Consider the following 288,358-nt stretch of genomic DNA (forward strand, 5'->3'; position numbering starts at 1 on the left):
ACAGTTAAAAACCACTGAGATACAAACCCAGAAGCTAAGATTCAAATCCAGGTCTTCTGACTCTAAGTCCAACGTTCTTTGCACTACACAATGCATAGCTACTGGTTGTTTTAGGTAAACTCACTTCTCAGGTTAAGGGGAAAAAATGATGAACGGGTTAGTTCTCAGTTCCTTTTTTCCTGATTTGTGACCAGCAGATGGAGCTACTTGTTAGGTAGCCGCTTGCTTTTTCTTTCTTTTTTTTTTTTTCCAAGCCGTTTTCTCATATATGTTGGGTACCATAGAGTGAGACTCAGAACAGGAAGCGGAGGCAGAAGCAGAGAGGATTCTGGAAAGGTCTCTTTGTTTTCTTGTCCACAGAGAATGCAGAAAATTGTAATTAATTTGTAAACCTCTGTGGCTAAAAACCTCAACAACTGCCTTTGAAGGCACATTATCCTGTAATCTTCTTGGATGCTGGGCTTTGTGCTGTGATTTGCAATTCTCTTTTTATCAGGTAAGCTGGAAAACATTTATCATATACATAATAGAATCTAACACAATGGTCATTTTATTATTTAAAAATCATCTCCATGCTTGTGTTTGTCGAGTTCATGTTGATTGTATTCAATGAAATCCTCTTTTGTTTTATATCTTCCAAAGGAAAGCTAGCCTCTGCCTATAAATTGTGAATTATGATAGAGATTAGGTGGTGTTACTGATCTTGTGTTTTTTCAGGCACTTAGAAGCTCTCCGTTCTATGGCATTTAATGACTATTTCTCTGGAAATTTTGAGGGTTCCTTGATGGAGCTCATGTTTACATAAAATTTATTATTAAATTTAAATTTTAAATGTCTAGTATTTTTTTAAAACCTCAACCTAAAACAAAAAAAAAATTCTAGTGAAACTGGAAGTATGATTCTCATGGCTTAGTTTTTCTTTTACAGCCTAATATAGGCCATGCTTGTACAGACTGATCTGACTATAATATTATACTGACACATTTGGCTACTTAAAAACACATCCTCACTTTTCTATTAAATAATATGGCTATAAAAGATATGTAGAAGAGACCATTTATTGATGATTAAGGAGAGGTCTAATCTTCTGAGAATATGATAACTACCATATAGTCTAAAAATCAAAATACCATATTTGGTGCTGCTCAAAAGGATTATTAATATCTATTTGCTGAATTATATCTACATATGTCTTTATGTTTTCCATGCTACATTAATAAATAATATTCATCAGTATTATCATAATAATCACTAGAGGCCATTACTTGAGCCAGAAAACAATGTCATCTCTCTAGGTTTCTTCTAGTTTCTTTAACATACATTAATATTATAAACCTGCAATTGTTTAATATGTTACTAGAAACAGTATTTATCTTATATAAGGAGATTATTTTTAAAAGGTCCCCATAAAAATGAAAGAAGAGTTTTAAGAATTATGAAACTGCCCATTGTTTCTACAACAGGTGGTGTAATGTAGCTTGTGAGTACAAGGATATAAACAAGAAAGTGTGGGTAAAAATTTGAATAGAAACATTTAAACACATTTGCCTTAATTAGGGTATCACTTTAAATGATTTTTGGCATGGGATTTCAGTACAGTTTGGCAGAAAGAATGCTGTAAAAAGAAAGGACTTCTGGGGTCTGCCTAATTGCAAGGTTGTTTATTTTTGGGTGTTATAGAAAAAATATTGATATCTAAGTTAGTATTTTCAAGTGAGCATAGTCTTTAAATAGCCATACACTAAAAAACTAGTTTTCCAAAAATGACTTTGTCTCAGATGAAAGCTGGGCATCTTAGAATAAACCCCTACTGTAGTATGTGAAGAAAACTGGTTCTTTAAAAGAGGGTTTCATTTATATGTTGAGAATGTGGTATGGCCTATATATTCTGTGTGCAAGGCATACTTCTCCCCAGGTGATTGACTATGAGTAACTTTGTCCTTTGCAAATAGCAGTTCTGATCTTGGCTGAGTTAGTTTACATTTATGAATGGATGCTTGTGTTTGGGCGTTGAATGTCAACAATTTTTCCCAAGTTGGTGTATTAGTTGTTAGCTAGTTATTTGGTCTGCAGGTGACACTGGTGTACTTTCCAATTCCTGAAAAGTTGTCTGTAAATCATATAGATTCCACTCAAATTACCCTTTAAATGAATGACGGGGACATTCTATTTAAAGTAGTTCTACTGTTAATCATTTTTGTGAAGTGATGACTCACTTTCTATTTTGCAGTCTAGTGGAAAGAGTACTGACCTCACAGCCAACAGGCCAGGGCTCTAGGGAGAATTCCATGACTTTCTATCTGTGTGACTTGGGGCAAGCCACTTCTGTTTGACTCAGTTTTCAAATCTCTAAAATGTGACAGTTGTCCTAGATGATTCCTAAGGTTCCTTTTACCTTAAAAGCCTATGATCCTATGAAATATGATTTTTCATAGACTGGTTGTGCTGGGGAGAAAAAAGGCAAACCCACATTCTACTTGTTTACATAATATAGCCCCTTTGGGTCATCAAGAACTTTCCGTACATTATTTAATTTAATTCTTGAAACAATTTGAAACTTGGGGTTCTGACTCCAAGTCCAATGCCCTTTCTATTTATTATTCATTGCTATACTCACCTTGGGGTGCTCGGTTACAATCTCCAAGCAAAGGAGTAGGAATTTCCCAGCCCACAAATACCACAACCATCTCCCAGAAAGAAATAGAAATAATAGCTTACATTTACATTGTGTTACAATTAAGAAGTGTGATCACAAGACAATGTTATGGTGCTAACAACAACCTGGTGAGGTAGGGAATAAGGAATAAGGGTATAAGTATTTTTTGTGCCAGGCACCATGCTAAGGGCTTGACAATTATTATCTCATTTGATCCTCACAACAACCCTGGGAAGTAAGTGCTATTATGTCCCCATTTTTCAGTTGAGGAAACTGTGGAAGATAAAGGTTAAGTGACTTGCTCAGGGTCACACAGATAGTAAGTGTCAGAGGTTGGATTTGAACTCAGGTCCTTCTGACTTCAGGCCCAGTGGTCTACCTACTGAACCAACTAACTACCTAAATAGTACAGATATAACAATCCTCCTTTTACAAATAAGGAAGTTGAAACTCAGTGGGGCTAACTGACTTGCCCAAGTTGGCTAGCAAGCAGCAGAGTTGGCATTTGACCTGATAACCTGTGATTCCAAGTTAGTATTCTTGCCACTATTGCTTATAGGACCCCAATGACAAAGTCAGAAAGTGGGAATTTCCAGGGTGTAGACAGGAATATATGCTCCCTTGCATCCGAGATGTTAGCTAGGAATTTGCTATTCTCTCCCCACAAACAATGTGAATAGACTAGCTGGGTGGAGCACCTCTAGCTTGCCCCTCTTTCCACCATAAAATATATAGTGTTTTACTTGAATATCCTTAGAACATACAAAATAATCATATTTTTTCACCAGGATTCAGATTTAGACACCCAGCTACTCCTTATGATTCACAAAACTGGAAAGCCTAGTTTCAAAAGGTCTGAATATGAATTAGCTATCCTCTTCCCTTTTAAGCCCTCCACATCCAGGATTATCAGAAAGGGAGCTGATAATAAAAAAGATAAAGAACAGGGAATGAAATTGTTTGGAAACTGAAATAGCATTTCTGAGGCAGCATGGTATAATTGAAAAAAAGGCCAGACTGAAAATCAAAGGACCTAGGTTTAGTTCTGGATTTACAACCTGCAGTAAATCACTTAATTTCTGGGCCTCCATGCCTTTATCTGGAAATCAGAAAGAAGATGATTTTAAGGTACTTTCCAGCTCTAAATCTCTGATCCTACAGCATTTTCTTCTTGTGGGTTAGAGGTCAGTTACTAATGGGCTAGCCATCTTATCTGCTGCTGGCATTTAACTGCTTTGAGAATTAAAATTTAATGACCTTTGGGTAAGTCTGGCTTTCTAACACTTTCCTCTTCAGCAACCCTTAGACTATTTGAAGGTACTAGTGTCAATCAGCTGCTTGCTTTATTTTCATGAGTTCTTGACCAGATAAGTCTTAGGTAACTGGGAGACTGGAAGACAAAATTTTCAGGGAAAGCTAAATTACCTTGGAGTGCTTAACAAATGAGATACTCATTTCTATGGAATGGTCTGTTAGTTTATCCCCTAACCTTTAGAAGCCTTCCAGGCCTGTGAAAATGGATTTTAGGGTTTCATTTAACTGAAAACCAATCTTTCAAAGGTAAATATATACAGGGGAAATTTTCTTATGAGTACACATGGTCATGTATATAAATACATATTATTTTTAAACAATATTTTATGTTCTCACCATGGTGATCATGGTTCTGATGCTTTTCCTCTACTACTCAACTATAAATTGAAGCAGTTTCAATTCAATTCAGTTTAACAAGTATTTATTAAATACCTACTAGGTAGATGGTACTGAGATATAAAGCAAAAATGGAAAACAGTCCCTGCCCTCAATTCATAAATGAAAATCCATTTTCCCCTTAAGTTATAGGAAAATTGAACATTTCATTCCCCTTCAATGTTTGGAATAGATTTAATAGTTGATTCCAACCATACAAATTAAGCATACCCTCCCCCTAGATGCACACACCCACCAATAACCCTGTTATGCCAAGCCAAAGTACCATTTCCTTGTAGTCCCTTATAGCTCACATTTGTGCTCTGTGAAGAGTCTCTTTGAGATTTTTACCCTTTGTCACAAACAACTTCAAAGCCAATGTATATTCACAGTCCAGAAAACTCATCAGATCTTTAAAGAAAGCTTTTCACATTTTTGAAACTTAGAGAAAGACATGCCAAATTTATTTTCACTCTTTGTTGCAGTTTCATATATTTTTCCTTGATTAAAGACCCACATTTACAACTCAATGCTCTTTTACAGCAGGGGTTCTTAAACTGGAGTTAATAAACTATTCTTAAAAGTATTTTGATAACTGTATTTCAATATGATTGAATTTCTTTGTAATCCTATGCATTTTATTTTATGCATTTAAAAATGATATTTGGAAAAGTGATCCATAGGTTTCACCAGACTGCCAAAGGAGTCCATGACACAAAAAAGAGCGAGAACCCCTATGTTATTGTTTCTCATTCCCTAATAAACTCATCCTTTTGTTGTTCTCTCTCTCACACTGAAATATAATCTAATTAAAAATCCTATTCAAATGCCCCAATATAGGATGGAGAGCCAGATATGGTAGCATACAACTGTCATTCTTATAGCTGGGGAGGATGAGGCTAGTTTATTACTTCAGTTCAGGAGTTCTTAGCTACAGTGGGGCCTAAGGCAATTGGATGTCCATATTGTCTGGCACCAGTATGGTGTGTCTCCCAGAGTAGATGGCCACTGGGTTGTTTAAGGAGAAATGAACTAGCCTAGATTTGAAAAATGAAGCAGATTAAAACTTCCATACCAATCAGCATTTGGATCAAGCATACATATGACTGCTGCACTTCCAGCCTGAGTGACATAGGGAGTCCTAGTTCCCAAAACAAAACAAACAGACAAAAACAGTGTATAACTCTCAGTACACAAAGATTATACCAAAGGAAAACCAACTTACTGGTTTTGCCAAGATAGAAAGATTTAAGACATGGGCCTGAAAATGGACCATCTATCTCTGTAGTTTAAAAGCCCAGTATAAGTAAATACAAAGAGGCTTATCACCAATATGTTAGACATGGATTGGTGAATTTTGGGGCACCAGCAGCACAAAAGACTGTTTACCAAGTTGCAGAGGAGTTTTGATATGTTTCAGTGATGGGAATATCCTTATTCACAAAATCACAGATCCAAGGAAGTAGTAATGTGTTGAAGTTAAGGTAATTGATCCATCTGCTGGTTTCAGAACATGATACAGAAAGATGAACACTTAATAGTAAACAAAAAAAAAATAAAATCCTCCTTGTCTAGGAAATAAAATTGCCTTTTTTTCTTGTCTCTTTTATAGGTACTATGATATTTGTACAAGCTTATGTTCTCAAAAAAATGGAATAAAATAAAATAGGTCTAGTGTAGAAATGCTAATTTCTTAATATTTAGGCAGCCTGGTTTTGTTAACAGAGGATTAGCCTTGGCTTCCTGCAGACCTGAGTTAAAGCCCAGTCTCTAATACATACTAGCTATGTGGCCATTGGTAAGTCACTTAAGTTTTCATTACTCTAGGCAACTCTCTAAGACCACAAATTGCAGACAAACTGCTGATCTGTGAAGGAATTCTGTCAAATGTTAAGCATTTTTATCTTCCAATATTCATATTTTTCATTCTTTTCAAGATATCCAGTGATATACATTTTGTCTTTTTCCTCTTCAGGCTGCTGCTCACTGGATCCATCCACTCACTTTCAATACTTATTTCTCACTAAAGTAATGTTTATCACATTTCACCAGCTATAGCTTCATGGTGAGTCCCAAATTGGCTAGAACATCACCTGGTCTTCAAGGAAGTATACCATATACTATCCTGTTTGGACTCATTTTGTGAGTTTTGGTTTCTGTAGGCCAATATTCAAGAGGTGGCATCTGTTTGATTGTAGGAAAAAGCCTTAGAGATATTCTAGTCCAATATCCTTATTTTTATAGATGATTAACCTGAGAATTACAGAGAAATGACTTACCTAAGATCATGCAGGCAGTAAGTAGGAGAGATGGGGTTCAAATCCATGGCTTATTTCTCCAAATTCCATTTTTTTAAAAATTTTCTACCCATTGTTTTCTTCTGTTTAGAGATTCCTAAGAGGATATTTTAAGATATTAAGTTATTTTTTATATTTCATTTATAAGTGTTTGTGTATCATGTGCATTGCCCCTTATTCGTCTGTATTTTGTTTTTGATATCTGTATTATTCAAGGAATGGAAATGTATTAAAGTAACATACTTAAACATTAAGAAGAAAATATTAGGGGCAGCTAGGTGGCACAGTTGATAGAGCACCGGCCCTGGATTCAGGAGGACCTGAGTTCAAATCTGGCCTCAGACACATAACACTTACTAGCTGTGTGACCCTGGGCAAGTTACTTAACCCCATTGCCTAAAACAAAAAAAGAAGAAGAAGAAGAAGAAGAAGAAGAAGAAGAAGAAGAAGAAAATATTGATAGCAATTATGCTGTTTTCTCTCTTCATTGATTGACATAGTTCCTCATTATACTTTTCCTTTCGTAATCCATACCTTAGTAGTTTTTTTTTTTCAGATCATTCATTTCTTTCTTTTGGAGTTACAGACTTGACCCTTGACTTTCCATTTCTTTCACTTTTAGTGTTACAGACTTGACCCCTGACCTCTAGTCAAATCTAGCAAAAAAAGATATCATAATTTTCCATACTTAGCAATGATCATTGTCTTTAATTTGTAAAATACACCAGAGATTCCTGTACTTGCCTATTCTTATAAATTATTTTCTTGGGACCTGAAATTTCAAATAATCCTGTAAAAGGTTTACCTGAATTTTACAGGCAAACTAAAATCTGGTTAGCCCTCCAACACAGGGGGTAGGGAATAAAATATTTATTTCAGCTTTAGAAATCAAAATAATATATTTAGTTTTAGAAAACTACATTTGTAGCTGCTCTGGGGAGTTAGAGATTTAATACACTTTTGTAAATCGAAGAGTTTTTAAAAAGCTAAGATTCATTTAAAATTTTCTCTGTTAGTGGCATTTCTGAGGAACAAATGGCTTAACACAATAGCTAAGAGGGATTAATAATTCATTACATTTCTTACGAGTCATTTCATTGCAAGGTGAATCACATTTTTCTAGGCAAAGCAAGGAAGCACTCTCATTATATTAGGAAAGATATAAGGGAACAAGCATTTATTAAGTGCCTACAATATGCCAGGCACTGAGTTAAGTACTTTTACAAATATTATCTCATTTGATCCTCACAACCACCCTGGGAGGTAGATATTATTATTAACCCCCATTTTATGGTTGAGGAAACAGGCAAGCAGAGTTTAAGTGGCTTGCCCAAGGAGTCACACAGCTAGTCTGAGGCCACATTTGAACTCAGGTCTTCCTGAATATTTAATGATAATGCTGAAGGTTTAATGCTAATAAAGAGGCAAGTAGGTGGGCCAGTAGACAGTGCTGGCTCTCAATAAAACACAGCTGCATGTTTTCTACTGCAGACTATATTATGAAATCCCAGTGCATCCTAACATTGGAAGAAGATCTTCCTTTTGGATATTTCCTTTAGTACATCTAGCATACCCATGATCATTAGGGTCACCATCAAATGGAAAAATCCATATGTATAACTATCAGTATTAAATTGTTCACATTGGTCCATTTGATTTCTATTGTAAATTTATTTTTGAAAAGTCTCCATGTCTCTGGGTATTTTTGTAGATTCTTTAACTTACTTTCATATTTCAAGGATCCATTATTTCATAGAGGTATGGTAGAGTAGAAAGAGCATTTTATTTGGAATCAGAGGACCTGTGTCTGCTATGGAATGATCTGTGATCTTGAGCATATTACCTGTCTTCTATGGACCTCAATTTTCTTAATTATAAATCAAGGTGGTAAGAATAAATGATCTCTTAAGTGCCTTATAACTCTAAATCATATGATAACTCCAGTCACACAGATCAAAACTTCTTTATGCATTACATGTTTTTTTATCAGTAATTATAGATGAAAAACTCCTGTTCTTGTTGACCAACCTTCTGGCAATGGGCCCCTCTGAATGTATTGAAGGCAGTCAAGTGACAAGGGTCTAAAAGACTTACCAGAGCTTGTGCTCCATTAGCAAAAGTCTTTGAGAACTAAGGGTTACCTCCACTGCACACTGAGGCACCAGAGTAGGCCTTTAGTGGAAGACTTTAACAGAATAGTTAAATCTCCTCTGTCTAACGTTTAATGAAAGTTTCAGTCTACTTTGTCTTTATCACAGTATCAGAAACCTAGAGATGAAAAGGAGGTTAGAGGTCATCAGAGGTCATCTAGTCCAAATCCTTTATTTTACATATGAGGAAACTGAGGACCAAGGAGGCTAAATATTCAGTACAGTTTTAAAGGCAGTCATGCTGAGACTAACAGACTATTGCCATTGGGTGGTCCCATTAAAGGGAACGAGAAGGAGGGCAATTTAATATAATGGTAGGACCAGTTGTTTCTTGGCTATCCACATAATAAGACTTGAGGCCTCTCAAGTGGAATCAGGTATTGTATAAGTACCACCAGTGAAAGGGTGAATCATTTATTATTGTAATATCTTTTTTTCCCCCTCAAGATCTACTTTGCCAGAATCATTTTGATTTTTCAAGCAAGTGAACATCAGTTTATTGTTTAAGAGATCTATAGTGCTTGGTAAATCTAGAATAATTCTGTACCAATGTAGGTGCTTAGGATTGCCACTAACAAGGACTCGAAATGACTTGATAAAATGAAAAGAAAAAAAGAGCAATCTATTTAATGTAGATCAGTTAAAATTAACATAAAAGAATTGAAGGGGCAGAGACAGCTCCTACCATCTTTATCTCAAACTCACTCTTTCCTCTGTCCCTTTTGAGCTGTTCTGATACAGCCAGCCATATCCTGGAATATCCCAGTCTAGTATTCCATAATGATATAGGTCACTCAAATAGTTTCCAGTTTGATCTTCAAGTAAATACATGCTTTTTCAATGTACTTTACCCCTCATGAAAACTAGTTGTAGGATATCTTTATGCAAAGTGAAATCGCTTCTGGTTACTTTCCTAGTTCTTATGAGAATTTCTGAAGTTAAATGTAGAATAACAGATTGACAATGCCCAATTTTTTTGTGACAGATTATTTGGATTCTGATTCAACCACATAACTTTTTTTTCGGTTTCTCTTCCTTACGCGGTTTCTCTGCCTTCTTTGGTCCAGTTTCCTGCTTGCTATTTACTCAGAAACAGAGAGAAGAAAAGTGACTATCAAGCACCCTAGCCAAAATGATCAGGTTGGGGGAAGGGGTAGAGAGAAGAGTGGGTTTGAAATCCTTGTCTAGAGAAAAAGTCTGAATCATCTAGCGTTTTCACTTACCTGTGGTATTCTGTTCCCTCCTTCTTTAGTTCCAGACTTAATGGCAGTTGAAAGGCATTTCTTCCTTCCTTTACCTGCTGAGATCTTAAGCTTCAGTGTTTCCCCAGCTGCAGTTGATGGCATCACTAACACCTAAATCAGGGCAGTGAATACAGCTCCCTGCTCTATTTTGGTGTTAATGATGTTCTTGCTGTTGCTGGAAAAACACAGATCCCCTTTAGGTCCTAGACTCAGGCCCTGAGAGATACATTTTCCCCATATTATCTTAAACACATGTCCTATATTTTTGTTGTTGTTTTCTTTCTAGTTTTGTTTAAGGGCATATGACAAGTTCGGAAATAAATTTTTAAGTTTACATTTAAGTACATCAAAAGTATTCTATTGCTGTTGATATAGATTGTCTCAAATCTGAAGATTGTTGATATCAGTTTGGCTTGAAGAATTTATTATTTGTTAATTCAATTAATTCAATTTATTAATTTAGTGCTAGAAGGAATGGCTACAGCTTAACTACCCAAGGCAGATGGTTCACTATCTTTAATTAAAGATTCCCAGGGAACAAACCACAGTTTACCTTGGTAGTATAATTATTTAATTACCTTTGCTGTCATGGAGTTTTCTTTATGTCTAATCTAAACCTTTTACTGTAATGTAGGATGTTTCCTCTTGTCCTAATTTGGCTCTTCATACTCTTGGGATAATTGCTTAATTTGGGACTCTCGCACATAGTAAAAGGGAACCTTGTCTGGCTAGTTCTGTCTGGAGGGATGGTTTCTGCCTCATTCTCAGCCTGAACAGTGACAGTGAAGGGTAGATAACCTTAGAGAGATCTAGTTCCTTCTAAGCCCTCAAACTCCATTGAAGAACATCCCTAGGGGATATGTGCAGTGGGTAAGAATCCTGGTTTAGAAGATTTGTGGCAATGTGCAACATCCAATTAAAGGGGCTCCCTAGACCCACACAGATCAGCCTGCACCCCAGTGATCTGGTGTACTAAGAATTGGTGGGGTCATATCATTGCTTGGAGACAGTTCAAAAAATGACTCTAAAATAATTTCTTCTCCTGACTAAATAAATGTTAAACCTTTATTTCCTTAAGAGACTGAAACTGACACCAGAAGTCACCTGTCTATGTAAATGATATCAGCTTTGAGATTGTCAAGGTCATTTTAGGATGATAGATAAAAAAGTTCTTTAAAGATCTCAAAGTGAAAAAATGATCAACATTTAACACTATGTTTATAAAACAAGAGGCTGTTACTTGATTACAATTAGTAAACAGGAATGTCTGCATGAAGGAAATTGCTTAAGATTCACTGCCTGAGTGTACCATAGGAGAAATGCTTAAGAGGACTCTTAAATTCAGCTAACAATGCTATCTGATACTATGATGGAATAGCTCCCCAAGGCTGGTCACTGAAGAGGATGCATGTTTTCCTATTTACTATAAATCAAACACACACACACACACACACACACACACACACACACACACACACACACACACACTTCCTACCAAACTCAATCCTCTTCTAAACTTCCCTCTTACTGTCAAGAGTACCACCAACCTTCTGGTTATTCAGGGCCATAAACTTATCACCATTCTTGACTCCTCGCACTTTTTCCCCATCTCTTGCATCGTTTCCTTCTTTCCACTCACAGGGCTACCATCCTACTGCCCATCTTCCTCATCTCTCACCTGGCCTGGTGCAAGAAGCTCCTAACTAATCTCCCTGCCTCTGGTCTTTTCAGTCCTTCCTCTAGAGATTTTTGTAAGGCATGGGTCTGACTACATCAATCTCTTACTTAAAAAACTCCACTGACCCTCCATTACTTCTAGGGCTAAATACAAACTCCTCCATTTGGTATTTAAAGGCATTTGCTCCCTGTCTCTGGCCTATGTTTAGTATGCATTACTACTCTTTGTTCCCCCACGAGTTCAACCAAATAGGTTTTTTTTCTGTTCCTCACACATATTTCATTTCCTGTCTGTGTCTTTGTGATGATTATCCTCAATGCCTGGTAAGTACTCCTTCACCTACACTTCTTAGAATTCCTAGTTTTCTTTCAAGATCACTTCTAATGCCACCTCCTATATGAGGCCTTTCCTGATCCCCCTAGCTGCTAATTATCCCCCACAAAGTTACCTTGTCATATTATGTATACACTTCTATGTGTACTTGTTCTCTCCAACAATAGAATGTCGGTTCCTTGAGGGTAACCATCAGTTCATTTTGGTCTTCAGGTCTCCTAGCACTGTGCCTGGTATGTGGTAGTAGTAAACATTAATGAATGTTTATTGACTGGTTGATTGGTTAAATATGCATGTATTACATACACACACAGATATATACATACACATTATTCATTCATGTATATATTGAGCACCTACTATGTACAAAACTGTATGAAGTACTGAATAAATATGAATCAAATGTAATCCCAGCCCTTAATCTCTTAAATCATCAAGAGTAACCTTGGAGAAAGCAGTTTCAGTTGAGTGATGAGGATTAAAGCTATCAAACGGCTGAAGAATGAGTGAGGGAAGAGGAAATGCAGGCAGTGAGTGCAGACCTTTTTTTTAGAAGTTTGACTAAGAAAGGGATAAGAGACATAGGCTAGTAGCTTGAAGGGATGGCAAAATCTAGTGAAGGTTTATTAAGGAAGGGTAAGACTAGAACAGAGGGTAACTAGGTGGTACAGTGGATAATAGAGCACCAGGCCTGGAGTCAGGAAGATCTGAGTTCAAAGCCAGCCTCAGACACTTAATAATGGTGTGACTCTGAGCAAGTCACGTAACACCTATTTTTGCCGTAGTTCCTCATCTATGAGATGGAGGCAGGCTGGAGAAAGAAATAGCAAACTACTCCAGTGTCTTTAGCAAGAAAACCCCACAGATTTGTCCTTGGGGTCACACAGAGTCAATCACAACTGAACAATAACAACAAAGACTAAAGCATGTTTAAAGACACTATGGAAGGAACCAGTAGATAGAGAGAGATGGAAGATTAAAAGGGAAAGGGGATTTTGGGGTCTCAAACTGCTGGAAAGGTAGGAGTGTATAGGATTAAAGACATGTAGAGGTATTGGCCTTAGCAAGAAGAAAGGTCTTATTGTCAGAGACTCAGAATGAGGGATGATATAAAGAGGTTTTGAGACAAAGAGAAGGGGAGGAGTACAGATTGAATGACATCAATTTTCCCAGTAAAGTGAGAGATCCTCAACAGAGGGAGAAAGGGAAGAGAGAGATATGAAGAGGATGGAACGGAGAAGAGGTTTGGAATAACTGCTTTGAGGAGTAACATAGAGAACTAAATGAGTAATGGCATTTTGGACTGAGAAAGTCTTGAAGATATTCACACCTTGATTAAAATACTCAAACTTAGTTCAATATATTCAAAGAAGGGAGGGATTGTGAATGATTAAGAGTTGGAAAACATGCAAGTCCAGGTTGGGGACTCAGTCATCAGTTAGGTAAACAATGATTGGGTACTTATGTTGTACTATTCTGAAGGAATTGGAATCAGATATCAGGAAGAAGACAATGCAGTTGCTGCTTTCTGAAAGCTTATAATCCAAATTGAAATCTTTTAATATATGTGTCTTGGAAAAAGAACTTAAAAATTTGTATAATTAATACAATAATATAAAACTTCAGTCAAATTTTGTTAAATAATTCAAATACGACATAACTCAATTCTCCTTACTACCTACCATAAAATATATATGAAAGATTCTCCAAAATTCAGAATATTTTTCAGCAAATCCATTAAGCAGAAATAATTATGTCTATATCTACTATAATGCCAAACATTCAGTTGAAAAATGGAAAAAGCTAGTTAATTATCTAAACATTCCCAAATATCCCTAATTTATCCAAATATGAGAAGAAATCTGGATACATAACTAAAAATTCAGTTTTCATCCAGACCTTTGGTTTCAGATAGATCCAGAAAACCAAGCACAAAGCTACACTTACAAGTGGGTGCTCAACACATATGTGTTGACTGATAGAAGAAAAACTAAAAACAATACCTTGCTCTGCAGCTCTGCAAATAATGACTGTAAACCAAAGGACCACCTGAATGTGTATGCATTGTGGAGAGAATTTTTGGTCCCACATCAATCCTTCCAGACACATCTGTACAAACAACAATCACTGTAGTATGAAGGGTCACAGAAAGGATCACCACACAATCTCATTTATCTGCTTCTGTGGCAGGTCCACTACAAGGTCATATTGTCAGATTTCACCTGGGTGCTCAATGCCACTTGCTTATCTTTATTTTCATTTCTTTTTGATCCCATGGTATATCCTCTGTAACATTTAATCCAGACCATCTCCAAGTTTGAGAAGCCCCCAGTTCCATTTCCTTCCATTCTTACCTGTTCTTCCTCCCAATCAGTTCTTCAAATCACCAACCCCATCCCCACAGAAAGATAATTTTCCTTTTTACTTCATGAAAATGGAGGCCACTCACTGTGATGAAGCACTTTACTTACCATACTTTTGAATTTAACTTGTTTTGGCTTCTACAACCCACTCCCTTGTATTTTTCTCTAGTCTCTGAAGAAAAGGCATTCTTCTTTTTTTCCTGCAGGCATCATACCTATAACCCTGATTTTATTCTTTCCCCAAAACTGTGGTATCTTGATGCCCTTTATTGCTTCCTTTTCCAGTATTTTGAATCTCCCCCTCTTCATTGATTCCTTCTTGATCTTCAACCACACAGGGATCTCTCCTGTTGTGAAATCACCTTTTATTGATTCAGCTGTCTCCTATAATAATTCCATCCAATTCATATTTATTAAGCATTTACTATGTGTAAGACACTTGCTAAGCAGCTGGGTATATAAAGATGAGTAAGGCAACACATGTAACTTCAGGGAGCTAACAATCTAGTTGTATAGATAAGGTAGGTACACTTACATAACAACAACAATATAATAATAACCAAAAATTTGCATATTGCTTTAAGATTTGAAAAGCACTTTAAAAATATTATCTCATTTGATCCTCACTACAACTCTGAAAGGTAGGTGCTATTATTATCCCCATTTTATAGGTGAGGAAACAGAAGCAGGGAGTGGTTAAGTGACTTACTCAGGGTCACATAGATAGTAAATGTCTGAAGTTGGATTTGAATTTAGGTCTTCCTGACTCCAGGTCCAGCATTCTCATTCATTCTCTCTCTCTCTCTCTCTCTCTCTCTCTCTCTCTCTCTCTCTCTCTCTCTCTCTCTCTCTCTCTCTCTCTCTCTCTCTCTCCATCATCCCATCTATATTACTATCCCCGTCATTGGTAACTGGTAATTACCTCAAGTGCTTGGTAATTCCCTCAAGTGTTGGTACAAACAATAATCTATCAATGCCTTCTTATCCTCTTTGATCTTTGACAATGTCCTCTTACAAAAATTCCACAAACCATTTAGCCAATACACTGGAGGCGTTCATCCAGGTCTTATAACATTTCATAGGCATCAATGAAGCATTCTGACTCTCAATTTGTCATCCCTTAGATTTACTATTCGATCATCCTGTCCCCCTTTCCCATTATGTATGTTTTGAACTCAAGAGATTATGTGTGATGCACAGAAGCTACTCATTTTAGCTCCCACCATGTATCTCTTTACTTCCCTTTGAGCCACTTCAAACTTTGCTTCTTCAGAGATTGTGATTTTTCATAACTAACATCCATAAAACATCCTTGGGAGAATGCTGGGGTTAAAAAGAAGTGTTGTTGAGTCAGGGAGCAGCTTGGCATTATTAAAAGTATTGTGCAATTTGTCAAATGTAACCCAGCCTACTCTCTTCCTCCTATTCTACTGGGATCTAGATAATTTTCTATCTGCAATGACTGTCCAATTTTGTACTGCCCTTTGAAATGAAATGCGTGTCATAATCTGGGCAACATGTACTCTATATCATTTTGGTCTCTCCTGTATGGATGGTTAGGCCAGTCTCTTTTGGGTGGTTATGGATCTCATTGTGAGAGTCCTATTGTATTGTGGGGTTTGATACAATTGATATTTGATATCATCCACAGACAGGAACACTTGGTGAACTTCACTATCTAAAATCGAATCTCTCTTGCTTCTGGACTCCATACAATACATTCTCCACAATAATGACAAATACTTTTAGTGAGCATATTGTCCCTCTTTTTGTTTGATCTTGATAATTAGAGGATTGTTGGCTTAAGTTACCTCTACAGTGGAACCTGTCAAGGAATATTTTATTATCTTAACCTATACTTGGGTGACATACATGCCAAGGAAAGATGCGTAGAGTTGTGCATTGCTCTACTGCATCAAATACATTTTTATTCTCAACAAACAATAATCATAGCAGGATATTTTAGTTTCTACCCTACCACTCAATTGTAATGGCTGTGAACATGTGGTCTACTATACAAAATCATGTGGAAAATCAAAGCTCACCTATTCCTTTCTCATATTTTAATCAAGGATATTCTTGATAGGTATCTAGATTATGCTCATAGTTTATCGAAATAAGAAGTAGACATATGGGTCAGTAGGGAACAAGAATTTATTAAGTTCTTGCTATGTGCTAGGCACTGTACTAAGCACTTTACAAATATTATTTCATTTTATCCTCACAAGAATCCTGGGAGGTAGGTGTTATTCACATCGAGGAAACAGACAGACAGTGGTTAAGTGACTTGTCCAGGGTCATTCAGCCAGTAAGTATCTGAGGTCAAATTTGAACTCAAGTCTTCCTGACTCCAGATCCAGTGCTCTAATCCATCAGTGGTTACTGTTTGCCTTTTTGGTAATAATACTATCTTGGGATGCTCTACCTTAACTCTACCTACTGACTTCCTTGGTTTCCTTTAAGTCTCAACTAAAATCCCATCTTCTACAGGAAGTCTTTTCTAACCCCTCTTAATTCTAGTGTCTTCTTTCTGTTAATTATTTCCCTTTGTATATGTTTGTTTACATGTTGTCTCCCTATTTAGACCATAAGCTCCTCGAGGACAGAAATTGTCTGTCTCTTTCTGTATCTGCAGTGCTGCATAGTGCCTGGCACGTAGTAGTGGGTGTTTGATAAATGTTTATTGTTTGTTTGATTGATTTATAATTTTCCAGATTTTTTCTTTTTTAAGTGTCATTTTCACTTTTTAAAATTTTTATCCCATTGGATACTGTTATGGGTTTAAATTTACTGATTGACTAGTTAATCATCTGCCATCCTTATCTGTAATTTTTACAAATGAGTTTTATTGTCAGTTGGTTCCCTTGTCTGCTCTGTATTTCTGCTGGGAAAGAGATCAAGTGTTAGGTGTGATGGTTTCTGGATTCTTTGGGGCTTTTCGTTGTGGAGATGGCTCTATATTGGTCAAACTCTTTTAAGACAGTCAGCATCAGTGTCAGTGTCTTTACTTTTAGTAGATTTCCAATATTTTGCAGGCAATGGCTTGTTTGAATGTTAGTTTTGGAGTTGTTCTTTTTCATCTTTATCCTTTGTTTTTCTAATCTGGTATTGATTTTTTACTTTTATTCTCACTAGTGAGGGTTTGCCTGCTCTCAGTTGTTCAGAAATCACTTCTACATAAGTAACTAGTTGTTTCTTTCCCATTAAGATATAGTCCGTGTCTTGTTTTGAGATGTTATTGTTTGCTGCCTGTTATGTCCGTGCCCTAACCTTCTAATTTCTCATTACTATGAAAGCAGAAACTTCAGATTTAAGTATAATTTTGTATTTTTCCTCTGTGATGAAAATCGTAGAACAAAGTTCAGTTCTTCCCACAGGGACTTATTTCCCTTATTACTTCTCAAGAATGAGACCTAAATTACAGGTACTTTTGGATCCTTTTTAGGCACTACTCACTGGCAACTCCTATCTTTTTAAATTCAAAATATTGTTCATAAATCATCTGAATCTCTTAAGATGGTGAAAGCAAAATAACTTCAGAAATAGAAGCACGATGACATCAAGGAAATCTATTGGGGGGAAGATGTAGGTAAGGTGAGTTTTAGTGTGTGTGAACTGGATTTTTGTTGTTATTTTTTAGAGTTTTCTTCTGAGGATCCATAGCCATAACAACCTGTACTTCCCAGGTGTTAGATATAAGTTCTCACCATCATGGTTCAAAACAGTTTTCTGTTGCTCAGTTGTGATAGATATAGGGATGAAGAATGTAAAATTGAAAGGCTGCTGCTGGCAGTGCGCCTTCTTTGTCTGCTTCCCTATAAAGCAAATGGGTACTGGTCAGTGACTGGGGACCCTCTTAGGGGTGAGTGCACAAGCTGGAATGCTGTGAGTGCCTTGATCGGCCCTCATCAAGGCTTGGGAGGGGGTATCTGTGTGTCTGCCTCAACAGGCTCCCATTGAGGCTTCAGGGGATTTAGGGGAGAGGACAAGTTGTGCCTGTCTTGATCGATCCCATTAAGATGGAGGGATAGTTGCCCCACCTTCATGCAGGCCTTAGTTGTTAGAGAATGCTGTAAGCGCTGGTGCTCCCATTATCAGCAAACTCCCTTTGAGAAGACTAGACTAGAATAAAGTAAGCTTATTTAACCCCTTATTATGACTCCATTCCTGTCTTCCTGTCTCACTGGCTCAAAAGCGAACCTACTAGGGAGAGGGGTGCTAGAATCCCTCCTGTGTCTCCTACCTAAGAAATGGCAGTGTGTTTACCTGTATAACAGAGAGGAAACAAGCATGTATTAAGTACCTACTAGTGCCAGGTACTTTACAAATGTTATTTTATTTTACCCTCACAACAGCCCTTGGAGGTAAGTACTATAATTATCACTTTTTTCACAAATAAGGACACTAAGGCAGCCAGAGGTTAACAGCTAGTCCAGGGTCACACAGCTAGTAAATATCTGAGACTAGATATGAACTCTAGTCTTCCTAACTCAAGGCCCAGTGCTCTATCCATTCAGCCATATAGTAGCAGCAAACCCTTCCAACACCTGTGAAAGTTTCCTTGTTTCCTTCCAACCCAGCAATGGACTGCTCTGAGTTCTGCTTGTTTTATCGACGAACTTACTCTAGAGAAGCTATAAGCATTAGGGTAACTTGTTCACCACCACAGGTATCAGTATTCAGGTCAGGAAGCTGTTTCTGCTTGACAAAGGAACTCTACTCTTGCAGAGGAGACAAAGTTTATCTCAGAGCTAGAAGGGCACAAATTATGACTAGCAATTGTTCAGAAAGCCATTTGCAATTCTGTCTAGCTGCTGTGCATCCCTCATATAGGGAAAAGAAATTACTTATTACTATTGACACCAAAACTAGCTGGATAAATTTGACTTATGGATACCCCATCCATGTAAGCTACCATCTCTTTATCTCCCTTCTTCCAGGGTTCATTTCGACTTTGGTGCCTCTTCTCTCCCAAGAGGACCACTCACCAATGAGGATGTTCTTGTGGTACAAAAGTATCTATGGGATATGTAGTTTAAACTTTCCTCACAAGAAATGTGCATCCCTCCCTTTAAGCAGTCTGAGAATAGAGTAGATGACTGAAGGCTGATGCTTACACTTGATCTCATAAGCAGCCACAGCCAAAGAATTCATCGCCTCGTGGCTAACTTCCTGCTGATGAATCTCACATTTCATTTGTGTTGCCCTGAGACAACAAATATTGTCTGTTACTAGAATATACTTGAAATCTTTCCGGCTTTGTAGACTTTGCATTGTCAGCATGGAATTTAAAAACACAGGGTCTCCTCTATTGTATAAGAAGACATCAGAGTAAGGCTTACCTAAAAAGCTATAATACAAAACACATTAAGATTAGGGCATAGGAGAGGTGCGAACTGCTCTAAGACCCACTAAAGGAAATTCTATCTAGCTAGTTGGGTTGGCAGGGGAAGAAGGTGGATCAAGAAAAGCTTCATGCACGAAGTGGCATCTGAGTTAAGTCTTGAAGATTGTGCTGGATTTTTTTTTTTTGATGTGTTTGATTTTTATAAGTGGAGATTAGAAGGAGGAAAGAGTTCATTTTAGTCAAAGTTTGCAGAGTCAGCAAATCCATAGAGCAGGGAAAAGAACATGATATATAAAACAAATGCATGCATTGCAATGTGATTATTCTGGTGTCAATGAAGTGTAGAGAACAAGAAGGGGAAAGAGTGTGAAATAAGATGGCACCGATGTTTCAAATCATCCTATTTCCTTTCTCTGGCAAATTTCTTGAAACAGAATTCTATATCAAATACCTTAAATTCCTCTGCACAGAGTCCTTTCTTAAGACTTTACAATCAGTATTCCCTCTGATCTACATCAATCTAGTGAAACTGCTCTCTGGGTTACTAATACCATCCTTTTTGTTAAATCCATTGAACTTTTTAGTCCTCTTTGACCTTGAGTTCTATAGTATCTGTCAATGTGGCCTACTGTGTTCTTCTTGAAACTTTTTTTCTCTTAGCTTCCATGTAGATTTAGTCTTGTGCTATATACATACATACACACATGTGCGTGTGTATGTATCTATGCACTCTTTTCCTCACTTAGTGGATCCTTGTCTGATTGTTGCTACTATTAGGATGACTCAAGTTTCTCAGGCTTTAATTTCTTATTAAACTTTCAATATCTTATTTTTAGCAGCCTATAGGGCAACTCCATTCAGAAGCTTAATGATACTTCTAATTTCACATGTTCAAAATAGAGTTCATAACCAGAAAGGCAATGCAATGCCAGCTAGCAGAAACACTATATCTAGAGCCAGATAGTAACTCTACTATTTACTACCTGCATGACTGTAGGTTGGTAATTTAGGCTCGCATGGTCTTTGTTTCCTCTGTCTTCCATGATGCAGTTGGAATAGATGATCTCTAAGATTGATTCCAGATCTAAATCCCATGACCATTCCAAATGGCTGTCCTTTCCATCTTCCCTATTTCTGTCAGTGGCCATAATTAATTGTCAACAAAGGTTAAAAATGTTATTGTAAATCTATTCCTATCATTCCTTATAGTCTATCAGTCATAATATCCTATCATTTTCTTTCTTTGCACTGTCTCTTATACATGCCATTTCCTTTCTTTTTTTAAAAAAAATTATTGGTGTTTTGTTTTTATATTATATTTATAGATTACACCTACTTCTTTATAGTTCTTTTGTAACAAAGTAAAGTAATAAAATTAATAATACAGTGACTTCATCTGAAAGCTAATGCAGCATTTTATATTTATAGTACTCCACCTTTTTATTTAAAATGATGAACTGAAATCCATTTTCTGTGCCTGTCACCACCCCTCCACTGAAAAAAAAAAGAAAAGAAAAAAAGCAAATTTCTTATAACAAATACACAGTCAAGAATAACAAACTTCCCACATTCCTGTACACTATATCTATGTCATCTACCCTACATCAATCAATAAACACTTATTAAGCACATATATTGTGTGAAATGCTGGGGACACAAAAAAGAGGCAAAGACAATCCCTGCCCTCAAGAAGCTTACGATCTAATGGGAGAGACAATATACAAACAAATATACATAAAACAAGCTATATATGGGCAATAATTAACAGAGGGAAGACACTAGAATTAAAAGTGGTTAGGGAAAGCTTTCTCTAGAAGTTAGGATTTTAGCTGGAACTTGAGGGAAGCCAAGGAGGTAAGTAGCTGATGTGAAGGAGGAAGAGTGTTCCAGGTATTCGGGAAAGCCAGAGAAAATGCCTAGAGCTGAGAGATGGGTATCTAATTCATAGAACAATCAGGAGACCAGTATTGCCAGATGGAAGTGTAAGAGTTAGGGAGTAAAGTGTAAGAAGATTAGAAAAGTAAAAAAGGTAAAATAAAAGTAAAGTAAAAAAAGAAAAGTAAAAAAGTTGCCTCTTGGAGGCAACAGGTAGCCACTAGAGTTTACTGAGGAGAGAGCTAACATGATAGGAGCTTTGATTTAGGAAAATCACTTTGCTGGCTGAATGGAGGATGGATTGAAATGGGGAAAGATTTGAGGCAGGGAGACCCACCGGTAAGATACTGCAATAGTCCAAGTGTTAGGTGATTAGGGTCTGCAGTAGAGGAGCTGCAGTGTCAGAGGAGAAAAAAGGGCACATTCAAGAGGTGAAAAGCAAAGGTGAAATCAACAAGCCTTCCAAACAGATTCGATATTGGGGTGAAAGATGGTGAGGAGTCCAGGGTGACTCCTAGGCTGTGAGCCTGGGGAACTAGGAAGATGATGTTACTCTCTATAGTAATAGGGAGGTAGGAGGAAGGTAGGGTTTAGGGGGAAAGATAATACATTGTGTTTCAAATATATTAAGTTGAAGATGTCTACTGGACATATAGTTTGATATGTCTGAAAAGCAGTTGCAAATACAAGATTGGAGGTCAGCAGAGAGGTTGGGGCAAGACAGGTAGATTTAAGAATTGACAGTATAGAGATAGTAATTATACCTGCTCCTATTTCTCTATCTACCTCTCTCTCCCCTCTTTCTCTCTCTCCAATAAATTTTTATATAGAGAGACATACATATAAGACATGTATCTATTTTTATCCATCTAGATTAATATATTAATATCTATGTATGTATAGATTACATGTAAAATCCAGATATAATCTGGATATGTCTAGATACACTCTAGATATATCTAGATCTTAGATATAATGCAGACATAATCTAGTTTATAAATATAATGTGGATATGCTCTAGATTCATCTAGATTATAGATATAATAGATTATAGATATAGATAAATCCATGTTATAGATAAATATGTATCTATAGCTATGTTAGATAAATATAAATTCATATTCTAGATATAAGTTTATGTTAATCTAGCTAGATACAGATATAGACATATATAGATTATATAGCTATATAGGTATAGATCTACATAGATATTCTTTACACTGAATGTATTGCCCCTCTGTAATCGATATCAGGTTTCTTTACTCCTTCTACTCTTAGCTTTCATCACCTTATACCCAAAGTACTACAATAGGTCCTTCTTCCCAGAATGAAAAGCATGACATAGTAGAAATAACAATATATCTGGGCTTCATTTTCTTCAACTATAGAATTCAGAAGTTTCAAACTTGCAGCCATGGGCCCCGAAAAACTCTGGAGTGGGAACCTGATTACAGTGTAATAGGGAAATATTTAACAAAAATAAAAATACAACATGTTGTTGAGTCATTTCAGTAGTGTCCAACTCTTAATAGCCCTATTTGGAGTTTTCTTAGCAAAGATACTTGAGTGGTTTGCCATTTCCTTCTCCAGATCATTTTACAGATGAGGAAACTGAGGCAAACAGAATTGAGTGACTTGCCCAGGGTTACATAGCTAGTAAGTGTCTGAGGCCATATTTGAACTCAGGGAGATGAGTACTCCTGACTTCAAGCCTGGCATTCTATTCACTGCACCACCTAGCTGCCCTGTCAATATAAAACGGATAATGTTAATTGGTAATTTTCTAGATCAATATGTGATGCACAGGGATGTTTCTATTTGAATTTGATATTGCTGACTAGATAACCTCTAAAGTCTCTTCTCTGACCTTTATCACTAAATATCTAGAATGCCTAGACTAGATTCATGCTTTCATTACTTATTAAAGTAGAAAGCTTAACTTCTCTGGGCACCACTTCCCTTATCTATAAAAATATGATGAGATTAGATGGTCTCTAAGGTCTGTTTCTCACTTAACCTCTGAGCTCTAAATCCTATTAACCAGGAAGTCTCACTACAGGTATTCTCTAACACCACTAACCTATATCCAACCATGAGATTAATCTTCCTAATGCATCAAATTCATCATCTTCTTGAATGAAATCTTTATTATCTTCTCCCATCCCCACTACCAACTAGAGTTCAATACTTCAAGGATACTTGAAAACACATCACCTAAGGAACCTGAAATACTTGAAGACAATTATTATATCCCTTCTAAGTCTTCTCTTTCCCAAAATGAATATCAGCCATTCCTTTAACTATCCCTTAAAGATATGAAATGTTGTCAAGTGGATCCAAAGGTCTGCATTAGGACAAATGGATGGAAGTTATGGGGAAACAGAGAGCTGGACTGCTAAGATGAAAGTTCCTAACAAGTAGAGTTGTCCAAAATGGACTGGATTTGCTTCAGAGATAGTAAATTATCTATGCTGGAAGTGTTAAAGCCTGGAAATTTAATGAACATTTGTAAGGGATGTTATAGAATAGATTTATACTTTGAGGTCTCTTATAGCAGAAATTCAAAATGAGTGAATGATAGAACATTTACTTGTATATATGTAAAAATACCTTGAAACAGGGCAGTGTAGCATGACGATAAGATCATTAAACTAGAAGCCTAGAACACGTCTAGGTTTCCATTCCAGTACTTTCGCTAGCATGCTAACTTTAGGAAAGTGACTGATCTGCTCTGATTAATTCTTTATCCATAAAATTACAGCATTGGTCTACATGATCTTTAAGGGACCTTCTGGCTCAAAAATATTGGGGGTGCAGTGTCACATTTCCAGAAACAGAGGAACCTGATAATTCTGTCAGGGGCATCTTTAGTTAATGAGTACATAATCAGTTCCCTCTTTTCTATTTCTGTATTTCTCAGGTTTCTATAAAATGAGGCAGACCTGTACAGAAGAGACAGTTAAAATTAGTGGTAGTAGGAGGAGTAATGATCATAAAATTCAATAGTATTTGCATATTAGTGCCTTATTTATCCAAAATTATTAAGGGATAGAACTTCCAAGGTAATTGAAGATTATTCTTTTAAGTGACAAAATATGCTTTTAAAAACATTTTATATGGAAATCTTTTAAAAAGGTATTACACAGATTAAAATGTAAAAAATAGAATACAGATAGCCCCTAACATTCGAGTGGGGTGAGTTTTAAAAGTTCATCTATAAGTCAGTTATTTGTAACTCAAAATATCAGAAATATGTGGTAGTGTTATGCAGATAGGAGTAGTACAAAATCTAATTATATGTGACCAAGAAAGGTAGTGTAGTTTGGTGCACAGGGAGCCATTTTGCAGTTAAGAAGATCTGCATTCAAGTTCTGCCTCTGACACTTATTGACTGGGTGATCATGGGTAAGTGTCTTAACCTTTCACTGTCCCTGGGCAACTCTTAAATTACAGAGAGGTTGCAGATTTGTATTAGTAGTGGTTTCCTTAACAGAAATGCCCTACACCAATGGAATTGCAGGTCCGGACTGGAAAAAAAAAAAAGAGGGGGAAAATAAATTCGAATTTCCAAATTAGAATACACAGAAATACCTTCTGCAGTGGGATTGAGGGCTTGTCCTTCTCAAAAGGCCTACCTGTTACATGCAAGGCACTACAGTATTTCACTGGAGAATCATTGATATTTCACCTCATAATTGTCTCAGGTTTTATGGCAAATTTTTTCTGCAAAAAAGTAGAGTTGTGAACATTATGTAAAGCTTAAAAAACTTTTTTGCTGGTATTACTTAAAAATCATTTATTACTAAACTGTCTTTTGTGCAAGATTTGGTGCACAGAATACTCGGGAATATACATTAAAATTGAATATTGACAATGCATATGCGCTGAGAATTCTAGGCTCATGGCTTGCAATACATGAGAGAGATAAAAACACATCTATATGCCACTGGTAAATACATTGATGCTCTGTTTACCTTTTAAGCAGCATGATGAACAGAATTATACCATGTGACAATTACGTGATGAAAGGTTGTAAACCAATTTTTGGACTGAAAAAAAAAAACCCAGGGTGTGATGATTGTGCTGTGAAATATGGTATTATAAACTCTCAATCAGTATAATCTATTGACTTTTTATATTTTTTTCCTCCTCTCTCTACTATCAGTTGTGATTTTTAGTTGCTGTCAAGGTGTCCATGGTGCTTTTGTAATCTGCTATTATATTTTACTCACCATTACCTGGGTGAAGACTTTAAGACTGACTCCTCTTTGAAAAATAAAGCACATGGGCTTTTGTGATAACTATTTAATGCTCAAAGGTCTTTTTGGTCTAAGTTTGGGCTGGTGGGCATACTTAGACTATATGAGGTGGATTAAAGGTCTGAATTCCATATAAATGAACCATTGCTATATTTGGAAACTTTTTCTGTCATTATTTTGCTGGCCTAAGGGGGCCAGTAAATAAGAAAATACTATTTTTTGGCTCATGACTGTTTGGGCTCAGAACTATGGTTTTAGGTATAATGATTATAGTCTAGTGTAATATCAGGGATGGTGGTAATTAAGTCAATCAATCAAATCATTCCATCCTCCTTAAAGGGTCAAGATGCTGCAACCTGACATGTTAGCCAAGTAAGAACTCTTTTCTATTAAATCAATCACAAACCTTAGGCTAAGTGAAGAAAAAGTCCTTAATCAATTTAGTTATCTTTGAAATCCACTGGATAAACTGGTTAAAAAACAAAAACAAAATACAAAAACAGAAAACTTGGTCACAGCCTGTGAGTCATTTATGAAAAGGCAGACCAGTTCAGAACCTGGGGATCTGAGTGTCTTATCTAGCTGTGGAGAAGAGAGAGAACCAATGCCCTGACAAGGATACTCTGGCCAGAGAAAAACTTTTGCTTAAGCCTTGGTCTTGGTTTTTTCCTCCTTCCATGGCCAAAGGAGAACTTCAAGAACTTTGGAGGACCTACAGATTTTTCATCAACAACTGACCAGTGTCCCCAGAATGGCTAATGATCTGCACTGGGAGTTAAGGACAGACTGTATATGGTAAGAAAAGGCAGATTCAAAGAGCTCAGCAGAAAAGATACATCATGTTTAAGAGGAACATCTTGAGGAATCCAGCAAAAGGACTTCCAGGAGACTGGAAAAGAGGGAAGGTCCAGGTTAGAGCCATATGGTACAGTCACAAGCAGAAGTTGGGACAATGAATTAGAAGATTGAGCAGCTCTGAGGAGAAACTTTTTAACAGGTAGGAAGAGAGTAATTTTTAAAAAAACAGGAAAAATAGAGTATTCAAGAGATGCAGTTGATCTACAATGTCAAGACAGATGAGGACTGAGAAAAAGACACTGAATTTTGCAATTAAATAATCATTGGTGTACTTCATGAAAGCAGTTTCAATTGAGCGTTGGGGCTCAGGAATCAGACTGGCAGTGCATAAGAAGCAAGTAGGGGGGAAAGAAGTGAATGCAAGGTGAGAAAGGATAGGTAACCATTATACATGTTTGTTGTATTTTTTTCCCCTAACAGTTTGGCTATGAAGGAGTAACGAGATGATAGGCCAATAGCTTAAATGGGATTACATAATCAAATGAAATTTTTTTTTAACAATGGGGGAGCTCTAGACATGTTTGTTAGGCAGGGAAGAAGAAGCCTCTGGATAAAAAGAGACTAAAGATTGGATGGGGACCAAATGGGCAAGCTCTAGGAGAAGACAGGGGTTGGGATCCAGGGTTTAAATATAAAAGTTGGCATGGTCGGGGGAAGAGGCCATCTCCCTCGGAGGCTGAGTCAAAGAAGGAGAGAATGGTGAATGATAGTGAGGTGTAGTGTTGAGGAGAAATGGGAGCCCATGAAGAAGGGCTTCGATTTTATCACTAACGTATGGAGCACAGTTCTTCATTGAAAGGGAGAGGTGAGGGGTTGGTGTGAGTTTAAGAAGAGAAAATATTTTAAATGATCACTTTGAGGCCTACAATAGGGAATAGGGAATCAATCAAGGAAGAGTAACACAATATGCATGGGGTAGAAGGGGCCCTTTTAACATTAGGCAGGACAAATCTGTAGAGCAATGAGTCTGAAAATTTTTATGACTTCCTATAGCAGTGCTCATCATTACTCTAGTAGAAGCCAAGGTGCATGGTGGGAGCAAATCAGTATTGGAATTTGGAAAGGGATGAAGTAGCAAGGAATTCAAGGGCAGAGAACAATGGAGAACTGAAGAGGTTAACTAAATTCATGATTTTGAATAAAACTGAGGACAGAGCATGTGTGATGGACTGGAAAAACAGGGAGGGATGGAGGGATTAGAAATTGTGATGAGGACCAAGAGTATGTTTAGAAGGTAGAAAACACAGGGAAAGATGGAAGAACAGATAGGTGGTTATGGTGAGATAGAAGAATTTAAGAACTATGGATCATGAAGGTGGTGGGTCATCACCATGAGAGCAAGGTTATGACATCTTTATTCGTCACTGAGAAGGAGTGAAGATGTAGGCCATCCACGGGATTTGAGGAAGTTGATGAACTAGAAGACCAGGTTCTTCAATGGGACATTGACATGTATTTTTATGTATTTTGAAGTCCAAAATTATAAGTTCATAGATTGCCATAAAGAGGAAGAGTGTAAGCCAAATATCAAATTCCTTGAGAAAGGAAATAACTTGATAGCTAATAAATAGTTGCCACCAAGATCTGTATAGGGTAAATATGTTTGGATGCAGTGAATGTTGAAGGAGAAGAACTTGTTTAATCATAGCAGCAAGCATAGAGTTTGGAAGTGGCAGTGATGAACAAGCAATATGCCTACTTTTCCTGCCTGATTCAAGGTGGATGAGGGAAGGTACACCCAGTACTAGGGGGGTTGGCCAAGGATCCTGTGTTATCTAGCAGGAACTAAGCTTCTGTGATTGCAAGGTATTCAAAGAAAATTGAGAGGAAGAGATCTGAGATGAAGGACATTTTATTAAAAATACAATGGAAGTTCCAGAGGGCACAATGTAAAGGGAATATTAAGATAAGAGATGTTGAGGGGAAGGGCTGAAGTTTATTGGTGTAAGAGTAATGTTTTATTGAATCAAATAGACTCACATAAAGATGCCAGACCCTTCAAGTGAAAACAACCAAACAATTGTAGGTGTGCACTAGATCTAAAAAGGGCCTAGGCATCAACCAATAAAACAGTCATAGGATTTAGACTGTGAAGGATAATTGATCAGTTTAGTAGTCTTTGAAAGCCATTGGATGAAATGAAATACACAGGAAGTGTATTTAGATTAGTTAAGGGATATGGCCACATCCCATGGGGCTTGAATGAAACCAACGAGCTAGTTTGGCATGAAGAATTTCAGCATCTGCAAGCATAGGAAAATCCTGCAGCCAAGCCCCAAAGAAGGAATCACATTGGAGAAAGAGAAGATTCCCAGTCTTGGCCTCTCTCCCTCCTCCGCCTCCTGCCACCTTGGCCAGAGGAGAGCATTATGAACTTTGGGAGACTAAAGGATTTGAACATTTTATCAGTGTCCTAGTAGTATTCTCAGGACAGCAATAGCTGACTGCAGTATCTACATTATGAGCTGAGCACAGGAAGAAGAAAGAAAGACTCAAGGTTCTATAAGGAGCCCAAAAGAAACGCTATACCATACTTAAGGGAAACTTCTTGAGAACTCCAGCAAAAGAATTTACAGGAGCTGTTAGTTACCTCTTGCCACATGTGCTCCAAAATCGAGCCCACTTTCCCCTGGACTCTATCTACTTGTGGGAGACAATAATGTGGACAATGGAAAGGGAGTATTTTGTACCCCTTGTACAACCATAGTGAATATCCTAAAATGCTACAAATAACAAAAACTAAAAAATAGCTAAAAGCTAAGTCTGGCTGCCTAATTGAAAACAACCAATAACTGTGCAGAGAAACACACCAGTGGGGACTTACCAGTTATAGAAAACACACATGTAACCCTTCAGGATTAAACCTTAAAGTCCTGAGATGAGATGTAGCAGTCGCCCTCTGGGGTCCTAGGCTGCTAATGCAAGTGGGGACTAGGAGAGTAACAGGGATGAGGGAGAGGGCCCATTGCAAAGAATAGATTTTCCCTCTAGGTAGCCATAGACTCTGAATTACAGAAATTTGAAGGGCAGAAGAGTTTGCTAATTATATGAGAGTGGATTATAATCCTCTTTCCTTTTGGCACCTATAGCTCTAGCCCCAGGTCCCTTCTTGGATGCTGATTTGATTTTTTTGGTGGGGAGAGGAGAATTAGGTAAAGGTTCTGACTTTGATTGAGGGGGATCCAGATAGCCTGGTAATGAAAGGCTAGTCTGAGCAGTTGGTTGGTGAGAGTTAGGACAGAGTAGCCATTATGCAAATTCCTCAACTGATGGTGAATTCACCAAAGCTCTATGAATTAAAAAGGTTTTTCCTTATTTTGAGAGTAAATTTCTCTCTCTGATTGTCAAGTTTTCACACTTTACTTCTAGTTCTGCCCTCTAGCCCAGGCAGAACAAGTACATTCCCTTATGTACATGGCAACCATTCTGAAATTTGAAAAAAGTTATCAGTACCTTTCTTCTCACCTTCATCCCATCTTTTCTCTTCCAGTATAAATATATTTCCTTTAATTGATTCTCTTATGACCTGACCTGACCATCTGCTATAGTTTTGCAATACCTTTCCTAAAATAAGGCACCCAATACTGACGCAATCCTGTAGATGAAGAGCACAAAGAACCATGACCTCTTTTTCTGGACACTACATCTTTATTAATGCTGTAGTTACATCAAATTTGTTGGCTTCCATCTCTGATGACTTATATGGAGTTTACAGTATACAAAACCCTCCTCCCATCTTTTTCAGGAAAAAAAAAACCTGCTGCCTATCCATACCTGCCCTAGTTCTGTGCTTATGAGGTTGAGTTTTTTAACCCAAATATTAAATTTGTTATTGAATTCCATTAATAGATGTGGACCTAATCAATTGATATTTTCAGCTCCCAATTTTGTCATCCAATACACCTTTATCCAAGTCATAGTTTAAAAATGTTGAATGGAATAAGGCCAAAGACACATCTCTGGGACATTCCACTACAGAACTATAAGCTAATATTGATTTTTTTTTAGTGCTTGCTCTTTGGGTTTAGTTATTCAGTCACATCCATATTATCTAACTATCAATGTCTGGCCCATATCATTCCATCCTGTCCCCAAAGATGGCAATAAGATGTTTTGTCAAATGTTTTCCTGAAATTCAAGTATATGATGCTTAAAGCATCCTCCTGATCTCCCATCTAGAAACTATTAAAAAAAAATAAAACAAAACAAGAAAATAAGTTAGCATAGGATTGCCTATTCCTGATGAAGTCATGCTGGTACCTCAAAGTCATTGATTTCCTTTCTGACTACTTACAAGGCATTTCTTTAATAATATATTCTAGAATTTTTCCAGGCCTTTGCTTCAAGCTCAGTGGCCTGATTAAGTATTTGGACTTCATCTGCTTCTCTCTCTCTCTTTGACTCTGTCTGTTCATCTCTGTCTTTGAAAATCAAGACATTAACCCATCTTTAGTAATATGAAACATCTTCTGTCCTTGACTTTTCAAAGATCACTGATCAATAAACTCAGCATTTATACCAGTCGGTTCTTTCAGTGTCTTAAGATGTAGTTTGCTCGGGTTTGGTAACAAACCCATTGAGGAAGTTAGATAGTCTCTTACTAATCCCCCACCTGTTTTGATTTAATTTCCTTGTTAACCATTTTGATTCTTTCTCAGTCCAAAGCCTGTTTTCCTTAATAGGGGGAAGGGAGAGGGAAGATACAGAAGCAAAATAAGATATGAATAGTTTTGCCTCCTTTCTGTCATTCATCACAATCATTCATTCCCTGATGAGAGCTTTAAATATTGGTTCTATCTCTTTTTGGATCTTCCTTTTGTCCCAACCTAGATTTTAAAATACATTTTGTTGTCCTTAGCATTATTGTCAGCCACAGTCTATTTGGAGGTTTTATGTTCTTGACACTATTCTAAGAAAGGACCATGTTATACCCATCCTCAGTTTCTTGCCTTTATTTCCTCCTCTCTCCCTTTAATTTATATATTCCTCTGTTCCTCTATATGATGTCTGGCCCCAAGGAAGTTTCCTGTGAAAGACCAGGCTATGGATTGCTCAGAGTTTGGGTGCAGAGAACACCAAAATGTTTGGTGATGAGTCTTTATCATAAAGTCAGTGACAGCTAATATCCTGTGAGCCAGTCCTAAGACTTTCAGGCATGTTTATGTCAGAGGTTACAGAATTCTTAGTATTAAACTTAAATTATCTCAAAATATATACCCATATATCATGGAATTTTCTAGTGTTCAAATAAACATGTTTTTAAAAAATAATATCATAAAGCATCCCTCATTTTGACTCCTTGTGTGATATAGTCTAGGTTACTAACCATCTAATCTTAGTCCTAATTCTGCCTCTTAGAGCCCAAAGACTTCTACAGGTTGACTCAAATGTGGACTTCTCTCCTTTGATTAAAAAGGGTGAGGGGGAGATTCCCCTGAGGTGCAGAATAGAGAAAGGTTAAGTCTCTCTATCCACAAAGTGAATGGCTATTCATATAGATCAGTGTGTTTTCAGTAAGGTTTGTTGCAGTGTTGCCAGTCAATTTTTTCTTTCCTTCAGACTTGGCCATCAAAGAGAGAAAACATTGGTCCATGCATTGGAATAGGATTTCAGCCTATAACATGAACATACTGAGAAACACAAGTTTTTTAGCTAGCCCTGTTGGAACCTATGTTGTTGTAGGAAAGAAGAGCTGCCAAGTAGTTGAAACAAATATTGTTCCTGGCTCACAAATCAGGATTTTAAAATATACTATTGTGTTTCAGAGTTAACTTTAGCTGGCATTAAGAAATCGTGTACCAAGATCAAGTAATTTAACATTCTGATTATAAAATTAACTATTCTATTAGCTAAACACTTTTTACAAAATTTTTTGTGTGATCCTTTTCATCCTTTTTCTCCTCAATATTATTCCATTTTCACTTTTAAAATCCTTCTTGAGCTCTTCTAAGAAGGCTTTTTGGGCTTCATACCAGTTCATAGTCCCTTTTGAGGTTCCAGATGTGAGTTTGTTGACAATGTTGTCCTACTCAGAATGTCTGCCTTGATCTTCACTGTTCCTATAATATGAATCTATCATAGGTTTCTTTTTGCTCATGGTGTTTGCTTATTTCCTGGCCTTTAAAGAGACTGAGCTCTCCTGCTGCGGAACAGAGGGCACCGACCCAAGCTTCTTGTGTTGGGAGCCTAGGGCTTTATGTGCTGGGGCCTCTGATGCTGGCAGCTGGAGGCTGTAGGGTTCTGGAAGCTTACCTGGTGTTGGGCTGGAATCAGCAACCCTGGAACTCTAGGGCTAGGATTGCATAGTGTGGCTCCTGGAGATTTCCTGCTCACCCAGCCCCTTCCTTCCCTTCGCTTTCTTCAGCTCCTTTCAGATGGATGTTGCAGGGTGTTCATCCACCAGGGGCCCGTTGGAGCTCTGCTTCCCTTAGTTTTGCTGAGGCACTGGGAGACCTGGTTGCTGTAGAATGCCAAAGCACTTGGCAGTTTTGCATACTGGTTTCCATAAGTTCCCCCACCCTCCCTGAGGCACTCAGGGGTCCAGGTGTTGGCATTTGCCTGTTCTACCACTTGGGTTTCAGGATCTCCTCCTGGTATACTGAGGTGGGGCTTTCTGCTAGCTTGCTGGGATGCCTTCTGTTCTGTACGGCTTCTCTTCCATCAGGGCAAGAGGGGCCTTTCCCATTAATCCTTCAAGCTACCTAGGCTACTGGACTGCTGCACCCCATCTTTCTTCTAGTTCAGTTGTTCCAGGGTTTTTCCTGGGGTGATATTTTCTGGACTTTCAGAGGTTAATACGAGAGGGTAAGAGCGACTTACTTCTTACTCTACCATCTTGGCTTTCAGAAGCTAAGCTCTAATATTTCATTTTGTATGGCTAAGTTTTAAATAAAGTGATAAAGTCAATGAAGATTTAAGCATTTTCAGAAAAATCCCATCTTTAGATTTGGACAAGATCAACGATTTTAATCTGTGGAAGAAATACCTTTTACTGACACAATTTGGCACCTGCTCTGATCTTTATAGTCTTAAGAGAGCTGCCAGGTCACTGAATGGGGAAATTATGTATCCAGAGTTTCCAAGCCCAGATGTGTCAGAGCAGAGGCAGGACTTGAATCCAAGTCCTCCTCACTTTAGTGTCAACTCTCTTTCAACTTCCATCTTGAGACAGAGTTTTATTAATGTACATTCTATACCTATTTCTCAATTTTTATGATTTTATAATTAAATGAGATTATTCTTTTTAAAAATTCCTTTTATGTATTTATATTTGATAAAATGTGTTTATAACATTTTAATTTGAAGTTGTAGTTTATTATACCTAGAATAAAAACAATAATAACTATAAAATGTTCACTGTAGAATTAATTCACCATTAATTTCAGTTTTAGGGGTAGCAGTGGATAGAGTGCTGGGCCTAGAGTCAGGAAGACTCATTTTCCTAAGATTGAATCTGACCTCTGATACTAGCTCTGTGACCCTGGGCAAGTCACAACCCTGTTTGCCAATTTCCTCACCTGTTAAATAAGCTAGAGAAGGAAATGTCAAACCACTCCAGCATCTTTGCTAAGAAAGCCCCAAATGGGGTCAGGAAGAGTCAGACAAGGCTGAAAAATGACTGAGCAACATTAAAGATGCATAAAAAGCCATAATTATTACTTAAGGTTGTCCTTGACAGGATATGCTGGTAAAGTTAGGTTATAAAGAGCCAGAGGTCAGTGTTCTCACCATTCACCCAAAATTACTATAGTTTTACTCCTAGAAACTGTTGGATTAGGTATGTTAGCTTTATCCTGGTCATCCAGTAAAATATCACAAGTTAAGAACTAGAAAAAAAGGGAATCAGGATGGTTTCCCACTCTGACCACATACCATGTGGCTATTCTTTGGGTATAGAGGATTTTGAGGAAGGGGAAGAAAAGAGAAATGGAAAGGAGGAGGAAGGGGAAATAGATTAAAGGGAAAGAATTGTGATGAATATAATTGTATGTTCTTTTCTGGTACAGATCATGGGTCAGGAAACATGAACTAGAAACCACATTCATGTTATCAGGGCTTAAGGTATCTCCCAAGCAAACAAACAAAAAACACCTTTTCAGAAGAAAGGTGCTGTATAAATCTAAAGTACTATATTGTTGTGGGACAGTTTACAATTATGAAAAGTAGATTCAAATATCCATTCACTAATCCATAAGATCAGTTGTGCCCTGATTTAAAAAAAAAGTATGAATGTTCCTCATTCTCTCCCCTAATCCTCTTGTACCTCTGGAAGGGAAAACACACAAGCTGGGAGAGCCTCAAGTTGAGAAATGGAGCATTCATGTCAGGAAGAAAGATACCCATACAACTTTCTTTTCTTTAAAAGATGCTGATTATGTGTACTTATTAAACAAAACAAGTTTGTATTTGGTAAATTAGTTCACAGCTCATCTGGCAGCAGAGAGAGAAGGATTTCTAAATCTCCAGTGAGTGGTTGGTTATGACATGGCCTGGCTAAGACTAGGGGCCTGTCAGATCTTGTTTGGAAAGACCTTGAAGCTCTCTCCTCTTCTGAATGATGCACTTTAGAGGCTCCAGGGGATGGAGAAAGCAAGGTTTTCCAAATTCTCCTCTTTTTTTTTTTCACTCATGGTAGCAGTGAGAATTAGTACTTTTTACAGGATTTAGCTAGTTGAAGGCTCTTCAAAATGTCCCATGATAAGGTGGTCTTAAAATAAGACTGGATCTGAGAGAGACATATTTTAATCAGTTCTCAACGTTCATTATGACAGAGGTCAAGGAGAACTGTAATAGATTCAATTTATAAATACTCCCTGGCATTTAATCAATAACTGCAGCATGTCTTCTCACCAAACCATTTACTAGACCTGCAGTAGAACTGGTTGATTTGAATTCTTCCTCTCTCCCTTGCTGATAGGTGATGATAAATTATAAAGTGGTCAAAAGGCAAAAACAAAAAAGGAAGAGAAGCAGGGTGCATGAATAATCCAGCGAGCTATTTCTTGAATAAGTGTGAGTTTATCAGGTTCACAAAGAAAATTCTTTTATGATAGATACTAAGTGCCTAGGATTGGAATTTGCCATTGATAATCCTCTATCATATGGGTAATAATTTATATGCATCTTTTGTACATATGGTTACTTTATTCATTTTTGCATTTTTAAGAGTTTTTTAAATCCCATTAAGATGCAACCTCCATGAAAGTCAGGGCTTGCTATTATTGTACTTTTAGTTCAAATTCACAAATATTTAATTCATGCTTAGTATGTGCAAAGGACTCTTCTAGGTGCAGAGGGAAATAAAAAGTTCAGATAATACCCTAACTTACAATCTAGTATGGGAAATACGACATGCATAAAGATTTTAAAAGATTTTCACATTCACAAATATGATAAGAAAATGTACTTACTTTTTTGAACGTTCATAATTCCTACTATTTGCTCTGTACACGAAGGATTCATAGAGGTTTATTAACTGATACGTTAGCAAAATATATAGTCATTTCAAAACCATTTAGATACTTTTTAAAAAGAAACTTCCTCCCAAATGTGCAGAGCAATAGAATGAAGGCTGCTCTGAGATTTGGGCCAGCTGAGTTTGCCACTAACTAGCCATGTTACTTTGAACAACTTATATCACCAAATGGGCCTCCGACAATAGCACTTTCTAGGTAGCTTTTCTTCCAAAACATTTATTAAGTGTTTACTATGTCTCTGTGTTAGGCACAAAGAGGGGAGGAGAGAGGAAGAGGGATCCTGAGAAAATGAGCATATTCCTTTACTCAAGGAGTTTAAAATGCAGTAGGTGAGAAAAGACAGATATATTCATGAATATGACAAAAAAGTAAAATATTAAAAGAAGTGAGAGATATTAATAAAGTCCTATGGAAAATCACATTTAGCCAGTCTTACAAACACCCCTTGGCACACTATTTATCTTGGGATATAATAGATATGATCGTGGGAAAACGTGTTTTAGGAACATAGGATTTAGAGATGAAAGAGGCCCCTTAGACATCATTTCGTCCAACTCTCATTTAATATGTGAGGAAACTAAAGACTAGAGAAATTAACTGATTTGCCTAAAGTCAATGAGATGTTAAGCAGCAGAGGCAGAACTGTAACCCAGGCCCTCAGACTCCAGATTCAGTGTCTTAATCACACACTAAGTTTGAGTTCCTCCTCCCGGTTTGCCCTCTTAGATATGCATAGTCCTGGCCAAGCTTCCATTCTTGGAGATGGCAGATTTACAGTCGCCTGACATAGCTTTGTTTCCATGGGAACAGACCAGAACTAATCAATTTTGTCTGTAAAAATAATAATAAAAATACCCACATGGGAAGGGAATATTGACTCTAATACATAATAGAGAGATTGAACCCACTACATTTGTGCATTTCTATATGCTCTGTCGGGAAGAGCTGTTTCACATCCTGTGGTCAATGGGAGGAAGGGGTCTCCTACCCTTCACCTCAGCAATGTGCAAAATATCCAGGACTGCATTTTGTCAGACTCAAAACTGGTTTAACATTAATTAACTAACCAAATTCATTCATTTCTATTAGCATAATAATTTAATACACATTAAGATAATGCAAAGCAATATACTATTTGACTTACAATATATCACAGTGCCATCTAAGAATGGCAAAATGAAAGGAGACATTAAATCTATCTATCAGTGGTTATCAGCATACAGCACAGATGCTTTTTTAGTGACAAATCAGAGTCTCAGTACAGTACAAAATGTCAACTATAGCCAGGAAAGGCAGGCAAAAATAGAATGTACTGAGTATCTTCCATCAAAACCTGTCTCATTTTCAGTCTGTAGTGATACATCAAAGACCCTGAAATACTCAGATGAAATCTTCATATCCAATGAATATAAGGTGCTTAATTGAAATAAAATGTTAAACAAGAATATTAAACTCAAACTAAACTTCTACTGGGCAGCTGGTGCACCAGATAGAGCGCTGGACCTGGAGTCAGGAAGATGTGAATTTAAATTCATTCTCAGACACTTACTAGACGTGTGACCCTGAGCAAGTCATTTAACCCTATATGTCTGTTTCCTCATCTGTAAAATAGCTAGAGATGGAAATGGAAAACCACTCCAGTATCTCTGCCAAGAAAACCCCGAATGGGGTCATGAAGAGTCAGACATGACTGAAATGATTGAACAACAACAAATTTCTGCTAGCAAAATCAACCTCATAAAGATACAGTGGTGAGCTAGAGGACAAAAGTGTTTATCCAATAATAGTAATACACCTGGTGAGCCCTTAGATGGAATATATAATGGTGTTTTTAAATATCTTTTAAATATTAAATATAAATTTGATTTATATCCATGAAACTTGTTTTGTAGCTAATAAATATATGTTATATGATAGATTCTTACAAAATATTCTACAATGGTCTCACTTAAAAATGACATACTATATATCCCATTCATCTCCCCTGGTAAGAGTACATTTTCATCTTCTTTTGATGGGGAAATTAAAGTTACTAAGAGCTAAATTATTAGATTATGCAATTAAGATCTCCACTGGGGCAGCACCATGTCTGATTTCATACTTTTATCTTACCCAATGCCAAGCACAGTGCTCAGTATACCTTGAAACTGAAATTAGACAAAGAACTATATCAAATTTGTTACATTTAATAAATTATAATGTATATTTGTTCATTTATAAATGGATAATATACCTATACATATGGATAATATGTATGTATATATGTTAGCCAAATGATTTTTAGAAATCTTAATGTTTCACCAAAGAGAAAAGTAAATGAAAAGAGATTTTACAAAATGTCTACTCACAGATATCAAATTTTGTTTTCCAGTCATTTCAGTGGTATCTACTCTTCTTGACCCTTCCCCTCAATTTGTGGTTTCTTGGCAAAGATACTAGAGTGGTTTGCCATTTCCTTTTCCAGCTCATTTTACAGATGAGGAACTGAGGCAAACAGGGTTAAATGACTTCCCCACAGTCACTCATCTAAGAAGTGTCTAAGGCCACATTTGCACTCAGAAGGATGAATCTTCCTGACTTCAGGCCCTGCACTCTACCTACTGTGCCACCTAGCTGTTCTCAAATGTCTTAATGCTACATCAATGAACTCAACATGGGTAAATTTTACTGCATTGTATCCTAGAAGTCAAAAGAACTTGCTATGGGATGAAATCTACCTCTAAAAACAAACTGAAGTTTAAAAATAAAACCAAAAATACTTTATGGCTACTCCAAAATGAACATCAAGAAGATGAAAAAATCCAAACAAACACCTATTCACTAGCTGGTTACTAATTTTAGAGGAATTTCCTCAGACTTTTACATTGTGTGTGTCTCCCATTTAGTTTCCTTATCTTAGCAATGATTTCATTGTTCTGGCAAGATTGTGCTCTTTTGGAGTATCTAGCCATTCACTTTTACAGATTGACTGTTTTTTTGGTCCTGAATGTACAAAGTTCCAATCCACTGGGCTGAGCACCTGCTGAGTGTTCTTATGTGCCCAGTATGAGTTAATAATTAATGTAAGGAAGTCTAGTCCAACAAGGAAAAGTGCAAGGTATGGATGAACCAGACTGTTATTTAGGTCATTCCAGTGCCAAAAAAAGCACCCACTATATGTGGTAAGTAAAAAACATGTGTTCATGAATAAATACCTTTTTCATTAATGCTGTGTGATGCAATAGACAGAATGCTATGCCCGGAATCAGGAAGACCTGAATTCAAATCTAGCCTCAGACATTTACTATCTGTGACACCACGGGCAAGTTACTTAACCTTTATTTGCCTCAGTTTCCTCATCTCTAAAATGAGGATAATAACAGCACCTACCCCATAGGGTCGTTATGAGGATCAAATGAGATAATACCTGGGAAGCGCTTAACACACTGCCTGGCCCATAGTGAGCATTATATAAATGTTAGCTAATATTACTAACAGGAGTTATGTTTACCATGTGAGTTTTGCAATGCAAATGATACTTTGAAAATTACAAACCTTTGTGTCAATCTCTCTATTAAAAGAGCCTTAAAAGAAACATTTTTTTATATCAAATTCTCTAACCCCACAAAACTGGCTAGGTGCAATGACACACATGACTGCTTATAAAAACAAATTCAAACAATCCAGATACTTCGATGTGACCAGGAAGGTACAGGTACATTTCCATGCCAATCAAGTTGCTTGGGTGGCACATAAAGCATGAGTCTACTCTCTTATTAATCATTGAGAGCTTTCCAAATTGGATCCTTATTTTATGAATATTCTAGGAGATCCCAGTTCAGTGAAGAATGATATTTATTGTGAAGAATTATTGTGAATGAATATTCTAGGAGATCCTGGTTCAGTACTCTTGTCAGAATACTTTTACATACATTTTCTCATTAGATCCTTACAAAAAGCCTGTTAGCCAGAAAGGGCAGCTATCATAATAGATATTTTAAATATAAGGAAACAAAGGTTCAAATTTGTTCTACTTCTCAGCCAAGGTCATATAGCTAGTTAGCCATGACCTGGTATTAGATCTCCCAATTAAAATATATGGATAGTTGAAATGTGTAGATTATACCCAAACTTCATTTTAGCTTCTAAAAATGACCCCTAATTAAAAATATGAAAGCCATGTGTATATATAGCACAACTGCCAGTTTGGGTCTGCCGTGTGTCAATTTGGTTTGAATGCTAAAGTAACTAAAAACAACAACAACAACAACATTCATTTCATGAATGCTGTGCCCAAGGCATATCAGAGATGCAATAAAGATTTGCTAAATTCCTGATTGGCTTTTGAATGGTCTAGACCAGTAGTTATCAAACTCTTCTGTTTCATCAGCCATTTTGCTAAGACAAAAGCCTCTATTTCAATCATAGAACAAAAATTCCTTATTGGAATTAATGTAACATATGATATTATTTTTGACATGTTGATATTTGTTTTTTGGGAAAAATTATATATGAAACATATACTCAGGCTAGAAACTAAAGACAATGACTTAATATAAATAGAAATCTTAAAAGAAACCAGCTTGCTGACCCTTGGCCTCTCAGAGAAATCACATTGATCTCAGCATCAGCCCAGTCAATTCAGTGAGTAAAGTCAGCCATTTAATTTAAATTTCACCTGTTTTCTTTCTTGTGGGGAACTATTGATCAATGGGGAAAATAATAATGATAGCAGTTATAATAATAGCTCATATTTACATAGTACTTTCTAGTTACAAAGCAGACCTGGTTACAGGAGTTGGAGCTAGAATAAATTTCACAACTTATTGACTCAAACCCTCTTATTTTGCAGATGCAGAAACTGAGTCTCTAAAAGGTTAAGGGGCTTGCCCAAAGAAAGACAGGGGATAAGCAGCAGGGATTGGAAATCAGTTCTTCTGATTCTCAATCTAGTGTACTCTGTGCTACACACATGACCTAATGTGACCATAAAGTGAAGAACAGGGAGAAAGGGAGAGATAGAGGGTCGACAAAAATCAAGAATTGGCTCTATTTACAAGGCTTATAAGCACATATCCTTTACCAGAAGTAAATAACCATATTTCTGTATTTCTTGGCTCAAAAGCCAAGAACAGATGTCTTATGAAGTTGATTTATGGAGAATCAGATTGAACAGTAATAATGTTTACAAGTTAAAATTGTGGCACAGCACTAAATGCTGTACTTCATGTTTATAGTGACTATTTTTTTATTTGCTGGCAAAACAAGATGAAGCATGAAATAACATCTTGGTTGATTTTTTTCCCTCCCTATTTCATTACTTTTCTCTTAACTGGTATCTATTTTCCTCTTTTTATCCCCATAGGACATTCTCATGCGAGAGGCTAAACGAAATTAAATTTGCAGGATGAAAAGATGGCACAGGCACTGCTGGTACCCCCAGGACCTGATAGCTTCCGCTATTTTACTAGAGAATCTCTCGCTGCTATTGAAAAACGCTCTGCAGAAGAGAAAGCTAAGAAGGCTAAAAGAGAACTCAAAGAGGATGATGATGAGAACAAACCAAAGCCAAATAGTGACTTGGAAGCAGGAAAATCTCTCCCATTTATTTATGGAGACATTCCACCTGGGATGGTGTCAGAGCCCTTGGAGGACCTTGACCCATACTATATCAATAAGAAAGTGAGTCCTTGGGAAGGTTATCCCTTGCAGTTCGTACTGCCTATAACATTCACTTACATTGAGTACTTATTTTATTCCTGCATTTCTCAGCTTTGCAAATGCACCATACACATTTTTTATGTTAAAGTCTAGCATATAAGCAATGGAATATTCATCAGAAGATTCTAGAAACAAAGTATAATCAGAATAATATTTTGTATAAAATGCATTATGACAGTCAATGATTTTGTTACAATAAGAGCTATAGACAGGTATAAAATTCCCCCCAAATGCACTGATATATCGGTATCTATATGAATTCATGATAATTTTAAATAAGTGGTTAAAAAAGGTTCATATCAGTGGAAATAGCAAAATGCATTCATTGGTATACTTACTAAGTTAACTCTGGAATACTTAAGTAACTCGAGCAAAATGTTGCATAACATCTCCAAATCTGAATGTTTCTATAAGTTAGTGTTAGTCATTTGTCCTAAAAAATATATGCTTCACATTTAGAGTTTGAGGTTTTTATTTTTAATGATTTCTTTGCAGTAGAAAACTACTTAACATTATAATGTAAAGTCCACAATTTATACCTTCCTATATGAAAATTGAATGAATTTGGATTTAATTTTTCTCAAAGGTAGTTTTTCAACCTTGGATATATATTAAGGCCTGCAACCACCCTAAGCCAACATATGACTGGGCAGTCTCTAATAACACTTTAAATCGAAAGGTCAAGGAAAAATAAACTAGAAAAAGCCCCTGGGCCCCCTCTCGAGGATTTTAAACTCTATTTAAGCAATAATTATTTCTCCATTTACATAATGCCAAAACAACCACATAATTTATCAAAATAGTCAATTAAAAGAAGGAAAGAGGTCAAAAGAGCAATTTGGCATTTTATAAGAAAAAAATGACCAAATTAATTTTTCATTTTTCACTTTGAAATGTTCTGACATTATTCAAATGAAATTTACATTTTACATGTATTTTCATAAGTACAAAAACAAATCTGGTCATAAGATGAAGACAAAAGAATAATTACAGTACACTGTCAAAAATCTGACCCTTGAATGCCTGCAAAATAATGGTAGCCATCCTGTTTTCAACACTTATGAGAGAGGAATTCACTAACTATACATGTATAATTTAACCTCATGAGATTAAAATGACTAAAAGTTGTAAAAGTCACACATATAAATAAATGTATAGATATACATATAGATATAGATTATAAATATATACCAGTGTTGGTACTCACACCTCATCATTCAGTATGTTTTAGCCTTATGATTGGAGTGTTGGCATACTGGAATGACAGTGTGTAGAAAAGAAGTTGGTCCAAACTGGTCCAATCTGGTCTAAAACCAGTCTAAATTGGTTCAATCTGGTTTCAAACCAGTTTAGCCCAGGCCACTCCAATCACTGATACAACTCATCACTACCTTAGTTCACTCTGGCCATCTGATTAGAGTGCTGACTGGAAAAAAAAATCCTTCTAAAGCTTACATTCAAAGAGGGCTCTGAGGTCACTCCTTTTACTCAATTCCATCATTGTCCCCCAAGAAAAGTCATCAGGAAATAGCCTTGGAAATTATGACTGACTTTTTCCCCAGACATTAAACTGCCATTTCCCCTTAGAAACTTTCAATTTAGCTTCATGTGGGGGGTGGGGGGAGGGAAACGTGTTAATATAGTTTTCCAACATTTTCATTCTATTTCTTCAGAACTGGAAAATTGATATTCCTTGCATTGGGAGGAGGAAGGGATAGTGCAGAAGAGAGTTGCTGGGAGCACTGAGAAATCATATGACTTGACCATGTTCACATAGCCAGCATGTGTCAGAGGAAAGATGTAAACCTAGATCTTACTGATACCATTCTTATGTACCACACCAATCTCTCATTCTTTTCACTATCTCCCAGTAATAAGGGATGTCCTCCAGTTTTCATTAGAACTTAAGAAGTCATTCTCTCTACCTTCTCCCTTCCTTGTCCCCTGAAAATGCTTAATATTGTGAACTACTTAGGGAGGATAAAGCCCAAAAATCTATCTGGGAATTATCTGGAATTCTTTTTTAAAATGTAACAAAATTCTATTTTCTTTCATAGACCCAGGAGTTGTTTGGTTTGTTAAAGTCTTGGGTTCATAAAGTTTGGTCAACAGAAGGAGCTTATAAAATCCAGTAAAAGTGTCATTGGCCCATCAAATTCAATTCCACTGGTGACTCAGCAGATATTGGAAAAAGAACAAGAATAGTGACCATAAAGGGGGAGAGTGTTTCACAATTTATTCTTCTTTATCTTTTTCTTTCTTTTTTTGGGGGGGGCAGGGTAGGTAGGAAGGGTACTGGGTTTCATTGTCTAAATCCCTTCCTGATGTGGTGAATGGCAACTAATTAATAGATTCAAATAGTTATCAATAGCCATTTATATCTTTACTCTAAACTCAACTTGATTAACAGTGAATTTTATATTCAAATGTTCTAATTAAAATCCAGAAAAACTGATTTAGATATTTGACTGTTAATACTAAATTGTTAGTATTATGGATTTCGGGAAATCATTTAGCCGATTCTCAATTATAGTATTCTTTAGAGTTCTCTGCTACCTTAATAAAGTTAATAAATGCCTCCTGGATAATCTCTTCACTATTGGGGAATAGTTTATTTACCCTTGTTACATAATTGTTCAAATTTGCTACATGAAATTCATAGAGAACAATTTATTAGGCACTTTGCCAAAAAGTATGGTCTTTAAATACTAAAGAACAATTAACAGAGAAACTGTTTCATCAGCCCATTGGATTTGCAATGTAAATATTTCTATTTTAATAGTGCTTGTTGCCATAGAGAATGAATATATGGAACATAACACTAAGAATTTTTAGTTAAAAGGTAGAAATATATTCTTAACTCATCCTAAAGATTTAAGCAGATGGATATGAATCTAAGCAGATTTTAATCTATTAGATCAAAATAGATATGAAATAATGAAATCTTGAAGAAAAACTGCAATTGAATGTATATGTGTGTATGACTGTGTGTATATAAATACATAGATATTCATTAACATATATATTTATACTGAGTTCAGAGAATTGCATTAAATACTGTGGGTGAATAGGAAACAGAATTTCAAAATCTCTGCCCTGGAGGACCTTATAATTAAGGTAGACAAAAACATATATTTGAAATTATTTGAGAAAAATTATATGTGTGTGTATGTGTATACTACACATATAATTTAGGTAGACAAAAATATAAATTTGAAATGATTTAAGAAAAACTACAAAGCTCCATATCAACAAGTTGAAAAATCATTTACTACAAACTGATGCTCCAATGCTGAAGAGACACATGTATTGATTGGTTTAATCTGGGAAGGTTTCCTGGAGGCAGAACCTTTGTATTGATAGCATTCACCATAGTCCCTTGCACATAGTAGATGCTAAATTAATGTCTGTTTGATTGCATTAGATTACTTGCAGATGAGTTTTGAACCAGTTTTTCAGGGAGATGAGGGTCAGGTAGTAGCAGACATCCTGCTGGTCTGTTCTTGATGGAAGATATTGTTAAGGATATTATAAGAAGCTACTAGGAAAATGAATATCACACCTAAAGCAATGGAGAGGTACCTGGAGGGTTTGAGTAGAATATTACATAACAATTTAGGAACTTCAAAGAAGAACAACAGTAAAAGATGCCATCAGGGAAGTATATGACAGAAAAAGAGTGTGAATTGGTCATGAGTTGAGGGAAAGGAAGAGATATTGATATAATCTAAGACATGATCTATTAGATTGTCAAGTCATTATTTGTAAATAAACTTTTACACTATGAAAATGTAAATTGGCTAACATAAATTGACTACATAATTTTTTCCTATGCATATCTGTCTTCAACTGTTTGTTATTATAATGATTGCATTTTCTTCTTTTTATTTTTCAGACGTTCATAGTATTGAATAAAGGAAAGGCAATCTTTCGATTCAGTGCCACATCTGCCTTGTATATTTTAACTCCTCTCAACCCTGTAAGAAAAATTGCTATTAAGATTTTGGTACATTCATATCCTTTCAGAATGGTTGTTTTGAATTTTTATTTCTAAAAATCTGTTTTTTAAAAACAAAAATCACATTTCTACATTAAATATATAGAGAGTGCCCTTTAAGTCAATGGTAATTTGTTGGTTTAATTTGTACTTGAACTCTTTGTTTTTCTGCTGTTGATACATAGAGATGTTGACTGCTGAGACTATTATTGAATCATTTTTCCAGGTACCCAAGTAAATAGTGTTATTATTCATTTTCTCTCAACCCACACATCCAATAAGTTGCCAAGTCTTATCTCATCTACCTCCACAACATCTCTAGCATCCATTTCCTTCTCTTTATCCATTAGGCTATAATCCTAGTTAGGTAGGATCACCTGTAATTAGGTCCTACTTGGTCTCCCTACCCCAAGGCTGCTCCTCCAATTCATCTTCTAGGCAACTGCCAAAGTGATTTTGTTTTTTAAGCATGGATATGACAATGTGAGCCTAATGTTCAATAAAAGCCAATGGCCCCCATTACCTCTAGGGTCAAATATAAACTTTTACATTTGGCATTTAAAGACCTTCAGAAACTAACTCCACCTTATCTTTCCATACCTATTATATATTACTTCCCTTGACTCACTCTTTGGGTCAACCAAACTGGCCTTGTTAGAATTCCCCATATTTAACCTTCATCTTCTGACTCTGTGCCCTTGCACAGGATGGATGGATGGAGGGAGGGAGGGAGGGAGAGAGAGAAAGACATATACACATGTAAACATATGTATGTATAAGTATGTATACATATACACATATACACACATGTACCTATATGTGTGTATGTGCATAGATTTATGTAGGCAGTGTATATCCCATCCAAGTTATGTGATATCCATATGAGTTTATCTAAATGTGGTTCATGGGGAAGTTTCATAGATATCCTTGTAATTTTTCCGACCTGTCTCCAAGGGAGACTTTGCTCCCTTTCAGGAAAAGAGCAGTAGAAGGGATTATAAAGCTGAATGGTCTGTTCTTCTAAGGATTAGAACCAAATCTATCTATCATTCTAAATACTGCTAACAGATTCAAGCTGCTTTACTGGTCACTATCCCTTAAAGAGGAAGGCTTATAATAAACTTGTAGGCTTGACCCATTAGCACTAAATGCTAGTTACACATAGACTATCACAATGAGGGACTAAAGAGTAAAGCCATTTATTTAAGCAGAAAGCAAACAGAAATCTAAGAGGTTATGCAGATTAGAATGTATGAGACAAACTTGTTCTTTGGAAGCAGGATGTCTTAGATCAATCAAGAGAGAAAAGCCTTGATCATATGGGGAAATTCCCAGAAGTCTCTAAGGAGGCAATCTGGACATTAGGAATATGATAAAGATATAGCTTTCCCCCCTCTATTCATGGGTTTCTTTCTTAGGAGAGACTGGAACTGTATGTGCCCCCTCTAAAAATAGGAAAGAATTAGAATTCTCTCCTTTCTTTATCTCTTACACCAACTTTGCCCCTCACACTAGTATACGGCATTAAGTCATCACTCTTGTCATCAATGAGGAGAGTCTTATGCACAAGTTTGAAGCCAAGTTTACACCCTCTCATTTACATATTGTCTCCCCTTACTGAACATAAGCTCCTTGAAGGCAAGAACCGTTGTTTTTTTGTCTTTATATCTCCAGCATCAATCTCAATACCTGGCACATAAATAAGTAATTAATAAATACTTATTGAATGACTACAGGTCATTTACTACCCTTCCCTCACTCAGTGATGTTGTTACACTGACCTTGTTGTTTCTCTTTTACAACAGACCATCTCTAAATTTAGTAAATCTAGAGGTTAAAATACAAGAGTTAGTTGATACTGGGTTATATAAATGAAACAGATCATATAAGAACAATGCTAGTCTGTTTATACCTTTTATTACCTACAATAAGACCCTTAATGAAGTATTATTAACAAAACAATAGGTCAATTAATCAACATGCTTTTATTCAGCACTTGGTATGTGCCAGGCACCGGATTAAGTACTGAGGATTCAAAGAAAGGCAGAAACAGCTCCTGCCCTTGGTTTGGGTTCTAATTGAGGAAATAACATGTAAACAACTAGATACATACAAGATATGTAGAGGGAAGATAGACTCAGAGGGAAAGGCACTGGCAGGTAAGAGAACCAGTTTAGGCCTCCCGCAGAAGGTGAAATTTGAGTTCAGTCGTGAAGGAAATCAGAGAAACTGAACGGTGGAGGAGAGGCAAAAGAGCTTTGCAGGCCTGGGGGAGAGCCCATACAATGGCAAGGAGATGAGACAGGTATATTATAAAAGAGAAACAACAATCAGGCCAATGCAGCAACATCACTGAGTACAGGGCAGTAAAGCATAAGTGTACTGGAAAGGTAGGAAGAGCCAGGTTATGAAGAACCAAATGGAGGATTTTATATTTCATCTTAAAGGTAACAGGGACCCACTGGAGCTCATTGAATTGTGGGGAGAATGAAGGTGGCATGGTCAGACATATACTTTAGGAAAATCACTTTGGCAGCCAAGTGGAGAATGGACTGGAGTAGAGAGAGACTTGGGGTAGAGAGATCAACCAGAAGGCCAAAGAAATGGTCCAGGCAAGAGTGGTAAGGCCTGAACAACGCTGGTAGCTCCAGAATTGGAAAGAAGAGTGAAAGATGTCATGAAGGAAAAACAAGATTTACCAACTGATTCAGTTTGTGGTATAAGTGAGGATGAGGAGCACAGTATTACTCCAGGGCTGTGAGCCTGGTGACAGAGATGATAGCGATTCCCTTAGTACTAATAGGGTACTTTAGAAGATAAGATGGTTTGAGAGAGGAGGAAGAAAATAAATTCTGCCTTGGACATATTTCATTTGAGATGCCTATGGCACATTCAGTTTGAAGTGTCCAAAAAGCCGTTGCTGATGTGGGTCTGTAGCTCAGTATGGAGACTAAAGTTGCATACGTAGCTTTACATATCATCTGCCCAGACTTACCGATTAAATACATGGGAACTGATGAATTCAAGCAATGTCATGGATATAGCCCTTAGTGCTACTATGACTATTTTCAAAACATTCAATATTCAGCATTTGTCAACTGAGGATTCTGAACTATGCTTTGGTGCTTTTGGGGGGGGGGTGCCAAACATCCTTTCCAGAGAACATCTTACAGTTTAGTTGGAGGTAAGGCAAGATGTAATAACTTGAAGCAACCAGAGAACAAGAAATGCTTTTGTGAGTGTAGGGTCATAAAATAAAAATGATTTATACAAATGTATAAGTTGCTATCTAGTGTACAGACTTCAGAATTGGGTTGAGTGAGTTTGAAAAAAATGTGCAGTTATAAACTATAGTATTCAAGAGTAACACTGAAAAAGTTTCATTATAACATGAAGTTTTAAGAGAAAGACACTTACATGAAGAGGCTTCAGAATAGACAGGAACAGAACATCTCTGAGGCAGTGGGGATGGATCTGATGATTTTTAGAAGTCTCTTATGCTGTGACTGGAGGGTCAGATATGATTTAAATTTCAGCATAAGGGATTTAGGTTAAACCTAAGAAGGATGTTTCTTGTAGAGACTCCAAGACCGAAGTCTTCTCTGAAAGGATTTAAAGAAGTGTAGGTAGGTGTCAATCCAGGCAGCTAGGTGACACAATGGATAGAGTACTGGGCCTGGAGTCAGGAGGACCCGAGTTCAAATCTGACCTCAGACACATAACACTTACTAGTTGTGTGACCCTGGGTAAGTCACTTAACCCCATCGTCTAATGAAATAAAAAAAAAACACCAATGACCACAGTAATAGAAAATTTCAGATTTCTGATGAATCTTTTCCTCATATGACTCTACATTTCATCTTGTCCAATATGTCCATTTATCAATACTAAGGCCTAATTTAAGTCATTTATCCAACATCACATTTTTATGTCCAGAACAAACCCATAACACTACTTCCACTCTTCCATCTTTTTTTTTTGGGGGGGGTGGCGGCAGAATGATACAATAATCCTTTGTACATACAAGGTACTATAAAAAGTAACCAGCTATTGGTTCTGGCTTCTGATACTCCTATTTTTTTTAAGCTGGAAAATAACTAGTTCCATTGGTAAAGAGCTACAACAGCATTTATTTATGACATACTCATTATCTAATTCTTAGTTGCACAGAATAAATCAATATATTATCTGAACACTCTCAACTTTCTATATTGCAATCATTAATCTTTGTATAAAAATAAAGAATTAAATTATGCACACTGTTCAACTTACATATTTAAACAGTATTTTATACTCACTAAAAGGGTCTCGTCCTCTGATAGAGCCATCTGGCATAGTTTACTTGAATGGAGAATTCCTACTGAATTTTAAAAGGGGTGTACATAATCCAATGTTGTTGAGAAAAAAAATGAGATTACCTTCCAAGAATTTGTTCTGGGCAGTATTTTTTGAGATTAACATTAAAATAGGAAATGCATATAATTTTTTGGGCAGTTAAATTTTTTTTTAGTATTATACCTAGGCAATTTGTCAGCATCCACACAGTTATTATTGCCCTTATTTTATTAAAGCTACTCTTATTTATTCCTTAACTATAATCTACTTTATTCAGCATGCTCATTATGTGCACTATTCTGACCAACTGTGTATTTATGACCATGAGTAACCCTCCAGACTGGACAAAGAATGTAGAGTAAGTAGAAATGATTCTTGGAATATGAAACTGACTTAAAAATGTTCTTAGATATATCTCTTTGTCTCTGGCCTCACTTATGGTTCCACTTTCTGGGGCAGGTTGAACATCCTTCCTCATAATTCCTTATCTGCAAAGGGCTGTTTCTTTGATATGTAAGACCATGTGGGGCTTCATTTATATGAGGTGGTGGGATTTTTTTTCAGGACATTGACTGAATTTTGGTGCTGAATTAATATCTGGTATGCTAAAAAATTAATGTAAATGAAATAAGTATGTTCTTTATCAATTTAGGTAAAACAAGGTCTAAAGCTTCATGTATTTTAATGATGATAAGTATTTTTCCTTATGGAGGTTCCCGTTAATGTCTTATTTTTAAAGGGAGTGTAAAAGCAAAGAGAAAAGCCTTTCCAAATATTGCAATGCCTCTTTTTCAAGGTGTTTTTCCTGAGTTTTATTAGTCATTGACTATATCATTACAATTAGAATTTATAAAATGTTTTAAGGTTTGCAAAGTGGTTTTACATACTTTTATCCTCACAACATCCCTGGAAGGTAAGTGGTACTATTACCCCCATTTTACAGATAAGGAAATTGAGACAGACAGAGATTAAATAATTTGGCCAGGGTCACACAGTTAGTAAGTGTCTAAAGCTGGACTTGAACTCAGGTCTTCCTGACTCCAGGTCCAGTACTTTATCCATGGTGCTACCTAGCTATTTTATTTTTTAAACATTTTCTTTTCCCCAATTACATGTAAAAACAACTTTTAACATTTGTGGGGTTTTTTTTTCCGGCTAGGCAGTGGGGTTAAGTGACTTGCCCAGGAGCACACAGCTAGTAAGTGTTATGTGTCTGAGGTCATATTTGAACTCGGGTCCTCCTGAGTCCAGGGCCAGTGCTCTATCCACTGAGCCACCTAGCTGCCCCCATTTGCAGTTTTTTTTTAAGTTTTAAGTTCCAAATTCTATCCCTTCTTATCTCTCCTCCCTGCTCCCTGAGACAGCAAGCAATCAGCTATGTTACCTAGATATTTTAAAGAAAAGTGTTCTTGAGTCTTATTCACAGTTCCTCATGCCTTTAGATGGAGACTCCAAGATCACCTGAGCTGTTGATTTGTGTAATTTGTGTATATGTATATGTTGTCAAGTCAGAAATCTTATATGTAGTACTTGCCAGAATATAAAGCAAGAATTAGGCCAGCTGGTCTAATCTCCAAGGAAACAACCCTAAGCTAGAACTTCTCATTAGTAACAAACACATCTCCTTAAGTTCATTTAGCAGCAAAGCCCAGTATCTATTGTAAGAGCAGTGTCAGAAAGAAAACAGGGGTCAGTTTAAAAGAGATGATAAAGTTATGTACAGATATAAAGTAAAGAGATATAAGAAGCAGCATGTAAGCTTGAACACGGGGTTCGGAAGGCAATGACATAAAATAAATGATTTGATGTGATGTGGAAAAGAAAATAGAGCCACTCAAAGAAAGATAACTGTGCTAAGTATTCCTGAAGCAGTATGAGGCTTCTAAAATGGTGTCTGGTTTCTTCAACAGGGTAAGACCTTAACATTGCAAGACATTTAACCTTTGTTTTCACAAAGGTGAGGCAAGTTTACCTAGATGTAAAAACCCAGATCAGTTTAAGAAACTGTGCTGTCAACTCACCAATACCCAAAGGTACCCAACAGCTCATTCTTTTGTGTTTTCCTGGATATCAGGAACTACAAAAACTACTGAGTCTTGATCTATACATTTCTAGTCACAAATTCTGTTTATTAGTCTAGACAGCCATGGCCAGAGTAGCAGTTCTTTTTAAACAATTCCCTACTTTAACTGAGTCAATGCCCCAGCCCTTTCATTTAGGGTATAATGGGAAAAAGAATGTGTATCCTGCATATGGTATTTTTCCATTGAAAAACTCAAAGCATTTTCTTATCTATTGTTTTGTCATCCCTAAGAGAAGTGAGAAGTTACTTAGAGATGACTCATGCTTTAAGAAAACACAATATAAACTCATAAAAATAAATAAAAATATGAGTTATGGTCATTTTTCCCATTAAGAAAGGATCTTAGCTTCTTAAAAGGATACAACTTTCAGTCACTCAATAAACATTGATGAAGCACCTATTATGAGTAAGGCTGCTGTCCCAGGCAATAAGGAAAACAAAAATAAAACAAGACTATCCTTGCCCTCAAATAATCTGATAAAGGAGAATTCACATACACAAATAAGCATAACACAAAGCAAAATAGGCTAAGTGAAAACAAAGAACAAGAGGGGATTTAGAAATAACAAGTGGGGAAATCAGGAAAGTATTCATGAAAGAGGTGGGGCCTAAATTAGACATTAAAAGGGAAGGATCTAAACAGATGGAAATGGAGACAGTATAAGAGGAAAACCTCTCCAGAGGTAGAAGACTGCTTGAGAAATACCTTGTTGACTGGGATGGTGAAAATGAGGGAATCCAGTTTGGTTAAAAGTATAGACTACAGGAATATGAGCATTAGAGATAAGGCTGAAAAGGTAAGGTAGAACTAGATTTTAGATGACTTTAAATAATGGATGGTCTGATGGAAAGATAAATGAATTCGGAAAGACCCATTCAAATTTCACCCTTGCTATTTACTTTCTGTGTGACCTTGGACTTTTCTGTCCTTCCCTATCTGTAAAATGAGGAGGTTGGACTAAATGAGCTCCTAGGCTCTTTCTAGCTCTAAATCTATGGTCCTATGATTTTACAGTGTGACTTGATTTGATATTGAATGGGAAGCCATTGAAATCCTGCAAGTTTACTTGAGGTAAGAGTAAGTGGTTGTTTACAGATCACTCTAACTACTTAATAAGAGAGGGTTTAGGGACAGAAACGATGTCAAAGTCAAGTGTTAATGGCATCTGCTTGTTGAAGTTTTATCAGTAAAGAAGACAGGTGATCTGGGGACAGCTAGGTGGCACAGTGGACAGAGCACCGCCGGGAAGTCAGGAGTACCTGAGCAAGGATTAAGGGTGGGAAGTGACCAAGTGCAATTGGGAAGTAACAGAATAGAATTGAGAGATTGGGCTCAGCCACAATGAAAGTTGTGGCTGTTGATAGGATTGTAGCCTCAGGTGAAGGGCAGAGATTTGGCCAGGTTTTTCCTTTTTGGGGTCCAGATCCCAAAGACATGGTCTTTTCCTTCCAGATCCCATCCCCATCAATTACGCAAGTGAATTATAAAATGATTAAATTTTTTTTTAAAATCAGCTTATATAAAACATTTTTGTCCCCATTTCAGTTCTTAAGAAAATGTAGGTAGCACAGGAAGTCTAAGCGATGTGTTTTGGATCATATTGTTAGGGTTTGAACAAAAAAAGCATGAGTATTTTGCTTCCCACCTAAACGTTCACTTCCATTACTTTAACAAGCACTGTTTGAGTACTTGCTCTGTATGTGTCGAACTGTATCAAGTCATATCAGGAAGTTTGTGTTATTGGGTTTGTTCACAAGAAACTCATAGTGTGCCCCTGGGACTGCCCCAGAGATGTCCTTAATCATCTATTTACCAAGTACCAGGAAAAGTATGGCATCTTCATTCATAGATTCAATCATGTAGGAATGATGCAGGAACCTTAATATCATATTGATCCTTAACAAGCACAGCTTAAAGGTTTAGTCTCAGTTTATTCAATTCCATTCATTGAACAATTATTAAACATTTGTTATGTACAAAACACAGTACCAGGCAATTGACACAAAACCAAAACTGATTCTTCTTCAAGTTACTTACATTCTAATAGGGACAAATCTATATCTAACTTACATTACAAATAAGTGTAATGTAGCTAGGTCTCAATTAATGAAAATAATGATCCCTTGAAGTGGTATCACTTATTTAAATTTGCAGTATTCAAAGTTATAATTATGTAAAATATGGTAATGTATTGTAGCCCAACTGAAATATGTAATGGAAATTTAAATAATGCTACCATTTCAGGGAGGGAATTCTTAATCGCACCAATCAGGATCCAAAATAAATTGAGGTTAGAAAAACAATAGCAATTGGAAAGGGTAGGGGGGAGGGAAGAAATCAGGGAAGATTTGGTAGACTAAGTACCACCTCCTTCCAGAATGTCATGGTAGCTACAGATATCTTTAATAGCAGATCACAGAAATAACAACTCACTCAGCAAAGTCAGAAAGGAAATATACTTTATAAAATAAAGATCAATCTTAGCCTATCTAGAGCCTTCCTCTTGAATTGCATAAAATTACAGCTGTTAGAAATATTCTCCATGAAAATGATGGTCTATTGAGAAGAAGAAATATATTCATGTATATATCTCCTATTCGCATGGAAAAAAATAGAACAGTTTAAACAGTTGGAATGATTTCTCAATTCCTTCACACATTTTTCTGAGCTCTTGTAAGAGTGAAAAACGTAGACAGGAAATATTTTTGAGAATACTATCTTAACTACCATAGTTTCTCCACATGTCAAGTAGAAACATAAGCAAAGGTGGTATATATTTAAAAGTGATAAATCAAACTATTGGTAGGGGAATATAACTTCCTAAGAGTTCACTATACCAATGAAAAAACACATTCAGTTTTTAGGAAATCAAACCATTGTGATTTGGGGACTTGGATAGACTGGGGAAGAGAAATATGGTTGTTTTTCTATCTGTTTATTTGTTTTGTTTTTAAACAATATCATACTTAACAACAGGAAGTTTAGCATACTTGCTGTTTCTCCAATGCAACACTCCATGTTCTTTTCTTTCTACCTTGTGCTTTTGCACTGGCTGTCATTCACATGATGGACATACTGGCCCTTCACCACTGGCTCTTAGTTCCCCTGGCTTCCTTCAAGATTTAGCTCACATAGCATCTTCTACAAGAGGCCTTATCCCACCCCCAAATTCCAGCAGCTACTACCTTGACTCAGATAACCTCTCATCTACTGTGTACAGATCTTATTTACATATTGTCTGTCCCTTTAGAAGTGAGGGAAGGGACTGTTTTTGTTTTTCTTTGTATTCTCAGGGGTTAGCACAGTGCTTAACAAATAGTGAGCACTTAATAAATATTTGTCGACATCACAGACTGGCTTTCTCAAATACCTCCATGAGAAGAAAAGCAAAAGAAAAATGTAGACAGTGCATAAAGGACAATTAGATGCTAAAATCAAGCAACAGTGGGAGAATATCAAGCCACTTTATAGGCAAAGAAAATGAGTCACAGAAAAGTTAAGCAAGTGGCTCCACAAAGTAGCAGCTGACCTCAAATAGTTAGGTTCCATCATAAGCTTATCTCAAAATGACAAAGCAGTCATCAGAAACTGTGCAATTTCAGACATTCACAAGCACTTAATAACTGGCTAATAACAGTGACTGTACTTTTGAGTATTGCTTATGTACATTGAGTTTAAAGGAAGAAGGGATTGAAGGAGAATATTTGAAATGACATGAGATAAAAGAACAAAAAAAATGCCTTGAAAAGCTAAAGGTGAGAAAGAGAAAGCAGAAACTGAAGTCATTCTTAGATTGATACTTGTGCTATGACAATTGGAGTTTTCTTTAATTATTCCTAACTTTTCTTAAAGCATTAATCAAAAATCCAGCACAATTTTAGTCAATATATTTCCACTCTGAAAAACATGTGTTTTACTCTATTTGTAAGGCCCAAAACATCATCTTTCTTTTACTTGATTGAGAAGCAGCTATAAAGTCTTAATTAATGCCCTGACTCTTAATGATCAAAGAAAGTGGACTTTTCCCCCCTAAGCATGGAAAGACATATAAAATGTACCTGACAAAAAAGCATAAAGTTCAAGAAATTCTTAAGGAATTTCTCTCACAGGAAAAATTAGTATTAGAGAATCAATCTCTTTTATTTTTGCTATATATTAAATTAAGATGATATCTTTAAAAAAACAAAAACCCTTCTAATTAAAGTCATTGAGAGTCAATTTCTCTAGGGACTATCCTATATTGAAGCTATCTAAAAATAAGTCACCTTGACTTAAGTTTATACTCGTGCAAAATTGTTGGAGGGATGAAGGGATTTGTTTTTAAAAAGGTAAAAACAATTTTGCTATAGAAATAAGGGGCAAGAGACTTTTGATTGGCTTTGATAACTATATAACTATAAATAATAAAATATTTTTTTAAAAGAATGAATCATAGGACTTTAAGAGTTGGATAGAACAATAGTGTTGATCTTGCTCAGTCTTTAATCTAGTGTAGCAATGAATTCTGTAACCCCTCTGTCTATAACTTGACAGCTTATCATCTAACCTCTACTTGAATAAATCCAATGACAGTAAACTCATAGACTTCACCAGGTAACTCATAGCTCTGTTGGATAGCTTTAATTATTAGAAAGCTCCTATGTATATTGAGCCAAATCTATTTTTTTTTAAATTGATGCTGATAAATCTCAGTTCTACTCTTGGGAGGAGCACAGAACAAGCCTACTATCTCTTCCTCGTGAAAAACATCTAAAAAGATATTATATTTATCCTTAGTCTTCTCTATTCTAGTCTAAACATTATGATCATTATAGCTAGCATTTATATAGCACTTTAAGGTTTGCAAAGTTTTACACGTTTTATCATGGTTAAGTCACTTGCCCAGGATTCCATAACTAATAAGTTTATGAGATTGGATCTGAACTCAGGTCTTCCTGATTCCAGGTTCAGTGCCCTATCTACTAAACACCTTCAGTTCTACCAGCGGGCCCTATGTGACAATGGATTGCAAGTTCCTTTACAATCTAGGTTAGGTTTCCTTTCTCATAAGGCACTCTAGTTTGTAATTGTTCCTTTTGAAATATGAGCTCCAAAACTGAAAACAGTATTCCAGGTGTAGCCAAAGCTTTACAGAATAAAGTGAAATTACTATTCTCTATTACCATACTATTCTATTAGGGCAGCTAGGTGGCACAACGGATAAAGTGCCTGGCCTGGAGTCGGGAAGACTCATCTTCCTGAGTTCATATCTGGCCTTAGACATTTAACAAGTTATGTCACCCTAGGCAAGTCATTTAACCCTGTTTGCCTCAGTTTCTTCATCTGTAAAATGAGCTGGAGAAGGAAACGGTAAATCACTCCAGTATCTTTGCCAAGAAAACCACAAACGGGGTCATGAAAAGTCAATTCTATTAATGCAACAAAATTTAATTAGCTTTTTTTAGCACTATATGGTAATATGGACCTTATGATCAAGTAAAATTCCTATATCTTTTTTTCTTGAACTTCAGAATTTTCCATACTGTACTCATACAACAAAAAATATTTCAGTCAGTGACAGATTTAATATTTATTCTTGTTAAATTTCATCTTGTTGATTTTAGTCTATTGTTCTAACATGTCAAGGTAGTTTTGACTCCTGATCTTGTCATCTACCATAAAGAAATTAATCACTCCTCAGATATTTGTTGATTTCTACCATGCAAAGATCGCTTCTAGGTGTTGTCAGGCATTGTCCCCCCAAGATTTATATTATTTGCAGGTATGATAAACATGCCTTTCATGTCTTCATCCAAAAATACTGAACAAGATAGGGCTAAGGTTCAGAGGGAGCCCTGGGATGCTCCATTAAGAGACATTTCTTTAGATGGATGTCAACCTATCAGTCAACTCTTTTTTGGATGAGGTTGTTCAACTATCTGCAAAGGTCAACATTACTATCATCTGGCCCACATTTCATTATTTTATCCACAAGGATATCATTAGAGACTTTGTCAGATGCTTTCATGAAATCAGGATATATTATGTGCACGGCATTTCTCTGATCTATTAACCTAGTAAGCATACTTTAAAAAGGAAATTGTCACTTTGTCATGACATTTTTAGTGACCCTTTGTTGATGCCTGTGGATTTTCACATTCTTTTCTAAATACTCACAAATCAACTTTAATAATCCTTTATAGAATTTTTCCTGAAAAAGAGTCATTGCTGATGGTATATTTGGAACAGACTAGAAATCAGCAAAATAGCTATGACATGTAACCCTTTCTTCAAATATGCCAGGGGTGGCTCCCATCTGGGCAAGAATTATTTTCATTTCTCATTATTTGTGACTATTCACACTTCATAGGGGCTGTGTAATTAAAGGTCATAGGTTGCTGTGACTGCCCTGGCTCTCTTCTCTCAATTCAGGCATAAAAACTCTTTAGAGATTTGGGGGAGAATAACTGATAACTTCCTGACTGTAACCTAAAGGACCCAAAAGAAAGAGTAGAGCCCTGTAATTGTTTTTTGGGTTCTTATATTCAAGTCTAGATTTGTTCCCTCCCTCTCAGAGCTTAAGGTGTAGGTTCAAAAGATCTTTCATAAGAGAAAGATGGCACGCCAGAAAGTCAATTGATCAGTTTACAACAGCTGACTGAATAGAAACATGTTTGGAGGTACAGCAGAATGAACAGATAAAATTATGGGTAAGCAGTACATCTTTTCAAATTCAACCTTGCATTTAAAATTCTGTCTCCTAATTTGGAAAAATCTATGTAATAATAAATGTCCAAAATTCATGTTATCAAGTCCTTATAAAATTCTTTGGGAACTTAAAACAATAACACCAGCAGCAACAACCTGCTTAACACAATCTTGATTTGTGTCCTCTAATGCTCAGGGAAACTCCTTATACAACAATGTTTATGGTGTCAGTAACTAAATTCCCTTGAATAGAGCCAAAAAGAGACCTATATTTTCATTCTCTAATGAAAAGTATTAGTGTGATTTTGGCTTTTTTAAAAGATCTTATGTTGAAAAACCATTATACAGTATCAAATTTTTCTTCAATGTTTCTCCTAGGTACACTTTTACAGGAATTTATACCTTCGAATCACTTATAAAAATTTTGGCAAGAGGTTTCTGCTTAGAAGGCTTTACTTTTCTTCGTGATCCATGGAACTGGCTGGATTTCAGTGTCATTTTGATGGCGTAAGTGTATGAAATGCTCACGTAAACAAAGGCATGAAATTAATTTCTGCATAAAAGATACCAAATATGGCTTTATCATTATAGGGATTTCTTTTTAGTTGATGTGACTATCTGTTGCATGCATTTTTGGAACACATTCTGTATTTCAAAACAAAATCTGCTATTGAAGTTGGCATTATGTATCAGTTCCAAGAGTAACTGTAAGCAAGGGGCATTAACTAATATCCTAAATTCTTTTTACTCAACATTGTTAAAGTTATTTGTTGACTTCACCCTGTCCCAGTGCCACCAGCTAAATTTAGGGAAATAAGTTTGGTACACTAGCTTAGTTCACTTTGTTGCCATTTAAATAACTAAGAGCTTCTAAATTATATTCTTTAAGTATAGGTCAAAATGAAAGGTAACTTCAAACACTAGCAATTTCATTAGACTCCTTTGGCAATGTGGTCTATGAACCAAATGCAGAATTACTTAGCATAAACTCTGCAAAAACCCTCAATAACTCTGATTTAATTCTACAGGTACGTAACAGAATTTGTAAACCTAGGCAATGTTTCAGCTCTTCGAACTTTCAGAGTATTGAGAGCTCTGAAAACTATTTCTGTAATCCCAGGTAAGAAGTTAACTGGTGTAAGGGATTAGGTCCCTTATATATCCAATTATTTCTTGCGTGTTATTGTGTTTGTGTGTGTGAACTCCCTTATACAGATATGTAACAGAGTTTGTGGACCTGGGCAATGTCTCAGCATTGAGGACATTCAGAGTTCTCTGAGCATTGAAAACTATTTCGGTTATTCCATGTGAGAGCAAGGTTAAACACTGAGGCTGATTTTAAATATATCCAAGTTGAAAGCACAACTTTACAGCAATAAGCCTTTTTTATTTTTTTTTTTAATTTTTATTTTTTTAAATTTTTTTTCCATATGCTTTTGAGTTGAAAATTTTTTCTCCCTTTTCTCCCCCCAACCCTCCCCAAGACGGTACACAATCTGACATAGGCTTTACATTTACATACCCATTAAACATATTTTCACATTAGTGAAGTTGGAAGTAAAAATTAAAACCAATAGGAGGAACCATGATAAAGGTGAAACAAAACTCAACAGAAGGTAAAAATAAGTGAGAGCGATTTGACTTCCATAGTTCTTTCTTTGGATGTGGACAGCATTTTCCATCCCAAGGCCTCTGGAGATGTCTTAGATCCTCATAATGCTGAGAAGGGTTCAGTTTAACATTCTTAGGCATTGCATAACGTGGCTGCTATTGTGTACAAAGTCCTCTTGGTTCTGCTCACTTCACTCAGCATCAGACCATATAAGTCTTTTCAGGTTTTTCTGAAGTCAGTCTGTTCATCATTTCTTATAGCACAATAGTATTCCATTACATTCATATACCACAACTTGCTCAGCCATTCCCCAGTTGTTGGGCATCCTCTCAATTTCCAATTCTTTGCCACCACAAAAAGAGAGGCTATGTATATTTTTGTACATGTGGGTCCTTTTCCCATTTGTTTAATCTCTTTAGGATATAGCCCTAGAAGTGCTATTGCTGGATCAAAGGGTATGCACATTTTTGTAGCCCCAATAAGCCTTTTTAAAAAATTATATTAACAATATGCAGTAAATGCAATGCAGAGTTTTAATTATAACGAATCCTTACATTTTTATATTTTATATAAAGTCAGCTCCTGAGTTTAACGAAGTATTGCATGAGACAGCTATTTTTAAACCACTTTTCATTCAAGGTATGAAGCTTTTTCTTAAAACATTTAGAAAAAGCTTCAATGCTGTACAGCTTAATTATTTTTTTTTAATTTTATCATTTATTGAAAATGTTTAGGATTGAAAATAGAAATCTGTTTTTTTAAAGTTATCTTAAAAGTAGAAGAGATAATTTTTTTTAAAAAAATAGCTTCAACATAACATTGGATTTTTTAAATGTTAATTTGTTTTTTTCCCCCTCTAAACCAGGTTAAAAAAAAATAATAATATATGACAATGGTTAAGGAAAAGAAAACATAATAAAAAAGAAGAGCTGAAATATAAAGAAAGAACAGAAAGATTTTCTTTATATGGTCCTGTGGGCATATAACCAATAATAAACAAAATTTCCTGTTTTAAAATAAAAAGTCATAGTGAGGAGCCAGAAAGTACACTACCTATAAGATAGAAATTTGTTCTTCATTCATTTCCCAAACCCATAGGTTGTTTGCTGGGCTTTATTATCTCATAAGCCAAACAATCATTTGGGGAATGAAAGGGAAGGGATGTTCATGCATGATTAATAAGAAATTGTGATTTATGACAGTATTAATACGTTGTTCTATCATCCTCTCTTTGCAGGTTTAAAGACTATTGTGGGGGCTCTGATTCAGTCAGTGAAGAAGCTTTCTGATGTCATGATCCTGACTGTCTTTTGTCTGAGTGTATTTGCTCTCATTGGGCTGCAGCTGTTCATGGGCAACCTGAGGAATAAATGTTTGCAATGGCCCCCAGGCAATTCTACTTTTGAAACAAACATTACTTCCTACTTTAATAGTACAATAGATATAAATGGGACATCTGGTAATACAACAATGAGCACATTTAACTGGAAGGAATACATTGAAGATAAAAGTAAGAAGTGCTGCTATATATTATTTTTTGCCAAAATTTTTACAAATGTCAATAGATGAAGAAATGAGGGTGTTCTAAAAAAAATCTGATGCCAATAACTGTTGAGAAATTCAGTGCCTATTCTTATGGAAAGTAAGGAGTATTTCAGAACAATGGAATAAGTATAAATGCATATTGTTATGAGATAGCATGAAACTTAATATGAATTAATCTCTAAAATATTTTTATTCTTTTCATTAACAGGTCATTTTTATTATTTGGATGGACAAAGTGATGCTTTACTTTGTGGAAATAGCTCAGATGCAGGGTAAGATTTTATTATATAATAGAAACCAGAAGAGACAAATAATTACAAGGCTAGCTCTACACATAGAAAGAATAGAATTGCAAATGGGACTCCAAATATTTTCTTTTTTTGTCAGAGTCCCTAAAATTAACACCAAAAAGTCACTCTTTCGGGTTAAACCAGTGTCTCCAGAAGATTACAATAAACTGCATCTGTGGAATGGGAGTCTCTCCTTCTTTCATTAATACATTAAAACCTTATATTAGTACATCTTGGGATTCATTACTTTCTAACTTGGAAAGCAGAGAATAAGGATAGGATATCAGGTTTTAGGGAGATCTGTGTGTGTTCATATGTGGTAGAGATGTTGGTGGAAGCTGGCAGTTGTCAAAGGCCTTCATCACCTAGCGCCTTCCTATCTTTTCAGTCTCCTTACTCTCCAAAATATACTTTTTGATCCAGTGACACTGGCCTCCTGGCTGTTCCACAACAAGACACTCCATCTCCTGGCCTTCTTTCTGGCTATCCCCCATGCCTGGAATACTCTCTTTCCTCCACTCCCATTCTGACCTCCCTGGATTCCTTTAAGTCCCTACTAAAATCCTACCTTCTACAAGAAGCTTTCCCTAACCCCCGCTTAATTCCAGTGCTTTATCTCTTTTAATCACTTCCTGTTTATGCTGTATATAGCTTGCTTTGTGTGTGTGTGTATATAATATATATATATATATATATATATATATATATATATATATATATATATATATATGTATATATATGTATATATTTTTGCATGTTGTCTCCCCCATTAAAAATGTAAGTTCCTTGAGGGCATGGACTGTCTTTTGCTTCTTTTTGTACCCCCAACACTTAGCACAGTGCTAGTCACATAGTAAGTACTTAATAAATGCTTACTGAATTGAACTGAAAATTAGGAAATGTCTTCAGCAGAAAAGATGATTTGAGCTAGAAACCACAACCAAAATACCACAGTAGTAGGATTTGGACCAGCTTACTTCCTTGTGTAATAACAGCAGGGTAAAGGTTATGGAGCTAGAGCTGGAAGGAACCTCAGAAGCCATCTATTCATGAAATGAAGAGCCCTTCATGTTATAGCTCAAACAACTTTCCAGGGAGCAGAGAGGTGACATGACTCAGCTACTAGATTAAAAAAACCAAAACACTCAATAAATTGAAAACAATTTTATTGTTAAACTTCAGCATCACAGCAGTGGCCATCTAGAAGCCAACTAATACATTTCATACCTGAATAAAAGTTTCCTTACAAAATACCTTTCCTTTCCATATGTAGAGCTAGCCTTGTATCTCTTTGCTTGAACAGTTGTAGTGATGTTGGAATCTGTTCCCTCTGAAGGCAGCTCATTCCACTTTTGGACAGTTTTAATTATTTAGGAGAGTTCTCAAGCTGGAGTCCTATCGAAGTAACTAATATATCAACACATGAGTAATAATGGGTTATTCTTAAAGCTTTGATTATTTATCATCCATTCTGACTTATTTGAAAGTAGCATCAGTGTGCTTTTTATGAGGTCATGTTGACCATAAAAGAAAAAAGTGGATTAGTTTCTCCATGCTTCCATCTTTGTACAGAAGCTAAGTTTTATAATAACTTTTGCCAAGGAAAATTCATGTGACAGACATTTCACTATAACAATGGTTGAAAATTTTTTATGAGAATAAAGGAGAGCAAATCCACTATGAAAGGATACTCAGATTATCGAATGCTTACATAATCCCAAATCAATTGAGATTATCATACTAACCATGTCATACTATTTCTTTCTATCATTTGCAGTCACTGTCCAGAAGGATATATATGTGTGAAAGCTGGTATTAATCCCAATTATGGCTATACTAGTTTTGATACCTTCAGTTGGGCCTTCTTGTCTTTGTTCCGACTAATGACTCAAGATTACTGGGAAAACCTTTATCAGCTGGTGAGGCTTGAATAATAGATTTTTAAAATTTTATGATCACATAAAAGATGATATGCAACTGAAACTTTCATGCAACACTATTTGCCATAGAGTAGAATTTGGTATAAGGTGATTCTGTCTTGTATCTTCATTAATCAGCAAATACCACTGAGCACCTCTTATGCATGAGGTTTGCTAGGCAACGTAGGGGATACAAAGGACTTTTAAGACTTTCATTATCTTATTATTAAGTGATATTAAAATTGTTAAATGAGCAAAGCTCTTTGCAAACTTTAAAATGCTATACAAATGCTAGATATTATGATGATGATGATTACAATGACACAATTTCTTGACTTCAAGGAGATTTACATTAGAGTTAGGTGGAAAAGCATGATAGGATAACTAAAAAATATAGGGTGGTGCAGCATAGTGGATAGAGTGTTGGCCTGGAGTCAGGAAGACCTGGATTTGAGTCTTGCTTCTGACACATACTGGCTGTATGACTGCTGGCAAGTCTCTTGACCTCTTACTTGCCTCAGCCAACTCCTAAAACAATCAGAGAGTTGTAAATCTTTATCATGTCAGGGTGTTTCCATACTGGCAAATTCATATGGGGCAGCTTCCCACAACAATGAAATTACAATTCTCTACCAAAGAAAATGCCAAATGAATGGTATAGCAAGTGAGTACAGAGTTCAGAGAATGGAGAGACAGTACTATCTTCTCCAGAAGAATCTCATTATAAAAAGGTGAGATATTATTATCCCAAAGGTGGTAAATATCTTTAGACACAAAAAGTTTTATAGGAGTGAACTTTTGGAATAAATTGTCTTTAATGCACAAACAAGTTTTAGTCAAAATGATAAAGTGTTATATATAAAATCACAGAATCTCAGAGTTCCTTGAAAAGGACCTCTGGGACCAAGTATTTTTACTGACAGAAACATGAATCTCCTCTTCTCTGCACTGACAAGCTGTCATTTAACCACTGTCTGAAGACCTCCAAGGAGGAGAAACCTCCTATTGACCCAGGTAGCCCATTCAACTTTTGGGCAACTCTAGCTATTACTAAGTTTTTACCAATGTCAAGCCCAAATTTGTCTCTTTGAAACTTCTACCTGCTGCTCCTATTCCTACCCTCTAGGACTGAGCAAAAGGCTAATCCTTCTTTCATAGGACAATCCTTCAAATACTTGAAAATAGCTATTGTATTCTTCGTCAATTAAATATTTGTACTCCAGTCAGTCAACTGATCTTCATATGGCATCTTCTCAAAGTCCTTCACCTTCCTGGTTGCCTTCCTTTGGAATCTCTCCAAAGAACAGCTTATCAGTAAACATCCCTAAACTGTCATGGCAAAAACTGAATATAATATTTCAGATATAGTTTGGCCAGGTCAGAGTTCAATGGGGCTATTGACATCCATTTTGGATATTATGCCTTTCATTATTTCATCTAAGATCATATTAAGTTTTTTGAGAGCCAAATCATGATATTGACTCATATTGAGCTTTTAGGCCACTAAAATCCCCAGATCCTTTTAAAAAATATTAATTGCTATTCAGCCATATCTCCCCTATCTCAAACTGGTAAGTTGATCTTTTGAATCCACCTTCCCCCATTTTTATATTATTTTTCAATTAATATGCAATTATTTTCTCTCCTTTCTTCTCCCTGATTAAAAATAAAAATAAAAAATCCATGTAACAAATAATCAAGCAAAACTAATTTCAATGTTGTCTATGTCCAAAAATATATGTCTCATTCCGCCTTTTTAAGTCCATCACCTCTTTATAATAAGGAAGTGGAATTTAAGTTAAAGAAAGATTACAATTATCATCATCCATTTCTTTTTATTAGACTAAGCCCAATAGCCTCATTTGTTCTAGAATAAAGTCTTATGAATAAATTGGCTGCTGATCTCCTAATGTATGAAAAGCAAAAAGCAGTCTCCTACCTTGTATCATGACATTAAGACACTGTTTTATTTTTCCTCCTCTAGACACTACGTGCTGCAGGAAAAACATACATGATATTTTTTGTTCTGGTAATATTCTTGGGCTCATTCTATTTGGTGAACTTGATCCTGGCGGTGGTTGCCATGGCCTATGAGGAGCAGAATCAGGCCACTTTGGAAGAGGCAGAGCAAAAAGAGGCTGAGTTTCAGCAAATGCTGGAACAACTTAAGAAGCAACAAGAAGAAGCTCAGGTATAGTTAGAGTTTTAAAATGCTTTATTTTAGTTTTCATATTCCTAAATGTGATTTTTGCCATACTAGACAGGTAAAATTAGAACATGACATCATCTAATGTCCAAGAATTTTCATTAGAAAGCAACTGAATCCTCTTTAAAACATGAATAGCTTCTGAATTAAATTGGATTAAATTTATTTCAATGAAAATATTTACATATCTAAGGAAACTGGCTGAAAGTAATAATTGGTAAATTCAGTTAAGCTTTACTTTATGATGCCAAATGTTCTTTCATGAAATCAGTATCACTATCTGATTTTTAATTGAAAAATAAATACAGCAAATATAAAAAGATACTGTACTGACTCTAGGACAGGGGTTTTTTAACCAGGGATCCACAGACAACCCCTTCCTCATCAAGGAGCATGCTGGTAAATAAGTTTAATCTGGCTCTTAACAAGCCCATAAAAGCTAACTCCAGCACACCCCTGGGTCCATAGATAGATTTCAAGGTGGGGGAGAGGGGGTTTGTAAACTTAGATGGGGGAAAAATTTTATTTTTCATTTCATTAATCTTTAACTGAAATTTAGCATTCCCTTTAACAATTTAAAAACATTGATCTTAGAAGGGGTTTTGTTTGTTGTCTTCACCACACTGCCATGGGGATCTATGACATAAAATAGGTTAAAACACTGGCCTAGGGCCTAGATTAAACCAAAGTAGATGGTTAAACACACAGTTTGAGAAAGGATGTTGGACTACATCTTATAAAGTTCTATAACCAATTTCTAGTCTTAGGTCAGTTGATTAAAATGAAAATAAATCAGGCTAGGTGATAGGGGAAATAGTGAGGATAGTATGACTCTAGAGAAAAAAAGTTAAGATATATACCAAAAATATATTTCAATTCAATGAACTATTGTTAGTCAATAAGCATGTATTAAGCACCTACTCTGTGCCAAGCACTGTGCTGTGTTGGGGATATAAAGAAAGGCAAAAGCCAGTCCCTGACCTCAAGGAGCTCAAAATCTAACTGCTTTTTCATTCTCTACTTAACAGTATTTGAACAGACCATGCATAATGCTTGACATCCCAGTGAATAACACTTCAAATACTTTTTCTAAAAGGTGTTTCAAGGGAAATTCAGTTATAATGTCTCCAAAGAACTGTTCAGGACTATGTGCATTTGTCTGTTCCTTTAACAGGGCTGTTCTTGTATAGACAGAATTTAAGTCAGGCCTTTGGATGAATAATTTCATCTTCCTTTTCCTGATATCTTCACCAATAAATAAGGACAGTCCTGCTCCCTCCTCCTTCTATTGCTTCTTCGAGATTCTCAGAGAAAAATAAGCTGGGTAATAGGAAATATTACTTAGAAACAGCATAGTGGAGTAGAAAGTGCAAGTTTCCTTAGAATTGGACTTAGAAAGCCTGGATTCAAATACTGGATCTGTTTCTTGCCATCTATGTCATTGGCAAATCAGTTAACCTCTAGGGGTGATAGTATTGAATATATTTTAATTATTTATAAATTTTACTTTAGCTCACTAAATGAGAACAAAATAATATACACCCAACAAATTGACACTGACACAGGATAGAGGTCATTTTATTCAAGCTCTTTATGGTTGCTCTGTGGAATTTATATATGCATCTAATAATACGTAAGAAATAATATCAATATTTTGCATGTGATCTATAGTCTTAAATTATTGAGTGACACTATTACAAAATATGCAATAAAATATGGTGAGATTTACAATGTTGACAAACTTTATAAGTTAACATTTTGCTTCTGAAATACAGTCATTTTGAGGGTAAAATGTGGCACCATTCAAATATGTAAAATCTTTAGAAATAGGAACCTGCTACATCTAGTTGAAAGTGAAATGGAATTTAGACAAGCAGAATGTAAATAGTCAAATTACAATTTGGCTAGCAAAATTAAAGTTTTCATCTTCATAATTAACAAAAGAATGTCATTAGATTCCAGAGCTTAATTAATAAAAAAAATGGATGGGCTTTCACTTTATACATGCAGAAGTTTAAACAACCAGAAAATTCCCAGTAGTTGTTATGACCATACCACTACACATACTTTATTTTGAATTTTAAAAAATTTCTTATTTTTCAAGTAAGAAGAACAGAGTTCTGCTGCAATCCAACCAAACAGAAGTAGCAGATGAAAAAATTGGAGGTGTGTGACATATGAGATCATTTGAGATCCCAGTTTGTCTTGCTGACTTATCTCACCACCTGCAACACATCACAACATACCATCCAACCAATGATTTAATGTATCTTGGTTTCTCTTTAACATCTGCTGAGGGACAGCCATCATTTCATCATTATTTAGACATGGAGGAAGACCTAGTATTAGCCCAGTGAATTCACATACTAAGTGCAACTTAAATAGATAAAGAAATACAAAACCACAAAAGGAGAATAGGTAGTTATGTTCTGGACAATTATATTTATCCATTCAATATATGGTCTTTGAACACTTAGCATCATGAAACCCATTATCTCACATGTTCAGCAGCTTATATTGTTCTCAGAGGAAAAACATCTCATAAGAAGACTTTTTTTTTAAATGGAAAAAGGTAGCTTATGAGACCTAAATATAAACCTCCATGTAGAAAAGGGTTAGATGCTGTAATACATAGGAGAAATTTTAATAGCTGGATTTTACGCTGATTGAGAATTAATGGAGTTATACTACAGTGATGTCAGAATCCTTAGAACATGGGGAAATTGTGAGAATAAAATATTTTTTCTTTCATGATTATATATATAGCTGTTTTATGTTATAAGATCTAAAATTTAGCAAGTCAGCTAGGAAAGTAATAATATTCTAATCAAGATAGTACATCGACAATGTTGCAATGTTAGCTATGAATAGATTATATAAAATTCAATTCAATGTTAATCACAAACCACTAGAACAATGGCAGTTATGAGCAAGAGAGAGAAAAACAAGAGGAAAAGTATTATGTTGGAAGGTACCTCAGTGTTAGTGCTGTCAGGGAAGCAATGCAGCCAGTCACTAATACAGAAATAAAACTGAAAAAAAGTTTGGACAATGTGTTTGCAGAATTCAATTAGTAAGCAAGAGCTTATTACTTTCTAAATTACTTGCTTGTTGCCGTTTAACTCTACTCTCTTACATATTCTCTGCCTTTCATGTGTTCTGAAATAAGATTGTTTCCCTTACTTATACAATTTGTGACAAAATATTTCTATTCATATTATATTACATTAACATAGCCCTAATGCTAGGCTACAAATAAACCATGTCTTGGGACCTTTCCATTAATAATACAATACAAGCTAATAGTGCTTTTTGGCTCTTGTGAGACTGATGCTCTACCATCTACCTTCTGATTATTTTACTCTCTCCTGTAGTCATAGTTAAATAAATTACACTCATATTTCCATGCTGAAAATATTTATCCTTGAAGTGAAATCATAGAATGGTTGCCATTTTTTCCCTAAGACCTGGCTGATTTTCAGAGGTGGGTGAGCTAGTCTTGGTTAAAAGAATCTGCCAAATTGCTTTGGGGTGCTTTGAACTGAAAGCTTAAGAGAGGGATATATTATGGTTTCTTATAACAGAAGGAATTTATCTTAAGACATTGTTCTATTTTATCCTTTTATTAACTGGTAAAGGTTTCAGAACTTGAATATTTATTGGAAACATTTGAAATACAATAAATAAACACGACCTAAATCCAATTTTTACTCAAGATTATGAACTTCAAGACATAATTTAATCCAAATAAAGAACTAAGGATATCTTATCAAACTGAGCAAAATGTATCCTTTCCTATATTTAAGAGCAATAATGCCATTCAGCTATTCACAACACTCAAAAAAGACAGTTATAGGAAGGGATAGAACTATAAGTTCCATCTATCAGTGTTTATGACCATGGAAGTCTCCCATTTGTGCTAGGCTGCCATAATGACTGCACCCAAATTGCCAGAGATACTTGTGAAATATCATAGGAAATTCATAATGTCAGTGGCAATGAATGTAATAAGGGAGCATTTTTCCCATGAACTAGTCAGTAAAAAATAAATGACTGATCCAGGAAATATAGACATGAGACCCTCAAATCATATCTTGTGTCTCACCAAACTCAAAAAGGAAGAATAAGGTTCACTATTGGATAAGGTCAATTTATATAAAAAATAAATACATGAAATATTTTCAAATACAACTCATGAATTATTACAAATATTTGTTTTGATATGTCATAGAGTTTGTAAGTTAATTTTGTTTTGTTTTAAAGTTCTGCATGCTAAAGTGTATGATTTTGTGGTACAATAGGCAGTAGCAGCAGCATCAGCTGCATCAAGAGATTTCAGTGGAATAGGTGGGCTAGGGGAGCTCTTGGAAAGTTCTTCAGAAGCATCAAAATTGAGCTCAAAAAGTGCTAAAGAAAGAAGAAATAGAAGGAAGAAAAGAAAACAGAAGGAGCAGCCTGGAGGAGGTCAAGGAGAGAGTGATAAGTTTCCCAAATCTGAATCTGAAGATAGTGTCAGAAGAAGTTTCCACATATCTGTGGACGGAAGCCGACTGAATTATGAAAAAAGATTCTCTTCTCCTCATCAGGTATTTACTCTTTTTAATTCCATTGTATGGGAAGCTATGGCAATACATAATTTTGATTTCACTGTGTGAAAAAGTGAAAGAATGGATGAACCTACATTTTAATTTACTCATCAGTGTTTTTAATTCACAAAACAGCCATTTAATTTTTTTTCCATTTGTTTAGCTATGACTGTTCCCATATTTTGAGAAAATTCAGTTCATAGGTATGAAGCAATTTGTCAGAAATGTCTACTTTGTAAGACAGTTAGGTATCTCGACTTTTCTACCATCGTCATTTTGAAAATTGTAGTCAAAATGTCCAAGTTGCCATAAAAATTCTACATGTATCAAAAGTTTTAATTGTGAGATGGGTGTGGAGCTTGAAGAAAAGTGTTTCTATAGATCTACCCTGTACCTTCAGAGAAAGGATAAATGAAAGCTATGCTACTGTGAATTTCCATTATACCATTATCACATCAAGATACAATGTACAACTTAGGAAGCCTTAGAGGAGAAAATGAAAATAGAAGATGTTTCCATTTTCCCTCTGATTTAATTGCCATCTACCAATGCAATCAGTGCTGTAGGATATAAGAACAATCTTAGAAGCAAGATAAAACATAGTATATGTATGTCTGTGAAACTAGAATAATAAGTACTATTTGGGCTTTGAACTATCTGTGATGTGGTAGCAGGACTACACATCACACACTGTTATGAAATAACATTTTTAAATAACATTCATCTGCACCATAAAAGTACCAATTATAGGGCTAAATAAAAAAGAAAAACAACACATGATCCTGCTCTGTCTACACACAGCACAAAAAATTCTTCTCTCTAAAATACAAGGAGATTGAGAATATATACAGATAGAGCCAAAGAAAATCAAACATTTTGTAACAATTGAACTAAAGTTGTCTTTTTATTCTCCTGTAAGTACATAGTTATGGACTAGGTTTTCTTGGTCTGAGTTTCTACAGGTTTTATTGGTTTGACAATATTAGTAATGAGAACATTTGGAAAAGCCTCATATTGAGTTTAATAATAAAGAGATGAGCAAATCAAGCTTGAATGGAATTAAAAACTTTTTAAATATTTCCATATAAAGGTACACATATGCCACAGAGTTGAATGTTTATACATATCCATGTTTGTGTATATTTACACATAAAACTCATAATTAAGGAAACAATTATTTCCATAATTGTTCCATTGTTAGTTAATTGATTTTTTGATTTTTTGTGTGTGTAATATTGACTTATGATTTAGTCAGTATAGGGAACTCTAAGAGTAGAAACTTTTCATCCAGTTATATCAGTTATTTGATAATGAGTTTTATTATTGAAAGACATCATTTCAACTTCAAATAGTCTACCCTACTACTTATTTCCACAGCTTAGAGGAAATGGGGTTCAAATAAGGCTGTGGATATACTTCACATAGCACAGTTCATTAGCAGGATTGAGCCTACCACAAGCTTTAAATCAGTGAATTAAAAACCCTGAACAGTCAAAAAGAATGCTTATATTGAAAAGAGTAGTGAAAATGAAATAGAAAGAAGTGAGACTGGCTGTTCAGATGGTTTGAAAACAGTAATTTAGTCAGGAAATAAATAAAATTTATTTAAACTTTCCCACAACTCATCATTTATTTCTCTATTTCTGTGACAGGATTTTTATTTAAAGATTGTATTCCTATGTTTAACTATCCTTGAGAAATTATTGGTCGTAGCATTATCCTACGTCTACTTTTATCCCCTTCTTAAAATTCTTAAATTTCCACAACATTATCCTGAAATCACATAATGATTTATTTCTCATTTGTTTTGCTATGTTAAAACAGCCTACTGTTTAAAGAGTAAATGATTTCCATTATTACTTGATAATCAGAATTTTAATACAGATATTGGTTCTGCTACCAGCTACTTCTACAGTATTAGGTAAATCATTTAAAGTTTGTTTAGCCTTCACTTCCACACCTATAAAATGAGGCTGGGTGATACTAATGGTCTATGGTCTTTAGGATGACAAACCTAAACATCAAAGAGTCATTTTGCTCACTCAAATTTAACTTTCTAGCATGTTTTTTTTTATCAACCTGAAAAAAAAACCTAGTAGGCTTGAGATCTTATAATTCATGACTAATAAAAGAATTGCAAAAATGCTTGTGCTACATTGGATCTTAGAAATAATCTAGTTCAACATTTTTATTTTACAAATAAGGAAACTGATGCTCCAGAGGTGAAGTGACTTGTCCAAAGTCACACTGTTAATAAGTATCAGAGTGAGGATAATAAGTGAGGTCATCTGATTACAAGACAAGTCCTCTTTCCACATAATACTATTCTTCCATGACCCCTGGTACTTAAGCTGGATCATGAAGCAGTATAGAATATTGGAAAGAGTGTGGAGCTTGAAGACAAATGGGTTCAAATCCTGGCTCTGACACTGACTAGTTATATGATAAATTATTAGGCATTGACAAATTACTTAACCTCTCTGAGCCCCAATTTCCTCATTTGTAAAATAGAGATAATAATGCATATAGTACTTGCTTAGCAAGTTTGTTGTGAGAAAATATGTGTAAAGTACTTTGGAAACCTTAAAACACTACATAATGGCAGTTATTATTAGATAAAGAGTCTCAAGAAAAATAGCAGGAACTGAACTGACACAGAATTATAAAGATCTACATTTCTCAGTCTAATTTTAAAATATTTTTGCAATTGCAAGTTAGAGTTTTATATAAATCACATTTTTTTTTTGTCTCAGTGATTAAGATTTAAAAACATGCTAGTCCTTAGCAGCAAAAAGAATGACTATTGCAATTAAATAAGGAAAAGCTGCATGATAGTTTTACCACTTCATGATCACCTCTGTGAGTCTCAGGACTGAACACAATATTCCAGATGGTGTTCCGACAGCACCGGGAGAGCACAGCAATACTATCTGTCACCTTCCTTACTTTTCTTTCTTTCCTCCTTTTTTCTTTCTCTCTTTTTCTTTCTCTTCCTTTCTCTCTCTTTCTTTCTTGATTACCTACACTGCTAATTTTCAGTATGTGTTCTAGTTATCATTCAGTTCTTGGGTCAATGAAAGGAGAGGAGTGAATGGGGAAAGGATTATGAAAAAAAAGCAGTGAAATGGAATTTTTCTTCTCCCTCCCCTCCCCCCCAATGTTAGAGCCAAAACTATGGGAATAGTGAAGAGCAAAGAAAGAGACAAGTATAGGAGAGTAAGGAGGCCTGAGGCAAAGATGAAAAATGCATCTGGGAAAGGAGGTAAAATGGCAGAGAGCTCTTGGGGGGTAGGGATGGGAAGAAGGGAAGATCAAAAGGAAAGAAAATTCCTTACAGCAGTGGTGAGTTCTAGTAGGGACAGGGATTCCTGTCCAATGTGTAAGTGGGGCAAATATTAGTTACTGCCCATATAGTAATATGTTATATGTTGCTCATAACATAAATTATTGAGTGATTAGGTGGGAAAGGGATATCATCGTTTGTGGCAAGTGGAGTAAACAAAGATTTTGCATTGATTTATTTTTGAAATGTTGCACTAAACACCATATTATTTGGGTGTTGCTAATGAGTGCATTTCATGAGCTCTAAAAATGATTTAAAAAAACAGACTGTTCATAAAAGTAACAGGACAGACTCGATGCTAAATTGCAACCATTACCTCCAGAGCTGGTATTTGTTATTTATTTGTGAACACAGGTGATTGTTGACATTCCCTGAAGAGACAACAGAAGAGATTGGTTACCTTTTTTTCCTCTCTTTGCTAGAATCTATCTTTGTAGTCTTTGTTTAGTTACATATCTATCTGCTTAACTTTTTCTTATCAATCTCAGAATTTTTAATGTATTTGATAAAGGCAAAGCCTGTGTAGTCTTTTCTCTGCTATACCAGCCAATGTTTCTACAGAACAAGCAACAGAGAAACACTACCTGGTTAATCAAATGATGAATAAATAATAAATGGTGGTGGTGGTGATGATGATGATGATGATGATGATGATGATGATGATGATGATGATGATGATAATGATGATGATGATAGAATTTACATAGCACTTTATGGTTTGGAAATAATTTTGCATTTGTTATTTCATTTGATCCTCACAACAACTGTAAGGTAGGTGCTATAATTATTCTCATATTCTCATTAAAGTGGAGTGACATTATGTGACTTGCCCAGGGTCACATAGCAAGTATATGAGACAGATTTTGAAAAATCTTCCTGACTCCAACTACTAATTTTTTCATGGAGTAGGAAATACTGAATGGCATTGACCATTAGCAACTATCAGAAAAGCTGTAGGTAACTCTGGAAAGGAGATGATGTTCTAAATTCATAGATGGACAGCCAGATACGGCTAATCTTCTGCACTTGCTTTCTGTGTTTTCCCAGGTACATGAGAGTAAAATTAATTTCCAGTTATATTCATAAAAAGAGAAAAGAAAAGAGAGAATACTCTTTTACCAGGATCTATGAAGGGGAGAGGGAGACCTTTTATAATTTCTCATTCAAAACAACTAATTTATGTTGTTTGGGGGTCAGGGAGCAGAAAAAGTTATTTTCCAAGTTGCATGCATTCCTAGCCACAATACCTTCCTATTCAGAAAGAACTTTTTGCATCTAACTTTAGGTATGTTCCTCAACAGAATTTTCCCCAAAAGGTGGCTTGTGTTTTAAATAAAATTGATTACCCTACTCTATAATATGGCCACCCTGACCCAAAAGAAATATAATTGAATAATTTTAAGAATTTAGCATAGATAGCATGATACAGAGCAAAGAGAACCCAGCTCTGTGATGTAACTATCTGTGTGACTATGGACATGTCACTTAACCTTATTAAGCCTCAGTTTCCTTGTGCGTAAAATGAGGGGCATGGATGAAATGATATCTAAGGCACCTTCTGGATCCAGCGTCTATGCATTCAATTTATTTTTGCTTTCCTTTTTTTTTTCCTACTGTATTCAGTCTCTGCTGAGCATCCGTGGCTCCCTGTTTTCCCCAAGGCGCAATAGCAAAACGAGCATTTTCAGCTTCAGAGGTCGAGCAAAGGATGTCGGCTCTGAAAATGATTTTGCTGATGACGAGCACAGCACATTTGAAGACAATGAGAGCAGGAGAGATTCACTCTTTGTGCCGCACAGACATGGAGAACGACGCCACAGTAACGTTAGTCAGGCCAGTATGTCATCCAGGATGGTGGTGCCAGTGCTTCCAGCCAATGGGAAGATGCACAGCACTGTGGATTGCAATGGTGTGGTTTCCTTGGTGGGTGGACCTTCAACACTTACGTCACCTACTGGACATCTTCCACCAGAGGTGATAATAGATAAACCCACTACTATTGACATGATACGCAAATCTGACATAGGTCAAGCCTGGGTAGTATTTTTTTCCTCTCTCTTTTTTTTCTTCTATGCCAGCTTGTGTTTCTACACAGCAAGAAAAACAAAAACATTGCCTGGCTAATAAAGCAGTGAACCACAGAATCTAAGGAATTTGTTGTGTTCTTTTTGTTCTCTAAAACATTAAACTAAATAGGAAGCTCATTTTGCACATAGATTTACCAACAATTAATAATTTTGATACTGAATCTTTACAGTATATTTATTCATTCTAAAAGTGTACAGCCACATTCTGCTATATTCTATAATATTTCAAGTAATTATAAAACCAATATATATGAATATCTTATTAACTATCAGCTCTGAATTTGGGGTCATGGATATTAACTTGATAATTTTTTTTGAGCACTACCTTTAATTAGAGAATCTATCATTGCTAACAGTGCTATGTTCAAAGGGCTAGATGTTGAAAATTATTTCTTTTTTTTTGTCTCTTAGAGACCTCTAGTGTGACTCTTCAGGGCAGAAACTCAAATTTAAAGTAATTAACAATGGCATAGGAAAGCACACACATTTCAGTGCACATTTGTGTTTGTGCATGGAGAGAAAAAACTTGGCCCATGAATGTCAGTGTTGTAATGTAGCATTAAAGAAAATGAATCAATCTAAAGAAAATTAATTCAAATATTTTTCTTTTGGGAGAAAAATAATGTTCATATGAAACTGAACATTATTACTCTGAATAAGCGAAACATTTTTATGTTTTAATGAAAATAGGAACATTTCAAGTAGGACTGGGAATATATGGCTTTTAGTACATTTAAGGAAAAAATCTTTATCACTGAAAATCACAATGATACCTTCATCATTGAAAATTTGGAGACAGATAATAACATAATGATGTTATTAGGATTTTCCAATACTGATTACTCACTAAACAGCTGAATTCCTTGTAAAAGTTATCAAATTTAGATAAAGAAATCTCCTTTACAAATTAATGATGAATTGAATAACCTATACTACATTATACACAAACCTGCATGAAGCATGACTTTCTAAAAGTCCTCTGAGTTGCTTTGTTATGCTTTAGCATCCAATTTAAGATACTGGTTTGAGCCATCAGTATTTTATTTGCAGGGCACCACTACAGAAACTGAAGTGAGAAAAAGGCGGTTAAGTTCTTACCAGATTTCTATGGAGATGCTAGAAGATTCCTCTGGGAGGCAAAGAGCTATGAGTATAGCCAGCATATTAACCAACACTATGGAAGGTATGTAGGAGATGGCACAAAACTCAGACTTTTTCATGGGACAGGCTGGTCTTCACTAGTTGCTTTCTTAAAATGAATATTTGTGATATACTTTGTCCATACTTGTCTGAATTTGATTTTAGAAATTCATCTGATTTGTAGAAAAGTTAGAATACTGAGATTCACTTTGTAACACATGAGATCAGAACAATTTGACCTCACATGGATCATACTAAATACAGTGCTGTCTTATTGATCAGAAAGACAGTTCTTAAACTTTTCCTCTCTGCTTCTTGCTTTGTCTCCGATCTACAGTGGCTGCATCTCATGATACCAAGGTACTGCATTATTATAAGTTTCTTGTTATGATGTTCTCTTATGAATCCAAAAATACAACAAATCATAAACATTTTTAAAAACAACTCTTTGTAATCCTGTTATAAATTAGAGACATACTACACAATGGGCTGCAAGAAAAAAAATAAGTTTGATTTTTGTTTCTATCCCAAGGAACCAATATTCTACAGCAATAGAGAGAAAAGTGGTAAATTATTTGGACATTTCAGGAATTCCATCACACTTAGTCATGGTGATTGATTAAAGGTTCCTCTTCCTCATGCAGCAGACACATTAAAAAAAATTAGTGTTCATACTGGTCACTATCATGTGACAAGAGAAATATCTATTCACGTCTTTCAAGTAAGTCAAGGAAGCATAAGCTGTGGAACCATTTCCCTTCCTCCTTCTGACTTGGTCAGAAAGAATATATATATGTATGTGTGTGTGTGTATATATATATATATATATACACACACACATATATATGTGTGTGTGTATACACACATATGTCTATGTCTATGTATGTGTGTATATATATGCATATATATATATATATATATATATATATATATATATATATTCTGTAGCATTTGTCACAGTTTATTTTCCCTCTGTCTCTCAAGGAAAGAAAGATGTCATGTGACTGGTGTCATGCTATATGTTAAATAGTTTTAACATACCACAGTCTGTAGAAAATCCTAATTATATTAATCATCTTGACCTTTTGAAAGCATATTTATGTGTGTGTTTGTATGATGTTATTTAATAACATACTTTCCTGGTATAGGTTTCTGAGGACTCTAGTTTCTTAAACCAAAGGTCTAAGAATAAATGTAACAATCCAAAACTCATACTTTTGCATGGTCACTGAGGTACATTATTTTTATAGTTATACTTGAGGGTTCTGCAAATTCTTAGATACTTCCATGGATCTATGATTTAACTGGCATGAGCACTACCTCCACTGGTACATGTTGCAACCTATCAGTGCTTCTCATCACATGTAATTCTTGTCAATACTCTTCCACGTGTCCTACACAGAAGATATGTCCAAAATTCTGGACACCATTTTCTAGGTTTTAAAAAATATTTTGTGGATACCAATCACAAACTTGGTTACCCATTTATTATTCATTGCCCTGGTTAATCCATCAGTCTACTTCCTCTTCAAGCTTTTCTCTTTCTTTGATGATATCTTTTACAGTATTCTTTGCACTGAACTCATTATAAGTAATATGCTCTAATCTATTTATACTCATGATGCATTTCCTTATGTCTTTTGTGACAATTAAAATTTTAATTCTTTGGCTATTACAGTGTTATGAATTGTCATTATTTAGTGTTTCTGGGAAAATACTGTTGTTGAATAGATGGGCATTTGTGCACAGGTAGCAGCATGGGATGTTTGAAAGTACTATATAAATTTCCAAATGTAATTCAACCCATATGTTTTCCTCCTATTCTAATTTTGGGCCTAGCTCACTGTTCATATGGGATGTGTGTGTATGTGTGAGAAAAAAAGCTGTAAGTACTGATGATCGACTCAACAGGAGGCCTATCCAATTGCATGTCATAGTCTAGGCAATAGGCATTCTTCATCTATTTGATTTTGACGTGTGGATGGCTAGGCAAATCTGTTTAGAATAACCATTGGCCAAATTTAGTAAGCCCTCTAATATTCTAAGGCTTGCTGCAATGTGTACATTATCAACCACAAACAAAGAATCCCTCTTCAATATGTACTTCAACATGGAACATCTTGTGTGATGCCAATGAACTCCTTTGGTAAGCGTGTCTCTCTGTTTTAAATCTCATTTAATATTGATAATCAAAGGATTATTGAGGAAAGTTATCTGTTACTGCATCTACCAGGAAATCTTATATGATTTTAAAACATACATCAAAAACACTGGAGGAAAGCCTTGAAAGCTGCATTTTTGTTCTATTTAAAAAATGTTTTATAATCAATAAAGCATAGACACAGTGGGATCTTATATTCTTTATTGTTCAGTCAATTGTGGAAGTATGTTATGTTGTAGAAAATCATCTATGAAAACCTGCCTATTCCCATCTTATATTTTCATCAAACACACCTTCAATGCAGGTAAGAAATTAGACACATATGGATTGAAAACAACTAAGGCCTTCTAAGTAACTTTTGTTGGTAGTAATGCCATCCTGGGTTATTTCTATTTTTTGAAACTTGACTCCCCCCGATTTTGAAAATCAATCCATAAGTGCCTTGAAAATTAAAATCAATCCTAATACAGATTTCCTATCTTGTGAGGTCCAACCACTCTTATGCATTTATTTTTCTTAAGTGAAATATCTGTTTCCTCTCCAAGCATATTAAGTACTGTTAGACTCTAATTGGGGTAGTTCTACTGTCAGTGATGATAAAAATAGATCCTTATTGAAATGCATATCTGTTCCATTTTGCTTCTATTTGTTGTCTTCCTATCACTTTGGTCTATAGATACTCTTGGAATGATCTGTCTTGGTTGATCTCACATCAAGCTTTTTATAGCTTGTTTCTTCCTCCACTGGATTTTTTCAGTGATGTGAGATGATACTAGTCCTAATGTTTTATCATCCTCTTGCATAATGTTTTAGCATAATCTTGTATTCAAAAATAATGTCGCCCTTGGATGCCAAGTCTCTTGTTTAGGTACAGGGATCATGTTTGTTGCCAAATGTGGTTTCTGAGGTTTTTTGCCCCAGAAGTCCCTGTTTTAAATGTTTAAACTTTTCTAAGAAGTTAATTTTCACTAATGTCAGTGTTTTTAGTTTTATCCATTTCTTCAGCATACTCAAATAGGTGAGGTGAGAACTCTTGTAAACATAAGTATTTTTTCATCTTTATCCTTCTATTTTGGTGTTAATTTTGACCTTTGAGCTAACTAGTTAATGATTATGTTATACAGAGAAAACTGTTCTGAAATGATTTCTTTATCAGCAACCTTGCTGGTTCTTGTCTATTAAGATATAATTGGTTTCAATTTTTTTGGTGCTATTTCTCATATCCATCAATTTTGGTCTCTCTTCTTGAATGAAGTATTCATGATTACAGGTATTAAATTAGCAAGTAATTCATAACCCTTTGGTCTTTTTTACATTTTGTTTATAAATATAAACCAGAAAATATTTCCTTTTTAAATTCATTTTTAACAGATTTCTTGAACACTGACTTCTTATAATTAAAAAAAAATTCTCAGAAAGAGCCTAGGTGAAGCAGAAAATGATAAATGTGTTCTTAGATCTAAAACTAAAGGCTATATACACACATTCTCATGATGTGTGAAGGGAATTAATCTAAAGATTCTGTTCTCTAGAGACAATAAAGATAGGTGCACAATTGTATGAATAAAGACAGGAACACTAGAAAATGTCAAAGGTAAGATATTATCAAGTGAAATCAGAATGTGGCTATAATTTTAGAAAATATAGACTTGTTAAGCTAGATGAACAATTCTGCTTTGATAAACAGCACATACAGGGTTTTTTTTTGCCTAAATAAGCCCAGTCACTTAATCAGAATTAAATTATTACATTACTGTCGAAAACTTCCTGAATTGGATTAAAGCCAAGGACAGCATATCTAAAGGAAATTCCTATTAATAAGCATCCATGAAACTAGCTAATGGATTTGTTTTCTAAAGTGAGTTTAATTTAGTGTCATGAATATTTATTTGTTCTTTAAATTTCTGAACCAATCTTAGCTAAAATACATAATCTTGATCTATTAGCAATAATAAGAAGGAACTATGTTTATAGTCCTTTACAATTCCTCCTCTTTCCCCCTAGAACTTGAAGAATCCAGGCAGAAATGTCCACCATGTTGGTATAGATTTGCTAATACTTTCCTCATCTGGGACTGCTGGGATCCATGGTTAAAAGTGAAACGCATTGTTAATCTGATTGTGATGGATCCATTTGTTGATCTTGCCATCACCATCTGCATTGTCTTAAACACTCTATTTATGGCCATGGAACACTATCCTATGACTCAGCAATTCAACAGTGTGCTGTCTGTAGGAAACCTGGTAAGTCCATCTGAATACACAAAGTGATATGCAAATATATTACATCAGGAAAAATCCATGTATACTAGTCAGAATATAATCCAGTTTGTTTCCATTCAACATTTTTTAAATGCCTACTGCACTAGGCTAGGCACTCTGGAATACAGAGGCATAAATGAAATCATCAATACCCTTAAGTTTATAATCTACTGAGGAAATGCAATATGTACAAAATATAAAAGCTATATGCAGTACTTACAGTAGGGGAACAATGTTGATAGCAATATCTGGAAAGACTCTAGTGGCACCTAAGATGGGTTTTGAAGGAAGCTAGAGATTCTACGAGGAGGAAATGAAGTGGGACCCAGACAAAGGAGATCATTCAAGCAAAAGCATAGTATATACCAGGCTACAATGATGCCCTGATGTCTCTAAGGGAGTGAAGAACTTTCCTTACAAATGCATCAAAAGTGAAAAATTCCAGATGTAATAATTGCATAAAAGCCTGTAAGGCAGTGCATACTTCGTGGCCCTCTAAAGCTGATTACAACAGTCTTGTAGAATCATTGGCGTAATCTCCCAAACACAGAGAAGCTATGGGAAAGGAAATCACCTGGTCTGGTGGTAGGAGTTCTGACTTCCATCTTCCTTTAAAAAAGAATGAGACTCCTGTGTGGTATCAGCCTTAGGGTTGCCTCCCTAAAAACCCCAAGAATGTGATTTCTGGAATAGAGCCTTATAGTAAAAGATGAAGGGTATTTCCTGGAATCTAGCTTTTTAATGAAGATAGTGCAGGTCAGCTTTGGGACTTGCTTCTCCAAAATGCAGCTTTATATCAGAGAAAGGGTACTTTCCAAGTTTATGAGTAGTACCTACCTCTTGGGGAGAAAATTATGCACGATGAACAAGATGAATAACGGGGGAATAAAGTTAACATATTAGGTAATAAGAGACCTGGACTGTGTACTTGCTTTTCCAAAGGGTTATTTGAATAGTGCAAGTTCAGTGGGAAAGCAGTTGCCTCTCTATCAGCCCCAAGTCTGTTTCTCTGACAAGGGAAGAACAAATCACAGGATGATTCTGTAAGTTTGGGAGACTGAATATGCCGTTCTGGAAAGTGGGAGTCATGAGTGGGAGGAGAATTACTGTTTATGAACCATAATGAGTCCATTATGTGTTTTGTGCATTGTTTATGGTATCTTGTGAATCCTTTGTATTTTCTAGGGGGTAGAGTAATGATGATCCTAAACTGATGTATTTTTACTCTGATAATTTGTATGGAATTGGGACACATTTTGATCCACACATGTGAAAACTTAGATAAAAGCCATATCCAGAAACTTTCCCAGAGGAAACTCTTGCTGGAGGCATAACAGTTCAAAAAGAGTGGGGTTTGATGGGTAGCTCCCAAGATTGGACCTGCAAGTATGGTGTGTTAGACCACAATTTACAGAAATAAAGCCAGAAAGTTAGTTTGGAGCCAGATTGTGGAGACCTTGAAATATCTGGATTTCATATTTCATTCTATCTGCAATAAGGCTTCACTAGAGTTTGTTTGTTTGTTTGTTTGTTTGTTTTGTTGTGGTGGGTTTTAGCACAGGTCTGACCAGTGCAATAGTAAGAATAATTTGTCAGCTTTGAGAAATCTGGATTGGGGAGGGGAAAGACCAAAAGTCAGGGAGCCTATCATAATAATCTTGTGATAAGGGCCTACATTAGGATGGTAGATGCATGAGTGGAGACAGAACAGATGAAGAGACTCTTTGGAGGGAAGACAGGGTGCAGGGGATGAGCAACAGGATATGGCAACTTATTGAATGTCAGAGTGATGGAAAAGTCACAGATTTATTCTGACATTTTGAAGCTAGGTTACTGGAAGCACGCTGATCAATAAAGTAGAAAAGTTACAAGGAATGGCCCAGGTCCCTTCAGGGGTGGACTCAGGGATTCATTTCTGCTCAGAGGTGACATAGGTGACACACATTTTACTTGAAATACCACATTAAAAAAAGACTCTGTGTCCACAGACAGAATGTGATGACTACAATCAAATATAACTATACTGCACTGTTTCCAAGATAATTATATGCAAGTGTTTTCACTTTAATCTACTGAAGAACAATGAGAAAGAAGATAACTTAAACTGGTGACTTAATCTTCTAGCAATTTACTGTCAGTCAAACAACAAATATTTAATAAGTGCTTACTATATGGCAAGTTTTATATGAAGCACTAGGGATACAAAGAAAGTAAAAAACATGGCTCCTGCGCTAAAGTATTCATATTCTTATTGGAAAGACAACAATTATGTAAATATAAAATAGATATAGATATATGAGCATTTATACACATCTATATACATTTATGTGTGTACACACATAGATATGTATATAGACATTGCAATATTCACATGTATGTAGATAGAAATTGCATGTATATATACATGCAAATATGTCTCTACCTATATCTATCTTTACGTAATAGCTGTCTTTCTAATTAGAATTTTAACCCTTGAGGGAAGGAACCATGTTTTTTCCCTTTCTTTGTATCTTTAGTGCTTAGCACTTAATAAATATTTGTTGACTAACAGTATAATATTAGAAGAGTAAATAGACTTTGTAAACTGTTTTCTTTCTTGCTTATGTATATATGTATACATATATATGTTTATGCGCACATATGCAAACATACACATAAACATATGTACATTAGAAGGAAGACAGCATCAATGAGGGGGAACAGGAAAAGGCCTTCTCAAGAAGGTAGAATTTGACTTGAGTCTTGAAAGAAGTTAGGAAAGCCAAGAGACGGAGGTGTACAGGTGGAACATTTCAAGCATGTGTCATTTGCAAGGAACATCAAGAAATCCAGTGTTGCTAGATCATAGGGTACGTAGAAGGGAGTAAAGTTTAAGAAGACTGAAAAGGCAGGAAGGGGCCAAGTTCTGGTGGGCTTTAAAAACCAGACTGAGGATTCTATATTTGATACGGGAGATAACAGGAAGCCCTTGGAGTTCAGCTGAGTGCAAGATGGACCAGAATGGGGAAAGACTTATGGCAGGAGACCAAGCAGAAGGCCACTGCAATAGTCCAAGCATGAAATTATGAGGGTCTGCACTAGGGTGGTGATGCTGTGAGTGGTAAAGGAGACATGTAAAACTTGTGGGTTTTAAATAACAAAACTTGATAACAGCTGCCCTGAACAGTAACAGGGTTAAATAACTCTTTTTCTTAAGCTTCCACGACACTAGAATTTGCTGAAACTCTTCCTTCTTTTATGACCCCTATTTTTTTATTTGTTTTGTTGCCTTCTCTTCTTCTTCCCATCCTAAAATGTAGAACTCCCTTAAAACTCTATCCTTGATTAAATAATTTTCTTTTTCTACCCTCAGCTCATCTGTGAGTATAGATATACTCTTGGCTTTCTAGTCCCAAATTTTTAACAGCCAGGTCAATTGCTTACAATAATATCAAATCTAATAGGACAAAAATTAAACTCATTATTCTCTCCCTCAAACAAACTCTCCTTCTAAACAAATTCATTTTATTTGGAGGTACTACCACCTAATATCCAAGATAGAAGCCTCGGTGTCATCTTTGACTCTTCCCTTTGTTTTATTCCTCATATCCAATTTTGGCACCCATTTTGTTATTTTCTTTTTTTTTTTCAAAATTTCTCTCAGATTCAAACTTCCCCCCATCCGTTTCATCTTACATACCACTTTTTTCCACTGTATCACCTAGTTGCCCCTTATATACCACATCTACAACAATATTTCTACACTATCATTTCTCTATTAAAAACCAAAAATGATTCCCTATCGTAACAAGTCCAAAATCTTTTGACTGGTTTTTAAGACTACCACAATCTGGTCGCAGTCTACCTTTCCAGCCTTATTTCCCACCATCCTCCATGGTTTGGAGTCGCTAAACAGAACTGGTTAACCTCCTCTAAATATAAAAGATTATCAATGCCCTTCCTAAAATTTGTACTCATAACTGTAAACAATTCTCCCAATATGTTTTGACCAGGACACAATACAGTGGGATCATTTCTTCTCTTATTCAGACCCTAGACTTCTCCTAATGTAGTCCAAAAGCACCCCAGCCTTTTGTCAGTGATATTATACTGATTGATGTTGAATTTATAGTTAACTAAAACCCTAAGGTCTTTTTCACATGAGCCATGGTCTAGTCATCTCACATCCATCTTGTACATGGGCAGTTGATTTTTTTGAACCTATACACAGGACTCTACCATTATCCCTATTCCATTAGATTTGGACCAGTTTCCAGACTGTTGTTAATCTGGATTCTACCATTCAATGTATCCCTTAAAGCTTCAAAGAAATCCCTCTTATAAACTACAGAACTGTAGACCAGAGAGGAAACTCAGAGATTATCTTGTTCAATTCCTTTTTACAATTGAAGGAATTGGGGAATCAGGGAAGATGACTTGCCCAAGGTTACACATCTAGTTCATGGCAGAGCCCATATTTCCTTATTCTCAGACCAATGTTAAAAATGAAGTGGAATCATTATAAATATTTCATATTGTATTATGGAATCTATTATTTTCTTCTTAAGGCAACTTTGATGTTTATGTTAATGCTTAAACTTCTCTAACACCTTTGTACAAATGCAATAATTATAAATCTAGTCCTTTCAACTGGATCCTGCTTGCTAAGCAATTGTGTTTGAATTTTAAACAGCATTGTATTGTCAGGACCACATTTTACAGCAGTAACCTCTGCTTTCAGAAAGCAAGTTAACATTTAATGAGAAGTTTCTATTAGAGTTCTAATTTCCCTTCTACTGCAATATGAAAATGAAATCCACACTGACTATTGTCACATAGTTTCAAAGACGTTTAAGCTGACTTCTGCCTATAAAGAAATGCTAGTGCTTCTGCCTACTTCTTTCTGTTTCTTTACCCTAGAAAGAATTTAGTTATACAAGTTCCCATATTTATGTTTTATGCCATGCAGATTCAATCAGAGTTTTAAACAACATATAAATAAAATCATAGATGGTTTAAGATTATTTACATTAAAGATATGTGAGGTCTTTTAAGACAGACATTATTGTTTGCCTCTTTGTATTCCCAGCACTTAGGACAGTGCCTGGCAAATAATAGGTGCTTAATAAATGCATAGTAATTAACTGATTAAGAGATTAAGCAATGTAGAAAAATATTTCTCCAATGTAGAGGGTACTTTTAAAAGGTTTTTCAATTTTTCTAGGTGATCAAAAATTAAAATTATGGATATAAATTTATGGACTAGTATGTGTACCTTGTAGCCCAGGGGTTCCACCATGAGGGCCTCTGGCCCCATATAGACCAAGCTCATAAAACTCCAGGAAAATCTCTAAAATAAAGTTTAGGTATGGCTTTCATTTAGTAGGTAACAGGCTCTACTCCCTTCAAAGTATTCTACACAGAATACGGTCGTCTGATAGAGGAGAACTTTTTATTTCCACCACCACAGAAAATACATAGGATGCAACAGACTCATAGGTATTCCTGAATAAGTACATTCAAAATGCAAAAAGAAACAACTACCACTTAACCCATTACATTTATTACAATGTCCTAGAAGGCAAATATCCTTTGTGACAATACTACTTAGTTATTTCCAATTCACTTCAATTCTGCACTGTCCAAGCTAGTCACACCTGTTATCATGCAGGGTTGTCATGGTCCATCCAGGTCTCCTCTGCTAGGCTTTAGTCCTTTATCTACAGAGTTCTCTTACCGATGGTACTTTTCTCTTCTAAAAAACATTCTGCTGTGAAAACCTTTTACCTCTGGATAGCTGGTACATAAATCCCAAACTCAAGAACCCTTCCAATCAGGGTTATCTATCAGTTCAGCCTTGAGCTTGGAAACTTCCATTTCTCAGATCACTAGGAACTGATTTGTACAAAGGAAAAAGAAACAGGAAGAAAAAGGCAGCCAGGAATTGAGAGGACCTAGAACTCCAATCCCAGGTTTGTCTGGGCAAATACATGTTTCCCACTGCTATGTGGAGATCACTTTTGTTCACGAAAAAGGAATGTTTACCCCAAAAGTTGCGATTGCTACTGGGGGCGAGTGAAGGGGAGAGGGAAGAGGGAGAAAGAAAGGAGATAGGACAAATCCTTACCCTGTGGCATTCTGGACTGGAAGTTCAAGGCAAAAGGGGTTTTAGAAGAGCAAAGCTTTTCACAGTTCAATATTGGAAGAGAATAGAGGTTGTTCTGACAACAGTCAAGAGTTCCAGGGGCAGGTAGGTGGCGCAGTGGATAGAGCACTGGCACAGTCAGGAAGACCTGAGTTCAAATCTGGCCTCAGACCAGACACTTGCCGCTTACTACCTGCATGGCCTTGGGCAAGTCACTTAACCCAATTGCAAAATAAAAAAAAGCCAAGAGTTCCCCCGACTGACAATTGCCATTCATCTTTGAATCAGCTAAATACATCATCAGGGACCAATTAGGGGAGTTCCTTGTGTCCTTTAGCAAGGTCTAGGGGCATATGTCTCTCAGCAAAGAGGTAAGGTACCTGTCTTAATCTGTAGGAGGTACTCTCTTCTAACAAAGGTCTAGCGATCCCATCAAGTTGATGGGAAGGGGGATGCTCATCAAATTGAACAGCGTTCTCCTGATCAAATTACTCTCCCCATCCCCAACATTACAACAACAATAAGACATTTATATATAACCTTAAGGTTTGCAAATCACCTTCTTCATGAACAGTATTTTACAGGTGGTTCAAATATTATTTACATTTTACACATTGTGGACCTTGAGGTAAAAAAAAACTAAATAACTCATCCAAGTCACACTCAATAAGTGTCTGAGATGGCAAATAAACCCATGTATCCAAGACCAGCAGTCTCAGTAGCCACAATCACCATGCTGGAGTACACTCATCTGGAATGAAAGCTACTTCCTGGGAACTCTTATCTGACAGAGATAACTAAATTTACAGGAAAATAATAAAAAAGAAACTCACTCTTTTTCAGTTCTTCAAGTGAGAAGAATTTTAAACTATATATTGGAAGAATAATATTTTTACCATCTATAATAAATCTTATTCCTAATACCAAGGCAATATGAATAGTTGTGATTTTAAACTGAACAATTTTAAAGCAATAAGCTGCTTTTGAAAATGCTATTATGATACTTAAAGAAGATTTCAGATGAAAACAGTATGTTTTCAAAACACATTTATATAATTGTTATAGCACTTGAATGGGTAATCATCAAAACTTCTGAAAAACATTACCTTATATTTTTTCCTAATTTTAGTCATAAGCAGAGGTTTGTAGATTAGCGACCAGGATTCACCATAGTTTTCTTGGTCATTTTTTCTGAAGTATCTTTCTGTTTCTTATGTCTGTCTTTCTTTCCATCCATCCATCCATCCATCCTCCATCCATCCACCAATCCATCCATCTATCATTTATCTATTATCTATCATTGGTTTCTTATATAATAGGTTTACTCCTGAAAAGTACCAAGGTAGTAGTGAGGTAATTAGGTGGTCCAGTGGATAGAGCACTGGGCCTGAAGTCAGGAAGACCTGAGCTGTATTCTTATCTCAGATACTTACTAGTTATGTGACCTTGGACAAGTCACATAATCTGTTTCTCTCAGTTTTCTCAACTGTAAAACAGGGATAAAAGAAGTATCTATCTCCCGGGGTTGTTGTGAGGATCAGATAAGATAATATTTATAAAATGCTTAGCATGTTAGTACTTAGCCTTACACATAATGAGCACTATATAAACACATCTATTATTGTTTCATTATTATTATTACTATATAAGAAATTTACTTAAATAAAGTAATATTGCACAATTATTAGAGGTAATCACATATTTAAGGGATCCTGTGATGAGTTTTTCTTCAAAAGTAAAGAATTCTGTTGAAAATGAAGACTACCTTCCTAATATATGCATTAAAATAAATTAGATTTATATATGTATATGTGTGTATATTATATATATATATGTGTGTGTATATATGTATGTATATATATATATATACACACACATAGGTATATAAGCTTTCACAAAGTAAAATATTCTTATGCTTCAGTGAATGGGTAACATCATTTCATGTGCCAATCACTGAATTCACCTATGTCTAGCACTTTCTCTGTAGTTTGGGAAATTTAGGGCTTCATCAACATTGACACATTTAGAAAAGCTGATTATTTTCTTTGTATTAAAGTTGTACTTTAGGAGACGACATGTTTTGGAGCTTATTCACTTTTACAATGTTCCTTTAAAGCACAGTAGACCACTAAACAGATGGTAAGCTTGACTGTACCTCTTTAAAATACAGTCTTCAACTACTCTGAGTTAATGTAATTTATTTAACAATTTTCTGGAAGCATAATTTGATAGGCCTCTTTCCATCTTCTTGTTCATTTTAACCTCTCTTTTTCAGCTAACACAAACTATGAATTTGTTTCATTGTTTTCTTTTCTTGTTCCAATGAGTATTTTAACTATTTACTCATTTTAGCTATTAACTCATTAATTTTAATTAAGGATGTTTGAATACTAAGGATGTTTCCCAATGATTTTAATTAAATCTTTGGTTCCTTGCTCTATGAATCCATTAACCTTAATCTAAAGGCATGCATGTACCCAGAGGTCATTAATTTACAACATTTGTGAAAACATGTTCTTAATGTTTAGGGAATGTCTATAACATTACAACCAAAATGCTATGTGCCTTAACCCCGCAAAAAAAATCATGAAGAATATTACTATTCTATTGAGTTATCAGCATTTATAAAAGTGATTGGTTTTTCCAAATAAATGATATATTATTATTCCTTTCAAAAAAGTGAAAATAAAATTAATTTGGCAATGAAAGAGGTGATGATGGAGGGGAAAAGGATTTCATCATTGAAGTATTTCAGAAATTATTCAACCACAGATAAGAAATTGGGAATGATGAAATCAAAATTAAAATTGGCATTTGCCTGGTAATCTAAAATATAAATTGTTTTATAATTGGAGAAAAAGTTCAATGCTTTAAGATAAATTTTAAAAATTTTCCTAAACTTTCATAGACATGTTCCACCATTAAATTACTTTCTAATCTAGAGTAATATTAAGAGCTACCATAATATTACCTTTTAAAATCTTTGAATTGTAAATAATTGTATCAGCATTTTTTAATGTTATGAGAGTAATCATTTATATTTTACATTAGGTATTTACTGGAATCTTCACAGCTGAAATGGTTCTCAAGATAATTGCCATGGATCCATATTATTATTTCCAAGAGGGTTGGAATATCTTCGATGGCATTATTGTCAGTCTTAGTTTAATGGAGCTCGGCCTGGCCAACGTGGAAGGATTGTCAGTTCTCCGATCATTTAGACTGGTAGATGCAGAATCACCATCTTTATATTCTGCCTTTGTTATTTTGATGCTTATTTTAAACTGTAATCATTATATGTTTTTATGATCAGGAACTTTCAAGAAGTATTAAAATGTGAGATGATGAAATTGCCAGTAAAGGGTTAAATATAAATGCCTATGCACCAAGAACCAAGAGGTTTATTGGTATTTACAAAAAAAAATGATAAACTTCTATAGATATCTTTAAAGGATCAATAAATGTGCTTTTGAAACTTGAAAAAATTAGGCAAACAGTTCATTTTTGTTATTGTTTTATATTTAGTATAATTAAATTTATAACTCATTCATTAATCTAAGCAATTAAGTATCAAAAATGAAAATTTTACAAAATTTTTTTAGTATGAGCCTTTTCAATAAATATTTAGCAAAATCTATACTGGTACTATGAAAAATTTGAGGGAAAAGATATTTTGTTTTTAAAAATATCAACCTCTTTTTTTCCTTATTTAATTTTAAAATAGTCTAAAAGTCACTTTTTTTCAAATTAATCCCATTTTTCTTCCCTAAATTATAGGGAGTTTTAGTTACCTAAATTCATTAGTAATCCCTTAACAAGGTTTTAACTATTCTCTTTTGTCAGTCTATAAGGCAAGGATAGAGACTTGATCTGTGATTTTCATTGGTACAGGGAACTCTCATGTGAGGAAACAACCTCTACTCATGAAAACTAATACCTTCTCTGTAATTTATAGTCTTAGAAAATTGCCTAGAACAGGGGTGGGGAACCTACAGCCTTGAGGCTACATATGGCCTTCTAGATCCTTAAGTGCGGCCTTTTGACCGAATCCAAAGTTTGGCCTAGAGCATGGAAAAGTGAGTTGCTTGGCCAGGGTCATACAGCAAATATGTGTCAGAGGTGAAACCTAATCATTCTTGGCGTTTAGGCCAGCTTTCTATTTGATTCACTACTCTGCAAGCTAAGTGCTTCAACAATTTTGGTTTCATTAACATTAGCTAAGTATTTATTCTTTCTTTAATTTTACAGGAATTTCATGTAATATAAAATTATGTGACATGAATACTTTCAGAACAACATAATTTCTTAGTTTAGAGCACCGATAACATGAATTTTCTATTAAAGTATAAAAACAGAACTGGCCTAGTATATACTGACTTTTGCCATCATTTAGAGGTGTACCTACAACATTTCAGACAAAATAAAAAACTTCCAAATCTTCATTATGATTAATACTGAAAGCATCTTTCCCCTTGTTTCCAGCTCCGGGTTTTCAAGTTGGCAAAATCTTGGCCAACACTGAACATGCTGATAAAGATCATTGGCAACTCAGTAGGGGCTCTGGGAAACCTGACCTTGGTGTTGGCCATCATTGTCTTCATTTTTGCTGTGGTCGGCATGCAGCTCTTCGGCAAGAGCTACAAAGAATGTGTCTGCAAGATCAACACTGATTGCACACTGCCACGCTGGCACATGCATGACTTCTTCCATTCCTTCCTCATTGTGTTCCGGGTGCTGTGTGGAGAATGGATAGAGACCATGTGGGACTGTATGGAAGTGGCAGGCCAAACCATGTGCCTTATTGTTTTCATGTTGGTCATGGTGATTGGGAACCTAGTGGTATGTTTTAATTCCAAAGGATTCAAACATATATTTGTCATAGATTACATACATGTCCACATATATATGGATGTAAGAAATATCTGGTTCTAACAGAAGTATTTCTACAATTTATTCTTTTTTTATACCCCAATAATATTCTTCAAAAATGAGGAGGCATGTCACATGACTATCAAACTTTTGAGAGAACTGGAACTCTGATTCTATTTTATTTTACTATATTAAAATCAGGTGTAATTATTGATATACTTCAGACAAAAACTCAAAAAATTACAGAATAATTGCTGACCTTACTGAATTCTTCTATGGAATAATTCATTCCTTAAACAAATATTTATTGAATCCTTATTAATCACAAAACATTGTGTTAAGTCTTATGAGTGCAAAGACAAACAGAAACAAGGTATAATGCTTTCCCTCATCAGTTTGAATTACCTAGAAAGGGGAAAAAAGGAAACTAAGGACTTGAATTTAAGTTACAGAAATTTAGATTTCCCAAATTTTAGGCAGTTTCTAAGCCTTAGCCAATTTTGAGCTGTATTCTGAGAGGAGATAATTGAATATAAAGTTGGAACTGTGGTTTTATGTTGCTTAATGTTAAAATATCTCAGTTGTCTTTGAATCAATCAAAAGCAGTTCTGGGTAGTATTGGGTTAGACTGTGCTCTTAGAAGAAACTGAAGCGCTTGCATTCCTGGGAGAACTGTAGCAGTGATGTGATAGATCTATATAACTACACAGATAGGCATATGCACATATGTATGAAATTATTCTTTTTAGATTGCAAAATTGAGAGGCTTTAGGTTAAGAAGAAAATCTAGAGGAGAGCTAGGAGACAAACCAGGACCTTAACCTCTGTGTGTCTGCTCACCACATAGATAATGAATTTATGGAGACACCTTATCTCACAGAAATATCTCTAAGTAAATATCCCTTTACATCAACAACAGTAGACTACAACTGTATCAATCATAGCTTATTAGTTTATCATTTAATTGCTTCCACATTTCCTGCTGCTGTTGCTGGAATTTCAGTTAGATTCTCAACTCATATCATATTCTATTGGTAGAGAAGATAAGAGACAAAGACAATTTGTATACACAATTATGGTTCACACGCTTCTCTTTTAAATTATATACACACACAAATTGCAAAGTATATTTATGATGAGACCAGTTAAAGCCTTGTGCAAATGTATAATTTGCTCTTTAGAAATTTTTATTTAAAATAATCTGCTCTATTCTAACAGCCCTTTATCTGAAGCAGTTTTTATGAAGCCACTAACAGTGGCCAAACTCTTGTTGTTACACATTGATTAACAATTAAGCTAGGACCATCCTTGTGAAAGTCAATGAAAAGCAGAAGCTAAAACCAGTAAAGTGGAAAAACTCCTTCTTCTGGCTTGGGGGAAAGGGAGAGATGGAACAGAAGCTTTTACATGTGTCATGGCAGCACTAGCTAATGCCAACATTTACCACAGTTCAAATATAACAATAAAGGCTCCACAGAACTATAATCTATTTGCTGGTCATTCTGTCTTACCATGATTGTTATCCAGTGTTGATCTATATAACTAGAAATGCTTTAATTGGGGAGTGGGGGGGGAAGGAGAGAAGAGGATGGGTGGGAAGTTTGTGATGTTTCATTATCCTTTTGGTAACATGAAAAAGATTCATTTTTGTTTTGTCTTAGTATTGCATGTAGGATCTCAGAGCTCACCCATTTTTAATGCTTTATTTTACTGTGTGCATCTTGCTGTCACTACATACCTAGTCCATCTTTTCTTTTAGTCATGTATTTCTTTAATAATATCCCTTGCTACAGTTCTTCATAATTCCTAATTTGTTATGTGTTGCAGTCTATTCACAATCACCATGTACCTTTTCATTATCTCACACTTTCTACTGAATTTTTATTATTTGGAGACTTTAGTGTTTGAAGATTTCAAACATATGTAAAAATGAATGCAGTTACATTTATCTCCTATTTTCCTTTAGGTACTGAATCTGTTTCTGGCCTTGCTGCTGAGCTCATTTAGTTCAGACAATCTTGCTGCTACTGATGATGATAATGAAATGAACAATCTCCAGATTGCTGTGGGGAGAATGCAAAAAGGGATAGATTATGTGAAAAAAGAAATACGGGAATGTGTCCAAAAAGCCTTTGTTGGAAAGCCAAAAGCTATAGAAATCAAAGTCCTTGAAGGCAATAAGATAGAAAGCTGCATTTCCAATAATACTCCAGTTGAAATAAGCAAAGACCTTAATTATCTGAAAGATGGTAATGGAACTACCAGTGGTGTAGGTACAGGAAGCAGCGTGGAAAAATATATAATTGATGAAAATGATTACATGTCATTCATAAACAACCCCAGCCTTACTGTAACAGTACCAATTGCAGTTGGTGAATCTGATTTTGAAAACTTAAATACTGAAGATTTCAGCAGTGAGTCAGAACTGGAAGAAAGCAAAGAGGTATGATTTTTTTAAAGTTGTAATTTGTAAAACTTCTGATAGAGACATGCTTTATTTAATCCTTAATTACATATCAATAGGGTATTAGATGTTACAATTCTGACACGTGTATAAACTATATAGCATTGAACCCAATTTTAGAAAACCACACAATTTTCCACAGTAAAGTGATGTCTCTGAAAGATCTACAAATTGATTTTCTTAAAAAAACTTTTTCTTTAAATTCTATGTTAAAAACAAAAGGTCTTTCCAATAAACTCCATTTGGTTTTCCAAAAACGGTTGTCCCCCATATGGTCACAGCACTGAATCATATCTTCTTGGGAAATTCTATGTATTCGATTTCAATTACTCCAAGTATGCACTTAATGATATACAGTATATCATTCATGGAATGCATTTGGTGGTAAAGATTATTTTAATATTGTTTTAGATACACATCTGAACCTACATAAATAAACCATAAACATAATGATAACTAGATAACTAGCTAAAATTTTACTGTCTGCACATATTTGGAAAGTGGATGAGTTACTTGCATTGTGTCGCATGTTTAGGGGATAAATAAGCTGATATTTTAAATCCGGTGGAAAAGCATATTGGAATGAATTTGTCTTCTTGCCTTTTTACTATCAGTTCTAAAAAAAAACTGTTCAGGTATTCACGGGACACAGCGTTTTATATGTAGGACCATGGTGTTTATCTTTAGATATGACATGTGTATATGTGTGTGTATGTGTATATCTATATCTATATAGATATAGATACACACACACACACACACACACACACACATATATATATGTGTATATATATATATATATATATATATATATATATATATATATATATATGAAATGCTCTGATTTTTAAGAAAAAATAGAAATTGTGATGGCTATTTGTCTTTTTGCCAATTAGAACAAGAAATCAGAACTCTGAAAAAGTACTAGTCTAAGACCTGACAACTCAAACCAATCTTAATTCTTTATTTCATACATATATGTTCTTCCCCTTTTACCTGCCTTTTTACTTTTTATTTATTCAGAATACACACTATCTTCATTGGTAGGACCAACTGATAATACGATTAATTCTGACAATGCTGCACCTCAATGTTTGTTGTGTGGACAAGGATTACAGGTTATTATAAATTCTTCAAATCCTTCTTCAAGATACACTAGCATGCCAATAGAAAATGCCATAACACTTGAAGATTGGCTATGTAGGCTTAGTATTGCCAGCATAGTAATCAGATCCATGATGCTGTCTAATTCTATTTGGGGACCAGGCTTTTTTTTAGTGGGAATATAGGATTTTTATCCCAAATTACATAACATCTGAATCCCTACCATAGTGAGTAACCAAGTTACAACTCATACTATCCTAGCCATTTTATAGAAATTTCACAGTTGCCAACATATCATAGCTAATGTGAAAGTGTTTTGTAAATCTTAAGGCATTATACAAAAGTATTTGATTATTCCCATCCTTTCTTATCAGAACCCACTCCATAAGAGTCTACTTAATGAAATTAAGTGTAGTTGCTCATACTTGAAGACTGATTTGCTCCTTAACTTAGATTTCTTGAAAAAAGAAAAAGAAACATCAATCCAAAATTACTTATTTAGCATAGACAAGTACAGTCCTAGGCTTACTTGATACAGAGGAATATGATGTTTCCCCTGCTCTCAAGAAACTTACTGTCTAGGGAAAGAAAACCCATGCATGTGAAATGATCAGAGAAAAATGTGAAATGACTCCAAGGGCAAGAGAAATTCAAAGAAAGGAAAGTTCAATGCAAACTGTACTGGTATGGAAATGCTTCATTGGCAAGATGGGACTTGAAGGATGGGTAAGATATAGATAATATGAGAGAGGAAAGGAAATCATTTCAAGAAGAAGGAGCAACATAAGCAAAAACACAGAGACAAAAGAAATTATAGTATGTATGGAGGACAGTGGTGGGACTGACCTTGCTGAAATAGAAGAGGCTTAGTATAAAAGAGTGGTGAAGTCAGATCATGGATGGCCTTGAAATCCAGGCAAAAGGCTTTGAACCTGATATTGTAGACAACAAAGAACCTTTGTATGTTCTTGAGCATAGGAATGTTATGAAAATGGTACTCTAGGAAGTTACCTTGACAGCAGTATGTAGGTCAAGTTAAAGTAGAGAAAAACTGGAGGCATAGAGACCAGCTATGAAATTATTATAATAATCCAATAACAAATGACATGATGAAGGCCTGAGCTAGAGTGGTATCAATAGGAATTTAAAGGAAGTGTTAAATTTCATAGACATCTTTGATTTTGTAGTAGAAAGGAGATGAAGCAAAAGAAAGATGACTACAAGATATCTAGCTGGGAGACTTAAAGTTTGGTAATACCACTGGAAATTATGTCTTTAAGCTAAGGACCCAAATTTTGAGTAAAAGATGAGTTTCAATTTTAGATATGTTGAGTTTAAAGTGACATTTGTGGCACAGTTAAATAGAATTGTGGGATTACTTGGATAAGAGATCAAGGCAGCCAATGTATATTGATGAATCATCAACATAAAGTTGATAATGGAAACTATGAATTGTATGAATAATTAGCCCACCAAAGGAATAACTATAGTTGGTGAAGAGGACTAAAGACAGAGCCTTAGAGAACATCCATATCTAGAAATAAAAGGCAAAAGAGGAACCCTTAAAAACAAACAGACAAACAAAAACCCAAATACGTAGCAACCATCTTTAGTCATAGCTTTTGTTATATTAGTGCCTTGGAAGTGGGTTATATACCTTCATAGTTTTCAAAAAAAAAAGTGTGTGTAGTCTTAGAATATATGAAAGCCTGCTTAAAGTACACAGTTATTTTTATATGTCTACTCAAGAGGGTTCTGCCCCACTTCAGAGAGAACCTTTCCATAATTTATGTAGAATGGTAGGATTCAACAATTCTCTTGTCATCAAATTTTGCCCACTTTTCATTCTCATTTATAAAATGTCATACATGGTGATTTTCTTATCTCATACCACTCTATACTTTTTCAAGATGACATTGAATAAGTTCAGTCAACCCGCAGAATATAGTTTAATTGATCATCAGTGTATGTGGAGAACTGAATGAAAAAAAAATGATGTAACACAATTAAAAACTTTTTAAATGATTTTGTGTTAAACCTCAGTATACCCTGAAATAATAATCAGATATTTACTGTAGGTGATCATATGAAATTAAGGGGAAAAAAGCTCTTGTACTTGGCATTCTTAATCTATCAAGTATCAGAAGGAATTAAGAAGAAAGGTTTAAAACTGAAAAACATCTTGAAAGAAGAAATGACAAGATGTGGTGGTAGCTAGGAAATTAAGGAGAAGAAAGATTCAAATATGACTTCAAGACTTCTAGCTTAGAAGACTGAAAGATTGATAGTGTCATGGATAAAAAGAACATATTTTGGAAAGGGTGCTATTTTTTGTGATCAGGATAACAAGCTCAAGTAAGGCCAATATCTGCATTCACAAAAGTAAAAAGTATGATGTTCTTAGATTGCTGAGATTTATGCATTTCCCTATGAAATGCACATTTGACCTGAAATACTCAGAAATTACTCGTTTATGAATTCAATTCTACTCAGAGAGAAGGGGCAGGTCTTTAAATGCTTACTTGTTTTATTATTATTATTATTATTCATATCCATCATGTGTATGTAAAGGACAAAAATTCTATTCTTTTTTAAAAAAGATTTTGAGACAGTCAAAGAATGCTTGGATCTGATTTAGAAAGTAAATCATTCTTTTTGGCTTGTGTGTTAAGCAAACAATTCAGACACCAATGCTGACACATCTAATAAAACTTTGGAACATATTTCCACTTTGGATGAGGCAGAAAATAATGGCAAATTTAGAAGGCATTTGAAAAGTTTAACATTCACTTATTATTATTATTAATAGTAAACTTAACTAATTAATAGTGCAGCTAGGCAAAGATGAGTCCTGAAACCTTAGAGGAAAAATATGAATACTTGCTATAATTTTCTGAACTTAATTAAATTGGTTGGTATACGAATAAGCAAAATTTTTTTAAGAATGAAATGGAAGAGATCTCAAAAATTAAATTTAAAAGTGTGATTTTTAGTCTTCTTTGTATTTAGCCTATTATAAGTTTTATGGCTAAGTTATTATGTGGAGTTTTGCTAATTATACTTTTTGATCTAAATATAAAAGTTCCGATCCGAATTTTCTCATTAGGTCTTTAAAATTTGTTGGTTTCATTTACTGCCCTGACTGTAAATGGGGGATAAAAAAGGTGAAATGTTTCTTTTCTTTAAAATCATATTTGAAGTAGAGTTTCCAGAGGAAAATCTAGCAATATCCTATCATGAACTTCACTGCTTACCATTCTTACTTCTCACAGGGGTAAAATCGAGCTGGAGCAGTCAAGAATGCAGCTCTGGTCCTTATTAACCAGACAGAGGCACGTGCCACCTCATTCACCCAGGTTACCTAAGCAAGTTCTACATATATAATAACTTTTAAAATGGATATTGATTGGCCTGCATGCTTCTCAGCTATGTCCCTCCCTTCTCCATCGCAAAACAGTAGATACATGCACAGCTGCTCTCTGCTGAATCATGTGACTCACATCACAGCATGGTCAGGCAAGATGGGCAGTCCCAACATTATACACGATTTTGCTACTGAGGTTATTAAGCTACATTCTATGTCATCCTTAAGATTAATGACTGCATGCTCAGTAGGCTTTAAAATACACATTTAGGCTAGAGAGGAGTGTTAAGTGTAATACAGGTAAGAGGACAAATTGAGCATGAACTTCCTGTTTATTTGCTTTTATTTTACAAAAATGAAAGCACTACTCTTTTTTGATTCAGCCCTTATAAGTGGAATATGTCTAAAACAGAACCAGTAACAACCTAGCAGGTATTATTAAGCAGCCATATTCAATATGCCTTAGTCATGTAATTTGTAGTCCCCTCAAACCACATGTTCCAAATATTAACTAGTTTGTTTTCATTTATATTGGGAAAGACTTTATGGAATGAGAGGTAATCTGAGTTTTTGAGATTTGAAGGGCCATAGTCTGTATTCATTTGGGCACCACATATCTTGGGCTTTCATGAAATTTTATGTAGTAACTGGCATGTTACATGGTTATATCAGAAAAGTGATTAAGTATCTTGTTTTGGATGTACAGGAAATGGTGATCATCCCAGAATAATTAAAAGAGGTTGGGAGAGTATCATCAGCCTTCGTGTAATTGGCGCTTTACACTCACCTTTTGTTTTAGACCGTCCATGATTCACATTTCACTACATTTTCTTCCTAAATTCTGTACTTTAGAATTGAGGAGGCAAAATGGAACTTGGGGACTTTATGGTCTTTATTATTTTTAATTATTTGGTAAATAAAGTCAACTCCCAAGTCAATTATATACTTATGGATTTTTCGGATGCTTGGATTATTTTCTTGACTAATGTTCTTCTGCCCGCTACTCACCTTTCATTCATTTAATTGCTTTTTTTTGTTTGTTTTTTTGATCCCCACTAGAGTGAAGGCAGTGGGGGGAGATTCCGATTCACAAGTCAATGGAACGCCATCCTGGCTACTGCCAAATCCTTTCAGGGAAGGAAATATAAGTTAATTGCTAAAACAGAGACTAGGGTTGTCTGTGGAATTAATCTATTTCTACTCTCTTTATAATCAGTAATAATTGAGTTTGCTATGTTGTGGTACAAATCCAGAAATATTGGTGTAGTGTGGGACAGACGACACAGAATGCCTGTTGATTTACTCAGTGTTTTTTCACTAAGTGCTGACTTTTTTGACATGAATATTTATTTTGAAAAATCACACTACAGAAAAATCTGATAATTCCTTTCAATAGCAGAAGTGATAATAATTTAACATTTTCAGAATATAAATAACATGCTTATAACAAGAAGGCCTTTTCTTCTGAATTTCAGAATAAAAAAAATTTCCAGAAGCCCTGAAATACCTGCCTAAATCTGAAGACATATGCTTATCCTGTGCAGAGTTTTGGGTTTCCTATAGTCCTTTTAGAGTATAAGGAACGATAGGTTAACAAAACCTCATAGTTGGAAGGGATCTTAGAGGTCATCTAGCTTAACCCTTAACACAAATCTAAATATGAATCCCCTCTATACCATCCCTGAAATACAATCATCTGGCATCAACCTAAAGAGGACTCCAGTGATAGGGCACCAATCGCTTTCAAAGGCCATCTATTCTACTTTTGGAAAAAGCTAATAATTAGAAAGTTTTTCCTTGGGTCAAGCTGAAATGTACCTCTCTGTAACTTCCATTCATTGGTTCTAGTTTTTCCCCTTGGGGAATAAAACATATCTCATACTTCTTACACACAACTCCAGTGAGTCCCCTTTAGGTTTTATTTTCTACATCAATAGTATTTTCCTTCAATAGATACCCATATCACATGACTCTGATTAACTCTGGCTTATGAATATCTTTCCTAAAATGTAGTACTCAAAACTGAATTATCATGGTCCAGATGACATCTGGCCTTCTATAGTGAGAGTATAATCTTCCCTATTTGAGATAATGGTGATGATGCTGCTGCTGATGATATTTATATAGTGCTTACTAATTGCCAGACCTGTGCTAAGCATTTTACAATTATTATCTCACTTGATCCTCAACAACCCTGGGAGGTAGGTGCTATTATCTCCATTTTACAGAAGAGGAAACTGAGGTAAAGAGAGGTGTTAAGTGACTTGCCCACGGTCACACAGCTAGGCTGTATCTGAACTCAGGTCAAATTTACTTCAGGCTTGGCACTCTATGCACTATGGAGTCCTTTAACTGTCTTATGACTGTGTTAATGCAGCCTAAAATATCATTAGCTTTTTTGGCCACCATGTCATTCTATTGATTCAGATTGAGTTGTTTATACCTCTTCAGTCCACTAAAACCCTTTGCTCTTTTTCACATGAATTTTCTAATCATTTGTTTTGTCATTTATGAAAATCACATTCAGCTCCAATTTTCTCCCTCTCCTTATGTGGCCCCAATTTCTTCTAGTTAACATCTCTAGAAACTCATATGGAGACAACATATCCATGGGCAAAGATGACAGTTGGAATGACAAATGTTTATGACCTAACACTCTAGGGAACTGTCAAGTATCTTCAATTTATTGTGCCTAAAAAAGGCTAGTGTGGATGAAAGTGTGTGTATCTGTGTACAAGATGAATATCACAAGCATATGTTTCGTCTCTTGGCTTTTTTTGTGCTCATATCTCCTGCTCTTCAAAATGCTGAGGGAGTGTGCTGTGCACACTGTTTTCAGGTCTCAGCAAAGCCAGCTAAAAAACTTTGAAAGCTTTATTTGCCTATCACCTCCATTGCTTTGTAACCTGAACATCAGTTCAAAGAAGTTCACTGGGGGAAGGCATATTTGAAACCTCTGATGGTGAGACCTGGCTTCAGTAGCTTTCTTCCTGTATTTAATAGAGTCAGAATGATCACAGGTGGTGCAGAAAGCTATTTGTTTATCTCTGGTCTAACTGCCTGAGGCCAGAAGGGAAGCAGCTCTCCACCTACCACTGGCTGTACCGCATGTGACAATATTTAAAGTCAAGATATGCATAAACAAATCCAAAAGATCAGACTAAGGCCCTACTGGAAGTGTATGTGTAAAAGTTTTTTTTTTCCTATTTGCAAGACAAAGCACATAAGGTTGAAGAGCAATGTCATTATTTATCTAAAGACAATCTGTAATGGCTGAATCTTTTTTTTTTAATTTTGTCTCCTAAACCATAAGATAGTTCACGAAACTCAAACATTTAGTAGCTAATTGAAAATAAATGAACTGTGAGGCATTTCAGTGGAAAAAGGCCACTGCTCTCTCTTATGTATTATTAAATTTCATCATTTAATTGGTTAAAAAGCAAGAGATATTTCATCATAAAGGGGAATGCCTATATATGACAATATATTAGTTGAAAAGAAGTCTGATTGTTTTTGATGCATTTGTGGCCCATTTTAGTGCCAATTATGTCATTGTATATCTCGAATTAGTCTATTCCTCCAGGTAGTACTTAAATTTAACTTTCTGGATTATTCCATGTATTGGAATCTTGATGTTGAGAACATGGTTCTTTGTTCAGTATGCAGCTTCCATAGCATTGCAATGGGCTTCTGCTCGAGCTGGGCATGTTTTCCATGGCTGAATCAGGCCTTGAGAATGTTGCATCCTAAAAAAATCAAAAATAAAAACAACATGCTTTCTAATGGGTATCTGTAGAGTATAAGTCATCATCTCTCTGTAGGACCAGACTAAAGTCTACAAGGGATGAAAATCTAAATTCAGCCATAAGATTTAAAAAAAAAAAGAGTCTAGGGAAACAGGTTTGAATTTGCACTGTGTTATGTTATACTTGATTTTCCTATTACATCATGTTTATTACCTGTTTCTCTTTCTCAAGTACTTCAAAAATCATATTTATTTCAGTTACTTGGTAAAGTTATTTCATCAGAGGAATCTGAGTTTCTCAGTACATGGGCTTATTTCAGTTTCTTCATTCAGGAATGAGTTATTTGTCATGTTTTATCAATCACTGTACTGTATTTTGCTTTTAAATTAGATGAGCAACTATGTTGATAGGATTATTACAATATGTGCCACATAAAGAGGAACTATCCTTTGTGAGAGTGAAAGTTTGATCATAGTTAAACGAATATCATTCTACCAAATTTAACTTATTTTAAAGATCTTTTAGACTTTAATTTACAGCTATTTTTCAAAAAAGAAGGAGAATGAGCCACATTTCCAGTGACTTGAAGCTCTTTGTGGCATACTCTAGTTACTAAAGTCTAGAAAATTGATGTATCTTCATAATAAAAGCAAAATTTTAAAACAAGAAAATCACATAAATCAATGGCTTAGAAAATTATTATATTAGGAGTAATTATTCCACCCCACCCTGTATTTTTGAAGGCATTTTTAGAGACTACAGGGATTAAAAAATTACTATTACTATCATATTTCTGGATAACGATATAAAAATACATGTGCATCTCACTTTCTAATTCAGAAGTTAGAGGCTACTGATTATAACATTTAAGGGATCTCCATTACAAATTCATGAAACAGAAATGGATATTATTTTACCCTGAATAATCCAGGAGTGTCAGTCCCCACATACAGTCTTGGTTTGGTGCTCTAGATTCATCAATACTTTCATCCTGTAATTCAGCAGCAGCAGCAGCTTTATGCCTTGTTCCATTCCTTAAGCCGCTCTGCAGAGCTTAAGAAGCTGTTGAAGTTGTAAATCTCATAGGCTACAGGATAATCACAAATCCTTACTATAAATGGATTTGTACTCATTTGGGGCAGAGACTCATGGAATGGGGTAGGAATGGAGGGTTTTTTCCCCCTTTCATTCACAAAAAACAAGGCGTGTCACTTTGAAAACAAAAAGACAGAATTGAGTAAAATGAATGCCATCCCTTTATGAACTTTGAATTAATGCCTTTTCAGAGTGCTAGAAAATCAAATGCTTGCACTTAATGCTAATGTATCAGTGAATTATATGGCAGGTAACTGTAGAGTAAAAAAGATGATCACTATGCAATGTCATTGAAATAAGTGATATATGAAAGAGCAAAGGATAAATGGACCTTAGACGTCAGAAAGCTCTCTCATTTTATAGATGAACTGAGAGAAATTAAGTGACTTGCCCAAGGTCACACAGGAAATAAGCAGCACATCCAGATTTGCAAGTTTTATATTAGGAATTTGATAGTCATATATGAAAAGGATAGCTAAAGCCATTATGTAACATTACAGTCAATAGGTACTTAGTAGTCTACTCTGTTCTCTGATCCGTTGTAAACACTCTAGGAGATGCAAAATAAGTAGGAAATATGGTTCTTACCTTCTAAAAGTTTAATCACATTAGATAATTAAAAGCTATAGAATGAAATAAAAAAGCATTAACTTATAACAGTAACAAATGCAAAAATATAAAATATACACTATAAATGCCACAGGGATCCTAAAAGGAAAGTGGGGATGGCTAGGAAAGGTTTTCTATAAATTCCAAAGGTTAACAGCTCTAATTCTCAGCCATCAAAACAGGGTCGGACAAGGCCTGAGCAGGAAGACATCATTAGCTATGCTCAAAAACAGTTTTCCCAGTTGCACATAATTGCTGCTGTACTTTCTATTAAGCACTTTCCTTTATCTCTTAAAAAGAGAAATAGGAGACTTCTGCTTATCATCCCCTTGACAATTGATAGTGAAAGAGTTCTAGGAAAATGGGAGGCTTTTCCCCTCCAGCTTGGGCAAAAATACATTGATTAGTAGGTCAGAACCAAGACCGCTGTAGAAATTCCTTTACTGTAACCATCTACTGAAGCTCGTTTCCATGCCCATCAGCAATAATGATGCTGCATCTTCCCATTTCATGGTGCTTCAATTAATATGGATTTCATAATATGATCCAAGGAAACCAAGGTCTTATAATAATTATATTCTGCCCTAAGTTAATAATCAGAATATATTTATGTAGATATGGCTACTGTTACCTAGCCAGAAGTACCGCAAAAAGAGTAACCTACATACTTGGTCCAAATTTGTGATTTTTCTTAGTAGGCAGAAATTCTGTGTGGCTATTTCCTCCACAAACAATGATCATCCGTAACTTAAAGTCATAGAAGTGATGGCTAGAGCATTAAGAGGTTACGTGACTCGTTTGCCCATGATCCCACAGTTAGTATATGTCAGAGGCAGTCCTGGACCCCAGGTCTTCCTGACTTCAGCACTATGCTAAAGATTCCCTATATTGCTCTACTTTCAACCAGCCTGCTACATTTAATGTATATGTACTCTGAAGTATGAAAGTGCATTTGCATTATAATTCTAATGAGCTATGCATGTGGCACCCAGTGTTCCTATTACTTAGGCTACATCTGGGAAATAATTCGGGCACTTTCGTAAGCTATATTAACCCTCTTGGGCCTTTTTAATCCTACTGAAGTTGTGGGAGAATTTAGCATGATTAATATTTCCAGACAATATATATTCATTGATAAAAGCTTTGCATTTCCAACTACCTATTCTGCTTTGTGTGTTTGCATCAATTTATATAATATGTTGCATTTTGTAATATGTTCAAGAGGGTGATCTCAAAGCACCTAATAAACTCCTGTAATATTAAATATGGTTTTTCTAGCCACATAGCACATCACAGTAACTTGAAGTTCCTAATCTGGTTACATGTTGAACTCAAATTGTTCTCCTGATTAGATTCAATGTAATTTTTTGAAACTTCCTCATGTGATGAAATGTCAATTTCATTCAAAATTCTTTGGTAATTATTCAGCTTTTCAAAACAAAATTCATGAGCCATCTTAAAGTAAAAGGAAAAATAAGCAAGCCAGTGAAAGAAATAGCTCAAAGATGAAATATAATGATGACTAATATGAATAGGCTGCTCTTCGTTTCTGAAATTGTAGATACCTGGACAATGCTTAGTAGCAACTGGTCACATTCTTTTTCCCCAACTATTTGCAATTTCAAAGGTAGAAATCAGCTTGATACGATACATATTTAATAAATTCAATCAGTAATGGCAGTAGCATGCCCAATCTTTATCAGACTGCACTTGATTTAGTCTTTCCAATAGAACATTTTGATGTAAATTCACAATGAAACCTAATACAAGTAAAGTTTCTGAAAATAATTGGTACTTCTTTTTCATATTGCCCACATGTAAAAGAAATCATCTTTAGTTTCTCATATCACATATGGATCAGGTCAGTAGCCACATTATTAGGACCTTAGTTATCTTAAAGTTCGCAGTATATATTTATTGATTGTCCTACTAAAGACTTTAGACTACCACTGTAATTTGTCTCATAATATGACAAGAATGTTCCAGATACACTAAGCAAAGAGAAAAACCTTTGCTTATGGGGTTCTGTTTTCAGAAGTTAAATGCATCCAGTTCATCCGAAGGCAGCACAGTCGATGTTGCCCCTCCCAGAGAAGGTGAACAAGCAGAAATTGAACCAGAAGAAGACCTTGAACCAGAAGACTGTTTTACTGAAGGTGAGGTGTTTAGTTTAATACAATCAATTAAAATTTTCTTCAGGATGCTAAGTGTTCTAGAGAGAGCCATATTTACAAGAAATACTTAGAGGAGATGAAGAAGGCACTTTCACTGCAAGCGTCTTTTAATTAGAAAGGTTCATGTGTTCTTTTCCAAGAAGTCTGTCTAGAGATGCTACTTGAATAGTATGAAAGAATGCCCTAAAATTCTAGCAGTGGTCACGAAGGAAAACATTAAGTTATTCAGAATTGATTCATTTATGAAGTACTTTGTATGTGCATCACTGGCCTAGGCCTTAAGGTGGATACAAAAATAATGAAGACACGATTCATGGATGTTTTTACATATACATACATATATGTGTGTGTGTATGTATACACACACACACATATATATGTATATATATATATACACACACACACACACATATACATATATATATAGTAGTGGAGTAAAATCAATACATGAACTGATATGTGCAACATATGAACAATGAATAGAGAATAACTAAAATGTGGAATAGAATCTAATAGGAAAGCACTGGAATTCAAAACTAGAGGAAAGATCATTGTCATTTTTTTCCTTCACCTTACTGATTTTCCTTAACTTTGTGATAAGCAGAAAATAATACATATTATATATTTGGTTCTACTCTTAAGACTTGAATAATGCAATTTGCTTTATAAGTGCTAAAGCAAGTCTTTTTTTTTTTCCTGCTGCAAGTAAGGGGTATTTTATGCACTCATTTTTGTTGATATGGGTAAACATCTATTTTATTTTATGTATAGGGACAGAACCTGTGATTTCCTTGGTATAGGGAACTCTCAGGTGAGAAAACTCTCTCAAGTACTGCATATTGGCTCCTCAACAACTTATATTTTAATAGAGTTGCCTATGAGCACTGAGAGATCAAGTGACTTGTCTAGATTCACATAGCCAGTATGAGTCAATGGCGGAATTTGAACCCAGGTCTTCCCGGCTTCAAGGCCATCTTTTCATCCACTATTCCCTGCAAATGACTTGAGAAATAATTTGTAATGGGCCAGAAGTCTAACTGACAGGAACAAAAATAATCATGCTGCTAGTAATACTTTTCACAGTGCACTTAGTAGGTGTTTAAAACATATTTCTTAATTTGATTAAACAAATAGCATTGTAGGTAGTGGCATAGGAATGTATAAGATAAATATTTGTGGAGAAAGGACAATGCATGAACACAGGAAGCTGACAGTGGTAATTACTCATCGGTGTAATCAATCAAAAGGCTGACCCGGACAGCAAGATGCTTAGGGAAGTTGATAATAGGCTGTACACTTTCTAAGAAGAATCAAGAGAGAGAGATTTCTGCATACAGATATCAGAAAAAAAAAACAGAACAAATAGTTTGGAAGAGCAACTTTGACATGAACATATAAGTAGAACCAAGGTTTCAGCCAGAGAGAACACCTTTATTCATCAGTCATTATACATCAAGCATTTTTAAGCACTTACTAGTTTCCAGTCTCTGTGATAAGTGCTGGGGATACAAAGAAATGTAAAAGACAGTCCATGTTCTAAAGGGGCTTACAGTTCAGGGCCTGGGGCCTAAGACAAAACTGGCCATAAAGGTAACATTTTTGTACCAGGGCAAAGTTGAACTTTGTAAGTACACTGTGTACCCACAGACTGTTTGCTTCTGTATATAGTATTATAGCACATATACATATTATGTACACAAATTACATTATCACAGTATGCTGCTGTAAAGAGACCTGGCTGAAGACATGGGTTCAAGTCCCTCCTCTGACATTCATTTCTGTGTATAAACTGGTATGCTCATACATAGATGTGCTATTAACTCCTTAAAAAAACTAGTAAGAACATGAAGTTGTCCCTTTCTAATTTGGCATACTCAAATAACATGTTTTCAGGCTGCATCAAGAAGTTCCCATTTTGTCAAGTAAGTATAGAAGAAGGCAAAGGAAAAATCTGGTGGAATCTTAGGAAAACCTGCTACAGTATTGTTGAACACAACTGGTTCGAGACATTTATTGTCTTCATGATCCTACTCAGCAGTGGTGCCTTGGTAAGTGAAACACATGTCACTGTGAACAAATAGATTTTGATTAAATTTATTTTTCTGCTAAAATGCTGTGTCTACGATGCATTTCTACCATACCCTGCAGAGTTTGCCATTTAAGGAACAAAATGATGGAGAATTTACTACAGAACAAATCAAACAAATTGGATGGCCAGATGGAATTTCTCATCTTGTGTTTATATAACAGATGTTTAGACAGACTACTTTTTCTCATTTTTAAAAAAAGAGATAGCCCAGTAGGATGTTACATTCAACAAAAACTATCATCCCATCTTCTCCAAATAATCATGCTTACAGTATCATAAATTCTGGTCAGTTTTTTAAATGTCTAATCAATTTAATCTTCGCAGAAAAAAATCCAAAACCAGCTATTCATATAATCATAGAATGATAGTGTTAGAAATGACCTGAGAGATCATCTATAATACCTCCATTCCTAATAAAGTTCCTGATCAAACTATAAGCTAAATTCTCTTTACTTCAGTCACATTTTGTAAGGACAATTTGAAATATAATAAGAGCTATATTAGAACTAAGTAAACAAAAGGAAATGTACTCAGAACAACTGGTGGAGGGACTGAAATCCCTCTGTTCATTTTTTCCCCTGGTTTATCTATTATGTCCTTTTGAATTATAAGGTTAGTTTTCATCATTATCCAGTGTCTATCAAGCTCCACTTTGGGGATAGCAGTGTACTGAACACTCTTGCATAATACTCAGAGAATATAAATAGTCCAAAAAATCTTATGATCCACAGGCTTTTGAAGACATTTACATTGAACAACGAAAGACCATTAAGACAATGTTGGAATATGCTGACAAGGTCTTCACCTATATCTTCATTTTGGAAATGCTTCTAAAATGGGTGGCTTATGGTTTTCAAACATATTTCACTAATGCCTGGTGCTGGCTGGATTTCTTGATTGTTGACGTAAGTAATTTGAATTTTTAAAATTCTGTTTCCAAAAAAAAAAAGTCATAGCTGATATTAAGTCAATTTCTACTATACTACTCAGGTGAAAATGTGGTATGTGTGTCTAAGGCCATTTGTGTCAATATATTTGTTCAATTATTTAAAAATAAGTAAGTTGCAACAATTAAGGAGTTCTGGAAACATGGAGAGAATAGCAGAGTAGATGAGACAGGTAATTCTACAATGAAACAACTACTGTTCATCTCTTAGGAAGGGACAATGATATGGGTTTGGTGTCATGGGTTTTTAATGAAAATACTGACTACTACATCCATACTCTTATTTTAGAAATAATTCGACTAACCAACCAGTCAATAAGCATTTATTAATTGCCTTCTCCATGAAAGGTATTTTGAGAGAAATGATGGATTCTAAGGCGGGGGGGAGTGAGAAGAGGTAGAACATTCTAGGCATGGGGGACTGCAATGGGAAATAGATCTTTTTTTAAGAAACAGTAAGGACAGACTGTCTAGACCGAAGATTACATGAAAGGGAATGATATACAGTAAAGACAGAAAGAAAGGTTGGAATCACATTGTGAAGAGCATCAAATGCCAAATACGGGTGTTCATATTTGAGGAGAAAGATTTTAAGATGGTAAAATCAGAAACGATTGCAGATCAGCAATGATGCAAACTTCACTTTAAAATTTTACTAGTCTATCTAAAGCATAAACCCAGTAAAGTCAAACTTTTATTTCATTCATTTTTTGAAACATTCATTCATACACATGAACATACCTTCAGAGAAGGTACACAGCTTATTTCTGTTCTTATTATACATTGCTAAGACGACATACATTTTGTGAAAAAGCAAGTATAGAGCTGTCCTCTGCAGATACCTCTGGTTACTCCACAGTGTGATCACTGATATATTGCCAAATATGCAAGCTGCAGGGCTAATAGACGCTTTTCTGCTTTCCTCTTAAGGAAGTGATACTGCCAATATCTAACAAGGGTGTCTAGTTCTGCACAGTCTTCCATGTTTCATTGTGTCTTACTGTGAAGTAACTCAACTAAACAAGACATATATAACATTGTCTTCAAGGGTTAACAATTAATTACTCGTGGTCACTTTATCATCTACCTTAACACACACCAACATAAATCAAAGGTTGTAATGTATATATATCCATTCCCTTTATTATCATATGCCATCTCTGGTCCTCTATTTCAAAACTGAACATTCCTTAATATATGTATCTCTCACCTCTGTAATCAAAATATTTCACTTAATCTGTTTTTTAAACAAATCTGCTGCACACCAGTTCTCACCTAAGCAAGTAATTGCTTTCCATTTTCAGGTCTGGTACACCATGTAATATGATTAAATATCAACATGGCAACCTCGATATCCAAAACAGAGACATATCTAATAAATTTTCCATAATGGGAAAATTTATATCACAAAACCATAAATTATTCAGAGATGGAAGAAACTTTAGGGTTTGTCTAGTCCAAACCCATCACTTTGCAGATACAGGAAAATGAGGCCCAGAAAAGTTAATTAACTCTTACACGCTTACATAGCTATCTGGTGACCTGACTATAACCTAGATCTCCTAGTTCCCAGACTTGTGTTCTTTTTGCTCCTTTTATTGTATAATATAATTGGAAAAGGATTCTCATGGAGAATACTGATGCCAAGTCATAATTAAACAACACATAATATTAGCACAAAAGTTATACTGAAACAAAAGGGCTATTCCCATTGCATAATTTTGTTCATGCCAACTAGAGTTTGGGGAATGGGAAGACTTTTTTTGTCTTTAAATATATGTGGAGAAAGAACAACAAAGAACCAAAGGAGATTAAAAAAAAATCCAACAGCCACTAGAAAGCACGAATGTTACTGCCCGATAACCATACACAAGAGCCCAACAGTGAAAGTCAATAAAAGACACATTCTGTCACACCACCAAGAGTGTAGGAGACAGTTACTGGCAACACTAAGAGAAAACACAGCAATTGGTCATTATCACTCAAGAAACTCAAAAATTCTAAATTCTACTAATTTGACTCTAATGTAACATGTAGTAGACAGGTTTAATTTTATTGGCTATGTTAAATCAATTCTATTAATTGAGTTGACATATTAAAGGGAAATATTTTCTTGGAGTAATATAATAATGAATTACTATCTCACCAAGAATAACAGTAACTGACATTTATACAGCACTTTAAAATCTGTTCAGCATTTTACGTACATTATCTCATTTAAGCTTCACCAAGACTCTGCAAGGTACATGCTGCCTGCATTATTATCACCACCTTACAAATGAATTAACTGAAGTTCAGTGAAGTTAAAATACTTGCCCATGGTAACAGAGCTGTTAAGTGTCAGAGGTCAAATTTGAAACCAGTATTTTCTGAGTCCAAGTCCAGCACTCCCCTTTACTATGCCATGCTGTGTCTCTGAATGAATGTCTAATCACATCGTTTAGAGTTTAAAAAAACTTTTGGTGAACTGAACACAAATTCTATTTTTAAAATAAGTTGCAGTGCCACCCATGAGAATATTTTGCTATGGACAGAAAACTAAAGATAGGAAATGCAAAATAGGATTATATGGTTATTTTTCTGTGCTGTTTTATTTCACATTTTTATATATGATCTAGATCTCCCAATGTATAGAAAACACTGTTCTCTTTTATAGAATGCCAACTTAACAATTAACTATGGAACAATCTAGTGAGGCTCTGTAAATTACAGTAACATAGCCAATGGCTCTCAACATGGGCAAGAATGTCTTGAGGAAAGTAATCCAAAGTGTACTTACATAATTCAATTCCAATATTATTGAGTGCCTGTTAACATGCAAAGACATGTAACTATATAACTAGAGTCAGGTGACTGGGTTTTGCTCGTTGGCATGAAATTTAAAGGACAATGAGAATACTGCTTCTGCTTTGACAAACAAAAACAACTAAGCTTAGCACCTAGTTAACAAGAATCATTGATTAAAATAAGCTACTAGATGGCAGGCTACCTCCACCAGTGGCTCCACACCAATTGAACTAACCACCCTGTCCTTATCATGGTCTCTCCTCCAGAGGTGGCCTCCACAGTAACATAATCATGATCCCTATATCCTGATCTCAGGATCTCTTCCTTCACTGGGCCCGGTTTCCTAGGCTCTGAGTTTCTTCCTGAGATCCCATTTCTCTAACTCAGTTTGTCTTTAAAAGTTGATTTAAAAGCACTTTTCTAGGTGCTTGTTCTAGGCTGTTGTTTAAATGGTCTTGTGCCAGGCACCAGCTAGTCATCATTCTTGCACAGCACTCTACTAATGGCCTTCAAGTTATTAGTACATACCCAAGGAAAAGGGCATAAAAGTCATTGTAGACTGCTCTCAGAAGACACTGGGTCATGAAATTAAATTTAACACATATTTATTAAAAACATAAGTCTAACGTGCTGCTATGTTTTAAAAGTCCAACAGAATATTGTACATTATGAAACAGGGTATTGAGTGCAAAATTAAAAAAAAACCCTTTTACTGCTTTTCTAAACAACCAGATCTAAATCTGCCCCTAAAATGCTATGTTCATCTGGTTTCCATATGTCTAAAGAAGGCACATCAGTGCTGGTAAAGATCCACTCCACAGGTAGGTAAGGATCCAATAAAATGATGGAGTGGGCATGGGTGCTATCCTTTGGGATAGGTATTAGACTTGTAATTTCATTCAAATAGGATGAGGAAACCCTCTACCAGTGCAGACCAGAATCTTCTCTACAACTTATTACACTAAAGAATTGCCCACAGGACTGCCAATTCACACAGTCAAGATGTGTCAGAGGTGGGACTAGCTAGGCCAGGCTGCCTTGGTTCCAAGGACAGCTCTTTATCTATTACATCTCACTGCCTCTTATTTGAAAATAGATTATGAGTGGTAGGGCTGTTTAGAATTGGAAGACAAAAGTTATAAAAGGGACAAAATTAAAGTTTACAAAATCAATCTTGTTCATCAAACCCTGAAAGAAACTAAGACTGTAGCCTATCTCTTCAAGTTTGAAAAAAAAAAAGTAAACTTTTTAAAAAATTAAAAGGAACTAGTATTTTATACAGTAGAAGAAACTTATGTAATTCATTGCATACAGGGTTGTATCAGCCACAAACAAAAGTAGGTCAAAGGAGATTTAAACAAATGCATGGAAAAGATAAGCAACAATGGGTTATTAAGGGAAACCAAGATGTTTGGAGATTAAAACTAACATTTTAAGACTTAAATAATAGAAAATAGCTGTGCCATCTCAACATTCTATGGTGCTAGCTGCTAGACAGACTAAACTCACTGGACTATGGCTTTGACTCAGTATGACAGTCTTTTCTTCTTATTTTGAACTCAGTAAGTTAACCTGATCATAGGATGGGTTGGAAGTTAGCTCAGAACCCATTTAGTCTAACCCTTTCATTTGACAGATGAGAAAACATTATGAGAGGAGAAGTGCCTTTATAATTTTAGGAGTTAGACATTTTGGAGCTGGTAATTCAGTAAAACAATGTAAGGTGATACTGAACTGCACTGTTTCTTGTGGTCATAATGGATTTTTGTTGGTCCTTTTCTGATTGTCTATCATGGAAGCTTGATGTTGCATTAAAGAAGGAATAGTGTACACTCTACCTGGATCTGACCATACCTAGAATATGGTATTCTGTTCAGAATGGCACCTTGTAGAAAGTACATTGAAATGCTGGAAAATGGAATGAGTATGGCCTGACCTCACTTCCTCTTGAGGTTCTAGAGGGACTCCTAAGAAGTTGGGGAAATCTCTTTATTAATGCCATAGCCCACCTTTGGGAGTGGTTCCTCCCACTTTCATCTACCAGTGAATAGCATTGTCTTTTTCCTCTCACTTGAATGCTGACAACAGGAAGAAGTCAGGCAAAGAAAAGAAGTCAAAACAAGCAGGAAGAGGAGGCTGATGAGAGCCTTTTGAATACCCTTCCAGTTCTGACTCCCCGGGTGCAGTCCTGCCAACCCCCTGGTTAACAGACCAGACTCAGTTACAGAATATCTGTGCTTGCTCCAGATCTCTCCGAGGCACTTCCATTAAACCCCATCATGACTTGGATGCCTCTTCCCTGTGGGGAACTTTTATCATGACACTTTGCACATGCTCATAAGGACTGGGTTCAGCAGCATTCCCCTATTAAAAAACATCTAGAAAGAGTCCATGATGTTGAGGGACTTCACAGGATGTGGCTATGTAGAGATTAGTTAAGGGAACTAGGGTTGTTGACCCTGAAGAAAAGAATATTAAGAGAGAACATAATAGTTGTATTAAAGTATTTGAAGAACACTCATATGGAAGAGGAATTAAACTTGTTCTGACTGGCCACAAAAGGCATAATTGGGAGCAGGGGGCATGAAGGACAGGGAGAGTTGTGTTTTTTAGAAAACATTCTATAGAATATAAATCTGCTTGATAATAAGATCAAGAAATGTTTACTTATTTTAAAGTAAATGTTGCCAATCAATAAGCAAATATGTGTTCAGCCTCACCTAGCCTATCATGCTCTTCCACTCCTGGGCAGCCTCAGCCCTGTTCCACCACCTTCCCCAGAGCCTGGAGGGAGTATTTGGGGGTTGGGGTGAGGTGGGAGAAGGAATATGGAGAGGAGAAGAGTGAGAAGGAGGGGGGAGGGCGGGAAAGCCTGAGGGACCCAAAGCAGGTGCCCAGACCCAAGTTGAAGTAGCCCTGCAGAGCCCTAAGGGGTGTCCCAGGGGACCCAGTCAGCCCTGGCAGTAATCAATTACCTGGTAGTAATCAATTACCCTGAAATATGTCCCTGTGGACCTTAAGGAGTGGAAACAACTGGATTATGCTCAGAAAGACTTTTTCCCATTTAATTGTTTTCCCTTTTAATCTTAGTTTTACATTTCTAATATTAAGTAATCAAAATTATCCATTTTATATTCTTTGATCCTCTTTATTACTTGTTTGGTCATGAACTTTTCTCCTATCCATAGATTTGATATGTAATTTTTTCCATATTTCGCTAATTTGTTTATAATGTGACCTTTAATATCTATTTTTAGAGGTTTCCTTTGTATAAGGTGTGAGATGGTCCCAGTAGATTTGTCAATTAGAGAGTCCTTAATACAGAAGTTGGTTATTTGATACCTTGCATCCGCAGACTGCATACTTAACTTGTTCCACTGGTTAACCTCTCTACTTTTTAACCAGTATAAAATTGTTTTAATAATTACTACTCTGAAGTACAGCCTGAGATCTGGCACTGCTAGGCCCCCTTCATTTCCATTTCTTTTCATTATTTTTCTTAAAATTCTTAACCTTTTTTCCCCCTCCATATGAATTTTGTTATTTTTCTAGTTCTATAAGGTAATCCTTTGATGATTTGATAGGCATTGCATTGAATAAATTAGGCAGTATTGCCATTTTTATTACATTGGTTCATCCTACCCATGAGCAATTAATATTTTTGAGCATTCAGTTGGCACAAAATTCTATATCAAACATAAAAGGATAAGCTGAAATTTATTACTTTTTGCATTATGAGTTCCTATGTATTAATTGATAATAATCTCTCTACAAGTTATCCTTATAATCGAAAGATTCTAGTAAATGATATAATGCCAATAGTATGTGAGATTTTTACCATTTCTTAATAAGGCTAATATTTATGTCTGCCTGACACTATTTTACATGAAACAAGCTAGTGACTTCTATAACATAATTAATAACCTAAAAAGATGCAAAAATAGATGAACATATGAAACGCTAAAACATATTGAATTGTTCCTTCCTTGATTATTGTCAAGAAGCAACTAGGTTATGCAGTGGAGTGAGCAATGGACCTGGAGTCAGGAAGAACTGAGTTCAAATCCTGCCTTAGACACTTACCAGCTCTGTGGCTCTGGGTAATTCACTAATCTTTATTGCTTCAATTTCCTTATCTGTAAAAATGAGGATAATAATAGTACCTACCTCCTGGTGTGAGGATAAAATGAGATAATATTTGCAAAGCACTTCAGAGGTTAAAATCCTTTAAAATGCCTTTAAAATGCCTGTTTATTATTTTTTCTAGTTCCATAGAATCTTTTCATGGTTTGGTATTACACTGAAAAAAACAAATTTGGTAGTATTGTCATTTTTATTACATTGGTTCATCTTTGTCTATATGTTTCTTCCCCCCAATCAAGCTTAAATTCTGGAGATGGTCAGAATCTGAGTGAAATGAGTTAGGTATCTGTATTGTTGTTAAAATTAAAGGAAGCTCTAAGGAACTCAGGTCCCAAGAGAGAAGAGTTTTAAGATTAAGCTACCTCTAGTATTATAGTTTATGTGTCTGTAATATTAGAATAGAAGTAAAACCTTATGGGGAAACATTAAATCTGAATAATAATTTATTTCAATTTTGTTTAGTAGTCATTGCCAACAATATGAATTGCTCCAAAATTTCTGAGTAAAAAGTGTCTATGTACAAGGAAGTCATCTGATATTTTCATATCAAGATCAATCTGGAAATCGCTTCAGGAAAGTACTTCTGCAGGGAATATCAGAAATGGAGCTTAATTTTTTCCTTAAGCTTTTTAATGTCTGAAAATTTTAAGTGTAATATCTACTGTGGGTTACCCCCAATCTGTACTCATAGTTTGGAGACAACTACCCAGAGTTTAAGCTCCATGGATCTACAGTCCTAAAACTATAGCTGATGAACACTCATCATTATGTTTACCTTTAATAGTCAGATAGGACTCTAAACAAAGGCATTTACTCAGACGGCATCATACAAACAATAGCTACAAAACATTGCCTCTATAAATCTATAAAAATTTCCCACATTTGTGAGTATTTATAAATTTGTATACTTACACATAGCATCAGTAGGAAGAATGGACACAAAGAGTACATTAGTGGAGAGGCACACATGTAGGGAACACACATGGCCCAGGTAATTCATAGCTCTGGTATTGTGGGGCCCCAATGTCCTTTCTCTTTTAATGGTATCTCACCCTGCTCACCCTGAATATACTATCCCTGATGGGAAGTTTTTTAAGCTGGGATCCTTATACCAATTCATCTTTGCAATTCAACTGCTGACAGCCAGGGCTTGGACCTTTCTTATCTCATAAAGCTCACACTCCTAAGATGTGCTTCTTGCCTCAACTGACTGGATCTACTACCTACAAAGTGTGGTGTCTGCTGGTACAATGGAAAGTGGAATGGATTTGGATTCAGATAGCCTAGGTTCAAATCCTACCTCTGACTCTTATTACCAGTGTGAACTTCGTAAGTTCACTTCACTTCTTTGACCCTCAGTTTCCTCATCTGTAAAATAATGGAGTTTGACTAGATGGCCTTTAAGGTCTATGATACGATGATCCTATTAGATAAAAAGTTCTGCTGTAAGCCATGACTGAAGAGGCACTTCCCTGAAAAGCAATAAATATTTCCTTCTGAAGGGCTGGGTCCTTCTTCCAGAGCTATTTCTCCTTTCACTTGTTAGGTCTCACACCCCTTGGAACACTATCTTTTGCCTTGACTGATCCTTAAAGAGTGTAGCTTGCTTTCTAAAGGACTTCTAGGGGCATAGGTGATCTTTTTAAGACTTTAACACCATTGTCTCTGTACCTACCTATCCCCTTATATTCTGTAATTAAATCAAATAGGTGGGGAATCAATTGATCATGGGTTCTTTTAATCAATTCTCCCCTCTCACTATATAAGAATAAGTATGCTCATCAAACGCATAGTTTCCTGACAAAAAATTAAGATTATTTGAATAAGTATTAGAAAAACAGCCTTTCCAATATTTATTTGTTAAATCTATCCTATATTCGTGGAGAAGAGATGAGAATTCATTAATGTTTCTTCTACAAGATATAAGAAAACTAACTTCCTTTTTTCCAGTTTGGGATTTTGTACTTTCAGTATGCCATTGATAACACCATCTTCAAAAGGTAGATGCCCTTCTCCAATGAGTTTCTTTGTTTTAAGTAAAAATAAACAAAAAGCCAGGAGGGGGGTCTTTTGAAAAATTGTATATGTAGTCATGTAGCTTTATAAAAGACTGTATCTTGTATACAAAGGTGATGCTACTGTGATTAGGACTTGTACTTCCAGTTTCATTGTTCAGTTATTTTTCTGTTGTATCCAACTCTTAATGAACACATTCGGGTTTGTTTGTTTGTTTTTGTTTTTGTTTTTGTTTTTGTTTTGCAAAAATATTGGAGTAGGATATCCTTTCCTTTTCTAGGTCATTTTACAGATGAGGAAACTGAGGCAAACAGGGTGAAGTGACTTGTCCAGGGTCACACAGCTAATAAGTATCTGAGGTCACATTTGAACTCAGAGCCTCCTGACTCCAGGCCCAACACTCTATCCACTGTGCACCACCTAGCTACCCTGTACTTCCAATACATTTTCCAATAGTGATAGATTAAAGTAGAATTACTTAGGCTATCATCAGTTGTATTCCTTTGGACTTAATTTAGTGTTATTTTCTGCTAATCTTTTTAGAATCCTAGAATCAGGAAATCAATTAAAAGTAATTTTTTTTATTTAAAAAGTTTAAAAAAGTAAATTTAGAGGTGAAAAAATATTAGAAATAATTTACTTAGTCTAATCCTTCATTTTATAGCTGATGAAACAAAAGCTCAAGGAAATTAAATGTTTTGCTCAAGATTACACAGCTAGTAAGTAACATAACCCAAGTATTTTGCCTTCCTGTCCAGTGTTTTTTTTTTCATTACACCCAGAAAAGAATTAACAATAAGAACAAACTATATCTACAACAGAAACAGCAACAAGATTCCAAAACTATTTTACATATGTCTCCTAAAGGTGGCATTGAAATTTCCATATTTGTATACTGTATGCTGTAGCAAATAATTAGCCTTAATTTGTGACAAATGGTATCTTTTTTTTGATTACAAAGAATTGGTGAAAATGAAAAAATTAATCTTACAGTAAAAACTTACATTTACACGTTGTATGTGCATTGGGGGTTAGAAAACACGTCCAAATTTTTTTTTCCAATTTTCTGCTGCACCCATGATTAAAACAACAACAACAACAAACAGAACGGGGTTGGGTTTTTTTCCTATCTATAGAATGATTTCAGAAATTTCCTGAAAAGAAAATATCAGGGACATGTACTGAGAGTACTTGCTATATAAACAGTACAGAACAGAGCTGCATCTGTATACAAAATATGTTTGGGTTTTTTTTGTTTATGAATATAAGAAACATTTGTTTACAAATACAATTTGTGGAGTATACATACACACATATATATATATATATATATATATATATATATATATATATATATATATATATATATATATATATATATATATATAAATTAATCAGATCAGTCAAACTAACAAGTATTTTATCCAGGACCTAGTACGTGAAAACCGTTATGCTGGGTCTCAAGCTCCTGGGTAGTCTCCATCAGGTTCTATAGTCAAAGTGGTGGCAGAAGTTTGACTTGCCTAGAACATTCTGCCTCCTTTTTCTCCCTGAGGACGCTCTGCTGTTTCAGCTTGGTTAGCTTCAAGCCCTATGTGTAGCAGTTGGTTGGAATGCCTTGTCCCTTCTCCATAGTAGTTGTTTTCTTAGATGATGGCTGTGAGGGCTAGGCTGGAAGCAGGACCTGTGGTCAAGGGTAGGGGTTGGGGGGTGGGGAAGGATGGTAGTGGTGCTGGACTTTATGCTTTTGTTAATATAGCCTAAGATGATATGATTTTTTTTTTGCTGGAACTATTGACTCATTTTGAATTTATGGTCCATTAGAAACTCCAGATCTTATTTTATGAACTGCCATACAACCATAGCTCCCCTTTCTAGTATCCCTCCCTACTTCGTGTCATTCACAAATTTGATAAGCCTTTGCTTTAATCCAAGTTACTAATAATAATTGTTGAATAAAACAAGGGCATAAACAGATCCTTAAGGCACTCTACTAGGGGCATGTTTATGGTTTAGTGTATACTAAGGAAATATATTTATTCTTCTTGGCATTCATTAGATACATCCCTATGTCCAGAAATAAAATCATTTTTTCTAATACTTATCTTTTTAAACCAGCAATTCATTTCTTGTATCTTCCCTTTTAAAAATCCCCTCTTTTCAAACAGTAGCAGTGATTAAAAAAATACCACTTGTTTCTGTTTCTAGAGATTCTTTCCAAGTACCTTTTGGCAGTACTTATTAATCACCAAAAATAGGGAGTAGTCATTAGGTTTGAAAAATTTCAGGAGGCTCTCTCTAACTTCAATATAGGCTGTTGGAAAATAGCATACAGGTGACCACCATTCAATAAACTTCAGCAGCTCATGATTACCTATGGGATGAAATACAAAACCTCATCATATCCTCACCCATTCCTAGTTTTCCAGGCTTCTTATACATTACCTCCTTCTATGTACTCTATCATCCAGTAACATTGGCTTCTTTATCGTTCTTGGAACACAGCACTCCAAATCCTCACTCTGTGCTTTCTAAGTAGCTGTGCACCAAGCCTTGAATGTTCTCCCTTGTCTCTGCTACCTGGTTTCCTTTAAGTGTCAGCTGAAATTCCACTTTCTGCAAGAAGCCTTCACACTCCTTCTTTAGCATAGTGCCTTCCCTCTGAGATTATCTCCAATTTATCCTGTTTACATCATTTGTATACAGTAGATTGTGAGCCCCTTGAGGGCAGACCTTTTCTTATAGCTCTGATGCTAAGCATAGGGCCTGACACTTAGTAGGAACTTAATAAACATTGTTTTCCCTGAAAAATATATAAACTGTATCATAATTGCTATGCAGCAATTCTCCTAACTGCTAGAGAGCTGAAAATTGGAGGAAAAAATTTCCCTTGACATGTTAGCAACAGACTTTATAAACTCTTTGAAATGCTATAATTTTTTTTTCATTTTTAAATGAAACAATTTCATTTTGTAAAAAATAATTGTGGTTAAGTTTCTAATATATTTAAATCTATGGGGAGTTTATTTCTATAAATCATATATAGACAAATGATAAGTATCACCAACTATTTACAAAGAATTATGGATATGTACACATATATATATGTATATATTAAGACAGTAATTGGTGACAGCCTTAATTCAAAGAGATCTCAAGAGAAACTATAGTAGACAAGTATGCATAAGGGTATAATGCCATTTTTTTCTTTCTTTTGCCATTATGTTTAAAATAACAGAATAATATAAGAAAAAGACAGGCAAGGTAAAGCAACAAATGTTATTAAACATGTACTATGTGTGAGTAACTATGCTAGGTGCTAGGGATAGAAAGACAAAAATGAAAAGAGTTCCTGCCCTCAAAAATCTTACATTCTACCCAGGAAAATAGCAGGTACATATGCAATGATATACAGGAAACATACAAAGACATAAGACATGAGGTAATACAATATAACATGACATGTTATATATGTGTTATATATTATATTACACACACACACACATATATATATATATATACATAATATGTATATATACACTATATATATTATACAGGAAACATACAAAGATACTAGACATAAGATAATCTTGGAAAGGAAGGCACCAGGAGCTAAGAGAATGGAGAAAGGCCTTCTGCTGAAGACAGATCAAGGGACTCTGTGAGGTAGGGGTATGGAGGGAGAGCATTCCAGGCATGACAGATAGCCAGCGTAATGTTATGGGGATGGGAGATAAAATGTCCTGTGGAGTCACAGATATTAGACCAATAAGACTAGACCACAGTGTATGTGGGCAGGAATTATGTGTAAACAGGCCAGGGAGGTAAGAAAGGGCCAGGTCATATAGAGCTTTAAATATCGATCAGGAAAGTTTCTATTTTATCCTAAAGGAAACATGGAGCCCCTGGAATTTTTTGAGGAGTGGAGGAGATAATATGGTCAGATCTGTGCTTTAGGAAAAACCCTTGGGCTGCTAAGTGTCAGATTATCTGGAGCTCCAGGGAGAGGCTTGAGTCAGGGAGACCAATTAGGAACTTTTAAAATAATCCAGGTAGGACATGGTAAGGGCCTCAATTGTGGCAGTGGTTGTTTGAGTTGAAAAAAAGAAATACATCCTAGAGATGTCATAGAGATAGAAACAACAGGATTGGATAACTGCTTGAATATGTCAGGTGGGTAAGAATAAGTAGTTGAAGATGATATCAAGGTTGTGAATTTGGGTGACCTGAAGGATGATGGTGCCATTGGAAGTAATAGCGAAGTTCATAAGAGGTGTGGGATTAGAAGTAAAGATGAGTCTTTTTTGGACACATTTAGTTTGAGATGTCTATGGTACATTTCAAAATGTCCAAAAAGCAGTTGGTAATGTGGTTCTAGAGGTCAGGAAAGCATCTAGGGCTGAGTTTCTGCCTTAAGCAAAAGCACATCTTTTACAAGTAATAAAATAAAGGCACTGTGATTGAACAAACTATAAAATTTCTTTTAGAGTAATTTGGATAACAAAAGTAATCATTTTAGAATTACGTTTTTCCTATCTTCTATTTCACAGTCTGTCCTGAATTACCAACCCATAAATAATGGTAGGCATTTGATTTATGGATTTCTATACATAATTTTCAATCAAATTTTGAGGTGGGATTCAAGCCTTCATTTTTTTTTTTGCACGTTTATAAGCTACTGATCAGCTGAGCACCTGAGCAATAGAGAAAGAGTAGTATGGTTACCAAACTTCATGATTCCCACAGTCCCCGAACTCTGTGACATCCTGATACCTAACTGGAACACAGCTACTCTAGACTTTTCTCCTGCAACAGCATTTGCGAACTCTGACCCCATAAACAGTGGTGGCAGTTATGGTAGGAAGGTGCCCCAGAAAGAGTTCTGAGGTTTATAATCATATTTTTAAAACAGAGCCAGGAATTCCATGAGGGAAGGGACTATGTGTTATGTTAGAGGTGGCATGAAAGAGTAGCTAAAGACCTTACTATTGAGTCTTGAAGACCTGGGTTCAGTCCCTACCTCTAACACCTACTGGCTTCACAACCCTGCACTTACTTACTTCTCAGTATCCCAGCTGACTCTCTCTTGCAGTCTGTAAGTTGCAGGGTCAATGCTGACCTGCATTTACAAAGTTTCCCCATTGGGAATTCCTGATACCAAAGAAATCCCAGGTGCAGTCAGAAAGAGGGGGAAATCTCCCCTAGTACTTAACAGCACTTTGCACATCATTCAGTATGCTAAGGACCTGGGATTCTGTTGGTGTGGGAGATATTTCCACTAAGGCATATTATAAACAAGCAATTTATAGTCTTTGAGTTGTGTGAAACTCAGGGAGATTAAGTGACTTGCCCACAGTCACAAAACTAGTAAGTACCAGATGCAGCACTTGAACCTAGGTCTTCCTAAATCCAAGTACCTGCAGCACTCTAGCCTACACCATCATCCTGTCTCTAACTAGTCTTCAATAAATACTTTTTAAATTGAACAGGACATGTCTTTCAGGATTACTGCCCTTCTCTCCCTCTCTCTGGGAATCCAGCCTCTTTGCTTTTCATGTTTGAATGCTTTCTAATCTATCTATGCACATATATACACACACACACACACATATGTACATATTATTTTCAACTACTGATGCTTGAACTCTGTTGTCCCAGGTCATCTCTAGAGAACTATCAAGCTCGAGTATTTAAAGTTGCTCAGGCTAAAGTCCCATGAGGACTTGCTCTTAGCTACCTCTTCTTGAAGAGTTCCTGGAATGGTTTCTGGTTTTAGGTTGTAATTCTCAGGCTATAAATTTATTTGAGAACTACAGTACCCAGATAATTTAAAAGAGGCAGAGAAGATTCACCATAACTATACAAAGATAATTAATTTCAAGCTATTTTAACAAGAACTATCTGACTGAGTGAAATAAGGTCGGTTTTAACTTAATCACTGAGCACTTTGTGTTTGCCTATTTATTCCACAATAACTTTTATAGGTTGTGGGCTGATTTTGGCTAAATTTGATACACTGCTATAACATATTTCAAATGTTTATGATTAGTTATTCAGTAAAACATCCTGAAATATAGTGAAGGCAAATATATTTTAAAGGGCATATCTTTATCAATTTTTACTGCATTAAAATGAAAGAGAATGTAAATAATGGAATACCATTGTCCTGAAGAAGTACAATTGCAGTTCACCATAAAGACAATGGAGAAATACATGGTAGGTGTAAATAGGTTTCAGTGTATTTGCAAAAATGAATTTCATGAAAGAAATAGCACAAATGATAACATCAAAGAGATATGTGACCAGAAAGAATGAAGCTCCAATGGTTATGTAGTAACAAAAAGTACTAACATATACATAGCATATATGCTGCACTGGTCCTCATGTTAAAAGACCTATATAAAGACCCTTACACATTCGGTGGATCCTCTGTAGAGGATTTATGGGAGGATGTGGAAAAGAAGAAGCCAAGATGAGAAAATATGTGGTCTGCACATTGGAAAGAGTACACTCATCAACAAAATGAGATTCACAGGAATACTTAAGTATTCAATTAAAATTCTTGTGGAATTAGAGATTATAGAGATATAGGGCTATGTCAAGTAGAGTCTATGTCAAGTAGAGTCTATAGCTCATCCAACTGGTTAAATAGCGAAACTTCATATAATACTAATAACAATAGCTGACATTTACAAAGCAATTTACATAAATATGTGCATCTGACCTACACAAAAACTTATGAGGGAGGTAGGTTTTAGAAATATTATCATCATTTAATAGATGAGGAAATGGAGGCTTAAAAAGGTTAAATGAATTAACTGTACATGGTTTTACAGTCAGTTAAAAAAGCATTAACTAAGTGATTATGTTCTGATAAAATTTTTTTTCAAATAGATATATTTCCCTTGTTAATATATGGCCATTTATATCCTTGGCCATTTTGTGGTAGAACTGCTTAATTAAAGTTCCTGGGTTTTTTTGGTTTTTGATATGCATAGGTATCGCTGGTTAGCTTGGCAGCCAATGCTCTGGGCTACTCGGAACTTGGTGCCATCAAATCTCTTCGAACACTAAGAGCTTTAAGACCTCTGAGAGCCTTGTCCCGGTTTGAAGGAATGAGGGTAAGAAATATATGAAAATTCTTCAAATGATACTTTACTAAACAAGCATAAAAATGAGCATTTTACACAGATGTGCTTAATTCATCCCTCTTATATTTCAAAGAATCATAAAATCACCAAATTTAACTCAAATTCTTCTTGGAGCACTTAAATCAGAAAGAGATTATATGAACCAGACAAGATCATACAGTTAATTCGTGGAAGAACTAAGACTACTAATCAGGTTTTTGATTCCCAGTCATTGGCCTTTCCACTGCACCAAAATCACACTGCTTAGCGTGTAAAAGGCTATATGCAACCACACATGTTGCATTAACTCATTTTGGCACATGCTTCCTACTCAAATTAATAATAAGAGTTTAGGATTTAGTTGATAGAAATCATCTAATTTAAGCTCATTCACTTTACAAACTAGGAAACTGAGGCACAGAAAGGGGAAACAGTTTTTCCAAGATCACACAGCTAGGAAATAAATAGTAAAGCTTTAACAAATTACTTTTTTGCTCTCCACAGATATTATTCTGATTTCTCAAAAAGTTATTAGTAGCTAAAGGTAAATAATTTCTACCCACTAATAATATATATAATTCTTAAAATGTAAAAGAAAAAAGCCTAATAGTTTTAAACAGTTTTATTTAAAAACTATTTAAAAATAGTTTTAAAATCAAAGCAAAAAAGGAAGTTAGAATAATTAGTCAAGCACTAAAGGCAAAACTTTGGGGAAACTTTTTTTTTTGCATTAACTACCTGTGTAATTATAGGTTATATTCTTGACCTCTGACTGAACAATGAATCTAGTTTACTTTCTTCTTGTTACTTGTATTCTAATCTGAAGAGTATATGTGCACCCTTTTAATTCCCAACTGTAATAAAACACCTCTGGTCTATATCAGAAATTGTACAAAATTAAGCACACATAACGTGAAAGAAATTTCAGCAAAAATTTTTTGGATGAGGATAAATGACCTCTTTGTATTACAGTTTTCAATTTGTACATAAGTAAAATGAAAAAAGAATTAAAAATAGTTTTAGCTTGCATGTTTCGTCTAATTGATTTTAAATAATAATAAAAAGAGATGACACATTTTACTTTAACTTTTTAATGAACTGTTATAGTACAGTACCTTATTTGGCCCTCACAAGTCTTGTGAGTTATTATTAATTCCAATTTTACATAGGAGATTCAACTTGCCCATGGTCACACAGCCAGTAAGTGCTGGGGAGGAGGGGTGAAGATTCAAACTCATGTGTTTCCTGAAGATTTTAATTATGATAATGATGACTGTTGTTGAGTGATTTTTTCAGTAGTGTCTGACTCTTTGTGACCCCATGTGGGGTTTTCTTGGCAAAGATACTGAAGTGCTTTGCCATTTTCCCCTCCAGCCCATTTTACAGGAAACTTTGGAAAACAGGGTGAAGTGACTTGCCCAGGGCCACACAGCTAATAAGTGTCTGAGCCCAGATTTGAACACATCTTTCTGACTCTAGACCTGGTGCTCTATTCACTGTGCCACATAGCTGCCCATTTATATAATATTTATATACTGCTGTAAGGTTTGTGAAGTGATTTAAAATGTTTTTTTTTCAATTTATCCTTACAGCCATCCTAGGAGGGTTGTTGTTGTTGTTCAGTAGTTTTAATCATGTCCAACTCTTCATGATCTTATTTGAGGTTTGCCATTTCCTTCTCTAGCTCATTTTACAGATGAGGAAACTGAAGCAAACATGGTTACATGACTTGCCCAGGGTCACACAGCTATTAAGTGTCTGAGGCCATATTTGAACTTGGGAAGATGAGTCTTCCTGACTCCAGACCCAACATTCTGTCCACTACACCACCTAGCTGCCCTCCTAGGAAATAAGATTGTTATTATTATCATGCCCATTTTACAGGTGTAGAAACTGAAGTAGACAAATTGCATAACTTTCCAGGGTCATTCAGCTAGCAAGCATCTAACTCTGGATTTGAAGTCCAGTCTTTCTGACTCCAAATCCTATGCTCTATCCACTGTACCACCTAGCCTTTTCAATTAAATTAAGAGTTTATTAAAGTCTTTGAGGAAGTGATCTGATTAAATGGAAACTTATGTGCTCAGCATTAATCTTCTTCAAAATTTCAAATATCTTACTCTTAGGTTGACCTTGCTTTTATCAGCAAAAAGCTAAATTATTTTCACTCCTCACTAGCTCAGTCTTACTTAAGAGAGTTGAAGTAAAATGTACCTTAATCTAAATGTTTGAACAACATCTCAAACTCTACCATTACACTTAGGTAAATGTGGAGCAGTAGTCTTATGTCTTCAGAAGAAAATTCACTTTTGTTCCAATATACTTTTTAGAAACTATGGACAACCAAGTAGAATGGAAACAAATTCTTATTAACGTTTCTCAGATTCTGAAAATTTTTTAATCTGAAAATATAGATTGAAGGCATATAAAACACCTATTTTATTTATAAAGTTCTTTGCATAACCATCCTCTCATATAATCATTAACTTCATATATTAACTTTTTGCATATTAATTTGTATTGTTCGTTAATTTTAATTTCTTTTGTTGGTATTTAATGTGTCTCTTTCTCTTTTTTTCTCTAGCATACAAACATTTTATGACTCCATCTTACTACCAGGTTTTCCTTTATTTCTGTTTCATACTTTGGCATACTTTTGCTTTCCAAATATACTACTGATCTTAAGTTATATTTATTTTAAACTTTGAATATGGAAGATACAATTCTTTTATGTATGTCTTTACTAAAAAATATGCACAATGCTATTTTAGTAGGAAATAAAATAGGACATAAGTAAAAAGTTGTTTTTTTTTTTAATACATGGTTTCCTTTCTCTGAGCTAGGTGGTTGTGAATGCTCTGGTTGGAGCCATTCCCTCCATCATGAATGTCCTGTTGGTTTGTCTCATATTCTGGCTCATCTTCAGTATCATGGGAGTGAATTTGTTTGCTGGCAAATTCTACCACTGTGTTAATGTCACTACTGGTGTCATGTTCGAAGTTAAGGAAGTCAACAATTTTACTGATTGTCAGGCTCTTGGAGATCAGGCGCGGTGGAAAAATGTGAAAGTAAACTTTGATAATGTTGGAGCTGGATATCTTGCCCTGCTTCAAGTGGTAAGTGCCTATTAGTCTGCTTGCCTGTACCAAAGCGAATGATGGCTTATAATTTTTCAATAAGTATAATCCTTCTTCTGCTGCGATGGCCTTCATGACTGTTAAAAATTTATAATTGGAAAATATGTGATGTTAACTCAGTCTGTATTGCTCACACTTGGAAAATCTTTTGAAAACTAAGCTTTGAGAAGAAAATGGCTCATGCAGTTACTTTAAAATGTTCTATGCTTCAATTTATTTTTGATGATGAGAATTTAATTTTATAGTGTTTATTTCACAGCTTTATTGCATCATTTTATGGGCTTGTAGCATTCCTAGGTTCTACTTATTATCCTCAGTTTCCTAAGGAGAATAAATATATTTGCAAAGTTTGATTACGATGTAAGGTAAAAAACCTGGTATGATCTCATAGGATTTGCCTATGTGTTCAAATAGCTTAGACATTTTGAGTAAAAACTGAAATTCCTCATTAAGATTGTAACCTCTTTTTCTTTCATCTCTTCCTTTACTTTACTTTTCTTAAGCCTATTCTTTGTCTTCATCATGATTTCCAGTCACTTCCTTGCTGTTTTCTTAGTCCATTACTTCTGTGTTGATCACATTTACTTCCTTTCATAGCTTTTATCCATACTTAAGCAATGCATCATTCTTCACATCTTGCCAAACCTCTACTTCGTAATTCTCCACTACTATATGTGTGCTAGTGAGTACCTCTGCAGGAAACCACAGGACTGTGCTTACTAAGTCCACTACAAATGTTTGCTATGTAATGTCAATTGGACCCTGATTGCTGCAAGCTAATCCTTTTTCTTAAATTTATTCTCAACTACACTACCCATAGTATCTGTTCAAAACATTCTCTTGTCTCCTCAAATACCACCCCCCTTTCCTTTCCTTTCCCTTTCCTTTAGGAGAGGATCTCTCCTGAGACTTTACTAAAAAGCCACCTCTCATGACCTTCTTTTTCTCCCCAATGCCATACCTTAAATCCCTTGATTGAAACTGCTTTCTCCAAGGTTATCAGTATCTTGATAATTCCTAATTACTATGGTATATTCTTTTCTCATTCCTTACCTTTTTGGCCAGTCTGTAGTATTTGACACTGTAAACCACCCCCTCTTCCTAGATACTTTTCTCTCCTTGACTTTTCATGACAATGTTCTCTTCTAGTTCTCTTCCTTCATATATTCCTACCCTTCAATCTCCTTTGCTAAATCATCATCCATATAACAGCCCTTAACAATGATCATGCTTCAGAGCTCTCTCCTAGGACCTCTTTTCTTTTAGTGATCTCATCTGTTCCCCTGGGTTTAATTATTAACTCTCTGCAGTTAACTCTCAATATATACATATGTGTGTATATACATACATAAATATATTAAAGTATATATTTTATATTTATTACATATTATATATTTATGTATTATATATGTATACATACATATGTACACATATCTTTCCATCCTTACATCACCAACTGCCTATTAGTTATCTCAATGTGTCCCAAAATGAATACATTTTCTTTCCTCCCAAACACATTCCTCTTTCACACATCCCCATTTCTGTCTAGAATAACACCATTCTTCTAGTCACCTAGGTTCACAAACTTGGAGTAATCCTCGACTCTAAACTCCCCCTCACACTCCATATCCAATCAGTTGTCCAAATCTTGTTGATTGTACCTCCACAATACTATCTACCTCCATAATTCTATCTCCACAATTCCTCCATGTACTACAGTCACCCTAGTTCAGTCCCTCATCCACATTTCTACTGTCTTATTATAATAATTTCCTGTTTGGTCTCCCTACAATCAGTCTCTCCCCACTCCAATCTATCCTCTACACAGATGCCAGGTTGACATTCCTAAAATACAGGTTTAATCATGTCATTGTTCTGCTCAACAAGCTTCAGTGAATCCTTATGTCTCTAGGATCAAAAGCAAATTTCTCTGTTTGATGTGTCAAGTCCTTCACAATATTAATCCAACCTGCATTTCCAGACTCACAATGTTTTATTTCCCCCTGCCGCACTCTATATTGTAGCCAAACTGACCTCTTTGCTGTTGTTCTTCATTTAACACATTTCATCCCTGGCTCCCTTCAAGTGTCCACTCAGACACCACCTTCTCCACATGGCCTTCCCCCATCTTTGCAATTCTTAGTCATCTCTCCCTCTTAAAGCTACTTAGCAATAGTTTGCACATAGTGGTACTTTATGTTCATATCCTACATCCACCTCCTTGTCTCCCAGGAGAATATATTGTAGGTATTTTTTACTTTTGTTGTTTGTATGTTCAGCCTGAGTACACTCTCTTGCACACAGGAAAGCACTTAATAATTACCTTTTGTTATTGAGTTTACTGTTTATTATTTGCTTTAATAAATTTATATAGTACATTAAGTCATGAGTGTAGACATAGAAACTGTCTTAGCACTTAACAATTCAATTTGGTATTAATGATATAAAACCTTTGGATGGTTGTATGCATTAAGCAAAATGCATGTATCATTACTGGAATTGCAATTTTTAGAATAGAAATGGAAAATGTTTCCAAGAATAAATAAAAGAAGGCAAAAACCTGGCTACATCTGCAAATCTTGTTTTATAACAGCACCTTGAAATAATGGATGAAAATAGTTATTTAAAATAAGACTATCAAGTAATTGTCTGGGAAAGTGCCATTTATTTTCTCGAAGCAGGTTTTCTTGTAGAATTTAAATATGTCTTATTTATAGGCAACATTTAAAGGATGGATGGATATTATGTATGCAGCTGTTGATTCACGAGAAGTAAGTATCATTTATTTACTATTTATATCTGCTAGATTTTTCTATAATAAACATACGCTAGAATTATAATTCCTGAATTGAGTGCTTAGAATATTATAAATTATAAGATCACAGTTGTTTTAAGCATTAAATCTTGAAAAGTAAAATATTCTAAATGTACATATACTCGATGAAAGAGAGAATTTCTAACTAAATGGGTAATAAGATACTGAATTTTCCAATCTAGAAAGATTATCCATAATAGGAAAAGAACTTGACAGTAGTGGGGGAGAGGGACAGATATTCAACATCTTCTCCTGGCTCTGTAAGGATAAACTAGGTAATTTATGAAATGACTTCAGGATGAAATCTAAAAGCAAGCAACTTCCAATTTACCTAATAAAATGAGAAAATTTAAGTGCCATTTCAGAACTTATTTTGTCTTAAATATTCTCTTAAAATGAAAGTTATAACAGCATAGTTCAGTTTTCTGCTTACAATATATCTATACCATGCTGACCCCAAACATTTTGTCCTCTCTTATAATATTTATGCATTTATCTCTAAAGAGCTTGCTACATATAAGCCAAGTTGGGAAAAAATTGTGTACTTTGAGCCAGTCAGAAAACTTGGTGTCTGGATGCTCAGTAAGGTACAATAAGGGCAGTAGTTTGAAACAAATACTCCAGATAAACATTTTGCAAGACAGAAATTGTTCTTACATTAAATAATTTCCCCCAAACCCAAACCACGCTTACTTCATATAAATATGGACTGAATGCTTATTGTATGTTTGCTTATTATTTAGGTAAAACAACAACCTGAATATGAAGTCAATTTATACATGTATTTATACTTTGTCATCTTTATCATTTTTGGGTCATTTTTCACTCTGAACCTATTTATTGGTGTCATCATAGATAACTTCAACCAGCAAAAAAAGAAGATAAGTATTCCATATGTTTTACCTCCCTATAGCATGTAGTATCCTTATAGTGTACATATAGTATTGTATCTCTATAAGACCCCTGTAATTACCAGATCAGATCTGTTATAACCAAATGGTGATCATTTTAGGACTCCAACTAGATGTAGGCATGGTGCACTTAGCTGTAGTGCATCCACCTAGACTGTCCATCACAATAAAATGAACTGACTGGCTCTTCCATATTTTGGCCCAACTGCATATGAGATTTAGAAACTGGTTTAGTGATGAAGAAAAGCATTTTCCAGATTCAGTTTCCCACTTTAAAGAAAGAGCTTTCCATTACTTCCCCCATTGTACAATCAAGTCAAAATCCTGGATTTGAAACAACTGGTGTCAAACAGGTATTTGAAAGAACAGGTAGAAATTCACATGATTTCAGGAGGGGAACCTGCTGGCTTCATTTTAGGATTATACAAAAAAAATCCACAAATTTCTTAAAGAATTATTTAAAGACAAGTCTCAGGAAAGATTACAGAATAAAATAGAAGAAACTGTTCTACTGCATGGAGTGCATGCTTATGTCAAAGCAAAAGGATGATTTCATTATGAAATTACTCTTAAAACTTGCCTAACAAAGAATTTAAATTGTAACTTAATAAGTTAATCAATCAATCAATACGTTTTTATTAAGTACCTAATACTATATATACCAGGTACTTTGCTGGGCACTGGGTATATAAAGACAAAAATAAAACAGTCCTGTTCTCAAGAAACTGGCTGGCATTCTATGAGATAAAAGCGCATACAGAATTGATATAAAATTAAATTTAGGAAGTTTATGGAAGGAGGGCACCAGTAGCTAGAGGAATCAGGAGGGGTTTTACATAGAAGATGGTGTTTGAGCTGAATATTATAAGGAAGTAAAGGATTCTACAAGGAGGAGGTAAAGAGAAAATGTAGTGTGTGAGGAATAGCAAGGCCAATTTGGCTAGACTACAGAGTGCAAGAAGGAGAATAATATGCAATAAGTCCCTAAAGGTAAGATGAGGCCAGGTTGTGAAGGTCTTGAAAAGCTTATATTTGCAAGCGCTCTCAAATATGTTTTAAACAGAAAAAAACTTAGTTCTCTCATATTCTGTAAGTTTACCTGATGCAAAGGTGCTACAAAAGAATGCGAATTATTATTATTATTTCCAATTCATAGGATAATAACTCATATTTAAGTATCACTTTTTACAAAGCAATCTCTTCACAACAATCCTATGAAGGACCATATTGTTATTCCCACCTTACAGAAAAGGAAATTGAAGAAGTCATTGATCCATGGTCACACAATTAGTGGCAGAGCCAGGATTTACACCTAAATTTCTTGACTTGAAGGCCAGCACTCTATTATTTATTCCACAAATGTCCCATATGCTTGAACTTTCACACCTTTTAAATTTATCGAGCATTAAACTTAGATTAGTATCTCAGAATGGAAACATGAAAATTTCAAAATCACTCAAGTTGACCTAACACTTCAGAAGTATTTTATGAAAATAATTTCAGTAACATATTGAACATGTCAATGGTTGTAACCAGTTTTCATAATATTTCTTTACTTTGGAGGTCAAGACATTTTTATGACAGAGGAACAGAAAAAATATTATAATGCAATGAAGAAACTAGGATCGAAGAAACCTCAGAAACCTATCCCTAGACCAGCAGTAAGAATAATCCTTTATACTATGGATATATTGACATGGTGAATTTGATGAAAATCAAGCAAATTTTGTGGCATCATCTCTTTGTAGCTCCTATTGCAAGGTTTACTAAAAAGTAAAGAATTTGCTCTTGCTCTGAATGTGACTAAGAATTATCAGCTTCCAAAAATGAGGCAAACTGAAATTACCCATTTGTAATCTAGGTCCAGTGATGCCAAAAATTTACACATCCCCGATAAAATATTTTTAGTCTTCATATAAACTCAAATGTTTAAAGAGTTTGGGAAGAGGGTATATGGTTGCAAGATAGGTGTTTAACTCTCCTCTGCCTCACTTTTTACTTCCTTTCCCCCATCCTAACTATAGTGCTGGCCATATCATGAAAATTGTATCTGATTCTCCCATTGTGTAGCCAGTTTTTGATCTCCTGACTGACTTTCATACCTTCTGTCTGGGAGCTTCTCCCTTTTCAGCATCTTTATATAATCCTTTTCTATTGTTTTATTTTGTCTTTCTCTGTTTACCAATTTGGAAAGGAAATATTCTTCCTTTAAAGAGCAAGAAGCTAGAACTGTTTACTGAAACAACTCAGCAGTTCATCTAACATTTCAGAAAAGAATCAGTAAATGTTGTTAACATGTTTGATTCCAAAGTCCCATGGGGATAGTCATACAGAAGGGTAAATTGCACCTACATAGGAATCATAAGAAGGTCCATAAAAGAGTAACTTCTGCCTTCCCCATCTTCCACTTCTAGTGCAGATATATGCATCTCAGAAGTTAACAAAGAACAATTCATTTCAGATGTACATATACATATATATGTATACGTGTGTGTGTGTGTGTGTGTGTGTGTGTGTGTGTGTGTGTGTACACAGAATCATCATTATGTGAATGGCACTATGCTAGGTGCTAGAGATCCTAAGACAGAATCAGATTTAGTTAATTGTTCAGTTTCTGACCTACTTAATTCATTGTTTCTCATGAAACCAAAGTAAGTTCATGAAGGCTAAAGAAGCTCTGATTTTTATCATTATTATACTTTTACTGGATGCTTTGTTACTGGTTACTTTGTTTCTCAAGTAACACCAACAGAGAGGGAGAAGGAAATGGAGAAAAAGGGAAAGACCTCAAGAAAGTGTATGTATAAAAGGAACAATGATAATTTAGGAAGAGCTGCTTTTGTCTACCAGTTCTGCCACTTAAATGCAGAGGGGACTTTTTTTGTCATTATACTGCATTCAGAATCCTTTAATTTTCCTTTTGGAGAAAAAGAAAATGAATGACAACATTCTATATTTTGCAGAATAAATTCCAGGGAATGGTCTTTGATTTTGTAACTAGACAAGTCTTTGATATCAGCATCATGATCCTCATCTGCCTCAACATGGTTACCATGATGGTGGAGACTGATGACCAGAGTGATGATATGACTAGCATTCTGTCTCGGATTAACCTTGTATTCATTGTCCTCTTCACTGGAGAATGTGTACTGAAGATGATCTCCCTCCGCCATTACTACTTCACCATAGGATGGAACATTTTTGATTTTGTTGTGGTCATTCTTTCCATTGTGGGTAAGATACGCTTTCTCTTACGAGACACCAAATACAGGTGAAAATTAAGCTTAATTTGAATTGTCTTACTCTGTGTGTGTGTGTGTGTGTGTGTGTGTGTGTATGGGTGTGTGTTTGCTAGATGTGCAGTGTGTACCAAAATATCTTAAGTATATACTACAAAATATGTTAAGTTTAGGAACTCCTCACACAAGAAGTTCCCCAGATACAATGGCAGGTCATCAGCACTCTGTGGGTTAGCACTCATTCAGACCCATAATTCATGAGCCCCAATTGTGTTTGCTTTTCCTAGCCAACCAGAGGATACATTAATTCACAACCAAATAAATTTAATCAAATAACTTAGAAAATTAAGTGAAAAGAAAATTTATCTCAAAACATACACTGGGGTATACTTTTCTCACAGGTTACCATATCTCAAATGACTGAAAGCACATGTGTAAAGAACACACATGACTAAGAAACACTCATGCAGTATACATACATGAAGAGGGAACATAAAAGAAGGGGAAGATAAACCAGAAACATATGAATAGAGCAAACAGATGGAGGGCATACACATGTGGCCAGGGCAAACCACATTTCTGCCATTCTCATAATTCTCCATTACACTTTTGTTATGTCTTCTGAGTATGAATTCTTTGATTTTTGTCACATTCGGTCCTCTGGCCTCATGATTACTGAGACAATCTCTGTGCCTTTCACCAGCTGGTCCCTCTCCTTGCCAGCACAACAGGGCTAAAACTTTTTTAGTGCATAACCATTGAGAACTATGAGCCATCACTACCAACCCAGGAAACTAGCAAAAATCCCCAGGCTATGACTGTCTGCTCCTTTGACTCCCTTTATACTGGTACTAACTCATAATCCCAGACCACACACAACCATCTGATTTGGAGTAAGAAAATTTATTTTAACTCCAGTTAAATCCCTGAAGGTCTGTATTCCTGAAACTTATTTCAAAAATTGAAACCAAAAAAACTCCACAGTAACTGTGTGTTGCCTAATGAAATAAGGTTGCCCATGTCTCTCAAGGTGCCTTTAATTGTTATACAAATGCATTTAAAGGTAAGAACAAAATGGTTGAGTGATAGGGGCAGTGTTCTCTCTCTCTCTCTCTCTCTCTCTCTCTCTCTCTCTCTCTCTCAATGAAAACTTTGTTTGCCTCTCATTAATAACCCCCTAGCTGTAGGGATCACACGTCTAATTTTTTTAAAGAACTTTCCCTGGAGCTTTCTGTTTTTCTCATTGCATACTTCCTTTTGTCATTTTTATTTTTTCACACCTTTATCCCTTCTGTTAAATTATAAATTTCCTGAGGCCAGGGATCACATCATACTTCATCTAGAAATCCTTAGCATCTAATAGAGACTTACACATAATAGGTTCTTAAATCTTAGATTTAATAAGGTTATGTTGTCAGGGAGATTAGATTATTTGTGCAAGATTTAATATTTATAGATTTATAACTGGAAGGTGCTTTAGTGACACATGGAATTTTGTTTTAAAACTTTGGAACTATTTATTAAAACTTAATGATATTATTTATTAAAACTTAACTTGCTTACTTTAGGCCATTAGCTCATGACACTTAGTAGAAGTATATAATTTGTAGAGTTCTAAAATAAAATGTCCATATTCAATATCTAGCTCAATATTTGATACACTGTCATCTTAATAAAGATTAAAGAACTATTATAAAAGATTAACTTTTATGAGTAATGAGTTTATCCTTTTTCCCACAGGTATGTTTCTAGCTGAAATGATAGAAAAATATTTTGTATCCCCTACCCTGTTTCGAGTGATCCGCCTTGCCAGGATTGGACGAATCCTTCGTCTCATCAAAGGAGCAAAGGGGATCCGCACGCTCCTCTTTGCTTTGATGATGTCCCTCCCTGCTCTGTTTAACATTGGACTCCTTCTCTTCCTGGTCATGTTTATCTATGCTATCTTTGGAATGTCCAATTTTGCTTATGTTAAGAAAGAATATGGAATCGATGACATGTTTAACTTTGAAACCTTTGGCAACAGCATGATCTGCCTCTTCCAAATCACCACATCTGCTGGTTGGGATGGTTTGCTTGCACCCATTCTTAACAGTGGACCACCAGACTGTGACCTAGAAACAATTCACCCTGGAAGCTCAGTCAAAGGAGATTGTGGCAACCCATCTGTTGGGATTTTCTTTTTTGTCAGTTACATCATCATCTCATTCCTGGTGGTTGTAAACATGTACATTGCTGTTATCCTGGAGAACTTCAGTGTTGCTACTGAAGAGAGTGCAGAGCCACTAAGTGAGGATGACTTTGAGATGTTCTACGAGGTTTGGGAGAAGTTTGATCCTGATGCCACCCAGTTCATAGAATACAGTAAACTCTCTGATTTTGCAGCTGCCCTGGATCCACCTCTTCTTATAGCAAAACCAAACAAAGTCCAGCTCATAGCCATGGACCTGCCCATGGTAAGTGGGGACAGAATTCACTGTCTTGACATCTTATTTGCTTTCACAAAGCGTGTTTTGGGAGAGAGTGGAGAGATGGATGCTCTCAGAATACAGATGGAAGATCGATTTATGGCATCTAATCCTTCCAAAGTCTCCTATGAGCCAATTACAACTACTTTGAAACGGAAACAAGAAGAGGTTTCTGCTGCTATCATTCAGCGTAATTTCAAATGCTATCTTTTTAGACAAAGGCTTAAAAAGGTACCAAATGATTATAATAATGATAATGGTAAAGGTAGGGTAGACCTACCTATTAAAGAACACTTAATTATTGATAAACTAAATGGTAACACCACTCCAGAAAAGACAGATGAAAGTTCCTCTACAACCTCTCCACCTTCATATGATAGTGTAACAAAACCAGACAAAGAAAAGTTTGAAACGGACAGACTAGAAAATGGAAGTAAAGGGAAAGATGTCAGGGAAAATAAAAAGTAAAAAGAAACAAAGAACTCTCTTTGCTATCAATTGTTTACAGCCTGTGAAGGGGATGTGTTTGTGTCAACTGGACTCCTTTAGGAGGTCTACACCAAACTGTTTTCTTTTTTTCAAACATACCTAAGGTCAGTGCCTCTCACAAGACAGTGACCCTGCTCTGTCACTGTAACTCTGTAAAACAGGGTAACAACACTGACAGGGGTTTGCTGTTCTCACTACCAACTGACACTGCTGAAGAGAAGAGACAAAGTGGCTACTTAGTCTATAGAGACCAGTTAAGTACTGCAAAGTGATCGATATGATTACACAAACACCAAACCATTTTAGTATAGTAATTGTATCCACTGTATTTCACATGCAACATTTGCCATGTTTTTTTAAACAAAATTTGACCTAATTATTTTATCATTTCCATAATTCACAAGTTGTTCACTACCCTTTGTGGCTCTGTAAATGAGTTTAAAATTTTAGGAAAATGTCTAAGAACCAAGAGGTCTGCTCTATGGTTTCCTCAATTATACAGACAGAAGTTATTTGATATCATGATAGCTACAATCCTAGCTTACGCCCAGGGAGGGAAATAATACATAATGTTGACAATACTTACAATCCTTCTATTTCTTAGATGCCCCTAAATCTGGGAGTGTTTCAGTTTGTTATGTGTATCTCATTGTAAACACTTTTATGTGCCTGTAAAGTCTCCTCTAATTTTTAATGGATTATTTTTACGAAAATAATTGTTTCAGCAAGTGCAAATTTCCTTCCAAGTATCAAAGTCCTATATTTCGTTTTGGTTAAATGTTACTTTCTAGAAAGCAGATGAAGTAATCTGCTTCAGCAAAGTAACAGACAAAACATATCACACGAGAATAGTTGTTCCACGTTCTCCTGCAGTATTGCTTAGCCATCTTCTGCTCTCAACAAAGCTGACATTTTTGTCAATGAAACAGCCTCTGTTATGTAAATAGTTATTTTATCCTGTGGTGCATGTTTGAGCAAATATATATGGCCAGATAAATAACTTTTATGAATCAAATATGTACCACAGTATGTGTATTTTTTGCAAGTGTGCAGCAACAAATATGATGTATCCTGTACCATTCATTATACATAGTTTGGAGGCTCTCACTAACGCATGTTAATATTGCCTGTGCTGCTGCTATAGCTTCTTACTCCTTCCATTCTTCATGTCTATTATAGAAAGCCATATGTTGGTGGTAAAGTGAAAACAAACATTCAACCAGACCTCTGTCTGCTATGTCATGAGTAATAGTTTACAGTTCTTTAACAGCTTCTTTAGTTTTGCTTTTCAAATTTTAAGTGACTATCATATGGTGTCTACCAAGATTTTAAGAAAACACCTTGCAGACTGCCTATTGTGCTAAAAAAAAACTTTAGTTCATTTTTTGTTTTAAAAGATCTGTTTAAACATGTTTAAATATACATATTGTAAAAATATTGTTTTGTCAGCATTCTGTACATAAGAAAATTATTTTCAGGTTGGTGTCATGGCAAGTTTATTTTATTTTATGCTTTCACTTTTTTAAAAACATTTAACAACTATAGACTTTTGAATCCATGATACTTTTCAATGAAGAACTTCTCAAAATAAAAGTAAGAGAAAGGGTATTTGTGGGTTCCTTTGTTTTGATACAAGGTTTCTAATCATTTCATAGTACAGCATTGTTAGGGGAAAAAAAACAGACCCAGTTCATTTCTTTCTAACTATACTCACTGCAACATAATCCATTTTCATAATCATCTTATCTCTTTCAGTATTTATTTACACAGATAACTCTTATTTTCTTTAATTCATGCTGCTCTAGACTTGTTGCAGAAATTATGTGGGATCCACGCTCTTGATTGACAAAAGCAAAGTAGCAAAGTTGTATAATTACCAAACATAAAACAATTTGTTTTTCTTACACAAGCAAAATTTTAATGTAGAGTACTTTTATAAAGCTATTGACTTGTAGTAAGTGTATTGGTGACTTGCATGCAAGAAATTGCTATTCCCTTTAAGAATGGTGAGACACATTATTATTGAGCCAAAAGAATAAATATTTCATTTTTTATTATATTTAATTTCTTGGCCTCTGCTCCTTTATTGTTGAAATGTAAAAAGATGCACTGGTGTTAAGGGAATTTTGTACTGATTTTCACAGATAAACATGCAAAAATTCATGTTATTTTTACAAGAATATATAGTACATGATTTCAAGAGGAAAAGAAAAACTCATTAGAATTTTTTGCATGTGTGTGAACATGGTTGTACACTCTGTTCCTATTTGTCCCCAAATGTGAATTTTTCCCCAAATCATAAATCTCAAAGTTGCTATCCAACTTTAATATTTGGTAATAGTACTTACTAATCATGATTACCATTTCCCAGTGACTATTATCCTGGCACCCAGAATTCTGGTCCCAACTCTTTTCAAAGTAATTGAGACCTTTCTCTAGCTTCTTGTTAACATGTAATTGTTTTGTTGATGCCTTCTACTAATTCGTACAAATGATGGTTTCGTATGAACTGATGGTTTACTGAGGGAGAAATTAAATTTCTTTTAGATAGTCACATAATATTTAAAATCATATAATCAGATAATTTTAAAGCTAGATCTTACAAGATCTCCCCTCCTCTCTCATTTTACAAATGAAAAAACTACAACTGGAAACCAGAGATAGGTTCAGTGATCTTCCCAAAGTCATAGCTGATTAGAAGCTAAGCCAGGACTGGAACCTGGACATTCTGACTTGTAATCTAGTAATCTTTCTACTAGCTGATATCTAATTTAAACGCATATTTTTGAGGCTCATTGGAAAAATCTCCAATTGCCAAGTGCACATTTTTAAATGTGGCAAAATAGAAAGTATTCTAAAATTACCCCCCAACATTTGTGGTTAAATGATATATGAAGATTGATGAAACTCTGTTGGCTTCATCTGCTTGAGGCTTTTTGTTCATCAGAGCAGATGAACAAACATCATGGAGAAGCTACACAATGCTTTGCAGCTTCCTGGTCAGCTCACTCATCATATAATGTCAGCATTAATCAACTAATTCATTAATCATTTGTATTACAACTGAATAATACATCTCAAATACTTAAAGCTTCTGTAATTTCATTAGGATATTTCTACCACTGATTCATATTGAACTGAACAGATAATCTTCAAGAGTTGCTGTGACCAAAAAAAAAAAACAACACTATTCCACAGCCAGCTTGGAAATGAACCTCTTCCACTTTATTAAGCCACTCCTTTCATAACATACAGTCCATCTCCAGATTCAGATCAAAAACCTTCCCAGATTGGTAGCCCCTAGATGCTGCACTGACATCACCTCTCCCTTTGCCACAATAAGGAATCGAAGTAGGATTCCAGTGGGGAATAACTGAACTGCTTCCCATCAGGAATATGAAGTGATTTGGAGTAACTTTTAATGAAAAACTATTGAAATTTCTTTCCAATCAAAGGATAGTAACATATTTATAATCACATCAAGTTGTACAAAGCTCAAGCATCACAACGAACCTGTGAGTCAGGTGGAATAAGTATAATTATTCCCACACTACAGATGAATTTGAAAAGTAGGGGTTAAATTTTATTTAACCTATGATCTTGTGGTTGTTCAGTCATATCCTACTTTTCACGAACCCATGCACCACACTGTCCATAGAGTTTTCTTGGCAAAGATACTGGAGTTGTTTATTATTTCCTTCTCCAGTGGATTAAGGCAAACAGAGGTTAGGTGACTTGCCTAGGGTCCCATAGCTAGTAAGGGGCTGAGGCTAAATTTAAACTCAGGTCTTCTTGAGTCCAGGCTCAGCACTCTACCCATTGAGCCACTTAGCTGCCTCTAAACTATGGGCTTAAGGTCATACAAATATCAGAGTTGAAATATAAACCCAGGCTAGGTTTTGTGTCTGGTGCCCTTTTCATTCCTCTTATATATCGCTTCCTAAAATACGGACTTGAACTTAAACCTATGCTAGGTTTCATGGTCTGGTGTCCTTTTCACTCCTCTATATTTCCCTTCCTAAAATATGGAATTGAAAATAAATAAGACTGAAGCCAACAGGATCTTATCAGTCTTTTAAAAATCACTTCCCCAAAGAAAATAACTTCTCTTATTAGAGTTTGTGCATAAATCTGTTTCTCAAAGGAATTTCAAATACTTGATTAAGCTGGCCCTAAAAATAAAAACATGGAAATCCAATAAAAAGAATTCACATTTACAAAGAAATTCACATATGTAGAGCTAAATTCCTCCTTTTTAACTTGGTAAAAATAAATAAATAAATAAAGTCTTTGACTACCTGGTATGGCCAGGAAATAGGCATTTTAGTTGTTTAATATTATGGTTAAGTGAGTTTTAATATTTCCCAAAAGTGGGGCAGATAGGTAGTACAGTGGATGGAGCACCAGCCCTGGAGTCAGAAGGACCTGAGTTCAAATCTGGCCTTAGAGACACTTACTAGCTATATGACCTTGGGCAAGTCACTTAACCCTGATTGCCTTCCTACCATCAAAAATTTATTTTCCAAAAGTTAGAATATATTAAAGTGCATTTAAAACTATTCTAAACATGTTCAATATCCCTTTGATCCCTCAGAAGATATTCTGAGAACTTGCTGTATCCTTGGTTCGGAATTTTGAATACTGAATACTTTTCAACACAGAGTTTTACTTAACAGACACAGTTTATATTTCAAAGCTATCATATTTCAAGACAGAAGACATAGATTACTATGAGAAAACCGAATTTTACCACAGCATTAAGGGCTTCTGGGTAGATAAAAGGCAGTTGAGTGTAACAGGAGGAAACTCACCGGACTTTCAGTTAGAAAACTAGCCCATGTTCTGACACTTAGCTACATGACCCTGAACAAGTCATTTAACTTTTCTGTGAATCAACTTCCTTATCCAAAAAGTTGAAAATGGTTCTGCTTGTACTACCTGACTCACAGAGTTGTGAGAAAACTGCTTTGCAAACTTTAAGATTGCTATATAAATATAAACTATTATTATAACAACATGAAGATTTTTAAAAAATGAAATCCTTGTATTTGATAGCTAAAGTAGTTGGTGCTGTATATTTAAATATAAATTATAATCAACTAGTTTTGTGTGATTTGTAATTATACAGATTCAACTACACTTTGGATCAAATTCTGCCCTCCAAAGCATAATTACAGCTCCATATCTGTGAGAGGCAGTGAAAGAAGCACTGAATGGAGTCAAAATATCTTGAGTTCAAATCCTGCCTCAGCTACTCACTACTTCTGTAACCTTGAACAAGCCCACTGAATCTTTCTGGGCTTGAGTCATTTCATCTGTAAAATACAAAAATTGGACTACATGATTTCTAAAGTTCATTTAACTCCACAAACCTAGGACGTTCCATTGCTTAGTTTCTCACACCAGAGTTGACACTATCCTGACATAAGCATGTTAAAGAAGTTTTGCAATTATTCATCCTCGAAAGTTTTTATACTGAATATTGAATTAACACCTCACAATTTCAACATCAGTAGCAAAAGTGCAGAAAATTTATGTTAACTAACCTGGTGTATTTGAAAACAGCAGACTGCGAATCAGGAGAACAGAAAAATACACCTGTTTCTAACGTGGGTGATATGAACTGAAGTAAGTCATCCTATTTTTCTGGCTAGACCTCAGTTTCATCATTTATAAAATAAATGCTTTGATTTAGATATGCCCAATTTATTTCAAGTGCTAACATTTTATGATTTCTCATACGAATCTATTCCATTATTTAGCAAAGTTAAACTTATTGTTATCATTCATTGTAGTAACAACTACAAAAGAACAAAGAGATATTTGTGAACCTTATGATACTGTCTTTAACATTCTTTTCTTCCTGCAGAAAACAGCAGTAATAATTTAACTTGGATAGTACACTCTTTATTATCACCAACCTGCTATAGTAGCAAATTTAATCTGTGGAAGTTAGACCCTTTTCAAAAAGGAAAAACCAGGTCAGAAGGCTGTTCCATCCCTCCCCTCTTACTGATGATACATCACTAATTTATCACTTCTAGATTTACATCAGCTATTGCTGAGGCAAAAGTAGAATCAATGGAGAATAGTGCAAAATGTGAATATATCAAATGTCATATGGCTATGATTAGCAATTAATGTCTATTGCTTTATAGAAAAATTTCATTGCATCAATTATGTCAACAAGAGCTCATTTTATTTAGTTATATAAAGTTGGAACTTAAAAGTTGAAGTATAGTTAAAGTTTACTTTTGCATTCCACTGATATAACCATTGCTAAGAAGCAACATAGATTTTCTTTCTATATAAAGGAGGCACTATATTAAAAGCTTTTAAATTAGCATATGTATTTATCTCACATTAAATTCTAATAGTACAAGATGGCAATGCTGTTTAAAATCTTATTTCATCTTTAGGACTTTTAAAGTGGGAAAATGACCTACCACTTTTAAATTGGCCACTGTTGGACATCAGAGACATCCTACTGATAGAATCCTTAGCAAAAAGTGAATCAACTTTGAAGGGAAAACATGCTAGAAAAGAAAATACGCTATTCACCTTTTTAAAAATCCCATCTATCCAGAGTAGCCTAATTTATCAAACAAAACAAAAGTATGTGAATTACTTAAGTTGGGAAGATATGTTCACTCAAACTGTGGCTTAATTACTTATTCTAAGCATAAAGAATATTAATATGTTGAAAGTATCTTGAGAGGCAGTGTTGTGCATATAATGTCTTATTAGAGAAACTTAGAACCAGGAAATACTTGGATCATGTCTTGTCTCTGAGACATACTGTGTGACCACAGATAAGTCAACCTCTTGGGCAGCTAGGTGGTACAATGTAGAGAACACTGGCCATAGAGTCAGGAAGACCTGATTTTAAATCCTGGCTCAGATACCTACAAGCTATGTGATGCCAGGCAAGTCACTTAATTTCTGTCACCTTAGTTTTCTCATCTATAAAATGGGGATAATAACAGAACCTACCTCCCAGAGTTGTGAGGACCAAAAGAGATAATATTGGTAATGTGATTAACACAGTGCCTAGCACAGAGCAGATTCTAGATAAATACGTATTGACTTCCTTTGGTACCGTACATAACTTTGATACCCTACATAACTCTTTAAAACTATACTCTTCAAGAGTTACAGGGGCAGATAGGTGTCACAGTGGATACAGTACCAGCCCTGAAGTCAGGAGGACCTGAGTTCAAATCTGGCCTCAGACCACACACTTGACACTTACTAGCTGTGTGACCCTGGGCAAGTCACTTAACCCAATTGCCTAAAAAAAAAAAGTTACGACCAAAAATTTTGAAATTTCTTTATCATTACATCTGTCCATATGTTCCACTCCTCCTAAATTTATTCATCATCCACAACTTGAGTTTCAGTCCTTCCATTCCTCAATACTTCCTCTCACTCCCAATTACTGCTTCTACTCTAGTTTCATTTCTTTCCTTCCCAATCTTGGCCCTGTGATTAAGCAATATGGTACACTGTCCTCTATTCTAGAATTCCTTGATCCCTGCACTTGGCTTGCCAAACTCCAGTCCTTGCTTTTGTGAACTGTTAGCCTTCTCCACTTCTATTTACTTGCTGCTAAATTGTGTTGGATAAAGTCATGAAACTATTCTAAATGGGTCCCACATAAATTTCTTTTATCTAATCTCAACTGAGCCCTCACTACAGCAAGGCAATCCATTTACTCCTCCTCTAAATGATTCTCTATGACACTCCCCACAACAACTGTTACAAAACTTCTCAAGTTCCTTTGTCTGTTTTAACTGATGTCTCATCTGGACAATTCTTATGCTTCAATCCTGCTTGAGCTACTGTCAGGCTTCCACCCAGCCTTCCCTTCAAATACTACAGGGGACACTACCATAGAGGGCAATTTGCCAGTCAGGCAACAGACCTCCCCAATTTAATGAACCCAGGAAACATATTTTTAGAGACCCACTCTTGGAAATTCTAGGACAACTAAGCCAAAAGATGCCTAAAGATATTCCTACGGGAACTTCAAGCTATAATTGATGACACCTTAAAAACACACACAGGCAGTCACCATATCCTACTCTGTCTTTAGGAGGATTTTGCAATCTTTTTTCAGTCCTGAGTTATAACTTGCTCTGGAACCCACAGGTACTTATGGCCCAGTTTGTCTGATCCTTCATAGGACAAACTAGAATAAGTAGAGTTAGCCAAGAGCCTACTTTGCCTGACCTGGCAATGCATTCAGACTCTACTCTTCTCACACTCAGGACTATTTCAGCCTTTCTTGGTTATTCCAATTACCACCATCACCACTAGCTTCAGTACCTCACCCATACAGACTAGAAAACTCAAAACTGATCCTCAGTATATAACACAGGCCACTGCTGACTTGCTTGTTCCTGACTCTTAAACTAAAACTCTGAAGCCACTGGTTAATCTAGATTTAGGAATCAACACGTCTTGAGCCTGGGTCAGTAGAAGCAAGTGCCTATTCAATCCTATGAAATCACAGAAAGGTGCAAAAATGGGTGGCTCCTGAGGTGAGGAGGATCTGTTTTTTCTAGGCCTGGTTAAGGGAGCACTACAAGCTCATCACTGCTTAGTGCCACAGGGTATAGCAAGCTAGACCTGGAGTCAGGAGGACCTGAGTTCAAATTTAACCTCAGACCGTGTCACCCCGTGTAAGTCACTCAACCTTTGTTTGCCTCAGTTTCCTCAACAATAAAATAGAGATAATAAAAGCATTTCCTCCTAGTGTTGCTATGAGGATCAAATGAGACAATATTTATAAAGTGTTTAGCACAGGGCCTGGCATATAGTAGGTGCTACACAAATGCTTATTCCATTCCCCTTCCCTTCAGTGGTTAACCTCCATTTTCCATAGTGCCAAGGTTTAGGTGTTTGGCTTAACATTGCCCAGATATTGCTTATGATTATTGAGGTTTGGGGAGTATTATCTCACTCTCTCTGTTTCTAAAAGAACTGCTGGACAAAACAAACAAACAAACCAACCACGCTACCACCCTCACTCCCATCCCCTGCTTCTCTGCAAAGATGAGGGACTATGGAGTGTGAAACACTGCATATAACATGAGACTTTTAAAATATTAAATACTAAACTGCTTTTCTCCCTCTTATTCTTTGTAATTTTTCCAAGTATTTTTAAAATTTTATTAATGTATTTTGTTTTTACATTACAAACATTTCCAGATTACCCCCCCATAACAGCTCTCTTGTAACAAAGTAAAGCAATTAAGCAAAACCAATAATATAGTGACCTCATCTGAAAGTGCATATAACAATCCAAATTTGTAGTACCCCCACAACCTATTTTAAAGTGTTTTTTTAATTAATAGACATCTATTTTTTTCTTCCCAACCCCCTTAAAAAAAGAAAATAAATTCCTCGTAACAAATATTGAGAGTCAAGCAAAACAAATTCCATCATTGGCTGTATACAAATGTATAAATAAATACGTACAGCTCTATCTAGCTAGCTATGTCTCATTCTGCACCCTAAATCCATCAACTGTCAGGAGATAAGAAGCATGTTTCTCCGTTGGTTCTCAGCAATCACAGATGGTTATTGTATTGATCAAATATAGTTCTTATAGCTTTAAAAATTGTTTATCTTTACAGTGCTGCTATTACATACACGTTTCTCTTGTTTCTGCTCATTTCATTCTTCATCAATTTATAAAAATCTTCAAATTGTTCTTTTTTATAATGTTGTTGTAGAATAAATTGTCATCTTCTACTCACTTGATTCTGCTTCAGGTCAAATGTCATTCCATGCCTCTTTGAAATGATGTATTTCCTCATTTCTTATACCACAATAGCTTTTCATCACATTCAGATACAATTTATTCATTCATTCCTCAATAGATGGACATTCCTTTAGTTTCTAGTTTTTTGCCACCTCAAAAAAAAAGCTGCTATAAATTTTTGTGCTTATAAGTCCTTTTCTTCTTTCTTTAATCTCTTTCGAGTATATAGGCCTGATAGTAGCATAGCTAGGTCAAAGGACCTCCATTGTTTAGTAACTTATCTAATTCCAAATTGCTTTCCAGAATTGCACCCATTAATAGGTAGGCCAACAAGTACATAAATGTTTCTGTTCTCCCACAGGGTCTCATATTTGATATTTTTTTCTTTTTTTGTCATTTTTGCCAATCTTATGGGTATAAGTTGTAATTCTCTGTTAAGAATTGAGGTTCTTGGGGGCAGGTAGATAGTGGATAGAGCACCAGCCCTGAAGTCAGGAGGACCTGAGTTCAAATCCGGCCTCAGACCAAACACTTAACACTAGCTGTGTGACTCTGGGCAAGTCACTTAACCCCAATTGCCTAAAAAAAAAAATTAAAAAAGAATTGAGGTTCTTAACCTTTGTTTTGGACATCATAGACCCCTTTGGCATTCTGGTGAAACTTACGGGTGCTTTCTCAGTATAATGGTCTGTTGTCTAAATTCATAATTGCCAGAAATGCTCAATTTCAGTTAGAGGTTAGTTCCCATATAATTTCATGGACTCCCATAAATCGATCCATGGGGAATCTGTGGACCCATGTTAAGAATTCTTGTCATAAGGGATGGTATTCTGAGCAATAAGGGATAGAGTGGGAGATTTAATGACATAAAGGCAAAAAATGTCAATAAAATTTTATTTAAAAAATAAAACGGACTGCCACCAGCCACCAACTCCAATCGAGCCTTTCATCTCAATATCAACAATTTTGTAATATTTTCAGCACCAGAAAGATAAAAGTTTTGCCCAGCACTGATGATAATATATCCATAAGACTGAATTTCTGACTCCTTTTTGTCCTGAGCAAGCAGATATATTCTTTGAGTGCACATGAGACCAAAATGATTCAATAAATACTACAACAGAATATCCTCATTGCCCACAGGAGCCATAGTTCTGGCCTTTAAAAAGAATAGAGCAAGGAAATGAGGATCTTTCATGATTAACTAGAGGCATCTAAGTGGTAAAGTAGATAGAACACAAGACTGAAAGTCAGCAGAACTTGAATTCAAATCCTACCTCAGTCATTTAACCTGTCTGCCTTGGTTTCCTCATCTGTAAAATGGGTATAATACCAGTAATACTACCACCAACCTCCCAGGGTTGTTGTGAGGATAAAATGAGAAAATATTTGTAGAGGGTCTTGAAAGCCTTAAAGTGCTATATAAGTACTAGCTGTTGTTGTTGTTGTTGTTATTGTTGTTACTGGTTGCTCACTGCTATAATTCTTTGCAGCTAGTACCCTACTCACTAATTCTGGAACTGCTAGGTCAACTAAATTAGGTGGTAATTTTTACCTAGATAGGTACTACAACTTCATTTTCACCTGAAGGGTAAGGAGTAGAAGATAGTATTTCAGATAAACTTCGATCAGTATGAAAACAAGAGCATGCCAGTGGGGCTTTTCAATGCTTTTGAAATTTTGAACAGTTCCTAAACTCCATTTTCCATTACTTCCCAGAAAACAGTATGATCATCTATTGTAATGATAATTGAATTCACTCTCAAAGAATCGAACAGTTTACCAATCTAGTTTTCAACAACTATGTCAGCACAATTGCTTTGCCAACCTGGGAAAATTCCAGTTTGAGTAGGAATATGCCACAAGTTCCTTGGCTAGCACAGACTATGGATGGAACTATGCATGATGGAGAATATATTTAGTGGGAATGGGTGGATCCCCACCTCAGTCAAAGACTTGCAACAGTTTGTAGAATTTGTAAGGTACTATCACTTTTTTTTTAGGTGGCATGGCATATTGGATAGAAAGCTATCAGAGTCAGGAGGACCTAAGTTTCGAGTACCACCTCTGACAAATACTGACTGTGTGAACCTGATCAAATTTCCTAACCTTTTAGGGCCCCAACCAACTAAGCCAATAAACTGCAGACACAGCAAGTACCCTCATGCTTTGTTTTTTTTTCATTTTATTTTCATTTGCAGTTGCAAATTCTTTCCCTCCCTTTACCTCCTTCCCCACTGATTGAGAAGGCAAAAAGTGTGATACCCATTATACATGGAAGTCATGAAAAACATATTTCTTCATTAGTCATGTTTTGGAAAAAAAATATGCTTCAATATGCACTCTGAGTCTATCAGTTCTCTGACTGGAGGGGAATACCATTTTTCGACCTGAGTCCGATCATTGCATTAATCAGATTTACTAAGTCTTTCACAGTTGATTATCTTTAAGATACTATGTTACTAAGTAAATTATTATCCTGATTCTGCTCTATTCATTTTGCATCCGTTCACATAAGTCTTCCCAGGTTTTTTTCTGAAATCAATCCCTTCACCATTTCTGATAGCTCAATAGTATTCCATCACAATCATATACCACAACTTGGTCAGCCATTCCCCAATTAATGGGCAAGCTCTTCAGTTGTCAATTCTTTGCCACCACAAAAAGAGCCCCTACAAATATTTTTGTACATATTGGTGTTTTTCCTTTCTCTTTTATCTTTTTAGGGCATGGAGGTATTAGAGGTATTGCTGGGTCAAAGGTTATGCAGTTTTATAACGTTTTGGGCAGAGTTCCAAAGTGTTCTCCAGAATGATAGGACTAGTCCATAGATATACCAACAGTTTATTAGTGTACTTATTTTTCTATATCCCCTCCAGCATTTATCATTTTCCTTTTTTGTAATCTTAGCTAATCTGATGGATGTAAGGTGGCACTTGAGAGTTGTTTTAAATCTGCATTTCTCTAATTATTAGTGATTTAGAGACTATTTCCATAATAATATTGACAGCTTTGATTTCTTCCTTTAAAAACTGTCTGTTCATATCCCTCGACCACTTAGCAATTAGGGAAAGGTTCTTATTTTAAAAGATATAGCTCAGTTTCATATATATTTGAGAAATGAGACCTTTATCAGAAAAGCTTGTTATAAATTTTCCCCATGTTCCTGCTTTTCTTCTAATTTTGTAGCAATGACTTTGTTTCTGCAAAAGCTTTATATTTAATGTAATCAAAATTATTCATCTTACCTCCTGTAATCCTCTCTATCTTCATTTGATGATGAACTCTTCCCCTATCCAAAGATCTGACAGGTAATTTTTTCCATGTTCCCTAATTTACAATATCACTATTTCTAAGTCATGTATCAATTTTGAGCTTAGGTGAGATGTTGGTCTATGCCTAGTTTCTACCAGACCATTTTCCAATTTTCCCAGGTTTTGGTTTTTGGTTTTGGGGTTTTTTTTGTAAATAATGAGTTCTTGCTCCAGTAGCTGGGCTCTTTGGATTTATCAAACACTAGGTTACTGTGCTCATTTGTTTCTGAATATTGTGTACCTAATCTATTCCATTGACCAAGCACAGTATCAAACTGTATTGATGTGTAGTGTAGTATATAAGACAGCATAGTATATATAGTATAGAACACTTTGTAGTATAGTCTGAGATCTGTTACTGCTACTTCTGTTCCTCCAGATGAATTCTGTTATTTTCTAGCTCTAAAAAGTAATTTTTTAGTAGTTTCATTGGTATGGCACTGAATAAATTAATTTAGATAGTAGTGTCATTTTATTTTATTGGTTCAGCCTACCCATGAGCAATTAATATTTCTCCTCTTATTTCATTCTATCTTTAATTGTGCAGAGTGTTTTGTAATTGTATTCATACAGTTCCTGTGTGTGTCTTGGCAGGCACAGTCAAGTATTTTATACCATTTGCAGTTATTCTATTTTAAATAAGTTTTTATTTATATATTCTGTTTCTTACATTACCATAGTATCCCATGTATCCCTCCACCCATCTCCCTCCCCAAGAGCCATCCCATATGACATATTTTTTTAGAGGGGGGTAAAAAGTCAGTACAACTGAGCAATACATTTAAAAAGCCTGAATATGTGTGCAGTGTCTAATACCTATAGACATCCCTCTTCCACAAAGGAGTAAGTTGGAGGTATATTCTCCTATTGTTTCATTCAAGGCCCATTTGATCTTTATAATTTTGTTACATTTGCTTTTTTTTGGTGTGTCATTTTATTTCCATACCCATTGTTAGTTACTATGTATATTGTTTTCTTGGCACTATTTATTTCACTTCGCATCAGTTCACATAGATCTTTCCATACTACTCTATATTCACCACATACCTAATTTCTCATAGTAAAGTAGCATTTCATTACATTCATGCAGCACAACTTCTTTAACCATTCTCCAATTGGTGGCCATCTACTTTGTTTCTAATTCTTAGCTATCACAAAAGGTGCTATTCTAAATATTTTGGAGTATATGGGGGACTTTTGGGAGTATATGGGGGCTTCCTTGGGGAATAAGCCCAGAAATGGAATATCTAGTTCAAAGGTTATGGACATTTTAGTAATTTTATTCACATAATTCCAAATTGCTTTCCAAAATGCTTGTACTATTTCATAGCTCCACAATGTATAAGGGTGCCTATCTCCCCACAATCGCTCCAAAAGTGACTTTGCCATTTTGCAAGGTGTGAGTTGACACTTCAGGGTTGCTTTGATTTGCATTTCTCTTACTAATGACTGGGAGCATTTCTTTCACAGGGTAATAAATACTTTGCAGTTCTTTTAAGAATTGTTTATGTCCTTTGCCCATTTGTCCACTGAGGAATGGAACATACATATATTATATATATACACACATATACATATGCATATATTTTATATATCTTGGATACCAAACACTTATCAGAGATTGATATAAAGATTTTTTCCCATTCAACCTCTTCCTTCCTTATCCTAGACTCTTTAATGTTATCTGTGTAAAAACTTTTCAGTTTCAAGTAATCAGTTTTCTATTTCATTTTTTGTAAATGCCTCTTGTTTGGTTAAGAATCTCTTAACCAACCCATAGCTGTGAGAAGCATATGATCTGTTTCTCTTCTAATTTTGTTATACTATGATTTTTAACACTGAGGTCATGTATCCATTTAGAATGTATTATGGTGCAGGGTGCTGTTCTAAGCTTAATTTCTGCCAGACTGCTTTCTAATTTTCCCAACAGAATTTATCAAGCAGGAAGTTTTTCCCTAGGTAACTTATGTTTTCCACTTTATCAAACACTGGGTTACTGAATTCTTTTGTGTCTGCATCTCTCTTGTCTAGGCTGTTTTAATGATCTATCTTTCTAGTCTTTTCCCAATACCAGATGGTTTTGATGACTGCTGCTTTATAATATAATTTGAGGTCTGGAAGTGCTATCCTCCTTTGTTCTTACATCTTTTCATCATTTCCCTTGATAGTCTAGATCTTTTGTTTTCCCAAATGAATTTTGGTTTTTTTTATAAAGCTCTGTGAAGCATCCCATTCATAATTTTATAGGTATAGCATTATTATAAATTAAAGTATAAATTAAATTTGGAAGTATTATCATTTTTATTACATTAGCACAGCCTAGCCATTCAATTGTTCTTTATTTCTTTAAGGAACACTGTATAATTTAATCTATATGTCTTTTGTGTGCCTTTGGAAATTGATTCCCAGATATTTTATTCATCTTATAGCTATCTGGAATGATATTTCCCTTTCTATTATTTTTTCTTGTTTTTTATTATATAGAAATGCTATTGATTTTTAAGGATCTATTTTGTAGCTTGCAACTTCGCTGAAGCTATTGTTTCAAATGGTATGTTTATTGATTCTTTGATGGCTTTGCCAGTAAACCATCATAGTAAATAACGATAATTTTATCTTCTTTTTACCCATCATTATTCTTTTAATTCTTTATCTTGTATTTGCTGACCTACAGGGGAAAATGAGTCAGCACACAGTTAGCAACAGTGGAGCAAAAAAGGAGTGGGCAACTTTGACAAAGTTAGCATACAGCACCACATTTGCTCATCTGTTCCAAAGCACTCACAAACACCAGGACTAGTTTGGCAAAAATAATGGGGAAATTCAGAAGCTGCTAAATGAAAAACAAGAACTTCAAAGGGTTTACCCGCAGGACAATCCATTGGTCTCTAAGAAGGTCATGTTTAACTCCATTAAAAGTAAAGTGTAAGTGAAGCTTAGAGAGATGCTGGATTCTTGACTCAGAAAGAAAGCCAGTGGGATTCAGTTTTACAGCAATAGCAACAATCCAAAGTGCTTCTACAATGCCCTCAAGACTACTGATAGGACAAAGACCTCTGGTGCCTCTCAACTACTCAATGCTTCTGGAACCACAATGATTAGTAATAAAGACATGATACTAGAGAGATGGGTTAAACACTTCCATAGTGTTCTCAACAGACTATCACCAACCAGTACTAAAGCCACTGATCATATACCCAAGTTGAAGTCAATCCCTCTCTAACCAAGCTTCCAACTAAGGAACGCCATTAGGCTCCTCTTCTATGGCAAAGCTGATTTCATTCCAGCAGAGATCTACAAGGCAGGAGGTCCACTGCTCATAGAAATTGACTGAAGTCTTCTGGGTTAAATGGCAAAAAGAGGTTATTACCTCAGGAGACCAAGGATGCCTCCATCTGTATAAAGGAAAAGGAAACAGGTTGTCTTGTGACAATCAGAGGGGTGCCTCTCTCTTAGTCACTGCTGACAAGATTCTTGCCAGAATCCTCCTTGATTTGTTGATCCTTTACCTGGCAGATCTTTATTATTGCTATTGTTAACATTTCTAGAACTATAGCAAATAATAGAGGGAAGAACAGGCATTCTTGTTTCATAGGATTTTAAAATTTTTGAATCAATGTTTGTTAATGATACTGGTCTATAGTTTTCTTTCTGTGTAAGACAGTTAATATTAGTTTTCCCAAAATATAACTACGGAGGTAAATCTGCTGTGGAAGAAAGCACATAAAATGGTAAAATATCAGTAATCATAAGATTTTTTTGCTGTGTACATTTTTCCATTTATTTCCTCCATCAGTGCATGTAATTGAGAGTTGGCTATATTTAAAACATCACACTGAGGAAAATAATCCTGTTATACAGAATTCTTTAAGCAAATATTTTTACTCTATTAATTTTTCAATGATTTCATAACTTAACTTTTCCTCAACTGACTGATGTGTGAGAGAGATCTGCCTGATTCAGTCTATCTTTTTTATAAACAGACATCAGTTGCTATTTACACATTCTGAAAGTTCACGCTATGTTTCTTATAAAAGAATGTTTAAAACTAACTGCTTCATATAACCTGATATGGAATTGTTGGTAATTTGAATTTTTATAAGTAATTTTTTTTAAATAACAATTTTCTTTCTATTTAGTATTTCAATAAGGTTGTTCCCAATTTAACACCCAGAAAGATCTTAGGAATTACAAGCGTATGAAAAGAATGGGTTAAACCTTCAAGAGAAAGCTTCCTTTTGTAGAAAGTATACTGGAAGCCAAATAATCCCAAAGAAAAGAAATGTGTGAATATCAGATGCAATAAAATATTAATGACTATATTTGGGGGGGGGCAGTGACCACCAAGATCAAGAGTTTGGAGTCTGAATCAGAGATCAGAAAAGGTCTTCGTTCTTTCTCATGAGAAAGGGCACAGCCCTTGATGCTCAAGCAGTGGCAGCCAGGGAGAGTGGCCTCTGGCTATGAGAAACAGTTTTATAGCCCTAAAGCATGCCCCCTCCCATTCTCTTACCTTTTTCTCCCATTGGCTGGGTACTCAAGGCATACAATCTAAATGTGACAACTAATACCCAATAGAAGCAAACATACCCATATTTGGGAACTAGATGTATGTGTGTTCCAGGAAGCAGGAGCAACTAGGAACTGCCTGTGCTGACGTGGATTTTTGAGAAAGGTGAAACTTAACTCAGGGCTTAGGCCTGAGGGAACACACACACACACACATACACACACACACACACACACACACACACACACACACACATCCTAATCACTTTCTTACTAATCATTTCTCTCCTAACAAATCTCTTAATAGCTACACATATAATCTAAAACTTTTATAGAATGAAAATACACCTATCCAAAACAATAATAATACTGAAACAAAGAAAAATTCTCACCTTTTCAACATTATTTTATGTACAAAGAAGGAAAAATGAGTTGTTTACCACCTTAGAGTAAATAAATGAAACATGCTATCGAGTTACTGTCAATGAAAAAATAAAGACAAATAAATAACTAGTCATTGCCCAAAATATATTTTTTCTTTTAACTTCTTTGTGTTTGATCCATTCATATTCCTTTTATTGTTTTGAAAAACATGACTCTGTTTTCATTATTTTTTGGCCATTTTAACTTTCTGAAATCTGTAAGCATTTGAATTAAAAATCTGTTATGCTATTCCTGAAATTAATTTTTTATTTTAATTTTCTCATCGTGGTAATTTTCAATATTGAGCTGAATTAAAAATATGTTACTACAAAATGTTGTTTTAATATAATCTGCTATAAAACTTTACCTTTGTCCTGTGTTCCCAAGCAATCCTACCTCATTAATTAGCTATAAGATATTAGGAGGTAAGTTCTATATTAATTAACAAGCTAATTTCTCATTAACCGAGTGCAAATCCACAGCCAATACTGCCCAAGGGCCATAGAACACAAAATAAAAAATCAATATGAAATTATACTGTTAGAGAAGAAAAAACATGATGAGATGCTATTGGATAGGTCTTACTCCTCCAATTACCATCAATCTTAGTTTCTCTCTTACATCCAATTTAAATACTTTCTCATTTTTTCATCTTTTCAATATAAGTGAGATAAACCACAAACAAATATTAATTATGAGGTACAACTCAATATACTTAAACAACAATTAAACAAATTTATTTTACTTATATTACTAATATTTATTATACTCCTAACGGAGATCATTTTATGGAAAACTGAAATTGCTATTATCCAATTCTTCCTAGAGATGATTTGGAAATAATTCTAATCTCAATATATTAATTTTAGAACATGTGTTGGTTTTTTCATACATTTTTTGTATGGGGGGGAGGTTAGGCAATTGGGGTTAAGTGACTTGCCCAGGGTCACACAGCTAGTAAGTGTCAAGTGTTTGGTCTGAGGCCGGATTTGAACTCAGGCACCCCTGACCTCAGGGCCAGAGCTCTATCCACTGTGCCACCTAGCTGCCCCTCAAGAACATGTGTTCTTCATATAAGGTGTATATTTCTGAATTTTATTCATCACATTTTGTGGTCCTCTTCACAACTTTTTCTAACTGGGAAACAATTTTCCTTTCACACCAAAGGCAAATGTTGCAAATCATCAGAAAGTGTAACTTATGGGAAATTAAGGAATCAACTAAATTGCTCGTTGTAAATTTGAAGCTATAACAATAGTAAAATGTGTCTAAATTCTTGGTGAAGCAGTCATTAAAGCCAGTCCTTAGGCATTCCAAAGAAGCCAACAGCTTTCTTCCAGGAGCATATTATCACAATCCTCTCCTATCAAGTGGTTTAATTTAGAGATGCCTAAGATAACACCTGTGAATGCTTTAAAAGTAGGTACTAAATTCACTTTGTAATGTTCCTGTAGCCCCTAATTGGGTAAATGAGCCACTGGCTGGGGAAAATGTTCACATATCTGGCATTCATTACTTAACGGTCCCTATATTTTTAATTAGAGGTTCTTATTGTTTTTTGTGTCATGAACTCTTTTGGAAGCCTGTTGAAACCGTCTGAGTGTGCTGAAGACTCCTCAGAATGTTTTTAAATGCATAACATAAAATACATAGCTTTACCAAGGAAATCAGTTATATTGAAATATTGTTATCAAAATATATTAAAGAAAACAAGTCAACAGTCCTCATGTTAAAAAGTCCTGTTGTATGTGTACATCATTTTACTCTATTTAAAATAAGGCTAGTCAAGCCTCACATTCATTTTCAAAAGTTTCACAGAGATTATTGTATTTATCCTCATAATAACTCTGACATAGAAGCAGAGTTCGTAGCCTTATCCCATTTACAGATGAGAAATTTGCAGAATGGTGCAGTGGGAAAAGCACTGGCTTTGGAATCAGAGAAAATCTGTTTCTGATCTTAATTCTGCCACTCAATACTTTTTTTTTTTAAATTTAAACAAGTTACCTAAGTCTATGATCCTACGAGACTCTAAGAGACCAAATGATTTGTCCAAAGTCACATGAGTGTTAAATGCAAGAATGGAATTCAAATCTGGTTCCTCTGACCCTCAGTACAATGGTCTATCTATTATTCAGTACCACGAATAAACTAGTTAATGTGTTATACTTCGCATTTTATGTTACCAGAATTATTTGTAAGCAAAGTCTTCCTATAATGCTAAAATAATCAAATGACTACTATTATACACATCATGTTAAGCAATTTTTTATCTGAAAAACACCACTTCCAGATTTTTTGATAAATTACAAGAGTACCACCTAATTTTAAGCAAAAAAAAAAGCTCCTGAAAAATTAAGTTTAAATCAAATTTTGTAAGTTGGTTAATTTGCTAATTGAGAATTCTAATAAAATAATTGTATCACAAATCAATAGCCAAAGATTCCTTCTGTAGATCAAATTCAAATAAATACCATCTAATTTATTTGTCAATTTTCATAGATTTTCATAGATCAGGCACAAATATATTTTTTCATATGGCAGCATTCTTCCTTCTTTCCAAAGAACACAATCTTTTAAAATATATCACTTTTATTGCTAATGTCATGACCGAAATAAAAAGAAGAAATCCTCAGAAATAAAAAGAGATCTCAAAACAGTCAATGATTTATTTGAGTAACTCTCCCAGGACGCAGCTTCCGGGAATCAGAAGAATTTCTTAATTTAAAATGATCCTGATTGTTTAAATTCTGCCCCAGCTCTGGCAACCTAAAGGCTACTAAAACAAAGGGAGGGTTCAAATTATCAGCAGGTGACCAAACCGTGGGAAAGCCCCAGGGTGGGCGCATCAGTTTCTGACGCAAAGCATTGTCTGGGTGACTTCTGGATAAAGGTCTGTGAAGGAAAGGCCCCTAGAAGGACAGACACAATTCATCAAATCACCCAGAAAAGAGAAATAACGTGAGACCAGCTGCAGAAACTTGCCCTTCCCCCCAGCTTCCAGAAGCTCAGCTAGGAGCTGCCTCCCTGAGGACATATCGTAGCCATGGTGACAGGACATGGCCTCATGCCTCCGCCTTCCGTGATACCAGAGTCTGCAGGGTTTGCTAGGAAGTATGCTTGGCAACACAGTGGCGTTTTCTCTCTTGCTGCCTGCCTTAGACTCCCAAGAAAATGACCAACTACTTTAATACGGAATAAAACGCATCATCACAATGATATTTTGGAAAATCAGTAACGCCATTTGATCAGCTATTTAATTGGAAATTAAAGTGAAGCAGCCAAATGATTATTCATAAATGGAAGGATGTCCCCTAGAGTTCACTAAACATATTTCTATTCTAACAAAATCCTATAGTTCTGTGTAATTATAAAAAACAAAACAGACTATCAATATGAACAGAGAAATACCTTTGTTATAAGAGACATATAGATATTTCCTAATCTTGGCCAATGAAGTCAATGAAATACTTCAAAAAGGTTTCCAAGAGGAACAGTGATAGCAGAGACATGATCAAGTACACGTATATACTGAATATTATAACATTTATGAACTTGGTGATCATATACAGCTCCATAACAAACTGAACAAAAATTGATGTGACAATACATTAGTTCTTATAAAACATTTAATTCTTGAACTTAAAAAAAAAAGCTGAGAAAATAATCTAACAACTGGCACAGAAAACGGAAAAAAAAATCGTTATTTAAGCCAGAATGGTATTTTCAATAATAACTTCACAGATTATTTGGTGTGTGCCTTGGAAACATAAATATAAATAACATTTCCCCCTTCAGCTTAATATACAATATTGTAGCTTCATTAGAAACAAGCAACCAGAAACACACCCCTACTTTGAATAGAAAATCTGTGTTGACATTCTGCACTGAAGTGGCCATCCTGTATCCTATGACAGGGAATGCAGATAGGAAAGGAGTTATGTAAATTAGCAAAAGAAACCATAAAACAATCCATACATCTACATCTGCCCATCTTATTTTATCAATGCATATATCTTAACAAGTTAAGACATGAGTCTTTACCCTACTGATTACCTTAGAAAAGTCACACTTTTTTCTTGCCTTGAAATGATCTAAAGCCCGTGTCTATTACTCAAGAAGAGTGAATGTAAATACTGAAGTGTTTTTTTTACATATTCCAAAAGAAAACCAAGATGCCAAATAAGACAAAAATTGTGTTTGTTATGACCAAAAAAAAAAAGAACAAAGAAAAATATTCTGAATGTTTATTCCTAGAGTTGCTGTGACACCACAGACACTCGGAGAAAACACAGGATAATCTTCATTTGCATGCAAAGTTAAACACACACACACACACACACACACACACAAAACCCTTTTTAGAGAGTACCCACCCATGGCTTATTTTTCAAAGGCAATGTCCTACATTAACATTTTCAAAGTGTTTCAGATCTTTCAGATGATAGATGATGTTCACACAGCATGTTTCACAACAATAAAAACATTCATAGAAGAAAAAAAGAACCAAGAGATGAAAAGTAATGGAAGCAAGTAGTTTGTGTTTCAGCAAAACAGCCTCCATGAGCCTTTCATGTTGTATTCCAGCAGCCTGGACATTAACATTATTTTCCCTCAATCTCATTTTCTCCAGCTCTCCCTCATAGCACATGGAGACTGTTTGATAATCCACTTGCCACTAGATTACCTAAATTCTAAGGGACAATGATGGAGGCCTTAGGAATCACTTAGAGACTAAAACAGCAGTATTTAATCAACACTCCTATAATTATTTAAACTAGATTTTGAAATGTTATTTGTTCCACAAGATATTCCTCTGAATAAATTCTGGAAAACGGTATGACACAGACAACTCCTGGATTGGGATCAAACTGACTGTCATGTGCAAAACTAGTTAGATTAATTATTAGGATAAAGGTCTCTGTACTTTGCTTCTCTGTTTTTTTTTTCCTTTTTTCAGTTGAAGGAATATCAGATAGAGCTTTGAATTTGTGAGCTTCTATTTTTAAGTAATTTTTATTGAGATATTTTGGGTTTTTGACATCAATTATAGTTCCTACCAGTATATCTCCCCTCCCTTTCATCCCATATAATAAATAGAATTTTTAAGACAAAGAAAAAAAAAAGAAAAAGAAAATGAAGGGAAAAAAATCAGCATAACTGTTCAATACATCAAAGAAATCTGAAAATATTTGCAATGTACGACACTTGTAGACCTCCCACGTCTGCAAAGGAGCGACGTAGGAATGTCTTCACATATCTCTTCTTCTACGCCACTGCTTGTTCTTTGTAATTTTACAATATTCAATTTAATTTTTTTAGTTGGATGTTCTTTCCATTTACATTGTTGTAGTCAATGTGTATATTGTTTTCTTGGCTTTGCTTACTTCATTCTACATCAATTAATAATAATAACAATAGCTAACATTTATATAACTCTTACTATATTCCAGGTACTATACCAAGTGCTTTATAACTATTATGTCATTTGATCCTCACAACCCTGGCATATGGGTACTATTCTTAACATCCTCACTATAAAGATGAGAAAACTGAGGTAAACAGAGATTAAATGATTTGCCCAAGGTCACATATCTGAAGCCAGATTTAAACTCAAGTCATCCTGACTCCAGGCTCAGCGCACAGTCCATGTTGATCTTTTCATGCTTCTCTGTAATCGTCACATTTGTCATTTTTTATAGTAAAGTAATATTCCATTACAATCATGTGCCATAGTTTGGTTAGCTATTCCCCATGGGTATCTACTTTGTTTCCAATCACCAAAAGTGCTGCTATAAATATTTTGGTGCCTATGGAGATTTTTTTCTTATCAATGCCTTCCTTGTAGTAATAGAGGTTTTTTTTTTCACTTATCCTTTTTTAAAGTATTTTACTATTTTATTTTTCCCTGATTACACGTAAAAACAATTTTCAACACTCATTTCCAAATTCTCTTCTTCCCTCCCTGCACCCCCTCACTGAGAAGGCAAGCAATTTGATATAGGTCATACATGTGTAGTCATGCAAAACATATTTCCGTATTTGCTACGTTGTAAAAGAAAACACAGAAAAAAAGTTTTAAAAAAAGAAAAATAAAGGAAGTTTAAAAAAAGCATACTTCAATATGTACTCGGATTCCATCAGTTCTTTCTCTGGGGATAGACAGCATTTTTCATCATAAGTCATTCAGAGCTGTCTTCAGTCACTGTATTGCTAAGTCATTCTCAGCTGATCATCTTATAATATTACTGTTACTGTGTACAATTTTCTCCTGATTCTACTCATTTCACTTTGCATTGGTTCATGTAAATCTTTCCAGGTTTTTCTGAGAGCATCGCTCATAATTTCTTATATAGTATTCCTTCATAATCATAAACCACAACTTGTTCAGCCATTCCCCAATTGATGAGCACCCCCTCAATTTCCAATTCTTGGCCACCAGAAAAGAGCTGCTACAAATATTTTTGTACATGTAAGTCCTTTTCCTGTTTTTTCTATCCCTTTTGGGATACAGACCTAGTAAGAGTGGTATTGCTAGGTCAAATGGTATGTATGGTTTTATAGGCCTTTAAGCATAGTTCCCAATTGCTCTACATAATAGTTGAATCAGTTCACAACTCCACAACAATGCATTAGAGTCTCAGTTTTCCCACATCCCCTCCAATATTTGTCATTTTCCTTTTCTTATCCTATTAGCCAAACTAATAGGTGTGAGGTAGTACTGATGGGGTGCTTAGGCCCCAGCACTAAGATTATGTCTCTGGAGGCCTCCCAATTTCTCATTAGGCCCCTGTCCTGTGAGAAAATTTTCTCTTGTTGCAGAACACATTGTCTTATCAGAACAGATAGAGGGGTGATTAACCCAAGGACTCACCTGCCAGATCCCCAAGGTCCATGCCTCTGATAGTGCCTTCAATGTCTGGTATCAACAAAGTTAACTCTGCAAAATTCCCTACAGCTTCCCACCCATATCTCCCAAAAACACCTGGACCCCAGATTACTTAATTAGAATCCTTGGCATTCTTTTCCCTTGTCCCTTTTCCATATAAGCCCCAGCATCATCTTCACTCTCTCACAGGTTTCCTGAGAACCCATGCCCGCTTTTGCTAACACGTTACAATAAACTTTTTACCACTTAAACTAAGAGAAGGCTTTAGAGTGTGAATTCATTCCAGGCAACTCTGCCTTGGCATGCTCAGGGTCCCAGCACCCCCAAACCTCATCAGTACCTCAGAATTATTTTCTAAAGTTTTCTCCAATCAATAGTGATTTAGAGCATTTTTCATATGGCTGTAGATATCTTTGATTACTTCATCTGAAAACTGACTTGCTATTTTTGAATATCATTTTTATAAAGTTGACTCATTTCTCTATATATTTGAGAGATGAGGCCTTTATCAGAAAAACTTGTTTCAATTTTTTTCATAGTTATGACTGCTAACTGTATTTCTCTCCATCTTATTTCCCCTGTTTATTCTATCTTCTCTCTTCTTTCACTCTGTCCCTCCTCAAAAGTGTTTTGCTTCATGATCTAAGACAATTCCAAAAGACTTATGATGGAAAATGCTATCCACGTCCAAAGAAAGAACTATGAAGTCTGAATGTAGATCAAAGCATGCTATTTTCTCTTTTTTTTCTTTATTGTGGTATTTCCCTTTTGTTCTAATTCTTCTTTCACAAGATGACTAATGTGGAAATCTTTAATATGTTTATACATGTATAGCCAATCTCAGATTACATGCTGTCTTAGGGAGAGGGAAGGGGAGGGAGAGGAAAAAATTAGAACTAAAAATCTTATAAAAGTGAATGTTGAAAACTAAAAATAAATAAATAAATATTTTTTAAAAGTGTTTTGCTTCTGACTACCACCTCCCCTAATCCATCCTCCCTTCTATGAGCAAGACTTCCCTTATGTTATCCCCTTCCCCTTCTACTTTCCTGTAGAGTAAGCTAGGTCTCTATGCCCAATTGAGTGTGCATATTATTCCCTCTTTGAGCCACTTCTGATGAAAATAAGGTTCAAGTATTCCCTGTCACTTCCCCCATCTTTCCCTCCACTGTAAAAGCTCTTTCATGCCTCTTTTATGTCAGATGATTTATTCCATTCTACCTCTCTCTCTCTTGTTCCCAGTGAATTCCTCTCTCATCCCTTAGTGTTACTTTTTTTTAGATATCATCCCCCGTGTCCTCTATCTATATATATATTCCTAACTGCCTTAATGAAAAAGTTCTTGTGAGTTAGAAGTATTATCTTTCTATGCAGGAATGCAAACAGTTTAACCTTACTAAGTCCCTTATGATTTCCGTTTCCTGTTTACCTTTTTATGCTTCTCTTGAGTCTTGTGTTGAGTCAATACAAGTCAATACAATACAAAAATTGAGTTAATTTTTTTCTTCCACTCTGGCTTTTTCATCAGGAATAATTGGAAGCCCTCTATTTCACTGAATGTCCATTTTTTCTCCCAGTAATGGAATTCTAAGAATAACAATTTGAACTCAAATTCAGAGATAACGGCCTTAGAAATAGTGAATAAATCATATATAGGAGCAAAGAATGGAGCCTGGTTGTGTGAATTCTCTCTTATGAAACTGTCACCAGCCTGGTACAAGTATTCATCACCTCATGCCCAGACAATTGCAGTAATTGCTTGTCTGGGTATATGATTCTTGGTTGTAATCCTAGCTCCCTTGTCCTCTGATCCTTTAATGTAGAAGCTGCAAAATCTTGTGTTATTCTAACTGTGGCTCTTGAATTGTTTCTTTCTGGCTGCTTGCAATATTTTCTCCTTGACCTGAGAGCTCTGCAATTTGGCTATAATGTTACTGGAAGTTTTCATTTTGGGATCTTTCAAGTGGTGATCAGTGGATTCTTTCAATCTCTATTTTACCCTCTGGTTCTAGAATATAAAGGCAGTTTTCCTTGATAATTCCTTGGAATATGATATCTAGGCTCTTTTTTTTTTATCAGGAAGTCCAATAATTTTTAATTATTTCTCCTGGATCAATTTTCCAGGTCAGTTGCATTCCCAATAAGATATTTCACACTATCTTCTATTTTTTCATTTTTTTGGTTTTGTTTTATTGTTTCTTGATGTCTCATTGAGTCAGTCACTTCCACTTGCTCAATTCTAATTTTTAAGGAATAATTCTCTTCAGCAAGCTTTTTTTAACCTACTTTTCCATTGGACAAATTTTACTTTTTAAAGAGTTCTTTTCTTTCGTGAATTTTTGTGCCTCTTTTTCCCTGGTCAAATCTGCTTTTTAAGTTTTTCTCTTCAGTATTTTTTGGTATATCTTTTAATTCATCTTTTCAAGGCATTCTTCTCCTCATTGGATTTTTGTACCTCTTAAACCATTTGGCCTACTCTGTTTTTTAAGGTGTTATTTTCTTCAGTATGTTTCTGTGTCTCCTTTACCAAGCTGTTGACTCATTTTTCATGATTTTCTTGCATCATTCATTTCTCTTCCTAAATTTTCCTCTACCTCTTTTATTTGATTTTCCAAATCCTTTTTCAGCTCTCCCATTTCTTGAGACCAATTCATATTTTTCTTGGAGACTTGGATATAGGAGCTTTGACTTTGTTGTCTTCTTCTGAGTGTGTGTTTTGATCTTCCTTGTCACCATAATAACCTTCTATAGTCAGCACTTTTGTCTGTTGTTTGCTCATTTTTCCAGCCTATTTCTTGACTTTTAACTCTTTGCTAAAATGGGGCTCTACTTCCAGGGTAGACGGTGCACCGGCCCAAGCTTCAGGGGTTTTGTGTAACTGTTTTCAGTTATTCTTCTATGGACCTGTAAGTTTTCAATTCTTCCAAAGGGGTATGATCTAAGGAGAGCTGTGTTTTCTACTCTCCTGGCCTGTGTTCTGGTCTGTGACTGACCACAAGCTCTCTTTTCAGCCCTGGAATTGTGACCAGCAGCCCTGCTCCATTGTAGCCATAAGCTCTGGTGTGATAGTACTCCTCCTCACCCTGAGACTGCCACAACCCAGATCCAAGTCTGGTCAAAGTAACAGAGTCCTCCTCCTAGTGCCAGAAAAGAGACCTTCTAATGTCCTTCTGACCAGTTGTTCGACCCCCTTACTTTGCAGGCTGAGAGTTCTGGAAGCAGCCACTGCCACTGCTGCTATCACTGTTAATTCAGTCACCCCCAAGGCCTGCACCTAGTTTGCTGAAGCCTGGTCTGTCCTAGTACAGCCTGCACCAGACTGTGCTCCACTCTCATCTTGGTGAAACAGACCTTTCCTGCCAGCTTTCTAAGTTATCTTGGGTTGGAAAATTGTTTCACCCTGTCCTTTTGTTCTGCCATTCCAGAATTTGTTTTAGGGCATTATTTAAAGGTCTTCAGAAGGGTTTGGGGGAGAACTCAAGTGAGTCCCTGCCTTTTCTCTGCCATCTTCCTATAATGGAGTTTTAAGAATAACAATTTCAACACAGATTCAGAGATACTGGCCTTAGAATTGTGAATAAATCGTCTATCGGAGCAAAGAATGGAGCCTCGTTGTGTGAATTCTCTCTTATGAAACTGTCACCAGCCTGGTACAAGTAGTCATCACTTCATGCCCAGACTATTGCACTAACTAGCTGTTTTGTCTTCCTGCAGCAGGCTTCTCCCTATTCCAGTCCATCCTTTGCTCAGCTGTCAAAGTGATATTCCTGAAGTGCAGGTCCGACCATGTCACCACCTCTCCCCACTCACTAATTAAACTCCAGTGGCTCACTACCACCTCCTCAATCAAATATAAAATCCTCTATTTTGTATTTAAAGCCCTTCATAACTTGACCTCCTCCTATCTTTCCAGTTAGGTAGCACAGTGGATAGTGCTAGGCCTGGAGTCAAAAAGAGTCTTCCTGACTTCAAATGGTCTCAGATACTAGCTGTGTGACCCTAGGCAAGTCACTTTACCCTGTTTGCCTTAGTTTCTCATCTGCAAAATGAGCTGAAGAAGGAAATACCAAGAAAACCCTAAATTGGGTCATGAAGAGTGAGACACAACTGGAATGACTAAACAACTACCCCTCTAGTCTTCTTGCATCTCACTCACCTCCTTGTACTCTTTGATCCAGTGACTCTGGCCTCTTTGCTGCAACCCTCACACAAGACACTCTATATCCAGATTCCAGGCATTTTCACAGTGGTCTTCTATTGTTTTGGCTGCTGCTACCCATGCTCCAGCTAGACCCTGCTGGAGAAAGTCACAGACCCATCATGACTTGATCCATGGGTACTTTAAAAATTTGTTATCTTACCTCAACGGGTCCTTGCTGCTGGAGTTTTTACTCTTCCTTGATTAATTTCCTATCACTCCCCTCAACCCCCAACTCTATGTGTTTCAAAAGTTCCTCACGCCACTTACGTAACTCCTCCCCGCACACCTCTCTGTAGAGAACTTCAAATGACACTTTACCAGAAAATTGTACCCATGTACCATGAGCTCCCTCTTCTCCCCAACTATACACTGAAAGTCTACTCAACTTCATCCCCCACTCTCTCCACTTTTGTTACATGTTAGTATAGGAGGCATTCTTTTTCCTTCTTAAAGTCTATACCCCCTACTTGTACCTTGATCACATTTTCCTCCAATTTTCTTCTGGAACTTGTTCCTTTGGTAATTCCCTCCTTTTTTCTAATCTTCCATTTGTCTTTATCCAGAGTTTCCTTTCTTGTAGCCTAGAAATAGGCCCTGACCTCCCTCAGCTTTAAAACCCCTTGCTTAATCCTTCCATACTCTCAAAGTACTGCTCTAGATCTCTCCTCCTGTTTCGGAAGCTTCAGAGGCCTATTGCCACATCTGAAGTTCCTCCATTCCTTTTTGGATTTACTTAATATTACTCCCCTTCACAAGCTCTTTATTCCAGCCAAAATCACATCTCCTAGTTGTTCTCCAAACTCCATATGCTCTGTCATGCCTCCTTTGAACACAAGGACTATCTCCTGGGCCTGGAATGAACCCCTTTCTATTTTCTTGTCCATTAGAACCCTTAGCTAACTTCAAGATACAGTTCTAGTGCCACCTCCTCAAAGCCTTCCCTGATACCCCAGTGGTTAGTTATGAAATGACTTTGTATTTACTTGTCTATGAGCATGCTGTGTCTCTCCAGTAGAATTTAGGCTTACTGGGGACAGTGACTATTTTTCATTTTTTTTAAATTAATTTATTAACATTTTAAAAATTTTTGAGTTCCAAATTCTCTTCCTTCCTTCAGCCCCTCTACCACCCACTGAGAAGGCAAACAATATGATACCCATTATACATATAAAATCATGCAAAACATACTTCCCTATTAGCCATGTCACAAAAAAGCAAGAAAAATAAAGAAAGTGAGAAAATTACACTTAAATTTGCACTCAGAGTTCATCAGTTCTCTCTCTAGAAGTTGGCAGCATTTTTCATCATGTGTCCTTCAGAATCATTTGGACCATTGTATTGATCATGGTAGTTAAGTCTTTCAGAATAAATCATCATTACAATATCACAGTTATTGTGCACATTGATCTCCTAGTTCTGTTTACTTCACTTCACATCAGTTCATAAAGGTCTTCTCATATATTTCTTAAACCATCCTCCTCATCATTTCTTAGAGTACAATACTGTTCCATCATATTCATATACCAACTTGTTCAGTCATTCCCCAATTGATGGGCATCCCCTCAATATCCCTCTTTGCCAATCCAAAAAGGGCTGCTATAAATATTTTTGTACATATAGGTCCTTTTTCCTTTTTCTTTCATCTCTTTGGGATACAAACCTAGTAATAGTATTGCTTGGTCAAAGAGTATGCACAGTTTTATAGCTCTTTTGGCATGGTTTCAAATTGTTCTCCATTCTGGTTGGACCATTTCACAACTATACCAACAATATTTTAGTATACCTATTTTCCCATATTCCCTCCAGCATCTGTCATTTCTGATAGGTGTGAGATGGTATCTCAGTTGTTTTAATTTGCATTTCTCTAATCAACAGTGATTTAGAGTATTTTTTTCATGACTATAGCCTTGATTTCTTTTTCTCAAAGTTGCTCCTATTCTGACCAGCTCATTTCCCAAACAGCTAAAAGCTATTCATATTCTTTGACCATTTATCAATTGGGGAATGGCTCTCATCTGTATAAATTTGACTCAATTCCCTACATATTTGAGAAACGAGACCTTTAGCAGAGAAACTTGTAAAAATTTCTAATATTAGTTCATTTTTTATGGTACCTTTTAGCAAAATGTAGTTTCCCTAAAATATCTCTTTTAATTAGATTTATTTTTACTTTTGCTTTGTCTAAGATCCTGATTGCTACACCTGCATTTTTTTTACTTCAGCTCAAGTATAATAGATTCTGTTCCAGTCCCTTATTTTAACTTTGTGTCTTTCTGTTTCAAGTGTGTCTCTTGTAAACAACATATTTTTGGATTCTAGTTTCTAATCCATTCTGCTATCTGCTTCTATTTTATGGGTGAGTTCATCCCATTCAACTTCACAGTTATGATTACTGTGTATTTTCCTTCATCTATTTTCTTCTATTTATCCTTCTCTCTTTTTAGCCTTGTCCCTTTACAAGAGTCTGTTTTGCTTCTGACCACTGCCTCCCTTAATCTGCTCTCCTTTTTATCATCCTCCCTTTGCTTGACCATATATGTTTGTTATAGGAGTTTAGTTTTTTTGCTTTCTCAACAAGGAGGTGTTAGACAGGAGGTCCTCAGCTCCCTGCAGGTTCACTCTGGATCCTGGCAGACTTCAGAAGGGCAACAGTGGAGACCATAAATAAAGAGGTCATATTACTATTTTTGTCTCAAGGTAGCCAGCGAAACAAGGGGGTAGGGTCACCTGCTCCTAAACAGCAACCCCAGAATTGCACATTCCTCATCTGTGAATCTGCACTTACTGACCAGTCCTTGCTTGATTTATAGAGAAGCAAAGATGGCAACATGTCAACAATAAGCTCATAAGTTTACATTAACTTTGGTTATATCATAATGTATCAGCATAAAGCAGGTACAGTGCGCTGTTTATAGTTTAAGCTCAAATGTTTATATTATCTATGGTTATTTAATAATGCACAAGCACAATGGGGCTGTTTATGGGCCATGACCCTGGGAATTTATATCTTTAAAAAAAACCAGATTCTTATTACCTTATACACAGGAGGAAAGGAGAGGTAGGAAAGAGAGAAGGTAATAAAAGCAAAAAAGGAGCATGTAAACAATAGCCAATAAATGAAAAAATATAAGAATAGATTGGAAAAGAATAGAACTAAGAATGAGCAAAAAGTAAATGAAAAATGAAATAACATGGAGAAGAGGACCAGCAAGGAATATTACCTAAGCTTGGAGGTTGGAGGAAAGGGAGAATGAAGGATTTTTAACCACACACTTGTTGGACAGGGAAAGGGAAAAGGCAAAAGGGAGGTTGGGAAAGAGTTGAGGAAGGGAGAGAAGGGAGAGAGAGAAAATAAATAGAAATTTAACCAACATAAGTAAATTCAAGGGTTAAAACAAGAAATACAGACCATAAACATCTCATAAACTGAATAAAGTATGATGGAACTCTCAAAGAAAAATGGCTACCTTGGTGCAGAAGGATTTCTACAGATGAATTTTATCAAACATTTCAAGAGCAGTTACTATCTATCTGGACAAGAAATGAATGAACTTGAGTTGTAGCTAGTAAGTAAAGAGAAGTAAATAAATACATGATACACTGAGCAGGTAGAATAGAAAAAAAAAACTTGGTGACCAATCAGATAAAGGAAATGAAAGAGATTAATGGGTCAAGAATCATTCCAACTTTACAAACCTGGGTGCCTGGAAGAATGGTGGTGCTTCAACAGAAAAGAAAGATTTGCAAGAAAGTTTGGCAAAGGGATAGGTTTGTGGAGAAAGAAATTGTTTTGAATGTGTTAAATTTTAGAAGCCTATGGCATATACAGGTAGAAATGTCCAGCAGGAAACTGGCAAAGTAGGAATGGCACTCAGGAAAGAGACATAAGTAAGATATGTAGTCTTGAGGAATAAATTTCACTGAACTCTGTCTTCAACACAACTAGAATACCATCTTCAGTTTGGGGCACCAACTTCCCTTTGCTAATGAAATCACAGGTTTAGACGAAAAGAAAACCAATACTTAGGAAAATGCTTTTCATATTGTAGATTTTTAATATGTTTGTTGGTTTGTAATTTGCTGCTATTAAAAGTGGGGGATATTTTACTTGGACAATAGAAATCCCAGTAGAAATATGGTAGCTGTTATTTGAAAGGTTGTCACATGTTGAAAGGAAAATTATTTGTTCTATTTGGTCCCAGAAGACAAGAACTAGAACCAATGAAGCCGGAGATTATGGAGGGAGGGGAAACATTTGGGGGATGTGATTAACGTTCCAGTTTCTTTACTAAACAACAAAATTTATATTCAGTTTTTCTGATAGTGCTTCAAAATAATCTGAAAGAAAGCAAAATTATTTCTTTGAAATGTTTAATATGTATTTTCTCAAGTAAATCATCTTTCAAAGTAGTAAGGATTATATAAATTAGATATATCTAGTTGATATGATCTTTATAAACAATAGTAAAGATTATATCAACTATATATGCATATATAGTTGAAAGATTATATCATTATTATAGTATATCATTATATCAATATCATTTATATATATATAGTTGATATAACCTATCAACCACATATATGTAACTGATATAATTTTTATTGTTTTGAACAAACATATATTTGTTGAAGAAAAACTGATTAACTTGAGTTTCCTGATATAGATAAACTCCTTGAGGGAAGAGATTGTCTTTCTTTCATCTTCCTAACCCCACTGCCTAGCACAGTACATTGTTTAATGAATGTTGAATGAAATAAATTGAAGTGATTCAAATCTATTTTATTTTAATTAATACACACAAGGTATGCCTGAGGTCACTGCTTCAACCAAGTCAAGGACTTCCTCTTTTTATTCTTTAAGCAAGAGCCTCAGTGGCCAACAATTTCAGAGGTTGTAAAATAATTTAAAGGAATGTGTTACTTAGAAATTAATTCATTCTGCTTCATAACTCTTAATCCCGACTTTCTCCCCTACCGGGCAAGGAGAAAGTCTTTCATTAGGACTCCTCTTATCCCCTCTATCTTCCTTTATAGTTCCTTGGCTAGTGGGTAGCTTGCGGGAGAGGAAGCAGGTTCTAATTCCCAGGAATTAGCTTGAAATGACTGGTAGGAGAGTGATACTCCCAAATAGAACAAAAACTGTGGTAGGTATTCCTAGTTTATTGTGAAATGAGAGAAGACACGGCAAGGGAGAAAAACAATCAAAGAGGGACAGTTAAGCCAATTTCTTAGCTCCCTACTACATAGCAGGTCAGATAATTCATAATATTAAATTGATGAGATTACAAAACAGAAAACTAAATACTATAACATGGATGCTTATATTTGAAAAGATCCTTTAATTGGTGAAAAATTACTGAGAGATTTTTTGGGGGGAGAGGGATTTCATCCACCACTTTAGGCTGAGGCAGATTCAATATGAGAAGTTGCTAGGGTCACTTTCATTCCATTTAAGCAGCATGTTCACAAAAATGGTATTCCCTTAAAAAGGAATTTCACTGCAAAGCTTTGCTGTTGCCTCACCAGATGGCAGGCAGCCAGGTTACTTTGAGCCCTCAAAGTGCTAAACCAGGCCTAGAGGGAAAGAGAGATGGCAGTCAAGGTTTATCTCTCACCTTTCAGTCCAAGGCAAGTGAGTAACTGAACCCCCAAGGGAAGGCAAAAAGCTGTTGTTCTAGGCATGCTCATAGGTGCTTTTAACTTCACTGAAATTTTGCTTTTGAATATTTGTGTGGCAATTACTACCAGGGTGATGCAACATATCAAGAAATGAGGCAAAATTTTTAAAATAAATTATTACCAAGTAGCAGAAAGAGTACTGGATTTGGAGTCAGGTGTTCTAGTTCTAGCTTCAATTTCTACTTTGGTCCTTATTATTGGTACAATCTTCAGTAAATCACTTTACCTCTTCTGCCCTCATTTTCCTCATCTATAAGATGAGAGGGTCAGTGTAAATTAATTCTAAGATTCAATCTAGTTCAAACCTATAAAACAGAATTTGGAGACAAATCTAGGCCAGTGAAATTTATATTAGAGCATGTTCTTAAACATTATAATATTCTGAGGATGCCTGTATCATTTCTGACTCATCACTCATGAATCAGGTAAAGAGTTGTTGAGGTTTTTTCCTCCTTATTTACTTCTGAGTGTCACTACTAAAAACGCCAGAGAAGAAAGCTGTCACTGAATTATACCATATCCCCATCATTCTGTTGAAAGCACACGAAGAGACAAAGTAGAAAAGCTTCCAAAAAGCCTGCCTGATTGAAGATGGCTTGGCCCCGTAGGCAGCAGCACACACAAACTCCAGATCAAGCTACAGTTCTACCAAGAAGCAACTGAAGTAGGCCCTGGTATAGACATCACATCCAGTTTCTTCAGCAGTTTCATTATGCTCCACTTGCTAGCAAATGTTGAAATACAACTATTAACAAGGAGGTGTCAACACAGCCAATTACCCAACCCAGAAGTACATTGTCCAGTGCACTAGCAGCTCCATGGGACTGGCTTCTGTGGAGGACAAATGGGTGCATGATAGCTAAGGCTGTGTGGAATGATGATAGTAATGGCTGAGACTTATACAGTGCTTTAATACAGTGTATATCTTATGTATATGGTATGTCATTTTAGAGGCAGCTTGATGCAATGGAAAGAGGGCTAAATTTAGTGGCAGAGGGTTCAGGTTCAGATACAAGCTCTTTTGCCTACTCACTATATACTCTCTCTAGGTCTCAGTTTTCATACCTGCAAAATGAAGTAAATGACATTTTTCAGTCTCTTCTAGTTCTAAATCTATGACCTGATGAAGAACCCTATGAGGTGAATATTACAGATAGATGAGCAAATTGAAGATCAGAGAAATTTAGTGACTTACCCCTGGTGAAACAGCTATTGAATCTTAGAGGTTTCAGTCAAATATATACTTCTTGACTCTTAAGTCCAACACTCTACCCATATGGCCACTACATGGAAATCAGGTGATTACAAGAACCCAAAGTGAAAAAAAAAAAAGAATACAAGTGCCAACAACTTCCAGGAATGTTGTGTAGTTCTGGGCTCTAACGAAACAACAGCCAGCCTCCTGTGTATAGACCAACCAATCTCATTAGAGATGTACAAGCTATCATAGGGTGAGACCAATACTAAATGAAACTACAGAGATAAATCCACCTCCATGCTTAGTGGTTAGACTGCATGAGAGCAACAGGTCCTACAACCTATGGGTCAAAGAAATAGCAGAATAAATAGCAATAGGCCTATCAAAAAAAGCTGCTAGAGGTCATATCCAAAGTGAAAACACACACACACATAAACACACACACACACACACACACACACACACATAATGAAAAACATGCCAGTTCACTGTCAACAGGAGCACCTTTGGATTTGAAGAAAATTGATATACTTAATAGTAAGTCTTGTTATGCAAAATGAAAAGCCTTCAAGATTTTCACAAAATATTTTCACCTAATCCACTAGGTTCTTATCTGATGTGTGGGAATAAAAATGCCATGTGACTGGGCAAGATTGATTTCTTATTTTATAAACAAGAGATAGAGAAAATAGAACTTGTTAGCTATGTGATTAAAAACCTATTTTGAACTTTATAATAACCTCTTTCCAAGACTGACAACATACCTGCTGTCAGGTATCACTGTTAGTCTCTGAGTTGGATAATGGGTTTGACAAAATTCAACTGACATTAATTGATTAAGTGCCAGCTGTGTGCCAGGTGCTTGGAATAAAAAGATGAAAAGTAAATACTCCTTGCTCTTTAGGAGTTTATCTTTAACCGGACAACATAACATACACAGAGAAATAAAATATAGAATATATAAAATAATTTTTTTTTCCAGAGAGATCAAGAGCTAACAACTAGGGGTGGAATAAGACAAAGGGGAGAATCAGAAAAGACTTCCTACCTGTAGAAGGTATCATGGTTTGTATTTTGAAGAAAGTAAGGGGTTCCAAGAAGAAAAAAAATGAGGAGAAGAGATAAAAGACAGGCATGGAAAACAGCCTGGGCAAAGGCACAGAGATAGGAGATGAAATGTCATGAGGAAGAAACAGGTAGTGAGGCCAATTTGACTGAATCACAGAGTGTAAAGGATAATACTATGAAATGACACTAGAATGCAAAATTAAGGATTTTATGCTTTATCCTAGAGAGAAGGGAAGATGACATGGTCAGAGATGGTTTGGCAGCTGACTTTCTGTTGCCTGTGTTCCAAAATGATTAATCCTGTACAAGAGTATCTCTGAGAAACACAGGCAAACTTCTTAATTCATGATTGGGTGTACTGTGGCCACAAGAAATAGAATCCTTTAAACAAAATGCAGAAATAGGGGAAAGAACATAATAAAAGGTTCAGGAGCCTTTTTTTTTAATTTCAGTGCTTTTTAAGGAAAAACAGAAACACTATTTTTCCCTAGAAGCTTTCCTAGAGAGTGGCTGTGGTCAAAATGGTGTTGCCAACTTGGCAACTTCTTTTTAGTCTGAATTACAGATAACCCCTTTGTTCTGTTTACAACCCACACATTCAGGTCCCTACTTTCTTTACACAAGAATATGGTTGCTGCAGTGTTTGGTTCAGTCATACTGTCACTGCCAAATGCATGACTCATTTGGATAAGACAGCTGAGTTTCACCAAGATATAGTTGCCATGGCAAAGAGCTACAGTATCTAGTTCTGTGTGAATCAAAGGATGGAAAGTAACATTTAAAGTACATATATGTATATGCATGTATACTCATGCAGGAACTCATACAGAAGCCACCTTAGGGATGATCATTTTCTTCTTCTGGGTTTGTTTGGCATGTGGGCGTGTGTGTTGTGTGTGTGTGTGTGTGTGTGTGTGTGTGTGTGTGTACACGAACCTGTATTGTACCGATCAAAATAAAAGGATCTGGGTTCAAATTCTGTCTGTGAATCTTACTACCTGCATGACTGTGGGCAAAGCAACTGAGTCTCGGTTGTAAAATGAGGGGGTTACACTAGGTGGCTTCCAAGGCCCCCTCTAACTCTAAATCTTGGAATCCTATGAGACTAGTTCAAACAAAAGCTTAAAATAACAACAACAACAACAAAAAGAACCTTCAAAGCCTTATTTGCATGTGGAATGATACTTTTCCAATGTTTTCTCTCTCTGAAGCTGGCTTCCATTTTAAAATAAAAATGCCTGATGCTGCCATAGTGACTAGATCATCTTTAAGGGTGGCATTCAGCTTGGAATCTTATGTATATATATTCCTACAAATGTCATTTCCACTCTTGGCTTTTAATCTTAAGGAAACCCAAGGAGTTAGGCCAATGTCTAGATTAGGTCCATTATCTTTTTTATTTAAAAAATTTAATATTTTCTTTATGAGAAAGTACTGCCCAGGCTAGTTAAAGTAAAACAAAATTGAAATTTATCCTAGTGGGTAAAGCAGTTGTGATATAATGGAATACAAAGTCTTCAGTTCAAATCTAGACTGATACCGACACAGTGTGACTGACAGTGGACAAGGCATTTAACCTCTCAATTTCATTTGCAAATTGAGAAGGTTGGACTAGATGATTTATAAGCTTTAGATTCTAGGATCTCCTGATCAATCTTAATCAGTCTCTCTGAGTTCATCTTAAAGGGCTAGTTTAAGAAGCAAGTAATTGGACCCAGAGTATAGGTCTTTGGAAGGGTGAGCATAATTACCATAGGGAAATTTTCTAAAAACGAATTGATCTAAGGGAGCTAGAAGTGTATCAGGGGACAAAGTAAAAGAGGAATTTGGTCCATACAAAGTAATTGTAGTCCTGTGAAACTCAAGAGGAATTCAATCTTGTGGTTTCATGCTGCCCTTGTGAATAAATTAGCTACATTATATAACTGACACAAAACACAATTAGGAAATTCATACGTAGTGTTCTAAAGAGGTGAAGTATAAATAGACCTAGAGAGCCCCATGCACCCACTCTGGAAATTACATGTAGTCAACTGGGAATTTTAAAAACAAACAAGTGTGGGCCTCAGATGAACTAAGGAAGCAGCAACTCACTATGAAACTTAGCACCAGGACCAATAAAAAGGAAAAAGGTAGATTTCTCTCATATCTACTAAAGAATTACTTTAGTGCAAATAAAAGTTAATTTGCCCAGGGGTTTAAAAAACACTATCTTGTAAAGGAGAAAACAGAAATACAATGAAAGCTTCAGTCATAACAAGAAATGAGTCAATGATGTAAGGATGGTGCTGCACGCTTTCCTCTTAACATTACTTTTTTAATAGATTTTGTTGATTCTTTAAAAATTTAATATTCCATTTTTCCCCAATTACATGTAACAATAATTTTAACGTTCTTTTTTCTAATTCTGAATTCCAAATTTTCTCCTTCCCTCCTTCCCCTCCCCCCTTAATGAGAAAGCAAGCAATTTATATGGGTTATATACATACAGTCATACAAAACACATTTCCATGTTAGTCATGTTGTGAAAGAAAACACTGACCAAAACAACAACAAAAAATACCAAGAAAAATAAAGTAAAACAAATATGCTTCAATGCACTCAGACTCCAGCAGTTCTTTATCTGGAGATGGATAGCTTTTTTCATCATAAATCCTTCAGAATCGTACTGCTGAGACTACCTAAGTCATCCACAGCTGATCATCACATAGTATTGCTATTATTGTGCACATGTTCTTCTGGTTCTGCTTGCCTCACTTTGCATCAGTTCATCTAAGTCTTTCTAGGTTTTTCTGAGAGCATCCTGCCCATCATTTTTTTATAATAACACAATAGTATTCCATCACAATCATACACCACAACTTGGTCAGCCATTCTCTTGGTCAGACATTCTTTTGGTCAGACATTCCCTCAATTTCCAATTCCTTGCCATCACTAAAAGATCTACTATAAATATCTTTGTACATGTAGGTCATTTTCTTTTCTTTTTTTTTTTATGTTTTTGGGATGCAGGCCAGGTAGTGGTATTGCTGGGTAAAAACTCCACCAACAGTGCATTACTGCCTCAGTTTCCCCAATCCCTTCCAACATTTGTCATTTTCCTTTTCTGTCATATTAGCCAATCTGAGAGATGAGGATTAAGTACCTCTGAGTGGTTTTAATTTGCATTTCTCTACTCAATGGTGATTTAGAGCAATTTTTCATATAACTACAGATAGCTTTGATTACTTTGTCTGAAAAGTGCCAGTTCATATCCTCTGACCATTTATCAATTAAGGAATGGATCTTGTTTTTAAAAATTTGTCTCAGTTCTCTACATATTTGAGACATGAGGCCTCTATCGGAGATACTTGCTGTAAACATTTTTTCACAGTTACAATTACTAATGTTATTTCCCTTCATCCTATTTTCCCCATTTATCCTACTCTCTGCTTTTACCCTGTCCCTCCTCAAAAGTGTTTTGCTTCAGACTACTTCCTCACTTAATCTGCCCTCCCTTATTTCAGCTCCACCCCATTCCCTTGTCTTCTTCTTCCTACTTTCCTGTAGGGTAAGATAGATTTCTATTTACACCAAATGAGTGTGTAAGTTATTCCCTCTTTGAGCCAATTCAGATGAGAGTAAAGTGTAAGGACTCTTGCCCACCTCCCCTATCTTTCCTTCCACTGTAAAAGTTCTTTAATGCCTCTTTTATGTAAGATAATTTGCCCCATTTTACTTTTCCCTTCCCCCTTCTCCCAGTGCATTCCTCTTTCTTACCCCTTAATTTCATTCTTTTGGAGATCATCCCATCATATTCAACTCACATACATGCCCACTGTCTATGTATACTCCTTCTAACTGCAAGAAAATGAGAGAGTTCTTAGGAATTCAAGTGTCATCTTCCTATGTAGGAATGTAAACAGTTTAACCTTACTGAATTCTTTATGATTTCTCTTTCCTGTTTACCTTTTTAGGCTTATCTTGAGTCATATTTAAAAGTCAAATTTTTTTCTTCAGCTCTGGCTTTTTCATCAGAAATGCTTGAAAGTCTTCTATTTCATTAAATACCCATTTTCTTGGTTGTAATACTAGCTCCTTTGCCTTCCAGAATATCATATTCCAAACCCTCTGATCCTTTAAAATACAAATTACTAAATCTTGTGTTATCCTGCCTGTGGTTCCACAATATGTGAATTCTTTCTTTCTCGCTCTTTGCAATATTTTCTCCTTTACCTGGGAGCTATGGAATCTGAGTATAACATTCCTGGGAGTTTTCATTTTGGGATCTCTTTCAGAAGTTGACTGGTAGATTCTTTCCATTTCTGTTTTACCCTCTGGTTCTAAAATATCAAAGCAGTTTTCCTTGATAATTTCTTGAAAAATGAAGTCTAACTATTGTACTATAGGAAATGATGAGTAGGATGCTCTCAGAGAAACCTGGAAAGACTTATATGAGCTGATGTAAAGTGAAATGTACTATGTATAAAATAACAGCAATATTGTAAGGTAATCAGCTATGAATGACTTGTTTTCAGCAATACAATGATCCAAGACTGCTCTGAAGGAATTATGATGAAAAATGCTATCCATCCCCAGACAAAGAACTGATAGTGTCTGGATGCAATCTGAAGCACACTTTTTTTTTACTTTCTTTGTTTTTCTTGAGGTGTTTTTTTGCATGTTTTCTTTTATAACATGACTATTATGGAAGTGTTTTGCATGACTACATATGTACAACCTATATCAAATTGCTTGCCTTCTCAATGGGGAGAGGGCTGGGGAGAGGAGGAAGAGAGAGAATTTGAAACTTACTCTATCTATGAATGTTGAAATGAATGCTGAAAAATGTTTTACATGTAACCAGGGAATAATAAAGTACTAAATTAAAAAAAGAAAAAAGAGAGAAAGATGATATCTAGGGGCAGCTAGGTAGTACAGTGGATACAGCAAAATGGCCTGAGTTCTAAATCCACCTCACACACTTACTAGCTGTGTGACCCTGGGCAAGTCACTTAACCCAACTGCCTCCAAAAAGAAAAAAAAGATGATGTCTAAGCTCTTTTTTTGATCATGGCTTTCAGGTAGTACAATAATCCTTAAATTATCTCTCCTCAATCTATTTTCTTCAGTGAATATTTATATATCTTTTTTCTAACTGGACATTTCTGCTTTTTAAGGAGTTCTTTTCAGTGAATTTTTGTACCTCTTTTACCACTTGGCCTTGTCTGTTTTTTAAGGTGTTATTTTCTTCAGTATTTTTTTGTACCTCCTTTACCAAGATGTTGACTCTTTTTTCATGATTTTCTTTCATTGCTGTCATTTCTTTTCCCAATTTTTCCTCCCCCTCCCTTATTTGAATTTTAAAATCCTTTTTGAGTGCTTCCAGGAATTAATTTTGGCCTGAGACCAATACACATTTTCCTCTGAGGCTGTGGATGTAACAGTTTTGATTTTGTTGTCTTCTGAGTTTTCATTTTGATCTTCCTTGTCACCAAAGCAACTTTCCATGGTCAGGATCTTTTTTGCTGTTTGCTCATTTTTTCCAGCCTGTTTCTTGACTTTTAGCTTTATATTAAAAGTTGGGTTCTGCTCCCAGGGTGGAGGAGGCGCTGTTCCAAGCTACATGTTTTTGTGCAGCTATTTTCAGCTGCTAGGGGTTTGTAAGCTTTCAGTTCTTCCAAGGTAGTATGATCTAAGAAGAGGTGTATATACTACTCTTTTGGCCTGTGCTCTGGTCCGTGAGTGACCACAAGCACTCTTTTCAGCCCTGGAACTGTGACCAGCATCGCTACTCCCCTGTTGCCACAAGCTCTGGTGTGCTGGTGCTCCTCTTCGCTTGGGACTGAAACCCAGGACTTCAACCTGGATCTGAGTGTGGGTAATGCAACTGAATCCAGTGGCAACAAACAGACCTCTTATAATCTCCTTCTGACCAGCTGTCTGATCCTCTTACAATCTGTGGGCTCAGAGCTCCTTCCCCCACCCATTCAGTTGCCCCCAAGGCCTGTCCCTGGTTTGTTGGGGTGAGACCTGAACTGGTGCAGCCTGCACCAGAGTGTACTCCACTCTCACCCCAGTGGGATAGACCTTTCCCTGCAAACCTTGTAAGTTTTCTTGGCTGGAAAATTCTTTTACTCCATCCTTTTGTGGGTTCTGTCCAGAATTGGTTTGGTGTCGTTATTTAAAGTTGTCTAAAGGGGAATTTGGGAGAGCTCAGTGAGTCCCTGACTTTTCTCTGCCACCTTGGCTCTACTCCCTTAACTATCTTTCTAATAGGAACCATTAGAAGAAATAACATATGCAGAAGCAATCATATTAAAATACTAGTAATATCTGTCTTTTTGTGCTATAAGTTAGAAACTACAAATTACCATCCCATAGAAGCAAAGAATTTTAGACACTGGTAGGGATCTCAACAGCCATCTAATACAATCCCTAGTCAAAAAATGAATCCACACTACATACCTGGCCAGTGATCTTTCAGCCCCAAGTTGAAGTCTGCTAAGCTGCCTACAGGCAGCTGGGTGGCACAGTGGATAGAGTGTGGATGATGGCATCAGGAAGACCTGTGTTCAAATCTGACCTCAGACACTGAGCTGTGTGACCCTGAACAAGTCACTTATCTTCTATCTGCCTCAGTTTCCTCAACTGTAAAATAGGAACAATAATAGCATCTATCTCACAAAGTTGTTGTGAGCTTCTAATGAATACCAAATATTCTAAAGCATTTAGCACAGTGCCTGACACATAGTATGTACTTAATAAATGCTTGTTTCCTTCCTACCTTCCAATGAGAGGAAACCTAGTATGATCTAAAGCAGCCCCTTCTACTTTTGTATAATTCTAAATGTTAGAACATTTTCCTTTCAAACTTTAATCTGCTTCTTTGAAACTTCTACCCACTTTTCCTAGTTATTACTGCTAGGACCAAACAGAAAAAGTCTAATTTTTCTTCCATGTGATAGCCCTTCTAATAAGTGAAGACAATAATTAGGTTCCCATTGAGTCTTCTCTTCTCCAGGTTAAGCATCTCCAGTTCTTTCCACTGATTCTCTTGTGACATGAGCTCAATGCTCTTCTCCATCCTAGCTGTCTTCCTTTGAATTCTTTCAAGTATATCAGTGACCTTCCTAAACTGAGGTTACCAGAACTGAAAACAATATTCGCAATGCAGTCTGACCAGGGCAAAATACAAAAGGGCTATCATCTCCTTATTTCTGAAAGCTATAACTCTCTTTAAAAAGCCCAAGACCACATTATTTTGGCAGCTATGACACACTGCTAATTCAAATTAAACTTTCAAGTCCATTAAAACTTCCACACCTTCTTCAAAAAAATCTATCGTCTAACCATGCCTTCTCTATTGCATATTTTTATATGTTTGAATTTTGGAACCAAATGTAAAGCTTTAAATTTACACATATATTTATATTTATTGGATTTATCCCAATAATGTAAACTATCAAGAATTTCTCATCCTGAGTCTGTCATCCAATGTCTTATCCCATAATGTCATCCACAAATTTGATAAGCATATCATCTCTACCCTTATCCAAGTCATTGATAAAATTGTTATATTATTAAACATTGATAAAAATGTTAACTAGCACAAGTGCAAGTACAGATTGCTAGGGCACTTCAAGGAAGACTTCCTGCCAAGGTAACAATGAACCATGAACAACTACTCTTTGAGTTTAGCATTTAACCAGTTTTGAATTTATCTATTATATTGTCATCTAGTCCACATATATATTATATTGTCATCTAGTCCACATCTCTACATCTTTTCCAAGAGACTGTAAGAGATGTTTTATCAAAACCTAAGTGAACTATAACTTTAGCATTCCCCTGATCTGACCAGTTGTAGTAACCATATCCATATTTCCTAGAATAAGGAAGACCTGAATTAAAATTCAACACCAGATACTTACTAGTTGTGTGACCCTGGGCAAGTCAGGAAAATAATAATAGCCCCTACTTCACAGGGTTGTTGTGAGGATCAAATCAGATAATATTTTTAAAAAGCACTTAGCATATTAACTGGAATACAGAAGGTGCCATATAAGTGCCTATTCTCTTCCCCTTCCTTTCTTCCATGTCAAAAAAGACAATAAGGTCAGTCTAGTATGACCTGTTCTTGATAAAGCAATACTAGCTCTTTGTAATCTCTTTCATTCTTTTTCTTCATTCTTTTCTTTCTTTTCCTTCTATCTTTCCTCCTGCCTAATGGTCTGTAAGGTTTACTTAGTTCTCTTCTGAATTCAATCACAATTACTCTGAGCCACCCACCACTTAGAAAAAAATTCCTAACAACCAGAAAGAGGGTGGGTTCTGTTTGGTGTTATATTTGACAGTGGGATCTTTGGATCAAAGGAAGACCCATTTTATTCATTTTTTAAAAGCATAATTCCAAACTGCTTTCCAGAATGGTTGGACAATTTACAGCTCCTCTTATAATGTATTAGGGTGCCTCTATCTCCACAGTCAATCCAACAATAATTATTTTCACTTTTTGTCATCTTTACCAATTTGCTAGACGTAAAGTAAAATCTTGGAGTTGTTTTGATCTATATTTTGCTTGTTAGCAGTGATTTAAAACAATCTTTCATATAATCAGAATAGCTTGCAATTACTCTTTTGAGAAATACTTATTCATAACTTTTGCTCACTTATCAGAGAATTTTTTTATCTTATATATTACTGTTAGTACCTTTTATATCTTGATTATCAAATGCTTTTCAGAGATTCTTGTTGAAAAGATTTTTCCCCTAATAAACAGCTTCCTTTCTTATCATAGTTGCATTTGTTTAAGAAACTTTACTTTTCAATTTCAGATAACTGACATAACTTATTTAATTTCTTTTGTTCTAACTCTATCCCTTGTTTAAGAACTCCTCCCCATCCCCAGCCAAAGCTGTGAAAGGTACTTGATCTGGTCCTTTTCTAATTTATTTTTATGGGGTGACCCTTAATATTGAGGTGATGTATCCAATTTGAACTTTTTTTTAGTATATGGTCCAACATTTTATTGTTTGGGTGGTTTTTTTTTTGGCTAGGCAATGGGGTTAAGTGACTTGTCCAGCGTCACACAACTAGTAAGTATTATGTGTCTGAGGCCACATTTGAACTCAGGTCCTCCTGAATCCAGGGCCAGTGCTCTATCCACTGCGCCACCTAGCTGCCCCCTCAACATTTTATTCTAAGCCTAAATTCTTCCAAATTAATTTCCAGTTTCCTCAGAAGATCTTACTGAATAAGGAGTTCTTTCCCAACTAATTTCTATTTTCTGGTTATTTACACTGAATTATGTAGTTTGTTTCTTATTCTTTATTTAAGCTGATCCACTGTGCTTTTTTTTTTATCAAGTACCAAATAGTTTTTATAGCTGCTGTTTTCTAATAAAATTTTAGATCTGGAAATGTCATTTCCTCTTTATTCCTATGGTTTTTCCCATTATTTTCCTTAAGATGCTAAACTTTTTTTTGTTATTATTTCATCTAGCCCTTTAAAATATATTTTTTGGAAATTTAATTGGCATGATATTCAATCTGTAAATTAATTTTGGTACTATTCTCATTTTTCTTAGGTTGGTGTAGAACAACCATGAACAATGGCTATCTATTCAAATATTTAGAATGTTCTTTATTTCTTTAAAACATTTTGCAACCATATTTATATGAGTTTAAAGTATGCCTTGTCAGAATGACTCCTAAATATCTTACATGTTTTGTAGTAATTTTGAATGAAACTTCCATTTCTATTATCTCTTCCTAAAATTTATTATTGTAATATAGAAATTCTGTTGATTTTTATGGATTTATTTTGCATCCTGCTACTTTACTATTGTTTTGGTTTGTTTCATTTCTAATTGTCCCATGGTTTCTTAAGTAAACCACCATATCATCAGCAAACAGGTAAAAATTTTGTTTCTTCTCTATGTTGATGTCTTTAATTTCTTTCTCCTGTCTTATTGCTATCATTAGCATTTCTAGAAATAAAATATGTATTTCTAAAACTAATAGAGATAGAGGACCCTTTCCTTACTCTTGCATTAGCTAGGAAAACTAATGTTTCGTCATTGCAACTAATGAAATGCTAGCTTTGGGTTTAATGTATATACTTTTTATCATGTTAAGAATGGTTGTGGGGCAGCTAGGTGGCAAAGTAGATAAAGCACTGGCCCTGGAGTCAGGAGGACCTGAGTTAAAATTCAAACTGAAAAACCTACTATCTGTGTGACCCTAGACAAGTCACTTAACCCCAGTTATCTTCCCCAAAAAAAAAGAATGGTCTCATGCTTATGATTTGTAGGGATTTTAGCATAAATGAATCTTATATTTTGTCAGAGGCTTTCTGCATTATGTAATTTGGAGGTATTTTTTTTCAATATGATCAATTAGGTTAATTGTTTTCCTAATGTTTTCATATATTTTTTTAAAAAACAGTTTATTTGGTTGGTGAGTTCCTTATGCATTCAATTTTGTTCTTTAAGTCCTATTTCCCTTTCCCCTCCCCCCAATTTGAATTGTTTTCAAATGTCTTGGGCCGACTTCTATAGAATTCTAGTCAACAGAGATATGACCTATCTTCTCTCTGAACCCTTTGAAAGGAACTCTACCAAAATCTAGAGTTCATGTAAGATTACGGATAGACTTCCCTATTACAAACTCCAGAAGGCATTGGTCACTTCCCTTCAAGGTACCCACCATTTCCATAGCAACAACCAGTTCTTCCCAGTTAGGGAGAATTAGATCAGGAATAGAATTCCCTGTGTTGGTTCCTCTACTAGAATAACAAACACTTTTTGTCCTTATGTGAAAAACCAGCTCTCCTGTCACTCTATCCTTCTCTTGACCTATTTCTCTAGTTGTCTAGCAACAAAATAGCCCTCTCAGACAAATGCTAAGATATGTATCGTTTTAAATATAAATTGCAGAATGCATTGCAATTCTAGCAAGCACAAGAAGGGGTTCTAAACGCCTCTCTCCTCCTTTATTCTAACCGTGTTGGCCACTAAGTTCAAGAAATGCAAAAAGCTTATTGTTGTGATTTTTGACTAGGCCAGAATCAAGAAACTGTGGAAAATATTTTTTAAATCTTTCCTTGCCTAATTTTTAGATTAATTTCCAGAAACTGAAAAATAAGGCAACTTAAATGTAGATTCAGATATAATAGGGTTGAGATAAGGTTATGAATCCAAACTTTCAAACCATTTTTGTTCAAATTTTAATGACATGACAAAGTTCAGTTGCTGAAAAAAGTAAATGGATTAGTTCTTTCTTCTCCAATAATAGGTTTTAGGAATTTTTTAAAGGGATCACAGACATCGTTAGTCCACTAATTTCTTCTAGTCCGCTGCCTGCTGAAATCCTCCACAGCCAAGAAATGTTTAAAAATGCAAACAAAGTTATGTGAATAGTACAGGATAGACCATGTCCAGTCCTTATCTCATATATTAGAAAAACAAATAATTAATTAAAGAATATTTTCCCACTGTTCTCATGTTCCACACATATTTGGAAAAAAAAGAAATAATACTGAACCAAGTTCATTCTGGTTTGACAAAAATATGCAGTACTCTGCAAGATATTATAAATGAAAAGTAATGGAATATTTTCAGTCTAACACAAATGTTTGTATTTGAGCCTTAAGAGTCTATAGGCTACATTTTTAGTTAATGAGCCTATGCAATTATTCATTTGGACAAGTATGTTGTTACTTGAAACAAAATAAGGATGGAAATAAGTGATAACACATAAAAATTGAATGTAACAATTCCTTAATAATTTTATACTAATTTACAAAAGTGTAAGAAGGTCATCCTAACCATTTCCTACATAATACCATTCTTTAGTCCAAGAAATAGATTTTATGCATAAGCAAGATGACCTACTTTCTAGCATCCATAAATCTTAGCTTCAAATTTGCTTCTTCCTTCAAAAACCAATTAAAAATTCAACAAGTATTTGGGGAAATTTCCTTTACTTTTTCTCCACTTTTTTTTTTGCAAAAGAATATGTATTTTTCTCATATTTAGCAGTTATTGTATCACCTAAAATAATTAAATGTAATTAATTATTCCATAGTTTCTGAAGTAGAATTCTATGATTCTGCTTAATGTTTTTCAAAAGTTAAGACAGATATTGGTATATATCAAGGGATGCAATACGAAATTTCAAAACACTGCACAGAAATGTGCAGAACTGAATATAAACACATTTACATAAAACTGCAGGGCTTGATTCTCTAAGCATCTGGGAGGCTGCTGACAACCAGTGCTCCACTACCTTTTCAAATCTCTGGGGCTGACCCCAGCTGTTCTACAGAATACCTAGGGCCACCACGTTAATTTTATTTCCAGATGGAAAAATAATGAATGAGAATCCCAGGAACAAGAGCTTAGAGAGAATGCTTGATTACTGAATTAGATATAGAAATATGTACCTTGGGCATACTTGTTTCTACCAGCCTATACTGCCACCCTAGATCATAGTCTCTTCTAGGTAATTACATAACTAAGAGAATTAGGACTAGGAAAGAAATTGATTATAATATAAGCCAGACCACCATCTAACTAATATGCCTGTAAGCCTTGATACATGGATGATTATTTCTCTATCCTATTCTTAAAAGACCTTAAGAAATTAGAACAACCAACCGCATTTTAAAAACCTTTACTCTAAAGACGTCTTCCTTTTTCCTTCAACATACTTCTATGAAATTCTACCTCACCTCTCCATGATATTTTCACTACATAACAGAAAGGGAAATCACCCTTTTATAGTCTTACCAAAGAAGCATAAATATTATACCACCGGCACAGTGAATGGAAACCTTACTTTAGAATAAAAGAGCCTATCTCTGACCTACACTGTCTAACTCTGGGCAAGTCACAACCTCTCAATGCTCCACACCTTCCATCAAACTCAAATAGAAACAGGGCCTACTAAATCATACAGAGGGATCCCTGTGGGCTGCATAATGACTTCGTTTAAAAATGTAAAATTATCTATGCTTAATTGCATTTTTATTTATTTATTAAATATTTCCCAATTATATACTAACATATTAGGGCCACACTTGGGAGGAACAAAAAAGAGGGGACCATAAAGGAAAAACAGAACAAATTGAGAGCCAAAGGAATAAACAGAAATCTGGTCAGAGGCTAAAGCTAGGAGTTCATGTTTAACAGTGATTACTCTGGCCGCTACTGTCTGAAGGCAAGTGTATTATACATATTTCACCTCTCCCCAGGGTTTTTGGTACCCTTAAGGAGGCTGGGGCTCTGCCCTTGGCTTAAGCCCCCAACTGACTGTGATTCCTCACTTTTAGAAGTCCCAAGCATCCAAGTTCCATTTAACCACTTAATAAGATTAACTTTTATAAAGGAATATATACTTTAAAGATATAGGAAGAATAAACATACAAACATTCCCCCCAAAAAAATACTTCTGTGTAACTTAGCTCAGTACCTATACAGCATTAGTTCCAGAAATTTCCAAGTACAAAGATTACCTTGACTTGCCCCTGGCCTAGAGTCCTTGCTCCAAGGTCACCATGGCCAGAGGTTCCAATTTGGATAGGGGACTCTGATCTCTACACTTGGAACTGAAGAAAGAGACAGATGAAAGAGACACAGCTAGAAACAGATCGAGACCGTGACAGAAATAGAGGAGAGGGGGAGTCCTAGTTAGGTAGTTTGAAAAGATACAGCCACTTCTGGCTAGTCAGTCAATGGAAAGAGTTTTCTCCTTCCAGTGTGGTAGGCTAATGCAGGATGCCTTCTCCTAGAAGCAGGCCTCTGGTTTTTCCTAAGTGGATGTATCCATGTGAGGTGATCTTGGCATAAGCTAAAGCCCTGTTACACATAAAAACTCTAATCCAAAGGATTTAAGCAAGCAATGGTGGTAGGAGAAGCAGAGAAGTATCCGGAATTGACTTCCTCTCACAAAAGAAATCAAATAGAGACAGTGTCCTTTTGTAATGGAGATAGCTAATCCCCTTCCTGATTCTTGTGCCTCTTCATAGCTTCCAGTCTAGGTGGTAGGCACTTGCTTAGTAAGTACTACTTATTAAGCCCATTTTTTTCTTGTGTCATAATGGTAGCCAGGTAAAAGACCAAGTAAGTTGCAAGAGTGAATGGCTAGTCACTAAATTAATTAGTCAACAAACATTTTTTAAGCACTTACAATGTGCCAGGTGCCATTCATGCCAAGTGCTGGGGAAACAAAGGAAGGCAAAACCATGGTCCTTGCCCTTAAGGACTTATATTCTAATAGGGGATACAAGATGCAGATACTCGTGTACAAAATAAAAGTTATATACTGTGTAAATAGAAGATAATTTGGGGTCCCTGGGTTGATGGAAGGAGGGTAGTATAGACCAGGAAATGTTTCCTGACGAAAGTGAGATTTGAGCTGAGTCTTGAAGGAAGCCAGGGAAATTGGTGTTGGAGATGAGGAGGAAAAAGCAGTGAAAGGACAGGAGAAGTGTCATTCGGGAGCAAGGAGCAAGTGAGCAAATAGGTCAGTGTACCTGGATCTCACAGAGTTTGGAGGAAAGTAATATGTAAGAAGACTGGAAATGTAGGGAGGGGCCACAGAGTGAGGGCTTTTGCTTATCAGTTATAATTAAAGATAAATCAGTCATTCCTTAGGCTTCTTTTCTGAAGATGTTTCACATTGATCCAATTTTCTCAACCTTTAAATACTTCTGTTATTCTCTAAAACCACTAGTTTTTCCTCATCTCTAGTTTAAAAAAAATCAATTTCTAAACCGTAAAGTAATAGAAAGGAAGAAAACAGGCATTTATTCGGTATCTAGCTAGCACACCATCTAAGCTGCCTCAAGAATTCCTTTTTGCTGCATTTCTGTTGGTCCAGAAACATGTCAACCCAGGTCCTCTGACTCCAAATCCAGTACTTTTTCCACTACACCACACTCTTCTTGTTCTTAAGTGTACTGTATGTATGTATACATTAAGTCCTGAGCCTCTCAGTTCTACGTAGCATTCTAGCAGACATCTCAGAAAGTATGCTCTACTCTCCAAAAAAACTACAATGGAAAAGTCAGAGTTGCTGCTCACAATTTATCTCCTTCCTCTATACAGTAGAAAGGGTGATTGCCAGATCAACTTTCATGAACACAGAATTCCTGTCCAGAGCAGGCTGATCTAGGCCCAAGAGAAAGCAACCCAAAGCCCATGATATACCTCAACATCATCCAGCCTGCAAGGGCAATGATGATGTTTATATTGTTCCCAGGTTCTTAGATTTCTCAGTTTCTTCTAACAACTGCTTTTTCTTAGAGCAGTAAATTTTAAAAATACACAGGATTTATATTGAATGAGTTCCATAAGCCAGAAGCACCATCTTTGATCAGATTTGTATTTTTTTCTATATGTATTCTTCAGGATCTCCTTTGCCTTTATTTATTGGTGGGGTGGGAATGAGGGGGGTGGAGATTCACTAATCCTAGGTATTTTCAATAAAATACTGGGTCTAAGTGATTAGTCTTAACTTCATGTTCATTTTAAAATTGGGGGAAGGTACCTCAAAAATAAATTGAAACCGTAATCCTAACTACAATGAACTGACTGTTTTAATAGAGCTATAATCATACTGAGGTATTTGACACTGTCCCGTGTGGGAAGGCCCCAATTTCAGCTAGAAACCTTCCTGCAACCCATCATAAATAATTTTTTTTCAAAAGACTTCTGCTTATGGCCTTAATTGTAGACCAAATTAGATGTGATTATAACACACAACCCCACCACTTAAGTCCGACATTTGAAAATCAGTATGAAGATGACTCTAAGTTCTCAAAAACCAAGGCAGCTAGGTGGCATAGTAGATGGAGTGTTGGATTTAAGATCTGAGTTTAAATCCAGCCTCAGGTACTTACTAGCCCATTAGCTCTGAAAGTCATTTAACCTCAATTTCCTCATCTGCAAAATGGGGATAATAATAGCACTTGGCTATTACAGGGTTGAGGATCAAATGAAATAACACATATAAAGGAAAACTTAAAGCACATTCTGTGTGTGCGTGTGCATGCATGTGTGTGTATGCATATGTATATATGGTATGTGTCACATACATATATATACACATATATTCCATATATGTGGAAATATACATAAAGGAAACCTGAATGCTACATATTTCCATATATGGAATATATATAAAACATACAAATAAAATATATTAAATATATTATTTATAAGTAAAATAAATAAATAAATGAAATATTTATTAAAAGTTTTGTATATATAAATAAAAATGTAGCTTCAAGGTAAACAAAATTACACACATACATGTACCTTTAAGGTTTTCTTTATATATATTTCCATATATGTGGAATATATACGGCTTATATATAAAATACACAGTAATACGTTAATTATTATTATTATCATTACTAAGCCAGCAAAGTGAAAATCCAGGCAGTGCTAACCTCTAACAGTACCTACCCCTCCTCCACAGCGCTTTTAAGCCGTTCGCCGGCCCCCCCCCCCAAGTTTGAAGAGGCTACTGCGCCTGCTCAGTGGGCGGGGCTCCGAGGGGCTGAGGCGGGGGTGGGTCCGGTTCCAACCGGTGGGTGGGACTGGAAGAGACAGAGGGATGATGACGCATGCCCAGAGGGGGCAGAGGCCCAGGGGTCCCTGAGAGGGAGGAGGCGGGGTGGGGACTGCACAGGAATACCCCTCTGAGGTGGAGGATGGTGCCAAATACCAAGATTCCTATAGGCCTGCAGTAGAGAGTGATGGTGGCAGGCCCAGGGGGAGACTACTTGTTTTCCCCTCCATTAAATAGCCTCCGCCCTGTTTCTTAGACCCCGCTCTGTAGGCCAGCCATGCTGTCTCCTGACCACCTTCATCTTCCAGTGTTCAGCGTGTAGACTTCCACCAATCATCAGATCTCAACCCTTCCCTACCCATACTCTTGAGAAACCCCAATCAAATGCCCCCTCCTCCAGGGAACTATTCAGGGTTCCTCCTAAAGGAGCCATTTTAGGGGGAACACTGTTTTAGGGTTCCCCGTAAAAAGCTACCCTAAGGGTCCCCCAAAGGAGTTAATTTTATGGTTCCTATATTCTATAGAGCTCCCCCTACTCAAGAACTATTTCTCCCAGGGAATTTGTGCATGGTGCTACACAGGAAAGAATACTGAACCAGAAGAGGTGTATAAGATCCATTAATGAGAAAAGGACCAAAGATGTGTCTGAAGCACCCGACTGGGGTGACCTGATGGAGAGGCCCTTCTCACATAAGATCTACATTTACATCTCTGAAGTGCAGAGTTTTGGTGCTAGTAATATCTTCACACACACACACACACACTCACACACACACACACACACACAAACCCCAATATGCCCCAAGCCTGTATCTGGGATGGGGCTACCTTCTGTTTGTGTCTTCTTTCTTTGGCACAGGGCTTTGTGAGATCTCAATGGCATCTGCAATCCTGTCCAGGCACCCAAACAGCATACTATCTGCCACCAGAGCAGTGGTGATATAAAAAGCAGCAGAGGCAGACTGACCAAGAGGTAAAGAGCCTAACACAGAAAGCGAGAACCTGGAAGGAAGATCAAGAGACTTAATTGAGCTGTACTCAGTGGGGGTAAAAAGTTAAAAAAAAAAAAAGATAAAGAGCAACTTCCTCAAAGAAGTTGTTTGCCAATGTCTGAACATTCACTTTTTATGGGGAGGAATAAAACTGCCTGTTTTATACCTTATTCCTATTTGTACTCAATGCCCTTTTAACTACCCCTCTTTTCGCAGAGTTCTTATCCTCCCACCCCTGCTGGGGAAAACCTTTTAGACTAGAGTTAATTAAGAACTATGTGAAAGACGATGATAATAAAGCAAAACACACCAAAATTTCTAGAATTCAGCCAAAGTAGTCCTCAGAGGCCTCTAGATCTCTATACACAAGTGCACAAAATATGGACAATAATGAAAGTGAACTACAATCCTTATAATCAAATTAAACTTCAAAGATCATTGAGACTTGGTGTGATGGTACTTGTGACTAGAATGTGGCTATTGGAAAGGTATACCTCATTCAAAAGAGATGGTGGAATGACATTCTCTGTCACGAATGAGTATTCAGATGATCAAAGTAACATAGATTTAGAACTGGAAGGAAACTTGATGGCCCCTAAGTACAACCCTTTCATCTTACAGAGAGGGAAATTGAAGCCCAAAGAGATTAAGTGACTTGACAAATGTCATACAACTAGTAAATGTCTGAGACAAGATTTGAACTCAAGTATTTCTGACTGCAAATCCAGAAAATTCAGCAAACAGAGAGAGGGAAACATGATAGAGAGCTTTCAGTTGAGCAGCAACAGAGAGAAACAGAAGCAATATTGTCAGAAAACAACATAACAGACTTTACAGAGCTCTATAAATGTCAGCTATTATTATTGTTATTCATCTCATTCTCTTTATCTTTTTAGATAAATTGATAGAAATGTCCTCAGACAAATCACTGTCCTGATATTTTTCATTTAGATAACTAGCATTTATTGAGCACCTATTATGTGCCAGGCATTTGTTGTGTTAAGCATTGAGGATGCAAAGTAAAGCACAAAAAATGTTATATTTAATGTTTAGCAGACTATTGCATATTTTGTGTAGGCTCACTACATCTTTTGGGCAAATACAGTAGCAGATAGCATGACAGGGACTTGTATCTCATCCTGTGCCCACATGATTTTCTTTGTCAAGGCCTCTATATTTTAGAAACTTCTAAGAGCTCTGATATTATGTGTAATTGGTATATCTACATCCTTTTAAAAACATTGTTCTTAAATTTTTGTGGAGCAGTGTTACTTGTAGGCAGTTATGGGCATCATTCTGTTTATGATAGTATTTCAGTTCCAGGACAGATTATCTACTGAATTCTCAAGGACAGCACAAAGTGCTTGTTTATTATACTAGGGAGTTGTCTGTTAGCAAATGAAAAAAAAAAAAGATATATATATTCCTGATATACAGTTCTAGCCATCAGGTTGTCTTTCTTGCTAGGTATTTTAAAGGTGCTAAAATTTTGCAATGCACAGAGGTATATTACACAGTTCCTACCATTTCCTTGAATAATTGCATTGGTCACTAAGTCTGGGCTGTTCATTATTACTACTGTTTCTGCAGACTGTTAGTACAGACTTATATGGTATCTATCATGTGTTAGGCACTGTCCTAAGCACTATACAAATATATTCTTATTTGATCCTCACAACAACCCTGTGACCTAGGTGCTGTTGTTATCCCCATTTTACAGTTGAAGAAACTGAAACAGAGGTTAAGAGACTTGCCCAAGATCACAAAGCTAATAAGTGTCTGGGGCCAGATTTGAACTCAAGTTTTCCTGACTCCTAGCCCAGTATTCTATCCACTGTTCCCCCTAGCTGCTAGCTTAGACTGAGAGTCATCCTAGAAGCCAAAAAGACCTGTGTTCAAGTCCTGCCCCTGACTCATTATGGCTATGTGAACGTGGGCAAAACACAATCTCTCAGTACTCTGGACAATTTTCAAAGACTGTAAGTTGTAAAGAAGTTGCCAACCTGCATTAATAGAGGGAATTGCCCTCATTTTGGCAATTTCCTATAGCAATGAAATCATAAGTCCAGTCCCTATCCCTAATAGAGAACCCCTGGACAAAAGGAGGAAACATTTGAGGGGACATGACATAGTAAAGAGGGACTTCAAAGACAATTGTATTCTTAGCACAGTGCCTTAGTACAGTAGGTATTTAATAAATGCTAGTTAACTGAATGACTGACGCTGCTAGAGCTCTGCCAGAAGCAGAGCAGCTGGTGAAATTTTCCATTTAGCATAATGATAATTTCTTTCTTTAAAAAAGTAGAGGGAGGGGGCAGCTAGGTGGCAAAGTGGATAGAGCACCAGCCCTGGATTCAGGAGGACCTGAGTTCAAATCTGGCCTCAGACACGTAACATGTACTGTGACCTTGGGCAAGTCACTTAACCCCATAGCCTAGCCAAAATAAATGAATGAATGAATGAATGAATGAATGAATAAATAAGCAAACAAATCAATTAATTAATGTTCTGGATCTGACTGGACAACGAAGAGGTTGCTAAAGTAAAAATAATAGAAGACATGAGAAGAAATGCCTTTTCAATCTTGGAATTCATGATAAAGAAGACAGCTGAGTATTTTCTAACATGGCTTTTTAGGAGAGTGAATTTTAGAGAGTTCAAGAAAAAGATAGGGTAGGACTCAGTGAGCTAATATTCTATAGGGATAACTGGCCCACAGAGGTTTTGAATCTCTTGGGAACAAAATTTTCAAGACAAATAGCATAAGGAAGAAAAGGAGGTGTGGATATATAAGGAAATCAACAATTAAGATTTTTCAGAGATATAAATTAAAATACCTAAGAAAAATAAAATACACATATGGAAGACAGCAAGGGAAAACAATGAAGAAAAATACTAAAGAGAGACATGATCTTCTAAGAATAGGGTATAAGTGTTAAAGCTCAGAATGACTTCAGGTTACTGATGAATTTTAAGAGCTACAAAGAGGTAGTTTGGCTTTTTATTTTTTGCTGGGACAAGAAGAAAATGAAAGAAACGATCCAATCCTTTTATGATTGAGATGGAGTGGATGAAGATAATGGAAGGAGAGAAGATAGAATCAACTCTTCTGCTTCTGTGAGAATAATGATCTTCTGAGTGGGAAGTGGGAAAATAAATAGCAGGAAGTTGAGAACAAACAATGGTTGCAAATTATTTGTTAGCAACATTATAGAGGAGATTCTAGAGAGGTATTGAACACAGTCCTGGTCATGAGCTATATATGTCTGTCACTTGAGAACCACCCTAGTAAGTTCAGAGGGACACATCAAAAAAGTGTTATTCATACTTTTTTTTAATCACACTGACTCATTAAACCAACTATAAGGTGTGCAAGGGTTGTAATGTGCACTAGCAGAGGGAGTACCCAAATGGATGAAATTATGTATCCTAGAAGTATAATACAAAACTATTATATTCAATTCATAATTTCCCTCTTAACAAAATAGCTGTATGGGAAACCATCAATTTTATGTGTACTTTTGAAAAGTTGAAAGGAAAAAAAATCATTGAACTCAAATCTTTATTACTCTCATATGGTCTAAATAATTGATAAACTTAGTTAAAGCATGACTTATTTTAATCATTTGAAAAATACTGACCACAAAGTTTTTTATTATGGAGGTAATTTGTGTTGAAAAATGTCTCAAGTCATAACTACTAATTATCCTTTTTGCATAAAGTACCACATCTTCAGAATCAAATAGATTTTGAAGTCAACCGACAGAATTTATTATATTAACCTTCACACCAAATGATGATTAATGTTCTTGTTGAGTCATCAAGAAGCTGTATTTTAAGGTGTCACAAGATAAAGTAGTACACTGGAAATCAGAAACAAACCTCGCTACTTATGTCAGCCACCTTGTTTTTTAAACAGAGTGATCCTGAAGAGAACCAGTTAACCTTTTGTTTTGTTTCAGCTGTTCAGTAGACTGCCCAAGCCCTGGGAGCCAAGAAAGGGGGGGGGGGGAGCAGGCTAAGCCAAAATAGAGCTCTCTAAAGGGTATATTTAAGAGTGTGATTAACTAAAGAACTGGATTTCTTAGGGAGGTGGATCAGTGGAATAGGTTAAATATGCAAGTCAATGACTACAGTAATCTATTATTTGATAAACCCAAAGACCCCAGCTTCTGGGATAAGAACCCACTCTTTGAAAAACATTGCTGGGAAAACTGGAAAAGAGTATGACAGAAACTAGGCATAGACCCAAATCTCACACCATATACCAAAATAAAGTCAAAATGGGTTCATGACTTAGATATAAAGGCTGATACCATAAGTAAACTGGGAGAACAAGGAATAGTTTACCTATCAGATCTATGGAGAACAGAAGAATTCATGACCAAACAGGAGATAGAGAACATTATGAAAAGCAAAATGGATAATTTTGATTATATTAAATTGAAAAGTTTTTGCACAAACAAAAATGCAACTAAGATTAGAAGGAAGGTAGAAAATTGGGAAAGAATTTTTACAACCAGTCTCTCTGATAAAGGCCTCATTTCTAAAATATAGAGAATTAAGACAAATTTATAAGAACACAAGCCATTCCCCAATTGATAAATGGTCAAAGGATATGAACAGACAGTTCTCAGATGAAGAAATTAAAGCCATCTATAGTCATATGAAAAAATGCTCTAAATCGTTATTGATTAGAGAAATGCAAATCAAAACAACTCTGAGTAACATCACACCTATCAGATTGGCCAACATGACAAAACAGGAAAATGATAAATGTTGGAGAAGATGTGGGAAAATTGGAACACTAATACATTGTTGGTGGAGTTGTGAAATGATCCAACCATTTTGGAGAACAATTTGGAACTATGCCCAAAGGGCTACAAAAATGTGCATACCCTTTGATCCAGCAATAGCACTTCTAGGGCTATATCCCAAAGAGATCAAAAAAATGGGAAAAGGACCCACATGTACAAAAATATTCATAGCAGCTCTTTTTGTGGTGGCAAAGAATTGGAAATTGAGAGGATGCCCATCAATTGGGGAATGGCTGAGCAAGTTGTGGTATATGAATGTAATGGAATACTATTGTGCTATAAGAAATGATGAACAGGCTGACTTCAGAAAAACCTGGAGAATATATGGTCTGATGCTGAGTGAAGTGAGCAGAACCAAGAGGACTTTGTACACAATAACAGCCACGCTATGCAATGACTAAGATTGTTAAACTGAACCCTTCTCAACATTACGAGGATCTAAGACCTCTCCAGAGGCCTCGGGATGGAAAATGCTGTCCACATCCAAAGAAAGAACTATGGAAGTCGAATCGCTCTCACTTATTTTTACTTTCAGTTGAGTTTTGTTTCATCTTTCTGATGGTTCCTCCTATTGGTTTTAATTTTTACTTACAACTTCACTAATATGAAAATATGTTTGATGGGTATGTAAATGTAAAGCCTATATCAGATTGTGTACCGTCTTGGGGAGGGTGGGGGGGAGGAAGGGGGAGAAAAATTTTCAACTCAAAAGCATATGGAAGTGATTGTTGATAAATCAAAGTAAATTAATAAAAAAAATTTTAAAAATAAAGAATTGGATTTCTGAGAAAAATAAGGCAGAATTTCTTTGAACTCCTGGCCTTGATACCTGAGAAGAACCCTAAAGTGTACTCAAAACACTGATGAACCACAGACTCAGTTGAATGGGGAGAAGATCATAATTGTGGAACCCTTGTGTAACAGTTTTTGAAGGACCCAGCTACGTATTGAAGAACTTCATACCTTTTAACCTCGTTGTCCCCCATAGGTTATCTGGTTAACATTTCATTTAACACTACCACACAAAGTGTTACCAACTCCCTTCACAAAGGTCTGGCTCATAAGGCTCAAAGAATAAATATATTTACATGCAGATCAGTGAAAATAAACCAAATCCATCTTAGAAGCTACAGAGGTAACAATCCTGGCTGGTCAATAAACTCTTCTTCAGTGGCTGATATCATCCCAGCCATGTACAGCATACAATGGACAAAACTTCCATACATTTCTCCCATGTAGTTCCTTATTTCGTGCCTCCTGCTGAAGCTCCCCAATACTTCCATGTCATTCTGTTTGCAATTATGTTGCTTCTTTGGGGCAGTTATACCCTTTTGGAAAGCAGTGAGGTACAGTAGACAGAATACTAGATTTAGAGTAAGAGGACAGAAGGTCAAATGATTCTACAAAAAATTCTCTGGATGGTTTTAGGAAAGTCACTTAACATCAGTAAGTCTCAGCTTCCTCATCCATAAAAAGGGCTTGACTAGATAAACTCTAAGAACCTTTCCAATTCTCATGTCTACGATCCTATGATTTTAATTTCCCAGAAGATGTGGTCTAGCACCATCCTCTGCTGTTCAGTCTGTGTTTTAAGCTTTATTGATGCCTTAAGTGTTGATATCACAGTCATTTCTGAATGTCTCCTTCCCTTTCCACCACAAGAAGGACAAAGAGGAGGAGAAAACGGGAAAAGAGAAGGAAGGAAAGGAAAAGCAGTAAGGAGAGAAGAAGGGAAGAGAGAGAAGAAAAACTAAAGTAAGGGAAGAGGAAGAATAAGGGGAAAAGATTAAGGGAAGAGGAAGAAAAGGAGATAATTCAATAGTGATAGTATTGAACCTGGAGTCAGGAAAACTAGTTCAAATCTAGCATCAAAACCTTAGTGGCTGTGTGACTCTGGGCAAGTCACTTAACTTCTGCCACAATATTCTTAAATAAGGATAATAATTGCACCTATCTTCCAGAGTTATTGTGAGGATGAAATGAGATAATGCTTATAAAGAATTTGCAGAGTTTAAAGCAATATATAAATGGTAGCTATTGTTATCATATCAACTACATTTGATGGTGTATAAAACTTTTCATACCCATAGTCAAATAAGGGAGGCATATTTCGCCGTGTCTTTTTCTTTCTTTTTTTTCCCTTAGGCAATTGGGGTTAAGTGACTTGCCCAGGGTCACACAGCTAGTAAGTATCAAGTGTTTGGTCTGAGGCCAGATTTGAACTCAGGTACTCCTGACTTCAGGGCTGGTGCTCTATCCACTGAGCCACCTACCTGCCCCCCTCGTGTCTTTTTCAAGGTCAAAATTAATCATTAAATTTACATAAATCAGTTTATTCTTTATTTTTTAAAATTACATTAAAATTACATAGTCCTTATGTATATTGTTTTCCTAATTCTGTTTACTTCATTCTGCTTCAGTGCATAAAGGTCTACCTATGCTTTTCTGATTGTATTTGTCATTTGTTACAGTGCAAAAAATATTCCATTACATTCATATATTACGAATCGTTTAACCATTTCCCCAAGAGATTTTTATAAAGGTTTTGCAGAGATAATAATTAAACCTGTCAGTTGCTCTCTTAATTGCCTTATTTTTTTAATAGCAAAGTAATCTGTGATTTTTTCCCCCTCCAATTTAATATCTTTCCCTCTTTCATATCCTTTGAACACAAGATCCCTCAATACTTTCAAAATTCTGTCTTGCTGGCATTGATTTCTTCTATATGTACTTTGGTCCAGTTGCTTTTTCTCCCTCTTTGTCATCTTTAGTGCCATTTTCATTTCCTAATATAGGACATCAGAGGATGAGGTGTTAATGACAAGAGAAAGTGGCTCTACCCTCATCAATAATGAAAAATGTTTTAGAAATGCTCACAGACCTGATCTATTTTTGTCTGTTGTCTTTCTTCAGATTTCATCTGTAAATGCACTTGGTACCATCTGACTTTGTTGAGTTTCATACCAAACTTTCTGTAAATTTGTTTTCCCTTCCAATGTCTTTTGCTACTTTATGGGATTATACTGATCACAATCTTTTACCATTCTTCCCCTAAACATTTTGTAGATAAACCCCTGGCTGTCTTATCCTTATGTTTGACAAGGCCAAGTGTCATTAGCTATTGTTGTTGTTGTTATTGTTGTTGTTGTTGTTGTTTGTCCTTCATTTTCGAAGAAGACCATGGCATCAAGAAGGTGATGCCATGACTTACAAGTAGATTGGATTTAAGTGAGCGAGAGCTGGACAAAGTCACCAGCCTCACTTTCTCCTCCAGAGCCATTTGGGCCTAATAGCACGATAGAGATGGCTCCAGATGCAGCAGGAGACCTTGGCCTTTTTAAGCTAAGGTCTTTCCCAGGTCCATTAGCTAAGTCATTTTCAGAGTTCTTTTGGTCTTGGATATTTGTGTAAGTCTGTAAAATTTCCAAGTTCAGAAGCAGTTGAAATTTAGAGGTATATTCTTAGATAACCTTAAATTTGTCTTTCCTTTCTCATATAGTATAATTTACATTGAAGTGTGGACATAGTATGGTTTAGGCCACGCACACTGCATTTTTCTATATGAAAGAGTTTTTCTGAAAACCAGTATCTAGCACTCTACAGGAGACTAATAACATATGAAGTCATCAGTGAGCTTTGGAGTGGAAGTTCCCCTCTCTCTCAAGAACTGAAGTCTTCTTGAAAGAAATGGAGTCTGAAAATTAGACCACATGAAAATGGAACTTTGTTTTGTCCTAAATCCTTTAAGAATTCCTATTCTAAATCTCTTAGCAAACATCATTGCTTTTTTGAAAAGGAAGAATTCACTTTTTCATCTTATTTATTCTTTATCCTACATGAATCTGAAATAGGAAAATTTTAAATTTTACATTCTGGAAAGAAATTGTCTGAAAGAAAGTAAGAATAAGCAATTGCATATGTGGCATGATTATAAAGCAGCGAGACAAATTTCAGAAACCACATCAAAAAACACACATTATCTTATGTATATTTAACGAATGTTGATTCAGTTAAAAAATCCAGCAAGTATGCATTAAGAACCAAATATCTGAGTATCTTTTAAAACAAAAGACCCTGGCTTAATGATAAATTGGGAAGAAGAAAGAGGAAGGTGAGGAGGAGGAAAAGAAAGAAAAGAAAGGAAGGAAGAAAAGGAGGAGATAGAGGAAGATGACGAAAAAAAGGAAGAGAGGGTGATTCTGGACTATGGAATGATCAATTGTGATCCAAACCCAAGTCAGAACTCAGAAAATGGGGGCAGCAATCAAACTCTGCCCTAGCTCAGACCGTTTGGGGATCATTGAAAGTCCCTAGGCTGTCCCTGAGATCCTGGGATAACATAATACTTAATATCCCAAGAAAGCCATGACAAGACCAGCCCAAATCTTCCCTCCAAAAGTGTGGTGAGAAAACTCAGCTCTAAAATTAAGTCTGAAATTAGGAAGTAGGTTGGAAGAATGGGCAAACAAACAAAAAAGAACCTTATCATAATGAGCCATTATATCACAGAGATAATCAACACACAAAAGCAGAAGAGAATGACTCCAAAACATCTACAAGCAATGCCTTAGAGAAAAAGACAGCTTGCGTACAAATTCAACTAGGATTCCTGGAAGGGGTAGAGAAAGAGTTTTTAAAAAGAATTTTAAAAAAATTTAATGGAATGAGATTGCTTGAGGGGAAAAAAATGGAAAAGAAATGGGAGCTATGGAAGAAAGAATTAGAAAGGAAATTAATAGCTTGGTATAACAGATAGAATACCTTGCCCAAAACACATTCCCTGAAAATTCAAATGGACCAAATAGGAGCCAATGACTTCAGGAGGCAAAAAGAAATATTAAAACAAAATCAAAAACCTAAAAAATGGAAGAAAATAAAAAGTATCTCACAGCAAAAACAACTCACCTGGAAAACAGATCTAGAAGAAAATATTAAAGAATCATTGGCCTATCTGAACACCATGACCAAAAAAAATTAAGCTTCCATATAATCTTCCCATGTGGCTCCTCATTTTATGCCTCTAATTGAAGCCCCCTCCAATACCTGCGTGTCTCTCTGTTTCATCCTATTTCTAGGAACTTCAATGAAAACTTTCCAAATCTTTTAGAACCAGGGGCAAAATGGAAATAGAAACAATTTACTGATCACCTACTGAAAGAAACCCCAAAATGAAAACTCCCAGGGAATATCTTAGCCAAAATCCAGAGCTTCCAGGTCAAAGAAAATATACTTCTAGCAAGGAGAAAGAAAGAATGCCAGTACCAAGGAGCCACAGCCAGGATCCCATGGATCCCGTGTTATTTAACAGGCACCACTATAAAAAAGGAGAGAATTTGGACTATCATATTCTAGATGGCAAAGGATATGGGCTTACAGCCAAGAATGATTTATCCAGAAAAACTGATTAACTGATTATAATACTATGAGGGGGGGACTTATGGGAGGGGAGGGAGTAAAATGGACCTTTAATAAAATAAAGGACTTCCAAACATTCCTCACGAAAAGACCAGAGCTGCTAAGAAACTTCGAAATTCAAACACAGGAATGTAACAGATAAAAAGGTAGACATAAATGAACTAAGCTAAAGAACTAAACAAAGATAAATTGCTTTCATTTGTGGAAGGCCCCCTGAACTTGTTTTCTTGAGATGTCATATTTCCAGAGATGAAGCCCCACCCCACAAAAAACTAGCATAACTTTGATCTTCTGTAACTGAACTCTTTTAAACTTTCTGGCTCCAGCCACTCTTCCCAGACTGATAAACTGTACAGCTGGGACCCTTTCAGATAATCAGAACATCCTCCCTCCATGGTCTAGTGCTCCCCAGCCTTCTTCTCTCTCACTCCCCTCCCCTACTGCTCCCTTCTTCTTCCCATGTCACTCCCATTTGGGAGGAGATTACCCTACACTCTCCCCATGATACCTCCCCTTTTTCCTGTATCCTATAAATATGCAAGGCATTGTCTGTGTGGCACGCTCCTTGGCATAAGGAGTTCCTACATACGCATGCCTTTCTCTTGTAAGACACTACCCATGTCTTGTATAGTAATGATTTTTGGTTAACAGCAATTGTAACACATTCAAATACGGGGAGATGATATTTCCTATGAACTCTATCATCATCAGGGTTCATAAAAGAAGTCCAATTAGGAAATAAACAGAAAGAAAGGGGAAGGAGAATATATTGTGAGTAGGGCAGAAGAAGAAGAAAAAGGAAAACTAAGGAAAATAATTTCACATAATGAAGGTGTACAAGTAAACATCTATGCAAACAAGGAGGAGTGGATTGGGGGGGATAGTGGGTGAGGCTCACATTTGAACCTCACTGTCATCTGAACTGGTCAAAAGAAGGAATAATGTATGTGCACAGAGCAAAGTAGAGAAATACATTTCACTCAACAGGACAATAGTAGGGAAAAGAGAGAAGCAGAGAGGAGGAATTAGAGGGAAGATGGATTAAGGGGGGGATTGATCCTAAGCAATGCAAACTCTAAGGATGTACAAAAAATGTTTATAGCTCTTACTTAACTTGGCAAAGAATGGGAATCTTATAAGATGCCCATAAATCGGGACATGGATGAAAAAAGTGATGTTATGTAAATGCAATGGAATGTTATTGTACTGAACTCTTATTAGCATAATGACCCACCAGGATTTCAGAGGATTAACAATGAATCATGCTACCCACTTCCTGATAGAGGTGGTGATAGGTGAAGAGTTCAAATGGAGAATGAAACAAAAAAATTTTTTTTTGATATGTCCAATGTGGAAATTTGCTTTGATTAACTATACATATTTGTAATGAGTTTTGTTTTTCTCCTGTTCTTAATTGGGGAGTGGGATAAGAGGTAAGAGAAGGAGGATCTTGGATAATTACAACAAATAAAATATCTTTTAAAAAATATTTTGTATTTGATTTGAGAATCACCTAGAAAATTTTTAGTAACAGTTATCCCATGGAAGATAGGGTGGTGCAGTAGAAAAGAATTGAGCTCTAGAGTCTAGAGTATCTGGGTTCAAACTCTGTCTTGTGTTACTTATTAGTTGTATGACCACAGGCATGTCACCTAATCTCCTTGGGCTGTAGTTCCTTCATTTTGGAGGGAGAGGTATAAATAAGATATCCTCTGTGGTCCTTTCAGTTTTAACTATCATCCTATGACCTGCATTTTAATCCAGGCTCCTGTTCTTGAAATTTTTGTTACCTTGGGAAAGTCATTCTTTAATAATACTTTAATAAAAGAGTTATACTGGATGACTCCAAAGGTCATTTCCAGCTCTGAATCTATCTTAGAGGTTCTTAATGTTTTTTGTGTCATGTAGTCCTTTGGCAGGTTGATAAACACTATGGACCCCTTCTCAAAATAATGTTTTTAAATACATAAAGTAAAATGCATAGAATTGCAAAGGAAACCAATTATATTGAAATAAAGTTATAAAAAAATTCCAAATCCAAAGAAACTTTGAAATATAGATATCAAAATATTAAAAGCCCCAAGTTCATAGACCTTCTGAGACCCATGAACCCCAGGTTAAGAATCCTTAATCTATCATCTACCTTCCTAATGGCATTTTGCTTAGGCCAGTGCCAGAATTAATTTTCACTTCCTAAGAACTCACCATCTGGATAGTAGATAGGTAATGAAAGCACGTACTAGATGCAGGAGAAGGCAGCCTGATAAAACACTGGGCTTAGAATGATCCCAAAGCACAGAATCCATGTACAGAAAAACAGCAGTTGACTACAAGAATCTTAAAACAGCACTTCTAGTCAAGTTTAGAATCTACCACCCAGATAAAAGAAGCAGCATGTAGGAATGGATATAGTAGACTTTGAGTAAACAAGACATGGGTTCAACCTCTGCCTTAGTCAGTTACTAGCTATATGACCCAGGACAAGTTATTCTCTCTTTGTTCCTAACTTTCCTAACCTATAAAATGAGAGGGTTGGACTCTGTGACCTCAAAGATGTCTTCCCAATCCATGATCCTATGACTCTATTTTTTGCAGCCATCATTATAGTGAAAAAGGTATGGGTAATTTTGTAATACAGTCTGCTTCTGCATAATCTTTTTTTCCCCCTGTATTTCCTAATCAAATTTTATACTTTAATTGACTGCCTGCAATGGTTTCAGTCCTACTTTTGCAATTGTTTTAAAATATTTTTTCAGATTTCTAAGTTATGTAACGTTGACAAGTAGACATGCCACATATCAAATAGAGACAGTCAAAGGAATGCCCCAGTGGAATATGTCTTTGAACTAAAACTTGGGCATTTGCATTGACTACATTGATTAAAATGTATTTATTCCATCTGCGGGGCTGTTATCTCTTTGAGAAATCATACAAAATGTGTCAGTTCTCTTCAGTAGTAAATAGAAAATTTTTGCACTGGTAATCTAATGCCACTGGTAAAGCTACTGGCAGCAAATCCTTTTTGAAGTACTAGCATCATTGGGTATAAAATACTTATACACTTTGAGCCTATTCATTTCTCAGAAAACTTGCAGTTTTCATAACATAATTTTACCCTATCCAGTCTTAGAGCTGGAAGGATCTAAAAGGCCATTTGTCCTTAACCACTTATCTTAACACATCGGCGAACTGTGGCCAAGAGAGGTTAAGGGACCACTGTTTGTGAATGACAGAGCTAGGACTGGAGCTAGGTTGCTTGAGTACTAGGAGGCCAATGTTTTTGTTTGTTTGTTTGTTTATTTATCCTACCTTGTTGCGTGATGATGCTGCCTCTGTCTCTGTGTCTCTATGTCTGTCTGTCTGTCTCCCTTTCTGTGTGTGTGTGTGTGTGTGTCTTTCTCTCTCTCTGTCTCTCTCTTTCTCACACACACACACGTACACACTTTTCGAGTTTAGCTACCTTTCTGATGATAATATGGTGATTTCCAATATGTATAATGATTTGCTTGTAGGTGAATTTAAGAAATATGATTTTGGTGGTAGGCTTTGAAATAGACTAGAGACAATAATGGGGAAATTACTGCAATTAGCCACTTATACACTCAGGTTATGGTTGCCCTGCAAATTTAATTTTCTTTGGATACAGCGTTCAGAGTGCTGCTAATGCAGATGTTGAATTCAGAATGACATAGATGGAAATGTTATATCACATCCCATAGAATAGATTCTTAAATTTTTACTTTTAAAGATTTGGTCATCCTGGTTTGGTATTTTTGATATTTGGTATCAAATTTACTAATGAGGGTAAAATTATTTTCCAATAATTCCCATAGTTACTCTTGTCAACATCAACATTATTAAAAGTGCCAGTAGGTTCTATCCAAAATATTATAGGATCATAAATCTAGTAGGGACTTTAGAGGCCATTTAGTCCAAACCCCATTCAGTATCTAGGGATACTGAACCCCAGGAACTTGGGCTTAAATGACTTGCCCAAGGTCAGAGAGGTAGGTAGCACCAGAGGTAAGATTTAATTAAAGCCTAGGTCCTTTGACTCCACAACCAGAGTTTTCTTGTTTTGTTTTGTTTTTATTTTCATCCAGCTATTGTTTTACTAGTTGTTGTTGTGTGATCCCATTTGGAGTTTTCTTGGCAAAAATACTAGAGTGATTTGCCATTTCTCTCATTTACAGATGAGGAAACTGAGGCAAATGAGGTTACGTGACTTGCCCAGGATCACACAGCTAATAAGTAATAGTAATAAGTCTGGGGCTAGATTTAACTCATGGAGATTAGCCTTTCTGATGCCAGGGTAGGCACTTTATCCACTTCGCCCCCGAACTGCCCCTGTTTCACTAGTAGAATTCCCTATTTAGATGACTCATGTGGCTTTAACACTGAAAAACTCCTACTTGTTCAGTGACAAATTGCATGTAGGGCACTCAAAAGTGTTTCATTTAATCTTTGAGGCTCCATATGGTGATCTGTGAATTTTCTGGTTCATTGTGTTCAAAGAGTCACAGAGTAGCAGCAGAAAGAATCATAAACTACATGAGTTCTTACTAAAGGAGGCAACCACTGAAAAACAAATCTTCAAAAGTTAAAACCATGAAGAAAAAGGAATATATTTAATTTTGAGTATTTTTTAAAAATTCACATTTGTTATGGAAGGTATAAAGGACCAGTTGAAAATGAACTAAAGAAATTCCAGGATCTTTTAGGGACGATTTTTAACAAAACCCAAAGAACAGAACTGGGGCCATGGGCCCCCCAAAACCTGGTTCTGTTTTGAAAATTTCTCAGTCATAACTCTTGTTGCTTGATTTGTCTCTACCAGGGAACATCTGAATTTGAGTCATTTCTATTTTTCCCCAAAGAGAATTCAGTTCTTCTGTCAACATCAAACTAATAAAGCATGAAACAGTGAAGTGTTGTGGGGAAAATAATGGATTTGGCATGAGAGGACCTGAATTTGTATCTTAACTCTACTACCAACTACCTTTATAACTCTGGCAAAGTCACTCTGCCTAACTCTGGGTCTCAGTTTCTTCAACTGTAAAATTATAGAATTGGACTGGAATTCAGGAATTCTTAAACTATAATCCATAAACTTATTTTTTCTTAAATATTTTGATGATTAGATTGGCATATACTTGGTTTCCTTTATAATTCCTTCACATTTTATTTTATATATTTAAAAATATTATTCTAAGAAGAGGTCCAAAGGTTTCACCAGTCTGACAAAGGACCTATGTAACAAAAAAGTTAAGAATCCCAAGGCTATATGCCCTGTAAAGTCCCATCAAACTCTAAATTCCAAGATCTATGATCCTGTAATTTGTGATACTTTGTGTGCTGTTTTGTCAACAGGCAATCACGCCATGAGACTTATGTGAAAACCAGATTTATTAAAAATGAACATGCATGTGGAACTCAAAAGGTTTACATTTTTATAACAGCAGGACAAAGGGAGGAGGGGATACCAGAAAGGGGTGTGGTGTGGGAAGGGGAATGGTGCAGCAAAAGTGGGAAAAAAGACAAGACCGCTCCCCAAGGAGGGGGAGCAAGGTGATGGCAAAAGCCTCATTCTTTTCTCTTGGGAACACTAGACTAAGAAGATAGGAAGGTCTACTTGTCTGCTGGCTGACTCCTGTCTTGCATCCTAAGGACACACAGGAAGTCCAATTTGGAGTACAACAACAAATTATGTCAGCTCAGGTGGAAGTTTTCCTCTACACATTCAGGGCGTCCTGTATGCTCTGGGTCTTCTGGAAAATGTGGAAACTCAAAAAGACATGTTCAGAGGACCCTTTAACAACTCTTACCAATTTGCAGATTAATTAAAAGGAATACACAGAACAGACAGTTGTTTACATGTAAATCGTGAGCTCCTTGACATAGTACCTGGCACGTCACAGGTGCTCAATAAATGCTAATCGACTAACAAAGAACTAGTATCCTATCTTGGATAGCAAGGTCATAGTTAAAGACCACTTTCCAGTGATTGCTTATTTTCTCTTACCCAAAGGTTCAATAATGTGGGCCCCACAAAATTTGTGGCAACAATTAGTCAAGTAACTGCTTTGTTTACTGCTATTACAGGTCCTGGAGCCAACATAGTGGAAACTGCCACTTCCTTCTCTTTGGAAATTATCATCCAGTGTCCTCTACCTTTATGATGGTTCCCTTCTACCTTGGCCTACCACTGTCATCTTTCAGCACAGTCCTGCACCTTCCTGATTGGCTCAGAGTCTCCTCCCTATTATGGTATGCTGCTGTGCCAATGGCTTACAATCATCATTACCTCCTTCCAGGAAGCTCTGTCCATCTTTCTCATGAGTTTCCTTCCCCTAAAGACCCCTGCTTCCAGTTTTTATTTATTTTGTTTTGCTTTGTTTTGTTTTGGGGATATATATGTCTACAGATGTTTTTCAGGCCTGTATGTGGGAGAGAAAAAAGGCCAATAACCCTAAGAACTAGTTTTTCCAGCAAGAATCCTCTCGGCACATAGTTGCTATAATGGATTCCATGCCCCCCCCCAAAAAAAGAACTAGAAAGTATCTTAGAAATCATCTAGTCCCAGAATTCTTAATCTTCATCAGTCTGACAAAACCTATGTACCTCTTCTCAGAAAAATGCTTTCAAATGTCTAAAATAAAATACATAACATTAGCAAAAGAACCAAAACAAAACCAAACCACCAACAACTTGATTATACCAAAATACAGATCGTCAAAAAATTTTTTTAACTTTACATATCCCTACATCCCAGATTAAGAGCCCTTGACTAGTTCAACATTCTCATTTTACAGGTGAGGAAACTAAAGTCTACAAGGAAGAAGTAATTTATCTAAGGCTACATATAGACAATAATTACCACAGCCCAGATACAAAGCTGGTTCTTCTGGCTCTAAATCCAATGCTCTCTCTATTCTACCATACTTCTTCAAGGATGGCATTGGAAGAAATTAAGAAGGAGTTAGACAATATAAAAAAATATTCATTTGTCTTGACCAAGAAGTTGCTGATCATTTTTCATTGATTTTTACAGCATTTCTCTTAGAATGTCTTCAATGAATCTAAGATCCCACTAATATCAATACTTCCCCCAGGGGTACAAATCATAACTCAACTCCACCCCTGACAAAGGATGCCCTATGGATATTAATTATTCTCATTAATATTTTTTAGAGATGAGAAAGTTGCTATAGATCAATAGCTATTGATATTCTCTCAGTTATGTTTAAAAATAATATTTTTGTGATTTTTTAGTCTGTGTCCTCAAATTTGTCACATCTAGCACTGAGCTCCTCTGTGGATACTTGGTCTGGTCAAGCTCTTCTACCTTTCTTTTCTTTGGATACCATTCTACTTCTTCATACATGCATCAGATACTTTGATGTTAGAGTCCAAATGTGATAGATCCATTTTCATTGGTGGATAAAAATGTTTTTATAGACATCTTTATACATCTTTCCCATTTTTTGTCTGTCTGTTGTCCTATCAGCATCATAGCTATGTGTCTCAGATTTAGTTGAGTCTCTTACAAAACTTTATATATACTCATTTTTCCTTATGCTATTTCTTGGTTTTGCATAAAGTGCTACCGCTTGTAATCTTCATAATATACATATAGCAGATTTTTGTATAGTCTATAAATCTTTAGTCACTCTCACTTATTACTCCTGAACCATGTTTGCCAACTTGTTTTCCACTGCCCTTCCTTATGTCCTCCCTTTGCATGTAAGTCTCCAAGTATTTAAGTATATATTGATTTAATTTGGAAGACCTTTATTTAATTTGAAGAATACCCCTACCTCTTCATTCTCAACAAGAAGTTTAGCAGATAAGCCAACTGGCAAACAGGCTACCTTTATTTTCATGGTGTTCTTTTTTGCAAGTAATTATTATGGGCAATGCAAGAAGAAATGACCAAATGTCCTATGAAATGATGTTTCATGTTGCCTTTGGAGATATGAAAAAGCAACTCCTATTTGAGGAGAATCTTTAATTATATGTCCATTTAACTGCAACTTGCTTTTGTCTTCTGATTTCATTTCCACTATCATTCATAGCAAGACTGTTAAAATTGGTAGGATTCAGATCCTCTAGTAGCATATATACACTTGGTCACTAGACAAGTATCTCTTAGCCAATAGCTATGTTTAAAACTGATGTAAAAACTATGATTATTGGTACTTTCCATCCCTTTTTCTGTCACTCTGCCACCATCATTGCAAAAGGAGGCAGCACAATACTGAGTACCATTTTGAATTTTCTTTTTTAATGAATTACCATGGCCTATTCATCCCCAAGTGGCCAACTCAGTGGTGATAAATCTCTCAACTTAGTTCTGAGGACATAATCAAACAGTTATTTGGTTGTCAGATCTTTGTGTTAGTCAAAAACAGTTGTGGACTTATCTAGTGTATTGTGGGACAACCTAAAGCAGTATTTGGTAATCCACATGTCCTATGGAGAAGATCCAACATAACTAGCCCCTTGAGGTTACTTAAGTTGGTGTGTGGCCAGAACAATTTCTAGCTCAGTCTGGATCTACATAGTGTTACCACAGCAATAATTTTAATTGTACTGACAAGTTGTTTAAGCTAAGTAGTGTTTTTGTTATTTTGTTATCGTAGAAGCAAATATTCAGGCTATAAGGACTCTCTCATTTGTCTGATGCTACTCTCCATGGAAACAATAGAGAAAATGTAAAATAGCACTTCTTACACATTTATTGAGTTAGCATAACCTAGTGCTAAATCTCGTTATAGACTGATTACAGTTGTGATATCAGATGACTGTGTCATACCTTCTGGCTTGCTTCCACTGCCCATAGATAAAATTGTAAACACAGGTCCCTGATCAGGTATTCCTGCACTCCTTTAAAAAGGTACCCACCCCTTGAGATCAAAATTCTATGGAAAGAAAACCTAGGGTTTTTACCAATTTGCTTATGAGGATATGTATATAGGAATGGAAACTCAAGGCCACTATAAATTCAACTCCTGTTTCTACAACCCTGTCTCAATCTGCTGCATAATCTACTTCACTGTTACTAAATGCCTGCTCTGAATTCTCCAGACTAAGTCCTTAGTCTTCATCAGAAAAAAAAAAAAGGTCAATGTACAAAGATGATAGTAATTATTAGTTTTTTTTTTCCTTTTGGCTAGGCAATGGGGTTAAGTGACTTGCCCAGGGTCACACAGCTAGTATGTGTTATGTGTCTGAGGCCGGATTTGAACTCAGGTCCTCCTGACTCCAGGGCCGGTGCTCTATCCACTGCGCCATCTAGCTGCCCCTGTAATTATTATTTTAAAATGAAGTGTTCCTGGGTTGATGCTCTTTATAAGGTTTCTAAATGCCAATTTAACTGAGTCATGTCTGAGGAAATTCCATAGAAGAGGTTTGGATTTTTTAGTTGGGAACCAACACTATGGATCCCCTTCTCTTTCTGGGATTGTGGGCTTTGGGTGTAATGTCTCATAGATATAGGCCTTTCCTACTCATCTTTCCTACTGTAGGTGCCAAAGATGACAACCCTTTTTTTGAAGGGAGGGAGGTCATCCTAATATGACACCAAATTGACCTTACGAATTTGAATTGTATCATTAGATATACATTGTGAGAAAATAAATTTGTAATGACTCATGGAAAGCAAAAGCTGACCAGGCCCTATGTTAACATGACAGTAGGAAGAGGATTGGACAGGGTAAATATAGTCTCCCTTCCAATCACTTCCCTCAGTCTTCAGGAACTAGTTGGTGCCAAGTCCCACATACCTGCAGAGGCTTTCCTCAGTGTAGTCACAGGTCTTTTTGTAGATTGACCAAAAATTAACTTTCAGTCTTCAAAGTCAGAGGTAGAGCTATCCAGCAACACATAAGTTTTATTAGATAAAAGCGGGGTTGAAATCATACTATTCAAGATGAGCTGGTTTTGCATGAAATAAGCAAGGCACTCCAAGAATCCATCTATCAGGGTCCAGAAGGTAATGGTAAATACTGACACTGATCCCTGGCCTATTTGAGCTGGGAGATTTCTTGTTTCAATTCAGAAAGAAGTTGATAATAGAATATCAAAAATGAAATAAAAGTCCATCTCAAAAAAGACCTGTGGAGTTTGAATTAAGATCATAATTAATATAATTATACAGAATTGGAAATGGTTTAGTATTATTCTGCAAGTGTTGTTTTTTAAAATTATAGATTGTAGTAAGCCATGTTTAGGTTTTGAGACACATTATAAATAGCATTGACCCAGGGACATTTCATTTTAAAATAATAATTACTAATATCTTTGGAGATTGTCTTTTAAAAATATATATTTATTGCCTATAACTTTTTTTATTACCATGTGGTATATACTAAGCTCCCACGGTGTGCTAGGTGATAGCCTTTTTAGAGACTACAGAACCAAACTAATTTTTAAAATGGAAATTAATTCAAAGTCTAAGGAAATACTATTACAAAAACAATGCACTGCTGCATTCCATTTAAACCAATTCAGAAAGGCATATGGGTAGGAAGGCAAAAATAAATCATTGAGATGAAAAGAAAAATGAATCACTTGTTCACTTAACTCCAGTGATGCTGTCATTACTCAAAATACTCTTGAAAGTTTTGTGGGGTTTTTTTTCCAGAAAAGAAGTTAGTATCTCATTGCTAACTACATGTGAGCAGAAATCTTTGTCTTCCTAAAGATTTGGGCCCAAAGGTCTGTTTGCCTATTGTCTGGTTTACAAAAATTGCATTCCCTTTCATGATACTCTCTTCTAGTTCTTTAAGAAGGAAGATAATCTTCTACTGCAAGAGTTTACTCCTTAATAAGATGCAAAGAATCAGGAAACTAAGTCCATTCATTAAGGTAAGATAGAGACCAGAAAAGGAATGATTTCCTCTACCTGTCCTAATATTCTTTGAAACATTTGCCCTTGATAATCTCCTTAATAATGAGGAAGCTACTGGGAAAGGAATGTCACCAAATTCATTACAAATTTATTTCCTTACCACTAGGGAATCAAGTTGTTGACTGCTCATATTCCTAAGAGCAGTTTGTTTTCACATTAGAACACTTGAGTGCACACACACACACACACACACACACACACACACACACACACAAAGAGATTTGTTGTTGTTGTTGTCCAGTTGTGTCCAACTCTTCACTGACCCTCTTTGAGGTTTTCTTGGCAAAAATACTAAAGTGGGCTGCCATTTCCCTCTCCAGCCCATTTTACAAATGAGGAACTGACAGCCAGGGTCACATAGCTTATAAGTGTCTGAGGCCAGACTTGAACTCAGGAACAATCTTCCTTACTCTGGGCCCAGTACTCTATCCACTTGCCACCTAACTACCCACACAAATGAATACCCAGGCAAAATCTATTTCTATCAACTTTGGTACCCAGAATGGAGAGTGAATGGAAGGGACCTATATGCAGTCCAGTTCCATCCCTAAATCCAGGATCTCTAATGAGTTTGCTCTGGTTCTGACTCTTCCCTGTGGTTTTCTTTATGGTTCAATTGCCGAGAAGCCTAAGGTGGTTCTGAACAGTGACCCAAATCTGTTGGAACTCACAAACCATTCTGGACTCACAAAGGTCTCTGAGATTAGGCAATCAACAATGAAGAGGTGACAGCTGTGCACTCAAATAAAAAGGGTTTGATTACACTCCGGGCATAAAAGAACACTTAGGACATTCTCTTGATGCTAGCAATCATTAACAGGTGTGTCTAGCAAACCAGTTCTTAGAGGTCTGTGACAAGAGTATGGAGGAGAAATTAGGTGTGTGTAGAAAGTGTAGAATCCATATTGATAAGGAGAGTCATAGCTCTAGAAGTTGGATATGGAGTTAGTGATGCAGTTTGAAGAACTGAGTTGATACCGAGTGATTATTAGCAGGTTGATATATTAGCACAAGGAAAGGTATTTTTGAGTTTGGGCATATGTTTGGTGGGATTTTGGGGGTATGTATCCCCAAGTAATTTGAGCATTAGGATCCCCAGCAGTCTATCCAAGTGTGGGTCCCTGGGAAGACTGGTTTTGCCTTTATGGTAAGCCTTGATCTGCGTTTTCTTCTTCTTAAAAAAAATTACTTCCTCTTAAGTCAGCAGTTTATCTTCATAATTAATTTTATTTAACATTTATTTGATCCTAATATGTTCCCACATTCTTTCCACTGCCCCACTTTCATATCCCAAATTCTTTGAATTTACCTAAATTGTTAATTTATCTTTTTATTTATTTTATACCTCATTTAGTTTATCTTCCTTTTTTTCTATCTTCATCTAGACTATTCTAATTTCAATTCTTTCATTCATGGATTACTTAACTTAAAGTTCCTTCTTTATTTTCTTTCTGTCTTTTATGAAAGATAGGATCTCTCAAATATAAAAATTGGGCCCCTTCCTCTATTCTATTCATGTACCTATGCATTTATAGATTTTGCCTCATCTTCCTCTCCCTCCATTATCTTTGCCTATTTGTTTCAGTGTATTGTTTGTTTTCATTGGGGTCTTTTGCTGTGCCTCATCCCTAGAAATAGTAATTTAGTGAAGGAGACAGTGAGGTAGAAGTCATCCTATGATTCCAAGTTATTGTGCATGGTCTAATTCCCCTGCCCTTACTATGACCATCTTGTGACATCTAAGGTCAATACATACAACTTCTAGAACCATAGCCCCCTTACCAATATGGATTCTTATTACCCCAGGGCAACCATACACTCTTTCTAGTGTGGAATGCAGCTTTGTAAAGCTCAAGCCATGTTGAGAGAAAGGGGTTTCTCTAGGTGACCCATTCCCTTCCAGGTGTCTTTTACTTCTGTGAGAATGTGTTTCCATTGTACTTCTTTCCCTCTTCTACAGAGAGATCAGCCTCTCCCCCTTTTCTTCCCTTCACTCATCTAAGTGGGTATGTACCTCCAGTTCCTTTATATATCTTACCTCTCCTTTCTCCACTTGAATTGCTCACCAGTATGTCACCAAAAAAAGTTGATTAGGTGAGCAAATGTTTAATACACAGAATACAAATTTTGTTGTTCTTCCTTTCCTTCTCTTTAAGTTTCCTCAAAATCGTTAGCACTTCATATCTTTTTGGACCTTGATGATCAATTTGGTCTTTCATTTAACCCTTAATCAGATTTGTACTTTGCCCTAGACATATGAGGGAATTGATTTTGTTGCTTAGTCTTATCTAGATAATTGTAATTATAATCTTGTGGTTTACTTTTTTGGCATGTTTGCAAGTTGAATATTCTTCTCAACTTTGGTTTATTTTGAAGGACTGATTTAAATGCCTTTTTTTGTTGAAAGTCCATATGTTTCAGTTTTAAAAGATACGTTGTTTTGGGCCATATCCTGAGAATCTTTGCTTTTTGAAATGTCATACTCCAGTTTCTTCTCTGATTTCTCATTGTTATGGAGTCATCCTGCGTGGCTAGAATTGACTTCTCTTTCCTATTGTTTGAGGAAACAGCAAGGAGGCCAGTGTCACTGGATCCAATAGTATTTTGGGGCAGTGCGGATGGGGGGAGAAGCATAGAGTTTAAATTTCCTTATATTATTTCTTACAATATAACAATCATTTTTTCATTTATCATATTTTCTGGAAGATTTATTATCTTTAAATAATCTTTGTGGTTCCTTATTTCAGAGTCAGTTGCTTTGGCATGTATAGATTTCAAGTTCTTCCACAGTTATCTTTTGCTTTTCTTCTGCTAAATTTTCTTCTACTTCTATATTTTTGAATTTCAAATCTATCATTCTCTTTTAAAGTCCCTATTATACCATATTGTGTCCTCTAACTTGCCTACTGTGTCATTTGTCTTGTTTATTCTTCGAAAACTCTGATTTCCAATCTAGCTTCTATTTACAATATCCAATTTTAAAAGTTTTTTTTTAAGTGTCCTGGAGTTCTTATTGCTCTATATCTCTGCAAATTCTGCAGAATTTTTGTCTTGGTCATTTTTTAATGCGTGAATATTGGTTCACTTTCCCTTAAATATATTACTTTTTCACTGTTAAAGCCTTTAAAAAATTCTTACTGATTTTCAACTTCCCTGTTGGTATACATACTTGGGAGTTAGGTTTAGACTCAATTCTTTTTCTCTTCATCTATTTTGTTTTTTAGCCTGTTTATTCTATTCCTAGTTCTTTGTATTGGACTTCCTTCCCTCCTTACTGTCTCACTATTTGTCCATATACTGCTGTGGTATACATTTTTTTCCTTTCATTGGCTCCTAGGTTTGAATGGCCTCAGTCTCTTTGAGTTGAGGTCTATGAGTCCCTTCCCTATATAAATTCCACTGGGAGAAAACTAACCATATCTAAGTTTCTAGGGAAGGGGAAAGGAAGAAGCATTTATGTAACCCCTACTATGTGCCAGGCACTATTTAAGCACTTTTTTTTACATCTTTTTTTTTTATCTCATCTGACCCTCACAACAATCCTGTGAGGTCAGCGCTATTATTATTCTATTTTACATTTGAGGAAACTTAGGAAGAATGACCTGCTCAGCTAATAAGTGTCAGAGGCAGATATGAACTCAGGTCTTCCTGACTCAAGTATTTTATCCATTGCTCCTCAGGAATGGAACCCCCACTGACTGGCCTTGTACTGCTGCCTCTTAACTTCCTAAGAGTTATACCTTATTTTCCATCATGTGGCTAGCATAGCTGTTTTCTGCCTCATATGAAGTAGAAGGGAGTTCAGATCAAGTCACTGCCAAGAAAGACTAGGTAGAGGCCATCGAAATTATTACTTGAAATACAAATCTAATGTGTTCTTTGTTCTGTCTGGGTCTAGTGCACAAAAAGGAAATGGTAAAGGTGAATGGGAACTTTAGATAATTTAACTCTGCTATTATTTCTAAAGGGTTCACTTTGTCTAAAAGTGTTTCCACTTTTTCTTTAGGGCAGCTTTAGTGAATATAAATTTGGTACTTTTTTTTTGCTATGAAGATGAAGTTTAGGAGTTATGAAAACAATTATACCCTTTTACCAAGCCCACAACTCCATATCTTGATTTGTGAAACCACAAGAATGATTCAGAATTAAGGCAGTGCATGGAGGAGGGCACCCTTAGCCTACAATTCAGAATGGTGACCTTAAGTGTGTACTGAATCCTAACATTAATACGCCAAATGTTCTCCTAGGATCAGAATGCAATCAGAACTATAACCAGCACAAGGTGACTAGGTCATTGTCCCAAGGAACCCACGTAGGAGGGTACATTCCATGTATTTAGTGTTTCCACCAGGTGGTACAGGAATAATGTAGGACTGATTGTTAAGTTTCAGAGGACCAAAATGGGGATGAACCTTGGATAGCATAATTTTATAGAAAGAGGGGGAGAAAAAGGAGAGAACTTGTCCTCCCTTTCTATGATTGGACCAGGGGCAGATACTCAATGATGGTACCATCACTATCATAAACAACAGCTACCTTTCTTCATCTGTGACTGACCAGAGTAAACTATCTTAGTGACACCTGGCAAGGTGGAACTTTCCACCATATGGAGGGAGACCCAGAATCAGTAATGATAATGGCGTACTATAGCCTGAGGCATTTCCATGTTCTCTGTCTTCCCTAACTCCTGAACAACTGTGCCAAGACAGCTACTCCTCAGAGGGATGGTTAACTGCTTGTGTGCTGCCTAGCCTCGGTACCCATGGATTCCCATGTTGGATATTTTTGGATCAGCAATAAAGGTGAAATGTGCTATACTCAAAATATTCTAGGGTCTGTATTTCCTCACTTCCATCCCTGGTTCTAAACTTGTCTGGTGCTGAAGATTCCAGTCACAGCTCTGGGAACAGTGATTACAAGCCTAGACAAAGGAAGAAATATGAATAGCACAGCATTCTTCACATGAGAAAAAAAAAATCAGAATTGGGATAGGGGATAGAGGGTGAAATTGGACCCAGTCCTCCAGATGTGATCTTCAGAGAAGCAAGATGAATGGATCTCTGTCATTAGAGATAACAACAGGCTTTCTCCAGCCTATTGTTTAATGGGATTGGGTTTGTTTATTTTATTTTTATAGAGTTCCAGACTGAACTGGCCACAGTCTAAAGCCAAACTATAACCATAGCAGCCTCAAGAATAGTATCTATCTTCTTCTCTATTCCTATAATTCAGTACCTGAAGCCACTCCATGGGGATTGTGACTTAGAGAAGCATTGTGTTATTAGATGATGTCGCAGTACTTTGTATCAATAATGGAATAGAAGACAGAAAAGCTTTCTCATTCTTCCTTCCCAGAGATTATCCAAGGACTTCTCACGTACCTTAATTCTGGAATGCTCTCACTCTAGAAAGCCTTAGCCCTTTTTTACCCTCTGATCCTTTGATCAATAATCATAATTTTTCAATGACTTATCAAATTGGCCTGATGTGTTTTTACATGAAAATATTCAAAGAAAAGACTCAAGCCATTTGATTTTTACTACACCTCTACTCAACCAAAGACTACTGGATTTCATTAATGTGTCACTCAAAGTCTAGCTAGTCAAAATGGGCTATGTTGTTGTATATCAAAATAGTGCATTGAGGGTGTATACATTAGATATCCAATCCAATATTCCAATTATTTAATTACCTTGATGGATTTTGGAGCTTACTACTGTGAATGCACTCTCCAATTAACAAAACACTCCCAGTCTCTCCGTGAGTCTTTCCCCTAGGCTGTCTATGAATTTGCTGCAGAGAATCTTACACAGGAGACAATGAAGCAATGCTTGGGGTTTCTAACTGATACTCTTTGCTCATTCTCTGGTCAGCTAGTCACATTTTCTATTAACACATATCTTTAATGTGTAGTATGGAAACAAATAATATAGAACTTATTGAACAGACCTACTGCTTAATTGTAATTCTTTAAAATAAAATAAGCAAGATTTTCCAAGGAAACCAGATGGAATTCAGCACTTGGATTTATATGCACTGTGGTCAGCCCAGAATAATTTTAAATTTCCACACATAGAGAATGACATAAATTTATAACAGTAGAAATTACACAGAAGCATAATTTCTTCAAAAGAATCATCCTACTAAGGATTTATTTGCAAGAATGCTTCATTATTTATTGCTTATGGATGCTTTTGGCATTTTTTTATTGAATCATAGCATTTGGTGTTGGATGAAGCTTTTGACTTTATCTAGTACAACCCCCTCATTATACAAATGAAGAAACTGAGACCCAGTGAGGTGAAGGGATGCCCCCAAGGTCATGCAGAATCTTGAAAATGGAGGAGATTTCAGAGGTCTCGTATCCAACCTGCTACCCATAATTCTTGCCTAATTTCCCCCCCGAGATGATCTCCATTTGGTCCTATATAATGTTGTTTGCAATGTGAGCTTCTTAAGAGGTGGGACGGGTTTCTTTTGCCCTCCTTTGTACCCTCGTACTTAGCTAAGTAGCCTGGCACACAGTAGGTACTTAAGAAATGCTTCTTGGTTTGACTTGAATCTCCTTACAGTATCTCTGACAGTAATTTTCATCTAGTAATTTTGAAATGGTGAAGGCGAGTCAGTTTTAAAATTCTAATTTTAATATATTTCATATATTTTAATGCGTATGTGGTAGCCAGGGACGGGCTCTTTCATATCTTATCTGGCACAACAACATGTACATGGTCACAAATCTTGCTTGAAGTGATTCCTTTATTGAGCCCTGCTCCCACAGGACTTCCCAAGGCCTAATCCATAATCCCAGGTAGAAACAGCTCACACAGTCATTCTATGGGGTCTTAGGAGTTCTGGGATGAACAGAAAGGCAGCTTTTCTGTGTTTCCTAGAAAGGGTCCAATCCTCCAGGTATCTGTTGATATGAATGATTGAAACTAAAACTGAGGTCATTCACCTAGGAGGGCATCTCCTCACAGCTTCTCGGCTGACATCTGTGCCATCCTTGTCCATGGTCTAATTTGGCAGTATAAGGTCAGAATTCCAGCTAATAGAATTAATATGACTTGTAGTTATCATGTCTCTGTCCCCGAATCCTAAAAAGGGATACACTAAAATCTTAGAATCTCATTTATCTCTTTATAAATTGTCTAGGGTCAAGTTTAATTTTTGTAATGTAACAAACTAGGAACATAAACTAACTGTGGTGGCTTTTTAAAGAATTAATCTTGAGCATGATCTTATTTTTAATGAGTGCTTTTGAGAATGTTAGGCCTTAAATTAGAGCTTTCAGTTTTATTTGGCAGTACTCATCCCTTCTCTTTGTCTCCATGTTGCCCTCATGTGAATCAACAGGGTATGGCAGAAGACAAAATTCCTTAAATATACAAGCAAGGCTCCATGAAACAGTCCCCTACTGGCTCCTCAAAGTAGGCCCTACAGCAGAGAAAGTATGATGTGACCACTACTTGTTCTTCTCCAAGACCCCATTGTTGCTATGGAATCATGAAGTAGATAAATTTAAAGTGAATGATATTTATAGCTCTTGTTTGGAAGAGATGAGAGATTCCTAAAATCAGATGAGTTCTTTATATATCTTGGGTAATGTGCAGGACTGAGGGAGTGAGCTTTAATTGGCTAATTAAGGTTAGAGCTTGTACAGTTATGGAACAATTATTGCTCAGCCAGGAACTAAGCCTTTTTGTTGTTTCCACCTAAGAAATAAGTTACACTTTTTTTTCCTTTTTTCTTTTCTTTTCTTTTCTTTTTTTTTTTTACAAATACAATAATGTACTTCAGGGATTTCAGTGGCTGTGCATGGGATTTAAAGGGTAGATTTATACTTGTTTCCTAAAAAACTACCACTTGGCCACATGGCATTGCATAGGCAATTTAAAGAGACTCCTTTCTGAGTCTAACTAGTTTAGATTTTCCATTAACTACAAATGTCAATACTGTCTGTGTGGTCTTGAAATGAACCCTCTGTACTACTCTGTATATTATCTCTCCCTTGAGGATCTGATCCACTCTACCAAGTTTAATTATCACCCCTATGCAATTGACTCCTGAGCCTTTATCTTTCTTCCTTATCTTTTTTCCTGAACACAAATTTCTACTTGGATGCCCCAATATCAGTTCAAACTTAGGATTTCTACGTCTAAACTCATCTCTCCCCACTCCCAACCTACTCTTTTCCTTATTCCCTTCTTCACCCTCTTTTTTTAAATTATTTTTTTATTTTTTATTTTTAGGCAATTGGGGTTAAGTGACTTGCCCAGGGTCACACAGCTAGTAAGGGTCAAGTGTTTGGTCCGAGGCCGGATTTGAACTCAGGTCCTCCTGACTTCAGGGCCAGTGCTCTATACTTGTGCCACCTAGCTGCCCCTTTCACCCTCTTTTTAGTCAGTGGTTCCATTCAAATTCAACAGATATTCAGCTAGGTGGCGCAGTGGATAGAGTACCAGTCCTGGAGTCAGGAGGACCTGAGTTCAAATCCGGCCTCGGACCAAACACTTGACACTTACTAGCTGTGTGACCCTGGGCAAGTCACTTAACCCCAATTGCCTAAACAACAAAAACAAACAAACAAACAAACAAACAAACAAATTAAACAGATATTTATTAAGTACCAAAGAAGGGAACACTGTACCAAGGATACAAAAATAAATAAGAAGTCACCTCTACCATTAGAGAGCTCACAATCTATTCAGTTCAATAAGTTAACAAGAGTTTATCAAGTATCCACTATGTGTAAGGGACTATGCTAGGAACTGGTAATACAACGACAAAAATGAAACATTCTCTGCCCTCAAGGAGGGTACATTCTAGCAGAGAGGTATAAAACATCGCAAATATTTTAGTACATCAAGCATCTGTTATTTCATCAATGCTGAATGCTCTCTTATCACCTACCTCCAGGATTACCATGAGGACCAAATGAAATATTTGTAAAAAGTGCCCGGCACATAGTAGGCACTTTATAAATGCTTATTCCCTTCTCCTTTCTTCATTCCCTGCTGATGTGGATTGCCACTTCTCCATGCATTTGGCTCCTGAGTTGATATGGCTAAGAAAAAATTCATTACCTGGTATTTCAGGTGACAAGCTTCTATGAAATTAGCTAGGATGGTCCTTAGATACAGAAACAAGGGCCATTGCCTCACTTTTCCAGCTTGGTAGGACCTGCCAAAACTACTACTACTAGGATAGATTTCAAAAACCTAAGACTATCTTCAACGGACATCAGAGTAAGGATTTGGTGGAAAATGTAAAAAATATCTATGATAAAAATGAAACCTGAGGAGAACATAAAAGAGACATAATCAAAGTGATATGTGAGGACCATGGTGGTCCAACTGGGATGATGATGGAAAGCTTTACAAATGGTATAATGCCATGAGGTGCATAAGAGTTCTTGTACTATCCAATCGTACTATTTTTTTTTTACCAGTAAACCCAGTTCTAAGCTCACTACTAAGCTTAGAATTCTGCACTCTGTGACTTCAGATTTCAAGCTGCCACTTTTCCTTTCTTACCAATATTTGCAAGCCTCCAGCCTAGCTAGGTTAGCAGCTGTAAGGAGAAGGCCAAAGGGCTTCATTCACTCCATCTACTGCTCCCTGATAGCAATACATCCACATTTTAGTTATTTAAAGGAGATTTATTATGAAACACTATATCCGAATACGCAATGGGAAAAATGAGAACAGCAATCGATGAAAAAAATCTAAGTTTGTAGAGTTCATAGGTTCTTATAGTTTAATATATCTCATATGCTATAGGCTATTTGCTTACTCTCCCTAACTCCTCTCTCATCGAAAATTCTTTTTTCTGGGCTCAGTCGAGATAGTAATTTGGTTCGAGTTCCATAGCTATGGAATTAGTAGCCAGAACTGCTCATTTCAGTCTTCCAGAATTAATGTCCCCAGTTCACATTACAGAATATTAAAATTTGGACCTAAGCAAAGACTTTTTGCCAGTTACCACCCCGATTTGCTATAAGCAACTGGTTTCATTGTTTTCATTACATAGACCTTAGTGAAGACTACAGAAAGCTTTGAAGTTAGCAGTCTCCAGATAAGCAAGTGGGGCATCATGTCGCAGAGAGAAATATACGTGACTTACGTAGTAGGATCGAGTTTGCATCCTGTCTTGGATATTTAGTAGATGTGTGACCCATACAGCATATCTGGGTTAAGTGTGGATAATAGCACCTACTTCATAGGCTTGTTGTGAAGATCAAATGAAATATCTCTACCCCAGGTTCAAGCAGTGGTGATGATGATGATGAAGTTGATTTTTATGGCCCCTTAAGGTTTGTAAAGTGCTTTATATATGTCATCTCATTTCAGCTTTACAACAACATTGTAGGGTAAATGTTGTTATCACCATTTTACAGATAAGACAACTAAAGATAAGAGGTTAAGTGACTTGCCCAGGGTCACATAGCTAGTAATTGTCTGAGGCAAGATTCTAACTCAGATCTTTCTGACTCCAAGTCTAATACTATATCCACTATGTACCTGGCCCCAAACTCTAGACATTCCTCCCCCTCCCACATTCTGTGATACAGATAAACTGGCTTTCTCTCTGTTCCTCATGAATAATACTCTTATCTCCTATCTCAGTGCTTTGTATTAGCCATCCTACATACCTGGACTGTACTCCCTCCTTACCTCCATCTCAGAGAGCCTTTCCCTTCCATTAAGACACAGCTCACGCATGAAACCTTTCTTGATTGGCCCTAATTTCTAGTGCTTTACCCACAACTAACTTGCTTTTAACCATTTTTGTATTAATTATAATAGTTAGCATTTACACAGGGTTTTTCATGTTGCAAAGTGCTTTACAAATATTGTCTCATTTTATCCTTACAAAATCCTAGGAGACAGGTGCTATTGTTATCTACATTTTACAGATGAAGAAGCTGAGGCAGACAGATTAAGTGGCTTGCCCAGGATTAAACCACTAGTTAATGTCTGAGGCAGGGTTTGAATTCAAGTCTTCCTGACCTAGGTCTAGCGTTCTTTCCACGGTGCCACCTAGCTTCCTATTTCTGCTGTATCTATTTTTATGTATTCTTATTTTCTCCCTCACTAGAATATAAGCTGCTTGTGAGATGGGATTATTTCATTCTTTGCATGTTTTTCTCTAGCACCCAGCACAGTGCATGGCACCTAGTAGATGCCTAATAAGTACTTGATGGATAGTCATTCTTTCCTGTGGCATCTTCCAGCACCTCTACTTGTCTAAGTGAACTGTTCAGGTATTGTTATCCCCTTGCTTGGCATCATGGTTTATTACCACCAAAGTTTCCATATGAATTAACCAGCAAGACATAGGTCAAATCCTTCTTTTTCTGTGAAGCCTCCCCTGGCTATTTCAAATCACAATGATCTTTTCATTCTCTGAGGGAGGCAGTGTGCTATAGTGGAAAAAACACTGAATTTCCAGTTAGACCCTCTGCATTCAAATCCTAATTCTGCTACTTATGACTTCTGTGATGTTAGATAAGTCAGTTAACCTCTCTTGGACTGAATTTCTACATTTAAAAAATGAGGGATTTAGACTAGATGATCACTAAAGTCCCTTTCCACTCTAAGTCTATGATCCTAAAAAACTTCTATGGCCTTATTGTTTGTAACACTCACTTGGTACTTATCACATACTGTCTCTCTTACTTTGTTATTCATTTTCTTGAGGGCATAAATCATCTCCCAAACTAGACTATAAGCTTTGTGGTGGCAGTGAAGATATCTTTATATTTCTCAAAACACTCAGCACAGTTGTGTTGAAATTATATTTTGTTATGGTCCACCTGACCACTCCATCAGTTGGTATAGTAGGTAGGTATATAAGTAGCTAATGTAAGGTAACAATAAACAGGAAACAGGAATTAAAAGTAAAAAGGAGAACATAGATGTCATTTGCCAAAAACCTGCTTCCTAAATTAATTAAGGCCATAACCAGATCATGACCTAAATTAGGAGAAGTTAGGTGGGCTTCAGTAACAGCCCCATAGTATGTAAACTGCAGATAAGCTCCAGACATGTCCAGTAAAACCAGAGAAATGTTACATAAATTAGGGGACCCTAAGATGACACTGATAATGTTGAGATGATATTGATATGCTGACAAGCTGATATCAATATGCTGATAGGCCCAACGTAGTATGGATAAGCATTAGGGCCTCCTCCCAGAATCTTATAAGGATGGGACCCCAAAACCCTTCCCCTTGAGTACTCCTCTAACTGCTATGGGCCCATACTGCTCAAGTGCTCCTAACTCCTATCCTACATTCTGGAAGTGACTCTATGTGCCCTTTTGTCCTCCCTATTTCTTTGCTAAGCTGTCTTCCTTCTACTCTCACCCCATCCCCCTTGCTGTCTGCCTCTCTCTGTACCTTATTAAAGTGTGACTGATGTATTACTCCCCACTTGCTGTCAGCATGATCTTTCCTGGTGAGTATCCAAAGAATCAGGCTTTTTTTCAGCCTGACCCAACCAGGGACCCCCTTGTGGTTCTTTTCCTTAGACATAAATAGGGCACCAGGCCTGGACTTAATTTGCTTGCAGCCACACCTACCATAGGCAAGTGTGGCACCATGAACCCATTGGTAGAAAGCAAGAGCAGACAAAGGAACCCCGTTGCCTGCTCCCATCCCATAGAGGTCTTCCTCCATGATTGGGTCTTACTAGAACACATGCATGGATACACAGCAAATAAGTGTTGATTGGTAGATTGCAAAGTTAGAAAACTGCAAGGAATTAATTTAATTTGTGCAAGTCATCAAAACCACAAGGCATTAGGGTTTGTTTGTCTTTTTTTTTTTTAGTAAAAAACACTCTTTAATAGTAAAATAGTTTTTTAGTAAAAAACAAGGACAAAAGACATGAAATCCACAGAAGAAGAATAAAGAATAACATTCTATAACTTACCTTCTAGAAATGTCATCATATAGGGGCTAGTCAATGAATGATGCCCAGGATAATCTCTAGAATACTGATGGATGTCAGCATTTGATTGCCCTGGAAATTTCTGTCACAAAGCACTGACCTTATAAATTCAGAATCCTTTCCTTGTGGGAGACATCACAAAAAGAAGCTAGATATGAATGATGCTCTAATTCTGTCTCTATGCCTGGCCTTCTGTGTCGTGAGTAGCCTATAGTAATGGTAATTTTCTGGGTACATGGAAAAGTAAACAGCTGCTATAAATTGTCTACTTAAAGTAAGCCTTAAAAAGAAATCTAAAATACATTGAAAATAACTTCAGTTAAAAAGTTTAATTCTTTATACATTCATGGCAGAGGCAGAATTCAGTGGCAGCTATATGACACAGTAGATAGAGCACTAGGCCTGGAGTCAGGATGACTTGAGTTCAAATGTGGCCTCGGACACTAGCTGTGTGATCCTGAATAAGTCATTCTGCCTCAGTTTCCTCCACTGTAAAATGTGGATAATAGCTCCTACCTCTCAGAGTTGCAGAAATCAAATGAGAAAATACCTGTAAAGCACTTAGCATAGTGTCTGGAACATGGTGGGTACAATATAAATACTTATTCCTTAATAAGTTGGAGCACTGAACTAATTATAAAACAAAATTCAACAGGGATAAATATGTTAAAAATATCCTTAAGTTAAAAAATTGAACTTCATAAAAATACTGTTTTCCTAAGTATAAAATAAGGAAAGCATGGTTTCATAGCATTGGAGATCATTGGATCATAGATTAACAACTAAAAGGGACCTTAGAGATTGAGTCCTTTTTACAGATGTTTCCTTCATTTTAAAGATGAGGAAACTGATCCTAAGAGAAATTGAAGTAACTTGCTTAGCTCATATAGCTGTGTCTTGGTCACACAAAGAGTTTCTTAAGCAGGATTTGAACTTAAGGCTTCCTGACTCTATACCCAATGCTATATAGCCACCAATTTGTTTAGAAAAAGACAAATAAACATCTAGGGGTTTGGATGGATTTCGGGGTCACAATGAATCAGCAGTGTGATATGGCAGGCAAAAAAAAGCTAACACTGTCTTGGCCTATATTAAGACAGGCATAGCATCCACTAATAAAGAGGTAATAGATCCTCACATAGCCATTGTCAGATCTCATCTAGAGTATGGTGCTCAGTTCTGGGCTCTATGGTTTATGACAGATGTTGATAAAATGGAGGGCAACCAGGGTAATGAAGGATTTTAAGTCTATGACATATTAGAATTGGTTGAAGTAACTGAAGATGTTTATTGAAGAGAAGAGTCAGGAGATATATTATAGCTGTCTTCAAGTATTCTGAAAGGCTGTCATGAGGAAGGATTAGTCTTGTTTAGATCAGAAAGAAGACAGAACTAGAAGCAAAGGGATGAATAATTAATACCATTACTAATAATGATGACAGCTAGCATTGTGTTTATGTAGCACTTCAAGGTATACAAAGTTTTTTATATATGTTATCTCATTTGATCTTCATAACAACTCTGTAAGGTAGGTCCTATTATTTTACAGATGAGGAAAGAGAGGTTAAATGACTTGATAAAGGTCACAGAATTAAACAAGTTCAAATCCTGAACAAGATTTGAACTTTGACCTTCCTGATTCAAAGTCCAGCATTCTACCTACGGTGCCATCTAGCTGCCTGGAAGTTTTTTTTTCTTTTATTAAAAGTTGCAAAGAGGCAAATTTAGGCTTGATTTCTGGAAAAACCTTCCTAACAATTAGACCCCTGGAAAAGTAGAACAGGTTGCCTTTCGTAGGGTTAGGTCTCCTGTCCCTGGAGATATTCATGCAGACACTGGCTGGGCTACTATTTTTCATTTATGTTATAGTCAGGATTTTTTTGATAGACTAGACCCCACAAGATCTCTTGCAACTTTCAGATTCTTTGAGTCTGTGATTTACAAAGAGAAAGAATAAAGAAGCATGAAGGCAGTACTGCTTCCTATATACTTAAGTTCCTGGTTTATCATACAAATTAGTCTTTTTTATAAATATATCTGATATTTTAATGAAAATGCATTTGTTATATTGGTTAGTTACCCTACAGTCATAGCTCTGTGCTTTATATCTATATGTAAGAAATGCATATATTTCTGAGTGTACACATCTTAATGTCTTCTAAGAGAAAAAAAATTGAAATTATATATTATCTGTATAACTACCATTCCTACTTTTGAGTGAACTAGCTTCAAAATAAAATATAGATTGTCCTGAGAACTCGAGCCATTTGATGAAGTTTTAGAAAGGAAAACTTCAGCCAAATATAAAGAATTTTCTAACAATTAAAGCTGTCCTGAAATGAAAGAGTTGCTCAATGCTGAAGCTTTTAAAGGGAATTTATCCCTCATTAGGGGTATTGATGAGGTGGTTCGTGTATTAACAAAGTAGGAACTAGAGAGCTGTTCAAATCCTTTCCAACTTCTAGAACATAGGATTCTATGTAAATGTTCTTTTCATAAGCATTTCCATCAATTATGACTTTGAAAACAGTGTATACCTTGAATAAAATATTTTATCTGCTAAGACTAGTACCAAGTGTTTAAAAAGGTTTTTAAAAAATATATTCATTAGCATTACATGAATTAAATGTATGCAGAAACATGACACTCTAGCTAAAAGGAGTCTTTTCATCTCTCTTCTTTCCTTGGCAGCTTAGAGCATTTTTTAGTTCTCCTGTCTAAAACCACTAAAAATAAGAGGTGCTAAATTTTAGATACTGCAGGATCCCATATAACTTGATACTTGCAAATGTGGGACCTTTGCCCCCTCTACATAAGCTACTCTCAGTAAAAGGAATAGCTAGGAGTTAACAAGATTTCAGTTCTTGTCTTGATTATCTCATGGGCTAAGTGACCTTGGGCAAATAACTTGACCTCTGATGCTCTTTTTTCCCCCTTTAGAAAATGGGGATAATAATATCTATCCCTCTCTGCAGTATAATTAATCAGCTAGAAATGCAAAAAAAAATGCAAAACTTTGAAAATGAAATTTCCACATATTATTTAACATTATTAATAGAAACTAGAACACCATTATCAACAACAAAATGTATTGTCTTTCTTTTATATCTTTCTTGTTAATGAGATGAAGGAAACTCAAAGCTCTGGAAGGTATATTTTTACCCATCCTCTCGATTAGGAATTACTTAGGTTGAGCCCCAAAGTGATACAGAAAAGATAAAAACAAAGAACTTCTGTGCTCCTCTGTGTATTAGAAACCAAAGACTACATTGGAAAGTTCTCCCCAAATTCAATGTTTTACAAGCCCTTAAAGGTTCTAAATATTCAGTTAAGTGCATAATAAACAAGGGAAAGCAAATGTACTTTTTAAAGCTTCCTGCGCCAACGACCTATTTAGTCAAGAAAGGGGTGCACTATGAACTTTCCTTCTTGCTACAATATTTCAAGGGACTATCTTCCTACCAAAGCAGATTACAACTCCTCTTAGTGACTTAGTGGATACTTCATGAACTGTTATGACTAACCCTCTGGTGATTCACTTCTCTGAATCTTGTTGAGCTGGTCTTCTGATATCAACCAGACAACCTATCTCTTAGACCACACTCAAAGGCTTTCCAGTTTGATGGGACCTGACAGGTGTCTGCTCCTCTAGCCTTCAAGAACCTCTGCTTCCAAGAACCTCTGCCTCATCTCTCTGCCATGATGTGATGAGGCAATGGAGTAGTACTTTAATAGATGATTTAATTCATATTTGTTTCAAAACAGGACATATGCCTCCATCTATAATATAGTTTCAAAGAGTCTTTTCCCCCAGTGTTTGCAAAAAGTTAACAATGCTGCTGCTATTAAAATTTTCTACCTTCTGTCACCCAACTGTGTTATTTCTCTATCATTAATAATTAGTCACAGATTTATTATTCATTCTTGTACACTCCTAAAATGAGGTATCACGGATATGCTTAGATCGTTAGCAACAGAATATTGGATATTCTATGTAACTAAGATGTATGTATCACCTATTCACAAACAGATCTGTTGTCAGGGTGGCCTAACAAGAATGTATTTTAAGACAGAAACAGACACAGTATCTTTCCTATTTCCATCTCTTTCAACCCCATCTAGAGGAAATTCCAAACACTGACAACTTTCTAAAAGCCCCAATATTTCTTCTGGTACATCTGTCAGCCTTGAGAGCTCTACGATTAGCTTTGGAGCTGAAAGATTGTGGTCAAGGATATTGGGCAGAGGGGAAACATAGCCACCTTGCACCTGGTGCGTTCTAGGGTCAGCCATAGAGCAGTTGCAGCTGCCTCCAAAGAATGTCAGAATGTTATTCAGGTAGAATCTCAATAACCCAGCATTCCAAAAATAAGTAACTTCTGGGGGAAAAAAAACAGTATAACTAAATAGCAAACCCCTTCATAGCTTCTGGCTAAGGCATTAGAATGGGCTATATAAAGGATTATCTATAGCAGGGATTCTTAAACATTTTTGTGTTATGGACCTCTTTGGCAATCTGGTGAAGTCTATGGACCCCTTCTCAGAATAATGTTTTTAGATGCATAAAATACAGAGGAGTACAAAGGAAAAGAATTATATTGAAATATGATTATCAGACACATATTTTTTAAAAGTTCATGGACCCCAGTTTAAGAATCCCTGCTCTATAGAGTGTGTGTGTGTGTGTGTGTGTGTGTGTGTGTGTAGTATGTATGTGTATGCACGCCTACTATTTCAAAATATTTTTTCCATAGGAGTCATCTTAATGCAATTTGCTATGCATTTAGCCTAAATCAAGTGCAACCCAAAAATAAACATGAATATGCACAGATATTTCATTGTAGCATTCAAATTTAGGAGAAAGGCATAACTAGAAGTACTGGTCCTTCTGACCCACTGCAACAGAAAGTATTTCAGGTTCACTGCAATACAGCAAGGAACACCACTTTCATTTGAGATTACATGTTTCTGCATTGCTACATAAGTAGGAAATTTCAACATTGGAGCAGTCGTTTTATGGTGTCATGGAAACAGCACTAAACTTAGACTCATAAGATCTGAGTTCAAATACCTGCTCTGTCATTTACTGGCTGTGTAACCTTGGGCAAATAACTTCTCTGGTCCTCTATTTCCTTATCTGTAAAATGAGAGAATTGGAGTGCGTGGCTTCCAATGTCCCTTCCAACTCTAGACCGATGATCCAATGATTGCCCTCTCTAAGCTATAAAATGAATTTCTTCTGATCCTAATGTTAATTGAATTAATGCTTTACTTGAATAGTTAACATTTATATCATCACATTTATACAGTAAATCTTAAGGAGTTGGTTTATTATGAACGTCAAAATTATTTGGCAACATTCATTTTATCAGACACTTCCTCAAATCTGCCAACTTGCTTTGTTAGAAAAAACTGGATAGAATCTATAGCTTTTCAGGATTTTTTTTTAACATTAGATTTTTTTTCCCTTTAAGCACACAGGCTATTACTCCAGCAGTTAATGACAATCATGTATAAATGGAAGCAAATCAAGTTGCATTACAATTAGCTCATTCCATTTTGCTAATCTCAAATCCTTGATTTTCCTTGCACATATTTAGAAGAACCTCTTCAGTTGCAGTATTGTTTTCAAAGTTGATCACCTCATCTATCAAAATCATCTCCAAATGAATGGAACCATTTTCCTCTTTTGTTTTCCATATCACTGGTAGACTGGCAACATAACTAGTTATCAATAGCCAGGAAAATTTAAGAAAGACACCCTCTTTTTCTATATATTCAAGCTGTTTTGTGTTTGCCTTCAAAGAATTTACAATCTAGTGGGGAAAATAAATGTGTTGTTTAGTAGTTTTTCAGTAGTGTCTAACTCTTGGTGATCCATTTGGAGTTTTCTTGGAAAAGATGCAGGAGTGATTTGCTATTTCCTTCTCCATCTCATTTTACAGATAAGGAAACAGGGTTAAGTGACTCGACAAAGACATACAGCTAGTAAGTGTCTGAGGCTGGATTTGAACCTGGGAAGATTAGTCTTCCTGACTCCTGTCATGGAAGTCTATCCACTGTGCCACCTAGCTCCCCAGTGGGAAATAAAACATGTATGCAAATAACTGTATTATTAATACAGTCTAACTTAAGTGCCACAGTTGGTTAAAATAAAATTCTGTAGGACGTCAGAGCACAGAGCCATCACCTTCCACTAGCGCGATCAGGAAAAGTTTCAAGGGCCTTGGACAAGTCTTCCAACTGTTCTGGGCCTCAGTTTCATCATTTGTACAATGAGGTTGTTAGACTAAATCATCTCTAAGGTCCTTTTCTGCTTTAAATCTATAGCCTTATAAATCTATGAGGTAGTTTAAAGAATGCATAGCATTTCCAAAGGCAGAGCTGGAAAGTGCTGACACTTCAGGAAGAGGCAATAATTTGAGTAAAATACTAGTAATATATACTGGCATTTATAGAGTACTTAAAGGTTTGCAAAGCACTTTACAAATTTTATCTCACCACAGGGGTGTGTTGGAAAATGTTTAACAACCAGCTTCCCCTCCCTCCGCAACCAATGTATGCATAATATGTTTCAATTTAATCTGTATTACTAATACTTTCTTCATTGCTTTTTAAAATTTAAATAATCAACATTACACTAAACCAAGCCTGACACTTAGTAGGTGTTTAATAAATGTTTATTGATTTATTGATTTATATTGTTTGCCAGTTTCTGAGGTGGAAATGTTCACTGAAAATTTAACAATTGGCTCTCTTTCCATTTTAAGCTGGCTCCAGCACAGCTTTGGAGGAAGGTGCTATTATTAGCTCTTTTTTTTCACAGATAAGGACACTGAAGTAGACAGAAGTTAATAATTGACTTGCCCAGGATCACACAGCCAGTAAAGATCTGAGACTGGATAGATACTTAGGTCTTCCTGACTCCAGGTCCCATGCTCTATCCATCCCTCCACTCAGCTGCCTAGGGAAAGCTAGACAATGATGAGTAACCCAATTTGAGTGGGGTGAGCACAAGGCTGGTGTGGAAGGGTAATAGAAGATAAGTGTAGAGCAGTAGATTGTGGAAGTTATTCACTGCAAGGATAAAGATGGTCAACTTTTTTGGGTAGACAATAAGGACTCACTGAAGGATTTTGAAATAATGAATGATGTTTTTAAAAAGTAGCATTTAAGAAGACTAATCTGATCGTTTGGAGGGGGCAGAATATGGACAGACAGGTCACACTAAGTCCAAATGTGATTAATAAAGACTTGAAGAAGAGTGACAGCAAAAGAAATAGAAAGAAAGGACTATTAGTGGGACCTTCAACAAACAGAACTTTTTTACTGATAGGATGAAAGAAAGAAGTCAAAGAGGACTCCAAAACTTAAAGTCTAGGTATATGGAAGGAAACTGCCGTCACTAACAGAGACAGGGAAGTCCAAAGGAGAAACTGGTTGAGGGGAAGGTGATGGTTTTAGGTGTAGGGTCATACATAATGAGCTATAGATAGATAGATAGATAGATAGATAGATAGATAGATAGATAGATAGATAAAGAAGCCTCAGAAGCCATTTAGTCCAATCCTCTCCTGGGAAGGTTAAATGACTTGCCCAAAGTCACATGGGCAGTTGAGTTTAAGTACTAAGATTTGAACCTGGGTTTTCTGACTCCAGAGCCAGTGTGTTCCCACTGTAACAAACACGACACCCTGGTAGAAATGCATTACTCTGGTTAGTAGCTTGTAGTTGTTTTTGCTATCTATTTTCAGTACCTTAAAATATTCTACTATAATTATATCTCAACTTGAAAATAGCAAGAAATCCTGCAGTTACTTTTTGGCTATTAAAGATTCCTCATGGCTTTTGTTTTTATGCAGTTATCCATCTCATTTGATGTAGAACCCGTACAGCCAATGCAGTGGATTCCCAGTCTTCCCCTTAATGCTGATTTGCCACTAACCTGGGCATTTCTCCAAGTCCAAAGATAGTAGTGAAAATTATAGGCTCTTCCTACAGAGTTTTCTTTTTTTAGCAACAAGAGCTGAGCTCTATGTTAGCAAGCCTTAACCTTTCTTGGATTTATAGCCTTTTTTTCTTACAGAATCACCTCCTCAGCATTATCAAAACAGTCTTCAAAAAGAAACTAGGCTCAGTGCTTAATAATGAAAAGAGATGGTTTACATAATCCCCTACCAAACATATCTATGGTTTTCTAAATATTCAGTCTGAACCAAGAAAATGTGAAATCTCATCTGAATACTCTAAATTTATACCATTAGCACTTGAATTTTAGAACAATAGGTTACAATATCTTGTGTTTATTTGTCTGTGAACATGCTGTATTGCCCTAATAGAATAAAAACTCCTTGATTGCAGGCACTGTCATTTTCAGCTTTTTCTCCCCAGTGTCAAGCTCAATGCCAGACACATGGTAAGCAGTTAATAAATGTTTGCTAATTGCGTGTGTATGTATGTGTGTGTGTGTATACATATATATATATATCTATATATGCATATGTATGCATACATACATACATATATACACACATATACACACAATATGTCTATATATATTTAAATTTTATTGCTTGATATGTGTTATCATAAGCTTCCAAAAAAACAAAAACTAGTCTATAAGTAAATGTAGCCTTCTTAATCCACACATCCCAATGCATAATTCACAAAAAAAACATATTTATAACTAAATCTAGCCTTCCTGATCAACAAAAAATCTTTTGCAATTAGGTGATGAGATGGAGGACTAGAAATTTTCTCTAGCCCTTATGACCTCTCAGAACTCTCCAAATTAGGAATTAGGAAAAAATAGATCAAGCAATTTATACTGTATCCACAATGTTGGACCCCAAGAACCCTAATGACATAAAAATCCAGTGAACTAATAGCAGAGAATGCTAATCCCTAACCCTTAACATAAAAATTGGTAAGACTTGGCAATTGTTGGACAATCAAGTGAGTAAAGAGTAGAAGATTACTCCAGGATTGCAAACCTGGGTACTAGAACAATGGTTGAACTCTCAATAGAAAAGGGGAAATTTAGAAAGAGGTTTCGTGGAGAAAGATCATGAGTTCTGGATATGTTGAGCTAGAGATCCTTGTAGTATCCAGATGCAGGTTGCAGTAGGCAGTTAGTGATGCAAGGCTAGAGTCCAGAAGAAAACATGGTAATTGTATAAGATATACAGCTTGGGAAGTTGTCTGCAGAGAAATAATAGTTGAACCCATGGAAACTGATGAGATCCCTGAGAGAATGTTAAGAGAGGAGGGGTTCTAGAATAAAGAGAGTGGTTATGAATGATGATCCAAAGGAGAAGAGAAAGAGTGGTGCAACAGGTATGAAGAAAACCAAGATCCATGCCATGAAAAACTAGGGAGGAGAAAGTTTTCAATAATGTCACATTCTGTGAAGTGTTCAGGATGTATGAGGACTGACAAAACTTTTTGGTGACTAACATATTGGTGGTAGCCTTTGAGAGAGCAGTTTTAGTGGAACTATAAGATTAGAAACCAGATTATAAGAAGCTGAGAAGTAAATGGGAAGTAATAAAATGGAGGCAAGAATTTTTTTCCCCAAGAGTTTAACCATGAAAGAGAGGTAAAATATAGGATGAAAGCTTGAGAGGATAGTAGGTAAATAGATAGTAGGTAAATAGATAAAGCATTTATCAACTACTTCCTATGTGCTAGAAACTAAGAGTTAAGTACTGGGGTATAAGTACAAGCCAATAAGTGAATTCCTACCACCAAGGAGCTTATATTCTAGTGGCAGAAAACAATACATATAAGAAAACTGAAAAAAGGTTATGGAAAGGATGGAATGGGATGGAGGTTGGTGTCCCTGGGCAGGAGTGTTTCAGGGATCTCTGAGAGATGTATCTTAGTAGAATCAAGTGAAGACAGTTTTGTTTGTTGGTTTGTTTTTGGTTTTATTTTGTTTTGTTTTGTTTTTTAAGGATTACAGATACGTAGACATGTTTATAAGTAGTAGGGAAAGAGCCAGTAGACAAGAAGAGATTGAAAATTGGGAAAAGAGGCTCGTCAAAGTTTGTGTTTCCAGAGGACACAAAGGGAATACAAAAAGGGCATAAAGGGGAAAACACAGATAGAAGGTTTGGAATTTGTAAGAAGGCTCTCCTCTCCCTCTGAGACTAGAACTTTGAGTATGAGATAACAGTAGAAACTGCTGCTGGGCCCTAGGGGGCTGAGATATTCATCATCTCTATCTCTATGAAGGATCATCTCTCATCTCTGGACCCACACACACAAGGAAGACCAGGTTCAGTCCTAGGGTAGTCTGGCCTCTAAAGGGAGGGGTCAGGCTCTTTCTTGAACACTCTTTTTATATTCCACCCCAGACGTCCAGAGAAAATTACTTAAACTTAGGTTAGTATCCTCTTTAGAATCTCCCAAATAGCAGGAGTAGAAAGGTACTCAGAATGCAATGTAGAACAGATATAGAACAATTATTACTTTCTCTACATAAAGGAAATGATAAATACACACAAGACCCACCAGGTGACATTGACAAAGACTTAAACACAGCAGTAATATGACTGCTATTATACTCTCCTGAAAGGGTGAAACTGCAGAATATGTAGTTTGTAGGAATACGGAAAAGAACCTTTACAATTTACCATGACCCTGTACTGTCTAACCAACTTCTTCTGGTCAAGGATATGTTTCAGAGTCTGCTCTCTGGAGACACACAATTTTAAGCTTAATCTGAATTTCTTAACATTTTCTCCATTACTTTCTTAAATCTAGACAATAAACAAAGCAATAAATGAAACTCTGATTTGTAGAATTTGCCAGTTTCTGAGATGTAAATGTTCACGCTAAAAACTTAACTATCAGCTCTTATGAATTGGTACAAGTTGACTTCAGCACACCTCTGCTCTAGGTCTGTGCCTTCTAATATGCCAGACCAGGAGTTGGGCTCGTCCTGCTGCTAATGATCATCTTCTCTGATTCAGGCTTATCTTGCCTCCAGTCACTTTTGACCAAAGGACCTATGGGAGCTCAGCTCACCTAACCAAGCCCTTACTTTAGCTGCTATGCACTCATAGAGGCCATGCTTTTTTTGGATTGAGGAAAGTGCATCCCCTTTCCCAATCTCTCATGAGAAGTACAGAGAGGGAGATCTATTTATTACACAGGAGGGGCTAAGGGGAAAAAAAAGATCCAGAAGCTGTCACTGCCCTTTCAACTGACATATCATCCCATTCTTCTGCTTCTGTCATGGGACAGAGAGATGACCAAAAGACAAAGAGTTTGATTTGCCACACCAAAATACCCAGTCCTTTCATCATTAAGCCACAGATTTCCCAGAAGTAGCCAGGGTAAAGGTTCAATACTCCATGGGGTATGCTCTAGATAAAACAATTTGTCCCTCTCCTTATTATATTTTTATTGCCGGTACCTAGAACAGTGTCTGGTACTTAATAAATACTTTTTTGGGGGCAGCTAGGTGGTGCAGTGGATAGAGCACCCTCCCTAGAGTCAGGAGGACCTGAGTTCAAATCCGCCCTCAGACACATGACACTTCATTGTGTGACCCTGGGCCAGTCACTTAACCCCATCGCCTAGCCAAGAAAAAAAATTTTTTTAATACTTTTTTGATGAGGACATAGAAGTGATTTGAGGCATCAAGATGGAAAGAAGAGAGAGCTTGTGACAGATGGTCTCAAGTTTTTCATACTTAATACACATACATATGTGTGTGATAAATAAAACATTGTGCTAGACTTTGTTATTTTCTTAAAATTTCTTGATTTTTTTTCTTTTACCACATTCCACTTCCATTATAACAAAGCCTCTTCTTTCCTGACGAGTCTGATGCATGCAAAGCATTTCCTCATCCTCTTGACTATAAAGTATTCTCAAAGGGATATAGCATCTATACATACATGTGTTCCTCAGGAATACAGTGATTCTGCTAATGTTATCTCCATCACAAAAACATATCAATAAATTTCAAAATGCTCAAATCCTCCCATTTATCCTTATATGGTATATCTCCTTTCTCCTTAACTGATGCTACAGGTTGTATATTGTTTTTCTGACCCTTGCCAATATCCTCTGAATCATAATTCTCTCTTTGCTGTACAATGTTCAAGAGGTGGATGGTATTTATTCTAGCTGTCGTCATTAGAACAGCAGTCCTCCTACAGATTAAGAGAAGCTGCTCCTAAAATGTTTTTGAGATTACAATTAAACAGTTGTTACTGGAATACACCTCGCTTCCAGACTCTCTAGAATAATTAACTTCATCAAAATGAAATCTCAGTGGATTCTTTGAGTTTTAATTGGTCAAAGCAAGAGAGAAGCAAAAAAAAAAAAATGAGGTTGTTTCCTGGATAATAATCATGGGATTCACCTGCAGGTTCATTAATTTTCAATTAAACGAAAACCAAAAGATGATATTTTATTAAAAAAATTGAGGGAGATAAAATAATTGAATGTAGGCATTGATACTGCTTATGGTAACTGTGTTTTATACTCTTTGGGAATAGACTCATTTTTTTCTGGATCATTCTGAGGCATGATGTAAGTGGGTAAGAGGCAAATACTTTCCTTTTCTATGGAATACCTCTGGATAAGAGTCACTTTCTCCTGCTATTTTTTATTTTCCTGAATGAGCATTAATCTTTTACTACCCTGTATTTATGCTGACTATATTTTCCTCTCCTCATCCTCCCCCAGTAGTAACAACAACAACAGCAAATCTTCCGTTTCCTTGCTTTTGCTCTTTAAAGATCCAGTAGTGGAAAATCAGAGTAGTGCTTTGTTCATCTTGGCTCTTCTTCCTTGACCCTTAATGATTATTTCTGTACCAGGGCTCCAAGGCAGTTGTTTTGGTTGCTTAGAGACTCTTTTAGCAGTCTTACACTGGAGACATAAACATGCCCCTATTCGAATGTATCGTGTTCTGTCAGATTGAAAAAAAAATTTGATGGAGTATCAGTTCTAGCTAATGTGATATATTTCTGAATTTTGAGATGTATGCAAAGAACTATATAAATGCCAGCAGTTATGATTATTATCATTATTAATATCTTTGCCATCAAAATCTGGGCATCGTAGTAGCCATATTTGAATATGTGGCAGGAAAAAATAGAATCATAGAATGTTAGAGATGGAGAGGAACCTTCAAAATCATCCCATCCAAACTCATCCTTTTACAAGATGAAGAAAGTGAGGAACAGAGAAATTAAATGGCCTGTCAAAGGTATACAGCTAGGTAGCAATAGAATACTAAGTACAGTGATCTTTCCACGTACCATGAAACAGAAATTTTAAAAACACATCTGGCCCTAAATCTTGGGCAAATATGTGCCTAATGATTTATATAAATAATTCCTCATTTAAAAAAAAATTGTACCACCCTAACAAATTGCCCAAAAGATACATCCCTTTCCTCCCAGAGGGCTGAAATGCATACAGTGCATCTGTTGTTTGTATCTGAGTACATTACAATAAATTATGCTTTGAGATTTTTACAACACTTCTTTATATAAATATAAGCAAACTGTAGAGTCCTAAAACCAAGGTTGAAAATTAATAATACTCTGTCCTGAAAGTTTATTAGAAAGATAAGAAGAATTATAGTAATATAGTTCCAATATGTCAACAGTTCTCATCTAAACATTTTTTTTCAGTGGCTGAAATTATACTTGCCACATGAGAAGTGACATTTTCCTTCAGGTGGATAAGGTGGCTTCCCTTTTTCATCATAATTTCATTTAATCTAAGAAAATTACACACATACACACACACACACAGAGCCTCTGTGGTATGGCAAATCAGGTCTTGCATCTGATATTTAGTAAATTGTGAGACTTTGGACAAGTCACTTAACCTTAACTTAAACCTGAGGCTCAGTTTCTTCATCCATAAAATGGAGATAATGGTATTTGGACTTCCTACTTCATAAGGTTATTGTTACAAAAGTATTTTGTCAATCTTAAAGTACTATATAAATGTGAGTTATTGTTGTATATAATTAATTCACAGTAATCTATCACATACGGTTTCACATCTAGATTAATCGATCAATAAGCATTTATGAATTCCCATTATTTATGCTAGGCATTGTGCTAGGAGGTGGTGATACAAAGACAAGAGTGAAACAATCACTAACCTCAAGGAGTTTACAATCTCTCAGGGCCAACCATGAATGTACACCTATAAGTTTATACAAATTAGAGACAAAATATTTGGTTGAAAGAGGAAGACACTAGCAACTGGAGGGGCAGGAAGGATCAGGAGAATCCTTACATAAAAAGGTGGTATTTGAGCTTAGTCTAGAAGGAAACTAAAGATGGTATGAGGCAAAAGGTAAAAGGAAGTTATAATTGCTAACATAAGACAGAACCTTAGAACCACTGGGGGATGGGGGTGGAAGTGAGAAATGAAATAAAGGATGGGCTATTATAAAATGAAAAAAAGAATTCTCATAATGGTTTGGGAAGATCACCCAGCCCCAATTCCAGGATAAGTCAAAAAAATGCTAGCAGAGGTGGTACAAGAGGACACTCATTTTCATTCATAGTTGACTGAGGAACAAAGGAAAGGATAGAGCTGACTATTTTTAAGCTTCCTAAAAGGATTAAATCAAACCCAGAAATACACTTTTTTTCTAAGTCTACTAGGTAGGAATCTTAGGTGATAACTATCTTTGGATACTACAAGCTGTTATGATCCTTTTAAAAAAGGAATGTATGTAAGACTAAATCTACTGAAAAAAATCAAGCTAAGAAATAAGTTATTTTCAAAGAAAAAAGGTGAATTTATGTACTTGCCACATGATAAAATAAATGTTTGAGGTATTGATTTTTGAATCGTGTAAATTTCCCTGTAGTTTCTAATAATAGATAATTAAATACTTGTACAGAGATAGGTGATAGATGAGACAGAATTCTGACTCTGAGTAAGTAAGAGGATCTAACTGGGTTCAGTTCCCACACATAATACTTACTGCCTGTGTGACCTGGCCAAGTCACATGGCTTCTCTGAAACTGAGTTCTCTCACGTGTAAAAGGAAGGAGTTAGATTAAATGGCCTTCGAGGCTATCTCTACATCCAGCTTTAGATCTATGATCTTGTGATCTTATATGGGGTTAATACATGAGTTGGAAGGACTCCCTATGGAACGTCTAAGGAAAGATGTGGACTAGAACTGCTTTGGGTGGATTGGGATCCATTATCTTGAAGGAGCATCCACATTGATGTGGATAAGCATCCAATGAATGTTAAAAGAAGCAGACGTTCTCATAATTGTCCATGTGGTCACTTTCAATCCACATGGTATTTCAGTATCGAGACTTCAAATTCAAGTTCAGTGAACATTAATAAAGTGCTTACTGTATGCCAGGTATGCAGCCATGTAGAGGAGTAATCAATAGAGAGCTAGCTTAAGGATCAGGAAGACTTGAAGTCCTACCTATGTGATCCTGGGCAAATGACTTAAACTCTCCTTGCCCCAGATAGCTCTATAAGACTATAAATTGCAGATTCGCTTCAAATTTGCATTGAGAGAGGGAGTTTCTCCATTGAAAATGCACTGATGCAGTGAAACAAATCCTGTTAAAAATATACCCTAGGCACTGTACGACATAAAAGAATGAATAAAGCTCAGGTCCTGCCTGCAAGGGGTTTACAATTGGAAGATTGGGAGGAAAAAAGCATAATTAAATTCATATGAGAGAGAGTTATTTGAGAAGAGAGAAACTGTTTCTAATAGGAAGGAGGTGGCAACACAGTAAGGTCATGAAGGATGGAAAGGATTTCAATAGGCAGAAATAGATGGTATTAGCGAAGGCACAGAGGTTAGAATAAGCAAGATAATTTCAGGAAACATAGTAATTTAATTTGGATAAAGCACAGGAATAAGTGTGCAACAAAGCAGAAAAAACTTACTGGAGTCATATTTTATAGGCCTTCCATGGCCAGCTACAAAATTTGTACTTTATTCAATAAGCAGCAGGGAACTATTACAGGAGCAGAATGACCTCAGCACAGTGCTAGACCCAGTAGGAAACACAAGAGAAATCCAAGATCTGATCCCTAACCTCAGGGAGCTTAGTCTTTTTTGGAGAAGCTATATATTGTTGGAGAAATGGCATTTACACATGAAACAGTATGTAAACAGTGATATTTTCAATATACCACTCTGTTTTAGTGGTTTCATGTTCCCTGATCTTGAATTTAAATAGTAACTACTCAGATACTATGCTAATTGAATGGTGGCAGGGATTACAATAAGTTGGGCATCTTTATACTTCAATTATAATTCACAGCTGAAATGAATGTTAGAGATCGTGAAATATGCTAGGAGAAGCCCCTTAGCCAGGCAACCCCTCCAACCATCATCTTCTTGATGTGTATCCACACTAATGAGACAGATTCTCTTATATCTGGCCTACAATGCCCTGAATTGCCCTGAAATTTCCAACGTTAGAATCACTAATAATAAGACATCAAAAGGGGGCTTAAAGAATAAGTTTTGCTTCCAGAAGACAAGAGCAAAATACCCATGTGTCCTTATTAGCATATTTGAGAGATTAATTTATCAGATTAATTTATTTATAGTATGAGCCCTGGAGGGGTGGGATTCAATATGAATATGTTTAAAAAGGGGGGAAACCTGCTAAAGACAAATATTGGGTAAAGGTGGCAGCATGGTGTATATAGAGAAATAGCATTGGCTCAGGAGTAAAAAGATCAGAGTTCAAATCCCAGGACTGCCAGTTACTAACTAGGTGACCTTGTACAAATAACTACTCTAATACTCAGCTTCTTTACTTGTAAAGGGAGGATTGAGATGTGGATTATATAATCTCTGACAAATCCTTTCCAGCTGTAACATGAAACAACGGGTTTAAAAAAAAAAAAGGTTTACAAAGACTGAATTTTGGCTGCAGGTGCAAAAAGGGATGATAAAGCCTAGATGCTGATGCTGATGATGCTGATGCTGGGCATTTGTATATCTCTTTAAGGTCTGCAAGGAATGGTGTCAGCTGGAGTAGACAGGCAAGGCTTCATGGGCACTTTATTGGGCATGGTTCCAAGCAGCAATCCACTGTGGCCTCCACCTACAGCATCCTAAATCTAAAATGACATTAATCCTTGTGTTTTGAGGGTTTCTATAATAAACTTAGAAGGTATATTTTGTTTGCTTCCTTTCCAGGTCAGGTCTGAGTTTATACAGACTAGATTCAAACTTGCATCATCTCTCAAAAATCTTTCTCTTGCCTCGTTTTGTCCCTATCCATTGTCTCCTCTGTAAATATCAGAATACAGATTGTGTCTAGGTATTCACTAAAATTGTAAAAGGGTCCTCAGCTCCTGCTCAAGCACTTGAGTTAACAACATATATATATATACATATATATATATATGCATATATATATATGTATATATATATAGGATAGACTTTATTTCAACCTAGAGAAAACACAAAACACAAAGGTTTTTCACCTGAGCCCATAAACAATCAAGACAGCTCTCCTGTCTCTGGTGAGAGGATGGCCTAACCGATGAAAGCTATGTTGACCGTTGCTATTTGGGACCTTTCTGTATTGTCATCAAATATTGACTGGCAAGAGAAACTAGGAATCCTTCAGCTGGCTCCAGGAAAACCAGTCAAAGACTGGTAGATTTCACAACAACATGCCGTTCCCTTTCTATCTCCCACAGAATGTTAATTCTCAGTTTCCCATTTTGAAAACCTTTTTAAAATTCTTCCACGAAACATTAAAAGAAGTGAAATGTTGCCCTCTAGTGACATATAAAAGAACTGAAGTAAGATTAATGAGATTTATGTTGCTCAAAAGCTTGTCTTGGTAAAGGCAAAACTACAATTAAGTTTGTAAATGGGATTTGCAGGTAAGAGAACTAGGATACCTTTATCGGGAATAGTAGGCGTTTCAAGAAAAGAGAACCCTTTTGGCAATCCTAACTCAAATCAAATTGAAGTTTGTTTGTTTTTCAGCTAGTGTATGAGCTATAATTGTTATCCCTACATTACCTTTATATAAACTTTCTGGGGAGTTCAGATATATTTCAAAAAATCTTATTTAATATATAGTTAACTTGATTCTCTCTTTTCTCTTTACCATTTATAGAAAGAATCACTTCAGTGTTGCTAGAGTAACCATTATATTTTGTCTGTATATGTACCCCACTCTCCTGAGTCCAAATGCATTGGCTCAGAGAATCTTTTCATAGACAAGCAGGACAGCTTTGAAAGTTACAGATTAAATATACTTGAAAAGAAAATAGAACTTTGGATAAGAGATATTTGAAGTTTCATGTTCCACAATGTATATGGAAATGTTTATTTTATTTGGTGTTTGTTAAATCAGAATTAAAGAATAAAATAAAATGGAAAGAATAGTCTGGGGGAAATGAATATTCTAATAATAACATAATTCTGTAGCTTATTCTGGGTCCCATTCTCTTTTCTTTTTCCAGTGAATTCTGAAGTAACAACATACAGGCAACATGGCGCTAAGTACAATGGAAATGAAAGTGAAATGTATTAGTAAACTCCAAACTAAATGAGCATATCCGTTCCTAAAAAAATACCAATATTAATTCTCTTTCATGCTTTTCCTGGCGGTTCTTATTCATTCTCACAAATGTTCCCAAAGACTTTTGACTAGTCCATAAACATCATTCCCATTGCATGGAAGACTTTTCAAGTATTCCCAGTATCAGACACTAGGTAATGTAGAAGTTGTCTCCCCTGTTCCAGTTAGCTCTCACAGACACTGCATTCAATTCCTAGCCAGCTATCCCACTCAGTGCCTCAAGTAGAGACTACTTACTACTCTAGCAGGCTTACCTTGGAAAAGTCTCTTCAGGCCTCTCACTTATTCAAATACCTTCTTGTCCTACTGTCACCAGAGAGCCCTGAGAATAAGTGGGAGACAGCAAACACCCAAAGAGAAAACTCTGGAAGGCAGAACCACAGAATCATGAAAGGAGTGCTATGCAAGCCTTTTTTGAAAGTCCAGCCAGAACTTAACCTCTGACAGGTATCCTTGAGGGTAGACCTCAACCTTTTCTATTTCTTTGTCACTTAAAAATTTTTCCAGGTGAAAACATCTGCTGCTCAGAGGATGGCTATTGCTTGGAGGATTATGTATTATTAGTGATTTTTAAAGTCCTGAGTAGGATGATGAAAAACTTGGTGGCACACTGGTATTTTTCATTTTTTTCTTCCAAGTAAAGAGATTGCTAATATGTTTGGATGACAGAACTGAGGTTTACAAAAGATTTTAGCCAGAAACAATGGGCCAAATGCAACACTGGGAAATTAATAGGGATTTAATAAAATTCTGATTTTAAAAAATCAACTGCATAAGTAAAGGATGGAGGATACATTACTAAATGGTAAATCATATGAAAAAAGATTCATGGATTTAGGTTGATTGAAAATTATTTAATCTCTCTGAGCCTCAGTTATCTCATCTGTAAAATGAGAAGGGTTAGACTATATGACAACATGAGTCATATAGTGGAATCTAGATGACAAAAAAAAACTACAAACTTTGGCAGCATTTAATTCAATTAAGCAGATATTCATTAAGCACATAGTGGTGCAGAGCACTGAAATAGGTGCTAAAGGAGACACAAAGTTTAGATAAGGCAAAGTCCCTGCCCTCATAAAGCATATACTCTTACGGTTAATTAATAGAAATATGGTGTCTAGAAACAAACAAAAGCAAAACTAATGTGGGCTGGTCAGATCACATCTGGAGTGTAATATTTCACATTTAAAATGGGACACTGATGAACCAAAACTCATTCAGAGAATGGGAACTAGAATGGTTAGGAAAATTGAAAACATGTCACATGAGCAATTGCTAAAGTAAATAGCAATGTTTAGCCAGGAGGGGGAAAAAATTAAGGGAGATAAAATAGCTGCTTCCAAACTGTTGAAGGGCTGTCTTGTGAAAGAGAGATTAAAATGTATTTTGTATAGCCCCTGAAGGCTCAATGTAAGAAAAAACTTTTTAATAAGTACAACTATCAAGAATTCTAACAGGCTACGTCATGAATGGCAAGCTCTCTGTCACTTGTATTAGAATAGAAGATGGATAGCCACCTTGTTTTTGATGAAATTCCTGTAAGTGATACAGATTGGATTAAATGCCCCCAACATCCCTTCCTGCTTTAAGATCCTCTGATTCTCCAATTGGCTTATCCCTACTCCTCTACTTTAACACTAACTATTGTTTCATCAGCTCCTTGCAACTAGGTTTTCACCATGATCATTTACTGAAACTGCCCTAAAAGCGCACCTAATTGCCTAATACCCACTTAACTGTCAAGTCCAATGTTCCTTTCTCCATTTGACTTTTCTTTGGCACTTAACAATGTTGATGATACTGTCTTTTGTGGAACTCTTCTCCCTTGACTTCATCTTGAATCTCCTCCTTATCTCTACTTAATCTAACCACTCCTTTATTCCTCTTGACTTCTCTTTTTCTCTTTCTCTTAATATGGGTAATCAAAAGAAGGATCCATCAAACTATTGCTCTTTTCCTTATATGCTTTCTGTTTCCGAAATCTCATCCAATCTCACAGTCTCAACTATCATGTCTATTTAGATGATATTTAATTTAGATGTCTCCCAAATCAACATCTCTAGTGACTGACAGTGAGCCACTTAAAATCTCCATGGGCCTTAGTTTCTTCATATATAAAATTCAGAGTTGAACTAGTGGATTTTAATGATTCTTTCCAGACCTCATGTTCTATCAATCTGTGAGCTGTCTTTTGAACTCCATGCCTGTATTGACATCTGTTTGCTAGATAATTTTTTGATATGCTACTATTGCATCAAGATCACCACGTCTAAAGCCAAACTCAAAGAATTTTTCTAGTTTGAATGAATTTTAGGGATCGTTTAATTTAATAGATAAAAAAGCTGACACATAGAGAGGATAAGTAACTTCCCCATGGTAAAATGATGAAGCTACTATTTATATAGTACCTACTATGTGCCAGGCATTGTGCTAAGGGCCTTACAAATATTATCTCATTTGATCTTCATAATAGTTATGGAGGATAGGCTTCTATTATGATACCCATTCTACAGTTGAGGAAACTGAGGAACATAGAGGTTAAATAACTGGCTGAAGGTCACATAGCAAGCAAGTGTCTGAGGTAGAATTTAAATGCAGTTCTTCCTGACTCTAAGGCCTAGAGTCTAGACCCAGTACTCTATCCCCTGCTGTTGTTGTTTGTCCTTCATTCTCAAAGAGGACTATGACATCAGGCAGGTAATGGCCAGACTGCAAATGAATTAGATTTAAGTGAGGGGGTACTGTGCAAAGTCACCAGCCTTACTTTCTCCTCTAGAGCCATCAGGGCCCAGTGGTAAGATATAGATCAGAATTACTGGAGATGGCCCCCTCTATCCCTTGTACTACCTTGTTGACTCCAAACAAACTTTCCTGATCCAAAGTTCACTGATTTTTCCGAAGGGTCATGTTTAAGCTACATGTATATATGTGACATATCATTTTTTTTTTAAACGTTCCATATATATCATTCAAAAAATGCTTACTGAAAGTTTATTATGCACAAGGGTCCATGCTGGGTACAGTAGGAAACACAATGTTCTGGGCATGTTCCATAGCACTTGAAGATACTTGCTCAGACTCACACTTCAATCTACTTTGAGTGATTTGTGACCCCTTTGATGTGGGTAGGCACTCCATTTGTGTAGATTTCAATCCGTGCTCATTTTCTCATTTTGCTGGACTTGTGTCTCTAACCTCCTAAAAACCCTCTAAAGAAGATCCACTCAAAATTGCTGATGGTTTTAGCTTTGGACATAGATTTGGGGAAACTGGGTTCAGACTCTAGCTTTGCTAATTGTGTGACATAAGACAAAGTACTTAATCTTTATGGGCTCAGTTTCCTCATCCGAGGGGAGTTAAACTGAGTGACCTGTCAAAGATCTCTCCCAGATATAAATCTTTGATCCTATAATCTCTTGACCATGCATAGATACCAATGAAACAAATGGGCTGACCAACAGTAATTTGCTACCGTGATGGGCCCACTTCCATTTCTGATTATGTATTTCTCTGTTGATAACCTGCCCATCACTTCTCCTGAGCAATACATTGTTGATAACATGTTATAGCCTACTCACATCTGACACATGTCTTTTTATTTCACTTTGGGATACTAGGATCATAAGGATCATATTCTTTTTAAAATGAATTTTTATTGATATCTTTTGTCTTTACATTACCTAGATTTCTCCTTGTATCTTCCCTCTTCCTCTTCCCAGAAAGCCACCCTTTATAACAAAGACTTATTTTAAGAAAAAGAGGAAGAAAATTTTAAAAAACAATACCAGATAACATATTAAAAAATCTAAAAATACATGCAAAATTTTACTATGAGAGTAATTCTTACCTCTGCAGAAGAATAGGGGAAGCTGTGTTTTCTTTGGAGCCATGCTTATTCTTTGTAATTTTGTAATATTCTTTGTAATTCATTTTCTATTATTTTGTGGTTGATATTCTTTTCATTTACACTGTTCTAGTTATTGGTTGGGGCTACTAGATGGTACAATGGAGAGAGTGCCAGGCCTGGAGTCAGGAAGACTTTTTCTTCCTGAGTTTAAATCTAGCCTCAGACACTAGATGTGTGACTCTGGGCAAGTCACTTAGCCTTGTTTGTCTCCATTTCTCTATCTGTAAAATGTAAAATGAGCTGGAGAAGGAAATGGCAAGCCACTCCAGTATCTTTGCCAAGGAAACCCCAAATGGGATCATGAGGGGTTGGACACAACTGAAACAATTGAACAACAAAGTCATTGACTCTCTTTACTTCACTTTGTGTGGGTTCATGTAAGTCTTTCTCTGCTTTTCTATATTCATTATATTCTTCATTTCTTACAGTAGAATAATATTCCATTACATTTATGTACCATAATTTGTTTGGCCACCTCATCAATCAATATACAAGTATTTTGTTTTCAGATCTTTGCTATAGCAAAAAATACTACTATAAACATTTTGGAATATATGGGGAGTTAAAAAAAAATTCGTCAATGACCCCCCTTGGCTATATGCCTAGTAGTGGTCTAGGTCAAAGGGTATGGACATTTCAACCACTTTATTTGTATTTTAGTTGACTGAAAATCACTTAATCTTTCCAGGCTTCAGGTCCCTCATCTGTTAAATGGATGGTTGAATTATACAACATGAGTCAACTGTGAAACCTGGATGCCAAAAAAAGGACTGCAGTCTTTGGCAGCATTCAATTCAATTAAACAGATATTTGTTAAGAACTTACTCTGTACGGAGAGCTGAACTATGTGCTAGAGATAATAATTACATTAACCAACTGTACTAATCCATAGCTCTACCAACAATGCTTTAGACTGCTTGTCTTTCCATAATTCCTCCCATGTTGACTATTCCCATCTTTTGCTGTCTGCCAATTTGCTGGGTGTGAGGTAAAGCCTCAGAGTTGTTTTGATTTGCATTTCTATTATTGTCATTTTTAGTTACTTGGAGCATTCTCTCATATGATTTTAATAGTTTGAAATTCTTCTTTTGAGAACTATTTGTTCCTTTGATCACTTATCTATTGCAGAACAGGCTCATATTTTTACAAACTGAGGATTTTTTTGTAGAAAAAAGAACTACTTAAAGTGGAACCTGCACCTTCCCCCAGCCCAGTTTTCTGTGGATTTACTTCCTTGTTGTGACTAATCATTTCCTTAGGGAAGAGGTACCTACTGCTTATTTTACTCATCAGTTTTCCCCACTGAAGCTCTTGCTGTCCAATTAGCAACTGCTGCCAGATTGCCTGTAGATAGAGCACCAGGTGGCTTTCTTCCCTGGCAACACCAAGAAACTTGATAAGACACGTGGCTTTTTAAGATTTAGCATTAATCCAATGATTAGCCTGAAATCTTGAAAACTGCAATGTGGTGGAAAGTATACTCTACTTGGAGTTAGTCCTGGTTCTGTCACTTTCTGGCTGACTGTGGGCAAATCACTTAATAGCACTTTGCCTCAATTTTCTCATCTGTAAAATGGGACTATTACACTACCTATTTCAAAGCATGTAGTAAGGAATGCACTGTACATTCTGTGAAGTGCTATTTAAATGTGAGTGACAAGATGGCATAATGAAGAGAGAGCCAGCCTTGTCAGGCTGACCTGGATTCAAGTCCAGCCTCTGACTCTGGCTAGCTGTGTGATCTAGGCAAGTCAGTAATTCCTGAAAGCCCTTTGGGATTGTAAATTACAGAGATGGTGTTGATCTACATTGGTAGAGAAAGAACCTAACGGGGACCTTCTTATGCTAATAAAATCACAGATCTGGTTTAAAAAAGGGGGAGGGGTTTCTTCCCACTATAACAATACAGTGATCATCCATTCTTTGAACACATTCAACAAAAGAGAACCAACTACTTCCTGAGGAAACCCAGTCCACTTTGGAATAGTTCTAATTGTCAAGAGGTTTTTCCTTACATCAAGCTTAAATCTGACTCTAACTTCTACCCATTGACCCTGGTTCTGTCCTCCAGGGCCAAACAATAATTCTCCCCCATTCCACATGAAATCATCTCCAGTGCTTAATGTCAGTGGGTATTACGTGGATCTTCTCTAAGCTAAATTTCCTTACATGGCATGGTTTCAAGGCTCTTTCCCACCCTGATAGCCCTTTTCTAGATGCTTTCCAGTTTGTCAATATCTTTCTGTAAACAGTGCCATCCAGAACAGAAGACAATACCCCAGATGTGGTCTGACAAACTTTCTCCTCCAGATTCCTGCAAACTATGGTGGTGTAATCCAGTGAAATGAGTGCCAATTCTGGAGTCAGAGGTCATGGGTTCAAATCCTGCCACTGATGCTTACTACCTGTAGGACCTTGAGAAAGTCACTCTCTGGATTTCTTTATCTATAAGATGAGGGAGTTGTACTAGTTCTAGTACTAATTGTAGAACTAGACTCTAGTTGGAATTCCATCTGGTTTTCTACCAATGGTCTTATGGTCTCTTTTAATGTAACCCAATGTAAAATTAACTTTTTTGACTGACTATCATATCTCACTTTTAAATCACATTCAGCTTGCAGTTCACTAAAATCCACAGACCTTTTTTAGACAAACTACTTCCCTCAGCTTACCAGGTAAAGTTGATTTTTAAAAACTTGAGTGTAAGGTTTTATCCCTATTAAACTTCAATTCAATTTGACAAAAAATTTTTAAGTACATAGTTTTTGCAAAGTATCATTCTGAGTTAGAATAGAAAGACAAGAACTAAATAGTCCCTACCTTCAAAGAGTTTACATTCTATTGGAGAACTGGGAGAGAGATACAGCATGTCCACAGAGAAGTAAATACAAGTCAGACTGAGGAGGAATATGAATTAACATCAGACTATGTAGGTTACTATTCCTCAGCTATTTAGGCTAGGGAGCCTTTCAGTTCCCACTGTATTGTTACGCATGAAAGATTAACTCTATAGAATCTTAGAGTCATTGAACTGGAAGGGATCTTCCAGTTTATCTAGTCCAATGCCCTCATTTTATGGGTGAGAAAGCTGAGGCTCAAATGGTTTAAGTGACTTGCCCAAGGGTTACAGGTCTGGTGAATAGCAGGCATCACTAGAACTAGAGTCTGTCTCCTGCTGGGGCTCTTTCCAATAAACCACAAAAGTCCTACTATCCATCTGCTTTTGTTTATATGGTTGTTCTCAGTCTTCCTTGAGGATAAAAAAAATCTTGAAAAGACATTCTATGTGAGAAAGGATTTAAGTTGGGCAAAATTTCCTGACAGTGAGAGTTGCTCAAGACATTAACAAAAGAACAAGCAAAAATGATATAGTAGAATGAACACTGAATCAAGAATCAGAGAAGCTGGATTTAAATCCCAATTCTGCTACCTACTGTCTCTGTGTGACTTAGGGGGTATCAGTTAACCTCTCTACATACCTCTATTACCTCATCTATAAAATGATTGAGGTTAGACTATATGGCCCTTTTTAGTCCCTCCCAGTGCCATATCTATAATGCTAAGAGATTAGGACTATTGTTCCTTCTTTCTTCCTGAAAGAGACAAGATAGGTGCTTGCAGATGCTCATTTACCTGCAATGGCCTATAATAGAGAGTTCTTAGCCTGGAGCCCATGAACTTGTTTTTGTTTTGTAAATAATTTGCTTCGTGTATTTCATTATGATTAGTTTCCTTTGTAATTCTTGATATCTTGTCTTACGCATTTAAAAACATTATTAAGAGGAGAGGTCCATAGGCCTCATCAGACTGAGAAGCCCATGAAACATACAAAAAAAAAAAGGCTAAGAATTGACATATAATAATAGCCCCACTTTTACTACCACTACTACTACTACTACTACTATTACTACTACTACTACTACTACTACTACTACTACTACTACTACTACTACCACCTAGGAAGCTAGCATCCTTCACCATCTCAGTGCACAGCCCTCTGATAAGTGCTTCATAATTATTGTCTCATTTAATCCTCAAAACAACCCTAGGAAGTAGGTGTTATTCTTATCCCCATTTTACAGATGAGGAAACTGAGACAGTGGTTGACTTGCCTAGGATCACACAGCTAGTAAGGATCTGAGATGGAGTTTGAACTCAGGTCTTGCTGACTCCAGGCACAGAGCTCTCCACTGCCACCTACCTCCCCCCAGGTATAGCGCTTTAAAATTTACAACATTCTTTACATGTGTTTTCTTATTTGATCTTCATAACAATCCTGTGAGGTAGGTGCTATTATTGTGCACCATTTTATAGACACAGCTAAGTGGCACAGTGGCTAGAGTCAGGGCCTGGAGTCAGGAAGATCTAAATTTATATCCTGTAGCTGTGTGATCCTGGGCAAGTCACTTAACCCTGTTTGCCTCAGTTTCCTTATCTATAAAATAAGCTGGAAACAGAAATAGCAAACCACTCCAGTATCTTTGCCAAGAAAACCCCAAATGAGGTCATGAAGAGTCAGACACAACTGACCAACAACAAAATTTTACAGATAAGGAAACTAAGGCTCAGAAAGGATTATCTACTTGTCCAGGGTCATACAAGGTATGTGTCTGAGAAAGAATTTGGCCTAAGGTCTTGGGGACTCCAAGCCCAGCACTCCGACCACTGCACTGAAAGCTGACTTAAAGATAAAAATAACTTCAAAGGATCCTCCCAGGCTGTGGTTTATGCTGCCATTTATGGGGAAGGGTGGGGGGGGGATAGTACTTGACTCTGACCCTATCGCCTTCCATTTAAATAAAATGATCAATAAGTCAGTGTCCTGAATGAAAAATAGTGCAGATTAAACAGAAGAGAATGGATACAAACAAAAAAACCTAATAAATATTTATGTGCTTGGTGTGTGGGAGGCGTTGCCTGGAGTGTTTCCCACAAAGCCTTGATGATGGAGCCAGAAAAGAACTGTTGCAAAAAATATATTGAGAAAGAAGGTTGCAAATAGTATGGTGGGCAGCTGGACAGCTGGGGGAGTGGAGAAGATGACTAATGCTGCCTATAGTGCTTTAGGAGCCCGACAGAAGAATCAGCTTGAAATCTTATCTTCAGTCTCCCCATGCCACTGCTGCTTGTTAAAGAAAAAGCTGAAAAAAATCAGGTCAGATATCAGAAAGGCTACAAGTTGAATAAATATCCTGGTTCCATGAAGTCCCCACCTTTAGCCAAACATTAGCCTGCACCTGTATTCACTTATTTCCTGGGTATGCAGCTTAATTGGAATGAGTCAAGCTTCCCTCATCTTTTTGAAAAATGAATATTTCTTCATTTCCTCTACTGTGTCCATGAGACATAAAAGTTGTCCTATGTACCTAATATTAATTATCTATATGGAAGTGGGGACTTTGTTACCCATATTTGGGGAAACCTAAACAAGAGCTAGGTTTAAGCTTTATTCCAGAGATTTTCCCAGAGTTTCTGGAGTGGGGAGGGGGGGAAGCTAGATGGATCAGTGAATAGAGGGCTGGGCCTAGAATCAAGAAAACCTGAGTTCAAATTTGGCCTTAGACACTTACTTACTGTGTGACCTTGGGCAAGTCACTTAACCTTTGTTTGCCTCAGTTTCTTCAACTGTAAAATGTGGAAAATAAGAGCATCTACCTCACAGGATAGTGATGAAGGACAAGTGGGATATTTATGAAGCATTTAGTACAATGCCTGGCTCGTAGTAGACATTTAATAAATGCTTGTGGTTTTTTTCCTTTACTTCCTTGACCAGTGCTTCTTAAACTATGGGTCATAACCCTGTATGGGGTAATGAAAAATCTGGCAATGATAAAAGGTTTCTGAGCATGTATTGACCAAAAATTAATTAAATATCAAACATGTAATGAATCTGAGGTGTTTCTAGCAACTGCCTATGTTGTATTTCACAACTTCACTGCAGCCTTGGTTCTGAACACACAGCATATGTACAATGAGTGTTGCTGAAATGCATAAAGGGGTCATGAGTGAAAAAAGTTTAAAAAGCCCTGAAATCTAGACTATACATCTTTATATTGAAAACTTTCTTTTTCTTTCCTTTTTAAAAACATTTGCTCAGTTGGGGAGGGGCTGTGGAAAGAGCAGATTAATAAAAGAAAAATGAAAATTATGCAAGAAATTGTTTTCTCTGGGAGGGATCAGGAGGTATATAGAGGGAAATTTGGGTGATATAAAAAATTCGATGAAATTTTGTTTAATGTTTGTTGATTGAAAGGCTGATAGAACCAAATTCTGCACTAATATAGAAAGATTTTGCCTTTGGATTTCAGAAGAAAAACATTAACATTTAGATAAAAGTAATAAAAACACATCAAAAGTATTCCTGGGGCCAGGAAAAAAAAAAGATGTGCCTTTTTGGAAGAAATTTCCCAGGACTGACCAGAGAGATCTTTGCCTGGAGACTTCTTGGGAATGAAAGCATTCAAATATCAGGCATCAGTTACAATCCTGCACTCATTTAACTGATGAAAAAACTTGTAAGGGTGGACAGGGGTAAGTGACTTTTTTTTATTTTTCAAGAAAGACATGTAGGGCAAAAACTTGCAGTAAAGTTCTGAGGTAAGGTCAAAATACTCTGAAGAGATTGACATGCTGAGAAATAGATATGGTGATAGGTTTGAAATGTATATATGGAATCCAAGGGAAAAGTTGATTTTCTGTAGGTTCCAGGATTATAGTCTTTTCTTTCCATCTCTGTGCTTGGGAGCTAAGGAAATATTAATCACGTAAATGCTTTAGGATTCTGTTTACAATACTAATGTGCTTCTGTTGAGAGATCTTTGGAAGGACAATAAACATAATGTGGATAAATAATTTTAGAAATGGAAAAAAAAAATTGAAGCACTTTGGATAGATCCTCTGTTAGGGGTGGGTCTAATACCTGTTAGTTTAGGGCTGATGCTGAAGTGAAATAAGGCCCTCATAAGGCATCAAACAGTTGATAAAAGGTGGTTTCCTTAGTCCTAATATAACAAGGATATGAAATAAGGATACAGTGGCAGTAGCCTATACTGCATAACTGTGATGAGGAAGGGGAAGGAAATAAGCATTTATATAGTATCTATTACATGCCAGGCACCATGCTAAGTGCTTTACCAATATAATTTCATTTGTTCCTTACAACCACCTTGTAAAGAAGATGATGTGATTATGTCAGAAGGCCCTTACTCTGTGTAGATGGGAGTTCTTGAGGTGTTAGTTACCAGGAAGCCATGTCAGTACAGCCAGAGGTGACCAGGGAAGGAGGAACCAATCTGGACCAGTGATTTTTTTAGGGAAAAATAAGCCATGCGGTTAGGGGGAAAAGAGAGAGACATGGGTCTAAGTCATATTATGGGGAAAAGGGGAAAAAAAAAGAATTCTTGCCAGATACAGGTTTTCTAGCAGGAGAGCTAGGTGGTACAGTGGATAGAGTGCCAGGCCTGAAGTAAAGAAGACTAATCTTCCTGAGTTCATATCTGGCCTCAAACACTTACCAGCTGTGTGACCCTGGTCAAGTCATTTAATTCAGTTTCCTCATCTTTAAAATGAGCTGGAGAAGGAAATGGCAAAACATTACAGTATCTTTGCCAAGGAAGCCCCAAATGGGGTCATGAAGAGTTGGACAGGACTGAAAATGACTGAACAACAACAGGTCTTATAATACCTTCTACTGAGTATTTATGGAATCATGATAATGATACTAAGCTTTTGCTTTTAGAAAGCACTTTCTTACAACTGCCCTTGTGAGGTAAGTAGCCCAAATATTATTATCCACAATTAATAGAAGAAAACTAAGTTTCAGAGAGGTTAAATGACTTGACTGGTCACGTATCTATGAGTGTCAGCTTCAGGATTCAAACCTAGACCTTCTGACTCTAAGACAATATCCCTTTCTTTTAAAAATTGTTTATTTATTTAGCATTGATTTTATTTCTCCCTTATTTATTTTTCACTGATTTTTTAAAATGTTGAGTTCCAAATTCTTTCCCTCCTCCCATTCCTTTCCCACTCATTGAGAAGGCAAGCATGATGTTAATTATATATGTCTTCACATTTCCATATAAGCCATGACACTTTTAAAAAAATAAATATAAATAAAGAGAATTAAAGTGCAATATGCACTCAGAATTCTTCAGGTCTCTGAAGGTGGATAGCATTTTTCATCACGGATCCTTGGAATTATCTTGAATCACTGTCTTGATCAGAGTAGCTAATCTACTCAGAGTAGTTGACCATAACTACATTATTGCTGTTACCATATGTTCTCTTGGTTCTCACTTCACTTTGCATAAAAGTCTTCCCATGGTTTTCCTGAACTATGCTGCTTATCATTTCTTATAGCACAATAATATTCTATCACAAGCATATACTACAACTTGTTCGGCAATTCACTTTGCTGACATCCCTTCAATTTCCAGTTCTTTGCCATCAGAAAAAGATCCTCGATCTCTTTGGGATACAGACCTATTAGCAGTATTGCTGGGTCAAAAGAACATTTTGGGCAAGGTTCCAAATTGTTCTCCAGAATGGTTGGACCAGTTCACAACTCCACCAATGGCCCATTAGTGTACCTATCTTTTCATATCTCCTCTGGCATATATGACTTTCCTTTTCTGTCATGTTATCCAATTTGGTAGGTGCAAGGTGGTACCTCAGGGTTGTTTTAACATGCATTTCTCTGATCAATAATGATTTAGAACATTTTATAATGTGACTATTCATAGCTTTGACAACCTCCTGTGAAAACTGCCTGTTCATATTCCTTGACCATTTATCAATTGAGGAATGGCTTATTTTTTTTTATAAATTTGACTCAGTTCCATGTGTATTTGAGAAATGAGTCCTTTATCATAGAAACTTGCTGTAAATTTTCCCCTCAGTTTCCTGCTTTTTTTTTCTCTAATTTTGGCTTCATTGATATTATTTGTACAAACCCTTTTTAATTTACTGTAATCAAAATTATCCATTTTACTTTCTGCAATCCTATCCATCTCCTGTTTGGAATAAACTCTTCCCTTATTCATAGATCTTACAGGTAAATTTTTCTATACTCCCCTACCTGTAATATTACCCTTTATGTCCAAATCATGTACCAATATTGACCTTATTTTGGTATACAGTTTGCAATGTTGACCTATGCCTAGTTTCTGTCAAACTGCTTTCCAGTTTTCCCAGCAATTTTTGTCAAAAATGAATTCTTTACCCCAAAACTTGGATCTTTGGGTTTATCCAATGCAAGATTACTATGGTCATTTACTACTTTGTATTGTGTACCTAAACTACTCCACTGATACACCACCTTCTTAGTACCAGATTGTTTTGATGATTACTGTTTTGTTTGAAATCCAGTACTGCTAGGCCACCTTCCCATGTTTTTTTTTTCCATTGATTTCCTTGATATTTTTGACCTTGTGTTTTTCCAGATGAATTTTGTTATTATTTTTCTAGCTCTATAAAATTATTCTTTTGACTAGTAGTTTAATGGCATGGTACTGAAAAACTAAACAGGTAGGATTGTCATTTTTGTTATGTTGATTCAGCCTATCTGTGAACAATAACTCACCAATTATTTAGATCTGTCTTTATTTGTGTGGAAAGTATTATTGTGTTCATTGGGTTTATCTTGGCAGGTAGACTCGCAAGTATTTTATATTGTCTGTTATTTCAATTGAATTTTTATTTCTAAATTGTCCTGCTGGGTTTTGTTAGTAATATATGGAAATTCTGATGATTTATGTAGGTTCATAGTGTATCCTGAAACTTTGCTAAAGTTATTCATTGTTTCAGCTAGTTTTTTCAGCTAATTCTCTAGGATTCTCTAAATATACTATCATATCATCTCAAAGAGTAATAGTCTTGTTTCCTCATTGCTTATTCTTATTCCTTTAATTTTCTTATCTTATTGATATAGCTAGAACATATAATATTGAATAATAGTGGTGATAATGGACATCCTTGCTTCACCTCTGATCTTATTGGAAAGGTTTTTAGTTTATCTCTATTTTAGATAATGCTTTCTCTTGGTTTTAGATAGATTCTACTTATTTTAAGAAAAGCTCCATTTATTCTAATGCTTTTAAAAGTTATGAGTATTGTATTTTGTCAAAAGCTTTTTTCTGTATCTTTTAAAATAATCATATGATTTTTGTTGCATTTATCATTGATATGGTCAATCATGCTTATAGTTTTCCTAATATTGAACATTCTTAGTATAAATCTCACCTGGTAATAGCATATGATCTTTGTGATATATTGCTGTAATCTTCTTGCTAGTATTTTATTTAAAATTTTTGCATCAGTATTCATAAGAGAAATTAGTCTATAATTTTCTTTCTCTATTTTTGCTCTCCCTGATTTAGGTACCAAAACTATATTTGTGTTATAGAAGGAATTTGGTGGAACTTCTTCTTTACCTATTCTTTCAAGTAGTTTATATAGTATTGGAATTAATTTTTCCTTGAATGTTTGGTAGAATATGTTGTAAATCCATCTGGTCCTGGAGATATTTTTCTTAGTGCATTCACTTATAGCTTGTTCAATTTCTTTTTCTAACATAGGATTATTTAAGTAGTCTATTTTCTCTTCTTTAATCCAGACAATTTATATATTTGTAAATATTCATCTATTTCACTTAGATTGCCAGGTTTATTGGCATATTATTGGGCAAAATAGTCTTAATAATTACTTTAATTTCATCTTCATTGGTGATGCATTCAACCTTTTCATTTTTGACACTGGCAAATTAGTTTTCTTCTTTTTTTAAAAAATCAAATTAACCAATGGTTTATCTACTTTATGAGTTTTTTTAAACCATCTCCTAGTTTTATTTATTAGTTCAATGGTTTGTTTTCATTAACTTTTGATTTTATTAATGTCTCTTTTGATTTTTAGTGAAGATTTTTTATTTGTTCCTTTTCTAGTTTTTTTTAGTTATATGTTCAATTTACTGATCTGCTCTTTCTCTGTTTTATTGATGCAAACACTGGCTGCATTCCACAAATTTTCGTATGTTATCTAATTGTTATTATCTTTAATAAAATTATTGATTATTTTTATGATTTGTTCTTTAGCCCACTCATCCTTTAAAATTAGCTTATTTAGTTTCTAATTAATTTTTAATCTATGCTTCCAAAGTTCTTTACTGATTATAATCTTTAATTGAATTATAGTCTTAAAAGGGTACATTTAATGCTTTTCTGCATTAGGTTGTAATTTTCCGTGACTTAATACAGGGTCAATTTTTGTGAAAGTGCCTTGCACAGCTGAAAAAAAAGGGTATACTCCTTTCCATTCCCATTCAGTTTTCTCCAGAAGTCTATAACATATAACTTTTCTAAGATTCTATTCATCTCCTTAACTTCTTTCTTACTTATTTTATGATTAGATTTATCTAGTTTGGGAGGGGGGGAAGTTGAGGTCCCCCAATACTATAGTTTTACTATTTCCTCTTGTAACTCATTTAACTCTTTTAAAAATCTGGATGCCATGTCTTTTGGTATTTATTATATATTTAGTATTTATATTACTTCAAGTCTGTGATACCTTTTAGCAAAATGTAATTTCTTTTTTTAATTAGGTCTGTTTTTGATTTTGTTTTGTACTTCAGCTGAAACATGATAGATTCTGCTCTAGTCCCTTATTTTAACTCTGTGTGTGCCTTTGTCTTTCGGGTGTGTTTCTTGTGAACGCTATTGTTGGATTCTGGTTTCTAATCCATTTTGCTATCCACTTCTGTTTTATGTATGAGTTCATCCCATTCATATTCACAATTATTAATACTAACTGTGTATTTCCCTTTATCCTATTTTCTTCTGATTATTCTCTCTCCTTCCCCTCTGTCTCCTTAAAAGTCTGTATTGCTTTTGACCACTGCTTCCCTTAATCCACCTTCATCTTAATCACCCTCACCCTTTCATGTCCCTTTTCCCTCCTATTTCCCAATTAGGTAAGATAGATTTCTATAATCAACTAAGTGTGTGTGTGTGTGTGTGTGTGTGTGTGTGTGTGTGTGCGCGCACGGGTACGTACATACATACATATACATAAGTATGCATGTGTTTCCCTCTTTGAACCAGTTCAGATGAGAATGAACTTGAATTCAAGTTCAAACATAATTTTCCCCTTCACAATGAAAGCTCTTCTTTGTGTGCCTTTTGTATGTGAGATAATTTTCTTCATTCTTCCTTTCCCTTCCCTCTTCTCCCTTTACATCATTTTTTTCTCACTCCTCCATTTTTAAAAAATCATTCCATGTCCTCCGTCCATATACATTTCTTCTAATTGCCCTAATAATGATAAAATTCTTAGGAGTTTACATGTATCATTTTCCCATATAGGAATGTAACCAGTTTAACCACATTTAGTCCCTAATAATTTCTCTTTTATGTTTACCTTTTTATGCTTTTCTTGAGTTTTATTTTCTTTTGAGTCAAATTTTCTTTTCAGTTCTGAGCTTTTCATCAGGAATGCTTAAAAGTTCTCTATTTCATTAAATATCTATTTTTCTCCCTGAAGGATTATATGCAGTTTTACTAAATAAATTATTCTTGGTTGTAATACTAGCTCCTTTACCTTCTAGAATATGCAATGGTCAACCATGTCACCAGAGTACCTATGATATTACTCACCTCTTGACAGAGAGGTAAGGGACCAAGGTGCATAGAAGAACATATTTGGACATGACCAATGTATAGATTTGTTTTCTTGTTTATATGTAATTTGTTACAAGGGTTTTCTGCTGTTTTAAACTTGGTTTTGCCATTTTGAATTGGTTTTTGCCATTTGGGCCAGTTTAAATGAATTTTTGCTGGTTTAAACTGGTTTTGGCTGGCTGGAACTGGTTTGAACTGGTTTTAGCTGGTTCAAACCAGTTGGAACTTGGTTTAACTGGTTTTAGCCAGCTGGAACTGGTTTGAACTGGTTTGAATTGGTTTTCTCTGGTTTGAGCTGCTCTGAACCAGTTTTAGCTGGTTGGAACTAGTTTGAACTGGTTTTAGCTAGTTTAAACCAGTTTTAGCCTACTGCAACTGGTCTAAATTTATTTTAGCCAGTTTTGAGCTGGTTTAAACTGATTTTTGCCTTTTCTAAATTGCTTTTGCCATTTCATAATTGTTTCTCTTTTTTGTTTGTTCCAAATTAGATTATTCTTTTTTAATGTAGTTTTTTGCTGTTTTAATATTTTTTTGCTATTCTTAATCTGTTTTTTTTTTCTGTTTTAAACTTATTTTTGCCATTTTGAATTGGTTTTTGCCATTTGGGCCAGTTTAAACTGATTTTTGCTGGTTTAAACTGGGTTTAGCCAGCTGGAACAGGTGAAACGGTTTGAATTGGTTTTGACTGGTTTGAATAGGTTTTTGAACTGCTGGTTGGAACTAGTTCAGATTTGAACTCAGGTCCTCCTGATTCCAAGGCTGGAGCTTTATCCACTGCACCAAAGTGGATAACTCAAAGTTAGTCTTGTAAAACCAAGGTCTTTCAGATTTAAAGATATGATTCATATAACTGAATGATGCTTAAAAGAAGTAATGAATTGTCTATATCCATCATTATCATACAAGTGATTCATCTATTGGCCTCTGAATTTCCCCAATATTTTATTAAAACCAATTGGTCCAGCACCATGTGATACACATCACCTCCATAATTCTCACATCCTATCTGTCTCTTCTAAAGACACAGTCACACAGTTCAAACCAGTTTAAAAAGTTAAAAAAAAAGTTTAAACAGGCAAAAACCAATTTGAACTGGCTAAAACCAGTCAAAACTGGCCTAAGCCAGTTCAAACCAGTTCAAATGGGCCCACACCTCAAAAAACAATTCAAAACAGCAAAAGCCATTTTTAAATGGCAAAAATCAGTTCCAAACTGGTTCAAACTGGTAAAAAACCAGTTTAAACCAGTCAAAACTGGTTCAAAATGGTCAAAACCAATTCAAACTGGCTGAAACCAGTTCAAAATTGTCCAAACCATCCAAAACCACCTAAACCAGTTAAGACCAGCCAAAACTAGTTGAAACCATTCCAAACCAGCCAAAACCTGTTTAAACTGATTCAAACTGGACAAAACCAGTTCAAATTGGCTGAAACCAATTCAAACTGGCCCAAACTGGCTCAAACCATTTCAAATCGGCAAAAAGCCATTTCAAATAGAAAAAAACCAGTTTGAAAAGAAAACCAATTCAAAATGGCAAAAGGCTTACAAAAATGGGGGAAAAAAATTAAAACAAAAAAAACTTTTCAAAACAGAAAAAACTAATTTGAAATGACAAAAACCAGTTCAAGCCAGTTCAAAATGAGCAAAAATGGGGGAAAAAAACAGTTCAAATGAACTTTAAAAGTTTCATAATTGAAACAGGCAAAAACCAGTTAGAACTGGCCAAAGCCAGTTAAAACCATCTGATGCTGGCTGAAACTGGTTAAAATGAGTTCAAACTGGCTGAAACCAGTTCAAACCAGATGAAACTGGTTCAAACTGGCCAAAACCAGTTCAATCCAGCTGAAACTGGTTGAAACTAGTTCAAACCAGCCAAAAGCAGTTCAAGCCAGCTGAAACCAGTTGAAACTGGTTCAAACCAGCCAAAACCAGTTCAAACCAGTTCAAGCCAGCTGAAACTGGTTGAAACTAGTTCAAACCAGCTAAAACCAGTTCAAACTGGCTAACTTCAAACCGGCTAAAACTGGTTCAAACCAGCCAAAACCAGTTGAAACTTGTTCAAACCCGCTGAAATCAGTTCAAACCGGCTGAAACCAGTTCAAACTGGTGTACTGATTCCAAGTCCCTTGTTATTTCCACTATACTTTGCTTTCCCAATGTCGTGATCTTTCTCTTTCTCTTAGCTAGCTTATTTACCCAATCTTTGCTCTCACTGACAGAATACACTATGCTGCTACGAAGAAAACTCTCTCAAGGTAACTTTGGTGTGTGTGTTTGGACAGGAAGGAGTGGTGGTGGTCAGGATAGGGAGTGGAGACATTCTCCTACTACTGATTCCTGTAGCTCCTGGGCCTCCACTCTTATGTTTCACATTTACACATAACCAGTTACCAAAGTCATGGTACCTTTGGCCCTTAAATATAAAACATTTAGCAAACCTAAGATAAAAACAATAAAAATTACAGCATTTATTAAATAGAAGGCAAGACCAGGAATAATCATAATTATAATAGTCTACCCATAAATCAAGGTCATCCTCTTCTATCAATGAACAAAAAGTATCCATGGGGGAGAGTGGACCCTCATAGAAACCTAGCTGGGAGGCATATGGATGGAAAAAACTCATGCCTGAGCAATTCAAAACTCTTGGCTGCAGGACTTGATGTCCTTGGTCCCTTCATGAATAATCTTTACCATACTCTTCTCTGCTAATTACTCCCCTTTCTGGTACTCACTGCTGTCCTGCTGACCAAACCTGCTCTTCTGTTTTTGAGCCAATGAAACAGTGACATGCTATTTTAACTCTCAGCAATCTTTAACAGAATACTGAGAAAATATCATAAAATAGTGACAAAAAGTTCCATTAGAGAACTGCCACGCTTCTCAGATATGCAAAAAGATATGCAAACTGCTTTGTCAAATCAGCACTAAGCCTCTTGTAACAGCAAAACAGAAGGCAAATCTTGCCTTTCCCCTCTCAAACCAGAGTAGGTGGCGCTAGAGAGCAGTAAGTCATAACAGCTTTTCACATTACAGCAGGATTTCCTTCTCTTCCAAAGGCCTTCTACCAGCTGCTCCAGGCTTTCTTCAGCCAGTCAGAAAAGTGATGTTTCTCTTCTGACCAACAAGTTCCCAACAAAGTAGCTGAAGAGTTAGCTGACTCAGCTTTGAGCCATCTGAATCTTCTGTTCCTATGCTCAGCTCATTCTCCTGGTTCTTCGGTCTTATCCTACAGCTTCGCAAAGATTCCTAATCCCTTTTAATGTCTTAAATCAGAACCTGCTGGTGATCAGTAACTAATCTTTACCATATGAGTTCAAATTAAAGAAATCTATCTTTCTGTTACTTGTGAGCCCAACAGTCCTTATATAATCTTCCCATAGTCCACAAAGTAATTTGGTTTATAATGGTATCTTTTATAAATTCCAAACCTCCGTCATTGTTTAAACAAGTCTTCCCAATACATCCATGTGAGGGGCAAGTGAATGCCTCAGAACATCTGGTCCTCAGAACATTCTGTGACTCTCCTTGTAATTTTGTTTGAGAGATATGTGTTTCTTCACAAGTTGCTTTTTTAAAATCATTTTTACCTATACAAATGTTCTTTTTCTGTCCCTTGTATTTTACACATAAAAATCAAGTTGTCTTTGATAAATCAAAGTATATTTGAAATGCATTAGGTCAAGTTCAATATTTGAAATGTTTGTCATGAACTTTTTTGTAATGTAAATAATCACAGCTTATTTTGTATAGATGTTGGTTATTATTATTAGGTTTTCTTCAACAAAAATATTCCTGTAAGTTGTCCTGTTGTACTATTTCATCAGCTGTAAGCATTTGGGAAAGGGAAAGCAATGTGTTAGCTTTGGGGAGGGAACTGAAGAAGAATTTTGAAAGATGTCAGTTCCAATTCTCTATCAAATGAAGATAAACAATCACATAACCTTAGCCCAAATGAATTTGATAGTTATTAATGGAGTAGATGACATGTGACTAAAGCAGAAACAATCTGCTGCCTTACAGAGGATTAAAAAGTTATCTGCCAACCCCTTTTGACACTTCAAAAGAAAGTGCAAAATACCATATGGCTCTTAAATCAGTTGTTGAGAAAAACTTAAATACGCTTGCTAATAATTTATGGGTAGTTTTATTAATCCTCAAACCTTTTCTTATGCACCTTGCAGAAAGCATTCACTTAAGGGACAGAGTTAAACTAAGTGATTCACCTCTCTAAGTCCCTGTAAGAAATAGAGAAAAAATGTGTGTGTGTGTGTGTGTGTGTGTGTGTGTGTATTTCTGGAGAAGAGTTAATTCATCATCGCTATCCTCATAAAAATCACTCTCATTCTCATGATATAAGTTGTTTTCAGATATTTTAGATTCAACACTGTAAATTTCAAGTCATTGAAATTAAGTATTTTAAACACAGGAAAACAAATTATTATGATTAGGAGTTATATGTTTTAAAGTTATTCTATGTATTATAAATACATAGAATATATAAATACATGATATAATAAATAATATAATATATAATATAATAATATAAATACATAATTTAACAATTGCCTCTCACCTCACCTGCAAAGAAGTCAATCGGCCTCAGAATTAGTTAAGTTTTGCCTCACTACCCTTACAGAATATTTAAAGATAAAAAGAAGTAGATGAAACATTTTAAAATTAAAGAAAAATAATGAAACTCAAAACTAGATAATTATGGAATGTAAGATCCTTGAGGACAACAACTGTTTTTAAAAATCTTTTTATTCCCAGAACATAGTACACAATATACTATCTACTTTATTGTTTGATAGATTAGATTAAATTCAGTAAGCATAAAGAAATGAAACAATTTTTTATATATTAACCCAAATTTCTGTTATCTATGGCTTTTTACAGGGACTGTATGAATAAAATTATTAATTCTTGAGGATTTCCCAAGTCAATAAGTATCTCCATAGAAATACAGTAGAAGCAGAAAATGCTACATAGTTTTCTTAACATTAGATCCAAGGAGGACTTAGCCACCTTCACTTCGAGCCTACAGCTACATCCCCTACAGTATTCTCTGACTTATGTTGCAAAAAATAGACACTTGTTTTTATCACTAAATTTGCAGGCAGTCGTTAAAAACTGTGATTAAAGTACCAAAATAAATAATCTGAGGGAAATTAATAACATTGACTATACATTAAGCTGATTATCAAATATTCTATCTGGTGATTTTGAGAGGCTATTCTGTATTGTAAAATACAATTCTAAATCTATAATAAATGCTTGCTGGATAAGTCAGTGGAAAAATAACATACACAAAACAAATTCTTTACAAGAAGGAAAATCCAGGCCATACTAACATGTGTTGTCAGTGTCATGCAGGCTGTATGTTAGAAATGAATAATAATTAAAATATGCCGAAAGGCCTAAGTGAGACTGCTTTTCTATTACAGAGAATCTTGCTTTTTGGTTTTTCATAAAGCATTTAGATCAAAATTGTCAAATCAGTTATGCATCCAGAAATTCCCTGTTCCTGACAGAGAACCACGTGATAATGCTCTCTTTTTGTGTTTCCTTAAATCAATAAGGTCTTGCTTCCGGCCAACTTATGGGCTGGGCTTGCATTTTGAAAATTGGAAGCTTTCAATTTGCTTCTGAACAGCTGCTTGATTTTGAAGAATTTCTAAAATATGAGCCTTAGGGTAAACCCTCTCAACTTACTACTTATATGCAACTTAAATGAATCAACAATAGATTGTAATACATTTTACTTTCTTAGTCAAAAAGCATTTAAGTACTTACAGTATAATAGGCACTGCACTAAGCACCAGGAACACAAAAAATGCAAGAACACAGTCTCTCCTCTCAAGGAGCTCCCATTCTAATGAGGGAAACAGATACAAATCACTAAGTAAGGCAAGTTATGTTCAGTGGAAATGGAAGGCATTTTCAGAAGGAAGGAACTAGCAACGAAAGGAATAGAGAAAGGTCTCTTGCCAAAGGTGGTATTTGAATTGAGTGTCTGCAGGAAGTCAGGATGTGGGTGAGGGGAGAAAGTGTCCCAAGCATGAGAGACAGTGAGAATGAAGGCACAGAGTCAGAAGGTACAGTATTATTTTTGAAGAAGAGCAAGTAAGCCATTGTGGTGGTGGTTGTCTTTCATTTTCAAAGATGACCAATGATGTCATAGGATGATGTCTTGACTCGCATGTGAATTAAATTTAAGTGGGGCAGGGTTACACAAATTCATCACTCTCTCTTCCTGAGTCATTGACGTCCAGGACCAAAGTCAGGACAGCTGGTAATGGCCAGCGAAGCCGCAGATGATGTTGACATCTTTGATATCTGACCAAATTTCAGCTGCCTTCATGGCCTTTGGAATAAATTGTACTCATCTGCCCATTGTGCTGGTGGAAGTCTTCACATGCTTGGGGTAGACATCCCCCTAACTCACCGAGGGGTGGGAGGCCTACCCTCAACCTGGTTTAGCCTATCTGCTGAGACAGTTTTACCAGTGTGTGGCTGCTGTACATGCTAACAACTTCTTGGAGCCACAGGTGAGAGTTGGGTGAAAGTTTGGCTAGTGTGGTTATAGGGTGTGTTAAGGGAAATGAAAAAAATATTAGAACAATTAAAAGACAGGAAGAGGGCAGTTTATGAAGGGCTTTAAGTGTCATACACGGGATTTTATATTTAAACCACGAGAGTTTATTGAATAATGGGTGAGGTGACATGGTTAGATCTGTACTTTTGGGGAAAAAAAGCAGTTTGACAGATAGAGGATGGATTGGAATTGGGGGACACTTAAGGGAGAGACTAACCAGAAAGCTGTTATGAGGTGATGGAGCCTGTTCCAGATGTGAAGTGATGGAGCCTGCTCTAGAATTGTGTTTGTGTGAGTGAACAGTAGATGTATATGAGATGTGGAGAAGGTAAAACCAAGAAGACTTAGCAACAGATTGGATATGTGGGGTAAATACAAATGAGGAGACAAGGAGTCAAATGACATTGAGCATTGTAAGCATGGGTGACTAGGAAGATGATGGTGCAAAAGTAAAGATTTAAGAGTAAAGATAAAAAGTTCTGTTTTGGGCATGTCAAATACTTATAGAGCACCACCACTCTAGCGCAATGTAATATTACTACCTGTCTGGACTGTCTTAGTAGCCTCCTAATAGATCCTCCTGCCTTCACCCTTTCACTTCTTCAATCCACACCTCACACCATTGCCCAATGATGTTCTTTATGTACTGACCTGGTCATGTCACTTCTTTATCCAAAATGTTCATTTCTGCCTTATTGCTGATCAACCAAAGTTCCAATTAGCTTGACATTCAAAACCCTCCACAACCTGTCACTCTACCTTTTCAACCTTATTTCATATAAGTCTTCTCCCTGATGTTTACTGTCCGGCCAAACTGGACCATTTCTCTGCCCCTTGAATACAGAACACATACTATGTACTTTCTAAACGTTGTACCTTTTCTCAGTCTGTTCCATATGGCTAGAATGTTCTTCCTCTTCTTTATCTGGTGAGTTTGTACCCATGCTTTAAAGCCCAAATCAAATGTTGCTTCATATGTGAAGGTTTCCCTGCCTCACCCTATAGATAATGATCTTTCCTTCCTCTCCAAACTCACATAGCACTTTCATTCTATACCACTCTAAAACATTTACAAAGTGCTGTAATAATGTGCATTATAGTTATCTGTGATAGGCTATATGTTAAAACTGGAACTGGAACTGGAAAGAAAGAAGCAAGCATTTAGTTAACGTCTACTATGTGCCAGGCTCTGTGCTAGGAATTCACAAATCTCATCTCATTTGATCCTCACAAAGATAGGTGCTATTATTATCCCAATTTTATAGTGAAGGAAACTCAGGAAGATGGATTAAGTGACTTGTCAAGGATCACACAGTGAGTAACTGTCTGAGGCTGGAATTGAACTTGGATCTTCTTGATTCCGGGACCAATGATTTATCTTGAGCCATCTAAAACTGGCCTCACAGTCAGAAAGATTTGAGTTCAAGACCATGCCTAATCATGTCAGTGGTCTCCAAAATGGTCCAAATTCCCATGACCCGATCCATAGGTATATATGATCAACCAACTGGAAAGTAGAAAGATGGGTCCCATTTTATCCTCCCACAATAGGCAATTGTGGGGTTTGTCCCAACCCTAACAGAACCCCACCTACCTTCTCCACCATTCTGCCCCCAATTTCTCCCTTTCTGAGCTAAAGATCAGGGATATTTATATGGGATGATTATAAACACCTTCATGAGCACCAACAAAAGCAGTTACATAGGCACCATTTTAAAAATTAACACACTTTTAACTATAAAATTTTTATGCTCAAATATAAAGGCGATGCAGCCAAGTGAAAGGTGTGATGACTGGGGCCCTTCTCCTTTCTGTGGTTGGAGGAAAGATGAGTGAAGGGACCAACTTCTCTGATGACTTAGGGCACCCAATAGCCCAAGGAAATCCTTGATTGAAAACCTGTGTATGAAAGCTGTCAACCAATCTATAGGAAGGGCCATACGGCATCAGCAGGGCTTTGCCAACATCCTGCTCCTGGACCAGCATTATTCTCATCCATCCATTCTGGCCAAACTGCCTAGCTGGATCTGAGACCAGGTGGAAATCAAAGCCACATTTGGGCCAGCTTTTGCTGCTTTGCAGAAGTTTCACCGGGAGAAATCTGATCCTTCCTGATAGATGAGCATCACTCCCTACTACATGCCTAAGCCTGCTACATTTGTCAGTACATCTACAGGAGTTGTGACTGCAAAGATGACAAAACACAGATGGATAATGGCGGGATCTAGCCCCAGCTCTTTCTGCCCTGTCCTCTGGTGTGAGGACTGGAGGAGGCAGTTTTATGTTGGTGAAAAATATTTGGACAGAAAGACTTCCAAGACCTCCCTTGAAGGTAGAAGTTAGAAGAAAAGCTGGGATTTGGAGCAAAAGATTGATGGGTGGTGGGTTAAGGCATTGTAGGTTTTGTGTTGTGGCTCTAGGCTGGATCAGTTCTCAGATGAGATGGACAGAGAAGTTACAGTATGAGAAAGAAGTAGGTTGCATTTCATTTTAGTAAAAGTAGAAAGAAAAATTTGATGTTATTTGGAAGAAGTATTGCAGAACAGAATTTTCCATTTGGTCTTACTGGTAGTTCTTGCTTCCCTTCCTGCTGATTTTTGGTGAAACACTGTCCAGACCCAACATGAAGCTGCCCCTAGACAGTCATAATGTTGTCACAAATTTCTCCTGAAGCACGTCAAGTTTGTATGTCTATCTTCTTTGAGGATTTATGAAGAGATTCAGCTCCAGTCTTCTGCCATCTATCCACCACCTCCCTGTTGAGCTCATTTAGCCCTTTTTCTCACAAAGAAAATCTTAGTCCATAGTTTCACTACTTTTGCTCCCTGGATATCTCCTTATCTCCCTGCCTCCTGAAAAGGTGCTGGGTTTAAAGGAGCACAGTTCCATATAGTTGGTTCTAGTTCCCCTTTCAAAGCCAGTGGCAATCACAGTTATCTCCTTTCATTGACATTAGCTTTTATATGTTAGGGGCTATTGGGCTCCCACTATGACTATTTTAACCCACCCCATGTCTATTTCTGTGTCTTTGCTGTGTGGATATCTCTACCTTGTGATATCTGAATCTCCCATTTAACTTTATCCATGCCCTGAAGAAGAGGACCCCATCTACTGTAATAATGGTGAAAGGAAGGACTTACTCTTACTGTCATGGATTAACATAACTATTGGTGTCTTAATTAAAGTGCACATTTGGTTAAAAAAAAATTTCTCCCAGAGGTGAGAGGCCTTTATAAAGGCACCATGAACCACTCAGAAAAAGGTGGATTCCTTTCTATTCTCATTCAGTTCTTTCCAGATATCTCATATTTAGTTTATCTAAAATTCTATTCACTTTCATGACTTTTTCTTATTGGTTTTTTGGTTAGATTTATCTAGTTCTGAGAGGGGAAAATTAAAGCCCCCCACTATTATAGTACTACTATCTATTTTCATCTGTAATTCATTCAACTTTTCTTTTAAAAATTTAGATGCAATTTGGTGCATACAGGTTTAGTACAGACATTGTTTCATTTTCTATGGTATATTTTATCAAAATGTTTATCACTTTTAATTAAATTTATTTTATCTTTGTCTGAGACCATGATTGCTACCCCTGCTTTTTTTGTATCAGTTGAAGCATAACAAATTCTACTCCAACCCTTTATTTTAACTCTGTGTGTATCGCTTATTTTTAAATGTGTTTCTTGTAAACAACATATTGTCAGATTATGATTTTTAATCCATTTTACTATCCATTTTCATTTTGTGGGTGAGTTCATCCCATTCATATTCAAAGTTATAATTACTAGTTGTGTATTTCTCTCCATCCTATTTTCCCTCACTATTGTCCTTCTCAGCCTCTGTGTTTACCATATTCCTCCTCACATGTCTAGTTTACTTCTAACCACCTCTCTATTCCACACACTTTTAAAGAATCCCTCCCTTATCCTCTCCCCTTACCCTTCTATTCCTTATTCTACCCATCCTTCTAACAGTTCCTCCCTTAACCTCTCCCTCTACCCTCCTAAATCTTAATCCATACCCTCTTCTAAAAGTCCCTCCTTTATATTATGTAAATGCTTGTTTTATTTCTTAAATTCAGAATAAAATTTATATATAAGTAAAAAATTAAAATAATAATTATTATGAAATAAAAATACAGACAGAGGGAATTCATGGGAATTTGGACATACTTTGGAGAACAGCTTATCCAAATCCACTACTCCTCAGATCATTTCATAGCTTAGACAGGCACCTCTCTGATAGAAGGCTCTGCTCTCAGAAGCACTAACAGTTGAGTCAGAATCCCACTGCCATCCACCTTTTTGTTTTTAGTGGAACAAAATTAATTTTACAGGATGAATAGGCATGGATGGGTTGTGGTCTGCTTTATTGATCTTACTATATCATATACCCCACCCACAACCCCCTGCTTTATAAATCCATGAATGCACCATCATCCTTTGAGCAGCCCAGGATCACATCTTTGGTATCATCCTTATGCTCATTTGACCCACATACCCAATCAGTTGCCAAATCTTGCCATTTCTACTTTCATAATATCTTTCTTAGGGCAGCTAGGTGGCTCAGTGGATAGAGTGCCAGATGTGGAGTCAGGAAGACTCACCTTCCTGAGTTCAAATCTGGCCTCAGACACTCACTAGCTATGTGACACCCCATTTGCCTCAGTTTCCTCATCTGTAAAATGAGCTGGAGAGGGAAATGGCAAGCCATTTCAGTATCTTTGCCAAGAAAATCCCAAAAGAGGTCACAAAGATTTGGATACAACTAAAACAACTGAATAACAACAATATATTTTCATCTGTTCTTTTCTCTCTACTCATACCATACTTCAGACCCTCACCACCTCTCACTTGAACCATTGCAATAATCTTTTGATTGGTCTCACTGCTTCACCTTCAATCAACATTATCCTTTTTAGCCATCCTTCACAAGGCCACAAAGTAATTTTCCTAAAGCACAGGTCTAACCAGAAGATACATTGGGCAACTCTCTAAGACAGGGATTTTCATTGTGTGTGTGTGTGTGTGTGTGTGTGTGTGTGTGTGTGTGTGTGTGTGTGCACGCTCGTGCTATGAGCCCATAAGTATGCTAGAGCCAGTTCTTCCTTCAGGTTCCTGAGACCCTAACTGTTGAATCTGCAGTGTGACCATTTACACCTCAGAAATCAGCAAGCTACAAATCAGGGTCTGATTTATTGCATTGTTGGTTGTCAAGATTCTTAAAAGTGATGAAGAAAAGGACATATGAGAATATATTATCTGCGTTCTGAGAAAGAACTGATAAATAGAAGTATGTATAGAATGACTTTGCATATATGTATACATATATGTATCTAATGGTAGCCATCTCTAGGGCAGGGTGGAGGGAGGAAAGAAAAAAAGAAATTTATCATGTAAATATAGGAATAGGAAGTTGTACAGTAATAGATTTTAGTTTCATATGCAATCATCTTTTTATTACTCCATGTTTGAAAATACTTATTTTAGTTCCTAAATTAAAAATAAAACAATATTTTTAAAGTGATGGAGAATATGCAAATTAAACTTTAAAGTACATCCTGGATACTTTTTTTAAACCCAAAGAGCTAGTATCACACCCTATCATGGACCCCTTTGACAGTCTAATGACCTCTTCTCAAAATAAATGAGAAAAAAAATTTAATGTACAAAATACATAGAATGACAAAGGAAATCATTATATTGAAATACAATTGTGTAAAAAAATGTTTAAACCAAGGTCACAGACCCCCAGTTTAAGAACCCTTGCTTCAGGACTATAAATTGCAGAATAATTGCTTATTTGCATTGATGGAATAAGTTTTCTCAAGGTGAGTTCCTTATACCAATAAAAGCACTGATCCATGCAAAAATAACTTTCCATGTTTCTGTCTTATCCTTCTACCCCCATCACTGACTTTTAGCCGCAGAAGGGCAGAAATTATGTCTTACCCAAACTGTATACCTTTCTCCCTCCCCCCCATCTACTAGTAGAATTTTGTTTTTCAAACAATAGGAAACAATACTTTTTTAAAATTTGAATTTGAGTAGCTTATAAGACAGCCACAAAGATTACTTTCTGTTGAGCAATTCAGCTCTTTATTATCCAGCAGTGAATGGGAAGTAAAGTAATAATCTCCAGAAACCACTTCAAACCTTTTTTGAAGCAGGAAGTATATGTAAATCATAAGTTAGAAGATGGGCAGGTAGGTAGGTAGAAAACCAAACAACAGAAAAGAAACAGTCTAATTGGTAGGAAATCTACCTAATAAAGAGATTCCAACATTCAGACATAATTGCTTTCCAAAAATTTCTAAGTCAGTTGTTAGTAAGTTATAATACATTTTAAAAACCTATTAAAGTTTAATAGTGAATACTATTACATTTGCTCAGAAAAAAAATTGTAGAAAATATTGTTGTGACTAGTAATTAAACAAAACGGAAAAGCTAACAAATTGAATTAGAAATAGTTTCTGAAAACTTATGCTGATGAAACATATTTTCCACCTCTCAACACAGAGGTGTAATATGGTATATATTATCTGATCCTACAGCCTTGTCAGCTGGTTTTGCTCATTTGCTTTTCTTTACTACAAAGTAGGGCACAAAGAATAGATGGTTTAAGGGGAAATACCTGAGTTGTAAAAACAAAAGGCAGCAATAAAACTTATTTTAATGAACTTTAAAATGTCTTTTAAAGAAAAAAGATTCTATGCTTAACATTATTGCTTTAAAAAAAAACACAGTATGAATGGAAAATTGAACTGAACAGAGAGTATCAGAAGACTGGGTCTAGTCTTGGACTCTGCTTGCTGATAAATAGCTGAATGACCTTGGGCTTTAAAACATTTAATTTTTCTGGGTCTCAGTTTCCTATCTGTTAAATGAGAAAGTATGAATAGTCTCAGATGATCTCTAGTATGACTTCAAGCTCTAAAATTCTGAGTCCCTGAAAAAAACAGACTTAATGAGAGGGAAAAGATGCAAACATGGGCAGAAATTCTTTAAGAACTTTCAGGGGCTTTGGAGGTTGATTGCAGAGGCCTTTTATTATATCTAATTTGACTTCTAAAGCACGGTTTTCCTTTTCCTTGATGTGGATGTACTTTGCTCATCAGCCATGATTAGCGATGCCTTTTGCCTCAAAAATGAATAAAGAAAAAGAAAGGAAGATGGAAGGTGAAATAAATGGAGGGAGAAAGATCTTCCTGTGCTAAGTGGGCCATATTTTGAAGAGGAAGGGAAGGAAAAAAGGAGGTAAAGATGTATGTGTATATAAATATAAATATATGTATATGTATATGAAAACAATGCCTGGGGGCACAATTATTGAACTGTAAGCAGTAAAAGATAGAGGACAAAGGGATGCATGATGTCTGTTCAGTCCTCCAGAGGAAGTGAGAAAAAAATAGGGGGGTGATGGCAAAGAAACACTGTTAGTTCCCCCTTACCACTGTAATGACTCTAGTAGTTTCCCCAAGATGCTAAACAAAGAAGGGGAGGTGCAGGAGAATGGAACCACGGATCTCAAGATGCCTGAGTCACCCTATCAGAGTAATACCAGCAATGATGACCTCAAGCCCCTCTTTTCACCCACTGGGACTTTGAATATCAACTAGCCTCAAGTTCTCCAGAAATCTTCCCTTCTCCTGCTAACATAACTGATCCCCAGGTTCAGGCTCCTTCCTCCCTTCTCCCAGTGGTTAGTCCTCCCCTACCCAGATAAGAAATCAGTAAAAAACCACCAGACTCTACTGGTTAGATGTGCCAATTCCAGCTGGCTCCCAGTGGCCCTGACCTTTGTCCATAATTCTCTCTGACTGCCCTTTATATTGTAAATGTGTCCACTTAATAAAGCAGGCTTGTTTTCCTATCTTGTTTGCTTCATAATTCTTTGCATTAGGCATTGACATTCTACACCTTCCTAAGTCTACATCAAGACAACCAGCCACCAGGAAGCCACTAATCCAGCCCATATTATTACTCTCTCTACTAGAGTGTACAGTGGGAATTGGTGGGTGGGAAAGGTAGGGAATAATCCTCGTTTTTGAAAGAGGAAACATTAGTAAACCAGAGGTCGCTAAACTGAGGAGTGTATGTGTGTTCAGGATATATTTGATTTTCTCATTTATAGATAAATATAGCTATACATTCCCCCAGTATGTACTTAAAAACATATTGGAAATTTTTGTTGTATATATCAGTCTTCAAAGTTGGGGGCCCAGCTCTCTGGGGGCAATGATATAACCCCAGTAGGGAATTGTGGCACCTATTCTGTATAGTATTACAATGACCTCCTAATTGGCCTCCCTATTTCAGGTCTCTCTACTCTAATCCATTCTTTACATCTCCAAAAGTGATTTTCCTAAAGTATAATTCTGATCATGTCATCCCTCTAGACGATATATTCCAGTGATTCCCAATTGCTTTTTTGATTAGTATAAACTCCTCAGTTTGGCATTTAAAGTACTTTGCACCCTTGCTCCAATCTACCTTTCCAGCAAGAAAGAGGAATTAATTCAAATTGAAAATTTTCTGCTAGTTGAAATCAGAAACAATTTACTTTAGCTTGTTTTTCCATTGTGTGTGGTAAAAAACATAACTCCTGCTAAAAAGCTGCTATGTTCACTGACTCTTGCAACCTACTATATTCAGCTACATATAATATAGCTTTCAGTAGCAAAGCATCTAAAAATCCACTTACTTGGCTGCCTGCATTAACCAAATTAGCTGAATAATTAATTATTATTTTCAAATGCAATCTATCTCCTGGAAACTACATAGAGATTCTTTGAAAGTAATAAAACATGTATATGTATATATGTGTATGGATATATCTATATCTATATATAAATATATCCACACTCAATTGTAGCATGGGTAGGGAGGAAGGAGGAGAAAGAACAAAGTAAAAATTTCACAGCAGAGAACAGCTCTCAACACAATGTGTAGTATTTATCATACAAATTTTCTTGAAAGAAAAATTATTGCTATATATTTGGAATCCTCTCATGTTCTGCTGTGCACATGGCATGGTTTTTTTTTCTTTTCTTACTTCGTATTTAAGTTTCAACATTTAAGTTTATAATATGTTTCTTTTTTCTTTTCTCTATTCTGTTTGAATTCTGGTATTTGAGTCTAAAATTTAAAAAAATTAAGTTCTTAAAAAAAAAAGACATGAAGCATATGCAATTATACCCTTACTTTTTAGTGAGAGCAAAAGGGGGGGAGATTATACTGTTAACCACATTTTAAAATTAGAATTTCATGTTTTATGATGTTCATAACATATTATTACAGATTTACGGAATTTTTATAGAAATACACTTACATTAGCAATGCATTCTCAAAAAATGTTTACTGATTGGAGTGAGAAATCAAAGAAGTTTGGAGATCACTGGTTTATACTACAAATGAAAGGAATCAGCATAAAGCAGTGTGGTATGGTATGGTGTGGTTGGTGGAAGAAGCATTAGACTTTGAATCCTGAGGCTTCAGTTTGTATCTCTGCTCAGGGTCCAACCTTTATTGTCTATGTAACTTCAAGCAAGTCATTTGCCTTTGTTCATTTCCACTTTTTCATCTGTAAAATGGAGATAATCCTACCATCTGGCTTACTGAAAAACAATTGTACATTTTTACCCTGAATCTAAAACCAAGAATGAATTAAGAAGTATTCCATGCTTCAATAGCATTCTGTCCTTTGACCCGGTTACAGAATATCTGGTCTACAGCTTCCCCTATCACCAATTTCACCCATTCTGTTCAGTAGTGAGTGATCAAATCCGTGGTAAGTTCAATAATGAGATAATATATTATGGGTTATATGTTTGAAGCTTAGTTTTGTTTACCCATTATTTTATAGTTAATTATAATTACTTAGAAAAAATATTTCCCCATCTTCCTCAGATTATAAGGTAATTTAAAACAAAATATTTCCAATTTCAAAAGAGTGAGCTGAATTTTCTTTATGTTTTAATAATTATTATAATATCAGCAAATATGTTTTTGAAAAAACAAGGGGGATATGGAGCACCCCTCCCTGGGCTATTTACCCAACTTTATGTCCCACTAGTGTGTTTAAAATTAAGGGTCAAAAGACAATTTTATTTTAGAAAAGGCATTTATTAAGATGCCATAGTAAGAACAGTAACAACAAAACATCCCTCCAATCCCAAACCTGAATGGAGTATGCTCTCCAACAAATACAAACATGAGCAGGGAATACAAAGTGACCAAGGCAGCTCACAAGCTCAGGATTTCAAGGCCTTGATGGTCTTTCTTTCCTTGTGGAGGCCTCACAAAGCTCAACTCTCAACTGCTAGGACTAGGTCCATAAGAGACTCTTTTCTTTGCTGTCAAAGATCTTGCACCTGAAATTGCTTCTGTCCTGGAACAATGGCCCCCAGCATTCATGTTTGACTAGAGAACATGTATCTGTGCTTCCACAACTGCTCCTCAAACTGATTCTCTCACCAATGTATTGGGTGTCTCTGGATAAGTAGCTTTATTGTTAGACACTATTGATAATGGAGTCATCATCTCTTCTAAGAGATAAAAGAACTGCATTTTTTCCCAACCTCTGAATCACTCTTTACCTATCTCAAAGTGGCAGGACTTTGTTTTTTAAGAGTCACAGACTCAATCAAAAAGGTGCTCATATTTCACAAAAACATAAGGGTGTTAACACCTTGTTTAGCAAATTAACACCTCATCATGGTAATTATATCCTATGAGCTGAAGGGGAAAACAAAATCCCTCCTCTTTTACCTCACAGTGTTATGAAGAAAATACTTTGTAAAGAATTTGAAATAAAGTAGAGGCTAATCAATTGGGTAATGGCCCTTTGTTGATAGGTGAATGTAATGGCTGCCCTTTCCACTCCACACTGGCCACAAGTCTAGGAAGAAGGACATTCCTGAAACCATCCTTGCCCTCCCCTTTACCCGAGGAGACATAATCAATTTGATGTTTAAGCTTTGGGTCTGGTCAAAGAAGAATGAGGCATCTTTAAAATATTCACCCTCATTTGGGTCATGTCAGCTCTGCTCAGTGTTGAGATAGATAGGTGGCAAAGATAGAGTACAGGACTTGGAGTCAGGAAGACCTAAGTTTGAATCCTGACTCAAAAGGTTTTACTTAGGTTGTTACTTAATGTGTCTGCCTCAATTTCGTCATCTGTAAAAGAATAATAATAATATCTACCTTCCAGTGTTGTTGTAAGAATTGACTGAATTAACATTTGTAAAACACTTGTAAACCTTAAAGTGCTATATAAATGTTAGCTTTTATTTACTGTAGTATATCATGTCTCCTAGAGTTGGGGGTGGGAGGCAGGAATGTTTTCAGGGAAGTCTTTGTTCTTGGACTTTGGGCCAGTATAGGAAGGATAGCAATCATATTCATACATCATGATTTCTTTGGTTATTCCTCAATTCATTGTCCTCTGTTTTAAAACTTTTATTTAGTATTTTATTTTTCCTCAGTTACGTGTAAAAAACATTTTTAACATACATTTTTAAAACTTTGAGTTCCCAATTCTCTCCCTTCCTCTCTCCCTACCCCACACCCCACTGAGAAGGTAAGCAATTCCATACAACTTATACATGTGTAGTCATGCAAAACATACTCATAATAGTCATGTGGTGAAAGAAAATATAGACCAGAAAAAAACTTAAGAAAAATAAGTTTAAAAAAATTATGCTTCAATCTGTATTCAGACACCACCGTTTCTTTCTCTGGGGGTGCATGGCATTTTTCATCTTAAGCCCTTGGACTTGTATCATTGTATTGCTGAGAATAGCAAAGTCATTCACAACTGATCATCTTACAATATTGCTGTTATTTTGTACACAGTATATTTCACTTTGCATCAGCTCACTCAAATCTCTCCAGGTTTTTCTGAGGCCACTCTGCTCATCATTTCTTATAGTACAATAGAATTCCATCATAATCACATAGCACAACCTGTTCAGCCATATCCCAGTTGATAGATATCCCCTTCAACTTCTAATTCTTTGCCTCCAGAAAAGAGCTGCTAGAAATATTTTTGTACATATAGGTCCTGTTCCTTTTTGTTTTTTATATCTCTTGAGATAAAGACCTGGTAGTCGTATTGCTAGGTCAAAGGGTATGAATGACTTTACAGGCCGTTGGGCATAGTTCCAAATTGTTCTACAGAATGGCTGAATCAATTCACAACTCCACCAACAATGCATTAAAGTCTCATTTTTTCCCATGTTCCCTTCAACACTTGTTATTTTCCTTTTCTGTCCTATTAGCCAATCTTATAGGTATGAGGTAGTACCTCAGAATTGTTTTAATTTGCATTTCTCCAATCAATAATGAGTTAGAGAATTTTTTCATATGGCTATAGATAGCTTTGATTACTTCATCTGAAAACTGATCATATCTTTTGATCATTTATCAATTGGGGAACGGCTCTTATTTTTATAAATTTGACTCAGTTAGCTATATGTTTGAGAAATGAGGCCTTTATCAGAGGAACCTACTTCAATTTTTTTTTTCAGTTACTATTGCTAACTATATTTCCCTCCATCCTATCCTATCCACCCCAATTATTCTATCCTCTCTTTCCTTTCACCCTGTCCCTCATCAAAAGTGTTTTGCTTCTGACTATCCCCTTCCCCTAATTTACCCTCCCTTCTATCAGCCCCCCTACCCTTCTCTTACCCCCTTCCCCTCATATTTTCCTATAGGGCAAATAAGACAGATTTCTATACCCAATTGAGTTTGTATGTTATTCCCTCTTTGAGCTAATTCTGATGAGAGTAAGGTTCACTCACTCCCCCTCACCCCCTCCCTCTTCTCCACTGCAAAAGCTTTTTCTTGCCTCTTTTATGTAAGCTAAGTTAAAGGTATTTGAAGGGGTTTGGGGGAGAGCTCAGACAACTCCCTGCCTTACTCCCATCTTGGTTCTGCCTCCCATTGTCCTTTATTTTGATTTCTGTTCTTGGAGGTAAACTTAAGGGAGAGAGGATTATTGAACCATTAAGAAATACTGATTATGATAAATTCAGACCCTTGTATGAACTGATGCAGAATGACATCAGCAGAACAAGAAGAATAATTAGCAAAATTATCACAGTAATGTAAAGGAAAATAACACAAAGAAGTCAGCACTCTGCTCAGTGTATGACTTTAGACATAGGTTCCCAAAATGGGCGATACTACCCCATGGGGATGCTGGAATGATCCAGGGAGGTTGTGGTAGCCTTAGGTGCATTTGAGGGGCATTGAATAAAAACAAGAAAGCAGTGGAAGCATAAGGAAAGAAGAGAAGACAAAAAAAATTTTAAGTTTGTGCATGTTTCATCTGCTGTGTAACAAAGTTAAAGTCATAGTGATTACATTATTTTCCAAATAAACTCACAAAATGAATGTTATAACCCATCAGTGGTCACGTACGCCAGCAGGCCTTAACAAGAAAGTGTTGGCAGGCGAGCATGTTGCACATTGTCAGGAAGTCCAAGCATCAGCACGAATATATGTGTATAATGACTTATTTACATTATGATTCTATAAGGTTACATGATGTAATATTGTCATCAAAATTTCAATTTAGGAAAAAACCCACAAATTTACAATAAGTTATTAATATTTTATTTTTTTAAATGATGCAAATTTTTTTTAAAAAACAACTGTTAAAAGGATTAAAGAAAATAGATTTCCAGGAGGGTACTGAGTAATTTTTTTTAAAGGCTATGTAGGCCAAATAAGTGGGAATCTATGCTTTAGAAGAACAATAATGACACATACTTTACCCCTGTTGGCAGAAAGGTTAGACTACAGTAAAGATTTCAAACAGGACTAATGTGCTCATTTGGTTTTCTTATAATTATTTATCACAAAGGAGTGTTCTATTGGGGTAGGAAAAGTTAGTGGGAAGGGACAGCGACAGAGGGGAAAAAATCAATAAAAGATTGAAAAGAAAAAGAAGGCATTTTCCAAACTACAAAGTAATATAAAAATGTTATCAATTATTGTTATTGTTATTTAGAAATAATTCACAGTTTGAAATTGCTGTCATATGTTGAAATTAAAAGAAAAAAACACTATGCCCAGAAGTAAAACCTTTTTCTGATCATTTCAGAGCCCAAGTAAGTGAACTTTTAATGTTAAAGATATTATTTCTCTGTAGAAAGTATGCTTTCATTTTTTATTTTCAGTGAGCAAATTTTTCCCTTCTGAGTCAGATCACAAAAGAAGATATGTCAGTTTCTAATTTATAATGAGGGAGATCAGAGATATTTTTAGCAGGGACTTAACTTGGGCTGTGCAGATTATACAGAAGAATGGTTAGTCACAGATGGTTATTCATGTTAAATTATTTTGCTAGAAATTTCTAATGGAAAGACACGCAATGTAACCATGCCCTATGTTTAACACAAGGAAGATAAAACATGCTTTGTAGTCAAGGTTTTTAGCAGAGAGTTTTAAAACTATGAAAAAAGTTAATGTTCCGTTGGGTTTTTTTACCCGCTTTGATGAAGGTACACATGTCTCTGATAGCCACAGTTCAACATAATAAAATACATATTTGATGTATTTTCACTTCCTAGGGACTAGATTTAAAGATATAATAAATTCTAGTAGCTCCTTATTGCCCTCAGGATCAGATATAAAATCATCTGCCTTTTAAAGCTCTTCATAACTTGGCCCCTTCCTACATTTCTAGTCTTCTTATTTGTTACTCCCTTCCATATACTCTGGGATCCAGTGACACCTTCCCTTTCACTGTTGCTCAAAAAAGACACTCTAGCTCTCAACTCTGGAGATTTTCATTGACTGCCATGCCTGGAACTCTCCTTCCACCTCCTGGCTTTTTTAGCTTCCTTCAAGTTTCAGCTAAAGTCTTACCTTCTACAAGAAGCTATTCCTAGTTTTTACTTAATCTTAGTGTCTTCTCTCAGTGATTATCTCTATTCTATCCTGTACCTTTTTTGTGCATAGCTCTTTGCATGTTGTCTCTCCCTTTAATTGTGAGCTCCTTGAGAGCAAAGATTGTTTTTTGCCTTTCTTTGTATCCATGTTTAGGACAGTCCCTGGCACATAGTAAGTGCCTAATAAATGCTTCTTGACTACCTATAGACTACCTATTCACCTACCTATTCATCCATTTATTTGTTTAAATAACTGAATTTTTATCCTCACCCAAATGCCAACCAAGGGCAAATTACACAGACCCTGTACAACAGCCATCCCACAAAAAATACTTAAAAAGCAATTAAAACCATTTTAACCTCTATTCTCAGCTCCTATCACTTTTAATTTTTAATGCATTAGAGTATTAAAGAAGGTACATTGGAGATCATGTAACCTCTCATTTTTCATATGAGGCAGAGTTTCAGAGAGACAAAGGACTACTAGCAGGTTACTGGTATCTTTCTCTACACCTCAGCCTCTGCTAGCATTCTTGGTGAAGTCAATATTCACATTGATGTTGGGTTGGTTTTTTTTAAGTTTAATTGGTGTCTTTTTTTTTTTTGGTAACACCTTCGTGATACGCCCTTGTTGTTTCAGAACTTTTCTTAATTTGTAACAAAGAAAAATGTTAAGTAAAACCAATTGATACAGTGACCATATCAGGTAGTGTATGTAACATGCCACACCCATAATTCCTCCCTCTCTCTTCCACAAAGAAATATCATTTTTGTTTCAGCATTTGCCCTCCGGAACCCCAGATTGTTCTTTGATGATCTTTCTAACTTCATGATCTCTCCATTTATTAATCTCCCCATCTCTTGTTCCTTGTGCATCTCTGCTATACTTCAATCACCCAAAGAGGTGGTCATAATGTAAACCTTAAAGTCTTTTGGAATAACTCCACCTCCAAAATCCCAAAGTCTAAATTTTCCTTCTTTAATCACAATTTCCTATCTTTTCATCTGTTTTACAAAACTCATTTCCCCTGATCCACCTATTTACCCTCATGCTGACCTCCAGTCTTTCTTCTCTTCCTATCCTAACCTATCATCCCTCTTCTGGTATCTCCTTACTTTCTACATAACTTTTTCATAGTTACCATTTCATCAAACATTGTCTTCTGCCTAGAATCATTCTCCCTTTTGCCATTCCATTGTTCCCATCTTGCTAATCTCCAAATCTCGGTCACTTCTAAAATCCACATTCTCCATTCCTAAGCCTAAAATCCACATTCTCCATTCCTAAGCCTAAATCACAAAATCATGGGGCTGAAGAGAATTATTATGTTCTCATCAAATATTCTTTCCTTTGAGCTAAACATGCCTTATTCCTTCCATTGTTCCTCATAGAGCTGACTGTATCCTCTATACATTTATGCTAACTACAAATAAGCTCTCACCAATGCACAGAAATGATACGATTTCTTTCTGATTTCTGACTAACTCATAATCATACTTCCAACAGCAGCTGTTCCAAACCTCTGTCCATTAGGTACCAATTCTGCCTCCTTCTTCTCTTCCTCTCAGCAAATGATGTCCTCTTGCCAGCTACAGACTAGAACCCTCATCTCTCCTCACCTCACCTCACCTCACCTCACCTCAAAACCTCTGTATGATCTTACCCATCCTCTTAATCTTCCTTCCAGTCTCAAATGACGAAGTGGCCCTCCTCATTGCCAAAATTAATCCTTCTACTTGGATCCTTGATCTTGTTCTCTTTTCTCTCCTCTAAGATCTTATACCAAAGATTTTCTTCCTCCTTCCCCCATCTTCCTTCAATTTCTTCATATTTCCTGAGAGAAGAAATTTGTGTTGAGAAGAGAGCTGGATGTCAGATCAGAAAAGACTGATTTTAAATACCTCTCCCAACATTTAACAGCCAAATGATTATCAGCAAGTTATAATCTCTCTAAAGTTCAATTTATTCATTTGTAAAATGAGAATGGTGGTATCTAGGGTTGTTGTTAAAAACAACTGAAATAATTTTTGGAAAGTGCTTTGCAAATCTTGAAGTACTATATAAATGTCGGCTATGATTTCAACAACCTCCCTCTCAATTTACAAATATGTTCAGTCCTCCAGACCTTCCCTTCCCTTCAAGCTATTTTTCTTTCACTGTAAAACACTCAGAGCTTATACTTATTGATATGACTTCTTTCATCTTCAATTCTATGCAATCTGTCTTTCTTTTCAGACTCTGGCCTAAGCCCTTGGACTCTTCTCTTTCTCCATTTTCTCTTCAAGCTTTGCTTTCCTTTATGCAAGTAATTCACAAATCTAAATATCCAGCCCAGTCTCACTTTGGAGTCTTGAATTTCCAACTGCTTGTTATACATCTCCACTAGAATGTACCATTGGCACCTCAATGAAAACTGAATTCATCATTCTTTTCTTCACCTTCTTTCACCAAACCTATGCCTCCTTCCAACTTCTCAACTTTAATAATGGCAATAATGGCATTACCAGGATTCAGTCACCTAGACTGATATTCTCACACTCATCTTTGATACTTCCCTCTCTTCCATTGTCAAATTGGGTTGATTCTATCTCCATTCTGTCTTGTAACTTTATTGTTTCTTCTCTGCTCACCTTCGCTACTAGTGATACTACTAGTGGTCTAGTAGACCACTGCTAGATTAGTGGTCTCATCAGTTCTCATCCAAATGAAGAAAAAGACGGTTTCTGGAACAAAGGAAAGGATATACCCTTGGCTATAGTAAACATCCAAATTATCATGTTCAGTTCTGGGCACCACATTTTTGAGAGGAAATTAAAAATCTAAAGCATATATAAAGGAAAGTGACTGAAATGGTAAGGGTATCAAGACTATGCCAAATAAGGAACAATTGAAGGAACTGGGGCTGCTTAGCCTGGAGGGAAAGAAGGTTTAGTAGAAATATGACAGCTATCTTCAAGTATTAGAATAGCTGCCAAATGGAATTGGGATTAGATTTGTTCTGTTTAGTCCCAGGGGAGAGAGGTAAATTTAGACTCAAGAAAAAAGAAGAAATAAAGAAAAGAAGCAAGAGGAAATAAAG

General features: G+C 36.0%; 1 protein-coding gene across 2 annotated transcripts; it reads left to right on the top strand.

Moving 5' to 3' along the window:
- The first annotated feature begins 311 nt into the window (after nucleotides 1–311).
- SCN3A (sodium voltage-gated channel alpha subunit 3) lies at nucleotides 312–141,961 on the top strand. Of its 2 annotated transcripts, XM_020990844.2 has the most exons (27): nucleotides 312–496; nucleotides 41,570–41,886; nucleotides 45,821–45,939; nucleotides 50,526–50,615; nucleotides 59,407–59,535; nucleotides 60,057–60,148; nucleotides 61,878–62,150; nucleotides 62,394–62,457; nucleotides 64,253–64,394; nucleotides 66,379–66,585; nucleotides 70,902–71,186; nucleotides 76,153–76,503; nucleotides 77,667–77,799; nucleotides 81,922–82,160; nucleotides 91,354–91,527; nucleotides 92,785–93,141; nucleotides 95,138–95,614; nucleotides 107,589–107,709; nucleotides 109,621–109,775; nucleotides 110,548–110,721; nucleotides 126,707–126,829; nucleotides 129,682–129,954; nucleotides 132,693–132,746; nucleotides 133,534–133,671; nucleotides 135,258–135,362; nucleotides 136,665–136,935; nucleotides 138,681–141,961. In XM_020990844.2, the coding sequence occupies exons 2-27, from the start codon at nucleotides 41,620–41,622 to the stop codon at nucleotides 139,874–139,876; spliced, it is 6,009 nt and encodes a 2,002-aa protein (XP_020846503.1). In that variant the 5' UTR covers nucleotides 312–496; nucleotides 41,570–41,619; the 3' UTR covers nucleotides 139,877–141,961. The 2 variants fall into 2 exon arrangements, with proteins under 2 accessions (XP_020846503.1, XP_078003117.1); XM_078146991.1 differs by lacking the exons at nucleotides 312–496; nucleotides 41,570–41,886; nucleotides 45,821–45,939; ... (6 more) ...; nucleotides 66,379–66,585; nucleotides 70,902–71,186 and having other exon boundaries at nucleotides 76,155–76,366.
- The last annotated feature ends 146,397 nt before the right edge of the window (nucleotides 141,962–288,358 follow it).

Source organism: Phascolarctos cinereus, unplaced genomic scaffold (assembly GCF_003287225.1).
Source record: "Phascolarctos cinereus isolate Bilbo 61053 unplaced genomic scaffold, phaCin_HiC Scaffold_726;HRSCAF=1367, whole genome shotgun sequence".
Taxonomy (NCBI): domain Eukaryota; kingdom Metazoa; phylum Chordata; class Mammalia; order Diprotodontia; family Phascolarctidae; genus Phascolarctos; species Phascolarctos cinereus.

What these genes read in the sequence shown, in the direction of transcription:
- SCN3A (XM_020990844.2), top strand. Translation starts at nt 41,620, where the DNA reads ATGGCACAGGCACTGCTGGTACCCCCAGGACCTGATAGCTTCCGCTAT. An exon ending in AACTATTTCTGTAATCCCAG is followed by an intron (nt 60,149 to 61,877) that starts GTAAGAAGTTAA and finishes CTCTCTTTGCAG; the next exon opens with GTTTAAAGACTATTGTGGGG. An exon ending in CCCGGTTTGAAGGAATGAGG is followed by an intron (nt 126,830 to 129,681) that starts GTAAGAAATATA and finishes TCTCTGAGCTAG; the next exon opens with GTGGTTGTGAATGCTCTGGT.